Raw genomic sequence first — 286,454 nt, 5'->3', positions numbered from 1 at the left:
GCACGTCTGCAATGCTTTTCTAAAGACTTCTCTGCATCTGGACGCTCTTTGCTCTTGGCTTACTTTACAAGAATGCATTTGCTGCTAAACACGTCTCAGACCCTTATTTGATCGGGATAAGGTGGGATGGAGATGAAGACTCCCACAGGGAATAGCCAGGGAGATGCAGGGCCTGGGAACATCAAGGACAGAGAAGAGATGGAACAGGGATTGTTTTTCTTGTTTAGAGCCAGCAGTGCTGTGAGCTTGGAGAACACACGGCACCGCAGGGATCCAGGGCAGGAGCGGGATAACTCCGGGATAAGGGGAATCTGCTCCCACTCCAGGGCTGTGCCAGTGAAGGAGGGGAATTTTTTAGGGCCTTCATTGCACGCAAAAACCAAACCCAGCACCACCGAGCTGGACTTCCGTGAGCTGCAACACAAAGCGGCCCCTGGCCTTTGGGGGAACACAACCTCCCCGAGTCACGGAGCCAGGGGATGACACCTGGGAATGATCCTTGCTGCCTGCAGGCAAATCAGATGAGGGAGCCACAGGAGCTCTGGGGTTTCCTGCTCTTCCTGCAACGCCATCGGTCCAGACCAGGAGACCTTTCCTGGAACAGATCTTCCCTGTAAAGGGAGCTGCACCAAAGCTCAAGCCCTCATTTAGAGACCCTTGGAAAAGCAAAGGTGAGAGGGGATTTCCTGGAGCCCCAGGGGACCGAGGTGAGGGCGATGAAGAAGCAGACAGCAAAGTGCTTCCACTGCTTCTCACTCCAGCAAGGGGAACATCCCTGGAATTTCATGTCCAGCGTCTCTCCCAAGCCCCACCGGTGAACCCACACGTACTCCAAGGCTGATCTCCTTCAAACTTCCAGCAGCACAGACCCACCGGGAGGAACTGCAATCCAAGGACACACATCAGCAACCGTCTTCCCGCTTGCCGCTCTCTCCACATTTTCCCTTTCCAGTGGGATGCAGGTGCCACCCCCCAGAGGCAGGAGAACTGCCTTGCAATCCAGTACAAAACCTGCCTGGAAAGCCCAGGATGCCCGGAGCCAGCAGCCGTTTCTCCTGGAGCGCCTGCTGACAGGCATTTGAAGCCTGCTGTGCCTCACAGCTGCTTTTCTGCCAAGGGCATTCCCATCTTTTCTTTTTTAGCCCAAATAAAGGTTTGCAAAGCTGAGTTTTGTGAGAAGTGCTTCATATTTGGATTATTCTTAACTTGGAGTTTCCCTCGGCACCAAAATCAGGGGCTAAACCCAACATGGCCTCAAAGGGCCATAAGATCCCAGATATGCAATCCCCAGTTCCCTCAGGATTGGTTCATTAAAGCTTTTCAGGGGTAATTTGGCAAACTTCAGGGTTTTCTGATTTCACCATCAAAGCCACATGAAACCTGTGCAAAAGGAACTTAACTAAAGCTGGCTAAAAGTGGTCCCTGCTGATGACTCATTAAAACACCCCCTTAAAAAGGAGCTAGGATTGATTCCACACTCACAAACCCCCCTTGCCACGATCGGCGCTCTCTGCCCGCCAAGGACACGGCACCGGGCAGGGACACTTCTCCCACTCCCCGGCAGAGACCTCCTCCTGCCACATCCAGGGAACCGCAGCCGTTCAGGGAACACCAACTTTGTCCTGGGCTGGGAACAGGACAGGGACAAGGAACACTTTGAAGTCATTCCCACCTCGGTGCTGTCCAGACCTGGCAGAAAGCGCTTCCCACACCTCTCCTGGAATTCTCTTCCCCGGCCCTTCCAGCTTCGGAAGGCTTCTGGGGGAGCCTCAAGTTTCGGTGCAGCTCAGAAGCTGCACGTGCCTAAAGCATCCCCACGGGAACACGAAGCTTCCCTCGGGCATTTCGTTTCTTTATCCCAAATATTCTCCCCACTCAGCCACAATCTAGAAAGAACAAAAGGGAAAAGAAGGAAGACCAATTAATTCTGACGTAAGGAGTCTTGACTATCCCGACACACTGCCACGTGAAAAAACATCCCTGCCCCTCTAACAAATCCCTCTGATACTGGCTCCATTCAGGATCAATTATTTAAACGCTGTATTAAGGAGCGTAAGGACACAACGCTTGGAATTCTCAACAACGGCTCAGCTCTCGGCTACTCCAAGCACTTTCCCACCCGGGGAGCGGAGCTGTCCCAGATTTAAACGCCACGTTTGATCCAAATCCGACAGAAATCTGCTCTTGTTTGGTTACTGAGCTTTCCCAAAAGCTGTGCAGTCAAGCCTGGAAATCCTCACTGAAGCTTTGCCATGTCACATCGGGATTTACCCTTGGGAAAACCCCACTCTGAGCACTTGGCTTTCAAGAGGTTGCACCCGATGTTACAGACGCAGAATTCCTGTGGGGTTTGGCATTTCCTGTACCTCCAAACACGTGAAAAGAATGAAGTGCAGAGTCCCAAGGCTCCATTATTGCCATTCTCCTCACATCCCTCTCCTCAGCTGCACGTGGCTTTGTGCCTCCTCTGAAGGGCTGGAAAGGAATTTGGGAACCCCCCCTCAGCTTCTTCGGTTTTCAGCCTTTTCTCTGAGGCAGCCCAAAAGGCAAACAGGAAAAAAAACCCCCAGAAGTGCACAAAATCCCAGCCCCTCCCAAGATGCAGCTCCTCACACCAAACCTTGGGAGAATCCCTGGTGCTTCCAACACCGCTGCAATCCCACCTGGAGCTGAGCCTACAGGGTGTCTAATCCACATGCAAGCCTGGATAGCCCAAAGCCTGCAAGAAAAGAGGAGGCAAAGTGAAGGGGAGAGGGGAAAAAACGGAGTTTTGGGTTTTCCCCGTGTTTGCAACAGGACTGAAGGGCAGGATGGAGAGGTTTTGTGGCAAAGAAGTACCGAAGGCTGCTTCATTGCCAGCAATTAGCGCTGCTCAGGTTGAATCCAAGAGGACAAATGCACCGGGATCAAACAGGAGCGGCCGACAGGATGGGTTATGACACAGATCTGTGAAGCTGGAGCCTTCTTTCTTCTCCCGGGCTCTCCCAGAAATTCTCCATGGCCGGACGTGCTCCCGCTCTCCCCGCTGGGGAGGATGGACTTGGATAGCCCGGGTGACTGATGAGCCTAAAACAAGAAAGTGATGCAGTGATCCAAGTGTTTTTCCAAGGAAATGACATATTCTCTGGACCTGGCATAACCCATATCCCATGGCCTTCTCCAGGAAGGGTCCCAGCTGGATATGGTCTCCCAGAAAGGATTCCATAGGGGCTCACCTTTTGCCTGGAGCTTGGCTGAAGTCCTCAGCAATGCCAGGGAATGTGGCCATTGGAGGCTTTGGGCAGATTTGGCTCATTTGCCTTTTTAGGCTTTGCTTCCTTCTCTCAGCCTTCCCACTGGATTGTGGCCTCCGAGGAATACGTAAAATCCCATTCCATTCCTATTCTTTCGGACAATTTTTTGTACCGTTCCTGTACAAAACGAGGCCCCCTGTTCGGATGCTTTTCCCCACCGTTCCCCGGCAGTTTTATCTGCCACTGCATTCCCTGCGTTGCTTGGGCTCTTCCCAGGTCTCTGAGCTCCTTCACAAGGCAGGAGATCGATTTGGCCCAGGAACTAAACCCTCCCGAGGAATTGTCTGATGCCATCTCCGCATTTGACAGCTGATCCTTGTGCTCAAAGGATCCCTCTTTCTTCCCTTCAGCCAATTCCAAGGCTCGCTGCCCCCAGCTGGGATCAGTCCCCAGTCTGATCCCTGCAGTCTTCCCTGCCGGGATCCTGCTCAGGAATCCATGGGCTACAAAGGTAAGAATTAATTCTTCCCACCCCTGCCCAGTTCCAAAGGATTTGGTGTCTGCCTTACCCGGCTGGAGCCTGCTTCCAACTCTGTTCTTGCTGCTTCTGCTGCTTTCCATTTCCCAGGAATTCCACCGACGGAGCGACAGCGATTTCCAGCTCCGCCAGGATTCCCTCTGTTGCGTTTGGGTGCTGGAAGGATATCAAAACCAGGGTCTCTGGGGCTTTACTATCAGGAAATTACATCCCCGGATTTGTTCATTTCCAAATATTATCTCTTCCCAACAAAGCACTGGGCATCCAAGGAATACAGAAAATGATGGGCTGACCACTGCTTACTCCTCTGGAATGTCAGAGCTTGGAAAAAAAGGGCAGTTGAGGCTTCTCCTGGTGCTGCCCGTGAGGTGTATTTTACTTAAGAGCCCCTTCCCGTGTCTTTCCCTGTATCCACCAAAAAATCCACCCGTTCATTCCCCAGCTGCTTGCTTCCTCCCTCTTTTCCTGTATCCAACAGAATTTTAACAGGTGAATATTCCCCTCTGCAAGAGCACCTTTCATTCCAAACCTAAGAACAAATGAATCACTTCCCTTTGACCGTCCTCAGTAGGATTACACTGAGAGCAGTGGATGGAAAATGATCCTCTCCTGGTCCCTGCTGGATTCCCGGAGCAGGGATTCTTTCCCTCTTTCACCCCCCCACGGTGCCCTCCTCCCCCTCCCCCTCCCGCCCCACCCCGCACCCTTTTCAGGCTTTGTTCCACAGCTTTTGCCTCCAGACCTCAGATCCTTTCGTTCTACAGGAGCTCCCAGCAGCTCCACAGCCTTTCCTCTCCCATCCTGATCATTTCTCCAAGAATGGAGCTCCACATTTCAATTGCCTTCTCTTTTCTCTGACAATTCCCACCAATCCAGACCTAAAACTGACACAAGGAACACTCGGTGCCCACAAATCCAAACCCAGACCCGGCCATCCCTAAACCAGCAACTCCCGGACAATTTGCGTTCATTCCAACCTAACACTGAGGACTCACCCAATCCTTCAAAATTCCCAAGAAATATCCCGTTGCCTTCACAGCTCCCAGGGGATTCTGCTTTGTGCTCACACGGATTTGGGACTTCCCTGAAAAAAACCGTGCAGGGCACGCTAGAATCCCCGATCCCGTGAATCCGGGGAGCGTTAAAAGCTCGGTCCAGCCTGGGCCCCCGGAAATTTTTGCCAACTATCCCCCAAGTCCTCGGGATAACAGAACTCTCTGGTACTGCATTTTTGGCGTTGGAAAGCCTGGAATTACTCTATTCCTAGTGCTGGGCTCTGCATATGGCCGAGAAAATCCCGGCCTCCACACAGACCCAGATTCCAAACTTTTTGATACATTTCAGCAAACCGAGAAATTCACCTTCCCTGCTCCTTCTTAAGGGCATCCTTCTCTTCCCTTACCCGGCGGGCTCTCTCCCACTGGGGGTGGGTTTTTCCCTTCCCATGCTAATTAGTCCCTACTTCTAGGAGGTTGTTTGGCACCTTTCTTCCCTGCGAGGGATTTCTTAACACAGCTACCGAGGCTTTGGGAGTCTTCTTTATCTCCTACTTTCTGCAAAAACACCCTGTGATCCATAAATGCCACAATCCAGACGCCCAACTTCAACAAGACATCCTTTTTACCTAAAAACACTCACTCTCAACTCTTAGATCTTTTAAAGTTTTACCCCCGCAAAATTCCCCTATCTTTCCACCACTGAATTCCTCAGTCCTGCTTCCAAGGATTTCTTGAATACCACGGGGCTTTTCTCAACATTTACCCCCACCACCTTCCCTACGTGCCCACTGCTCATCACCTCATTTTTCCCTCAATGTCTTCGTTCTCCACCCCAGAGAGTTTGTCAAGTGTTGCCTCCAAAATGTTCCCCATCTGTCCACTACTGAGTTCCCCATTTTGCCTCCAAAATATTCCTTCTGTCCCCTCCAGATTGCATCCACTTTTACCCCCAACGTTTTACTTCCTCTACAATATTGATTAAACCTTTTCCACCCCAAAAATGTGCATTCTCTCCCTTAAACAGCACCTCAGCTTTTCCCTCAAAAACGCCCCAGAGGGAAACTCAGATTCAGCCCCCAAACTCCCATTTTCCTACACAAACAGTTCTTGTGGCCCTTCTCAATTCCCCCAGGCTTTCAGCTAAAGGAAGAACTGGAAGCCTAGTCCCTCATCTCCGCCCCTGTTTTGCTTTCCCGGAAAACCTTGCGATCCCACACTTTCTCCAAGAGATCTGCTGGGAGTACTGCAAGGTTTGCTCTGTCAAGAGCGCATGGGGGGTTTACAGCACTTGTTCCTCTGCATCTTTACCCTTTCATCAGCTTTCCCCTGGAACGGTGTTGTGGGAGAAGCTTGGAATTACCAGAAATGGATCAGGTGCACATTTCTGCCCCACCAGTTTTTATCTGGTTTGAAATTCCTGGAATTACCCTCAAATGTGCCCTAGAACACTGCTGTGAAAGGATCAATGAGAAGAACAGCCTGAAAGCAGAAAACCACCTCCAGCAGCAGCCAGAATGATCCCATTTCTCTTCTTACCTGGTCCTGCCAGAGCTCCCAACAGCCATTCCCATTCCAAAACAAGAGCTGTGGAAGACATTCCTGCTGTCCGTGAGGATGAGGTGGCAGTTCTGGATGTTCTTTGCTGTGGAACCAGACAACAAACAGAGTGGAAATGATCTTGGTGGTCCCTTCCAAGCCAAACCAGCCCGTGATTCCATGCGTGGATCAGCACCTGTCCCAGCTCCATTCCAGAAACCTCCTCCCATTAACCCAGAACTTTCCTTTTGCTGCTCAACATCAGGGATTTGCTGCCGAGTGCCTCGGGCAGGGGACGCCTCAGCCTTCCCTGGGACCGCAGCCTTCCCTGGGACCGCAGCATTCCCTGCGCTGCCTCAGCACTCCCTGCGCTGCTGTTCCACGCCCATCCCGTGGTCCAGCGCCTGTGCGGGCTGCAGTGCCGGGCTCTCCCCACAAGGCGGCAGCACCGGGAGCGAGCAGCCCCGGCCGGTCCCGCTGGCTCGGGGGGGCAGCTGCGCCTTGAACCCGCCCTGAGCCGGCGGGGCCGTGAACACAGCGGGCACAAACCCCACCGGTGCCCTTTATTTCACCCTCAGAGGCACAGGATCGCAGCATTTCCTGGGCTGCAAGGGACCCGCAGGGAGCATCGAGTCCAAATCCTGGCCCTGCACCCCAAGAATCCCACCCTGTGCCCGAGAGCCTTGTCCAGACCCAAACTCTTCCCCCAAGACCCTGAAAACACAGCGGGGCTGGGAGAAGGATGACCATGGAGGATTTCTTAGATAGATCTCCTTGTACGATCGTTATATAATATTATTAGATAGTCCAGGAACCCATCCCTGTGCCTGGACACCCATCCCTGGGCCGGGGCAGCCATCCCTGGGCCGGAATACCGATCCCCCGCGGCCCCCACCGTCCGCTCGGGGCTGTCCCCGTTCCCCGCTCACCTCCGAGCCCGGAGCACCCGCGCCGGTGCCCCCGGCCCGGCAGCGCTGCTCCCCGGGCTCCCCGCCATTGCCGCTCCCGGCGAAGAAGGGCGGAAGTCACCGGGACCGCACCAATGTGGCTATTCGACCTTCTCAAGATGGCGGCCGGAAGGACCCCGCTCCGTCTATTCGACTGCCTGAATGCTCCCGCCTGCCCCAGGCGCCGCTGACCCCACAGTCGGTGTCCGCATAGCGGGAAACGCCTCAGAAATCTGCGTGCAAGCGCTGGGCTGGCGTCGGCGTCGGCGTCGCGTTCAGGCAGCCGAATAGACGCACCTTGGGGGGGGGGGGGGGGCCTTCCCTGCCGCCATATTGAGAAGGTCAGAAAACACTGGACACGGCCGCCATCTTTAGTGTGGCTGCGACGAAACTTCCGCTCTTCGCCGCCATCTTGGGTGCTGGCAGAAGCCACTTCCGGTCGAGCCGCCATCTTTAGTGTGGTACCCTTAAGGGGCCCCCCCGCCCTTTACAGGGGCGTCTATTCGGCTGCCTGAATCCGGCCCGGACTCCGACGCCGGCCCCGCGCTTTCCGCGCGATTTTCCGCGGTGCTTCCCGGTGCGAGGACACGGCTGGTGGGGTCAGCGGCGCCGGAGGCGGGCGACTGCTCCGCGACCGGCGGCAGGCATCGGCAGGGACACCTCTCAAAGGGGCCTAGTGCGTCCGCCATCTTGAGTGTGGCGGAAGTGTAAACCACCCTCTGCAAGGTCCTGGCAGGTTCTAATAAAAACGTCACTTAACGCCGTCCCGAGAGCGCCCAACTGCGCCTTCCTTTCCGAGCCGCCCCCTTGAGAGCGGCACGCGGGCGGCTCGATTCCGACCGTGCCCGCCCGGTGCCCCCCGCCCGGGTCGCGCTGCGACCGCGCCTCTGCTGCCCGGCAAAACCGGCCCCGCCGGGCCGCCCCCCGCGCTGTCATTCCTCGCGGTCGCCGCCCCGCACGGCGCCCACTCCTTTCCATAGCTGTGGCCCCGCTCACGCACGGCCCTGTCCCTCGGCGCTCCGAACCGCCCTTCGCCCCTCCCCTCCGCTGACAGACCCAGCCCCGCTCGCTCCCGCTCCTTGCCCTTGCCACGCTCGGCAGCCACCGAGGCCGCCGCCCTCTCGGCTCAGCCGGCACCGGGCGGCAGCAGCGCCGGGGCGCCGTGTCGGGGGCGGCAGTGCCGCGCTCTCGCCACCAGGCGGCAGCAGCGCCGCCCAGCTCAGCCCGGGGGCAGGGACAGAGCAGAGGGAAAAGCCGCCTCTGGGCGCTCTGCAGCTCCTGCAGCCCGAGCGTCTCGGCTCCTGGGGCCAGGCACTTGCTTCTTTCCTTCCTACAGAAAAACGCCGGCTCGTTATTCGCAAAACTTGCTGATCTCTATTCCCAGCTTCTTATATTCCTGTATGCGACAGAGTAGAGAGAGAGGGCTGGCTCATTTCAAAATGAATTTACATCTAAATCAGTAGCACTTGCCTATAGATGTAAAAGTGAAGAACTTAACAGGTTTTAGTATTCTGCACACATCCCTCGCTGGGAGGAATGGTAAAAAGTTAAAAACGAATGAAATGTAAAAAGTAGAAACTTAGAAACAAAGTTACAACAGCAGAAATTTAGAAACAAACAAAGAGGTAAAATACAAGAAACAAACAAATTTCCAAAGGTCGAAAGTTAAAAACAAACAAAGTTAGAAACAAAAAAAAAAATTAGAAACAAAATTAGAAAGGTAGAAATTTAGAAACAAACTCAGAAAGGCAAGTGTTGAGCCTTTGACAGGGTACCCTTCCTTCTCGGACCAGGGTGAAAGAGCAGAGGAGGCTGCTGTTCTGCTGAGTTCTTTATTTCACAGTCTCACAGCTGTCTTGAAGGCAGAGTTCGAATGGGGTTACATGATAAAGCCAAGCAGCAGCAGCAGGCAAAACCAGCTTCTTCTATATGCTCCATACACTGTATTTTTTCTTACAGAAGTGTGGATTCTATTTGTTAATTGACCAGTAAGATTAACACACCATTCTAGTTTTCTTTTTCTTAACCCATCCCGGTCTAATTCTAACAGTCGTAAGCCTCACACAAGTGTCATCTGCCCTTGTTCCATAAGGAATCCCTCTACAGACAGGGAGTTGTCACCGGCCCCGTGCTCATGGCCTGCAGGGGACACCTGCACTGAGGAGGAAATGGAAACGGGAAAGAGGGAAATGCAACCGGATGGGACGCACCTCTGGCACCACATTTCCTCTTCTTCCTGCTGTCCTGGAAAGTCCCAAGTAAATCCAGTCCCTCAGACCTTGCATCCCTGAACGCCAGGAGAGCCGGTGTTTTACCCAGATCCCAGTGCCCTGCACGGCTGCGCTGACACGAGCGCAGGCCGATCGCTCCGCCCAGCACCATCCCTCATTTGCCTCCCACGGCTCCCCAAGCGGCCCCAAACCACCCCAGCGTGTCTGTGCCGGGGCCAGGGCCTGCCCCGAGCCCGACCAGAGGCTGTCACCCAGCCCTGCACCAGCTGCCACCCCCGGGAGAGCTGGGAATGCACTGAGAGCTCGGCTCCCCGGGCTCCCCAGCACCCAAACCGGTCCTCACACACACAGAAATGCCCAACCTGCCCCTCTGGGCACAGCCAAACACCACAATTCCATCATCCCCAAGGAACTCTGGCACTTGCGCCTCTTCACCTCTGCCCATTTCCAGTAGCCGGGGCTAGGACCGGCCTGTCAGAAAGAGCATTCCCTAGCCAGTTCATCCCAGCCCAGAGGAGAAGAGGAGCCTGTCCCTGACCCACACCATGGGCAGGACAAGGGGGGCCCTAGCTGGCTTTGCCTACTCCAACACCAAAGCTCTTGGTCCCAAAGATGGGGCGAGTTCGGTGGTTTTTTCCTGTCCTGAAAGAGAGCAGAAAAGGGAAGTTAATCCCACTGTGGAATCCAAGACTCCTGCATTTCCTATTTCTGCTCTGATTGCTCACCGTGCAGTTTTAGCCATGGAAAAAAAAAAGAGAAAGACACCATATCAAATAAAATTGCCCTTTTCCAGCATTTTTATTCCAGGCATTAAAAGGATGCTCATTTCTCTTCTAGCATTGTTTCCCTCATTTTAGGAGAACCGTTTTCATCCCAGACCCCACTCGTCAGTTGTTCGATCCTCTGGCACTGGATTTGGACAAAAGAAGGGACGCACCTGGACTGCAGGAAATCACTGAGAGAAAACCCTTCCAAAACCTGACAGAGAAAAAACAACAGGAGATGCAGGAAGACACATCCCTCATTTGCACGTCTGCAATGCTTTTCTAAAGACTTCTCTGCATCTGGACGCTCTTTGCTCTTGGCTTACTTTACAAGAATGCATTTGCTGCTAAACACGTCTCAGACCCTTATTTGATCGGGATAAGGTGGGATGGAGATGAAGACTCCCACAGGGAATAGCCAGGGAGATGCAGGGCCTGGGAACATCAAGGACAGAGAAGAGATGGAACAGGGATTGTTTTTCTTGTTTAGAGCCAGCAGTGCTGTGAGCTTGGAGAACACACGGCACCGCAGGGATCCAGGGCAGGAGCGGGATAACTCCGGGATAAGGGGAATCTGCTCCCACTCCAGGGCTGTGCCAGTGAAGGAGGGGAATTTTTTAGGGCCTTCATTGCACGCAAAAACCAAACCCAGCACCACCGAGCTGGACTTCCGTGAGCTGCAACACAAAGCGGCCCCTGGCCTTTGGGGGAACACAACCTCCCCGAGTCACGGAGCCAGGGGATGACACCTGGGAATGATCCTTGCTGCCTGCAGGCAAATCAGATGAGGGAGCCACAGGAGCTCTGGGGTTCCCTGCTCTTCCTGCAACGCCATCGGTCCAGACCAGGAGACCTTTCCTGGAACAGATCTTCCCTGTAAAGGGAGCTGCACCAAAGCTCAAGCCCTCATTTAGAGACCCTTGGAAAAGCAAAGGTGAGAGGGGATTTCCTGGAGCCCCAGGGGACCGAGGTGAGGGCGATGAAGAAGCAGACAGCAAAGTGCTTCCACTGCTTCTCACTCCAGCAAGGGGAACATCCCTGGAATTTCATGTCCAGCGTCTCTCCCAAGCCCCACCGGTGAACCCGCACGTACTCCAAGGCTGATCTCCTTCAAACTTCCAGCAGCACAGACCCACCGGGAGGAACTGCAATCCAAGGACACACATCAGCAACCGTCTTCCCGCTTGCCGCTCTCTCCACATTTTCCCTTTCCAGTGGGATGCAGGTGCCACCCCCCAGAGGCAGGAGAACTGCCTTGCAATCCAGTACAAAACCTGCCTGGAAAGCCCAGGATGCCCGCAGCCAGCAGCCGTTTCTCCTGGAGCGCCTGCTGACAGGCATTTGAAGCCTGCTGTGCCTCACAGCTGCTTTTCTGCCAAGGGCATTCCCATCTTTTCTTTTTTAGCCCAAATAAAGGTTTGCAAAGCTGAGTTTTGTGAGAAGTGCTTCATATTTGGATTATTCTTAACTTGGAGTTTCCCTCGGCACCAAAATCAGGGGCTAAACCCAACATGGCCTCAAAGGGCCATAAGATCCCAGATATGCAATCCCCAGTTCCCTCAGGATTGGTTCATTAAAGCTTTTCAGGGGTAATTTGGCAAACTTCAGGGTTTGCTGATTTCACCATCAAAGCCACATGAAACCTGTGCAAAAGGAACTTAACTAAAGCTGGCTAGAAGTGGTCCCTGCTGATGACTCATTAAAACACCCCCTTAAAAAGGAGCTAGGATTGATTCCACACTCACAAACCCCCCTTGCCACGATCGGCGCTCTCTGCCCGCCAAGGACACGGCACCGGGCAGGGACACTTCTCCCACTCCCCGGCAGAGACCTCCTCCTGCCACATCCAGGGAACCGCAGCCGTTCAGGGAACACCAACTTTGTCCTGGGCTGGGAACAGGACAGGGACAAGGAACACTTTGAAGTCATTCCCACCTCGGTGCTGTCCAGACCTGGCAGAAAGCGCTTCCCACACCTCTCCTGGAATTCTCTTCCCCGGCCCTTCCAGCTTCGGAAGGCTTCTGGGGGAGCCTCAACTTTCGGTGCAGCTCAGAAGCTGCACGTGCCTAAAGCATCCCCACGGGAACACGAAGCTTCCCTCGGGCATTTCGTTTCTTTATCCCAAATATTCTCCCCACTCAGCCACAATCTAGAAAGAACAAAAGGGAAAAGAAGGAAGACCAATTAATTCTGACGTAAGGAGTCTTGACTATCCCGACACACTGCCACGTGAAAAAACATCCCTGCCCCTCTAACAAATCCCTCTGATACTGGCTCCATTCAGGATCAATTATTTAAACGCTGTATTAAGGAGCGTAAGGACACAACGCTTGGAATTCTCAACAACGGCTCAGCTCTCAGCTACTCCAAGCACTTTCCCACCCGGGGAGCGGAGCTGTCCCAGATTTAAACGCCACGTTTGATCCAAATCCGACAGAAATCTGCTCTTGTTTGGTTACTGAGCTTTCCCAAAAGCTGTGCAGTCAAGCCTGGAAATCCTCACTGAAGCTTTGCCATGTCACATCGGGATTTACCCTTGGGAAAACCCCACTCTGAGCACTTGGCTTTCAAGAGGTTGCACCCGATGTTACAGACGCAGAATTCCTGTGGGGTTTGGCATTTCCTGTACCTCCAAACACGTGAAAAGAATGAAGTGCAGAGTCCCAAGGCTCCATTATTGCCATTCTCCTCGCATCCCTCTCCTCAGCTGCACGTGGCTTTGTGCCTCCTCTGAAGGGCTGGAAAGGAATTTGGGAACCCCCCCTCAGCTTCTTCGGTTTTCAGCCTTTTCTCTGAGGCAGCCCAAAAGGCAAACAGGAAAAAAAACCCCCAGAAGTGCACAAAATCCCAGCCCCTCCCAAGATGCAGCTCCTCACACCAAACCTTGGGAGAATCCCTGGTGCTTCCAACACCGCTGCAATCCCACCTGGAGCTGAGCCTACAGGGTGTCTAATCCACATGCAAGCCTGGATAGCCCAAAGCCTGCAAGAAAAGAGGAGGCAAAGTGAAGGGGAGAGGGGAAAAAACGGAGTTTTGGGTTTTCCCCGTGTTTGCAACAGGATTGAAGGGCAGGATGGAGAGGTTTTGTGGCAAAGAAGTACCAAAGGCTGCTTCATTCCCAGCAATTAGCGCTGCTCAGGTTGAATCCAAGAGGACAAATGCACCGGGATCAAACAGGAGCGGCCGACAGGATGGGTTATGACACAGATCTGTGAAGCTGGAGCCTTCTTTCTTCTCCCGGGCTCTCCCAGAAATTCTCCATGGCCGGACGTGCTCCCGCTCTCCCCGCTGGGGAGGATGGACTTGGATAGCCCGGCTGACTGGTGAGCCTAAAACAAGAAAGTGATGCAGTGATCCAAGTGTTTTTCCAAGGAAATGACATATTCTCTGGACCTGGCATAACCCATATCCCATGGCCTTCTCCAGGAAGGGTCCCAGCTGGATATGGTCTCCCAGAAAGGATTCCATAGGGGCTCACCTTTTGCCTGGAGCTCGGCTGAAGTCCTCAGCAATGCCAGGGAATGTGGCCATTGGAGGCTTTGGGCAGATTTGGCTCAATTGCCTTTTTAGGCTTTGCTTCCTTCTCTCAGCCTTCCCACTGGATTGTGGCCTCCGAGGAATACGTAAAATCCCATTCCATTCCTATTCTTTCGGACAATTTTTTGTACCGTTCCTGTACAAAACGAGGCCCCCTGTTCGGATGCTTTTCCCCACCGTTCCCCGGCAGTTTTATCTGCCACTGCATTCCCTGCGTTGCTTGGGCTCTTCCCAGGTCTCTGAGCTCCTTCACAAGGCAGGAGATCGATTTGGCCCAGGAACTAAACCCTCCCGAGGAATTGTCTGATGCCATCTCCGCATTTGACAGCTGATCCTTGTGCTCAAAGGATCCCTCTTTCTTCCCTTCAGCCAATTCCAAGGCTCGCTGCCCCCAGCTGGGATCAGTCCCCAGTCTGATCCCTGCAGTCTTCCCTGCCGGGATCCTGCTCAGGAATCCATGGGCTACAAAGGTAAGAATTAATTCTTCCCACCCCTGCCCAGTTCCAAAGGATTTGGTGTCTGCCTTACCCGGCTGGAGCCTGCTTCCAACTCTGTTCTTGCTGCTTCTGCTGCTTTCCATTTCCCAGGAATTCCACCGACGGAGCGACAGCGATTTCCAGCTCCGCCAGGATTCCCTCTGTTGCGTTTGGGTGCTGGAAGGATATCAAAACCAGGGTCTCTGGGGCTTTACTATCAGGAAATTACATCCCCGGATTTGTTCATTTCCAAATATTATCTCTTCCCAACAAAGCACTGGGCATCCAAGGAATTCAGAAAGTGATGGGCTGACCACTGCTTACTCCTCTGGAATGTCAGAGCTTGGAAAAAAAAGGGCAGTTGAGGCTTCTCCTGGTGCTGCCCGTGAGGTGTATTTTACTTAACAGCCCCTTCCTGTGTCTTTCCCTGTATCCACCAAAAAATCCACCCGTTCATTCCCCAGCTGCTTGCTTCCTCCCTCTTTTCCTGCATCCAACAGAATTTTAACAGGTGAATAATCCCCTCTGGAAGAGCACCTTTCATTCCAAACCTAAGAACAAACGAATCACTTTCCTTCGACCATCCTTATTAGGATTGCACTGAGAGCAGTGGATGGGAAATGATCCTCTCCTGGTCCCTGCTGGATTCCCGGAGCAGGGATTCTTTCCCTCTTTCAGCCCCCCACGGTGCCCTCCTCCCCCTCCCGCCCCACCCCGCACCCTTTTCAGGCTTTGTTCCACAGCTTTTGCCTCCAGACCTCAGATCCTTTCGTTCTACAGGAGCTCCCAGCAGCTCCACAGCCTTTCCTCTCCCATCCTGATCATTTCTCCAAGAATGGAGCTCCACATTTCAATTGCCTTCTCTTTTCTCTGACAACTCCCACCAATCCAGACCTAAAACTGACACAAGGAACACTCGGTGCCCACAAATCCAAACCCAGACCCGGCCATCCCTAAACCAGCAACTCCCGGACAATTTGCGTTCATTCCAACCTAACACTGAGGACTCACCCAATCCTTCAAAATTCCCAAGAAATATCCCGTTGCCTTCACAGCTCCCAGGGGATTCTGCTTTGTGCTCACACGGATTTGGGACTTCCCTGAAAAAAAACCGTGCAGGGCACGCTAGAATCCCCGATCCCGTGAATCCGGGGAGCGTTAAAAGCTCGGTCCAGCCTGGGCCCCCGGAAATTTTTGCCAACTATCCCCCAAGTCCTCGGGATAACAGAACTCTCTGGTACTGCATTTTTGGCGTTGGAAAGCCTGGAATTACTCTATTCCTAGTGCTGGGCTCTGCATATGGCCGAGAAAATCCCGGCCTCCACACAGACCCAGATTCCAAACTTTTTGATACATTTCAGCAAACCGAGAAATTCACCTTCCCTGCTCCTTCTTAAGGGCATCCTTCTCTTCCCTTACCCGGCGGGCTCTCTCCCACTGGGGGTGGGTTTTTCCCTTCCCATGCTAATTAGTCCCTACTTCTAGGAGGTTGTTTGGCACCTTTCTTCCCTGCGAGGGATTTCTTAACACAGCTACCGAGGCTTTGGGAGTCTTCTTTATCTCCTACTTTCTGCAAAAACACCCTGTGATCCATAAATGCCACAATCCAGACGCCCAACTTCAACAAGACATCCTTTTTACCTAAAAACACTCACTCTCAACTCTTAGATCTTTTAAAGTTTTACCCCCGCAAAATTCCCCTATCTTTCCACCACTGAATTCCTCAGTCCTGCTTCCAAGGATTTCTTGAATACCACGGGGCTTTTCTCAACATTTACCCCCACCACCTTCCCTACGTGCCCACTGCTCATCACCTCATTTTTCCCTCAATGTCTTCGTTCTCCACCCCAGAGAGTTTGTCAAGTGTTGCCTCCAAAATGTTCCCCATCTGTCCACTACTGAGTTCCCCATTTTGCCTCCAAAATATTCCTTCTGTCCCCTCCAGATTGCATCCACTTTTACCCCCAACGTTTTACTTCCTCTACAATATTGATTAAACCTTTTCCACCCCAAAAATGTGCATTCTCTCCCTTAAACAGCACCTCAGCTTTTCCCTCAAAAACGCCCCAGAGGGAAACTCAGATTCAGCCCCCAAACTCCCATTTTCCTACACAAACAGTTCTTGTGGCCCTTCTCAATTCCCCCAGGCTTTCAGCTAAAGGAAGAACTGGAAGCCTAGTCCCTCATCTCCGCCCCTGTTTTGCTTTCCCGGAAAACCTTGCGATCCCACACTTTCTCCAAGAGATCTGCTGGGAGTACTGCAAGGTTTGCTCTGTCAAGAGCGCATGGGGGGTTTACAGCACTTGTTCCTCTGCATCTTTACCCTTTCATCAGCTTTCCCCTGGAACGGTGTTGTGGGAGAAGCTTGGAATTACCAGAAATGGATCAGGTGCACATTTCTGCCCCACCAGTTTTTATCTGGTTTGAAATTCCTGGAATTACCCTCAAATGTGCCCTAGAACACTGCTGTGAAAGGATCAATGAGAAGAACAGCCTGAAAGCAGAAAACCACCTCCAGCAGCAGCCAGAATGATCCCATTTCTCTTCTTACCTGGTCCTGCCAGAGCTCCCAACAGCCATTCCCATTCCAAAACAAGAGCTGTGGAAGACATTCCTGCTGTCCGTGAGGGTGAGGTGGCAGTTCTGGATGTTCTTTGCTGTGGAACCAGACAACAAACAGAGTGGAAATGATCTTGGTGGTCCCTTCCAAGCCAAACCAGCCCGTGATTCCATGCGTGGATCAGCACCTGTCCCAGCTCCATTCCAGAAACCTCCTCCCATTAACCCAGAACTTTCCTTTTGCTGCTCAACATCAGGGATTTGCTGCCGAGTGCCTCGGGCAGGGGACGCCTCAGCCTTCCCTGGGACCGCAGCATTCCCTGGGACCGCAGCATTCCCTGCGCTGCCTCAGCACTCCCTGCGCTGCTGTTCCACGCCGATCCCGTGGTCCAGCGCCTGTGCGGGCTGCAGTGCCGGGCTCTCCCCACAAGGCGGCAGCACCGGGAGCGAGCAGCCCCGGCCGGTCCCGCTGGCTCGGGGGGGCAGCTGCGCCTTGAACCCGCCCTGAGCCGGCGGGGCCGTGAACACAGCGGGCACAAACCCCACCGGTGCCCTTTATTTCACCCTCAGAGGCACAGGATCGCAGCATTTCCTGGGCTGGAAGGGACCCGCAGGGAGCATCGAGTCCAAATCCTGGCCCTGCACCCCAAGAATCCCACCCTGTGCCCGAGAGCCTTGTCCAGACCCAAACTCTTCCCCCAAGACCCTGAAAACACAGCGGGGCTGGGAGAAGGATGACCATGGAGGATTTCTTAGATAGATCTCCTTGTACGATCGTTATATAATATTATTAGATAGTCCAGGAACCCATCCCTGTGCCTGGACACCCATCCCTGGGCCGGGGCAGCCATCCCTGGGCCGGAATACCGATCCCCCGCGGCCCCCACCGTCCGCTCGGGGCTGTCCCCGTTCCCCGCTCACCTCCGAGCCCGGAGCACCCGCGCCGGTGCCCCCGGCCCGGCAGCGCTGCTCCCCGGGCTCCCCGCCATTGCCGCTCCCGGCGAAGAAGGGCGGAAGTCACCGGGACCGCACCAATGTGGCTATTCGACCTTCTCAAGATGGCGGCCGGAAGGACCCCGCTCCGTCTATTCGACTGCCTGAATGCTCCCGCCTGCCCCAGGCGCCGCTGACCCCACAGTCGGTGTCCGCATAGCGGGAAACGCCTCAGAAATCTGCGTGCAAGCGCTGGGCTGGCGTCGGCGTCGGCGTCGCGTTCAGGCAGCCGAATAGACGCACCTTGGGGGGGGGGGGGGCCTTCCCTGCCGCCATATTGAGAAGGTCAGAAAACACTGGACACGGCCGCCATCTTTAGTGTGGCTGCGACGAAACTTCCGCTCTTCGCCGCCATCTTGGGTGCTGGCAGAAGCCACTTCCGGTCGAGCCGCCATCTTTAGTGTGGTACCCTTACGGGGCCCCCCCGCCCTTTACAGGGGCGTCTATTCGGCTGCCTGAATCCGGCCCGGACTCCGACGCCGGCCCCGCGCTTTCCGCGCGATTTTCCGCGGTGCTTCCCGGTGCGAGGACACGGCTGGTGGGGTCAGCGGCGCCGGAGGCGGGCGACTGCTCCGCGACCGGCGGCAGGCATCGGCAGGGACACCTCTCAAAGGGGCCTAGTGCGTCCGCCATCTTGAGTGTGGCGGAAGTGTAAATCACCCTCTGCAAGGTCCTGGCAGGTTCTAATAAAAACGTCACTTAACGCCGTCCCGAGAGCGCCCAACTGCGCCTTCCTTTCCGAGCCGCCCCCTTGAGAGCGGCACGCGGGCGGCTCGATTCCGACCGTGCCCGCCCGGTGCCCCCCGCCCGGGTCGCGCTGCGACCGCGCCTCTGCTGCCCGGCAAAACCGGCCCCGCCGGGCCGCCCCCCGCGCTGTCATTCCTCGCGGTCGCCGCCCCGCACGGCGCCCACTCCTTTCCATAGCTGTGGCCCCGCTCACGCACGGCCCTGTCCCTCGGCGCTCCGAACCGCCCTTCGCCCCTCCCCTCCGCTGACAGACCCAGCCCCGCTCGCTCCCGCTCCTTGCCCTTGCCACGCTCGGCAGCCACCGAGGCCGCCGCCCTCTCGGCTCAGCCGGCACCGGGCGGCAGCAGCGCCGGGGCGCCGTGTCGGGGGCGGCAGTGCCGCGCTCTCGCCACCAGGCGGCAGCAGCGCCGCCCAGCTCAGCCCGGGGGCAGGGACAGAGCAGAGGGAAAAGCCGCCTCTGGGCGCTCTGCAGCTCCTGCAGCCCGAGCGTCTCGGCTCCTGGGGCCAGGCACTTGCTTCTTTCCTTCCTACAGAAAAACGCCGGCTCGTTATTCGCAAAACTTGCTGATCTCTATTCCCAGCTTCTTATATTCCTGTATGCGACAGAGTAGAGAGAGAGGGCTGGCTCATTTCAAAATGAATTTACATCTAAATCAGTAGCACTTGCCTATAGATGTAAAAGTGAAGAACTTAACAGGTTTTAGTATTCTGCACACATCCCTCGCTGGGAGGAATGGTAAAAAGTTAAAAACGAATGAAATGTAAAAAGTAGAAACTTAGAAACAAAGTTACAACAGCAGAAATTTAGAAACAAACAAAGAGGTAAAATACAAGAAACAAACAAATTTCCAAAGGTCGAAAGTTAAAAACAAACAAAGTTAGAAACAAAAAAAAAAATTAGAAACAAAATTAGAAAGGTAGAAATTTAGAAACAAACTCAGAAAGGCAAGTGTTGAGCCTTTGACAGGGTACCCTTCCTTCTCGGACCAGGGTGAAAGAGCAGAGGAGGCTGCTGTTCTGCTGAGTTCTTTATTTCACGGTCTCACAGCTGTCTTGAAGGCAGAGTTCGAATGGGGTTACATGATAAAGCCAAGCAGCAGCAGCAGCAGGCAAAACCAGCTTCTTCTATATGCTCCATACACTGTATTTTTTCTTACAGAAGTGTGGATTCTATTTGTTAATTGACCAGTAAGATTAACACACCATTCTAGTTTTCTTTTTCTTAACCCATCCCGGTCTAATTCTAACAGTCGTAAGCCTCACACAAGTGTCATCTGCCCTTGTTCCATAAGGAATCCCTCTACAGACAGGGAGTTGTCACCGGCCCCGTGCTCATGGCCTGCAGGGGACACCTGCACTGAGGAGGAAATGGAAACGGGAAAGAGGGAAATGCAACCGGATGGGACGCACCTCTGGCACCACATTTCCTCTTCTTCCTGCTGTCCTGGAAAGTCCCAAGTAAATCCAGTCCCTCAGACCTTGCATCCCTGAACGCCAGGAGAGCCGGTGTTTTACCCAGATCCCAGTGCCCTGCACGGCTGCGCTGACACGAGCGCAGGCCGATCGCTCCGCCCAGCACCATCCCTCATTTGCCTCCCACGGCTCCCCAAGCGGCCCCAAACCACCCCAGCGTGTCTGTGCCGGGGCCAGGGCCTGCCCCGAGCCCGACCAGAGGCTGTCACCCAGCCCTGCACCAGCTGCCACCCCCGGGAGAGCTGGGAATGCACTGAGAGCTCGGCTCCCCGGGCTCCCCAGCACCCAAACCGGTCCTCACACACACAGAAATGCCCAACCTGCCCCTCTGGGCACAGCCAAACACCACAATTCCATCATCCCCAAGGAACTCTGGCACTTGCGCCTCTTCACCTCTGCCCATTTCCAGTAGCCGGGGCTAGGACCGGCCTGTCAGAAAGAGCATTCCCTAGGCAGTTCATCCCAGCCCAGAGGAGAAGAGGAGCCTGTCCCTGACCCACACCATGGGCAGGACAAGGGGGGCCCTAGCTGGCTTTGCCTACTCCAACACCAAAGCTCTTGGTCCCAAAGATGGGGCGAGTTCGGTGGTTTTTTCCTGTCCTGAAAGAGAGCAGAAAAGGGAAGTTAATCCCACTGTGGAATCCAAGACTCCTGCATTTCCTATTTCTGCTCTGATTGCTCACCGTGCAGTTTTAGCCATGGAAAAAAAAAAGAGAAAGACACCATATCAAATAAAATTGCCCTTTTCCAGCATTTTTATTCCAGGCATTAAAAGGATGCTCATTTCTCTTCTAGCATTGTTTCCCTCATTTTAGGAGAACCGTTTTCATCCCAGACCCCACTCGTCAGTTGTTCGATCCTCTGGCACTGGATTTGGACAAAAGAAGGGACGCACCTGGACTGCAGGAAATCACTGAGAGAAAACCCTTCCAAAACCTGACAGAGAAAAAACAACAGGAGATGCAGGAAGACACATCCCTCATTTGCACGTCTGCAATGCTTTTCTAAAGACTTCTCTGCATCTGGACGCTCTTTGCTCTTGGCTTACTTTACAAGAATGCATTTGCTGCTAAACACGTCTCAGACCCTTATTTGATCGGGATAAGGTGGGATGGAGATGAAGACTCCCACAGGGAATAGCCAGGGAGATGCAGGGCCTGGGAACATCAAGGACAGAGAAGAGATGGAACAGGGATTGTTTTTCTTGTTTAGAGCCAGCAGTGCTGTGAGCTTGGAGAACACACGGCACCGCAGGGATCCAGGGCAGGAGCGGGATAACTCCGGGATAAGGGGAATCTGCTCCCACTCCAGGGCTGTGCCAGTGAAGGAGGGGAATTTTTTAGGGCCTTCATTGCACGCAAAAACCAAACCCAGCACCACCGAGCTGGACTTCCGTGAGCTGCAACACAAAGCGGCCCCTGGCCTTTGGGGGAACACAACCTCCCCGAGTCACGGAGCCAGGGGATGACACCTGGGAATGATCCTTGCTGCCTGCAGGCAAATCAGATGAGGGAGCCACAGGAGCTCTGGGGTTTCCTGCTCTTCCTGCAACGCCATCGGTCCAGACCAGGAGACCTTTCCTGGAACAGATCTTCCCTGTAAAGGGAGCTGCACCAAAGCTCAAGCCCTCATTTAGAGACCCTTGGAAAAGCAAAGGTGAGAGGGGATTTCCTGGAGCCCCAGGGGACCGAGGTGAGGGCGATGAAGAAGCAGACAGCAAAGTGCTTCCACTGCTTCTCACTCCAGCAAGGGGAACATCCCTGGAATTTCATGTCCAGCGTCTCTCCCAAGCCCCACCGGTGAACCCACACGTACTCCAAGGCTGATCTCCTTCAAACTTCCAGCAGCACAGACCCACCGGGAGGAACTGCAATCCAAGGACACACATCAGCAACCGTCTTCCCGCTTGCCGCTCTCTCCACATTTTCCCTTTCCAGTGGGATGCAGGTGCCACCCCCCAGAGGCAGGAGAACTGCCTTGCAATCCAGTACAAAACCTGCCTGGAAAGCCCAGGATGCCCGGAGCCAGCAGCCGTTTCTCCTGGAGCGCCTGCTGACAGGCATTTGAAGCCTGCTGTGCCTCACAGCTGCTTTTCTGCCAAGGGCATTCCCATCTTTTCTTTTTTAGCCCAAATAAAGGTTTGCAAAGCTGAGTTTTGTGAGAAGTGCTTCATATTTGGATTATTCTTAACTTGGAGTTTCCCTCGGCACCAAAATCAGGGGCTAAACCCAACATGGCCTCAAAGGGCCATAAGATCCCAGATATGCAATCCCCAGTTCCCTCAGGATTGGTTCATTAAAGCTTTTCAGGGGTAATTTGGCAAACTTCAGGGTTTTCTGATTTCACCATCAAAGCCACATGAAACCTGTGCAAAAGGAACTTAACTAAAGCTGGCTAAAAGTGGTCCCTGCTGATGACTCATTAAAACACCCCCTTAAAAAGGAGCTAGGATTGATTCCACACTCACAAACCCCCCTTGCCACGATCGGCGCTCTCTGCCCGCCAAGGACACGGCACCGGGCAGGGACACTTCTCCCACTCCCCGGCAGAGACCTCCTCCTGCCACATCCAGGGAACCGCAGCCGTTCAGGGAACACCAACTTTGTCCTGGGCTGGGAACAGGACAGGGACAAGGAACACTTTGAAGTCATTCCCACCTCGGTGCTGTCCAGACCTGGCAGAAAGCGCTTCCCACACCTCTCCTGGAATTCTCTTCCCCGGCCCTTCCAGCTTCGGAAGGCTTCTGGGGGAGCCTCAAGTTTCGGTGCAGCTCAGAAGCTGCACGTGCCTAAAGCATCCCCACGGGAACACGAAGCTTCCCTCGGGCATTTCGTTTCTTTATCCCAAATATTCTCCCCACTCAGCCACAATCTAGAAAGAACAAAAGGGAAAAGAAGGAAGACCAATTAATTCTGACGTAAGGAGTCTTGACTATCCCGACACACTGCCACGTGAAAAAACATCCCTGCCCCTCTAACAAATCCCTCTGATACTGGCTCCATTCAGGATCAATTATTTAAACGCTGTATTAAGGAGCGTAAGGACACAACGCTTGGAATTCTCAAGAACGGCTCAGCTCTCGGCTACTCCAAGCACTTTCCCACCCGGGGAGCGGAGCTGTCCCAGATTTAAACGCCACGTTTGATCCAAATCCGACAGAAATCTGCTCTTGTTTGGTTACTGAGCTTTCCCAAAAGCTGTGCAGTCAAGCCTGGAAATCCTCACTGAAGCTTTGCCATGTCACATCGGGATTTACCCTTGGGAAAACCCCACTCTGAGCACTTGGCTTTCAAGAGGTTGCACCCGATGTTACAGACGCAGAATTCCTGTGGGGTTTGGCATTTCCTGTACCTCCAAACACGTGAAAAGAATGAAGTGCAGAGTCCCAAGGCTCCATTATTGCCATTCTCCTCACATCCCTCTCCTCAGCTGCACGTGGCTTTGTGCCTCCTCTGAAGGGCTGGAAAGGAATTTGGGAACCCCCCCTCAGCTTCTTCGGTTTTCAGCCTTTTCTCTGAGGCAGCCCAAAAGGCAAACAGGAAAAAAAACCCCCAGAAGTGCACAAAATCCCAGCCCCTCCCAAGATGCAGCTCCTCACACCAAACCTTGGGAGAATCCCTGGTGCTTCCAACACCGCTGCAATCCCACCTGGAGCTGAGCCTACAGGGTGTCTAATCCACATGCAAGCCTGGATAGCCCAAAGCCTGCAAGAAAAGAGGAGGCAAAGTGAAGGGGAGAGGGGAAAAAACGGAGTTTTGGGTTTTCCCCGTGTTTGCAACAGGACTGAAGGGCAGGATGGAGAGGTTTTGTGGCAAAGAAGTACCGAAGGCTGCTTCATTGCCAGCAATTAGCGCTGCTCAGGTTGAATCCAAGAGGACAAATGCACCGGGATCAAACAGGAGCGGCCGACAGGATGGGTTATGACACAGATCTGTGAAGCTGGAGCCTTCTTTCTTCTCCCGGGCTCTCCCAGAAATTCTCCATGGCCGGACGTGCTCCCGCTCTCCCCGCTGGGGAGGATGGACTTGGATAGCCCGGGTGACTGATGAGCCTAAAACAAGAAAGTGATGCAGTGATCCAAGTGTTTTTCCAAGGAAATGACATATTCTCTGGACCTGGCATAACCCATATCCCATGGCCTTCTCCAGGAAGGGTCCCAGCTGGATATGGTCTCCCAGAAAGGATTCCATAGGGGCTCACCTTTTGCCTGGAGCTTGGCTGAAGTCCTCAGCAATGCCAGGGAATGTGGCCATTGGAGGCTTTGGGCAGATTTGGCTCATTTGCCTTTTTAGGCTTTGCTTCCTTCTCTCAGCCTTCCCACTGGATTGTGGCCTCCGAGGAATACGTAAAATCCCATTCCATTCCTATTCTTTCGGACAATTTTTTGTACCGTTCCTGTACAAAACGAGGCCCCCTGTTCGGATGCTTTTCCCCACCGTTCCCCGGCAGTTTTATCTGCCACTGCATTCCCTGCGTTGCTTGGGCTCTTCCCAGGTCTCTGAGCTCCTTCACAAGGCAGGAGATCGATTTGGCCCAGGAACTAAACCCTCCCGAGGAATTGTCTGATGCCATCTCCGCATTTGACAGCTGATCCTTGTGCTCAAAGGATCCCTCTTTCTTCCCTTCAGCCAATTCCAAGGCTCGCTGCCCCCAGCTGGGATCAGTCCCCAGTCTGATCCCTGCAGTCTTCCCTGCCGGGATCCTGCTCAGGAATCCATGGGCTACAAAGGTAAGAATTAATTCTTCCCACCCCTGCCCAGTTCCAAAGGATTTGGTGTCTGCCTTACCCGGCTGGAGCCTGCTTCCAACTCTGTTCTTGCTGCTTCTGCTGCTTTCCATTTCCCAGGAATTCCACCGACGGAGCGACAGCGATTTCCAGCTCCGCCAGGATTCCCTCTGTTGCGTTTGGGTGCTGGAAGGATATCAAAACCAGGGTCTCTGGGGCTTTACTATCAGGAAATTACATCCCCGGATTTGTTCATTTCCAAATATTATCTCTTCCCAACAAAGCACTGGGCATCCAAGGAATACAGAAAATGATGGGCTGACCACTGCTTACTCCTCTGGAATGTCAGAGCTTGGAAAAAAAGGGCAGTTGAGGCTTCTCCTGGTGCTGCCCGTGAGGTGTATTTTACTTAAGAGCCCCTTCCCGTGTCTTTCCCTGTATCCACCAAAAAATCCACCCGTTCATTCCCCAGCTGCTTGCTTCCTCCCTCTTTTCCTGTATCCAACAGAATTTTAACAGGTGAATATTCCCCTCTGCAAGAGCACCTTTCATTCCAAACCTAAGAACAAATGAATCACTTCCCTTTGACCGTCCTCAGTAGGATTACACTGAGAGCAGTGGATGGAAAATGATCCTCTCCTGGTCCCTGCTGGATTCCCGGAGCAGGGATTCTTTCCCTCTTTCACCCCCCCACGGTGCCCTCCTCCCCCTCCCCCTCCCGCCCCACCCCGCACCCTTTTCAGGCTTTGTTCCACAGCTTTTGCCTCCAGACCTCAGATCCTTTCGTTCTACAGGAGCTCCCAGCAGCTCCACAGCCTTTCCTCTCCCATCCTGATCATTTCTCCAAGAATGGAGCTCCACATTTCAATTGCCTTCTCTTTTCTCTGACAATTCCCACCAATCCAGACCTAAAACTGACACAAGGAACACTCGGTGCCCACAAATCCAAACCCAGACCCGGCCATCCCTAAACCAGCAACTCCCGGACAATTTGCGTTCATTCCAACCTAACACTGAGGACTCACCCAATCCTTCAAAATTCCCAAGAAATATCCCGTTGCCTTCACAGCTCCCAGGGGATTCTGCTTTGTGCTCACACGGATTTGGGACTTCCCTGAAAAAAACCGTGCAGGGCACGCTAGAATCCCCGATCCCGTGAATCCGGGGAGCGTTAAAAGCTCGGTCCAGCCTGGGCCCCCGGAAATTTTTGCCAACTATCCCCCAAGTCCTCGGGATAACAGAACTCTCTGGTACTGCATTTTTGGCGTTGGAAAGCCTGGAATTACTCTATTCCTAGTGCTGGGCTCTGCATATGGCCGAGAAAATCCCGGCCTCCACACAGACCCAGATTCCAAACTTTTTGATACATTTCAGCAAACCGAGAAATTCACCTTCCCTGCTCCTTCTTAAGGGCATCCTTCTCTTCCCTTACCCGGCGGGCTCTCTCCCACTGGGGGTGGGTTTTTCCCTTCCCATGCTAATTAGTCCCTACTTCTAGGAGGTTGTTTGGCACCTTTCTTCCCTGCGAGGGATTTCTTAACACAGCTACCGAGGCTTTGGGAGTCTTCTTTATCTCCTACTTTCTGCAAAAACACCCTGTGATCCATAAATGCCACAATCCAGACGCCCAACTTCAACAAGACATCCTTTTTACCTAAAAACACTCACTCTCAACTCTTAGATCTTTTAAAGTTTTACCCCCGCAAAATTCCCCTATCTTTCCACCACTGAATTCCTCAGTCCTGCTTCCAAGGATTTCTTGAATACCACGGGGCTTTTCTCAACATTTACCCCCACCACCTTCCCTACGTGCCCACTGCTCATCACCTCATTTTTCCCTCAATGTCTTCGTTCTCCACCCCAGAGAGTTTGTCAAGTGTTGCCTCCAAAATGTTCCCCATCTGTCCACTACTGAGTTCCCCATTTTGCCTCCAAAATATTCCTTCTGTCCCCTCCAGATTGCATCCACTTTTACCCCCAACGTTTTACTTCCTCTACAATATTGATTAAACCTTTTCCACCCCAAAAATGTGCATTCTCTCCCTTAAACAGCACCTCAGCTTTTCCCTCAAAAACGCCCCAGAGGGAAACTCAGATTCAGCCCCCAAACTCCCATTTTCCTACACAAACAGTTCTTGTGGCCCTTCTCAATTCCCCCAGGCTTTCAGCTAAAGGAAGAACTGGAAGCCTAGTCCCTCATCTCCGCCCCTGTTTTGCTTTCCCGGAAAACCTTGCGATCCCACACTTTCTCCAAGAGATCTGCTGGGAGTACTGCAAGGTTTGCTCTGTCAAGAGCGCATGGGGGGTTTACAGCACTTGTTCCTCTGCATCTTTACCCTTTCATCAGCTTTCCCCTGGAACGGTGTTGTGGGAGAAGCTTGGAATTACCAGAAATGGATCAGGTGCACATTTCTGCCCCACCAGTTTTTATCTGGTTTGAAATTCCTGGAATTACCCTCAAATGTGCCCTAGAACACTGCTGTGAAAGGATCAATGAGAAGAACAGCCTGAAAGCAGAAAACCACCTCCAGCAGCAGCCAGAATGATCCCATTTCTCTTCTTACCTGGTCCTGCCAGAGCTCCCAACAGCCATTCCCATTCCAAAACAAGAGCTGTGGAAGACATTCCTGCTGTCCGTGAGGATGAGGTGGCAGTTCTGGATGTTCTTTGCTGTGGAACCAGACAACAAACAGAGTGGAAATGATCTTGGTGGTCCCTTCCAAGCCAAACCAGCCCGTGATTCCATGCGTGGATCAGCACCTGTCCCAGCTCCATTCCAGAAACCTCCTCCCATTAACCCAGAACTTTCCTTTTGCTGCTCAACATCAGGGATTTGCTGCCGAGTGCCTCGGGCAGGGGACGCCTCAGCCTTCCCTGGGACCGCAGCCTTCCCTGGGACCGCAGCATTCCCTGCGCTGCCTCAGCACTCCCTGCGCTGCTGTTCCACGCCCATCCCGTGGTCCAGCGCCTGTGCGGGCTGCAGTGCCGGGCTCTCCCCACAAGGCGGCAGCACCGGGAGCGAGCAGCCCCGGCCGGTCCCGCTGGCTCGGGGGGGCAGCTGCGCCTTGAACCCGCCCTGAGCCGGCGGGGCCGTGAACACAGCGGGCACAAACCCCACCGGTGCCCTTTATTTCACCCTCAGAGGCACAGGATCGCAGCATTTCCTGGGCTGCAAGGGACCCGCAGGGAGCATCGAGTCCAAATCCTGGCCCTGCACCCCAAGAATCCCACCCTGTGCCCGAGAGCCTTGTCCAGACCCAAACTCTTCCCCCAAGACCCTGAAAACACAGCGGGGCTGGGAGAAGGATGACCATGGAGGATTTCTTAGATAGATCTCCTTGTACGATCGTTATATAATATTATTAGATAGTCCAGGAACCCATCCCTGTGCCTGGACACCCATCCCTGGGCCGGGGCAGCCATCCCTGGGCCGGAATACCGATCCCCCGCGGCCCCCACCGTCCGCTCGGGGCTGTCCCCGTTCCCCGCTCACCTCCGAGCCCGGAGCACCCGCGCCGGTGCCCCCGGCCCGGCAGCGCTGCTCCCCGGGCTCCCCGCCATTGCCGCTCCCGGCGAAGAAGGGCGGAAGTCACCGGGACCGCACCAATGTGGCTATTCGACCTTCTCAAGATGGCGGCCGGAAGGACCCCGCTCCGTCTATTCGACTGCCTGAATGCTCCCGCCTGCCCCAGGCGCCGCTGACCCCACAGTCGGTGTCCGCATAGCGGGAAACGCCTCAGAAATCTGCGTGCAAGCGCTGGGCTGGCGTCGGCGTCGGCGTCGCGTTCAGGCAGCCGAATAGACGCACCTTGGGGGGGGGGGGGGGCCTTCCCTGCCGCCATATTGAGAAGGTCAGAAAACACTGGACACGGCCGCCATCTTTAGTGTGGCTGCGACGAAACTTCCGCTCTTCGCCGCCATCTTGGGTGCTGGCAGAAGCCACTTCCGGTCGAGCCGCCATCTTTAGTGTGGTACCCTTAAGGGGCCCCCCCCGCCCTTTACAGGGGCGTCTATTCGGCTGCCTGAATCCGGCCCGGACTCCGACGCCGGCCCCGCGCTTTCCGCGCGATTTTCCGCGGTGCTTCCCGGTGCGAGGACACGGCTGGTGGGGTCAGCGGCGCCGGAGGCGGGCGACTGCTCCGCGACCGGCGGCAGGCATCGGCAGGGACACCTCTCAAAGGGGCCTAGTGCGTCCGCCATCTTGAGTGTGGCGGAAGTGTAAACCACCCTCTGCAAGGTCCTGGCAGGTTCTAATAAAAACGTCACTTAACGCCGTCCCGAGAGCGCCCAACTGCGCCTTCCTTTCCGAGCCGCCCCCTTGAGAGCGGCACGCGGGCGGCTCGATTCCGACCGTGCCCGCCCGGTGCCCCCCGCCCGGGTCGCGCTGCGACCGCGCCTCTGCTGCCCGGCAAAACCGGCCCCGCCGGGCCGCCCCCCGCGCTGTCATTCCTCGCGGTCGCCGCCCCGCACGGCGCCCACTCCTTTCCATAGCTGTGGCCCCGCTCACGCACGGCCCTGTCCCTCGGCGCTCCGAACCGCCCTTCGCCCCTCCCCTCCGCTGACAGACCCAGCCCCGCTCGCTCCCGCTCCTTGCCCTTGCCACGCTCGGCAGCCACCGAGGCCGCCGCCCTCTCGGCTCAGCCGGCACCGGGCGGCAGCAGCGCCGGGGCGCCGTGTCGGGGGCGGCAGTGCCGCGCTCTCGCCACCAGGCGGCAGCAGCGCCGCCCAGCTCAGCCCGGGGGCAGGGACAGAGCAGAGGGAAAAGCCGCCTCTGGGCGCTCTGCAGCTCCTGCAGCCCGAGCGTCTCGGCTCCTGGGGCCAGGCACTTGCTTCTTTCCTTCCTACAGAAAAACGCCGGCTCGTTATTCGCAAAACTTGCTGATCTCTATTCCCAGCTTCTTATATTCCTGTATGCGACAGAGTAGAGAGAGAGGGCTGGCTCATTTCAAAATGAATTTACATCTAAATCAGTAGCACTTGCCTATAGATGTAAAAGTGAAGAACTTAACAGGTTTTAGTATTCTGCACACATCCCTCGCTGGGAGGAATGGTAAAAAGTTAAAAACGAATGAAATGTAAAAAGTAGAAACTTAGAAACAAAGTTACAACAGCAGAAATTTAGAAACAAACAAAGAGGTAAAATACAAGAAACAAACAAATTTCCAAAGGTCGAAAGTTAAAAACAAACAAAGTTAGAAACAAAAAAAAAAATTAGAAACAAAATTAGAAAGGTAGAAATTTAGAAACAAACTCAGAAAGGCAAGTGTTGAGCCTTTGACAGGGTACCCTTCCTTCTCGGACCAGGGTGAAAGAGCAGAGGAGGCTGCTGTTCTGCTGAGTTCTTTATTTCACAGTCTCACAGCTTGTGTCTTGAAGGCAGAGTTCGAATGGGGTTACATGATAAAGCCAAGCAGCAGCAGCAGGCAAAACCAGCTTCTTCTATATGCTCCATACACTGTATTTTTTCTTACAGAAGTGTGGATTCTATTTGTTAATTGACCAGTAAGATTAACACACCATTCTAGTTTTCTTTTTCTTAACCCATCCCGGTCTAATTCTAACAGTCGTAAGCCTCACACAAGTGTCATCTGCCCTTGTTCCATAAGGAATCCCTCTACAGACAGGGAGTTGTCACCGGCCCCGTGCTCATGGCCTGCAGGGGACACCTGCACTGAGGAGGAAATGGAAACGGGAAAGAGGGAAATGCAACCGGATGGGACGCACCTCTGGCACCACATTTCCTCTTCTTCCTGCTGTCCTGGAAAGTCCCAAGTAAATCCAGTCCCTCAGACCTTGCATCCCTGAACGCCAGGAGAGCCGGTGTTTTACCCAGATCCCAGTGCCCTGCACGGCTGCGCTGACACGAGCGCAGGCCGATCGCTCCGCCCAGCACCATCCCTCATTTGCCTCCCACGGCTCCCCAAGCGGCCCCAAACCACCCCAGCGTGTCTGTGCCGGGGCCAGGGCCTGCCCCGAGCCCGACCAGAGGCTGTCACCCAGCCCTGCACCAGCTCCCACCCCCGGGAGAGCTGGGAATGCACTGAGAGCTCGGCTCCCCGGGCTCCCCAGCACCCAAACCGGTCCTCACACACACAGAAATGCCCAACCTGCCCCTCTGGGCACAGCCAAACACCACAATTCCATCATCCCCAAGGAACTCTGGCACTTGCGCCTCTTCACCTCTGCCCATTTCCAGTAGCCGGGGCTAGGACCGGCCTGTCAGAAAGAGCATTCCCTAGCCAGTTCATCCCAGCCCAGAGGAGAAGAGGAGCCTGTCCCTGACCCACACCATGGGCAGGACAAGGGGGGCCCTAGCTGGCTTTGCCTACTCCAACACCAAAGCTCTTGGTCCCAAAGATGGGGCGAGTTCGGTGGTTTTTTCCTGTCCTGAAAGAGAGCAGAAAAGGGAAGTTAATCCCACTGTGGAATCCAAGACTCCTGCATTTCCTATTTCTGCTCTGATTGCTCACCGTGCAGTTTTAGCCATGGAAAAAAAAAAGAGAAAGACACCATATCAAATAAAATTGCCCTTTTCCAGCATTTTTATTCCAGGCATTAAAAGGATGCTCATTTCTCTTCTAGCATTGTTTCCCTCATTTTAGGAGAACCGTTTTCATCCCAGACCCCACTCGTCAGTTGTTCGATCCTCTGGCACTGGATTTGGACAAAAGAAGGGACGCACCTGGACTGCAGGAAATCACTGAGAGAAAACCCTTCCAAAACCTGACAGAGAAAAAACAACAGGAGATGCAGGAAGACACATCCCTCATTTGCACGTCTGCAATGCTTTTCTAAAGACTTCTCTGCATCTGGACGCTCTTTGCTCTTGGCTTACTTTACAAGAATGCATTTGCTGCTAAACACGTCTCAGACCCTTATTTGATCGGGATAAGGTGGGATGGAGATGAAGACTCCCACAGGGAATAGCCAGGGAGATGCAGGGCCTGGGAACATCAAGGACAGAGAAGAGATGGAACAGGGATTGTTTTTCTTGTTTAGAGCCAGCAGTGCTGTGAGCTTGGAGAACACACGGCACCGCAGGGATCCAGGGCAGGAGCGGGATAACTCCGGGATAAGGGGAATCTGCTCCCACTCCAGGGCTGTGCCAGTGAAGGAGGGGAATTTTTTAGGGCCTTCATTGCACGCAAAAACCAAACCCAGCACCACCGAGCTGGACTTCCGTGAGCTGCAACACAAAGCGGCCCCTGGCCTTTGGGGGAACACAACCTCCCCGAGTCACGGAGCCAGGGGATGACACCTGGGAATGATCCTTGCTGCCTGCAGGCAAATCAGATGAGGGAGCCACAGGAGCTCTGGGGTTTCCTGCTCTTCCTGCAACGCCATCGGTCCAGACCAGGAGACCTTTCCTGGAACAGATCTTCCCTGTAAAGGGAGCTGCACCAAAGCTCAAGCCCTCATTTAGAGACCCTTGGAAAAGCAAAGGTGAGAGGGGATTTCCTGGAGCCCCAGGGGACCGAGGTGAGGGCGATGAAGAAGCAGACAGCAAAGTGCTTCCACTGCTTCTCACTCCAGCAAGGGGAACATCCCTGGAATTTCATGTCCAGCGTCTCTCCCAAGCCCCACCGGTGAACCCGCACGTACTCCAAGGCTGATCTCCTTCAAACTTCCAGCAGCACAGACCCACCGGGAGGAACTGCAATCCAAGGACACACATCAGCAACCGTCTTCCCGCTTGCCGCTCTCTCCACATTTTCCCTTTCCAGTGGGATGCAGGTGCCACCCCCCAGAGGCAGGAGAACTGCCTTGCAATCCAGTACAAAACCTGCCTGGAAAGCCCAGGATGCCCGCAGCCAGCAGCCGTTTCTCCTGGAGCGCCTGCTGACAGGCATTTGAAGCCTGCTGTGCCTCACAGCTGCTTTTCTGCCAAGGGCATTCCCATCTTTTCTTTTTTAGCCCAAATAAAGGTTTGCAAAGCTGAGTTTTGTGAGAAGTGCTTCATATTTGGATTATTCTTAACTTGGAGTTTCCCTCGGCACCAAAATCAGGGGCTAAACCCAACATGGCCTCAAAGGGCCATAAGATCCCAGATATGCAATCCCCAGTTCCCTCAGGATTGGTTCATTAAAGCTTTTCAGGGGTAATTTGGCAAACTTCAGGGTTTGCTGATTTCACCATCAAAGCCACATGAAACCTGTGCAAAAGGAACTTAACTAAAGCTGGCTAGAAGTGGTCCCTGCTGATGACTCATTAAAACACCCCCTTAAAAAGGAGCTAGGATTGATTCCACACTCACAAACCCCCCTTGCCACGATCGGCGCTCTCTGCCCGCCAAGGACACGGCACCGGGCAGGGACACTTCTCCCACTCCCCGGCAGAGACCTCCTCCTGCCACATCCAGGGAACCGCAGCCGTTCAGGGAACACCAACTTTGTCCTGGGCTGGGAACAGGACAGGGACAAGGAACACTTTGAAGTCATTCCCACCTCGGTGCTGTCCAGACCTGGCAGAAAGCGCTTCCCACACCTCTCCTGGAATTCTCTTCCCCGGCCCTTCCAGCTTCGGAAGGCTTCTGGGGGAGCCTCAAGTTTCGGTGCAGCTCAGAAGCTGCACGTGCCTAAAGCATCCCCACGGGAACACGAAGCTTCCCTCGGGCATTTCGTTTCTTTATCCCAAATATTCTCCCCACTCAGCCACAATCTAGAAAGAACAAAAGGGAAAAGAAGGAAGACCAATTAATTCTGACGTAAGGAGTCTTGACTATCCCGACACACTGCCACGTGAAAAAACATCCCTGCCCCTCTAACAAATCCCTCTGATACTGGCTCCATTCAGGATCAATTATTTAAACGCTGTATTAAGGAGCGTAAGGACACAACGCTTGGAATTCTCAACAACGGCTCAGCTCTCAGCTACTCCAAGCACTTTCCCACCCGGGGAGCGGAGCTGTCCCAGATTTAAACGCCACGTTTGATCCAAATCCGACAGAAATCTGCTCTTGTTTGGTTACTGAGCTTTCCCAAAAGCTGTGCAGTCAAGCCTGGAAATCCTCACTGAAGCTTTGCCATGTCACATCGGGATTTACCCTTGGGAAAACCCCACTCTGAGCACTTGGCTTTCAAGAGGTTGCACCCGATGTTACAGACGCAGAATTCCTGTGGGGTTTGGCATTTCCTGTACCTCCAAACACGTGAAAAGAATGAAGTGCAGAGTCCCAAGGCTCCATTATTGCCATTCTCCTCGCATCCCTCTCCTCAGCTGCACGTGGCTTTGTGCCTCCTCTGAAGGGCTGGAAAGGAATTTGGGAACCCCCCCTCAGCTTCTTCGGTTTTCAGCCTTTTCTCTGAGGCAGCCCAAAAGGCAAACAGGAAAAAAAACCCCCAGAAGTGCACAAAATCCCAGCCCCTCCCAAGATGCAGCTCCTCACACCAAACCTTGGGAGAATCCCTGGTGCTTCCAACACCGCTGCAATCCCACCTGGAGCTGAGCCTACAGGGTGTCTAATCCACATGCAAGCCTGGATAGCCCAAAGCCTGCAAGAAAAGAGGAGGCAAAGTGAAGGGGAGAGGGGAAAAAACGGAGTTTTGGGTTTTCCCCGTGTTTGCAACAGGATTGAAGGGCAGGATGGAGAGGTTTTGTGGCAAAGAAGTACCAAAGGCTGCTTCATTCCCAGCAATTAGCGCTGCTCAGGTTGAATCCAAGAGGACAAATGCACCGGGATCAAACAGGAGCGGCCGACAGGATGGGTTATGACACAGATCTGTGAAGCTGGAGCCTTCTTTCTTCTCCCGGGCTCTCCCAGAAATTCTCCATGGCCGGACGTGCTCCCGCTCTCCCCGCTGGGGAGGATGGACTTGGATAGCCCGGCTGACTGGTGAGCCTAAAACAAGAAAGTGATGCAGTGATCCAAGTGTTTTTCCAAGGAAATGACATATTCTCTGGACCTGGCATAACCCATATCCCATGGCCTTCTCCAGGAAGGGTCCCAGCTGGATATGGTCTCCCAGAAAGGATTCCATAGGGGCTCACCTTTTGCCTGGAGCTCGGCTGAAGTCCTCAGCAATGCCAGGGAATGTGGCCATTGGAGGCTTTGGGCAGATTTGGCTCAATTGCCTTTTTAGGCTTTGCTTCCTTCTCTCAGCCTTCCCACTGGATTGTGGCCTCCGAGGAATACGTAAAATCCCATTCCATTCCTATTCTTTCGGACAATTTTTTGTACCGTTCCTGTACAAAACGAGGCCCCCTGTTCGGATGCTTTTCCCCACCGTTCCCCGGCAGTTTTATCTGCCACTGCATTCCCTGCGTTGCTTGGGCTCTTCCCAGGTCTCTGAGCTCCTTCACAAGGCAGGAGATCGATTTGGCCCAGGAACTAAACCCTCCCGAGGAATTGTCTGATGCCATCTCCGCATTTGACAGCTGATCCTTGTGCTCAAAGGATCCCTCTTTCTTCCCTTCAGCCAATTCCAAGGCTCGCTGCCCCCAGCTGGGATCAGTCCCCAGTCTGATCCCTGCAGTCTTCCCTGCCGGGATCCTGCTCAGGAATCCATGGGCTACAAAGGTAAGAATTAATTCTTCCCACCCCTGCCCAGTTCCAAAGGATTTGGTGTCTGCCTTACCCGGCTGGAGCCTGCTTCCAACTCTGTTCTTGCTGCTTCTGCTGCTTTCCATTTCCCAGGAATTCCACCGACGGAGCGACAGCGATTTCCAGCTCCGCCAGGATTCCCTCTGTTGCGTTTGGGTGCTGGAAGGATATCAAAACCAGGGTCTCTGGGGCTTTACTATCAGGAAATTACATCCCCGGATTTGTTCATTTCCAAATATTATCTCTTCCCAACAAAGCACTGGGCATCCAAGGAATTCAGAAAGTGATGGGCTGACCACTGCTTACTCCTCTGGAATGTCAGAGCTTGGAAAAAAAAGGGCAGTTGAGGCTTCTCCTGGTGCTGCCCGTGAGGTGTATTTTACTTAACAGCCCCTTCCTGTGTCTTTCCCTGTATCCACCAAAAAATCCACCCGTTCATTCCCCAGCTGCTTGCTTCCTCCCTCTTTTCCTGCATCCAACAGAATTTTAACAGGTGAATAATCCCCTCTGGAAGAGCACCTTTCATTCCAAACCTAAGAACAAACGAATCACTTTCCTTCGACCATCCTTATTAGGATTGCACTGAGAGCAGTGGATGGGAAATGATCCTCTCCTGGTCCCTGCTGGATTCCCGGAGCAGGGATTCTTTCCCTCTTTCAGCCCCCCACGGTGCCCTCCTCCCCCTCCCGCCCCACCCCGCACCCTTTTCAGGCTTTGTTCCACAGCTTTTGCCTCCAGACCTCAGATCCTTTCGTTCTACAGGAGCTCCCAGCAGCTCCACAGCCTTTCCTCTCCCATCCTGATCATTTCTCCAAGAATGGAGCTCCACATTTCAATTGCCTTCTCTTTTCTCTGACAACTCCCACCAATCCAGACCTAAAACTGACACAAGGAACACTCGGTGCCCACAAATCCAAACCCAGACCCGGCCATCCCTAAACCAGCAACTCCCGGACAATTTGCGTTCATTCCAACCTAACACTGAGGACTCACCCAATCCTTCAAAATTCCCAAGAAATATCCCGTTGCCTTCACAGCTCCCAGGGGATTCTGCTTTGTGCTCACACGGATTTGGGACTTCCCTGAAAAAAACCGTGCAGGGCACGCTGGAATCCCCGATCCCGTGAATCCGGGGAGCGTTAAAAGCTCGGTCCAGCCTGGGCCCCCGGAAATTTTTGCCAAATATCCCCCAAGTCCTCGGGATAACAGAACTCTCTCTGGTACTGCATTTTTGGCGTTGGAAAGCCTGGAATTACTCTATTCCTAGTGCTGGGCTCTGCATATGGCCGAGAAAATCCCGGCCTCCACACAGACCCAGATTCCAAACTTTTTGATACATTTCAGCAAACCGAGAAATTCACCTTCCCTGCTCCTTCTTAAGGGCATCCTTCTCTTCCCTTACCCGGCGGGCTCTCTCCCACTGGGGGTGGGTTTTTCCCTTCCCATGCTAATTAGTCCCTACTTCTAGGAGGTTTAGGCACCTTTCTTCCCTGCGAGGGATTTCTTAACACAGCTACCGAGGCTTTGGGAGTCTTCTTTATCTTCTACTTTCAGGAAAAACACCCTGTGATCCATAAATGCCACAATCCGGACGCCCAACTTCAACAAGACATCCTTTTTACCTAAAAACACACACTCTCAACTCTTAGATCTTTTAAAAGTTTTACCCCCGCAAAATTCCCCTATCTTTCCACCACTGAATTCCTCAGTCCTGCTTCCAAGGATTTCTTGAATACCACGGGGCTTTTCTCAACATTTACCCCCACCACCTTCCCTACGTGCCCACTGCTCATCGCCTCATTTTTCCCTCAATGTCTTCGTTCTCCACCCCAGAGAGTTTGTCAAGTGTTGCCTCCAAAATGTTCCCCTTCTGTCCACTACTGAGTTCCCCATTTTGCCTCCAAAATATTCCTTCTGTCCCCTCCAGATTGCATCCACTTTTACCCCCAACGTTTTACTTCCTCTACAATATTGATTAAACCTTTTCCACCCCAAAAATGTGCATTCTCTCCCTTAAACAGCACCTCAGCTTTTCCCTCAAAAACGCCCCAGAGGGAAACTCAGATTCAGCCCCCAAACTCCCATTTTCCTACACAAACAGTTCTTGTGGCCCTTCTCAATTCCCCCAGGCTTTCAGCTAAAGGAAGAACTGGAAGCCTAGTCCCTCATCTCCGCCCCTGTTTTGCTTTCCCGGAAAACCTTGCGATCCCACACTTTCTCCAAGAGATCTGCTGGGAGTACTGCAAGGTTTGCTCTGTCAAGAGCGCATGGGGGGTTTACAGCACTTGTTCCTCTGCATCTTTACCCTTTCATCAGCTTTCCCCTGGAACGGTGTTGTGGGAGAAGCTTGGAATTACCAGAAATGGATCAGGTGCACATTTCTGCCCCACCAGTTTTTATCTGGTTTGAAATTCCTGGAATTACCCTCAAATGTGCCCTAGAACACTGCTGTGAAAGGATCAATGAGAAGAACAGCCTGAAAGCAGAAAACCACCTCCAGCAGCAGCCAGAATGATCCCATTTCTCTTCTTACCTGGTCCTGCCAGAGCTCCCAACAGCCATTCCCATTCCAAAACAAGAGCTGTGGAAGACATTCCTGCTGTCCGTGAGGATGAGGTGGCAGTTCTGGATGTTCTTTGCTGTGGAACCAGACAACAAACAGAGTGGAAATGATCTTGGTGGTCCCTTCCAAGCCAAACCAGCCCGTGATTCCATGCGTGGATCAGCACCTGTCCCAGCTCCATTCCAGAAACCTCCTCCCATTAACCCAGAACTTTCCTTTTGCTGCTCAACATCAGGGATTTGCTGCCGAGTGCCTCGGGCAGGGGACGCCTCAGCCTTCCCTGGGACCGCAGCCTTCCCTGGGACCGCAGCATTCCCTGCGCTGCCTCAGCACTCCCTGCGCTGCTGTTCCACGCCCATCCCGTGGTCCAGCGCCTGTGCGGGCTGCAGTGCCGGGCTCTCCCCACAAGGCGGCAGCACCGGGAGCGAGCAGCCTCGGCCGGTCCCGCTGGCTCGGGGGGGCAGCTGCGCCTTGAACCCGCCCTGAGCCGGCGGGGCCGTGAACACAGCGGGCACAAACCCCACCGGTGCCCTTTATTTCACCCTCAGAGGCACAGGATCGCAGCATTTCCTGGGCTGGAAGGGACCCGCAGGGAGCATCGAGTCCAAATCCTGGCCCTGCACCCCAAGAATCCCACCCTGTGCCCGAGAGCCTTGTCCAGACCCAAACTCTTCCCCCAAGACCCTGAAAACACAGCGGGGCTGGGAGAAGGATGACCATGGAGGATTTCTTAGATAGATCTCCTTGTACGATCGTTATATAATATTATTAGATAGTCCAGGAACCCATCCCTGTGCCTGGACACCCATCCCTGGGCCGGGGCAGCCATCCCTGGGCCGGAATACCGATCCCCCGCGGCCCCCACCGTCCGCTCGGGGCTGTCCCCGTTCCCCGCTCACCTCCGAGCCCGGAGCACCCGCGCCGGTGCCCCCGGCCCGGCAGCGCTGCTCCCCGGGCTCCCCGCCATTGCCGCTCCCGGCGAAGAAGGGCGGAAGTCACCGGGACCGCACCAATGTGGCTATTCGACCTTCTCAAGATGGCGGCCGGAAGGACCCCGCTCCGTCTATTTGACTGCCTGAATGCTCCCGCCTGCCCCAGGCGCCGCTGACCCCACAGTCGGTGTCCGCATAGCGGGAAACGCCTCAGAAATCTGCGTGCAAGCGCTGGGCTGGCGTCGGCGTCGGCGTCGCGTTCAGGCAGCCGAATAGACGCACCTTGGGGGGGGGGGGCCTTCCCTGCCGCCATATTGAGAAGGTCAGAAAACACTGGACACGGCCGCCATCTTTAGTGTGGCTGCGACGAAACTTCCGCTCTTCGCCGCCATCTTGGGTGCTGGCAGAAGCCACTTCCGGTCGAGCCGCCATCTTTAGTGTGGTACCCTTACGGGGCCCCCCCGCCCTTTACAGGGGCGTCTATTCGGCTGCCTGAATCCGGCCCGGACTCCGACGCCGGCCCCGCGCTTTCCGCGCGATTTTCCGCGGTGCTTCCCGGTGCGAGGACACGGCTGGTGGGGTCAGCGGCGCCGGAGGCGGGCGACTGCTCCGCGACTGGCGGCAGGCATCGGCAGGGACACCTCTCAAAGGGGCCTAGTGCGTCCGCCATCTTGAGTGTGGCGGAAGTGTAAACCACCCTCTGCAAGGTCCTGGCAGGTTCTAATAAAAACGTCACTTAACGCCGTCCCGAGAGCGCCCAACTGCGCCTTCCTTTCCGAGCCGCCCCCTTGAGAGCGGCACGCGGGCGGCTCGATTCCGACCGTGCCCGCCCGGTGCCCCCCGCCCGGGTCGCGCTGCGACCGCGCCTCTGCTGCCCGGCAAAACCGGCCCCGCCGGGCCGCCCCCCGCGCTGTCATTCCTCGCGGTCGCCGCCCCGCACGGCGCCCACTCCTTTCCATAGCTGTGGCCCCGCTCACGCACGGCCCTGTCCCTCGGCGCTCCGAACCGCCCTTCGCCCCTCCCCTCCGCTGACAGACCCAGCCCCGCTCGCTCCCGCTCCTTGCCCTTGCCACGCTCGGCAGCCACCGAGGCCGCCGCCCTCTCGGCTCAGCCGGCACCGGGCGGCAGCAGCGCCGGGGCGCCGTGTCGGGGGCGGCAGTGCCGCGCTCTCGCCACCAGGCGGCAGCAGCGCCGCCCAGCTCAGCCCGGGGGCAGGGACAGAGCAGAGGGAAAAGCCGCCTCTGGGCGCTCTGCAGCTCCTGCAGCCCGAGCGTCTCGGCTCCTGGGGCCAGGCACTTGCTTCTTTCCTTCCTACAGAAAAACGCCGGCTCGTTATTCGCAAAACTTGCTGATCTCTATTCCCAGCTTCTTATATTCCTGTATGCGACAGAGTAGAGAGAGAGGGCTGGCTCATTTCAAAATGAATTTACATCTAAATCAGTAGCACTTGCCTATAGATGTAAAAGTGAAGAACTTAACAGGTTTTAGTATTCTGCACACATCCCTCGCTGGGAGGAATGGTAAAAAGTTAAAAACGAATGAAATGTAAAAAGTAGAAACTTAGAAACAAAGTTACAACAGCAGAAATTTAGAAACAAACAAAGAGGTAAAATACAAGAAACAAACAAATTTCCAAAGGTCGAAAGTTAAAAACAAACAAAGTTAGAAACAAAAAAAAAAATTAGAAACAAAATTAGAAAGGTAGAAATTTAGAAACAAACTCAGAAAGGCAAGTGTTGAGCCTTTGACAGGGTACCCTTCCTTCTCGGACCAGGGTGAAAGAGCAGAGGAGGCTGCTGTTCTGCTGAGTTCTTTATTTCACAGTCTCACAGCTGTCTTGAAGGCAGAGTTCGAATGGGGTTACATGATAAAGCCAAGCAGCAGCAGCAGGCAAAACCAGCTTCTTCTATATGCTCCATACACTGTATTTTTTCTTACAGAAGTGTGGATTCTATTTGTTAATTGACCAGTAAGATTAACACACCATTCTAGTTTTCTTTTTCTTAACCCATCCCGGTCTAATTCTAACAGTCGTAAGCCTCACACAAGTGTCATCTGCCCTTGTTCCATAAGGAATCCCTCTACAGACAGGGAGTTGTCACCGGCCCCGTGCTCATGGCCTGCAGGGGACACCTGCACTGAGGAGGAAATGGAAACGGGAAAGAGGGAAATGCAACCGGATGGGACGCACCTCTGGCACCACATTTCCTCTTCTTCCTGCTGTCCTGGAAAGTCCCAAGTAAATCCAGTCCCTCAGACCTTGCATCCCTGAACGCCAGGAGAGCCGGTGTTTTACCCAGATCCCAGTGCCCTGCACGGCTGCGCTGACACGAGCGCAGGCCGATCGCTCCGCCCAGCACCATCCCTCATTTGCCTCCCACGGCTCCCCAAGCGGCCCCAAACCACCCCAGCGTGTCTGTGCCGGGGCCAGGGCCTGCCCCGAGCCCGACCAGAGGCTGTCACCCAGCCCTGCACCAGCTCCCACCCCCGGGAGAGCTGGGAATGCACTGAGAGCTCGGCTCCCCGGGCTCCCCAGCACCCAAACCGGTCCTCACACACACAGAAATGCCCAACCTGCCCCTCTGGGCACAGCCAAACACCACAATTCCATCATCCCCAAGGAACTCTGGCACTTGCGCCTCTTCACCTCTGCCCATTTCCAGTAGCCGGGGCTAGGACCGGCCTGTCAGAAAGAGCATTCCCTAGGCAGTTCATCCCAGCCCAGAGGAGAAGAGGAGCCTGTCCCTGACCCACACCATGGGCAGGACAAGGGGGGCCCTAGCTGGCTTTGCCTACTCCAACACCAAAGCTCTTGGTCCCAAAGATGGGGCGAGTTCGGTGGTTTTTTCCTGTCCTGAAAGAGAGCAGAAAAGGGAAGTTAATCCCACTGTGGAATCCAAGACTCCTGCATTTCCTATTTCTGCTCTGATTGCTCACCGTGCAGTTTTAGCCATGGAAAAAAAAAAGAGAAAGACACCATATCAAATAAAATTGCCCTTTTCCAGCATTTTTATTCCAGGCATTAAAAGGATGCTCATTTCTCTTCTAGCATTGTTTCCCTCATTTTAGGAGAACCGTTTTCATCCCAGACCCCACTCGTCAGTTGTTCGATCCTCTGGCACTGGATTTGGACAAAAGAAGGGACGCACCTGGACTGCAGGAAATCACTGAGAGAAAACCCTTCCAAAACCTGACAGAGAAAAAACAACAGGAGATGCAGGAAGACACATCCCTCATTTGCACGTCTGCAATGCTTTTCTAAAGACTTCTCTGCATCTGGACGCTCTTTGCTCTTGGCTTACTTTACAAGAATGCATTTGCTGCTAAACACGTCTCAGACCCTTATTTGATCGGGATAAGGTGGGATGGAGATGAAGACTCCCACAGGGAATAGCCAGGGAGATGCAGGGCCTGGGAACATCAAGGACAGAGAAGAGATGGAACAGGGATTGTTTTTCTTGTTTAGAGCCAGCAGTGCTGTGAGCTTGGAGAACACACGGCACCGCAGGGATCCAGGGCAGGAGCGGGATAACTCCGGGATAAGGGGAATCTGCTCCCACTCCAGGGCTGTGCCAGTGAAGGAGGGGAATTTTTTAGGGCCTTCATTGCACGCAAAAACCAAACCCAGCACCACCGAGCTGGACTTCCGTGAGCTGCAACACAAAGCGGCCCCTGGCCTTTGGGGGAACACAACCTCCCCGAGTCACGGAGCCAGGGGATGACACCTGGGAATGATCCTTGCTGCCTGCAGGCAAATCAGATGAGGGAGCCACAGGAGCTCTGGGGTTTCCTGCTCTTCCTGCAACGCCATCGGTCCAGACCAGGAGACCTTTCCTGGAACAGATCTTCCCTGTAAAGGGAGCTGCACCAAAGCTCAAGCCCTCATTTAGAGACCCTTGGAAAAGCAAAGGTGAGAGGGGATTTCCTGGAGCCCCAGGGGACCGAGGTGAGGGCGATGAAGAAGCAGACAGCAAAGTGCTTCCACTGCTTCTCACTCCAGCAAGGGGAACATCCCTGGAATTTCATGTCCAGCGTCTCTCCCAAGCCCCACCGGTGAACCCGCACGTACTCCAAGGCTGATCTCCTTCAAACTTCCAGCAGCACAGACCCACCGGGAGGAACTGCAATCCAAGGACACACATCAGCAACCGTCTTCCCGCTTGCCGCTCTCTCCACATTTTCCCTTTCCAGTGGGATGCAGGTGCCACCCCCCAGAGGCAGGAGAACTGCCTTGCAATCCAGTACAAAACCTGCCTGGAAAGCCCAGGATGCCCGCAGCCAGCAGCCGTTTCTCCTGGAGCGCCTGCTGACAGGCATTTGAAGCCTGCTGTGCCTCACAGCTGCTTTTCTGCCAAGGGCATTCCCATCTTTTCTTTTTTAGCCCAAATAAAGGTTTGCAAAGCTGAGTTTTGTGAGAAGTGCTTCATATTTGGATTATTCTTAACTTGGAGTTTCCCTCGGCACCAAAATCAGGGGCTAAACCCAACATGGCCTCAAAGGGCCATAAGATCCCAGATATGCAATCCCCAGTTCCCTCAGGATTGGTTCATTAAAGCTTTTCAGGGGTAATTTGGCAAACTTCAGGGTTTGCTGATTTCACCATCAAAGCCACATGAAACCTGTGCAAAAGGAACTTAACTAAAGCTGGCTAGAAGTGGTCCCTGCTGATGACTCATTAAAACACCCCCTTAAAAAGGAGCTAGGATTGATTCCACACTCACAAACCCCCCTTGCCACGATCGGCGCTCTCTGCCCGCCAAGGACACGGCACCGGGCAGGGACACTTCTCCCACTCCCCGGCAGAGACCTCCTCCTGCCACATCCAGGGAACCGCAGCCGTTCAGGGAACACCAACTTTGTCCTGGGCTGGGAACAGGACAGGGACAAGGAACACTTTGAAGTCATTCCCACCTCGGTGCTGTCCAGACCTGGCAGAAAGCGCTTCCCACACCTCTCCTGGAATTCTCTTCCCCGGCCCTTCCAGCTTCGGAAGGCTTCTGGGGGAGCCTCAACTTTCGGTGCAGCTCAGAAGCTGCACGTGCCTAAAGCATCCCCACGGGAACACGAAGCTTCCCTCGGGCATTTCGTTTCTTTATCCCAAATATTCTCCCCACTCAGCCACAATCTAGAAAGAACAAAAGGGAAAAGAAGGAAGACCAATTAATTCTGACGTAAGGAGTCTTGACTATCCCGACACACTGCCACGTGAAAAAACATCCCTGCCCCTCTAACAAATCCCTCTGATACTGGCTCCATTCAGGATCAATTATTTAAACGCTGTATTAAGGAGCGTAAGGACACAACGCTTGGAATTCTCAACAACGGCTCAGCTCTCGGCTACTCCAAGCACTTTCCCACCCGGGGAGCGGAGCTGTCCCAGATTTAAACGCCACGTTTGATCCAAATCCGACAGAAATCTGCTCTTGTTTGGTTACTGAGCTTTCCCAAAAGCTGTGCAGTCAAGCCTGGAAATCCTCACTGAAGCTTTGCCATGTCACATCGGGATTTACCCTTGGGAAAACCCCACTCTGAGCACTTGGCTTTCAAGAGGTTGCACCCGATGTTACAGACGCAGAATTCCTGTGGGGTTTGGCATTTCCTGTACCTCCAAACACGTGAAAAGAATGAAGTGCAGAGTCCCAAGGCTCCATTATTGCCATTCTCCTCGCATCCCTCTCCTCAGCTGCACGTGGCTTTGTGCCTCCTCTGAAGGGCTGGAAAGGAATTTGGGAACCCCCCCTCAGCTTCTTCGGTTTTCAGCCTTTTCTCTGAGGCAGCCCAAAAGGCAAACAGGAAAAAAAACCCCCAGAAGTGCACAAAATCCCAGCCCCTCCCAAGATGCAGCTCCTCACACCAAACCTTGGGAGAATCCCTGGTGCTTCCAACACCGCTGCAATCCCACCTGGAGCTGAGCCTACAGGGTGTCTAATCCACATGCAAGCCTGGATAGCCCAAAGCCTGCAAGAAAAGAGGAGGCAAAGTGAAGGGGAGAGGGGAAAAAACGGAGTTTTGGGTTTTCCCCGTGTTTGCAACAGGATTGAAGGGCAGGATGGAGAGGTTTTGTGGCAAAGAAGTACCAAAGGCTGCTTCATTCCCAGCAATTAGCGCTGCTCAGGTTGAATCCAAGAGGACAAATGCACCGGGATCAAACAGGAGCGGCCGACAGGATGGGTTATGACACAGATCTGTGAAGCTGGAGCCTTCTTTCTTCTCCCGGGCTCTCCCAGAAATTCTCCATGGCCGGACGTGCTCCCGCTCTCCCCGCTGGGGAGGATGGACTTGGATAGCCCGGCTGACTGGTGAGCCTAAAACAAGAAAGTGATGCAGTGATCCAAGTGTTTTTCCAAGGAAATGACATATTCTCTGGACCTGGCATAACCCATATCCCATGGCCTTCTCCAGGAAGGGTCCCAGCTGGATATGGTCTCCCAGAAAGGATTCCATAGGGGCTCACCTTTTGCCTGGAGCTCGGCTGAAGTCCTGAAGTCCTGAAGTCTGCATATGGCCGAGAAAATCCCGGCCTCCACACAGACCCAGATTCCAAACTTTTTGATACATTTCAGCAAACCGAGAAATTCACCTTCCCTGCTCCTTCTTAAGGGCATCCTTCTCTTCCCTTACCCGGCGGGCTCTCTCCCACTGGGGGTGGGTTTTTCCCTTCCCATGCTAATTAGTCCCTACTTCTAGGAGGTTGTTTGGCACCTTTCTTCCCTGCGAGGGATTTCTTAACACAGCTACCGAGGCTTTGGGAGTCTTCTTTATCTCCTACTTTCTGCAAAAACACCCTGTGATCCATAAATGCCACAATCCAGACGCCCAACTTCAACAAGACATCCTTTTTACCTAAAAACACTCACTCTCAACTCTTAGATCTTTTAAAGTTTTACCCCCGCAAAATTCCCCTATCTTTCCACCACTGAATTCCTCAGTCCTGCTTCCAAGGATTTCTTGAATACCACGGGGCTTTTCTCAACATTTACCCCCACCACCTTCCCTACGTGCCCACTGCTCATCGCCTCATTTTTCCCTCAATGTCTTCGTTCTCCACCCCAGAGAGTTTGTCAAGTGTTGCCTCCAAAATGTTCCCCTTCTGTCCACTACTGAGTTCCCCATTTTGCCTCCAAAATATTCCTTCTGTCCCCTCCAGATTGCATCCACTTTTACCCCCAACGTTTTACTTCCTCTACAATATTGATTAAACCTTTTCCACCCCAAAAATGTGCATTCTCTCCCTTAAACAGCACCTCAGCTTTTCCCTCAAAAACGCCCCAGAGGGAAACTCAGATTCAGCCCCCAAACTCCCATTTTCCTACACAAACAGTTCTTGTGGCCCTTCTCAATTCCCCCAGGCTTTCAGCTAAAGGAAGAACTGGAAGCCTAGTCCCTCATCTCCGCCCCTGTTTTGCTTTCCCGGAAAACCTTGCGATCCCACACTTTCTCCAAGAGATCTGCTGGGAGTACTGCAAGGTTTGCTCTGTCAAGAGCGCATGGGGGGTTTACAGCACTTGTTCCTCTGCATCTTTACCCTTTCATCAGCTTTCCCCTGGAACGGTGTTGTGGGAGAAGCTTGGAATTACCAGAAATGGATCAGGTGCACATTTCTGCCCCACCAGTTTTTATCTGGTTTGAAATTCCTGGAATTACCCTCAAATGTGCCCTAGAACACTGCTGTGAAAGGATCAATGAGAAGAACAGCCTGAAAGCAGAAAACCACCTCCAGCAGCAGCCAGAATGATCCCATTTCTCTTCTTACCTGGTCCTGCCAGAGCTCCCAACAGCCATTCCCATTCCAAAACAAGAGCTGTGGAAGACATTCCTGCTGTCCGTGAGGGTGAGGTGGCAGTTCTGGATGTTCTTTGCTGTGGAACCAGACAACAAACAGAGTGGAAATGATCTTGGTGGTCCCTTCCAAGCCAAACCAGCCCGTGATTCCATGCGTGGATCAGCACCTGTCCCAGCTCCATTCCAGAAACCTCCTCCCATTAACCCAGAACTTTCCTTTTGCTGCTCAACATCAGGGATTTGCTGCCGAGTGCCTCGGGCAGGGGACGCCTCAGCCTTCCCTGGGACCGCAGCATTCCCTGGGACCGCAGCATTCCCTGCGCTGCCTCAGCACTCCCTGCGCTGCTGTTCCACGCCCATCCCGTGGTCCAGCGCCTGTGCGGGCTGCAGTGCCGGGCTCTCCCCACAAGGCGGCAGCACCGGGAGCGAGCAGCCCCGGCCGGTCCCGCTGGCTCGGGGGGGCAGCTGCGCCTTGAACCCGCCCTGAGCCGGCGGGGCCGTGAACACAGCGGGCACAAACCCCACCGGTGCCCTTTATTTCACCCTCAGAGGCACAGGATCGCAGCATTTCCTGGGCTGCAAGGGACCCGCAGGGAGCATCGAGTCCAAATCCTGGCCCTGCACCCCAAGAATCCCACCCTGTGCCCGAGAGCCTTGTCCAGACCCAAACTCTTCCCCCAAGACCCTGAAAACACAGCGGGGCTGGGAGAAGGATGACCATGGAGGATTTCTTAGATAGATCTCCTTGTACGATCGTTATATAATATTATTAGATAGTCCAGGAACCCATCCCTGTGCCTGGACACCCATCCCTGGGCCGGGGCAGCCATCCCTGGGCCGGAATACCGATCCCCCGCGGCCCCCACCGTCCGCTCGGGGCTGTCCCCGTTCCCCGCTCACCTCCGAGCCCGGAGCACCCGCGCCGGTGCCCCCGGCCCGGCAGCGCTGCTCCCCGGGCTCCCCGCCATTGCCGCTCCCGGCGAAGAAGGGCGGAAGTCACCGGGACCGCACCAATGTGGCTATTCGACCTTCTCAAGATGGCGGCCGGAAGGGCCCCGCTCCGTCTATTCGACTGCCTGAATGCTCCCGCCTGCCCCAGGCGCCGCTGACCCCACAGTCGGTGTCCGCATAGCGGGAAACGCCTCAGAAATCTGCGTGCAAGCGCTGGGCTGGCGTCGGCGTCGGCGTCGCGTTCAGGCAGCCGAATAGACGCACCTTGGGGGGGGGGGGGGGGGGGGGCTTCCCTGCCGCCATATTGAGAAGGTCAGAAAACAGCGTACACGGCCGCCATCTTTAGTGTGGCTGCGACGAAACTTCCGCTCTTCGCCGCCATCTTGGGTGCTGGCAGAAGCCACTTCCGGTCGAGCCGCCATCTTTAGTGTGGTACCCTTAAGGGGCCCCCCCGCCCTTTACAGGGGCGTCTATTCGGCTGCCTGAATCCGGCCCGGACTCCGACGCCGGCCCCGCGCTTTCCGCGCGATTTTCCGCGGTGCTTCTCGGTGCGAGGACACGGCTGGTGGGGTCAGCGGCGCCGGAGGCGGGCGACTGCTCCGCGACCGGCGGCAGGCATCGGCAGGGACACCTCTCAAAGGGGCCTAGTGCGTCCGCCATCTTGAGTGTGGCGGAAGTGTAAACCACCCTCTGCAAGGTCCTGGCAGGTTCTAATAAAAACGTCACTTAACGCCGTCCCGAGAGCGCCCAACTGCGCCTTCCTTTCCGAGCCGCCCCCTTGAGAGCGGCACGCGGGCGGCTCGATTCCGACCGTGCCCGCCCGGTGCCCCCCGCCCGGGTCGCGCTGCGACCGCGCCTCTGCTGCCCGGCAAAACCGGCCCCGCCGGGCCGCCCCCCGCGCTGTCATTCCTCGCGGTCGCCGCCCCGCACGGCGCCCACTCCTTTCCATAGCTGTGGCCCCGCTCACGCACGGCCCTGTCCCTCGGCGCTCCGAACCGCCCTTCGCCCCTCCCCTCCGCTGACAGACCCAGCCCCGCTCGCTCCCGCTCCTTGCCCTTGCCACGCTCGGCAGCCACCGAGGCCGCCGCCCTCTCGGCTCAGCCGGCACCGGGCGGCAGCAGCGCCGGGGCGCCGTGTCGGGGGCGGCAGTGCCGCGCTCTCGCCACCAGGCGGCAGCAGCGCCGCCCAGCTCAGCCCGGGGGCAGGGACAGAGCAGAGGGAAAAGCCGCCTCTGGGCGCTCTGCAGCTCCTGCAGCCCGAGCGTCTCGGCTCCTGGGGCCAGGCACTTGCTTCTTTCCTTCCTACAGAAAAACGCCGGCTCGTTATTCGCAAAACTTGCTGATCTCTATTCCCAGCTTCTTGTATTCCTGTATGCGACAGAGTAGAGAGAGAGGGCTGGCTCATTTCAAAATGAATTTACATCTAAATCAGTAGCACTTGCCTATAGATGTAAAAGTGAAGAACTTAACAGGTTTTAGTATTCTGCACACATCCCTCGCTGGGAGGAATGGTAAAAAGTTAAAAACGAATGAAATGTAAAAAGTAGAAACTTAGAAACAAAGTTACAACAGCAGAAATTTAGAAACAAACAAAGAGGTAAAATACAAGAAACAAACAAATTTCCAAAGGTCGAAAGTTAAAAACAAACAAAGTTAGAAACAAAAAAAAAAATTAGAAACAAAATTAGAAAGGTAGAAATTTAGAAACAAACTCAGAAAGGCAAGTGTTGAGCCTTTGACAGGGTACCCTTCCTTCTCGGACCAGGGTGAAAGAGCAGAGGAGGCTGCTGTTCTGCTGAGTTCTTTATTTCACAGTCTCACAGCTGTCTTGAAGGCAGAGTTCGAATGGGGTTACATGATAAAGCCAAGCAGCAGCAGCAGGCAAAACCAGCTTCTTCTATATGCTCCATACACTGTATTTTTTCTTACAGAAGTGTGGATTCTATTTGTTAATTGACCAGTAAGATTAACACACCATTCTAGTTTTCTTTTTCTTAACCCATCCTGGTCTAATTCTAACAGTCGTAAGCCTCACACAAGTGTCATCTGCCCTTGTTCCATAAGGAATCCCTCTACAGACAGGGAGTTGTCACCGGCCCCGTGCTCATGGCCTGCAGGGGACACCTGCACTGAGGAGGAAATGGAAACGGGAAAGAGGGAAATGCAACCGGATGGGACGCACCTCTGGCACCACATTTCCTCTTCTTCCTGCTGTCCTGGAAAGTCCCAAGTAAATCCAGTCCCTCAGACCTTGCATCCCTGAACGCCAGGAGAGCCGGTGTTTTACCCAGATCCCAGTGCCCTGCACGGCTGCGCTGACACGAGCGCAGGCCGATCGCTCCGCCCAGCACCATCCCTCATTTGCCTCCCACGGCTCCCCAAGCGGCCCCAAACCACCCCAGCGTGTCTGTGCCGGGGCCAGGGCCTGCCCCGAGCCCGACCAGAGGCTGTCACCCAGCCCTGCACCAGCTCCCACCCCTGGGAGAGCTGGGAATGCACTGAGAGCTCGGCTCCCCGGGCTCCCCAGCACCCAAACCGGTCCTCACACACACAGAAATGCCCAACCTGCCCCTCTGGGCACAGCCAAACACCACAATTCCATCATCCCCAAGGAACTCTGGCACTTGCGCCTCTTCACCTCTGCCCATTTCCAGTAGCCGGGGCTAGGACCGGCCTGTCAGAAAGAGCATTCCCTAGGCAGTTCATCCCAGCCCAGAGGAGAAGAGGAGCCTGTCCCTGACCCACACCATGGGCAGGACAAGGGGGGCCCTAGCTGGCTTTGCCTACTCCAACACCAAAGCTCTTGGTCCCAAAGATGGGGCGAGTTCGGTGGTTTTTTCCTGTCCTGAAAGAGAGCAGAAAAGGGAAGTTAATCCCACTGTGGAATCCAAGACTCCTGCATTTCCTATTTCTGCTCTGATTGCTCACCGTGCAGTTTTAGCCATGGAAAAAAAAAAGAGAAAGACACCATATCAAATAAAATTGCCCTTTTCCAGCATTTTTATTCCAGGCATTAAAAGGATGCTCATTTCTCTTCTAGCATTGTTTCCCTCATTTTAGGAGAACCGTTTTCATCCCAGACCCCACTCGTCAGTTGTTCGATCCTCTGGCACTGGATTTGGACAAAAGAAGGGACGCACCTGGACTGCAGGAAATCACTGAGAGAAAACCCTTCCAAAACCTGACAGAGAAAAAACAACAGGAGATGCAGGAAGACACATCCCTCATTTGCACGTCTGCAATGCTTTTCTAAAGACTTCTCTGCATCTGGACGCTCTTTGCTCTTGGCTTACTTTACAAGAATGCATTTGCTGCTAAACACGTCTCAGACCCTTATTTGATCGGGATAAGGTGGGATGGAGATGAAGACTCCCACAGGGAATAGCCAGGGAGATGCAGGGCCTGGGAACATCAAGGACAGAGAAGAGATGGAACAGGGATTGTTTTTCTTGTTTAGAGCCAGCAGTGCTGTGAGCTTGGAGAACACACGGCACCGCAGGGATCCAGGGCAGGAGCGGGATAACTCCGGGATAAGGGGAATCTGCTCCCACTCCAGGGCTGTGCCAGTGAAGGAGGGGAATTTTTTAGGGCCTTCATTGCACGCAAAAACCAAACCCAGCACCACCGAGCTGGACTTCCGTGAGCTGCAACACAAAGCGGCCCCTGGCCTTTGGGGGAACACAACCTCCCCGAGTCACGGAGCCAGGGGATGACACCTGGGAATGATCCTTGCTGCCTGCAGGCAAATCAGATGAGGGAGCCACAGGAGCTCTGGGGTTTCCTGCTCTTCCTGCAACGCCATCGGTCCAGACCAGGAGACCTTTCCTGGAACAGATCTTCCCTGTAAAGGGAGCTGCACCAAAGCTCAAGCCCTCATTTAGAGACCCTTGGAAAAGCAAAGGTGAGAGGGGATTTCCTGGAGCCCCAGGGGACCGAGGTGAGGGCGATGAAGAAGCAGACAGCAAAGTGCTTCCACTGCTTCTCACTCCAGCAAGGGGAACATCCCTGGAATTTCATGTCCAGCGTCTCTCCCAAGCCCCACCGGTGAACCCACACGTACTCCAAGGCTGATCTCCTTCAAACTTCCAGCAGCACAGACCCACCGGGAGGAACTGCAATCCAAGGACACACATCAGCAACCGTCTTCCCGCTTGCCGCTCTCTCCACATTTTCCCTTTCCAGTGGGATGCAGGTGCCACCCCCCAGAGGCAGGAGAACTGCCTTGCAATCCAGTACAAAACCTGCCTGGAAAGCCCAGGATGCCCGCAGCCAGCAGCCGTTTCTCCTGGAGCGCCTGCTGACAGGCATTTGAAGCCTGCTGTGCCTCACAGCTGCTTTTCTGCCAAGGGCATTCCCATCTTTTCTTTTTTAGCCCAAATAAAGCTTTGCAAAGCTGAGTTTTGTGAGAAGTGCTTCATATTTGGATTATTCTTAACTTGGAGTTTCCCTCGGCACCAAAATCAGGGGCTAAACCCAACATGGCCTCAAAGGGCCATAAGATCCCAGATATGCAATCCCCAGTTCCCTCAGGATTGGTTCATTAAAGCTTTTCAGGGGTAATTTGGCAAACTTCAGGGTTTGGTGATTTCACCATCAAAGCCACATGAAACCTGTGCAAAAGGAACTTAACTAAAGCTGGCTAAAAGTGGTCCCTGCTGATGACTCATTAAAACACCCCCTTAAAAAGGAGCTAGGATTGATTCCACACTCACAAACCCCCCTTGCCACGATCGGCGCTCTCTGCCCGCCAAGGACACGGCACCGGGCAGGGACACTTCTCCCACTCCCCGGCAGAGACCTCCTCCTGCCACATCCAGGGAACCGCAGCCGTTCAGGGAACACCAACTTTGTCCTGGGCTGGGAACAGGACAGGGACAAGGAACACTTTGAAGTCATTCCCACCTCGGTGCTGTCCAGACCTGGCAGAAAGCGCTTCCCACACCTCTCCTGGAATTCTCTTCCCCGGCCCTTCCAGCTTCGGAAGGCTTCTGGGGGAGCCTCAACTTTCGGTGCAGCTCAGAAGCTGCACGTGCCTAAAGCATCCCCACGGGAACACGAAGCTTCCCTCGGGCATTTCGTTTCTTTATCCCAAATATTCTCCCCACTCAGCCACAATCTAGAAAGAACAAAAGGGAAAAGAAGGAAGACCAATTAATTCTGACGTAAGGAGTCTTGACTATCCCGACACACTGCCACGTGAAAAAACATCCCTGCCCCTCTAACAAATCCCTCTGATACTGGCTCCATTCAGGATCAATTATTTAAACGCTGTATTAAGGAGCGTAAGGACACAACGCTTGGAATTCTCAACAACGGCTCAGCTCTCGGCTACTCCAAGCACTTTCCCACCCGGGGAGCGGAGCTGTCCCAGATTTAAACGCCACGTTTGATCCAAATCCGACAGAAATCTGCTCTTGTTTGGTTACTGAGCTTTCCCAAAAGCTGTGCAGTCAAGCCTGGAAATCCTCACTGAAGCTTTGCCATGTCACATCGGGATTTACCCTTGGGAAAACCCCACTCTGAGCACTTGGCTTTCAAGAGGTTGCACCCGATGTTACAGACGCAGAATTCCTGTGGGGTTTGGCATTTCCTGTACCTCCAAACACGTGAAAAGAATGAAGTGCAGAGTCCCAAGGCTCCATTATTGCCATTCTCCTCGCATCCCTCTCCTCAGCTGCACGTGGCTTTGTGCCTCCTCTGAAGGGCTGGAAAGGAATTTGGGAACCCCCCCTCAGCTTCTTCGGTTTTCAGCCTTTTCTCTGAGGCAGCCCAAAAGGCAAACAGGAAAAAAAACCCCCAGAAGTGCACAAAATCCCAGCCCCTCCCAAGATGCAGCTCCTCACACCAAACCTTGGGAGAATCCCTGGTGCTTCCAACACCGCTGCAATCCCACCTGGAGCTGAGCCTACAGGGTGTCTAATCCACATGCAAGCCTGGATAGCCCAAAGCCTGCAAGAAAAGAGGAGGCAAAGTGAAGGGGAGAGGGGAAAAAACGGAGTTTTGGGTTTTCCCCGTGTTTGCAACAGGATTGAAGGGCAGGATGGAGAGGTTTTGTGGCAAAGAAGTACCAAAGGCTGCTTCATTCCCAGCAATTAGCGCTGCTCAGGTTGAATCCAAGAGGACAAATGCACCGGGATCAAACAGGAGCGGCCGACAGGATGGGTTATGACACAGATCTGTGAAGCTGGAGCCTTCTTTCTTCTCCCGGGCTCTCCCAGAAATTCTCCATGGCCGGACGTGCTCCCGCTCTCCCCGCTGGGGAGGATGGACTTGGATAGCCCGGCTGACTGGTGAGCCTAAAACAAGAAAGTGATGCAGTGATCCAAGTGTTTTTCCAAGGAAATGACATATTCTCTGGACCTGGCATAACCCATATCCCATGGCCTTCTCCAGGAAGGGTCCCAGCTGGATATGGTCTCCCAGAAAGGATTCCATAGGGGCTCACCTTTTGCCTGGAGCTCGGCTGAAGTCCTCAGCAATGCCAGGGAATGTGGCCATTGGAGGCTTTGGGCAGATTTGGCTCAATTGCCTTTTTAGGCTTTGCTTCCTTCTCTCAGCCTTCCCACTGGATTGTGGCCTCCGAGGAATACGTAAAATCCCATTCCATTCCTATTCTTTCGGACAATTTTTTGTACCGTTCCTGTACAAAACGAGGCCCCCTGTTCGGATGCTTTTCCCCACCGTTCCCCGGCAGTTTTATCTGCCACTGCATTCCCTGCGTTGCTTGGGCTCTTCCCAGGTCTCTGAGCTCCTTCACAAGGCAGGAGATCGATTTGGCCCAGGAACTAAACCCTCCCGAGGAATTGTCTGATGCCATCTCCGCATTTGACAGCTGATCCTTGTGCTCAAAGGATCCCTCTTTCTTCCCTTCAGCCAATTCCAAGGCTCGCTGCCCCCAGCTGGGATCAGTCCCCAGTCTGATCCCTGCAGTCTTCCCTGCCGGGATCCTGCTCAGGAATCCATGGGCTACAAAGGTAAGAATTAATTCTTCCCACCCCTGCCCAGTTCCAAAGGATTTGGTGTCTGCCTTACCCGGCTGGAGCCTGCTTCCAACTCTGTTCTTGCTGCTTCTGCTGCTTTCCATTTCCCAGGAATTCCACCGACGGAGCGACAGCGATTTCCAGCTCCGCCAGGATTCCCTCTGTTGCGTTTGGGTGCTGGAAGGATATCAAAACCAGGGTCTCTGGGGCTTTACTATCAGGAAATTACATCCCCGGATTTGTTCATTTCCAAATATTATCTCTTCCCAACAAAGCACTGGGCATCCAAGGAATACAGAAAATGATGGGCTGACCACTGCTTACTCCTCTGGAATGTCAGAGCTTGGAAAAAAAGGGCAGTTGAGGCTTCTCCTGGTGCTGCCCGTGAGGTGTATTTTACTTAAGAGCCCCTTCCCGTGTCTTTCCCTGTATCCACCAAAAAATCCACCCGTTCATTCCCCAGCTGCTTGCTTCCTCCCTCTTTTCCTGTATCCAACAGAATTTTAACAGGTGAATATTCCCCTCTGCAAGAGCACCTTTCATTCCAAACCTAAGAACAAATGAATCACTTCCCTTTGACCATCCTTATTAGGATTGCACTGAGAGCAGTGGATGGGAAATGATCCTCTCCTGGTCCCTGCTGGATTCCCGGAGCAGGGATTCTTTCCCTCTTTCAGCCCCCCACGGTGCCCTCCTCCCCCTCCCCCTCCCGCCCCACCCCGCACCCTTTTCAGGCTTTGTTCCACAGCTTTTGCCTCCAGACCTCAGATCCTTTCGTTCTACAGGAGCTCCCAGCAGCTCCACAGCCTTTCCTCTCCCATCCTGATCATTTCTCCAAGAATGGAGCTCCACATTTCAATTGCCTTCTCTTTTCTCTGACAACTCCCACCAATCCAGACCTAAAACTGACACAAGGAACACTCGGTGCCCACAAATCCAAACCCAGACCCGGCCATCCCTAAACCAGCAACTCCCGGACAATTTGCGTTCATTCCAACCTAACACTGAGGACTCACCCAATCCTTCAAAATTCCCAAGAAATATCCCGTTGCCTTCACAGCTCCCAGGGGATTCTGCTTTGTGCTCACACGGATTTGGGACTTCCCTGAAAAAAACCGTGCAGGGCACGCTGGAATCCCCGATCCCGTGAATCCGGGGAGCGTTAAAAGCTCGGTCCAGCCTGGGCCCCCGGAAATTTTTGCCAAATATCCCCCAAGTCCTCGGGATAACAGAACTCTCTCTGGTACTGCATTTTTGGCGTTGGAAAGCCTGGAATTACTCTATTCCTAGTGCTGGGCTCTGCATATGGCCGAGAAAATCCCGGCCTCCACACAGACCCAGATTCCAAACTTTTTGATACATTTCAGCAAACCGAGAAATTCACCTTCCCTGCTCCTTCTTAAGGGCATCCTTCTCTTCCCTTACCCGGCGGGCTCTCTCCCACTGGGGGTGGGTTTTTCCCTTCCCATGCTAATTAGTCCCTACTTCTAGGAGGTTTAGGCACCTTTCTTCCCTGCGAGGGATTTCTTAACACAGCTACCGAGGCTTTGGGAGTCTTCTTTATCTTCTACTTTCAGGAAAAACACCCTGTGATCCATAAATGCCACAATCCGGACGCCCAACTTCAACAAGACATCCTTTTTACCTAAAAACACACACTCTCAACTCTTAGATCTTTTAAAAGTTTTACCCCCGCAAAATTCCCCTATCTTTCCACCACTGAATTCCTCAGTCCTGCTTCCAAGGATTTCTTGAATACCACGGGGCTTTTCTCAACATTTACCCCCACCACCTTCCCTACGTGCCCACTGCTCATCGCCTCATTTTTCCCTCAATGTCTTCGTTCTCCACCCCAGAGAGTTTGTCAAGTGTTGCCTCCAAAATGTTCCCCTTCTGTCCACTACTGAGTTCCCCATTTTGCCTCCAAAATATTCCTTCTGTCCCCTCCAGATTGCATCCACTTTTACCCCCAACGTTTTACTTCCTCTACAATATTGATTAAACCTTTTCCACCCCAAAAATGTGCATTCTCTCCCTTAAACAGCACCTCAGCTCTTCCCTCAAAAACGCCCCAGAGGGAAACTCAGATTCAGCCCCCAAACTCCCATTTTCCTACACAAACAGTTCTTGTGGCCCTTCTCAATTCCCCCAGGCTTTCAGCTAAAGGAAGAACTGGAAGCCTAGTCCCTCATCTCCGCCCCTGTTTTGCTTTCCCGGAAAACCTTGCGATCCCACACTTTCTCCAAGAGATCTGCTGGGAGTACTGCAAGGTTTGCTCTGTCAAGAGCGCATGGGGGGTTTACAGCACTTGTTCCTCTGCATCTTTACCCTTTCATCAGCTTTCCCCTGGAACGGTGTTGTGGGAGAAGCTTGGAATTACCAGAAATGGATCAGGTGCACATTTCTGCCCCACCAGTTTTTATCTGGTTTGAAATTCCTGGAATTACCCTCAAATGTGCCCTAGAACACTGCTGTGAAAGGATCAATGAGAAGAACAGCCTGAAAGCAGAAAACCACCTCCAGCAGCAGCCAGAATGATCCCATTTCTCTTCTTACCTGGTCCTGCCAGAGCTCCCAACAGCCATTCCCATTCCAAAACAAGAGCTGTGGAAGACATTCCTGCTGTCCGTGAGGGTGAGGTGGCAGTTCTGGATGTTCTTTGCTGTGGAACCAGACAACAAACAGAGTGGAAATGATCTTGGTGGTCCCTTCCAAGCCAAACCAGCCCGTGATTCCATGCGTGGATCAGCACCTGTCCCAGCTCCATTCCAGAAACCTCCTCCCATTAACCCAGAACTTTCCTTTTGCTGCTCAACATCAGGGATTTGCTGCCGAGTGCCTCGGGCAGGGGACGCCTCAGCCTTCCCTGGGACCGCAGCCTTCCCTGGGACCGCAGCATTCCCTGCGCTGCCTCAGCACTCCCTGCGCTGCTGTTCCACGCCGATCCCGTGGTCCAGCGCCTGTGCGGGCTGCAGTGCCGGGCTCTCCCCACAAGGCGGCAGCACCGGGAGCGAGCAGCCCCGGCCGGTCCCGCTGGCTCGGGGGGGCAGCTGCGCCTTGAACCCGCCCTGAGCCGGCGGGGCCGTGAACACAGCGGGCACAAACCCCACCGGTGCCCTTTATTTCACCCTCAGAGGCACAGGATCGCAGCATTTCCTGGGCTGCAAGGGACCCGCAGGGAGCATCGAGTCCAAATCCTGGCCCTGCACCCCAAGAATCCCACCCTGTGCCCGAGAGCCTTGTCCAGACCCAAACTCTTCCCCCAAGACCCTGAAAACACAGCGGGGCTGGGAGAAGGATGACCATGGAGGATTTCTTAGATAGATCTCCTTGTACGATCGTTATATAATATTATTAGATAGTCCAGGAACCCATCCCTGTGCCTGGACACCCATCCCTGGGCCGGGGCAGCCATCCCTGGGCCGGAATACCGATCCCCCGCGGCCCCCACCGTCCGCTCGGGGCTGTCCCCGTTCCCCGCTCACCTCCGAGCCCGGAGCACCCGCGCCGGTGCCCCCGGCCCGGCAGCGCTGCTCCCCGGGCTCCCCGCCATTGCCGCTCCCGGCGAAGAAGGGCGGAAGTCACCGGGACCGCACCAATGTGGCTATTCGACCTTCTCAAGATGGCGGCCGGAAGGACCCCGCTCCGTCTATTCGACTGCCTGAATGCTCCCGCCTGCCCCAGGCGCCGCTGACCCCACAGTCGGTGTCCGCATAGCGGGAAACGCCTCAGAAATCTGCGTGCAAGCGCTGGGCTGGCGTCGGCGTCGGCGTCGCGTTCAGGCAGCCGAATAGACGCACCTTGGGGGGGCCTTCCCTGCCGCCATATTGAGAAGGTCAGAAAACAGCGTACACGGCCGCCATCTTTAGTGTGGCTGCGACGAAACTTCCGCTCTTCGCCGCCATCTTGGGTGCTGGCAGAAGCCACTTCCGGTCGAGCCGCCATCTTTAGTGTGGTACCCTTAAGGGGCCCCCCCGCCCTTTACAGGGGCGTCTATTCGGCTGCCTGAATCCGGCCCGGACTCCGACGCCGGCCCCGCGCTTTCCGCGCGATTTTCCGCGGTGCTTCCCGGTGCGAGGACACGGCTGGTGGGGTCAGCGGCGCCGGAGGCGGGCGACTGCTCCGCGACCGGCGGCAGGCATCGGCAGGGACACCTCTCAAAGGGGCCTAGTGCGTCCGCCATCTTGAGTGTGGCGGAAGTGTAAACCACCCTCTGCAAGGTCCTGGCAGGTTCTAATAAAAACGTCACTTAACGCCGTCCCGAGAGCGCCCAACTGCGCCTTCCTTTCCGAGCCGCCCCCTTGAGAGCGGCACGCGGGCGGCTCGATTCCGACCGTGCCCGCCCGGTGCCCCCCGCCCGGGTCGCGCTGCGACCGCGCCTCTGCTGCCCGGCAAAACCGGCCCCGCCGGGCCGCCCCCCGCGCTGTCATTCCTCGCGGTCGCCGCCCCGCACGGCGCCCACTCCTTTCCATAGCTGTGGCCCCGCTCACGCACGGCCCTGTCCCTCGGCGCTCCGAACCGCCCTTCGCCCCTCCCCTCCGCTGACAGACCCAGCCCCGCTCGCTCCCGCTCCTTGCCCTTGCCACGCTCGGCAGCCACCGAGGCCGCCGCCCTCTCGGCTCAGCCGGCACCGGGCGGCAGCAGCGCCGGGGCGCCGTGTCGGGGGCGGCAGTGCCGCGCTCTCGCCACCAGGCGGCAGCAGCGCCGCCCAGCTCAGCCCGGGGGCAGGGACAGAGCAGAGGGAAAAGCCGCCTCTGGGCGCTCTGCAGCTCCTGCAGCCCGAGCGTCTCGGCTCCTGGGGCCAGGCACTTGCTTCTTTCCTTCCTACAGAAAAACGCCGGCTCGTTATTCGCAAAACTTGCTGATCTCTATTCCCAGCTTCTTATATTCCTATATGCGACAGAGTAGAGAGAGAGGGCTGGCTCATTTCAAAATGAATTTACATCTAAATCAGTAGCACTTGCCTATAGATGTAAAAGTGAAGAACTTAACAGGTTTTAGTATTCTGCACACATCCCTCGCTGGGAGGAATGGTAAAAAGTTAAAAACGAATGAAATGTAAAAAGTAGAAAGTTAGAAACAAAGTTACAACAGCAGAAATTTAGAAACAAACAAAGAGGTAAAATACAAGAAACAAACAAATTTCCAAAGGTCGAAAGTTAAAAACAAACAAAGTTAGAAACAAAAAAAAAAATTAGAAACAAAATTAGAAAGGTAGAAATTTAGAAACAAACTCAGAAAGGCAAGTGTTGAGCCTTTGACAGGGTACCCTTCCTTCTCGGACCAGGGTGAAAGAGCAGAGGAGGCTGCTGTTCTGCTGAGTTCTTTATTTCACGGTCTCACAGCTGTCTTGAAGGCAGAGTTCGAATGGGGTTACATGATAAAGCCAAGCAGCAGCAGCAGCAGGCAAAACCAGCTTCTTCTATATGCTCCATACACTGTATTTTTTCTTACAGAAGTGTGGATTCTATTTGTTAATTGACCAGTAAGATTAACACACCATTCTAGTTTTCTTTTTCTTAACCCATCCCGGTCTAATTCTAACAGTCGTAAGCCTCACACAAGTGTCATCTGCCCTTGTTCCATAAGGAATCCCTCTACAGACAGGGAGTTGTCACCGGCCCCGTGCTCATGGCCTGCAGGGGACACCTGCACTGAGGAGGAAATGGAAACGGGAAAGAGGGAAATGCAACCGGATGGGACGCACCTCTGGCACCACATTTCCTCTTCTTCCTGCTGTCCTGGAAAGTCCCAAGTAAATCCAGTCCCTCAGACCTTGCATCCCTGAACGCCAGGAGAGCCGGTGTTTTACCCAGATCCCAGTGCCCTGCACGGCTGCGCTGACACGAGCGCAGGCCGATCGCTCCGCCCAGCACCATCCCTCATTTGCCTCCCACGGCTCCCCAAGCGGCCCCAAACCACCCCAGCGTGTCTGTGCCGGGGCCAGGGCCTGCCCCGAGCCCGACCAGAGGCTGTCACCCAGCCCTGCACCAGCTGCCACCCCCGGGAGAGCTGGGAATGCACTGAGAGCTCGGCTCCCCGGGCTCCCCAGCACCCAAACCGGTCCTCACACACACAAAAATGCCCAACCTGCCCCTCTGGGCACAGCCAAACACCACAATTCCATCATCCCCAAGGAACTCTGGCACTTGCGCCTCTTCACCTCTGCCCATTTCCAGTAGCCGGGGCTAGGACCGGCCTGTCAGAAAGAGCATTCCCTAGGCAGTTCATCCCAGCCCAGAGGAGAAGAGGAGCCTGTCCCTGACCCACACCATGGGCAGGACAAGGGGGGCCCTAGCTGGCTTTGCCTACTCCAACACCAAAGCTCTTGGTCCCAAAGATGGGGCGAGTTCAGTGGTTTTTTCCTGTCCTGAAAGAGAGCAGAAAAGGGAAGTTAATCCCACTGTGGAATCCAAGACTCCTGCATTTCCTATTTCTGCTCTGATTGCTCACCGTGCAGTTTTAGCCATGGAAAAAAAAAAGAGAAAGACACCATATCAAATAAAATTGCCCTTTTCCAGCATTTTTATTCCAGGCATTAAAAGGATGCTCATTTCTCTTCTAGCATTGTTTCCCTCATTTTAGGAGAACCGTTTTCATCCCAGACCCCACTCGTCAGTTGTTCGATCCTCTGGCACTGGATTTGGACAAAAGAAGGGACGCACCTGGACTGCAGGAAATCACTGAGAGAAAACCCTTCCAAAACCTGACAGAGAAAAAACAACAGGAGATGCAGGAAGACACATCCCTCATTTGCACGTCTGCAATGCTTTTCTAAAGACTTCTCTGCATCTGGACGCTCTTTGCTCTTGGCTTACTTTACAAGAATGCATTTGCTGCTAAACACGTCTCAGACCCTTATTTGATCGGGATAAGGTGGGATGGAGATGAAGACTCCCACAGGGAATAGCCAGGGAGATGCAGGGCCTGGGAACATCAAGGACAGAGAAGAGATGGAACAGGGATTGTTTTTCTTGTTTAGAGCCAGCAGTGCTGTGAGCTTGGAGAACACACGGCACCGCAGGGATCCAGGGCAGGAGCGGGATAACTCCGGGATAAGGGGAATCTGCTCCCACTCCAGGGCTGTGCCAGTGAAGGAGGGGAATTTTTTAGGGCCTTCATTGCACGCAAAAACCAAACCCAGCACCACCGAGCTGGACTTCCGTGAGCTGCAACACAAAGCGGCCCCTGGCCTTTGGGGGAACACAACCTCCCCGAGTCACGGAGCCAGGGGATGACACCTGGGAATGATCCTTGCTGCCTGCAGGCAAATCAGATGAGGGAGCCACAGGAGCTCTGGGGTTCCCTGCTCTTCCTGCAACGCCATCGGTCCAGACCAGGAGACCTTTCCTGGAACAGATCTTCCCTGTAAAGGGAGCTGCACCAAAGCTCAAGCCCTCATTTAGAGACCCTTGGAAAAGCAAAGGTGAGAGGGGATTTCCTGGAGCCCCAGGGGACCGAGGTGAGGGCGATGAAGAAGCAGACAGCAAAGTGCTTCCACTGCTTCTCACTCCAGCAAGGGGAACATCCCTGGAATTTCATGTCCAGCGTCTCTCCCAAGCCCCACCGGTGAACCCACACGTACTCCAAGGCTGATCTCCTTCAAACTTCCAGCAGCACAGACCCACCAGGAGGAACTGCAATCCAAGGACACACATCAGCAACCGTCTTCCCGCTTGCCGCTCTCTCCACATTTTCCCTTTCCAGTGGGATGCAGGTGCCACCCCCCAGAGGCAGGAGAACTGCCTTGCAATCCAGTACAAAACCTGCCTGGAAAGCCCAGGATGCCCGCAGCCAGCAGCCGTTTCTCCTGGAGCGCCTGCTGACAGGCATTTGAAGCCTGCTGTGCCTCACAGCTGCTTTTCTGCCAAGGGCATTCCCATCTTTTCTTTTTTAGCCCAAATAAAGCTTTGCAAAGCTGAGTTTTGTGAGAAGTGCTTCATATTTGGATTATTCTTAACTTGGAGTTTCCCTCGGCACCAAAATCAGGGGCTAAACCCAACATGGCCTCAAAGGGCCATAAGATCCCAGATATGCAATCCCCAGTTCCCTCAGGATTGGTTCATTAAAGCTTTTCAGGGGTAATTTGGCAAACTTCAGGGTTTGGTGATTTCACCATCAAAGCCACATGAAACCTGTGCAAAAGGAACTTAACTAAAGCTGGCTAGAAGTGGTCCCTGCTGATGACTCATTAAAACACCCCCTGAAAAAGGAGCTAGGATTGATTCCACACTCACAAACCCCCCTTGCCACGATCGGCGCTCTCTGCCCGCCAAGGACACGGCACCGGGCAGGGACACTTCTCCCACTCCCCGGCAGAGACCTCCTCCTGCCACATCCAGGGAACCGCAGCCGTTCAGGGAACACCAACTTTGTCCTGGGCTGGGAACAGGACAGGGACAAGGAACACTTTGAAGTCATTCCCACCTCGGTGCTGTCCAGACCTGGCAGAAAGCGCTTCCCACACCTCTCCTGGAATTCTCTTCCCCGGCCCTTCCAGCTTCGGAAGGCTTCTGGGGGAGCCTCAACTTTCGGTGCAGCTCAGAAGCTGCACGTGCCTAAAGCATCCCCACGGGAACACGAAGCTTCCCTCGGGCATTTCGTTTCTTTATCCCAAATATTCTCCCCACTCAGCCACAATCTAGAAAGAACAAAAGGGAAAAGAAGGAAGACCAATTAATTCTGACGTAAGGAGTCTTGACTATCCCGACACACTGCCACGTGAAAAAACATCCCTGCCCCTCTAACAAATCCCTCTGATACTGGCTCCATTCAGGATCAATTATTTAAACGCTGTATTAAGGAGCGTAAGGACACAACGCTTGGAATTCTCAACAACGGCTCAGCTCTCGGCTACTCCAAGCACTTTCCCACCCGGGGAGCGGAGCTGTCCCAGATTTAAACGCCACGTTTGATCCAAATCCGACAGAAATCTGCTCTTGTTTGGTTACTGAGCTTTCCCAAAAGCTGTGCAGTCAAGCCTGGAAATCCTCACTGAAGCTTTGCCATGTCACATCGGGATTTACCCTTGGGAAAACCCCACTCTGAGCACTTGGCTTTCAAGAGGTTGCACCCGATGTTACAGACGCAGAATTCCTGTGGGGTTTGGCATTTCCTGTACCTCCAAACACGTGAAAAGAATGAAGTGCAGAGTCCCAAGGCTCCATTATTGCCATTCTCCTCGCATCCCTCTCCTCAGCTGCACGTGGCTTTGTGCCTCCTCTGAAGGGCTGGAAAGGAATTTGGGAACCCCCCCTCAGCTTCTTCGGTTTTCAGCCTTTTCTCTGAGGCAGCCCAAAAGGCAAACAGGAAAAAAAACCCCCAGAAGTGCACAAAATCCCAGCCCCTCCCAAGATGCAGCTCCTCACACCAAACCTTGGGAGAATCCCTGGTGCTTCCAACACCGCTGCAATCCCACCTGGAGCTGAGCCTACAGGGTGTCTAATCCACATGCAAGCCTGGATAGCCCAAAGCCTGCAAGAAAAGAGGAGGCAAAGTGAAGGGGAGAGGGGAAAAAACGGAGTTTTGGGTTTTCCCCGTGTTTGCAACAGGACTGAAGGGCAGGATGGAGAGGTTTTGTGGCAAAGAAGTACCGAAGGCTGCTTCATTGCCAGCAATTAGCGCTGCTCAGGTTGAATCCAAGAGGACAAATGCACCGGGATCAAACAGGAGCGGCCGACAGGATGGGTTATGACACAGATCTGTGAAGCTGGAGCCTTCTTTCTTCTCCCGGGCTCTCCCAGAAATTCTCCATGGCCGGACGTGCTCCCGCTCTCCCCGCTGGGGAGGATGGACTTGGATAGCCCGGGTGACTGATGAGCCTAAAACAAGAAAGTGATGCAGTGATCCAAGTGTTTTTCCAAGGAAATGACATATTCTCTGGACCTGGCATAACCCATATCCCATGGCCTTCTCCAGGAAGGGTCCCAGCTGGATATGGTCTCCCAGAAAGGATTCCATAGGGGCTCACCTTTTGCCTGGAGCTTGGCTGAAGTCCTCAGCAATGCCAGGGAATGTGGCCATTGGAGGCTTTGGGCAGATTTGGCTCATTTGCCTTTTTAGGCTTTGCTTCCTTCTCTCAGCCTTCCCACTGGATTGTGGCCTCCGAGGAATACGTAAAATCCCATTCCATTCCTATTCTTTCGGACAATTTTTTGTACCGTTCCTGTACAAAACGAGGCCCCCTGTTCGGATGCTTTTCCCCACCGTTCCCCGGCAGTTTTATCTGCCACTGCATTCCCTGCGTTGCTTGGGCTCTTCCCAGGTCTCTGAGCTCCTTCACAAGGCAGGAGATCGATTTGGCCCAGGAACTAAACCCTCCCGAGGAATTGTCTGATGCCATCTCCGCATTTGACAGCTGATCCTTGTGCTCAAAGGATCCCTCTTTCTTCCCTTCAGCCAATTCCAAGGCTCGCTGCCCCCAGCTGGGATCAGTCCCCAGTCTGATCCCTGCAGTCTTCCCTGCCGGGATCCTGCTCAGGAATCCATGGGCTACAAAGGTAAGAATTAATTCTTCCCACCCCTGCCCAGTTCCAAAGGATTTGGTGTCTGCCTTACCCGGCTGGAGCCTGCTTCCAACTCTGTTCTTGCTGCTTCTGCTGCTTTCCATTTCCCAGGAATTCCACCGACGGAGCGACAGCGATTTCCAGCTCCGCCAGGATTCCCTCTGTTGCGTTTGGGTGCTGGAAGGATATCAAAACCAGGGTCTCTGGGGCTTTACTATCAGGAAATTACATCCCCGGATTTGTTCATTTCCAAATATTATCTCTTCCCAACAAAGCACTGGGCATCCAAGGAATACAGAAAATGATGGGCTGACCACTGCTTACTCCTCTGGAATGTCAGAGCTTGGAAAAAAAGGGCAGTTGAGGCTTCTCCTGGTGCTGCCCGTGAGGTGTATTTTACTTAAGAGCCCCTTCCCGTGTCTTTCCCTGTATCCACCAAAAAATCCACCCGTTCATTCCCCAGCTGCTTGCTTCCTCCCTCTTTTCCTGTATCCAACAGAATTTTAACAGGTGAATATTCCCCTCTGCAAGAGCACCTTTCATTCCAAACCTAAGAACAAATGAATCACTTCCCTTTGACCGTCCTCAGTAGGATTACACTGAGAGCAGTGGATGGAAAATGATCCTCTCCTGGTCCCTGCTGGATTCCCGGAGCAGGGATTCTTTCCCTCTTTCACCCCCCCACGGTGCCCTCCTCCCCCTCCCCCTCCCGCCCCACCCCGCACCCTTTTCAGGCTTTGTTCCACAGCTTTTGCCTCCAGACCTCAGATCCTTTCGTTCTACAGGAGCTCCCAGCAGCTCCACAGCCTTTCCTCTCCCATCCTGATCATTTCTCCAAGAATGGAGCTCCACATTTCAATTGCCTTCTCTTTTCTCTGACAATTCCCACCAATCCAGACCTAAAACTGACACAAGGAACACTCGGTGCCCACAAATCCAAACCCAGACCCGGCCATCCCTAAACCAGCAACTCCCGGACAATTTGCGTTCATTCCAACCTAACACTGAGGACTCACCCAATCCTTCAAAATTCCCAAGAAATATCCCGTTGCCTTCACAGCTCCCAGGGGATTCTGCTTTGTGCTCACACGGATTTGGGACTTCCCTGAAAAAAACCGTGCAGGGCACGCTAGAATCCCCGATCCCGTGAATCCGGGGAGCGTTAAAAGCTCGGTCCAGCCTGGGCCCCCGGAAATTTTTGCCAACTATCCCCCAAGTCCTCGGGATAACAGAACTCTCTGGTACTGCATTTTTGGCGTTGGAAAGCCTGGAATTACTCTATTCCTAGTGCTGGGCTCTGCATATGGCCGAGAAAATCCCGGCCTCCACACAGACCCAGATTCCAAACTTTTTGATACATTTCAGCAAACCGAGAAATTCACCTTCCCTGCTCCTTCTTAAGGGCATCCTTCTCTTCCCTTACCCGGCGGGCTCTCTCCCACTGGGGGTGGGTTTTTCCCTTCCCATGCTAATTAGTCCCTACTTCTAGGAGGTTGTTTGGCACCTTTCTTCCCTGCGAGGGATTTCTTAACACAGCTACCGAGGCTTTGGGAGTCTTCTTTATCTCCTACTTTCTGCAAAAACACCCTGTGATCCATAAATGCCACAATCCAGACGCCCAACTTCAACAAGACATCCTTTTTACCTAAAAACACTCACTCTCAACTCTTAGATCTTTTAAAGTTTTACCCCCGCAAAATTCCCCTATCTTTCCACCACTGAATTCCTCAGTCCTGCTTCCAAGGATTTCTTGAATACCACGGGGCTTTTCTCAACATTTACCCCCACCACCTTCCCTACGTGCCCACTGCTCATCACCTCATTTTTCCCTCAATGTCTTCGTTCTCCACCCCAGAGAGTTTGTCAAGTGTTGCCTCCAAAATGTTCCCCATCTGTCCACTACTGAGTTCCCCATTTTGCCTCCAAAATATTCCTTCTGTCCCCTCCAGATTGCATCCACTTTTACCCCCAACGTTTTACTTCCTCTACAATATTGATTAAACCTTTTCCACCCCAAAAATGTGCATTCTCTCCCTTAAACAGCACCTCAGCTTTTCCCTCAAAAACGCCCCAGAGGGAAACTCAGATTCAGCCCCCAAACTCCCATTTTCCTACACAAACAGTTCTTGTGGCCCTTCTCAATTCCCCCAGGCTTTCAGCTAAAGGAAGAACTGGAAGCCTAGTCCCTCATCTCCGCCCCTGTTTTGCTTTCCCGGAAAACCTTGCGATCCCACACTTTCTCCAAGAGATCTGCTGGGAGTACTGCAAGGTTTGCTCTGTCAAGAGCGCATGGGGGGTTTACAGCACTTGTTCCTCTGCATCTTTACCCTTTCATCAGCTTTCCCCTGGAACGGTGTTGTGGGAGAAGCTTGGAATTACCAGAAATGGATCAGGTGCACATTTCTGCCCCACCAGTTTTTATCTGGTTTGAAATTCCTGGAATTACCCTCAAATGTGCCCTAGAACACTGCTGTGAAAGGATCAATGAGAAGAACAGCCTGAAAGCAGAAAACCACCTCCAGCAGCAGCCAGAATGATCCCATTTCTCTTCTTACCTGGTCCTGCCAGAGCTCCCAACAGCCATTCCCATTCCAAAACAAGAGCTGTGGAAGACATTCCTGCTGTCCGTGAGGATGAGGTGGCAGTTCTGGATGTTCTTTGCTGTGGAACCAGACAACAAACAGAGTGGAAATGATCTTGGTGGTCCCTTCCAAGCCAAACCAGCCCGTGATTCCATGCGTGGATCAGCACCTGTCCCAGCTCCATTCCAGAAACCTCCTCCCATTAACCCAGAACTTTCCTTTTGCTGCTCAACATCAGGGATTTGCTGCCGAGTGCCTCGGGCAGGGGACGCCTCAGCCTTCCCTGGGACCGCAGCCTTCCCTGGGACCGCAGCATTCCCTGCGCTGCCTCAGCACTCCCTGCGCTGCTGTTCCACGCCCATCCCGTGGTCCAGCGCCTGTGCGGGCTGCAGTGCCGGGCTCTCCCCACAAGGCGGCAGCACCGGGAGCGAGCAGCCCCGGCCGGTCCCGCTGGCTCGGGGGGGCAGCTGCGCCTTGAACCCGCCCTGAGCCGGCGGGGCCGTGAACACAGCGGGCACAAACCCCACCGGTGCCCTTTATTTCACCCTCAGAGGCACAGGATCGCAGCATTTCCTGGGCTGCAAGGGACCCGCAGGGAGCATCGAGTCCAAATCCTGGCCCTGCACCCCAAGAATCCCACCCTGTGCCCGAGAGCCTTGTCCAGACCCAAACTCTTCCCCCAAGACCCTGAAAACACAGCGGGGCTGGGAGAAGGATGACCATGGAGGATTTCTTAGATAGATCTCCTTGTACGATCGTTATATAATATTATTAGATAGTCCAGGAACCCATCCCTGTGCCTGGACACCCATCCCTGGGCCGGGGCAGCCATCCCTGGGCCGGAATACCGATCCCCCGCGGCCCCCACCGTCCGCTCGGGGCTGTCCCCGTTCCCCGCTCACCTCCGAGCCCGGAGCACCCGCGCCGGTGCCCCCGGCCCGGCAGCGCTGCTCCCCGGGCTCCCCGCCATTGCCGCTCCCGGCGAAGAAGGGCGGAAGTCACCGGGACCGCACCAATGTGGCTATTCGACCTTCTCAAGATGGCGGCCGGAAGGACCCCGCTCCGTCTATTCGACTGCCTGAATGCTCCCGCCTGCCCCAGGCGCCGCTGACCCCACAGTCGGTGTCCGCATAGCGGGAAACGCCTCAGAAATCTGCGTGCAAGCGCTGGGCTGGCGTCGGCGTCGGCGTCGCGTTCAGGCAGCCGAATAGACGCACCTTGGGGGGGCCTTCCCTGCCGCCATATTGAGAAGGTCAGAAAACAGCGTACACGGCCGCCATCTTTAGTGTGGCTGCGACGAAACTTCCGCTCTTCGCCGCCATCTTGGGTGCTGGCAGAAGCCACTTCCGGTCGAGCCGCCATCTTTAGTGTGGTACCCTTAAGGGGCCCCCCCGCCCTTTACAGGGGCGTCTATTCGGCTGCCTGAATCCGGCCCGGACTCCGACGCCGGCCCCCGCGCTTTCCGCGCGATTTTCCGCGGTGCTTCCCGGTGCGAGGACACGGCTGGTGGGGTCAGCGGCGCCGGAGGCGGGCGACTGCTCCGCGACCGGCGGCAGGCATCGGCAGGGACACCTCTCAAAGGGGCCTAGTGCGTCCGCCATCTTGAGTGTGGCGGAAGTGTAAACCACCCTCTGCAAGGTCCTGGCAGGTTCTAATAAAAACGTCACTTAACGCCGTCCCGAGAGCGCCCAACTGCGCCTTCCTTTCCGAGCCGCCCCCTTGAGAGCGGCACGCGGGCGGCTCGATTCCGACCGTGCCCGCCCGGTGCCCCCCGCCCGGGTCGCGCTGCGACCGCGCCTCTGCTGCCCGGCAAAACCGGCCCCGCCGGGCCGCCCCCCGCGCTGTCATTCCTCGCGGTCGCCGCCCCGCACGGCGCCCACTCCTTTCCATAGCTGTGGCCCCGCTCACGCACGGCCCTGTCCCTCGGCGCTCCGAACCGCCCTTCGCCCCTCCCCTCCGCTGACAGACCCAGCCCCGCTCGCTCCCGCTCCTTGCCCTTGCCACGCTCGGCAGCCACCGAGGCCGCCGCCCTCTCGGCTCAGCCGGCACCGGGCGGCAGCAGCGCCGGGGCGCCGTGTCGGGGGCGGCAGTGCCGCGCTCTCGCCACCAGGCGGCAGCAGCGCCGCCCAGCTCAGCCCGGGGGCAGGGACAGAGCAGAGGGAAAAGCCGCCTCTGGGCGCTCTGCAGCTCCTGCAGCCCGAGCGTCTCGGCTCCTGGGGCCAGGCACTTGCTTCTTTCCTTCCTACAGAAAAACGCCGGCTCGTTATTCGCAAAACTTGCTGATCTCTATTCCCAGCTTCTTATATTCCTGTATGCGACAGAGTAGAGAGAGAGGGCTGGCTCATTTCAAAATGAATTTACATCTAAATCAGTAGCACTTGCCTATAGATGTAAAAGTGAAGAACTTAACAGGTTTTAGTATTCTGCACACATCCCTCGCTGGGAGGAATGGTAAAAAGTTAAAAACGAATGAAATGTAAAAAGTAGAAACTTAGAAACAAAGTTACAACAGCAGAAATTTAGAAACAAACAAAGAGGTAAAATACAAGAAACAAACAAATTTCCAAAGGTCGAAAGTTAAAAACAAACAAAGTTAGAAACAAAAAAAAAAATTAGAAACAAAATTAGAAAGGTAGAAATTTAGAAACAAACTCAGAAAGGCAAGTGTTGAGCCTTTGACAGGGTACCCTTCCTTCTCGGACCAGGGTGAAAGAGCAGAGGAGGCTGCTGTTCTGCTGAGTTCTTTATTTCACAGTCTCACAGCTGTCTTGAAGGCAGAGTTCGAATGGGGTTACATGATAAAGCCAAGCAGCAGCAGCAGGCAAAACCAGCTTCTTCTATATGCTCCATACACTGTATTTTTTCTTACAGAAGTGTGGATTCTATTTGTTAATTGACCAGTAAGATTAACACACCATTCTAGTTTTCTTTTTCTTAACCCATCCCGGTCTAATTCTAACAGTCGTAAGCCTCACACAAGTGTCATCTGCCCTTGTTCCATAAGGAATCCCTCTACAGACAGGGAGTTGTCACCGGCCCCGTGCTCATGGCCTGCAGGGGACACCTGCACTGAGGAGGAAATGGAAACGGGAAAGAGGGAAATGCAACCGGATGGGACGCACCTCTGGCACCACATTTCCTCTTCTTCCTGCTGTCCTGGAAAGTCCCAAGTAAATCCAGTCCCTCAGACCTTGCATCCCTGAACGCCAGGAGAGCCGGTGTTTTACCCAGATCCCAGTGCCCTGCACGGCTGCGCTGACACGAGCGCAGGCCGATCGCTCCGCCCAGCACCATCCCTCATTTGCCTCCCACGGCTCCCCAAGCGGCCCCAAACCACCCCAGCGTGTCTGTGCCGGGGCCAGGGCCTGCCCCGAGCCCGACCAGAGGCTGTCACCCAGCCCTGCACCAGCTGCCACCCCCGGGAGAGCTGGGAATGCACTGAGAGCTCGGCTCCCCGGGCTCCCCAGCACCCAAACCGGTCCTCACACACACAAAAATGCCCAACCTGCCCCTCTGGGCACAGCCAAACACCACAATTCCATCATCCCCAAGGAACTCTGGCACTTGCGCCTCTTCACCTCTGCCCATTTCCAGTAGCCGGGGCTAGGACCGGCCTGTCAGAAAGAGCATTCCCTAGCCAGTTCATCCCAGCCCAGAGGAGAAGAGGAGCCTGTCCCTGACCCACACCATGGGCAGGACAAGGGGGGCCCTAGCTGGCTTTGCCTACTCCAACACCAAAGCTCTTGGTCCCAAAGATGGGGCGAGTTCGGTGGTTTTTTCCTGTCCTGAAAGAGAGCAGAAAAGGGAAGTTAATCCCACTGTGGAATCCAAGACTCCTGCATTTCCTATTTCTGCTCTGATTGCTCACCGTGCAGTTTTAGCCATGGAAAAAAAAAAGAGAAAGACACCATATCAAATAAAATTGCCCTTTTCCAGCATTTTTATTCCAGGCATTAAAAGGATGCTCATTTCTCTTCTAGCATTGTTTCCCTCATTTTAGGAGAACCGTTTTCATCCCAGACCCCACTCGTCAGTTGTTCGATCCTCTGGCACTGGATTTGGACAAAAGAAGGGACGCACCTGGACTGCAGGAAATCACTGAGAGAAAACCCTTCCAAAACCTGACAGAGAAAAAACAACAGGAGATGCAGGAAGACACATCCCTCATTTGCACGTCTGCAATGCTTTTCTAAAGACTTCTCTGCATCTGGACGCTCTTTGCTCTTGGCTTACTTTACAAGAATGCATTTGCTGCTAAACACGTCTCAGACCCTTATTTGATCGGGATAAGGTGGGATGGAGATGAAGACTCCCACAGGGAATAGCCAGGGAGATGCAGGGCCTGGGAACATCAAGGACAGAGAAGAGATGGAACAGGGATTGTTTTTCTTGTTTAGAGCCAGCAGTGCTGTGAGCTTGGAGAACACACGGCACCGCAGGGATCCAGGGCAGGAGCGGGATAACTCCGGGATAAGGGGAATCTGCTCCCACTCCAGGGCTGTGCCAGTGAAGGAGGGGAATTTTTTAGGGCCTTCATTGCACGCAAAAACCAAACCCAGCACCACCGAGCTGGACTTCCGTGAGCTGCAACACAAAGCGGCCCCTGGCCTTTGGGGGAACACAACCTCCCCGAGTCACGGAGCCAGGGGATGACACCTGGGAATGATCCTTGCTGCCTGCAGGCAAATCAGATGAGGGAGCCACAGGAGCTCTGGGGTTTCCTGCTCTTCCTGCAACGCCATCGGTCCAGACCAGGAGACCTTTCCTGGAACAGATCTTCCCTGTAAAGGGAGCTGCACCAAAGCTCAAGCCCTCATTTAGAGACCCTTGGAAAAGCAAAGGTGAGAGGGGATTTCCTGGAGCCCCAGGGGACCGAGGTGAGGGCGATGAAGAAGCAGACAGCAAAGTGCTTCCACTGCTTCTCACTCCAGCAAGGGGAACATCCCTGGAATTTCATGTCCAGCGTCTCTCCCAAGCCCCACCGGTGAACCCGCACGTACTCCAAGGCTGATCTCCTTCAAACTTCCAGCAGCACAGACCCACCGGGAGGAACTGCAATCCAAGGACACACATCAGCAACCGTCTTCCCGCTTGCCGCTCTCTCCACATTTTCCCTTTCCAGTGGGATGCAGGTGCCACCCCCCAGAGGCAGGAGAACTGCCTTGCAATCCAGTACAAAACCTGCCTGGAAAGCCCAGGATGCCCGCAGCCAGCAGCCGTTTCTCCTGGAGCGCCTGCTGACAGGCATTTGAAGCCTGCTGTGCCTCACAGCTGCTTTTCTGCCAAGGGCATTCCCATCTTTTCTTTTTTAGCCCAAATAAAGGTTTGCAAAGCTGAGTTTTGTGAGAAGTGCTTCATATTTGGATTATTCTTAACTTGGAGTTTCCCTCGGCACCAAAATCAGGGGCTAAACCCAACATGGCCTCAAAGGGCCATAAGATCCCAGATATGCAATCCCCAGTTCCCTCAGGATTGGTTCATTAAAGCTTTTCAGGGGTAATTTGGCAAACTTCAGGGTTTGCTGATTTCACCATCAAAGCCACATGAAACCTGTGCAAAAGGAACTTAACTAAAGCTGGCTAGAAGTGGTCCCTGCTGATGACTCATTAAAACACCCCCTGAAAAAGGAGCTAGGATTGATTCCACACTCACAAACCCCCCTTGCCACGATCGGCGCTCTCTGCCCGCCAAGGACACGGCACCGGGCAGGGACACTTCTCCCACTCCCCGGCAGAGACCTCCTCCTGCCACATCCAGGGAACCGCAGCCGTTCAGGGAACACCAACTTTGTCCTGGGCTGGGAACAGGACAGGGACAAGGAACACTTTGAAGTCATTCCCACCTCGGTGCTGTCCAGACCTGGCAGAAAGCGCTTCCCACACCTCTCCTGGAATTCTCTTCCCCGGCCCTTCCAGCTTCGGAAGGCTTCTGGGGGAGCCTCAACTTTCGGTGCAGCTCAGAAGCTGCACGTGCCTAAAGCATCCCCACGGGAACACGAAGCTTCCCTCGGGCATTTCGTTTCTTTATCCCAAATATTCTCCCCACTCAGCCACAATCTAGAAAGAACAAAAGGGAAAAGAAGGAAGACCAATTAATTCTGACGTAAGGAGTCTTGACTATCCCGACACACTGCCACGTGAAAAAACATCCCTGCCCCTCTAACAAATCCCTCTGATACTGGCTCCATTCAGGATCAATTATTTAAACGCTGTATTAAGGAGCGTAAGGACACAACGCTTGGAATTCTCAACAACGGCTCAGCTCTCAGCTACTCCAAGCACTTTCCCACCCGGGGAGCGGAGCTGTCCCAGATTTAAACGCCACGTTTGATCCAAATCCGACAGAAATCTGCTCTTGTTTGGTTACTGAGCTTTCCCAAAAGCTGTGCAGTCAAGCCTGGAAATCCTCACTGAAGCTTTGCCATGTCACATCGGGATTTACCCTTGGGAAAACCCCACTCTGAGCACTTGGCTTTCAAGAGGTTGCACCCGATGTTACAGACGCAGAATTCCTGTGGGGTTTGGCATTTCCTGTACCTCCAAACACGTGAAAAGAATGAAGTGCAGAGTCCCAAGGCTCCATTATTGCCATTCTCCTCGCATCCCTCTCCTCAGCTGCACGTGGCTTTGTGCCTCCTCTGAAGGGCTGGAAAGGAATTTGGGAACCCCCCCTCAGCTTCTTCGGTTTTCAGCCTTTTCTCTGAGGCAGCCCAAAAGGCAAACAGGAAAAAAAACCCCCAGAAGTGCACAAAATCCCAGCCCCTCCCAAGATGCAGCTCCTCACACCAAACCTTGGGAGAATCCCTGGTGCTTCCAACACCGCTGCAATCCCACCTGGAGCTGAGCCTACAGGGTGTCTAATCCACATGCAAGCCTGGATAGCCCAAAGCCTGCAAGAAAAGAGGAGGCAAAGTGAAGGGGAGAGGGGAAAAAACGGAGTTTTGGGTTTTCCCCGTGTTTGCAACAGGATTGAAGGGCAGGATGGAGAGGTTTTGTGGCAAAGAAGTACCAAAGGCTGCTTCATTCCCAGCAATTAGCGCTGCTCAGGTTGAATCCAAGAGGACAAATGCACCGGGATCAAACAGGAGCGGCCGACAGGATGGGTTATGACACAGATCTGTGAAGCTGGAGCCTTCTTTCTTCTCCCGGGCTCTCCCAGAAATTCTCCATGGCCGGACGTGCTCCCGCTCTCCCCGCTGGGGAGGATGGACTTGGATAGCCCGGCTGACTGGTGAGCCTAAAACAAGAAAGTGATGCAGTGATCCAAGTGTTTTTCCAAGGAAATGACATATTCTCTGGACCTGGCATAACCCATATCCCATGGCCTTCTCCAGGAAGGGTCCCAGCTGGATATGGTCTCCCAGAAAGGATTCCATAGGGGCTCACCTTTTGCCTGGAGCTCGGCTGAAGTCCTCAGCAATGCCAGGGAATGTGGCCATTGGAGGCTTTGGGCAGATTTGGCTCAATTGCCTTTTTAGGCTTTGCTTCCTTCTCTCAGCCTTCCCACTGGATTGTGGCCTCCGAGGAATACGTAAAATCCCATTCCATTCCTATTCTTTCGGACAATTTTTTGTACCGTTCCTGTACAAAACGAGGCCCCCTGTTCGGATGCTTTTCCCCACCGTTCCCCGGCAGTTTTATCTGCCACTGCATTCCCTGCGTTGCTTGGGCTCTTCCCAGGTCTCTGAGCTCCTTCACAAGGCAGGAGATCGATTTGGCCCAGGAACTAAACCCTCCCGAGGAATTGTCTGATGCCATCTCCGCATTTGACAGCTGATCCTTGTGCTCAAAGGATCCCTCTTTCTTCCCTTCAGCCAATTCCAAGGCTCGCTGCCCCCAGCTGGGATCAGTCCCCAGTCTGATCCCTGCAGTCTTCCCTGCCGGGATCCTGCTCAGGAATCCATGGGCTACAAAGGTAAGAATTAATTCTTCCCACCCCTGCCCAGTTCCAAAGGATTTGGTGTCTGCCTTACCCGGCTGGAGCCTGCTTCCAACTCTGTTCTTGCTGCTTCTGCTGCTTTCCATTTCCCAGGAATTCCACCGACGGAGCGACAGCGATTTCCAGCTCCGCCAGGATTCCCTCTGTTGCGTTTGGGTGCTGGAAGGATATCAAAACCAGGGTCTCTGGGGCTTTACTATCAGGAAATTACATCCCCGGATTTGTTCATTTCCAAATATTATCTCTTCCCAACAAAGCACTGGGCATCCAAGGAATTCAGAAAGTGATGGGCTGACCACTGCTTACTCCTCTGGAATGTCAGAGCTTGGAAAAAAAAGGGCAGTTGAGGCTTCTCCTGGTGCTGCCCGTGAGGTGTATTTTACTTAACAGCCCCTTCCTGTGTCTTTCCCTGTATCCACCAAAAAATCCACCCGTTCATTCCCCAGCTGCTTGCTTCCTCCCTCTTTTCCTGCATCCAACAGAATTTTAACAGGTGAATAATCCCCTCTGGAAGAGCACCTTTCATTCCAAACCTAAGAACAAACGAATCACTTTCCTTCGACCATCCTTATTAGGATTGCACTGAGAGCAGTGGATGGGAAATGATCCTCTCCTGGTCCCTGCTGGATTCCCGGAGCAGGGATTCTTTCCCTCTTTCAGCCCCCCACGGTGCCCTCCTCCCCCTCCCGCCCCACCCCGCACCCTTTTCAGGCTTTGTTCCACAGCTTTTGCCTCCAGACCTCAGATCCTTTCGTTCTACAGGAGCTCCCAGCAGCTCCACAGCCTTTCCTCTCCCATCCTGATCATTTCTCCAAGAATGGAGCTCCACATTTCAATTGCCTTCTCTTTTCTCTGACAACTCCCACCAATCCAGACCTAAAACTGACACAAGGAACACTCGGTGCCCACAAATCCAAACCCAGACCCGGCCATCCCTAAACCAGCAACTCCCGGACAATTTGCGTTCATTCCAACCTAACACTGAGGACTCACCCAATCCTTCAAAATTCCCAAGAAATATCCCGTTGCCTTCACAGCTCCCAGGGGATTCTGCTTTGTGCTCACACGGATTTGGGACTTCCCTGAAAAAAACCGTGCAGGGCACGCTGGAATCCCCGATCCCGTGAATCCGGGGAGCGTTAAAAGCTCGGTCCAGCCTGGGCCCCCGGAAATTTTTGCCAAATATCCCCCAAGTCCTCGGGATAACAGAACTCTCTCTGGTACTGCATTTTTGGCGTTGGAAAGCCTGGAATTACTCTATTCCTAGTGCTGGGCTCTGCATATGGCCGAGAAAATCCCGGCCTCCACACAGACCCAGATTCCAAACTTTTTGATACATTTCAGCAAACCGAGAAATTCACCTTCCCTGCTCCTTCTTAAGGGCATCCTTCTCTTCCCTTACCCGGCGGGCTCTCTCCCACTGGGGGTGGGTTTTTCCCTTCCCATGCTAATTAGTCCCTACTTCTAGGAGGTTTAGGCACCTTTCTTCCCTGCGAGGGATTTCTTAACACAGCTACCGAGGCTTTGGGAGTCTTCTTTATCTTCTACTTTCAGGAAAAACACCCTGTGATCCATAAATGCCACAATCCGGACGCCCAACTTCAACAAGACATCCTTTTTACCTAAAAACACACACTCTCAACTCTTAGATCTTTTAAAAGTTTTACCCCCGCAAAATTCCCCTATCTTTCCACCACTGAATTCCTCAGTCCTGCTTCCAAGGATTTCTTGAATACCACGGGGCTTTTCTCAACATTTACCCCCACCACCTTCCCTACGTGCCCACTGCTCATCGCCTCATTTTTCCCTCAATGTCTTCGTTCTCCACCCCAGAGAGTTTGTCAAGTGTTGCCTCCAAAATGTTCCCCTTCTGTCCACTACTGAGTTCCCCATTTTGCCTCCAAAATATTCCTTCTGTCCCCTCCAGATTGCATCCACTTTTACCCCCAACGTTTTACTTCCTCTACAATATTGATTAAACCTTTTCCACCCCAAAAATGTGCATTCTCTCCCTTAAACAGCACCTCAGCTTTTCCCTCAAAAACGCCCCAGAGGGAAACTCAGATTCAGCCCCCAAACTCCCATTTTCCTACACAAACAGTTCTTGTGGCCCTTCTCAATTCCCCCAGGCTTTCAGCTAAAGGAAGAACTGGAAGCCTAGTCCCTCATCTCCGCCCCTGTTTTGCTTTCCCGGAAAACCTTGCGATCCCACACTTTCTCCAAGAGATCTGCTGGGAGTACTGCAAGGTTTGCTCTGTCAAGAGCGCATGGGGGGTTTACAGCACTTGTTCCTCTGCATCTTTACCCTTTCATCAGCTTTCCCCTGGAACGGTGTTGTGGGAGAAGCTTGGAATTACCAGAAATGGATCAGGTGCACATTTCTGCCCCACCAGTTTTTATCTGGTTTGAAATTCCTGGAATTACCCTCAAATGTGCCCTAGAACACTGCTGTGAAAGGATCAATGAGAAGAACAGCCTGAAAGCAGAAAACCACCTCCAGCAGCAGCCAGAATGATCCCATTTCTCTTCTTACCTGGTCCTGCCAGAGCTCCCAACAGCCATTCCCATTCCAAAACAAGAGCTGTGGAAGACATTCCTGCTGTCCGTGAGGATGAGGTGGCAGTTCTGGATGTTCTTTGCTGTGGAACCAGACAACAAACAGAGTGGAAATGATCTTGGTGGTCCCTTCCAAGCCAAACCAGCCCGTGATTCCATGCGTGGATCAGCACCTGTCCCAGCTCCATTCCAGAAACCTCCTCCCATTAACCCAGAACTTTCCTTTTGCTGCTCAACATCAGGGATTTGCTGCCGAGTGCCTCGGGCAGGGGACGCCTCAGCCTTCCCTGGGACCGCAGCCTTCCCTGGGACCGCAGCATTCCCTGCGCTGCCTCAGCACTCCCTGCGCTGCTGTTCCACGCCCATCCCGTGGTCCAGCGCCTGTGCGGGCTGCAGTGCCGGGCTCTCCCCACAAGGCGGCAGCACCGGGAGCGAGCAGCCTCGGCCGGTCCCGCTGGCTCGGGGGGGCAGCTGCGCCTTGAACCCGCCCTGAGCCGGCGGGGCCGTGAACACAGCGGGCACAAACCCCACCGGTGCCCTTTATTTCACCCTCAGAGGCACAGGATCGCAGCATTTCCTGGGCTGGAAGGGACCCGCAGGGAGCATCGAGTCCAAATCCTGGCCCTGCACCCCAAGAATCCCACCCTGTGCCCGAGAGCCTTGTCCAGACCCAAACTCTTCCCCCAAGACCCTGAAAACACAGCGGGGCTGGGAGAAGGATGACCATGGAGGATTTCTTAGATAGATCTCCTTGTACGATCGTTATATAATATTATTAGATAGTCCAGGAACCCATCCCTGTGCCTGGACACCCATCCCTGGGCCGGGGCAGCCATCCCTGGGCCGGAATACCGATCCCCCGCGGCCCCCACCGTCCGCTCGGGGCTGTCCCCGTTCCCCGCTCACCTCCGAGCCCGGAGCACCCGCGCCGGTGCCCCCGGCCCGGCAGCGCTGCTCCCCGGGCTCCCCGCCATTGCCGCTCCCGGCGAAGAAGGGCGGAAGTCACCGGGACCGCACCAATGTGGCTATTCGACCTTCTCAAGATGGCGGCCGGAAGGACCCCGCTCCGTCTATTCGACTGCCTGAATGCTCCCGCCTGCCCCAGGCGCCGCTGACCCCACAGTCGGTGTCCGCATAGCGGGAAACGCCTCAGAAATCTGCGTGCAAGCGCTGGGCTGGCGTCGGCGTCGGCGTCGCGTTCAGGCAGCCGAATAGACGCACCTTGGGGGGGGGGGGGCCTTCCCTGCCGCCATATTGAGAAGGTCAGAAAACACTGGACACGGCCGCCATCTTTAGTGTGGCTGCGACGAAACTTCCGCTCTTCGCCGCCATCTTGGGTGCTGGCAGAAGCCACTTCCGGTCGAGCCGCCATCTTTAGTGTGGTACCCTTACGGGGCCCCCCCGCCCTTTACAGGGGCGTCTATTCGGCTGCCTGAATCCGGCCCGGACTCCGACGCCGGCCCCGCGCTTTCCGCGCGATTTTCCGCGGTGCTTCTCGGTGCGAGGACACGGCTGGTGGGGTCAGCGGCGCCGGAGGCGGGCGACTGCTCCGCGACCGGCGGCAGGCATCGGCAGGGACACCTCTCAAAGGGGCCTAGTGCGTCCGCCATCTTGAGTGTGGCGGAAGTGTAAACCACCCTCTGCAAGGTCCTGGCAGGTTCTAATAAAAACGTCACTTAACGCCGTCCCGAGAGCGCCCAACTGCGCCTTCCTTTCCGAGCCGCCCCCTTGAGAGCGGCACGCGGGCGGCTCGATTCCGACCGTGCCCGCCCGGTGCCCCCCGCCCGGGTCGCGCTGCGACCGCGCCTCTGCTGCCCGGCAAAACCGGCCCCGCCGGGCCGCCCCCCGCGCTGTCATTCCTCGCGGTCGCCGCCCCGCACGGCGCCCACTCCTTTCCATAGCTGTGGCCCCGCTCACGCACGGCCCTGTCCCTCGGCGCTCCGAACCGCCCTTCGCCCCTCCCCTCCGCTGACAGACCCAGCCCCGCTCGCTCCCGCTCCTTGCCCTTGCCACGCTCGGCAGCCACCGAGGCCGCCGCCCTCTCGGCTCAGCCGGCACCGGGCGGCAGCAGCGCCGGGGCGCCGTGTCGGGGGCGGCAGTGCCGCGCTCTCGCCACCAGGCGGCAGCAGCGCCGCCCAGCTCAGCCCGGGGGCAGGGACAGAGCAGAGGGAAAAGCCGCCTCTGGGCGCTCTGCAGCTCCTGCAGCCCGAGCGTCTCGGCTCCTGGGGCCAGGCACTTGCTTCTTTCCTTCCTACAGAAAAACGCCGGCTCGTTATTCGCAAAACTTGCTGATCTCTATTCCCAGCTTCTTGTATTCCTGTATGCGACAGAGTAGAGAGAGAGGGCTGGCTCATTTCAAAATGAATTTACATCTAAATCAGTAGCACTTGCCTATAGATGTAAAAGTGAAGAACTTAACAGGTTTTAGTATTCTGCACACATCCCTCGCTGGGAGGAATGGTAAAAAGTTAAAAACGAATGAAATGTAAAAAGTAGAAACTTAGAAACAAAGTTACAACAGCAGAAATTTAGAAACAAACAAAGAGGTAAAATACAAGAAACAAACAAATTTCCAAAGGTCGAAAGTTAAAAACAAACAAAGTTAGAAACAAAAAAAAAAATTAGAAACAAAATTAGAAAGGTAGAAATTTAGAAACAAACTCAGAAAGGCAAGTGTTGAGCCTTTGACAGGGTACCCTTCCTTCTCGGACCAGGGTGAAAGAGCAGAGGAGGCTGCTGTTCTGCTGAGTTCTTTATTTCACAGTCTCACAGCTGTCTTGAAGGCAGAGTTCGAATGGGGTTACATGATAAAGCCAAGCAGCAGCAGCAGGCAAAACCAGCTTCTTCTATATGCTCCATACACTGTATTTTTTCTTACAGAAGTGTGGATTCTATTTGTTAATTGACCAGTAAGATTAACACACCATTCTAGTTTTCTTTTTCTTAACCCATCCTGGTCTAATTCTAACAGTCGTAAGCCTCACACAAGTGTCATCTGCCCTTGTTCCATAAGGAATCCCTCTACAGACAGGGAGTTGTCACCGGCCCCGTGCTCATGGCCTGCAGGGGACACCTGCACTGAGGAGGAAATGGAAACGGGAAAGAGGGAAATGCAACCGGATGGGACGCACCTCTGGCACCACATTTCCTCTTCTTCCTGCTGTCCTGGAAAGTCCCAAGTAAATCCAGTCCCTCAGACCTTGCATCCCTGAACGCCAGGAGAGCCGGTGTTTTACCCAGATCCCAGTGCCCTGCACGGCTGCGCTGACACGAGCGCAGGCCGATCGCTCCGCCCAGCACCATCCCTCATTTGCCTCCCACGGCTCCCCAAGCGGCCCCAAACCACCCCAGCGTGTCTGTGCCGGGGCCAGGGCCTGCCCCGAGCCCGACCAGAGGCTGTCACCCAGCCCTGCACCAGCTCCCACCCCTGGGAGAGCTGGGAATGCACTGAGAGCTCGGCTCCCCGGGCTCCCCAGCACCCAAACCGGTCCTCACACACACAGAAATGCCCAACCTGCCCCTCTGGGCACAGCCAAACACCACAATTCCATCATCCCCAAGGAACTCTGGCACTTGCGCCTCTTCACCTCTGCCCATTTCCAGTAGCCGGGGCTAGGACCGGCCTGTCAGAAAGAGCATTCCCTAGGCAGTTCATCCCAGCCCAGAGGAGAAGAGGAGCCTGTCCCTGACCCACACCATGGGCAGGACAAGGGGGGCCCTAGCTGGCTTTGCCTACTCCAACACCAAAGCTCTTGGTCCCAAAGATGGGGCGAGTTCGGTGGTTTTTTCCTGTCCTGAAAGAGAGCAGAAAAGGGAAGTTAATCCCACTGTGGAATCCAAGACTCCTGCATTTCCTATTTCTGCTCTGATTGCTCACCGTGCAGTTTTAGCCATGGAAAAAAAAAAGAGAAAGACACCATATCAAATAAAATTGCCCTTTTCCAGCATTTTTATTCCAGGCATTAAAAGGATGCTCATTTCTCTTCTAGCATTGTTTCCCTCATTTTAGGAGAACCGTTTTCATCCCAGACCCCACTCGTCAGTTGTTCGATCCTCTGGCACTGGATTTGGACAAAAGAAGGGACGCACCTGGACTGCAGGAAATCACTGAGAGAAAACCCTTCCAAAACCTGACAGAGAAAAAACAACAGGAGATGCAGGAAGACACATCCCTCATTTGCACGTCTGCAATGCTTTTCTAAAGACTTCTCTGCATCTGGACGCTCTTTGCTCTTGGCTTACTTTACAAGAATGCATTTGCTGCTAAACACGTCTCAGACCCTTATTTGATCGGGATAAGGTGGGATGGAGATGAAGACTCCCACAGGGAATAGCCAGGGAGATGCAGGGCCTGGGAACATCAAGGACAGAGAAGAGATGGAACAGGGATTGTTTTTCTTGTTTAGAGCCAGCAGTGCTGTGAGCTTGGAGAACACACGGCACCGCAGGGATCCAGGGCAGGAGCGGGATAACTCCGGGATAAGGGGAATCTGCTCCCACTCCAGGGCTGTGCCAGTGAAGGAGGGGAATTTTTTAGGGCCTTCATTGCACGCAAAAACCAAACCCAGCACCACCGAGCTGGACTTCCGTGAGCTGCAACACAAAGCGGCCCCTGGCCTTTGGGGGAACACAACCTCCCCGAGTCACGGAGCCAGGGGATGACACCTGGGAATGATCCTTGCTGCCTGCAGGCAAATCAGATGAGGGAGCCACAGGAGCTCTGGGGTTTCCTGCTCTTCCTGCAACGCCATCGGTCCAGACCAGGAGACCTTTCCTGGAACAGATCTTCCCTGTAAAGGGAGCTGCACCAAAGCTCAAGCCCTCATTTAGAGACCCTTGGAAAAGCAAAGGTGAGAGGGGATTTCCTGGAGCCCCAGGGGACCGAGGTGAGGGCGATGAAGAAGCAGACAGCAAAGTGCTTCCACTGCTTCTCACTCCAGCAAGGGGAACATCCCTGGAATTTCATGTCCAGCGTCTCTCCCAAGCCCCACCGGTGAACCCGCACGTACTCCAAGGCTGATCTCCTTCAAACTTCCAGCAGCACAGACCCACCGGGAGGAACTGCAATCCAAGGACACACATCAGCAACCGTCTTCCCGCTTGCCGCTCTCTCCACATTTTCCCTTTCCAGTGGGATGCAGGTGCCACCCCCCAGAGGCAGGAGAACTGCCTTGCAATCCAGTACAAAACCTGCCTGGAAAGCCCAGGATGCCCGCAGCCAGCAGCCGTTTCTCCTGGAGCGCCTGCTGACAGGCATTTGAAGCCTGCTGTGCCTCACAGCTGCTTTTCTGCCAAGGGCATTCCCATCTTTTCTTTTTTAGCCCAAATAAAGCTTTGCAAAGCTGAGTTTTGTGAGAAGTGCTTCATATTTGGATTATTCTTAACTTGGAGTTTCCCTCGGCACCAAAATCAGGGGCTAAACCCAACATGGCCTCAAAGGGCCATAAGATCCCAGATATGCAATCCCCAGTTCCCTCAGGATTGGTTCATTAAAGCTTTTCAGGGGTAATTTGGCAAACTTCAGGGTTTGCTGATTTCACCATCAAAGCCACATGAAACCTGTGCAAAAGGAACTTAACTAAAGCTGGCTAGAAGTGGTCCCTGCTGATGACTCATTAAAACACCCCCTTAAAAAGGAGCTAGGATTGATTCCACACTCACAAACCCCCCTTGCCACGATCGGCGCTCTCTGCCCGCCAAGGACACGGCACCGGGCAGGGACACTTCTCCCACTCCCCGGCAGAGACCTCCTCCTGCCACATCCAGGGAACCGCAGCCGTTCAGGGAACACCAACTTTGTCCTGGGCTGGGAACAGGACAGGGACAAGGAACACTTTGAAGTCATTCCCACCTCGGTGCTGTCCAGACCTGGCAGAAAGCGCTTCCCACACCTCTCCTGGAATTCTCTTCCCCGGCCCTTCCAGCTTCGGAAGGCTTCTGGGGGAGCCTCAACTTTCGGTGCAGCTCAGAAGCTGCACGTGCCTAAAGCATCCCCACGGGAACACGAAGCTTCCCTCGGGCATTTCGTTTCTTTATCCCAAATATTCTCCCCACTCAGCCACAATCTAGAAAGAACAAAAGGGAAAAGAAGGAAGACCAATTAATTCTGACGTAAGGAGTCTTGACTATCCCGACACACTGCCACGTGAAAAAACATCCCTGCCCCTCTAACAAATCCCTCTGATACTGGCTCCATTCAGGATCAATTATTTAAACGCTGTATTAAGGAGCGTAAGGACACAACGCTTGGAATTCTCAACAACGGCTCAGCTCTCGGCTACTCCAAGCACTTTCCCACCCGGGGAGCGGAGCTGTCCCAGATTTAAACGCCACGTTTGATCCAAATCCGACAGAAATCTGCTCTTGTTTGGTTACTGAGCTTTCCCAAAAGCTGTGCAGTCAAGCCTGGAAATCCTCACTGAAGCTTTGCCATGTCACATCGGGATTTACCCTTGGGAAAACCCCACTCTGAGCACTTGGCTTTCAAGAGGTTGCACCCGATGTTACAGACGCAGAATTCCTGTGGGGTTTGGCATTTCCTGTACCTCCAAACACGTGAAAAGAATGAAGTGCAGAGTCCCAAGGCTCCATTATTGCCATTCTCCTCGCATCCCTCTCCTCAGCTGCACGTGGCTTTGTGCCTCCTCTGAAGGGCTGGAAAGGAATTTGGGAACCCCCCCTCAGCTTCTTCGGTTTTCAGCCTTTTCTCTGAGGCAGCCCAAAAGGCAAACAGGAAAAAAAACCCCCAGAAGTGCACAAAATCCCAGCCCCTCCCAAGATGCAGCTCCTCACACCAAACCTTGGGAGAATCCCTGGTGCTTCCAACACCGCTGCAATCCCACCTGGAGCTGAGCCTACAGGGTGTCTAATCCACATGCAAGCCTGGATAGCCCAAAGCCTGCAAGAAAAGAGGAGGCAAAGTGAAGGGGAGAGGGGAAAAAACGGAGTTTTGGGTTTTCCCCGTGTTTGCAACAGGATTGAAGGGCAGGATGGAGAGGTTTTGTGGCAAAGAAGTACCAAAGGCTGCTTCATTCCCAGCAATTAGCGCTGCTCAGGTTGAATCCAAGAGGACAAATGCACCGGGATCAAACAGGAGCGGCCGACAGGATGGGTTATGACACAGATCTGTGAAGCTGGAGCCTTCTTTCTTCTCCCGGGCTCTCCCAGAAATTCTCCATGGCCGGACGTGCTCCCGCTCTCCCCGCTGGGGAGGATGGACTTGGATAGCCCGGCTGACTGGTGAGCCTAAAACAAGAAAGTGATGCAGTGATCCAAGTGTTTTTCCAAGGAAATGACATATTCTCTGGACCTGGCATAACCCATATCCCATGGCCTTCTCCAGGAAGGGTCCCAGCTGGATATGGTCTCCCAGAAAGGATTCCATAGGGGCTCACCTTTTGCCTGGAGCTCGGCTGAAGTCCTCAGCAATGCCAGGGAATGTGGCCATTGGAGGCTTTGGGCAGATTTGGCTCAATTGCCTTTTTAGGCTTTGCTTTCTTCTCTCAGCCTTCCCACTGGATTGTGGCCTCCGAGGAATACGTAAAATCCCATTCCATTCCTATTCTTTCGGACAATTTTTTGTACCGTTCCTGTACAAAACGAGGCCCCCTGTTCGGATGCTTTTCCCCACCGTTCCCCGGCAGTTTTATCTGCCACTGCATTCCCTGCGTTGCTTGGGCTCTTCCCAGGTCTCTGAGCTCCTTCACAAGGCAGGAGATCGATTTGGCCCAGGAACTAAACCCTCCCGAGGAATTGTCTGATGCCATCTCCGCATTTGACAGCTGATCCTTGTGCTCAAAGGATCCCTCTTTCTTCCCTTCAGCCAATTCCAAGGCTCGCTGCCCCCAGCTGGGATCAGTCCCCAGTCTGATCCCTGCAGTCTTCCCTGCCGGGATCCTGCTCAGGAATCCATGGGCTACAAAGGTAAGAATTAATTCTTCCCACCCCTGCCCAGTTCCAAAGGATTTGGTGTCTGCCTTACCCGGCTGGAGCCTGCTTCCAACTCTGTTCTTGCTGCTTCTGCTGCTTTCCATTTCCCAGGAATTCCACCGACGGAGCGACAGCGATTTCCAGCTCCGCCAGGATTCCCTCTGTTGCGTTTGGGTGCTGGAAGGATATCAAAACCAGGGTCTCTGGGGCTTTACTATCAGGAAATTACATCCCCGGATTTGTTCATTTCCAAATATTATCTCTTCCCAACAAAGCACTGGGCATCCAAGGAATTCAGAAAGTGATGGGCTGACCACTGCTTACTCCTCTGGAATGTCAGAGCTTGGAAAAAAAAGGGCAGTTGAGGCTTCTCCTGGTGCTGCCCGTGAGGTGTATTTTACTTAACAGCCCCTTCCTGTGTCTTTCCCTGTATCCACCAAAAAATCCACCCGTTCATTCCCCAGCTGCTTGCTTCCTCCCTCTTTTCCTGCATCCAACAGAATTTTAACAGGTGAATAATCCCCTCTGGAAGAGCACCTTTCATTCCAAACCTAAGAACAAACGAATCACTTTCCTTCGACCATCCTTATTAGGATTGCACTGAGAGCAGTGGATGGGAAATGATCCTCTCCTGGTCCCTGCTGGATTCCCGGAGCAGGGATTCTTTCCCTCTTTCAGCCCCCCACGGTGCCCTCCTCCCCCTCCCGCCCCACCCCGCACCCTTTTCAGGCTTTGTTCCACAGCTTTTGCCTCCAGACCTCAGATCCTTTCGTTCTACAGGAGCTCCCAGCAGCTCCACAGCCTTTCCTCTCCCATCCTGATCATTTCTCCAAGAATGGAGCTCCACATTTCAATTGCCTTCTCTTTTCTCTGACAACTCCCACCAATCCAGACCTAAAACTGACACAAGGAACACTCGGTGCCCACAAATCCAAACCCAGACCCGGCCATCCCTAAACCAGCAACTCCCGGACAATTTGCGTTCATTCCAACCTAACACTGAGGACTCACCCAATCCTTCAAAATTCCCAAGAAATATCCCGTTGCCTTCACAGCTCCCAGGGGATTCTGCTTTGTGCTCACACGGATTTGGGACTTCCCTGAAAAAAACCGTGCAGGGCACGCTGGAATCCCCGATCCCGTGAATCCGGGGAGCGTTAAAAGCTCGGTCCAGCCTGGGCCCCCGGAAATTTTTGCCAAATATCCCCCAAGTCCTCGGGATAACAGAACTCTCTCTGGTACTGCATTTTTGGCGTTGGAAAGCCTGGAATTACTCTATTCCTAGTGCTGGGCTCTGCATATGGCCGAGAAAATCCCGGCCTCCACACAGACCCAGATTCCAAACTTTTTGATACATTTCAGCAAACCGAGAAATTCACCTTCCCTGCTCCTTCTTAAGGGCATCCTTCTCTTCCCTTACCCGGCGGGCTCTCTCCCACTGGGGGTGGGTTTTTCCCTTCCCATGCTAATTAGTCCCTACTTCTAGGAGGTTTAGGCACCTTTCTTCCCTGCGAGGGATTTCTTAACACAGCTACCGAGGCTTTGGGAGTCTTCTTTATCTTCTACTTTCAGGAAAAACACCCTGTGATCCATAAATGCCACAATCCGGACGCCCAACTTCAACAAGACATCCTTTTTACCTAAAAACACACACTCTCAACTCTTAGATCTTTTAAAAGTTTTACCCCCGCAAAATTCCCCTATCTTTCCACCACTGAATTCCTCAGTCCTGCTTCCAAGGATTTCTTGAATACCACGGGGCTTTTCTCAACATTTACCCCCACCACCTTCCCTACGTGCCCACTGCTCATCGCCTCATTTTTCCCTCAATGTCTTCGTTCTCCACCCCAGAGAGTTTGTCAAGTGTTGCCTCCAAAATGTTCCCCTTCTGTCCACTACTGAGTTCCCCATTTTGCCTCCAAAATATTCCTTCTGTCCCCTCCAGATTGCATCCACTTTTACCCCCAACGTTTTACTTCCTCTACAATATTGATTAAACCTTTTCCACCCCAAAAATGTGCATTCTCTCCCTTAAACAGCACCTCAGCTTTTCCCTCAAAAACGCCCCAGAGGGAAACTCAGATTCAGCCCCCAAACTCCCATTTTCCTACACAAACAGTTCTTGTGGCCCTTCTCAATTCCCCCAGGCTTTCAGCTAAAGGAAGAACTGGAAGCCTAGTCCCTCATCTCCGCCCCTGTTTTGCTTTCCCGGAAAACCTTGCGATCCCACACTTTCTCCAAGAGATCTGCTGGGAGTACTGCAAGGTTTGCTCTGTCAAGAGCGCATGGGGGGTTTACAGCACTTGTTCCTCTGCATCTTTACCCTTTCATCAGCTTTCCCCTGGAACGGTGTTGTGGGAGAAGCTTGGAATTACCAGAAATGGATCAGGTGCACATTTCTGCCCCACCAGTTTTTATCTGGTTTGAAATTCCTGGAATTACCCTCAAATGTGCCCTAGAACACTGCTGTGAAAGGATCAATGAGAAGAACAGCCTGAAAGCAGAAAACCACCTCCAGCAGCAGCCAGAATGATCCCATTTCTCTTCTTACCTGGTCCTGCCAGAGCTCCCAACAGCCATTCCCATTCCAAAACAAGAGCTGTGGAAGACATTCCTGCTGTCCGTGAGGGTGAGGTGGCAGTTCTGGATGTTCTTTGCTGTGGAACCAGACAACAAACAGAGTGGAAATGATCTTGGTGGTCCCTTCCAAGCCAAACCAGCCCGTGATTCCATGCGTGGATCAGCACCTGTCCCAGCTCCATTCCAGAAACCTCCTCCCATTAACCCAGAACTTTCCTTTTGCTGCTCAACATCAGGGATTTGCTGCCGAGTGCCTCGGGCAGGGGACGCCTCAGCCTTCCCTGGGACCGCAGCCTTCCCTGGGACCGCAGCATTCCCTGCGCTGCCTCAGCACTCCCTGCGCTGCTGTTCCACGCCGATCCCGTGGTCCAGCGCCTGTGCGGGCTGCAGTGCCGGGCTCTCCCCACAAGGCGGCAGCACCGGGAGCGAGCAGCCCCGGCCGGTCCCGCTGGCTCGGGGGGGCAGCTGCGCCTTGAACCCGCCCTGAGCCGGCGGGGCCGTGAACACAGCGGGCACAAACCCCACCGGTGCCCTTTATTTCACCCTCAGAGGCACAGGATCGCAGCATTTCCTGGGCTGCAAGGGACCCGCAGGGAGCATCGAGTCCAAATCCTGGCCCTGCACCCCAAGAATCCCACCCTGTGCCCGAGAGCCTTGTCCAGACCCAAACTCTTCCCCCAAGACCCTGAAAACACAGCGGGGCTGGGAGAAGGATGACCATGGAGGATTTCTTAGATAGATCTCCTTGTACGATCGTTATATAATATTATTAGATAGTCCAGGAACCCATCCCTGTGCCTGGACACCCATCCCTGGGCCGGGGCAGCCATCCCTGGGCCGGAATACCGATCCCCCGCGGCCCCCACCGTCCGCTCGGGGCTGTCCCCGTTCCCCGCTCACCTCCGAGCCCGGAGCACCCGCGCCGGTGCCCCCGGCCCGGCAGCGCTGCTCCCCGGGCTCCCCGCCATTGCCGCTCCCGGCGAAGAAGGGCGGAAGTCACCGGGACCGCACCAATGTGGCTATTCGACCTTCTCAAGATGGCGGCCGGAAGGACCCCGCTCCGTCTATTCGACTGCCTGAATGCTCCCGCCTGCCCCAGGCGCCGCTGACCCCACAGTCGGTGTCCGCATAGCGGGAAACGCCTCAGAAATCTGCGTGCAAGCGCTGGGCTGGCGTCGGCGTCGGCGTCGCGTTCAGGCAGCCGAATAGACGCACCTTGGGGGGGCCTTCCCTGCCGCCATATTGAGAAGGTCAGAAAACAGCGTACACGGCCGCCATCTTTAGTGTGGCTGCGACGAAACTTCCGCTCTTCGCCGCCATCTTGGGTGCTGGCAGAAGCCACTTCCGGTCGAGCCGCCATCTTTAGTGTGGTACCCTTAAGGGGCCCCCCCGCCCTTTACAGGGGCGTCTATTCGGCTGCCTGAATCCGGCCCGGACTCCGACGCCGGCCCCGCGCTTTCCGCGCGATTTTCCGCGGTGCTTCCCGGTGCGAGGACACGGCTGGTGGGGTCAGCGGCGCCGGAGGCGGGCGACTGCTCCGCGACCGGCGGCAGGCATCGGCAGGGACACCTCTCAAAGGGGCCTAGTGCGTCCGCCATCTTGAGTGTGGCGGAAGTGTAAACCACCCTCTGCAAGGTCCTGGCAGGTTCTAATAAAAACGTCACTTAACGCCGTCCCGAGAGCGCCCAACTGCGCCTTCCTTTCCGAGCCGCCCCCTTGAGAGCGGCACGCGGGCGGCTCGATTCCGACCGTGCCCGCCCGGTGCCCCCCGCCCGGGTCGCGCTGCGACCGCGCCTCTGCTGCCCGGCAAAACCGGCCCCGCCGGGCCGCCCCCCGCGCTGTCATTCCTCGCGGTCGCCGCCCCGCACGGCGCCCACTCCTTTCCATAGCTGTGGCCCCGCTCACGCACGGCCCTGTCCCTCGGCGCTCCGAACCGCCCTTCGCCCCTCCCCTCCGCTGACAGACCCAGCCCCGCTCGCTCCCGCTCCTTGCCCTTGCCACGCTCGGCAGCCACCGAGGCCGCCGCCCTCTCGGCTCAGCCGGCACCGGGCGGCAGCAGCGCCGGGGCGCCGTGTCGGGGGCGGCAGTGCCGCGCTCTCGCCACCAGGCGGCAGCAGCGCCGCCCAGCTCAGCCCGGGGGCAGGGACAGAGCAGAGGGAAAAGCCGCCTCTGGGCGCTCTGCAGCTCCTGCAGCCCGAGCGTCTCGGCTCCTGGGGCCAGGCACTTGCTTCTTTCCTTCCTACAGAAAAACGCCGGCTCGTTATTCGCAAAACTTGCTGATCTCTATTCCCAGCTTCTTATATTCCTATATGCGACAGAGTAGAGAGAGAGGGCTGGCTCATTTCAAAATGAATTTACATCTAAATCAGTAGCACTTGCCTATAGATGTAAAAGTGAAGAACTTAACAGGTTTTAGTATTCTGCACACATCCCTCGCTGGGAGGAATGGTAAAAAGTTAAAAACGAATGAAATGTAAAAAGTAGAAAGTTAGAAACAAAGTTACAACAGCAGAAATTTAGAAACAAACAAAGAGGTAAAATACAAGAAACAAACAAATTTCCAAAGGTCGAAAGTTAAAAACAAACAAAGTTAGAAACAAAAAAAAAAATTAGAAACAAAATTAGAAAGGTAGAAATTTAGAAACAAACTCAGAAAGGCAAGTGTTGAGCCTTTGACAGGGTACCCTTCCTTCTCGGACCAGGGTGAAAGAGCAGAGGAGGCTGCTGTTCTGCTGAGTTCTTTATTTCACGGTCTCACAGCTGTCTTGAAGGCAGAGTTCGAATGGGGTTACATGATAAAGCCAAGCAGCAGCAGCAGGCAAAACCAGCTTCTTCTATATGCTCCATACACTGTATTTTTTCTTACAGAAGTGTGGATTCTATTTGTTAATTGACCAGTAAGATTAACACACCATTCTAGTTTTCTTTTTCTTAACCCATCCCGGTCTAATTCTAACAGTCGTAAGCCTCACACAAGTGTCATCTGCCCTTGTTCCATAAGGAATCCCTCTACAGACAGGGAGTTGTCACCGGCCCCGTGCTCATGGCCTGCAGGGGACACCTGCACTGAGGAGGAAATGGAAACGGGAAAGAGGGAAATGCAACCGGATGGGACGCACCTCTGGCACCACATTTCCTCTTCTTCCTGCTGTCCTGGAAAGTCCCAAGTAAATCCAGTCCCTCAGACCTTGCATCCCTGAACGCCAGGAGAGCCGGTGTTTTACCCAGATCCCAGTGCCCTGCACGGCTGCGCTGACACGAGCGCAGGCCGATCGCTCCGCCCAGCACCATCCCTCATTTGCCTCCCACGGCTCCCCAAGCGGCCCCAAACCACCCCAGCGTGTCTGTGCCGGGGCCAGGGCCTGCCCCGAGCCCGACCAGAGGCTGTCACCCAGCCCTGCACCAGCTGCCACCCCCGGGAGAGCTGGGAATGCACTGAGAGCTCGGCTCCCCGGGCTCCCCAGCACCCAAACCGGTCCTCACACACACAGAAATGCCCAACCTGCCCCTCTGGGCACAGCCAAACACCACAATTCCATCATCCCCAAGGAACTCTGGCACTTGCGCCTCTTCACCTCTGCCCATTTCCAGTAGCCGGGGCTAGGACCGGCCTGTCAGAAAGAGCATTCCCTAGGCAGTTCATCCCAGCCCAGAGGAGAAGAGGAGCCTGTCCCTGACCCACACCATGGGCAGGACAAGGGGGGCCCTAGCTGGCTTTGCCTACTCCAACACCAAAGCTCTTGGTCCCAAAGATGGGGCGAGTTCGGTGGTTTTTTCCTGTCCTGAAAGAGAGCAGAAAAGGGAAGTTAATCCCACTGTGGAATCCAAGACTCCTGCATTTCCTATTTCTGCTCTGATTGCTCACCGTGCAGTTTTAGCCATGGAAAAAAAAAAGAGAAAGACACCATATCAAATAAAATTGCCCTTTTCCAGCATTTTTATTCCAGGCATTAAAAGGATGCTCATTTCTCTTCTAGCATTGTTTCCCTCATTTTAGGAGAACCGTTTTCATCCCAGACCCCACTCGTCAGTTGTTCGATCCTCTGGCACTGGATTTGGACAAAAGAAGGGACGCACCTGGACTGCAGGAAATCACTGAGAGAAAACCCTTCCAAAACCTGACAGAGAAAAAACAACAGGAGATGCAGGAAGACACAACCCTCATTTGCACGTCTGCAATGCTTTTCTAAAGACTTCTCTGCATCTGGACGCTCTTTGCTCTTGGCTTACTTTACAAGAATGCATTTGCTGCTAAACACGTCTCAGACCCTTATTTGATCGGGATAAGGTGGGATGGAGATGAAGACTCCCACAGGGAATAGCCAGGGAGATGCAGGGCCTGGGAACATCAAGGACAGAGAAGAGATGGAACAGGGATTGTTTTTCTTGTTTAGAGCCAGCAGTGCTGTGAGCTTGGAGAACACACGGCACCGCAGGGATCCAGGGCAGGAGCGGGATAACTCCGGGATAAGGGGAATCTGCTCCCACTCCAGGGCTGTGCCAGTGAAGGAGGGGAATTTTTTAGGGCCTTCATTGCACGCAAAAACCAAACCCAGCACCACCGAGCTGGACTTCCGTGAGCTGCAACACAAAGCGGCCCCTGGCCTTTGGGGGAACACAACCTCCCCGAGTCACGGAGCCAGGGGATGACACTTGGGAATGATCCTTGCTGCCTGCAGGCAAATCAGATGAGGGAGCCACAGGAGCTCTGGGGTTCCCTGCTCTTCCTGCAACGCCATCGGTCCAGACCAGGAGACCTTTCCTGGAACAGATCTTCCCTGTAAAGGGAGCTGCACCAAAGCTCAAGCCCTCATTTAGAGACCCTTGGAAAAGCAAAGGTGAGAGGGGATTTCCTGGAGCCCCAGGGGACCGAGGTGAGGGCGATGAAGAAGCAGACAGCAAAGTGCTTCCACTGCTTCTCACTCCAGCAAGGGGAACATCCCTGGAATTTCATGTCCAGCGTCTCTCCCAAGCCCCACCGGTGAACCCACACGTACTCCAAGGCTGATCTCCTTCAAACTTCCAGCAGCACAGACCCACCGGGAGGAACTGCAATCCAAGGACACACATCAGCAACCGTCTTCCCGCTTGCCGCTCTCTCCACATTTTCCCTTTCCAGTGGGATGCAGGTGCCACCCCCCAGAGGCAGGAGAACTGCCTTGCAATCCAGTACAAAACCTGCCTGGAAAGCCCAGGATGCCCGGAGCCAGCAGCCGTTTCTCCTGGAGCGCCTGCTGACAGGCATTTGAAGCCTGCTGTGCCTCACAGCTGCTTTTCTGCCAAGGGCATTCCCATCTTTTCTTTTTTAGCCCAAATAAAGCTTTGCAAAGCTGAGTTTTGTGAGAAGTGCTTCATATTTGGATTATTCTTAACTTGGAGTTTCCCTCGGCACCAAAATCAGGGGCTAAACCCAACATGGCCTCAAAGGGCCATAAGATCCCAGATATGCAATCCCCAGTTCCCTCAGGATTGGTTCATTAAAGCTTTTCAGGGGTAATTTGGCAAACTTCAGGGTTTGGTGATTTCACCATCAAAGCCACATGAAACCTGTGCAAAAGGAACTTAACTAAAGCTGGCTAGAAGTGGTCCCTGCTGATGACTCATTAAAACACCCCCTGAAAAAGGAGCTAGGATTGATTCCACACTCACAAACCCCCCTTGCCACGATCGGCGCTCTCTGCCCGCCAAGGACACGGCACCGGGCAGGGACACTTCTCCCACTCCCCGGCAGAGACCTCCTCCTGCCACATCCAGGGAACCGCAGCCGTTCAGGGAACACCAACTTTGTCCTGGGCTGGGAACAGGACAGGGACAAGGAACACTTTGAAGTCATTCCCACCTCGGTGCTGTCCAGACCTGGCAGAAAGCGCTTCCCACACCTCTCCTGGAATTCTCTTCCCCGGCCCTTCCAGCTTCGGAAGGCTTCTGGGGGAGCCTCAACTTTCGGTGCAGCTCAGAAGCTGCACGTGCCTAAAGCATCCCCACGGGAACACGAAGCTTCCCTCGGGCATTTCGTTTCTTTATCCCAAATATTCTCCCCACTCAGCCACAATCTAGAAAGAACAAAAGGGAAAAGAAGGAAGACCAATTAATTCTGACGTAAGGAGTCTTGACTATCCCGACACACTGCCACGTGAAAAAACATCCCTGCCCCTCTAACAAATCCCTCTGATACTGGCTCCATTCAGGATCAATTATTTAAACGCTGTATTAAGGAGCGTAAGGACACAACGCTTGGAATTCTCAACAACGGCTCAGCTCTCGGCTACTCCAAGCACTTTCCCACCCGGGGAGCGGAGCTGTCCCAGATTTAAACGCCACGTTTGATCCAAATCCGACAGAAATCTGCTCTTGTTTGGTTACTGAGCTTTCCCAAAAGCTGTGCAGTCAAGCCTGGAAATCCTCACTGAAGCTTTGCCATGTCACATCGGGATTTACCCTTGGGAAAACCCCACTCTGAGCACTTGGCTTTCAAGAGGTTGCACCCGATGTTACAGACGCAGAATTCCTGTGGGGTTTGGCATTTCCTGTACCTCCAAACACGTGAAAAGAATGAAGTGCAGAGTCCCAAGGCTCCATTATTGCCATTCTCCTCGCATCCCTCTCCTCAGCTGCACGTGGCTTTGTGCCTCCTCTGAAGGGCTGGAAAGGAATTTGGGAACCCCCCCTCAGCTTCTTCGGTTTTCAGCCTTTTCTCTGAGGCAGCCCAAAAGGCAAACAGGAAAAAAAACCCCCAGAAGTGCACAAAATCCCAGCCCCTCCCAAGATGCAGCTCCTCACACCAAACCTTGGGAGAATCCCTGGTGCTTCCAACACCGCTGCAATCCCACCTGGAGCTGAGCCTACAGGGTGTCTAATCCACATGCAAGCCTGGATAGCCCAAAGCCTGCAAGAAAAGAGGAGGCAAAGTGAAGGGGAGAGGGGAAAAAACGGAGTTTTGGGTTTTCCCCGTGTTTGCAACAGGATTGAAGGGCAGGATGGAGAGGTTTTGTGGCAAAGAAGTACCAAAGGCTGCTTCATTCCCAGCAATTAGCGCTGCTCAGGTTGAATCCAAGAGGACAAATGCACCGGGATCAAACAGGAGCGGCCGACAGGATGGGTTATGACACAGATCTGTGAAGCTGGAGCCTTCTTTCTTCTCCCGGGCTCTCCCAGAAATTCTCCATGGCCGGACGTGCTCCCGCTCTCCCCGCTGGGGAGGATGGACTTGGATAGCCCGGCTGACTGGTGAGCCTAAAACAAGAAAGTGATGCAGTGATCCAAGTGTTTTTCCAAGGAAATGACATATTCTCTGGACCTGGCATAACCCATATCCCATGGCCTTCTCCAGGAAGGGTCCCAGCTGGATATGGTCTCCCAGAAAGGATTCCATAGGGGCTCACCTTTTGCCTGGAGCTCGGCTGAAGTCCTCAGCAATGCCAGGGAATGTGGCCATTGGAGGCTTTGGGCAGATTTGGCTCAATTGCCTTTTTAGGCTTTGCTTTCTTCTCTCAGCCTTCCCACTGGATTGTGGCCTCCGAGGAATACGTAAAATCCCATTCCATTCCTATTCTTTCGGACAATTTTTTGTACCGTTCCTGTACAAAACGAGGCCCCCTGTTCGGATGCTTTTCCCCACCGTTCCCCGGCAGTTTTATCTGCCACTGCATTCCCTGCGTTGCTTGGGCTCTTCCCAGGTCTCTGAGCTCCTTCACAAGGCAGGAGATCGATTTGGCCCAGGAACTAAACCCTCCCGAGGAATTGTCTGATGCCATCTCCGCATTTGACAGCTGATCCTTGTGCTCAAAGGATCCCTCTTTCTTCCCTTCAGCCAATTCCAAGGCTCGCTGCCCCCAGCTGGGATCAGTCCCCAGTCTGATCCCTGCAGTCTTCCCTGCCGGGATCCTGCTCAGGAATCCATGGGCTACAAAGGTAAGAATTAATTCTTCCCACCCCTGCCCAGTTCCAAAGGATTTGGTGTCTGCCTTACCCGGCTGGAGCCTGCTTCCAACTCTGTTCTTGCTGCTTCTGCTGCTTTCCATTTCCCAGGAATTCCACCGACGGAGCGACAGCGATTTCCAGCTCCGCCAGGATTCCCTCTGTTGCGTTTGGGTGCTGGAAGGATATCAAAACCAGGGTCTCTGGGGCTTTACTATCAGGAAATTACATCCCCGGATTTGTTCATTTCCAAATATTATCTCTTCCCAACAAAGCACTGGGCATCCAAGGAATACAGAAAATGATGGGCTGACCACTGCTTACTCCTCTGGAATGTCAGAGCTTGGAAAAAAAGGGCAGTTGAGGCTTCTCCTGGTGCTGCCCGTGAGGTGTATTTTACTTAAGAGCCCCTTCCCGTGTCTTTCCCTGTATCCACCAAAAAATCCACCCGTTCATTCCCCAGCTGCTTGCTTCCTCCCTCTTTTCCTGTATCCAACAGAATTTTAACAGGTGAATATTCCCCTCTGCAAGAGCACCTTTCATTCCAAACCTAAGAACAAATGAATCACTTCCCTTTGACCGTCCTCAGTAGGATTACACTGAGAGCAGTGGATGGGAAATGATCCTCTCCTGGTCCCTGCTGGATTCCCGGAGCAGGGATTCTTTCCCCTCTTTCACCCCCCCACGGTGCCCTCCTCCCCCTCCCCCTCCCCGCCCCACCCCGCACCCTTTTCAGGCTTTGTTCCACAGCTTTTGCCTCCAGACCTCAGACCCTTTCGTTCTACAGGAGCTCCCAGCAGCTCCACAGCCTTTCCTCTCCCATCCTGATCATTTCTCCAAGAATGGAGCTCCACATTTCAATTGCCTTCTCTTTTCTCTGACAATTCCCACCAATCCAGACCTAAAACTGACACAAGGAACACTCGGTGCCCACAAATCCAAACCCAGACCCGGCCATCCCTAAACCAGCAACTCCCGGACAATTTGCGTTCATTCCAACCTAACACTGAGGACTCACCCAATCCTTCAAAATTCCCAAGAAATATCCCGTTGCCTTCACAGCTCCCAGGGGATTCTGCTTTGTGCTCACACGGATTTGGGACTTCCCTGAAAAAAACCGTGCAGGGCACGCTAGAATCCCCGATCCCGTGAATCCGGGGAGCGTTAAAAGCTCGGTCCAGCCTGGGCCCCCGGAAATTTTTGCCAACTATCCCCCAAGTCCTCGGGATAACAGAACTCTCTGGTACTGCATTTTTGGCGTTGGAAAGCCTGGAATTACTCTATTCCTAGTGCTGGGCTCTGCATATGGCCGAGAAAATCCCGGCCTCCACACAGACCCAGATTCCAAACTTTTTGATACATTTCAGCAAACCGAGAAATTCACCTTCCCTGCTCCTTCTTAAGGGCATCCTTCTCTTCCCTTACCCGGCGGGCTCTCTCCCACTGGGGGTGGGTTTTTCCCTTCCCATGCTAATTAGTCCCTACTTCTAGGAGGTTGTTTGGCACCTTTCTTCCCTGCGAGGGATTTCTTAACACAGCTACCGAGGCTTTGGGAGTCTTCTTTATCTCCTACTTTCTGCAAAAACACCCTGTGATCCATAAATGCCACAATCCAGACGCCCAACTTCAACAAGACATCCTTTTTACCTAAAAACACTCACTCTCAACTCTTAGATCTTTTAAAGTTTTACCCCCGCAAAATTCCCCTATCTTTCCACCACTGAATTCCTCAGTCCTGCTTCCAAGGATTTCTTGAATACCACGGGGCTTTTCTCAACATTTACCCCCACCACCTTCCCTACGTGCCCACTGCTCATCGCCTCATTTTTCCCTCAATGTCTTCGTTCTCCACCCCAGAGAGTTTGTCAAGTGTTGCCTCCAAAATGTTCCCCTTCTGTCCACTACTGAGTTCCCCATTTTGCCTCCAAAATATTCCTTCTGTCCCCTCCAGATTGCATCCACTTTTACCCCCAACGTTTTACTTCCTCTACAATATTGATTAAACCTTTTCCACCCCAAAAATGTGCATTCTCTCCCTTAAACAGCACCTCAGCTTTTCCCTCAAAAACGCCCCAGAGGGAAACTCAGATTCAGCCCCCAAACTCCCATTTTCCTACACAAACAGTTCTTGTGGCCCTTCTCAATTCCCCCAGGCTTTCAGCTAAAGGAAGAACTGGAAGCCTAGTCCCTCATCTCCGCCCCTGTTTTGCTTTCCCGGAAAACCTTGCGATCCCACACTTTCTCCAAGAGATCTGCTGGGAGTACTGCAAGGTTTGCTCTGTCAAGAGCGCATGGGGGGTTTACAGCACTTGTTCCTCTGCATCTTTACCCTTTCATCAGCTTTCCCCTGGAACGGTGTTGTGGGAGAAGCTTGGAATTACCAGAAATGGATCAGGTGCACATTTCTGCCCCACCAGTTTTTATCTGGTTTGAAATTCCTGGAATTACCCTCAAATGTGCCCTAGAACACTGCTGTGAAAGGATCAATGAGAAGAACAGCCTGAAAGCAGAAAACCACCTCCAGCAGCAGCCAGAATGATCCCATTTCTCTTCTTACCTGGTCCTGCCAGAGCTCCCAACAGCCATTCCCATTCCAAAACAAGAGCTGTGGAAGACATTCCTGCTGTCCGTGAGGGTGAGGTGGCAGTTCTGGATGTTCTTTGCTGTGGAACCAGACAACAAACAGAGTGGAAATGATCTTGGTGGTCCCTTCCAAGCCAAACCAGCCCGTGATTCCATGCGTGGATCAGCACCTGTCCCAGCTCCATTCCAGAAACCTCCTCCCATTAACCCAGAACTTTCCTTTTGCTGCTCAACATCAGGGATTTGCTGCCGAGTGCCTCGGGCAGGGGACGCCTCAGCCTTCCCTGGGACCGCAGCCTTCCCTGGGACCGCAGCATTCCCTGCGCTGCCTCAGCACTCCCTGCGCTGCTGTTCCACGCCGATCCCGTGGTCCAGCGCCTGTGCGGGCTGCAGTGCCGGGCTCTCCCCACAAGGCGGCAGCACCGGGAGCGAGCAGCCCCGGCCGGTCCCGCTGGCTCGGGGGGGCAGCTGCGCCTTGAACCCGCCCTGAGCCGGCGGGGCCGTGAACACAGCGGGCACAAACCCCACCGGTGCCCTTTATTTCACCCTCAGAGGCACAGGATCGCAGCATTTCCTGGGCTGCAAGGGACCCGCAGGGAGCATCGAGTCCAAATCCTGGCCCTGCACCCCAAGAATCCCACCCTGTGCCCGAGAGCCTTGTCCAGACCCAAACTCTTCCCCCAAGACCCTGAAAACACAGCGGGGCTGGGAGAAGGATGACCATGGAGGATTTCTTAGATAGATCTCCTTGTACGATCGTTATATAATATTATTAGATAGTCCAGGAACCCATCCCTGTGCCTGGACACCCATCCCTGGGCCGGGGCAGCCATCCCTGGGCCGGAATACCGATCCCCCCGCGGCCCCCACCGTCCGCTCGGGGCTGTCCCCGTTCCCCGCTCACCTCCGAGCCCGGAGCACCCGCGCCGGTGCCCCCGGCCCGGCAGCGCTGCTCCCCGGGCTCCCCGCCATTGCCGCTCCCGGCGAAGAAGGGCGGAAGTCACCGGGACCGCACCAATGTGGCTATTCGACCTTCTCAAGATGGCGGCCGGAAGGACCCCCGCTCCGTCTATTCGACTGCCTGAATGCTCCCGCCTGCCCCAGGCGCCGCTGACCCCACAGTCGGTGTCCGCATAGCGGGAAACGCCTCAGAAATCTGCGTGCAAGCGCTGGGCTGGCGTCGGCGTCGGCGTCGCGTTCAGGCAGCCGAATAGACGCACCTTGGGGGGGCCTTCCCTGCCGCCATATTGAGAAGGTCAGAAAACAGCGTACACGGCCGCCATCTTTAGTGTGGCTGCGACGAAACTTCCGCTCTTCGCCGCCATCTTGGGTGCTGGCAGAAGCCACTTCCGGTCGAGCCGCCATCTTTAGTGTGGTACCCTTAAGGGGCCCCCCCGCCCTTTACAGGGGCGTCTATTCGGCTGCCTGAATCCGGCCCGGACTCCGACGCCGGCCCCGCGCTTTCCGCGCGATTTTCCGCGGTGCTTCTCGGTGCGAGGACACGGCTGGTGGGGTCAGCGGCGCCGGAGGCGGGCGACTGCTCCGCGACCGGCGGCAGGCATCGGCAGGGACACCTCTCAAAGGGGCCTAGTGCGTCCGCCATCTTGAGTGTGGCGGAAGTGTAAACCACCCTCTGCAAGGTCCTGGCAGGTTCTAATAAAAACGTCACTTAACGCCGTCCCGAGAGCGCCCAACTGCGCCTTCCTTTCCGAGCCGCCCCCTTGAGAGCGGCACGCGGGCGGCTCGATTCCGACCGTGCCCGCCCGGTGCCCCCCGCCCGGGTCGCGCTGCGACCGCGCCTCTGCTGCCCGGCAAAACCGGCCCCCGCCGGGCCGCCCCCCGCGCTGTCATTCCTCGCGGTCGCCGCCCCGCACGGCGCCCACTCCTTTCCATAGCTGTGGCCCCGCTCACGCACGGCCCTGTCCCTCGGCGCTCCGAACCGCCCTTCGCCCCTCCCCTCCGCTGACAGACCCAGCCCCGCTCGCTCCCGCTCCTTGCCCTTGCCACGCTCGGCAGCCACCGAGGCCGCCGCCCTCTCGGCTCAGCCGGCACCGGGCGGCAGCAGCGCCGGGGCGCCGTGTCGGGGGGCGGCAGTGCCGCGCTCTCGCCACCAGGCGGCAGCAGCGCCGCCCAGCTCAGCCCGGGGGCAGGGACAGAGCAGAGGGAAAAGCCGCCTCTGGGCGCTCTGCAGCTCCTGCAGCCCGAGCGTCTCGGCTCCTGGGGCCAGGCACTTGCTTCTTTCCTTCCTACAGAAAAACGCCGGCTCGTTATTCGCAAAACTTGCTGATCTCTATTCCCAGCTTCTTATATTCCTGTATGCGACAGAGTAGAGAGAGAGGGCTGGCTCATTTCAAAATGAATTTACATCTAAATCAGTAGCACTTGCCTATAGATGTAAAAGTGAAGAACTTAACAGGTTTTAGTATTCTGCACACATCCCTCGCTGGGAGGAATGGTAAAAAGTTAAAAACGAATGAAATGTAAAAAGTAGAAAGTTAGAAACAAAGTTACAACAGCAGAAATTTAGAAACAAACAAAGAGGTAAAATACAAGAAACAAACAAATTTCCAAAGGTCGAAAGTTAAAAACAAACAAAGTTAGAAACAAAAAAAAAAATTAGAAACAAAATTAGAAAGGTAGAAATTTAGAAACAAACTCAGAAAGGCAAGTGTTGAGCCTTTGACAGGGTACCCTTCCTTCTCGGACCAGGGTGAAAGAGCAGAGGAGGCTGCTGTTCTGCTGAGTTCTTTATTTCACAGTCTCACAGCTGTCTTGAAGGCAGAGTTCGAATGGGGTTACATGATAAAGCCAAGCAGCAGCAGCAGGCAAAACCAGCTTCTTCTATATGCTCCATACACTGTATTTTTTCTTACAGAAGTGTGGATTCTATTTGTTAATTGACCAGTAAGATTAACACACCATTCTAGTTTTCTTTTTCTTAACCCATCCTGGTCTAATTCTAACAGTCGTAAGCCTCACACAAGTGTCATCTGCCCTTGTTCCATAAGGAATCCCTCTACAGACAGGGAGTTGTCACCGGCCCCGTGCTCATGGCCTGCAGGGGACACCTGCACTGAGGAGGAAATGGAAACGGGAAAGAGGGAAATGCAACCGGATGGGACGCACCTCTGGCACCACATTTCCTCTTCTTCCTGCTGTCCTGGAAAGTCCCAAGTAAATCCAGTCCCTCAGACCTTGCATCCCTGAACGCCAGGAGAGCCGGTGTTTTACCCAGATCCCAGTGCCCCTGCACGGCTGCGCTGACACGAGCGCAGGCCGATCGCTCCGCCCAGCACCATCCCTCATTTGCCTCCCACGGCTCCCCAAGCGGCCCCAAACCACCCCAGCGTGTCTGTGCCGGGGCCAGGGCCTGCCCCGAGCCCGACCAGAGGCTGTCACCCAGCCCTGCACCAGCTCCCACCCCCTGGGAGAGCTGGGAATGCACTGAGAGCTCGGCTCCCCGGGCTCCCCAGCACCCAAACCGGTCCTCACACACACAGAAATGCCCAACCTGCCCCTCTGGGCACAGCCAAACACCACAATTCCATCATCCCCAAGGAACTCTGGCACTTGCGCCTCTTCACCTCTGCCCATTTCCAGTAGCCGGGGCTAGGACCGGCCTGTCAGAAAGAGCATTCCCTAGCCAGTTCATCCCAGCCCAGAGGAGAAGAGGAGCCTGTCCCTGACCCACACCATGGGCAGGACAAGGGGGGCCCTAGCTGGCTTTGCCTACTCCAACACCAAAGCTCTTGGTCCCAAAGATGGGGCGAGTTCGGTGGTTTTTTCCTGTCCTGAAAGAGAGCAGAAAAGGGAAGTTAATCCCACTGTGGAATCCAAGACTCCTGCATTTCCTATTTCTGCTCTGATTGCTCACCGTGCAGTTTTAGCCATGGAAAAAAAAAAGAGAAAGACACCATATCAAATAAAATTGCCCTTTTCCAGCATTTTTATTCCAGGCATTAAAAGGATGCTCATTTCTCTTCTAGCATTGTTTCCCTCATTTTAGGAGAACCGTTTTCATCCCAGACCCCACTCGTCAGTTGTTCGATCCTCTGGCACTGGATTTGGACAAAAGAAGGGACGCACCTGGACTGCAGGAAATCACTGAGAGAAAACCCTTCCAAAACCTGACAGAGAAAAAACAACAGGAGATGCAGGAAGACACAACCCTCATTTGCACGTCTGCAATGCTTTTCTAAAGACTTCTCTGCATCTGGACGCTCTTTGCTCTTGGCTTACTTTACAAGAATGCATTTGCTGCTAAACACGTCTCAGACCCTTATTTGATCGGGATAAGGTGGGATGGAGATGAAGACTCCCACAGGGAATAGCCAGGGAGATGCAGGGCCTGGGAACATCAAGGACAGAGAAGAGATGGAACAGGGATTGTTTTTCTTGTTTAGAGCCAGCAGTGCTGTGAGCTTGGAGAACACACGGCACCGCAGGGATCCAGGGCAGGAGCGGGATAACTCCGGGATAAGGGGAATCTGCTCCCACTCCAGGGCTGTGCCAGTGAAGGAGGGGAATTTTTTAGGGCCTTCATTGCACGCAAAAACCAAACCCAGCACCACCGAGCTGGACTTCCGTGAGCTGCAACACAAAGCGGCCCCTGGCCTTTGGGGGAACACAACCTCCCCGAGTCACGGAGCCAGGGGATGACACTTGGGAATGATCCTTGCTGCCTGCAGGCAAATCAGATGAGGGAGCCACAGGAGCTCTGGGGTTTCCTGCTCTTCCTGCAACGCCATCGGTCCAGACCAGGAGACCTTTCCTGGAACAGATCTTCCCTGTAAAGGGAGCTACACCAAAGCTCAAGCCCTCATTTAGAGACCCTTGGAAAAGCAAAGGTGAGAGGGGATTTCCTGGAGCCCCAGGGGACCGAGGTGAGGGCGATGAAGAAGCAGACAGCAAAGTGCTTCCACTGCTTCTCACTCCAGCAAGGGGAACATCCCTGGAATTTCATGTCCAGCGTCTCTCCCAAGCCCCACCGGTGAACCCACACGTACTCCAAGGCTGATCTCCTTCAAACTTCCAGCAGCACAGACCCACCGGGAGGAACTGCAATCCAAGGACACACATCAGCAACCGTCTTCCCGCTTGCCGCTCTCTCCACATTTTCCCTTTCCAGTGGGATGCAGGTGCCACCCCCCAGAGGCAGGAGAACTGCCTTGCAATCCAGTACAAAACCTGCCTGGAAAGCCCAGGATGCCCGCAGCCAGCAGCCGTTTCTCCTGGAGCGCCTGCTGACAGGCATTTGAAGCCTGCTGTGCCTCACAGCTGCTTTTCTGCCAAGGGCATTCCCATCTTTTCTTTTTTAGCCCAAATAAAGGTTTGCAAAGCTGAGTTTTGTGAGAAGTGCTTCATATTTGGATTATTCTTAACTTGGAGTTTCCCTCGGCACCAAAATCAGGGGCTAAACCCAACATGGCCTCAAAGGGCCATAAGATCCCAGATATGCAATCCCCAGTTCCCTCAGGATTGGTTCATTAAAGCTTTTCAGGGGTAATTTGGCAAACTTCAGGGTTTGGTGATTTCACCATCAAAGCCACATGAAACCTGTGCAAAAGGAACTTAACTAAAGCTGGCTAGAAGTGGTCCCTGCTGATGACTCATTAAAACACCCCCTGAAAAAGGAGCTAGGATTGATTCCACACTCACAAACCCCCCTTGCCACGATCGGCGCTCTCTGCCCGCCAAGGACACGGCACCGGGCAGGGACACTTCTCCCACTCCCCGGCAGAGACCTCCTCCTGCCACATCCAGGGAACCGCAGCCGTTCAGGGAACACCAACTTTGTCCTGGGCTGGGAACAGGACAGGGACAAGGAACACTTTGAAGTCATTCCCACCTCGGTGCTGTCCAGACCTGGCAGAAAGCGCTTCCCACACCTCTCCTGGAATTCTCTTCCCCGGCCCTTCCAGCTTCGGAAGGCTTCTGGGGGAGCCTCAACTTTCGGTGCAGCTCAGAAGCTGCACGTGCCTAAAGCATCCCCACGGGAACACGAAGCTTCCCTCGGGCATTTCGTTTCTTTATCCCAAATATTCTCCCCACTCAGCCACAATCTAGAAAGAACAAAAGGGAAAAGAAGGAAGACCAATTAATTCTGACGTAAGGAGTCTTGACTATCCCGACACACTGCCACGTGAAAAAACATCCCTGCCCCTCTAACAAATCCCTCTGATACTGGCTCCATTCAGGATCAATTATTTAAACGCTGTATTAAGGAGCGTAAGGACACAACGCTTGGAATTCTCAACAACGGCTCAGCTCTCGGCTACTCCAAGCACTTTCCCACCCGGGGAGCGGAGCTGTCCCAGATTTAAACGCCACGTTTGATCCAAATCCGACAGAAATCTGCTCTTGTTTGGTTACTGAGCTTTCCCAAAAGCTGTGCAGTCAAGCCTGGAAATCCTCACTGAAGCTTTGCCATGTCACATCGGGATTTACCCTTGGGAAAACCCCACTCTGAGCACTTGGCTTTCAAGAGGTTGCACCCGATGTTACAGACGCAGAATTCCTGTGGGGTTTGGCATTTCCTGCACCTCCAAACACGTGAAAAGAATGAAGTGCAGAGTCCCAAGGCTCCATTATTGCCATTCTCCTCACATCCCTTTCCTCAGCTGCACGTGGCTTTGTGCCCCCTCTGAAGGGCTGGAAAGGAATTTGGGAACCCCCCCCTCAGCTCCTTCGGTTTTCAGCCTTTTCTCTGAGGCAGCCCAAAAGGCAAACAGGAAAAAAAAACCCCAGAAGTGCACAAAACCCCAGCCCCTCCCAAGATGCAGCTCCTCACACCAAACCTTGGGAGAATCCCTGGTGCTTCCAACACCGCTGCAATCCCACCTGGAGCTGAGCTTACAGGGTGCTCTGCCTAATCCACATGCAAGCCTGGATAGCCCAAAGCCTGCAAGAAAAGAGGAGGCAAAGTGAAGGGGAGAGGGGAAAAAACGGAGTTTTGGGTTTTCCCCGTGTTTGCAACAGGATTGAAGGGCAGGATGGAGAGGTTTCATGGAAAAGAAGTACCAAAGGCTGCTTCATTCCCAGCAATTAGCGCTGCTCAGGTTGAATCCAAGAGGACAAATGCACCGGGATCAAACAGGAGCGGCCGACAGGATGGGTTATGACACAGATCTGTGAAGCTGGAGCCTTCTTTCTTCTCCCGGGCTCTCCCAGAAATTCTCCATGGCCGGACGTGCTCCCGCTCTCCCCGCTGGGGAGGATGGACTTGGATAGCCCGGCTGACTGGTGAGCCTAAAACAAGAAAGTGATGCAGTGATCCAAGTGTTTTTCCAAGGAAATGACATATTCTCCGGACCTGGGATAACCCATATCCCATGGCCTTCTCCAGGAAGGGTCCCAGCTGGATATGGTCTCCCAGAAAGGATTCCATAGGGGCTCACCTTTTGCCTGGAGCTCGGCTGAAGTCCTCAGCAATGCCAGGGAATGTGGCCATTGGAGGCTTTGGGCAGATTTGGCTCATTTGCCTTTTTAGGCTTTGCTTCCTTCTCTCAGCCTTCCCACTGGATTGTGGCCTCCGAGGAATACGTAAAATCCCATTCCATTCCTATTCTTTCGGACAATTTTTTGTACCGTTCCTGTACAAAACGAGGCCCCCTGTTCGGATGCTTTTCCCCACCGTTCCCCGGCAGTTTTATCTGCCACTGCATTCCCTGCGTTGCTTGGGCTCTTCCCAGGTCTCTGAGCTCCTTCACAAGGCAGGAGATCGATTTGGCCCAGGAACTAAACCCTCTCGAGGAATTGTCTGATGCCATCTCCGCATTTGACAGCTGATCCTTGTGCTCAAAGGATCCCTCTTTCTTCCCTTCAGCCAATTCCAAGGCTCGCTGCCCCCAGCTGGGATCAGTCCCCAGTCTGATCCCTGCAGTCTTCCCTGCCGGGATCCTGCTCAGGAATCCATGGGCTACGAATGTAAGAATTCATTCTTCCCACCCCTGCCCAGTTCCAAAGGATTTGGTGTCTGCCTTACCCGGCTGGAGCCTGCTTCCAACTCTGTTCTTGCTGCTTCTGCTGCTTTCCATTTCCCAGGAATTCCACCGACGGAGCGACAGCGATTTCCAGCTCCGCCAGGATTCCCTCTGTTGCGTTTGGGTGCTGGAAGGATATCAAAACCAGGGTCTCTGGGGCTTTACTATCAGGAAATTACATCCCCGGATTTGTTCATTTCCAAATATTATCTCTTCCCAACAAAGCACTGGGCATCCAAGGAATTCAGAAAGTGATGGGCTGACCACTGCTTACTCCTCTGGAATGTCAGAGCTTGGAAAAAAAAGGGCAATTGAGGCTTCTCCTGGTGCTGCCCGTGAGGTGTATTTTACTTAACAGCCCCTTCCTGTGTCTTTCCCTGTATCCACCAAAAAATCCACCCGTTCATTCCCCAGCTGCTTGCTTCCTCCCTCTTTTCCTGCATCCAACAGAATTTTAACAGGTGAATAATCCCCTCTGGAAGAGCACCTTTCATTCCAAATCTAAGAACAAACGAATCACTTTCCTTCGACCATCCTTATTAGGATTGCACTGAGAGCAGTGGATGGGAAATGATCCTCTCCTGGTCCCTGCTGGATTCCCGGAGCAGGGATTCTTTCCCTCTTTCAGCCCCCCACGGTGCCCTCCTCCCCCTCCCGCCCCACCCCGCACCCTTTTCAGGCTTTGTTCCACAGCTTTTGCCTCCAGACCTCAGATCCTTTCGTTCTACAGGAGCTCCCAGCAGCTCCACAGCCTTTCCTCTCCCATCCTGATCATTTCTCCAAGAATGGAGCTCCACATTTCAATTGCCTTCTCTTTTCTCTGACAACTCCCACCAATCCAGACCTAAAACTGACACAAGGAACACTCGGTGCCCACAAATCCAAACCCAGACCCGGCCATCCCTAAACCAGCAACTCCCGGACAATTTGCGTTCATTCCAACCTAACACTGAGGACTCACCCAATCCTTCAAAATTCCCAAGAAATATCCCGTTGCCTTCACAGCTCCCAGGGGATTCTGCTTTGTGCTCACACGGATTTGGGACTTCCCTGAAAAAAACCGTGCAGGGCACGCTGGAATCCCCGATCCCGTGAATCCGGGGAGCGTTAAAAGCTCGGTCCAGCCTGGGCCCCCGGAAATTTTTGCCAAATATCCCCCAAGTCCTCGGGATAACAGAACTCTCTCTGGTACTGCATTTTTGGCGTTGGAAAGCCTGGAATTACTCTATTCCTAGTGCTGGGCTCTGCATATGGCCGAGAAAATCCCGGCCTCCACACAGACCCAGATTCCAAACTTTTTGATACATTTCAGCAAACCGAGAAATTCACCTTCCCTGCTCCTTCTTAAGGGCATCCTTCTCTTCCCTTACCCGGCGGGCTCTCTCCCACTGGGGGTGGGTTTTTCCCTTCCCATGCTAATTAGTCCCTACTTCTAGGAGGTTTAGGCACCTTTCTTCCCTGCGAGGGATTTCTTAACACAGCTACCGAGGCTTTGGGAGTCTTCTTTATCTTCTACTTTCAGGAAAAACACCCTGTGATCCATAAATGCCACAATCCGGACGCCCAACTTCAACAAGACATCCTTTTTACCTAAAAACACACACTCTCAACTCTTAGATCTTTTAAAAGTTTTACCCCCGCAAAATTCCCCTATCTTTCCACCACTGAATTCCTCAGTCCTGCTTCCAAGGATTTCTTGAATACCACGGGGCTTTTCTCAACATTTACCCCCACCACCTTCCCTACGTGCCCACTGCTCATCGCCTCATTTTTCCCTCAATGTCTTCGTTCTCCACCCCAGAGAGTTTGTCAAGTGTTGCCTCCAAAATGTTCCCCTTCTGTCCACTACTGAGTTCCCCATTTTGCCTCCAAAATATTCCTTCTGTCCCCTCCAGATTGCATCCACTTTTACCCCCAACGTTTTACTTCCTCTACAATATTGATTAAACCTTTTCCACCCCAAAAATGTGCATTCTCTCCCTTAAACAGCACCTCAGCTTTTCCCTCAAAAACGCCCCAGAGGGAAACTCAGATTCAGCCCCCAAACTCCCATTTTCCTACACAAACAGTTCTTGTGGCCCTTCTCAATTCCCCCAGGCTTTCAGCTAAAGGAAGAACTGGAAGCCTAGTCCCTCATCTCCGCCCCTGTTTTGCTTTCCCGGAAAACCTTGCGATCCCACACTTTCTCCAAGAGATCTGCTGGGAGTACTGCAAGGTTTGCTCTGTCAAGAGCGCATGGGGGGTTTACAGCACTTGTTCCTCTGCATCTTTACCCTTTCATCAGCTTTCCCCTGGAACGGTGTTGTGGGAGAAGCTTGGAATTACCAGAAATGGATCAGGTGCACATTTCTGCCCCACCAGTTTTTATCTGGTTTGAAATTCCTGGAATTACCCTCAAATGTGCCCTAGAACACTGCTGTGAAAGGATCAATGAGAAGAACAGCCTGAAAGCAGAAAACCACCTCCAGCAGCAGCCAGAATGATCCCATTTCTCTTCTTACCTGGTCCTGCCAGAGCTCCCAACAGCCATTCCCATTCCAAAACAAGAGCTGTGGAAGACATTCCTGCTGTCCGTGAGGGTGAGGTGGCAGTTCTGGATGTTCTTTGCTGTGGAACCAGACAACAAACAGAGTGGAAATGATCTTGGTGGTCCCTTCCAAGCCAAACCAGCCCGTGATTCCATGCGTGGATCAGCACCTGTCCCAGCTCCATTCCAGAAACCTCCTCCCATTAACCCAGAACTTTCCTTTTGCTGCTCAACATCAGGGATTTGCTGCCGAGTGCCTCGGGCAGGGGACGCCTCAGCCTTCCCTGGGACCGCAGCCTTCCCTGGGACCGCAGCATTCCCTGCGCTGCCTCAGCACTCCCTGCGCTGCTGTTCCACGCCGATCCCGTGGTCCAGCGCCTGTGCGGGCTGCAGTGCCGGGCTCTCCCCACAAGGCGGCAGCACCGGGAGCGAGCAGCCCCGGCCGGTCCCGCTGGCTCGGGGGGGCAGCTGCGCCTTGAACCCGCCCTGAGCCGGCGGGGCCGTGAACACAGCGGGCACAAACCCCACCGGTGCCCTTTATTTCACCCTCAGAGGCACAGGATCGCAGCATTTCCTGGGCTGCAAGGGACCCGCAGGGAGCATCGAGTCCAAATCCTGGCCCTGCACCCCAAGAATCCCACCCTGTGCCCGAGAGCCTTGTCCAGACCCAAACTCTTCCCCCAAGACCCTGAAAACACAGCGGGGCTGGGAGAAGGATGACCATGGAGGATTTCTTAGATAGATCTCCTTGTACGATCGTTATATAATATTATTAGATAGTCCAGGAACCCATCCCTGTGCCTGGACACCCATCCCTGGGCCGGGGCAGCCATCCCTGGGCCGGAATACCGATCCCCCGCGGCCCCCACCGTCCGCTCGGGGCTGTCCCCGTTCCCCGCTCACCTCCGAGCCCGGAGCACCCGCGCCGGTGCCCCCGGCCCGGCAGCGCTGCTCCCCGGGCTCCCCGCCATTGCCGCTCCCGGCGAAGAAGGGCGGAAGTCACCGGGACCGCACCAATGTGGCTATTCGACCTTCTCAAGATGGCGGCCGGAAGGACCCCGCTCCGTCTATTCGACTGCCTGAATGCTCCCGCCTGCCCCAGGCGCCGCTGACCCCACAGTCGGTGTCCGCATAGCGGGAAACGCCTCAGAAATCTGCGTGCAAGCGCTGGGCTGGCGTCGGCGTCGGCGTCGCGTTCAGGCAGCCGAATAGACGCACCTTGGGGGGGGCCTTCCCTGCCGCCATATTGAGAAGGTCAGAAAACAGCGTACACGGCCGCCATCTTTAGTGTGGCTGCGACGAAACTTCCGCTCTTCGCCGCCATCTTGGGTGCTGGCAGAAGCCACTTCCGGTCGAGCCGCCATCTTTAGTGTGGTACCCTTAAGGGGCCCCCCCGCCCTTTACAGGGGCGTCTATTCGGCTGCCTGAATCCGGCCCGGACTCCGACGCCGGCCCCGCGCTTTCCGCGCGATTTTCCGCGGTGCTTCTCGGTGCGAGGACACGGCTGGTGGGGTCAGCGGCGCCGGAGGCGGGCGACTGCTCCGCGACCGGCGGCAGGCATCGGCAGGGACACCTCTCAAAGGGGCCTAGTGCGTCCGCCATCTTGAGTGTGGCGGAAGTGTAAACCACCCTCTGCAAGGTCCTGGCAGGTTCTAATAAAAACGTCACTTAACGCCGTCCCGAGAGCGCCCAACTGCGCCTTCCTTTCCGAGCCGCCTCCTTGAGAGCGACACGCGGGCGGCTCGATTCCGACCGTGCCCGCCCGGTGCCCCCCGCCCGGGTCGCGCTGCGACCGCGCCTCTGCTGCCCGGCAAAACCGGCCCCGCCCCCCGCGCTGTCATTCCTCGCGGTCACCGCCCCGCACGGCGCCCACTCCTTTCCATAGCTGTGGCCCCGCTCACGCACGGCCCTGTCCCTCGGCGCTCCGAACCGCCCTTCGCCCCTCCCCTCCGCTGACAGACCCAGCCCCGCTCGCTCCCGCTCCTTGCCCTTGCCACGCTCGGCAGCCACCGAGGCCGCCGCCCTCTCGGCTCAGCCGGCACCGGGCGGCAGCAGCGCCGGGGCGCCGTGTCGGGGGCGGCAGTGCCGCGCTCTCGCCACCAGGCGGCAGCAGCGCCGCCCAGCTCAGCCCGGGGGCAGGGACAGAGCAGAGGGAAAAGCCGCCTCTGGGCGCTCTGCAGCTCCTGCAGCGCGAGCGTCTCGGCTCCTGGGGCCAGGCACTTGCTTCTTTCCTTCCTACAGAAAAACGCCGGCTCGTTATTCGCAAAACTTGCTGATCTCTATTCCCAGCTTCTTGTATTCCTGTATGCGACAGAGTAGAGAGAGAGGGCTGGCTCATTTCAAAATGAATTTACATCTAAATCAGTAGCACTTGCCTATAGATGTAAAAGTGAAGAACTTAACAGGTTTTAGTATTCTGCACACATCCCTCGCTGGGAGGAATGGTAAAAAGTTAAAAACGAATGAAATGTAAAAAGTAGAAAGTTAGAAACAAAGTTACAACAGCAGAAATTTAGAAACAAACAAAGAGGTAAAATACAAGAAACAAACAAATTTCCAAAGGTCGAAAGTGAAAAACAAACAAAGTTAGAAACAAACAAAAAAAAAAATTAGAAACAAAATTAGAAAGGTAGAAATTTAGAAACAAACTCAGAAAGGCAAGTGTTGAGCCTTTGACAGGGTACCCTTCCTTCTCGGACCAGGGTGAAAGAGCAGAGGAGGCTGCTGTTCTGCTGAGTTCTTTATTTCACAGTCTCACAGCTGTCTTGAAGGCAGAGTTCGAATGGGGTTACATGATAAAGCCAAGCAGCAGCAGCAGGCAAAACCAGCTTCTTCTATATGCTCCATACACTGTATTTTTTCTTACAGAAGTGTGGATTCTATTTGTTAATTGACCAGTAAGATTAACACACCATTCTAGTTTTCTTTTTCTTAACCCATCCCGGTCTAATTCTAACACTCATAAGCCTCACACAAGTGTTACATCTGTATTACACAAATTTGCACATACAGTTTCGATCAGCTCTTATTGTTTATGTGAACACTCCATCTAAAAAATATGAACAGTGTAATTCTATCTATATTTTGTCTAAAGTAAAGAATTCTGTGAAAAGGTAACACTGCTGCAGCAAGAGCTGTGTTTAAGATCTCTGCTACAGCTTTTTCAGGTTTAAGGCACTTAGCATCTATTTCTACTAAAAGTTAAAAATCTGTATTTCTATTTCACTTTGGTTTGGCTTCATGGATGTCAGCTTGTCCAAAGGTTTTAATTCAAACCTAGTGCTTTGGCTTCCCTCTGGGCCTGAGGCCAGAGGAGCCTTCACTCTAACAAGAAGGTTAGAAACAAAGTTAGAAAGGTAAAAGTTAGAAAGTAAAAAACAAATTTAGAAAGGCACAAAGTTAGAAATGTAGAGTGTTAGAAACAAACAAAGCTAGAAAGGTAAAAATGGGGAGAAAAACAAAGGTTTAAAGTTTCAAAGTTACAAACAAACAGAGGAGAAAGGGACAAATCTAGAAAGTTAGAAACAAACAAAGGTAGAAAGTTAGAAAGGTAGCAACAAAAATGGTAGGAATGTAGAAAGGTAGAAACAAGCAGTAGAAAGTTGGAAATGTAGAAAGTCAGAAAGGTAGAAACAAACAAAGAGAGAAAGTCAGAGATGTAGAAAGTTAGAAACTACCGAAGGTAAAAATGAACAAAGGTAAAAGGAGAGAAAACTTAGAAAGGTGGTACAAAGTCATAAAAGTAGAAACAAAAAAGGTAGAAAGGCAGAAGGTCAGAAGGGTAGAAATGAACAAATGCAGAAAGGTAGAAACGCAGAAATGAACAAAGGTAGAAATGTAGAAAGTTAGAAATGAAGAAAGATGGAAAGATATAAAGTTCAAATGGTAGAAACAAACAAACATGTCAAGTTAGAAATTTAGAAAGGTAGAAAGCAACAAAGGTAGAAAGATAGAAAGGTAGAGACTCAGAACCAAACAAAGGTAGAAAGTTAAAAAGGTAGAAATGAACAAAGGTAGGAAGTTGGAGAGGCAGAAAGTGCAGAGGCTGGCAGCAGCCATTCCAGCCTTAACGAGAGCCCTGAGTGGGAGAGCAACTTGTTCCACTGATCTTCACTTTGCTAAGGGCCTTCTGCTCTCTTGGGAAAGATGCAGAGCAGGCAAATGGCTACAGGTAGAAGCACCAGGTGTGACTGTTCTTCCTTCACCTCCCAGAAAGCTGGGGGGTTTCATGTTTGAGTCAGTGGCCTAGAAGGGGCAGAAAGTCTGCCCTGACAAGTGTGTGGGCATGGATCTGTTTTGTCTTTCCCTGTGCCCATTGCCAAAACTCTCTTAAAACTTTCCCAAAATAGAAACACAAAGACTGGGGCAGATCGTGCCTGAAGAAAGAGTGGTCTCTGTTTTTTTCCAAGCTGCTACAGAAACAAAGGTAGAAAGGTAAAAATGAACAAAGGAGGGAAGGTGAGAAAGGTAGTTCTAAAGTCAAAGTCAGAGAGAGAGAGAGAGAGAAAGTCAAAGTCAGAGAGAAAGTCAAAGTTGGAGAGAGAAAGTCAAAGTCGGAGAGAGAAAGTCAGAGAGAAAGAAAGAAAGTCAGAGAGAAAGTCAGAGAGAAAGAAAGAGTCAGAAAGAAAGAGAAAGAAAAATAGAGAGAAAAAGGAATAGAGAAACAGAAGAATAGGGTGAGAGAAAAAGAAATCGAGTTTAAAAGAGAATTAGTGTTGAAGAGAAAAAGAGAAACTGAGAAATAGAATGACCGAGACATCCAGAAACAGTTAAACAGTGAGAAAAAGATAAAGAGTTAGAAAAAGTCAAGTGAGGAATAGACTGAAAAGTAAAGCAAAGCAAGAAATACGGCGAGAAAAATTACTAAACCACACCAAAGGAAGAGAGCAACCACAAGGGGGGAGGGGGGGTATCTTTATTAGGGTTTATTCAACTTTATTGAACGAGGGTTTTTTATTTACACTTCAGCAAAGCAAGTGGAAACAACAATGCACACAAGCACAAGCACAAATACAATCCATATGCACACTGGTCAAAGTCCAATTGACATACAGAGCAGTATGTGCAAGTGCAGCAGCAAACACGAATACAGAGCAACACAAGCCAACCCCCTATCAGTACAATGTAACAATTGTTCTATTTCTGGAAAATTCATTACATTTTATTGTTCTAGGAACCCAAAGCAACAGCAGCACATGGAGAAGAAAACACTCATCCACCACACACCTCCTTCAGCTGACACACAAACCCACCCTCGCTCTCGTCTCAAGAGCACCCCATGGGAGCGCGGTTCCCGGGAGCCCCAAAATCATCCCGCCTGACAAATCCCCGGCACGGTCGGCACCCAAACCCTGGCGATGAATGGCATCTCACAGACCGGCCGGGTCCCAGATAAAAAAACCCAGCCGGGAGGGAAAAAATCCCCAGCCAGCGCAGCTGGGTTGTTTTTACTCTAAGTTTAAAAAGTAGCTGAAAAGCCTGTAAGGCAAAACTCCCACACACAAGGTCAGAACCATTCCACACCCGCACTCTTCTCGCAGGCAGACAGACACAGTCACACACACACACAGTCACACACCCTTCAGCTTACACCCTGACTGCAGCCCTTACTCAAAACATTCCAGCCAGGAAGATGCTCCGACACAGCTTCTGGATGCCGCTCCTCGACGTCGAACGGCGCGCGCCGGGAAAATCGGCAGCGTCGGTGACCGCGGAGATCCGAAGCCGCCTCAGGGACCTGCGAGACAACGGGAGGCGGTCAATGAGACGCCGAGGGCTGGGAGTTATTCCCACACCAGGCCCGTAAGTTTTCTACCCAAAAACCCATGAAAAAGAGATGAACCACTAAGTTTGATAACTCTTCTACTTAACCGTGACCCTACGTGCCGGGGCAGGGCAGCTCAAACCCAGAAAGCACACAGGGAAGTGTTTCACCATGTACAGCCCCGTGAAACAGAGTGGGCCGAGAGGCAAGAACTAAAACGCAGGAGAAAGCAGGGATTAGATACAATAAAATGTCGGTAGGGCCTTTTTTAAGCTGAACCTAAGTCGATCACTACATCAAGTTGAACTCTATGTTAACTTCCAAAGACATATGTCTTTTCAAATCTTTTCAAATCCAGACAGCTGGTTTAGAACTTCTGTGTTGCTGTTTAGACATCAAGCTTTGGGGCTGAGGTTTTTTTATTCCCAGGTGCTTGCTGGCAGTAAAAATACACTTCACATCTGCAGTGTGTGCACGTGGCTTGGGCTGTGGATTCTGGGGCAAAAAAAATTCAGGAATCAGGGAAAGAAAGAGATGGAAAAGAGAAAGAGAAAGGGAATGTGAAGGGAAAGGGAAAGGGAAAGAAAGGTGGAAGAGAGAAAGGGAAAGGGAAGGGAAGGGAAGGGAAGGGAAGGGAAGGGAAGGGAAGGGAAGGGAAGGGAAGGGAAGGGAAGGGAAGGGAAGGGAAGGGAAGGGAAGGGAAGGGAAGGGAAGGGAAAGGAAAAATTAGACATAAAAATAATATTAAACCCAAAAATAAAAATAAATATGATGCCGCTCCCCATCCCGTTCCCCCGTTCCCCATCCCATTCCCCGCTCCCCCATCCCGTTCCCCCGCTCCCCCATCCCGTTCCCCGCTCCCCCGTTCCCCATCCCATTCCCCCGCTCTCCCATCCCGTTCCCCGTATCCCACGCCGTTCCCCCGCTCCCCCATCCCGTTCCCCGGTCCCCCGTCCCGCTCCCCCGTTCCCCATCCCGCTCCCCCGTTGCCCCGTTCCTCCATCCCGTTCCCCCGCTCCCCCATCCCGTTCCCCATCCCGTTCCCCCGTTCCCCATCCCGTTCCCCATCCCGTTCTCCCGCTCCTCGCTCACCGCCCGGGCCCGTCCATGCCCGCCCGCCCCAACCGCTCCCGCCGATTCCAACTGGCCGCGCGCCGCCCCGAGCCGCCTCCCCATTGGCCAGGCCTCGGCCCGCCCCGCCTCCCCATTGGCCGCTGGGCCCGTCAATCACGCGGGAAACCCCACCGCCCACAGGCGCTGTCCCACGGTGGCCGCTGGAATGCGGCCCGGGCGCATCCCCAAAGGAAAAGGAGGCACAAAATGAGGAATTGGGAAGTAAAAGGGGAAGGCTGCGCAGCGCCCGCGGCGCCCCGACAACGAGGAGCAGCCCCCACTCCTCTCCCCATCTTCGTTTCGCACCCCCGAGCCCTGCACGTTATCAGGGAGCAGCCCCAACCCTCTCCCATCATTAACTCGGAGATATTCCATGGTTTTTCCAAACTGCTGAATTTATTGTGCTGAAGAGCCGCTTCGTTCAGCACACACCGGTCCATAGAGCTGCATAGAAAAGTGCTGAGATACAATTCCAGGCTTCCCCAGCCCATCTCCAGGTGTCACCCCCAGCCCTCCCAGGGGCTCCCAGTTCCCAGGGCAGAGCAGAACCAGCACCCAGCCAGCAGCCCCTCGGTCCTGCGAGGTGTGTGGCACTTCCAGAAGTACACCAAGCCTTGGAGCAAGCTGGCCAAACAACTCCACACCTAAACCCTTCAATCCCTGCAAGTCAAGGCAGACTCACAAATGCCCAAGAATTCGCACCTACAATGGAAAAGTTAAAAGATCAACGTCTGCCTGAACTGCATTTGCAGGGTCCAATTGCACCCATTTTGCTCTGCCTCACGCTGGCAAATTGCCCGGAACGTGCTGTGTACAACAGCTTGGAAACCATGGAAAAGTCCTGACACTGGTATCCCGATGCCTCTTGCAGACACCCAGCTCAGGGAAACCTTTGCAGCAAAGCACATCCCAAAGGAGCTGTTTTCCCCGAGGAAGCCCAGCACCGGCAGCGCTGCCCCAGAGCACAAAGCAGCAGCTCTGCTGGGGAAGAGCATCCTTCAGTTCCTCTGCTGCTCACTTGACCAGAGAGCTGTTCCTAGGCCACATTCACTCCCCCACCCTGAAGGAACTACCTGCACCCCCCCTTCCAAGTGCTCACTGCTCCCTGCTGTTCACATGACCTTTTCTACATAAAACTACCAGGAACAGCGGAGACCTTTCAAAAAAAAAAAAAAAAAAAAAAAAAAAAAAAAAGAAAGAAAAGATAAAAAAACTGGGTTTGCACAAATAAGCACTGAATCCAAAACCTTTTATGTTTCCAATATTCCAACCACTTTCAGATGCTGAGCAGGTGCTAAAAACAACAGAAAAGCACAAAAAGAGACAAATCTTCCTTCTCGACCTTCAATATCCTCAATACAGGAAAATCACCCAAACTCAACAGCTCTATATAGAAGGGCAAAAAAACCCCACGTGTACTTTGAGCTGGTGAGAAGAACAGGAACCTGCAGCAACTGAGGCTGCACAGTCCACAGCAGCGAGAGCTCAGCACACATCCAGACAGGCAATTCCAGCACCTAAATTAAAAAAGAAGAAAAAGTTGATTTCTTTTTTTTAAAGTTACTCTAAGTTCATAAAACCAAACCAGCCTTTGCCCTTGATTTTGGCTCACTGATGCACACACACACAAGAAGCCAACGGTCACACAGGGCCCGCTTGCAGAATTCCTGATCCAAACCCTCGCCTTTCCTGTCCAGCACTGAGGGAAATCTGACAGAGGATTCATAAAGAGCCCTCGCTGAGAGCAGTCATCACCCCAGGCCTTCAGGCTTGGCAAGATCCTGTAGGGAACAGACCCAAATTCAGTTCCTAAATCTGAATCTCTGACAAGTCCTGTTAGAAAGACAGCGGACAGTCCATCAGAACACAGAATTAAAAGGCTGCACAAGGAATAATAGAAGCTTTTCCAGGAACAGCACAAGTTCCTTTTCTCCCTCACCAGTCCGGGACCGTGAGACCTTTGGCCCCAGGAGACAGGAGAGCTGTTATCAACACTCGAACCTCCCAAGCGTTGTTATTGCTCAGAGAGCTGGGCCGGCTCTGAGCTACTCCCATGCGCCTGCAGGACTCTGGGGAGGGGCAAGACGACGTCCCACTCCCACCTGGACAAATTTCAACCCCGTAAAAAGTCATTTCCCTTCTCTCTCTCTGACCCACGGCCAAAGCAGCTGTGTAGAACAACCCGGGGGATTTATGGGAGGGCTGATTCTCTCAGGAAAGACCCCAGACCCTGAAGAAACAAGACCACCCCAAATTTCCAGCTGAAAACACGCTGCTTCCTGAATGGGAGCACACAAAACTCTCTTAAGCATCTTCAGAGATGGCCCATTCATCATCTAGGATGGACAATTAATCAGACCCAGGAAAGGCTTTGTGCAGCCCAACTCCGGGACAAGAAAACATCATGAATATGCTAAATTGCGAGAAAAATAGAATTAATTCGGACTCTGCCCAAAAACTGTATAAGAAGGAACCAGCCGAAGCAGCACCCGTGAACTTGGGAGCTCTGGTGGGATAGAGATCAGATCTATGCGTGTTCACCCAGCTCCGACCCCGGGCTCGGGCTGCTTTTCTCCATCGTGGCTTTCTGTGTGACCGATCTTTCGGCCGCGGAATAAAATCTATTTCTTTATTAAATTTAATTTGGCTGAATTTCTTTACCTCACATTCATAACAATGATGTAACATGCGAAAAGCCAACATCACAATACCATTTATAACAGAGGGATCCGCCGGAGGCACCCTCGCAGGGTGCTGCGGTCCTGGCCGCGGAGTGATCCGCGAGGGACTATTTGTGATGCGGTCCTGCCCGCGGAGGAATCAGCGGTGATGCGACCCCGCCCGCGGAGGGATCCGCCCGAGGGACTAATTGTGATGCGGTCCTGCCCGCGGAGGAATCAGCGCTGATGCCGCCCCGCCCGCCCAGCTGCTCTCGTTCCCTTTTCCCGCTCTCCCCTCTGCTCCCAGCGCTTCTCCTGCAAAGAGCACGGCTTTTCCTGGGCTCTTTTCCTGCCGGGCTGCAGCGAGCGCTCCCCTCAAGGAGCAGGGGCAGCTTTGCTCGCGGCGGCAGCGATTAAACAGAGCAGGCCCGGAACAATTCCTGCTTAGCCGGGCTTTGAGCACATTCCTGAGCCAGCACGGCAGCAGCGAGTGAGGCAGCGGCACATGAAGGAGGCTGCAGCTCTGGCCAGGCTGGGGAGGGGTTCCTCTGTAAAATAAGAACATGGAGAGACAAACCAGAAAGGGCAGGAAAAAAAAAAGAAAAAGCCAAGACAAACTAAACTTTTTTTTAAAAATAATCCGGATCCAGAGGGACTTCTGGCTGGAGAACTTCCTGGGGAGCAATCCTGCCCCTCTGGGAGGCAATGCCCGGGCAACTCCAGCTGAAACCTGCACACAAACACCACAAAGATTTCAGATATTTGCAGGAAGCATCCACTTAGCAACTGCTGGTTAATCATTTATTCACTTTCCCATTAAATGGTACATTTAGTGCACAAGACTTCAACACCTTTCTGGTAGTTTTATTTACAGTCTGCAGCGTGTTCTGTAAAACACAGGAGTGCTCACAGACACACACACAAAACACAGGGATTTGCAAACATTTAAAGAAGTACAGTTTATTCCAAAGGAAGTCTACGCACTACTTTTCCCATAAAAATTATAAAAAGTACTTTAGTTACTGTATTTTACCTAAACCAAGATACTTGAGAATTCTTCCACAAGTGATGCCCCCTCCCCACAAAGGGCACTCCGACAAGAAGAAATTCAGGAGACTGTATCACCAAATAAAATCCTAATGGCAACTGCTTCAATGCACCAGAAGAAGAAAGAATTCCCACTCTGCATCCAGCAATCCCTGCTCTGCAGCCTGCCTGGATCTGCTTTTGTAGGGCTTGTGGGGCTTTTGCACTCACTTCCTTCTCCAGGGCAGTTCCCACAAACAAAGAATGACTGAATTTCTGCAGACTGTCACTCGGCAATCCTGCATTTCACACATCCAAAAGGAAACACATCCAAAGGGAAACACTTTCCTTTGAGCCCTTTATTTCAAGGAGTCTCTTTTTTACTGAGCATCCAGTGAGAACAGTGCCCAGTTGTGGCTGTTATTATTTCTCTGCTTTTGCTGCGTGGCAATATTGTGCTGGAGCTCTGCAGAACACCCACTGCAGCCCTTGTCTCACTGGGGCACACCGAATTGACAAAAAAAAGGCACAAAGATGAAACTCCTAAAGCAGCAGCAGCCCCAAGTCGCGGAGCTGCTGCTTCCCAACACCAGCACTCTGTGTCTCAGCAAACACTTCCAAAACACGAGCCAAGGCCACAGGGGAGTGAAAAGCCCAGAGCCTGCGGGCAGGACAAGCACTACATTGATCAGTAACAAACCAACACAGTTCAACTGGATGGTGCACTTAAGACTGGACCTGGAAGCATCAGGAAAAGCCGCTTTCGGTGTCCCTGTGCCCGTCCCCAGCCCGGCTCTCCGCTCCACGCCAGCCCAGCCCGCCGCTTTTGGGGCCCGCCCCGGCCCCCGCCCCCCTCCCGCTGTCCGCGGCCGTTCCAGCAGCCCCTGCCCCCCCTGCGTTCTCTGCCGCGGCTCCATTGAACCCGGCTTCGGCCCCGCGGGCCGCGCTGGGCCCGCCGGCAGCTCGGCGTCCTGTCGCCGTGGCTGCTGCGGACCCGTGCAGAGGCTCCACGCCAGCCTCTGGTACCGGTCCCAAGAGCTGGTGCCCTTGGCGGTGCCGGCAGCAGCCTCCGCCTTTGCTCCCCCGCTCCTGGAGGAATCGGCCTCCGAGAGGATTCCCACCTCCTACCCCCCCTCCCTCCCTCGCCTGCACCGTTCCCCTGGCAACGACCGCTTCTGCTGCTGCTCCTCTGAAAGGAGAAGCAAAACAGCAAAGTTCCATCTCGAGGAACGAGCCCTTGCAGAAGGAAATAATATCTGGAGACGGTTCTTCCAGATGTGTCCAAGGAAAAAGAATGTCAGGGTAGGCTTTAGTTGATGGGGGGACTATGCACACTGGAAGATTTAGCACACAAGAAGGGAAATACATCTACTGATTCAAGGTATGCTTGTGGAGGGGTGCACGCCTTTGGGAAAATCTGGGAAGAAAGGGGATTGCTTGGTTCAGAGGGAGAGGGGCTGATGCATGGGAGACTTGTTTTGGAGGTTTTAGAGGCATTGGAATTGCCTGAAGAGAGAGCTGTGGTACATATGGGGGGACAGCGGGGGGATGGCCTCAGAGATGGGAGGAGGGAGTGTGGCAGATCGGGGGGGCTGAGGATGCTGCAGAGAATGGGATAAAAAGGGTTGTGTTAATTTTGGCCTCGAAGAGCGAAAAATTGGAGACTCCAAAATTCAGTGAAACACAGGAAAAAGAATGAAGGAAGAAGGGGGGGAAGGCCAGACGAATGTGGAAAATGGAAACTTCCTGACGGAAGGCAGTTACTTCATAAGTCACTCAGCAGAAAAATATTAGAAAACATGCATCAAAAACTCATTGGGGTACTAAGGCTTTGTGTGATCACTTTCTAAGGAATTATGGGTGCATTGGAATCTATGGGTTGGCTAAACAAATAACTGAAAGATGTATGGTTTGCCAAAAAGTAAATAAAAAGGTGATGAGAAAAACAACTTCAGGAGGTCGTGAGTTGGCTCTCTGACCATTTCTAAGTATCCACGTGGACTTTACTGAAGTCCCCCACGTGCAGAGGTGGAAATTCTTGTTAGTAATAACAGACCATCTTCCCCATTGGGTGGAAGCTGTTCCCAGTGTCAGAGCCACAGCCAATGTAGAATGTAAAACCCTCTTAGAACAAATTATTCCCAGGTATGGAATGATTACTAAGATAGACACACTTTACATCAAAAGTTTTACAGCAACTAACTCAAGCCTTAAGAATCAAACGAGAACTACATAGCCCATGGCACCCAGAGAGTTCAGGACGGGTAGAGAGGATGAAACAAACTTTAAAGAGAACCTTAACAACTGAATTAATAATTGAAACTCAAATGTCATGGGTAAAATGCCAACCTCTGGCTTTATTGAGAGTTCAGACACAACCAGGTCAGACGTGAGAGTGTCACCTTACAAAATGATGGTTGGTGTTGAAGATGAAAGTTTGGTAAGAAAGTTTTGCAGATATGTGGGCTCGGCTGAGAGATCTCTGAGTGTGGAGCCTGAGGATGGGACAGAAATGGAAGCAGGTTTTGATGTAGAGTGGAAGATGTTTGCTGAAACATTGATCACTGAATGGGTGAGAGGACAAAGGTTGGAGATGAGCTGGAAGGAGATTTTTGTGCTTAGAACAGAGGTATGTGACTGCAAACAAGGACATGTTTTTCACCGGGTGGGTGGGTCCCAGGAAGAGCTGAAGTAAATAGGAAACATGTTTTTGCCAGGAAGAGCTATGGCAGGCAGACAAGGAATGTTGATGTGGCAGGAAGAAGAGAGGTCTGAGAGTGTTCCATTGTGAGCTTGAATTGTAGCTTGCTTGCTCTTGTGATTGGATGGTGGTGACTCTAGGGTTCTATAAGATATGTACAGTACGGTGGTGGTAGTACCTAAGATAGGCTATAGGCAAATGTAAAGGTGTTGTGTCTGGTGCTTGTTGGTTGTTATGTCTTGGGATACTCAGCAAAGAAAGATGTACAATGCTCTCTTGAACAGAAAGAGGCTTCAGTTATGCCTACAAGCTGTGGCTGACAGCTGTGGGGCTGGCTCTGGATACCCACTCCCTGAAATGCTTTTGTGACTTTTCCTATGCAATAAACAGCTTTCAAGAGAGCTGCCTGAAGTCCAGACATCCTTCATGAACCCTTTTCCTATAGTTTGGGTTACCCTTTTTGAACACACAACATGAAACTGCTACCTATGAATTAGGGGAATGAGTGTTAAAGAATATGTCAACACAATTGCAAGGACCCTTGAAGATTTGCGGTTCAAAGGGATAATCCCTCAAACCACTCCTTTAGACTTTAAAATCCGTAACATCCATCCAGGGGAGTGGGTGTTAGTAAAAACATGGAAGGAGCAATCTTTAGCTGCACAAGGGAAAGGTCCTTTTCAGGTGCTACTGACAACTGAGGCAGCGATCCGGGCCAAGGAGCGAGGGTGGATCCACGGCAGCAGAATCAAAGGACCCGTGCAGGAACCTAAGGAGTGGACTAGAACATCTAAGCCTGGGGATACCAAGGTAACTCTTAAGAGGGAACTGGGGGTTAATGCGCTGGGAAAACCCAAATGATTCAAGAGATACACCAAGAATCACACCTGACTGGGAAATAAGGCCAAGCTTATAGCAGTGGTTTCAAGTGTTGCCTGGACAAGTCCTGAGACACGTCCGATACCCTCCCTGAGGAGGAATCCTTCCACTCCAAACAGGAGGATCAGGACTATTTTGGGTTGAGGGTTCTCATATTCTGCCCTTAGCCTGTGATTTATTCAAAAAGGAGGAGGAGTTGCTACCTCCAACAGTGCCATACCACATACCCTGTCTAATTCATCCCATTACTGGACATGCTAGCTGGGTTAAATGTAAATGTCTAGACTGATAAAATATTGCTATTGTAGTTCACAGAAACGACACTCTCACTGCACGAAGTGTAGAACGCCAAATCTATTCCCCAATCCAGGCAGAGCAAAGAACAGCTGAAACAGTAACCCTGCTTTGTGGATGGGAATTACTAGTGCCTGTTGAATGGGAGATACCTGAGGAACGGTGGGAAGCTACAATTAAGAAGTGTCAAAAGCAATTTGCCTGGAAATCAGCGAAAAGGAAGTGACGAGGAAATAGAGGGCAAGGCCCGATGACCACTGTAGCTGCCACCAAGAAGATCACATACCCCTGCTGTGGGCAGCAGCCCCATAGGCACGGGGGGGTGGAGGTATCGGCCATATGGGACCTCTGTTATTCCTTTATCTGTCACTCCTCTTTTGTCTCTGCCCTCTGGGGATACCGACACAGCCACGCCATGGGTGTTACCGAAAGCTGTACATGGAAAACACCCAGGTTCCTTTTTCATTGCACGTACCCATGTCAACAGTCTCTGTTACAACCCATCCAAAGTAGAAAACTGGATGCAAAATGGGAAAAAGCACTGGACTGTAGAAAACCTAGGAATGAGTGGGAGCAGGTTGGGAAGTAAATGTCCAAAAGGGGAGAGATGGGTTTGTTTCGCATCTATTGTTGGGAATAAAGTCTCAAGCTTAGTAAAAGAACAACTAGTAAATAAAGAGGCAAAGCCAGCACAACAATCTAACTCTGTATCGACCCCAGTTCAAGACATGTAGTTGAAACTCAAAAAACAATTAAAAAAATGAAATCTCAAAATTGAGAAAAAAAATCTGTTTGTGGAATTAGGGGAAAGGATAGGTAAGGAGCCGAATGTAACCAACTGCTGGGTCTGTGGAGGGCCTCTGATGACAGAGGAATGGCCACGGAAAGGCAGGAGCTTGAGTCCAATAGAACTCCGTGTTTTTCACACCTCCGCGGCCGGACCTCCAGCTCCAGGACACGGACAGGATCGCGGCCGTCTCTCCCGCATCCCTCAACCAGATCCAGCCTGGAACACTCACCCGGCACGAGCACAGCGCCAGCCTCTTCCACGGGGTGTCCCTCAACGGAGATTTTTCACCCACAACCGGAGACTCTTTCCTTTGACCCTCCTAAAGGCCACCAAAGACACCGCGTGGCCCCCGGGACCCCCCCGACCCAAGTCCCGACCCCAAAAGCGCTCCCGGTTCCCGCGGCTCCTCTGCCCGGACCGAGGCCCCCTCACAGCCCCTGTGACGTCACCGCCGCGCCGCCGCCTGCCCTTGGTCGCTTCTGGCCCCGCGCCTGCGCACTGCGCGCCCGGAGCAGCGCTGCTCCCGCCGCTCCCGGTGCTCCCCGTGCCCGCAGTGTTCCCGCTGCTCCCGCCGCTCCCGGTGCCCGCGGTGTTCCCGCTGCTCCTGCCGCTCCCGGTGCTCCCCGTGCCCGCGGTGTTCCCGCTGCTCCCGCCGCTCCCGGTGCCCGCGGTGTTCCCGCTGCTCCTGCCGCTCCCGGTGCTCCCCGTGCCCGCGGTGTTCCCGCTGCTCCCGCCGCTCCCGGTGCTCCCCGTGCCCGCGGTGTTCCCCCTGCTCCCGCCGCTCCCGGTGCTCCCCGTGCCCGTGCTGTTCCCGCTGCTCCCGCCGCTCCCGGTGCTCCCCGTGCCCGCGCTGTTCCCGCTGCTCCTGCCGCTCCCGGTGCTCCCCGTGCCCGCGCTGTTCCCGCTGCTCCCGCCGCTCCCGGTGCTCCCCGTGCCCGCGTTGTTCCCGCTGCTCCCGCCGCTTCCGCTCGGGCAGCGCAGCCCCTCCGTGTCTGAGGCGGCGCGGCAGCTCCTGCAGAGCTTCTTCCTTCTGCTGCCCGCGCTCATTCCCGGCTTGGAAAAATCCCTTCCCGGAGCCAGCGACCTCCTCCCCGGCCTGATCCCTGCTGCTTTTCCCGGAGACAGGAACGGAAATTGTCCATTTTTGCCGTTCACTGCTGGTTCACTGGTTTTTAGTGAAAAAACCCCTTTTTCAGTGAGTCCCCAGGTGCTGCAGCGCTGGTTGTGTCCAATCCCACAGCCCAGAGCAGAGCAGTGGGACAGAGCTGAGGCAGGAACGCCCCGGAACATCCCAGGGCTGATTTAGTCTGGATTTTTTCCTCCTCCTGGAGGAGTTTCTGGGGGTATCAAGGGTCCCCTAAACTGCCTCCCTCCTCCATTATTTGATCCAGTTCATTTGGGATCACTCAGAAAATCCTGTTCCCCTCATATCACCTGGCACCATTTGTTATCCTTGGTTCCATCTCTAGAGCAAACAGAAACTTCGAATTTAATTTAAATGAGATTCTATAACATTCAAGCATCACTTTTTACCACCTGCTCTTCCCTTTTCCTCTTCCTCACTTTTTTCTTTCCCTTTCTTTCTTCCACCTCTTTCTTTCCCTTTCCCTTTCCCTTCACATTCCCTTTCTCTTTCTCTTTTCCATCTCTTTCTTTCCCTGATTCCTGAATTTTTTTTGCCCCAGAATCCACAGCCCAAGCCACGTGCACACACTGCAGATGTGAAGTGTACTTTTACTGCCACCAAGCACCTGGGAATAAAAAAAACCTTAGCCCCAAAGCTTGATGTCTAAACAGCAACACAGAAGTTCTAAACCAGCTGTCGAGAGAAACAAAACACAGCAAAAACAAAGCAGAAAGGGAGCAAAAACTTGTCACGCTGGCCGTGTTTCCGTGGGTGACAGGTTCTGCTGTGCTGGGAATGCAGCACCAAACACAAAAATCCTACTGCAACTCCTGGGTCCCACAGCAGGAAGGACATGGAGAGTCCCAGTGGGAATCAGGGATGCAGGACTCGGCTGTGCTGCCATCACTCCCTCAGGAATAGCCAGGTTTAGCTCATTCTGTCTGCCCAGAGAGGGGGGATTTGTTCCTGAATCCCCTGGAATGTTCCAGGCCAGGCTGGACACTGGGGCTGGGAGCAGCCCGGGACAGTGGGAGGTGTCCCTGCCCGTGGCAGCGCTGGCACTGGATGAGCTTTAAGGTCTTTCCAACCCCAAATCGTTCTGTGAGTCTTAGAGCCCTGAAATTCTCATGACAGAGGTGGAACTGCAAGAGCTTAAGGTCCCTTCCCAAAAAAACCCCATTGCACGACTCTGCAGCTTCTGGAGCCCTGGGTCAATGGAAATGCAGTTTCAGAGGAGCTCCGAGGAAATGGTGTTTTGGGGAGAGCAGAGTGGCTGGAACAGAGGAACAGGAACAGTCTCCTCGAGCAAGCCCTTGTGTCTCAGGGAGCGGGATCGGCTCGCTCCTAACGCACCTGGTGACTCCCAGAGCGGGGGATGGAAATGCAGCCCTGGTCCGAAAGAAACCCTGCCCGGGAAGGCGGGCTGGGATTGGGAGCTGGCTGCGGGAGCTCGCTGCTAAAGGCGATCTTTTGGCTGTAAAGGTGCGCCTTTGTCTCTGTGCGAAGCACCCGGCCGTAGCGCCCTTTGTGCTGCTGTCTCCTGATTTCCTTCAACTTTTATTAAACTGTCCCTTTTCTTCAACTTTCCTTCAAATTCTAGAGTGAAGCTCGTTTTGGCAGCTGCGCGTGCGCAGATGGCCGGGGGTGCGCGGATCAGTGCGCATGCGCGGGCGGGGAGGCATCACCGCCGATCCCTCCGCGGGCAGGATCGCATCACAAATAGTCCCTCCTGGCGGATCACTCCGCCTGCGCATGCGCATAATCGCTGAGCCCTCCGGGGGCAGGACCGCATCACCGCCGATCCCTCTGTTCTGAACGGGATTGTGATGTTGGCTTTTTGCATGTTCCATCATTGTTAGGAATGGATTGTGATGTTGATTTTTTCATGGTCCTTAATGTGAGAAAAGCTTTGCCTGGGTTCTGTGATGTAATGCTGTAGAATGTCTGCAGTTTGGGTGCTCACTTTGGGAAGGATGGGGAGGGGGTCTTCGCATTCCTGAAAAATCTTATCAGAAGAAAAGAACCCGAAACCAGACGGAATGGAGCCAAGGAAAAAGATAAGACTGATAAGATGATACTCAGCAACTCCAAAGAATTAATGAATGATGCATGGTGGTGATGAATAAAAATAAGCGATGTACTTTTAAAGTCGATCTTTTGGCTGTAGAGGTGCGCCTTTGGCTCTCTGCCGAAGCAGTGAGGGCACTGGGGCCTTACTGGGAGCACTGGGAGGGCACTGGGGCCATACTGGGAGCTCTGTGAGGGCACTGGCGCCCATACTGGGAGAACTGGGAGGAGGGCACTGAGGACATACTTGGAGCACTGGGGCCATACTGGGAGCACTGGGAGGTCACTGAGGCCATACTGGGAGCACTGGGAGGGCACTGAGGCCATACTGAGAGCACTGGGATGTCACTGAGGCCATACTGGGTGTGCTGGGAGGGCACTGGGGCCATACTGGCAGCATGGGACCGCCGTGGGTCCACCGGTGCAGCTCTTTTAGTGACACGGGGCAGCAGCCACTCTCTGCAGTACCTTTTGAATATTTCTTAGACCATTGTCAATATTTTATTCCGCTCACACTTCCCAGCCTTTCCCGTGCTGCTCTTTTGAACCAGCAGCGCTGCCCCGATGGTCCCGCGGTGCAGCTCTTTTAGTGACACGGGGCAGCGGCCACTCCTGCAGCAGTACTATTAAAGCATTTTCGACCATTCTATTTTATTCCCTTCACAGATGCGACCTTTGCCATGACACCTTTGAAGCAGCACCCGTGCCCCAGCTGCCCCTCGGTGCAGCTCATTTTATCCTGAGGAAGCGGCTCCTCCTGCTATGGTGCTGTTATTAATTCTTAGACCATTCTCTATATTTTATTTGTGAGCAGATATTTCTACTGCAAGGTATGAAAGAAACAACTGAACTTCTTTGCATTCCATTTCTTACATATCTCAAAGATAAGGTCAAGGACAGCTGATAGATTAAATTATGAATCATCAAAACACCCAAATTGTGTTCTTGTACTATAGGATGCTCCTGCTGAGTTTTACACAGCTTTCAATTTACAGAATACAACAACAAAGCCCTGCATTTTGAGCTTACTGTCTGGCCACAAGCTGACCTACCACTCCCATGAAGCACCGCTGTTCTACTGGAACCAGAATACGACCTAAACTGTCTTTCCTGCATACTGTCTACTCAGGGATTGCAGTAGTCCACTCATTGTCTGTCTTCCACCAATTATCCATCCTAGACGTTTTGCTATACATTCTATGTACATTTAGATAAAATTCTTCCATTCTGTTTCCACTATTCATTCTTTTTCAAACCTTAGCTCACCTTAAGATCCCTACTTTGGGACTGGAGAAGGTCTTGGATGTATCCTTTAGGATCCTTGGAGAAACTCAGCATAAAATCACGTTGTATTTTCAGCTGATTTATGGACTCAATTGTCTCATGAATCTGACAGAAAAAAAACCAAAGCAGATATTCTTTAATTTCTCCCATGCTCCAGTGACCATCAGGTCAGCTGTTACTATCTTTGCATTCCTGGTAATGTACAAAGGTGACAATTCTACACCACAGACTTGTGCAGGCTCCTAGGGGTTTTTCAATTAAAAAAGCGGCAACTTAACTGCAATCCTGCCACTACATTTTGGTTTCACTTGCACTTATGCAATACAAGTATGTACAAGTATGTACTTCCTGCACTGAACTCCTGCATGGCACGCAGAGCTAAGCCATGTCACTGTACAATGTACGGCTTCATGTTCTTTGCCGGAATCCACTTGATTCCTTCACCTGTGGAGAGACATGCAAATCCCTTTCCCCATGTTATAAGATCATATGGTCTTTATATTTTTCCTGCTTCTAAATTCTTAATTAAAACTGGGGGGTGTTCTTTCAATTTTGCTTTTTTGTTGTTCAAGAAATATCTGTAAATGAGGGGGTCAGGCTCTTCTGCAGAGCTGTTCAAGAAATTATAAACATACAAGGCTTTATTCAACCTTCTTTGAGGTGTAGCCTGGGCTTCTCCCCCTTTCTGTTGATCTAAAATGCGTTTTAAAGTTTGATGTGTTCTTTTTAGGGTACTTTTTAGCAGTTGTTTAAGATACGGTGAGCAAATACCACTGTATCTTACAGCTCTTCTTAGTTCTTTAATTTGGAAAGTGGGGATGGGAACCCACGTTTTAGGACTGTCAGGCTGTTGGCTAGCTATCACAGGCTTAGTAAATAGACTAAGACTTTCATCTTTACAGATTTGGCGTCTTATTTCATGCCAATCTGTTAATTGAGAAGAATCTGAGCACTTTGGAGGATTTTTTGATTCAGAAAGTAGCGCTGACAAACTCTCAGACCTCGTTTTCTCTTTCTGGGTCGCAAGATCCCCGCCGCTCGCTGGCGGGACTCTGGGGCTCATTGCAAACAAATCTGGCTGCTTTTCAGGGTTTACCTGTGTTAGATTTAAAGCATCAGCTCTGGCAGAGCGGCTCTCCGTCTCCCTTGCCACTGGAGCTGCATAATTCCCATCCGTTCCCACCCTGCTCGCGGCTTCTGAGGCGAGGCTGCGCTGCGCGGAGGGATACGGCTTGGCGGCGGAGGGATACAGCTGCACGGTGTCGGGATATGACTTAATGAGAGGTTTTAGGTGCTGATAGACATCCTTCTGTTGGGCAGACACATGCTGACCCATGACTGGATTACTCGGTGCTCACCTTTGCCGGCCCGTCGCGGCAGGTGTCTCTCGTTGAGGTCCGGTCCAGGCTCTGACCCGTCGCAGTGTCCGTCCGGCCTCCACGCGCCTTCCTTTCAGGCATCTCCTCTTGTTAGCAGCTGCACACGCTTTCCTTTCAGGCGTCTCGTTTGCAGCTGCTCAGGTCACTTCGTTTCAGCGACCGACTACACGTTCACCGAGAAGTCTCCTATATGCGGAAAAATCCCTTTTTGCCCCTCTAAAACGCGGGCGCCAATTTATAGGAGAAAGTTTCACGAAGGATGTCCGGACTTCAGGCGGCTCTCATGAAAGCTGTTTATTGCTTAGGCGAAGTTACAGCATTTCAGGGAGTGGGTATCCAGAGCCAGCTCTACAGCTGCCAGCTCCAGCTGTAGGCATACCTGAAGCCACTTTCTGTTCAAGTTACAAAGCATTATATTCTTTTCTTTGCAGAGTATCTTAACACATAACAACACCTTTACATTTGCCTATAGCCTATCATAACTACTACCATCACCATATTATAGTCATTATTATCCAATCACAAGAGTAAGTAAGTTACAATTTAAGCTTACAGTGGAAAATTCTCAGACCTTTCTTCTTCTTGCTACATCAACATTTCTTATTTGGCTGCCATATCTCTCTTTTTGGTGAAGACATGTTTTCTATTTACTTACGCTCTTCTTGAGACTTATTTACTTGGTGAAAAACATGTCTTTGTAGTCACATACCTTTGTCCTACTCCTAGAAATCTCCTTCCAACTCATCTCCAACCTTTGCCTTCTCAGTTACTCATCGATCACTGTTTCAGCAAAACATCTTTTATTCTATACCAAAACTTGCTTCCATTTCTACCTCATCCCCAGTTTCTACATTCACAGATCTTTCTGCCAAGCCTACATACCTGTGAAGCTTTCTTACCAAACTTTCATCCTCCCCAACAGGAAAGGGAATGGGGGACTGGCTTGTGCAGAATTCACCTTTATGTGATTATGGGAGTATATGGCTCCTACCAGAACCTGCTGGAAGTAGAGAAGCACAGCCCCAAATCTCTGCACTGTGGGTGGAGTCACAGAACCTAAACTGGCACAAACCGGAACCCCAAAGTTAACCATGAGAGAACAGGCCAAAATAAAGATCACTGTCACTATGGAAAGGCAAAAGGAATTGTCTGGGACTTGGATTGTCCCTTTAGGTGATGCTGGTTGCTGTGATTTATATAATTCCATCTGACTGCCAGAATTTCCCAGCCCAGGGGTTTTGGCTGACACAGCAGCACAAAGATCGTTCTCTGTGTGGTGGCAAGATTTGGGTTTCAGTATCGGCTTTCCTAGTTTAGATGAATTATACCTATAGCCTTGACTTCCATGCTGAATTCCTCCTGGAATAGCCTCACAGTGCCTCACAGGGAGTATTCCTGTCCCCATGCGGAACTGCCGTTTAACACCAGCTTTGTCAGAAAAGGTCCCAAGGAAGATCAGTGAGATCAGGACAAAGACAGGTTTATATTCCATAGAATTTTCTATTTATAACCCTTGTCCCCCAGCCCCACTGATGTTCTTGTGGGGGTCTTGACCAAGTTCCCTGGAATTCAGCTGATTTTCACCCACCCTGAGGTTGAGCTCCAATGGGTGTTTTAAAGCAGGAGAAGGTGGTAGCTGGGCATGCTCCCAGCCCAGAAAGCTGATTTCATTTCAGAGCCTGAGGAGTGGCCTCTGGAAGTTCTTTTCCCTGAGGAAAGGGATGCACATACCCACCTTCAGAGCACCTCAAGTCTGACTTGCCTGTTAAAACCTTCCCTAAGGTTCTGCAGTTCTGGTTGGATCCCTGAAAAACTCAAAGCTTAATCCAAACAAAACTGTATCAGACTTTAACCTTTTATTTTACAGCATCTCCAAGGGCTGTTGCTTGGGATCTAATTTTTGTGAGGTAAGATTCCCTTGGCTTTAATAACTGCTCTTGCGTGATATCCTCAGGCTGGAAAGGAAGGGATTCAGACACACCTGGGTGAGTGTGTAGGAGCTCTGAGAGGTTAGCCCTGGGAATTGCTGACTGAGCCCCTCCTCAGAGACAATGTGCTGACATTCCCTAGTCCCAGCTGGTTTCTTGGGGTATTTTTGGGGTGCTGGTGGGGTCTGTCTGGGGCGAAGGATCTCAGGGTGCCTGTTCAGAGCAGCCCACCGAGGGCAGAGCTTTATCTGTGCCCATCCAAGCACTACCTGGGCATCCCAGTGCCCATCACTGTGTTCCCATCCCTGGGATGTGTGTTTTGCAGAGGAGACCCGACTGGGAGACAGCTCCATCTTGTGCCAGATGGAAGTGCTGGCCTGGCGCTGCTCCATCCCTGGCTCCCCCAAACTGTGCCACGAGTCCTGTAGCCGGAAGGCAGCACCTTCTCGCTGCCTGGCCCACCTGGAACTGCTGGGAAGGAGTGGGACGTGGCACCGGTCCCAGGCGACCCGCCAAGGGCTCCAGTGGTGCTCGTGCCTGCGGTGCACCCCCAGGCTCAGCTGCTGCCTGGGAGCAGTTCTCCGGGACAGCCGCCTTCGGTAGCAGAAAAGGCCTAGTGGCACCTCCAGCCCCGAGCCCAAAGGCACTGGTGTTCCACACTGGAGAGGTGCTCTGGCCAGGAAGGCTTTCTGGCTGTTGGCTTTGCCACGCCATTCTCTGCCACAGCAGCAGCCTTGGCCGTCGCACTGCCCCGGCTGCAGCTCTGCTTCTGGTGCCAGCAGAGAACACAGTAGTGGAGGGTCCTGTGCTGGCCAGGACCTCTGGGAAGGGCAAGGAGCCTGTTGGGAAATGATGGCCTCTGAAGGCTGCCCTGCTGGGGGCTGGAAGGCTTGTGGAGGATAGCCGTGCAACGGGGCTGTGTGTGGCCCTCCGGTTGAGCTTCCCTGACCTCTGGACGCTGCGGAGTGTGCTGCGTGCCATGGGCAGGACACCGCAGGGTGCAGCTCATCCCCCGTAAACACAAGGACAGGAAGTGCTGGTTCGCTTTCTGCAGCTGCCAGCCTCCTCCTGCCCTGCACTCCCTGGCCAGCTGGGACACACAGAGAAAACAGTACAGCATTTTCAGTGGTCACAAATAAATGCATTTGAAGAGTTTTTACTATTACTGAATTCAGGTATTTTGGTTTGACAGAAAACCAAGACAAGACCACACAGAGTCTCCAAATCTCCAGTATGTGAAAGGAAAAATAACAGAGTAAGTGTGGCAGTGTACAGCCATTACCAATATAAGCAGTGTTAGTCAGCTTCTCAACATTGCTTTTTAGTATTTTATGGGAAAAACATTCAGCCTAAAACTTCTTATCCGTAAGCTATTGGGGGTTATAGGAGAGGGAACCTGACACTTAGTAAATTGCATAGGAACCACAGCTTAAAGTTACTCGATGTCTTCTGGCCTCACAGGATGAGGCAGAGGTATAACTGATTTCTTCTCTGTATCTCTGGAAAGAGCTTTTCTCATATCTATAGCAAAAGGAAAAAATGTTGTTATAGTAACACAGTCGTACAAAGCCATATTAAGTGACTTCTCCATTAAAATAAGGTAATTTTGAATCAAGAAAATTTCCTAGAATCATATGACTACCTCAAATTGGAAGGGACCTATAAGGATGCAACACCTTGCTCTGCACAGAACTACCTAAAACTATACTGTATGATTAGGAGCATTGTCCCGATATTCCTTGAACTTCGATGGGCTTGGTGTCATGACCATTTCCCTGGAGAGAGACCATTGCAGTTACCAACCACCCTCTCAGTGAAGAAATTTCAAGTCCCTGTTATGGGAGGAAAGGAAGAAAGCACTGCCATTCCTTTGCGTTTACTCTTGTTTTGCAGTTGATTTTGCCAGAGATGCTACAAAATGCGTAAATGGCAAGATTAAGTTTTGTAACTGATATAATCTTAAGTAGGAAAAGTTACCTAAAGGAGGATACAAAAATCCCACTAATCAGCTATCTGAAATTGTTTCATATACCAAAAAAAATAATAATACTCTTACAAACAAGCCCAGGAACCCTAAACGTGAGAATCGTTCCATTCAATCTGAGACAGAACAAGAACTTACCGTAAGCATCTTCATCTGGCTCCCCACTGCTAGCTGAGTAGTACTCTAAGACTGTCCGGTACACACTGTAGCCTAGTTGCTTATACATATTTACAGCAACCTGATTTGATACTCTCACAAAGAGATCGACAAAAAATCCACCCTTTCTTTAGCAGGGGAGGAAAAAAACAAACAAACAAATAAACAAAACCACAATAAGGAATCGTACGTCAATGTATTTCTAAATAACAACCCATAAATTGTAATCAAACCAAAGTGAGTCTGATGTAGTACACTAATCAAACATCTTTCACAATGTAATAACAGATACACTCCTTTACCAAGGGAAAATTCAAATATAGACACAAATTTCATTTTATTTTTGTCGCACGGCCCTTCTACACCAGTTAGTGAGTGTAGAAATTTGGACAGAAAGAACGGGACAAGATAAACACCCCCACAGGCCTAAATCCATATGATACGATTAAAAAAAAAAAATCCATGTTTTAGATTGCTTGGATTAGGAGGAGTGGAATCGGTCATAAAATCCAGCTGCCTAACAGGAGATAGCCCCTTAACTTCACAAGGCAAATTTTTTCAAAACATGGTACTATTTTCCAATTTTACCAACCATAGTACGGTTACCCTACCAGAATCAGTTAAGGACATTTCCCAGTGGGTTCATCTGACACTAAATTAAATTTTCTCAGGTACAAGTAACCAAACACGGAATGGCAAGTAAGCTAAGATACTCTCTGCAGTACAAAATTTGTTCAAGATTGTGCCTGAGGGTATTGCACAAAGCCCACAATTACTGAACAAGTATGTTGGAGGCCCTACAGGAAACAGTGGTGACATTTCACAAAGCTCTTTTCCTGTCAAGAAATGTTCTTTTACACAGTATCTCTACTGGAATTCAGGCCACGTACTCCTCACTCTGGCAAGTTAGCTTTCAGAAAAACTGTGAGATTTTAAACTGCTAAGCAACTTCCGTAACTCTTTTTCTCCAACTATGAGGAATTTCAGAAAATCAGAACACTACGTAAAGCCAAATTCTGCATGTAAACCAGGGACAGGTGTCTGTAGAAATATTACTTTAAAATATAAATTTAAACTACACATACTACTCACTTTTCTGAAATTTCTTCCAGGAGCTCCATCAATTTAGCAGCCAAACCCAGACGTCGAAATTCTGGTGCAACAGAGAGAGCAGTAACATGTCCATGCCATTCTTCCCTAGCCACAGAGCCTTCGGCTTTGCCCATGACTGTGAACATACAGAGCGCATCAGCACAGCAGTGCCTTTGGAGTAATGCACTGCTCGCAGCCAGACGACTTCACAAGAGGAATACGCCATGGATAAACAAATGTTACAATGGTCACGGTAAAGGCTCAAACAGGGGTGTCTACCTTATCACTCTATGATTCGGCGGCCACTAAAAATGTCATTTTGCTCAAATATTACAACAGTTTCTTGACTAGTGTAAAAAAACACTGAACAAGTTTGCAGATTCTTGCTTGAGGTGGCTTCTAATGCAAATTTTAAGCAATTCTCATGAGTCTTTCCCTGAACCAAAATTTAAGATCTGACTAAAATAATGGAGGAGCAGAGGGCTAGAAGCTCAAAACTACCATTCCAGCAACTACTGGGGACTTCTGGAGATTATGGGGGAATAGAGCTTGGGAAGCTTCACCAATCTGGAAACAGAAAGCTAGGGCCCTGCAAACACGACGTGTCGAAGGGGAAAAAAAAAGAAGTGGAGGTGGGGATGGTGTTTTGGGGAGCTTCCTTCTAGTTTCTCTCCTTTCCACACTGGGCCGATCCAATGTGAGTTTATTAATGAACATTCACACATCCACAATGTGCTTTTACAGGTATCACAGTCACTGCTAATAAGCAACTAGTGTGGTGGGTACAGAGAAATGTTCTATATAGCACGCATACTTGCAGCTTTAGTATGTCAAATACTTTATTTCTCGGGTCCCTGCAAAAAAGATTACTCTGCCCCACCCCACCTCCTGGCAGTTCTCTTTGGCATGATTTCTGAAAAACACAAATATTACACAGCAAATCAGCAAATGACATCCAGGCCCAAAGCTTTCCCTTACAGGGCAATGCAAAACGCAAACCCAGCACTTTTACTGACTCTGTGTAGGGAGCGTAGGGACTTAATTCCAGATTCCAGAAACACCCATTCACCAAATACGGGTGGATGTTACCACAGCTGCGCTAGGAACATCGAACTGGAAGCTACTGCCGTGAGTCCTGCATAATACCCTAAGACATTTAAGAAACGGGAAGATGCAACGCAACGTTCCTCTTCCATGTTGGATATTTGGTAAACGCGAAGAGTAAGAAAAGCTCCCGCGTCACAATCCCCGAAATAGGCAAGGAAGGGAGACGTTACCGCCGGAACACCCGGCACTCACTGTAACCCATCAGCTCCCCGCCGGGCGCCTCGGCGACGATGAAATACTCGGGCCAGTGGGCGAGGTACTGCAAGTAGAACGGAATCCCGTACTGGGCGCTCGGTTAAGGAGCAACTGCGGCCGCCACGGCTGCGCCGCCCGCGCCCGCGCCCGGCCCCGCGCCCCTGCCCCGGCGGGAAGGATACGGTCTCGGTCAGCGGGTCCAGGTTGCTGTGGGGGAAGAGAGAGCGGCGCTCACCACGGGGTCGGCCCGCCCGGCCGGCGGGGCGCCCCGAGGACCCCGCGGGGTGGGGAAACGCGCAGGGGCTCGGGGGCAGGGAGAGGGGACAGCCGGCGCTCACATGTTGTTGAATCGGAAGAGATCGTCGCACGTGAAGGCGCGGAGCGTTGTCATGATGATGGTGATCACGACGATGACGGCGAGGGTGACGGTGATGACGCTGCCCCGGAAGCGCTCCCGCGCCCAAGGGCCACTTTCGCCACGGAAAGCCGGGAGACGGGGCACCCCCACCCCCTACACAGCCCTGCCCCGCCCCGTAGAACTAGCCCGGCCCCATCTCGCCCCAGTCCTGTCTCGCCCCGCAGAACCGCCCTGGCCCGGCCCGGCCCGGCCCCGTCCCCGCCTCGCGGACCCACCCCGGCCTGGCCCCCGCCTGAGAGCTGCCGCAGCGGGCCGTGCCGAGCCGGGGGCGGCGCGGGATCCCTGACCGAGAGCAGCGGGCGGGCGGGCGGCCGGCAAGGCTGAGCCGGCCCGTAGCGGCGGGAGGCGCGGTGGGGCGGGGCCCAGCGAGGCCGCAGTACCAGGAGCGCTCTGAGCTTGTGCAGCTCCACCCCGAGCGCACACACACACTACACGTAACGCGACATGACCACACGCGGGAAAAACAACTCTGCATCTGGAAAGACGCCGCCGGACGAGGCCGGACACAGGCTGGAACTGCCGTGCCCAGCACATGCTCCTCTCAAGAGGAAAGAATCCCCCACCGGCTCTCAGCACCAAAACATGACTGATCTTGAACACCCCTCACCACTACACTGACTTAAGCAGCTCGCCCGTCCCACTTTGCAGTCTCTCCACCCCACCCCCTCAGATCACTGGCCCTTCAACTTCGCTTTCAGAGGGCTGCGTGTCAGAATCCATTCTCAAGAAGGACCTCATCAATTTAACTGGGATGCTGCTGCAATCAGCAGGCAGGTCCCTCTTAATCATTTGCAAAAACACGGGGCTGGAGGTCATGCCAGCCAACATTGACCTCTTCCACAGAAATACTGTCCTCAGTAGTGCACAATACTCCAGTCACTTGTTCTACAGCATCTCCTGTGGCACCCAGAAAAACAAAGAAACAAGATATCAGCTATGCCCATAAGCATTCACCTACTCCACACGACCCGCTGTGCCATTCCTCTCACCTCCATCAGTGTAATTCAAATGCTCAGCTATTTCTGAACAAAGTTACCTCTGCAAGGGACCCAGATCACTCTCCAGTTACTCTGAAGAAAGGTTTGCTCCAACGTTTGAGGCTATACTGTGGGTTTGATTTTTGTCTTCAAAAATTCTGCATGAGATACAGTGCATGGAGTTTGGGTACATGTTTTGGGAAAATGAAGGATGTCTTCCTTAACCTGGAATATGGAATCAGGAGATGCTGGCAAGGCTACGCCAGACAGAGCGTAGCAATTGGAGATCCGTCAGAGTTCGGATAATTTAAGGGTCAACATTTTGGTAGGAAGAAGTTGATTCAAGGTCTGTAGTTACGGTGCAACAGTGATGTGGGATGATAGGAAGAGACTATGCTTTTCAGGATGGTGGTGGAGGTGTGAGGGGGGATATGAAACTTGGGAAAAGGAATAGACCATTTCAAGGCTGATTCTTGGTCCTTTGCGGTGTTAGCGAATGTACAGCTTCATAATACTCTCCCACCTGAGGCATTCTTTTCCTGCAGAACTACAAGAATGATATGATGACACACCCTTAAGAGGAGAAAAAGCTCAACCATTCCCTTGACTGCCGTGACTAAGACACTCTCTCCAGTCACCCTGGACTTTGGGCTGTTTTGCTGTACTCAAGATAAAGCCTTTACTGCTGAGGTGCTCAAAGGCACTCCTGTTACTGTGACTGAAGTTGGTTCAAAAGCCGGTCATGGCTACAGCGGTCCTACTCTTATCAAATTAATTCCCAGTATTGTAGCCTAAACCAGTATTTCCTATTCAGTGAGTTTGGGTTTTTATTTTAAATGACTGACTACACATCAATATATAGTTCTGCTAGTATGAAAACTGTGCAGGCCAAATCTTGGGTGGCTCTGCTGAGTGAAGAACAGGTAAAACAACTTTAGGCCTTACTTAAGCATAAGTACAGAGATTATCAAAGACTTTCTCCCTTTCACAATTACCTTTTACTGTATATTACAAGTGGAATACCATTCAGTCTCAGCTACGATGTGTGGAATGTAAATTAAAAGGCAATTTTAGCACTCCTATGAAGACAAAGGGGATTTCACCCTTCAGAGAACAAGTATTTTCCACAGCTATTTTTATTTTCAATTACACCATAATTGAGCATTGACAATTAGTGTCTTAAAAGCTACAAAAGCAGGATTTCAACCCAGCAAGAAATTTAGAATCAACTTTAAATTCAATTACAAGTCACTGTCCTACAGGGACCTTCTCTAGAATGTTTAATGTTAGCAAGTTGCACTATACATACTCAAGGTATGCTGTATTTCAAGTATCAGTGGAATTTTGTCTACGGGACTCATCAATAAATGAAGACATTCACATATTTAGAAGAATCATAATTGTGGTTTTACTGGTATCAATTACCGTGAGAAGAAGCAGCTGTTTCTCAATATAGAAAAGTGATGGCAAACTTAATAAATACTTAAGTGTGTGGTATTTAAGTGCATGGCTTAGGTAAAATTTTGTTGGTTGTTGTTTTTTTGGGTTTTTTTGTTATTTTTTTTACTATTCTTTTAAAGTGCTTTGCATGATCTACCATCAAAAGAGGCCTGTGTGAAGGCCAGTACTGGCATGGCTGATATTGCAGGAAAAGAAAAGTTAAGCATTCACACAGTCAAACTTTAATTTGAATATTATATTAAAAAAAAAAAAAAAAAGCGCCAAGGCCCACACATTTAGATACAGATTAGAAATGTTTCTAGGTATCTTAGAATACAACCAAAGAACATGTTACACTCAGGTCAGGAGAACCAGCCTGTTCTGATACAATTTATAAACTGACAAAGTCCACAGCAAAGCAATTGCTTTACTTCCATAATGTAAACACATCTGAAAGAAGAATATGCTGACAGTTTCACAGATGAGATTATAAATCAGTAAAACCAAAGCAACTGGTCATGTAAACCTTTTGTCTCCACAAGGCTTAGCTTACAAGCTCAGGCTGTACATTTATTCTTCGAAGGACATCTTCTGGCATACAAAAGACAGGATTGACGGCCTTAATTTGTTCTTCTCCTAGTAAAGATAGTCCAGCAATTCCAAATAAGGTGTGAAATGGATCAACCTGGGAGAAAAAAGAAAGCTTGTGTTTGTTTCCAAAAGTTAATCAGTTTTTCACTTGTACGGAATGAAACTTTTGTTTGCCAGCAGGAGAACTGAAAATCTCCATGGCTGGGGAAGACAATACAACTGAACAAACTTTCATTTGTGCTAACATGTGTTGACAGGCAAGACAATATCCATAGCAGGCTTTTACAATACTACAATTTACTCAGGAATGCTTATCAATTATCTGCTGCTAAGACGATTTTCAACTCTGAGTTAGACAGAAAGCACTCACATGTGTCTATTAGCATGTGATATCACAGAGTGGTAGAAGCGAAGATAATTAACACTTTAAAAGTAAACTGGATCATCTACAGGTACCACTTCCATAAATTCCCCATTTGTTCTTCAGAAACATCATAATGCTCTTTAATGGTCTCCAAATACAGAGCTATGCTGTAAAACCTTGAGAGGGAAACTGCAACCTATTTTGCTAGAAAACCTCCCAGAACTATAAATAAAAACACCCCTCCCAACCTCTACTGCTAAAACCACGTGACCACCACCTCCTCCCAAACGAACAGATGTAAAAACAACCCAAACACAAAATCCCCCAAAACAACAAGGTCTGTTAGGAATGAGTTTCTGCAGGAACAAAGCAAAAACCTGGGCATCAGCATTTCTACAGGAGTAGAAATTTCTACACTTCAGCAATTGAAGACAGGTAAAAATCATACAAAATGACTGCTAATATAACACGGAAAAATTCTCCCAAAGGTGCTCTCATTAGATATAGAGAAAAGGCTCTTCTGCAGAGCTGCTCTTTAAGAAGATACAAATATTTCAGTACTTAAAGCCAGAAAAACATTTAGACTAAGTGCTGGGCTTTTCTTGGAGAATGCTGAAAAGGGAAAACGTCTTCCTGTAAGTGCCTTAAAAATACAAAACTCTTCATATCTTAAGAACACAAAACCACTTTCCAAATGACAGATAGGAGTTAACAGATTTCTCCCCCAACTGGGAACAAAGTAGTGGTTTACAAAAAAATAAAAAGTTACTTTATTTTTTAATGCATTTCTGGAGAAGGGAGCAGACACGGGCAGCCACAATAAAAACAGCTAATACCTCCCCAGACCGTTAACAAATAAGCCAAGTGTTCTATAGGAATTGCAATGAAGTCTCATAATACCTTTTATTTTATCTGTCCAGCACTCTTGGAAGATACGAACTTTATCTGCCATTTCACTGGGACAATCTCAATTACTTCCAGTTGAGATCAGAGAGAACAGACCGGCTAAATGGTAACTGCTCTCTCAACAAGCAAAAAATCCATACCACCAGCCTCTTGACGATGTTATCACAAAAGCTTCTTCCTCCCTCATCTAGAAAAATGCCAGCTAGAAGATGTATTCAGTGGCTGGAGTGGCAAAGAATGAAAATTAATGTATAGGGATTCTTAATAAAAACTTATGATTTATTTAGAACAGACAAAACCACCAAGAGAGTTGAAGACTACTTCAACTGCACCAGACTTTAGCTTGCAGATCATGTCACAAAACAAAATAATAAGCCCAAAAAACCCACCATCAAAGGCAGTGTTTTTACACAGATCTTCCAAATGCTCTTGTGAGAAATGGTCTGTGTTGCATGTGTTACGGGAACCAAACCAGATTTTGTAAGGAATGGCAACTGACTTCACTGGGTCATTCATACAAGTGCATTGTACAGTATGTGCTCCCCAAGTATGCCTTCAATGGCAGTTCTACCCTCTTCTTCCTTCAGAGTAAACTGCAGCCTCTGCAAAATCCACCTGAACCGTGAGTTGAGTTACACTCAAACAAAAGCTGAAATTTCCTGTTGAAATTTTCACGTGTATTTTATTTAGAAAAAATATTACTTACCATATCTCCTGGTCTGTCAGCAAACCCTCCAGTCTCCTCATCCTGGCAAGCCAAAATAAAGCAGCGCAGTTTCTCTCTGTCAATCCACTGTATCCTACCAATCATCTTCAAAGAAGCAAGCACCCACCACGAATAACATACGTCAGGTAACTGGCAAGCAGAGAGGCAGATTAATATTTGATTTTGTTTTAAACCTAACATTGCAAATTTTACTGGTAATTCTGCACATTACCAGGTGTGCTGTCATAATACTGTTGCAGAGACACAACATTTAAGAATGTCTCTGGAGTAAATGAGTTCCTTGACAGAGTCTCCTTTCAGCAGGCTTCTGTTTTCAGGAAGGGAAACTTCCTGAAAACTTCTTCCCTTCTTCAAGAAACAAGACCACAAGAATGTGATTTTTAAAGACTTCACCTTCTGTGAGAGAGGCTGAAAAACCACAGCGCTTTTTTCAGGAGGAAATACAAAGAAGTTCGTATCAACTATTTGTATTTTTGGGGGGAGGGGGGCAGCAGGGGAATCTGTTAGTTGTGACTATCCATTTGCCACAGATTATTCTAGGTTCCTAGTGTGATGTGGAACACTATGACACTCGGGATTTATATCCAGTAAAACAGTAATTTTTATACAAATCCTATAGAAAAGATCCTTCCCGAAGTCAGAAAATATTAAAGACCCAGTTTAACAGGATAATGGTTCAAGCGGTCACCAAGACATCCTTCAGTATGTGTACTTCGCTATACTGAGGACTCAAACGAAGCATAGCTAAGGACTGTGTGACAAGTGCTAGTATCAAAATAAAGAATCAAGATGAAGGACTGACTTCCTTGAAAAGGTTACTAAGTACTTTATAGAACTCCTGACATTTTGCAGAAGTAGTTCAGCTTTAGAAAAAACAATCGCTACTGAGGTTTGAACAAAGAAAAGCAGCCACACAATACCTTCTCTGGTCGTCCATTGAGACCTCCAGAAGGTAACTGACGTTCACAAAGCCACCAACCCAGCAAGTCAACATTTACTTGATGCAGCTGGTCTGTTATAGCCAGAAATCCTGTGCAACAATAGATCTAAAATTACAGACATAAATTTTTTGTGTATTTAAAAACTAAGTATAGTTTAGCAGACTAAAAGCAGGAAGATCTCAAAACAGCAATACGGTCACGTAAACAATGCAAAATAAGCGCGCACACATATCAACTTTTAGTTTCAATGACTTTTCCTTCAGAAAAGTATGTTATTGTTACAGTCGCTTTTGTACAAAAGTACCAGTAACACAATTTATTTACATAGCAGTAGTATTTTACTAATATAAGACACTAATAAAAGGTGTGGAAAGTGATCCTAGGAGATCTGACAGAGCCATATAATGTTGTTTTAAAAACACAGATTCTCAAGCCACAGTAGTCAAACTGACTGCTGCAGGCTGGATATGGCCTTTATCAAAATTCTGTGTTCAGTCTATGGTTTGTTCCCATACCTGCCTTTTACCCTAATGCTTGCAGAGAGTAAACTAAAGACCAAATGAATTCCCCAGCAGAAACAGGCTAACCCAGATCACTAACTACCTTGGCAATTCCACATATATTCAGTCATGTCACGCTTACTTTCAAAGTGCCATATAATACATCTGCATTGATTAATCCCCTTTTAATAATTAACTTAAAAATTAACATTTTTTTTCTGGGAGATAACATTTACAGTGCAAGAGCATACTTCGGTCACATTTCACGTGGTCACTAAGAAAGCAGCGAAGCACAAAAAGCCAAGAATCATCAAATCACTAAAGTTGGAAAAGACCTCTAAAATCATCAAGTCCAACCTTTAACCTCATAGCACCTAATACTACTAAACTGTATCACAAAGTTCCACATTTACTCATTTTTTGAACACTTCCAGGGATGGAGACTCTACCACTTTCCTAGGGAGCCTGTTCCAATGCTTAACCATTCCTCAGTGAAGAAATTTTTCCCAATATCCAACCTGGATCTCCTGCAGTGCAACTTGAGGCCATTTTCCCTTGTCCTGTTACTAACTGAGTGGGAGAAGAGGCCGACCCCCACCTTGCCACAACCTCCTTTCAGGTAGTTGTACAACAGTGAAGTCTCTCCTGAACCTTCTTTTCTCAGGACTAAACACTCCAGTACCCTCACGCTGCTCCTCACAGGCCTTATGTTCCAGACCCTTCCCCAGCTCTATTACCCTTCTCTAGACATGCTCCAGCACCATCGTGTTCTTTTTGAAGTGACAGGCCCAAAACTGCCCTCAGGATTGGAGGTGCCCCAGTGATGGCCAGCACAGGGGACAGCAACTGCCCAGGTCTAGTGGCCACGCTGTGGCTGGTACAGCCGAGGTGCCACTGGCCTTCTTGCCCACCTGGGCACACCTGGGCTGATGTTCAGCTCCTGTTGACCAGCACTCCTAGGTCCTTTGCTGCTGGACAGCTTTCCAGCCACTCTTCCCCAAACCTGGAGCATTCCAGGGGGTTGTTGTGACACAAGCGCAGGATCCGGTACTTGGCCTTGTTGAACATCACACAGTTGGCGGTGGCCGATGGATCCAGCCTGTCCAGGCCCCTCTGCAGAGCCTTCTGCCCTCACATGAATCAACACTCTCACACAAACTGGTCCTTCCTGTGAACTTACTGAGGATGCACTTGATTTCTTTGTCCAGACCACTGACAAGGGTATCAAACAGGACTGGCCCCAAAACTGAGCCCTGGAATATTCCACTCGTGACCCTTCGCCAACTGGATTTAACATCATTCCCCACTGCTCTCTGGGTCCGGCCACACAGCCCGTTTTTCACCCAACTGCACCTGTCCAAGCCATCGGCTGCAGCTTCTCTGGGAGAATACTGTGGGAAAGCGTGTCAAAGGCTTTACTCAGGTCTAGGTAGACATATCCACTGCCTTTCTCTCATCCACTAGGCAGGTTGCCCAGTCATAAAAGGAGATCAGGTTTGGCAACATTCCCAGGAAACTACTGAACTTCCATGGAGGTGAAAGAGATAGCTTTTTAAGGAGTATGTGAATAAGCACAACAGAGCTAATCCTCACAGGAAATGCCAGCTGCAACCAGAGTAGGGTTCAGCTATTGAACCGACTTCCTTGAACACCAGAATATGGTCCAGCCATTTAGACTATATGGGCAATGCTACTGTACATAAAACTATAAGGTAAGTACATGTAACAGATTTAACTTTTTTTTCCTGATTTTAAACAAAGAAGGGGCAGGAAACCCAACACTTGTCAACAAAACGCCTCCAGTATTTTCATGTGATGAGGTGAATCCTGACTATGGCATTACTCACCATAATTATGCAAAATAAACAGGTAACTGCAACAGCATTCAAAGTTGATTTTTTTCACACATTCAGGCTAAGTGCAATAAACTCTTCCACGAAAAGAAATAAATATAGGAAAGGTAAATTTAAAATTAAAATTATTTAAATTATTTAAATTATTTAAATTTCCTGTTAAGATTGTCTTCCTCAGGAGATCCCTTAATTTGTTCTAATTATACTACTGCATTTTCTTCTCAAGTAGATTTTACTGAGCATTTTTCAAAATTCACTGTCACCAGTAACACTAGTAACTAGTGACTAGAGCTGATAAATATTCCCATTACTAAGTTAGGTATGTCATCTTAAAACTGACTTTCCTCAAAAAATTAAGTAATGCTTGACAGGATTCTTGGTTCATTTTTATTTGGGTTCATTGGCTGATAAATCTCAAACATGCTATACGATTGATCTTTATGTCTCATTATGATCTGTGTCAGAAACAGTGATAAATCTTGTCCACTGTCCCTTGATACCCATCTCAAATTCTCTAAAAATCCTCAGGCTAGCAATTTCAACATCACTATGCAAAGACTGAAATAGAGTCCTAAAAGTTATTCCATTATGATCTTTTTTTCTACCTAGACTAAACTCTCAAGTCTCGACCCACCTTCTCAGATTAGGTTACATATCTGTTCATTTATTTTAACTGAGACACTAGAATCAGGCATTTGGGAAACAAGAGGTACATCACCTGTCATCACTGATACGTGTTGTAAAGAAACATTTATAGGCAGCATGTGATGCTTGCTAATTGAAAATATTTCCCTACAAAGAGAAACTCACCTGTCCTGCATGTGATTCAGAACCGGGTCTACAACCAAATCCTCCATCAAAGTTCATACAGGACAAAACGAATTCTACTGCTTTTCCCACATCAATAGCATCCAGCTTTCCCTGCAAGTCAGAAAATAACTAATGCACTTGATATTCTACCAAACTCATCTTCTACAGAAACTTCAGCAGTACCAAAGAGCAGTACTAATCGATTCCCTACTTGTGCAAGTGATGGTTTAGGACTTACTTACCAGAAGTGCAAGAGTTGCTGCAGCGCAGAAAGAGAACCTTGTATCTATTTCTCCTATAATGTAGGGGGTAAGGAATGACATAAAGATTATTTTTTCAACAAACATACATTTAAATCACTACTGAAAGTATGGAACAAAATGTGAAAATCCTAGGTTCTACACAGAAAACCAAAAATCAGCTAAAAAAATTCCCCCCATACAATTTAATTTTCCAACTTACCAATTATTCCCCCAGTAATTTAGAAAATGTACCTTACTATTTAAGTGATGTTTTAGTATGCATAAAAGTCAACAACTCATTTAGAGCTGGACAGCTACATATCCAAATCAATTCAACTAGCGGTAATTTACAAAAAACTGTATAACTTTGGATTTTATCTGTAGTCCTCTACAGATCATTGCAGAGCAATGGAAATAATGCAAAAATAATCAGACAACTCTTACTCTCCCTTAAATCCAGGCAAAAGTAGAAGCCATTTCTTGTTTTACAGGAAAACTAATTAAAAGTTACAAGGTTTCTTTTGCATATTTGTACCTGGAAGAAAAACCAAAGCTCCTACACCTGTAACAGAATGATTGCTCGTCAAGTCCAATATAACTCTTGTAGCACAAACTCCAAGCAATTAATACTTGAAGTCACAATTTTAAATTGAACTGAGCTGCAAACATTCATTCTTTTGGTCAAACTTACTCAAGACTTCTCTTCTTAAGAAATTCACCAGCTGAAACACATAAACCAACAATCTGCTGCTCTGTCCTACATCAGGTATTGCACTCCTTCAGCTGCACCTCTCAGAAATAATGCCAAGCCATTGTGCAATCAGTACACTTGTGACAATACTTCAACAAAAAGGATGCGGCACTTGTGACAATACTTCAACAAAAAGGATGCAGCAAGCTATGAACCAATTTAACGCATAGCATATAATCTACCTTTACAGTAGCATACATATACTGGTAAGATCTCAATTGCTGAATTTTACCCAGACAAGAACATGAGTGATATGCAATAGATTTTATTAAAATTTAGGTCTTCCATGGTGATAAATACTTTTAGAGTGACTAAATATTTACGCCACAGCTTAAAAATGCCATGTTTGTTCATAAAGAATTTGTATGCAGAAACAAAATTAGTATTAACAGAAGTTCATGAGTACAAACACAGTTTTTCTCGCTCCCACAGTGAAAAATCCTTTCACAGTTGACATGGATATGGATCATTACTGACTACCATCAACTACCAAGTATAAAATGTTCCTTATGAAACAGCGTATCTAGTATATCCAAGTACTGTTAAGTTACAAATGCCCAAAAGTTTTCTTCTTTAAGAACTGGACACTTTATTCTAATACAAGAATGGAACTGAAGTTTAGAATATTTATGAAAGGAATGAAACATAATTCTGTCCTTCACAAACCCTTCTTTTTCATGACTCAGAAAATACAAGTGTTCACATACAATACATATACAAAAAGACCATCCAAGGAAACTTAAGTTTACAGACTTACACAAGTCAACCTAGACACGACATTTAAAAGAACTAAAAATTACCCCATTCGTCTCCAGCAAATGATCCGTCTTCTTTTTGCAAGCTCTGTATATATTCAACAATTTTATTTACATCAACTACATGGAGACTATCATATAAGATAAGAATCTGGGGGGAAAAAAATGACACAGTAACAATTAAAGAGAAGCAAAATTTAATTTTTTTTTTTTTTAACCAAAAAAATAGTGGATTTATAAAAGATGTGATTTAATTCACTCTGAATACTATTTGGTATGGTTTATTAAAAAAACCCTTTTTTTCACTTTAGTAGTTAATCTCTGCACTGTAGATTACCTCTATCTAAAAACTTTAACAAATTCTCAAAGGAAAATACAGACAATTCAAACTGGAACTCTTTCATGCTTTGTTACTTTCCAATGTTGAGGTCTCCTTTCAAAAGCATAACCAGGTTTATTCGTTTTATCTTAGCAATACGTAGAACAAAGATTTGATTATGGTTAATATTGTAACGGGACAATGACATCTTAGAGGTGCCAATTTTTTGTTTTGCACTGCGGCTACTTGGATATGTGTATGTTAAGCTGCTAGTTACTAATTCCACTTACAGTGCAAACTTGTCAACAATTATTAATTTCAAATTATTAGATTTTTATTTACATTCACTTTTAAAATATAACTAATAGAACCAAAATGCAACAATTTAAGAAAAAGTATGAACAATATGATTATACACCAAATATACAGTGAATATATTCTGGAAGAAAAGATAAAGGTTATAGTAGGGAATACAATTTTCCAAACCAGCACTGATTTAAACCAGCAAACCTGTAGGACACAATGTCGTGTGAAAATAACAATACTGTTTCTGCGCCTCATCTGACTTCATGTTTTTACTTCCAACTTGCATAATAGGTAAAGAGTAATTAGGAATTTATTATTTACAACCAAATGAAAAAAAAAAATCCCAGTTGAAACTAAGCAATATTATAGTGCCAATCCTGAAAAACACTGGACATTATGACTTTAAACCTCGTTAGCTGGAATCTTTCAATTGTTAGGTAAAATTTAAGTCTTACGGAAAATTCCAAAAAAAGAATGTACGACTCCAACAGAAAATATATTATCACAGCATGCACCTTAAATGCAAATCTGAACAAATTACTATTAACTGTGATCACAAGAACATATGACCAGACCCTTTAAACATCCTGGATATGTGGATAGGACTAAACAGTTTGTTCACTAACACCATGCATACTCAGTACGATATGCTGGTTAAGTTTACCACAGAAATTTTACATCAGCATTTGCGAACACTTTTTCAGTCTGCACAACTAGAGCTCAATTCAGTTAACATGAAAACATCTCCTGGTAATATCAAGTATATATTTAAGAACTAACATCTCTAATACGTTAAGTAATGACCTCAAATTGTACCCCCTTATACTGAACTAGAATTTGTGAAAGGAGTTGGATTGGACAGTTTGGAAAAGTTCAGACATCACAGCCTAAAGAAACTTTAGTTTCCTGGTTCTCAAGAGTATTCAGAGTAATTCCAGTGCTAAAGTGGTAATAAAAATCAACCTTAGAGTATTCCGTCCTACCTAAGGGGTTCAAACCCAGTATCTTAAATCTAGCATCGTTTCTGCCTAAAAAACTATTCCGTATTATTTATTTGTAATGCCATTAAAATACTTCATCCGCAAGATTGAATGAGAGAGGCGCGCTGCAAGCAATCAAGCGAATTGTTTGGAAGTGTTTGAGCCTTTTCGGTACTTTTTCACACAACGGTTTGCACGAGCAGAACAAACCAAAACAAAAACCAGAACAAAACAAGGGCACAAGCAATAGTGAGAAAATAAGTCTATAGTGGAGATTAGTTGCACTGAAAAAATAAGATTGAGAGTTACTTCTTATCAGGGGGAGTGTATGCACCAAATAAATAAATAAAATGCTCAACAGACTAGTATCATTTTTAAATTATACTCCCTAAAAAAACCCAGATAAAAATAAAATCAAAATTTTGCTCTTATTCCGGTCATATGTATCTTTCACCTCAATGTACGCTAAGAAGAATTTAAAAAATCAAAAATTATCTACAAAATGTTCTGGAAAAACGTGTAGCCAAGGAGTATTTCACGATAACTTACAAAATTGCTAACAGAATGCAGTAGCTATTGACTGACCATTAAAAGTAAAACATTCCCAAATACAACAACTTTTAGAAAGTGATACAGATAATCCTAAAGTTTTGTCCATTCGATTTTTTTAATAAGATAATGAAATAATTTTTGCCATGGGCTTCCAACAGTAACTGGTTCATAAATCTGCAATCATCAAAATCTTACTCACAAACACTTTTTTCTAAAACTACCCTACTACACTTACCTGGACAGCACTGAGGGTATACAGAAGATGAGGATCATGGCCTATGCTGGCACTTATTCCACCACATTCATGTTGACACGATTTAATGAATGACAGAATTTCTTCTTTGTTCATTCGGTGCAGCTGCCCCATGAGATCCATTGCTGTCAGTCCCCAGTACACACCACTCATCCTCAAATACTCTGACATACAGTATTCCTAAACAGTGCATTATTTTAGCTCTTGATCAGATAAGCACACCATCAATACAGATCAATGAAAATACATTAGTTAACTTTGACAGTTTCTAGTTAGTCAACCATCTTCCATCCGTTTAGCAACTATGCATCAGCCACTCATAGATATTCTGTACATCATGCACATGTGTATATACACACATATATACAGGAAAATGCACACGTATATGCCTACACACACCACCCTCCCTTCCTCTATTTTTCTAGTTCAAAGCATCAAGCTCATCAAATTAGGCACAAACAAGTAGTTGGGCGCCAATTCACTTCAGAACGCTTATTATCTTGGCATTCAAAGAACCCCTCAAATTGCCACCCCAACTAGTCCCAAAAAATAACAAGTCTATTATTTCCAAGTGCCGAAACTCTCACAATCTGAAGTTGCACCAGGAAGTAAAATTTTAGATTGAATTCTCTTACATTGATTACATCACCTACACTACATAAACGTTATTTTTTTATATGCAGTACAGTCAAAAGCAACAGTGCTTGGCGTGCTTTTGTGAACAATAAAGATAACCGCAACTTTTCTTCACATAAGCAGTTATTGACAACTTTCACCTACTGGAAGCAGAATCCCATTGTTGTGGACTACATCCAATCACGACTATAAAATTGATATTAGTTGTCCCATCAAAAGAATAACATGCAAATGCAACTCTACTTGTGCATTCTAGTGGATGAAGAAGCTAGTAGCTTTTTTCTCAGGTCTCAGAGTAATTACAGAGCTAAAATGATAATCTTCAAATTTATACTCAGATAATACATGCCAAAACTCATCACAGACCTAGAGAAATTAACAAATACATCTTTATTTTATACTTTGGATTGCGGGGTAAAAAACAATTAGCTTGTCAACATTAATCTAATCCTTAACTCTGAGCCAATAAATAAAAGCTATTATTACTCTCTGTAACAAACTGATACCTACATAATCATCTTTCTTTGTTCCATATGAAGCTATATAGTCCGCATGTTTTTCTGAAAGTAATGTGCTTGGGGCATCGGGTTTTATTACAACATCTTTTTGCGGTGTCCCCTGTAAAAAGCACCAACAAGTCAGTTGCAATGTCAGGACAAAATGCTTTAGCAACTTGGCATAATTTAGTCAACACCCGTGACCGTGACTCTGGGAAAAAACATCTCTCCAAGTCTTCTGAGCCTAGGTCAGGTTGCGTATCTCACGCCATCACTGTTCAGCCTGGCTAAACCTTTCCCCGGGAAAGGCTGCGAACCAAACCTTGCAATAAATCTAAGAAAGAACCCCAACTCGCCAGGAATAACCTGAAGCGCCGGACGCAGGAGCCCTTTCCCGGGCCCGGCCCTGCCGCCCAATGCCCCCCCGGCCCCGCGGGGCCCGGACCAGCCCGCGCCTCCCGGGGCCGCTGCGCAGCTGGAGAGGCGAGCGCCACCCCCTCCGCCCGAGCGGACCCAGCGCGACTCGCGGTCCCTCAAGGCCCATACAGCCGCGCGCTAGAAAACAACGCCTTCCCGCAGGCGAGAGAGCCGCAACACGCCGCGGGCCCCGATACCCACCATGTTCACGGCACGTACAGGAAGAGGCAAAGCGGAAGGCAGCGGAAGGCAGCGGAAGGCAGCGGCCGGCGCGGCCTCGCTGTCCCCGCCCCGGACCCGCTCGGGCCCCGCCCGCCGGCGGCTGCGCAGAACCGGACGGCGCTGCTCGCCACGCGTCCGCGGCCCGACGCTGTGCCCTTCAGGGGCCGGTAGCGGCAGTGGCGTTCTGACTTGCTGCAGCTAAAGTCTATTCTGAAACAGATAGTAAATTTAAAGTACACTAACTACAGCTGTGCACTTTCTTGCATGACAGCAAACAGGACAGCATTCAGAAATAACTTCGGTTTCCTTCCTCAGCTCTACGGAAAAGCAAATCCAAGAATTTAGTCACAGGTAAAACGGATAAAGATAACTGCCCCTTTGCTCAAAACTGTCTCTTTTGCTTCCTAATTAAAACTGTCTTGGGTGATTATGCTCATGATTACCAACTCTTGATGCTGGCACATGTTCCCCTTGAAGTATACCAGGCAGGAACATCAAACAAGAAGTAGTATGTATAATGCTGGGTTGCATAGGACAGTCAAAAATAAGATCTATTTCTTGCATACGTCAAATACTAAGCAAAGATGTTGCATTATGGGTCTTCCTGGAGGTAAGCCAGTAATTTATAGGGATTAAACACTTTTCTTTAAAGAACTAACTTCCCAGGTACCCTACCCAAGAAGTAAGGATGGCTGAACTTATACCTGATGATAGTACCATCCAGCACTAAGTTCAGATGAGACATAAAAGAGACCAGACAGAGGCAGGGATATTTTGGAGGGAAATTGGAAATGAATTAATAGAATTATTGAGGTTTGAAGATACCTCTTGAAATCATGGACCACAACCCATCTACACCAAGTAGGCTTAGCTAGAGCAGGTTGTTCAAGACCACTACCAGTTGAGTTTTGAGTGTCAGATGGAGGCTCCACCACCGCTGCCAGCATGTGACATCCCTCACAATAATAAAAAAAAAAATTTCTTGTGTTCCAGTGAAATGTCATGTATTTTAATTTGTCCACGTTGCCTCTTGTCCTGTCAGTGGGTACTACGGAGGCTGGCTCCCTCTTCATTGCATCCCATCAGGTATTTATGCACATAGATAAAATGATCCCTGAGCTTTCTCTTGTCCAGGCTAAAAAGTCAGCCTCTTCGCACATGAGAGATGCTTCAGGCCCTGAATATTTTTGTTCAAATTCCTGGGGCAAGAGATAGAGAAACTGAAATATGGCTATTAACATACTTCAGAATTCGTATTTTGGGTTACTTGTCCGGTGTAAGTGATTTGACAAGCAAAATGAATACAAACCACAACCACACTTCTCTCAAAAATATTTTATTAGAATGTAGCACTGACTGTCAGAAATGACATTTGGATTACCTTATTTTATAGTGAGAACAGAATCAGTGCTTAATAATGAACAGAATAAAAATATATTGAAGGATTTTTTTTCTTCATCCCTTTTTAATTCTGTTGAGAAACACACTAAAATCTTTTTCCATAAGAACACAGAACACTACAGCAGCACCAGATGCACTTTATACATTTCTTTAAGCCTTAAATTTGCCAACATGTTCACGAGCTATGATCATCCTTTGAATCTGAGCAGTTCCCTCATAAATCTGAAAAGAAGAATTGCAATAATGTTACTGGGTGATTTTAAAAAAGTTTTAACAGGTATACATTTGTAAACCTCCACGACACTAATCCACTGTGGATTAGGATGTGCAGGAAGACAGAGAAAACAGAGAAAATTCCAGTGTGACAGAGTAATTACAGTGGGCTAAATGAAATGTAACTCATACAAGATACTGAGAAAGTCTTGTTCTCTCAGGTGCTCTTACCTAAAGTCAGTAGGGCTCTCATGAAAATAGACAGGTGATAACATTCCTCTTATTTCAGGAAGAAAATACATAATTTAGATTTTACAAAGTAGGATCTGAAATCATGGGTAGACGGGAAAACATTACTTGTCCTTAAGTGTTGTATTTTCTTTGACTAGCCTTTCAGGGTCATACCATATGTTATCTTTGATCCACTTATTTCCATTGCTTCTTGTTAACTAGTACTGTCTCCCATACAGTTTTGCTTATGGTTTTCTTTATTCTTGCATTTTCTTCTTCTTGAATCATCACTCTATTCTGTTTGTTTGCTGGCAGCAAAGTCAGAAATAGAAAAAAAAGCACCTCTGAAGTTCTAATGCCAGAGGAGGCTGTATGCTCCATAGTCACACTGCAATGTAATGCAAGGACTGAGGCGACATAGCTTAGAGGTTTTAATGTTTCAGCTCCCAATTCTGCCAGAACTTGGTTTGGCAAATTGCTGAAAATCATGCAAATTCACTTATAGGAATAATCTTTCCAGGAACCTTAAAGAGCATTTTAAAAATAAGGATGCTATAACCCGTGTTCACATTAGTGTTCTGGTTCAGAACAAGCTGTTGATTGCCAAGGTGAATTCTCTGCTGCTACTTACCCCATGTTGATCCAGTCCACAGAGCAGACTGTGTTTTGTGAATACTAGGTGCCTTCTGAAACCAACTGAAATGGAAGTTCTGTTTTCTCCCTGTACTAAACACTCACCAAACCCTAGGAAAGCCATAATGGTCCAAGCCTACAACTGGACCCTAACAACTGCATGCCTATCAGGGACATACATTCCAAGGGACCAAACAGGCTTGCTATGAATTCAGCCTGCTCAAACTGCTTAGTGTGTGGCTGTCGGGGTCTCAGCAGCCGTTCCTGCAATCTACCAAACTGCTCCTATTGCACTAAATTTGCACTTGCTGATGAAGACAGGCAGGAAATTCAAGTGTAAAGACTTGAATCACAACTCACAATCCTCTTATGTAATTATAGGAAAGGTTTTGGTTCATAAGCTGATGGAAGTAGTTTCAAAATTCCTCGACTATTAAAGAAAGGAAGTTTTCCAAATTTAAGAGTTTCCAAACCTAAGAATTTCTACCAAAGCAGCCTAGATTTGTAGCCAGACAATACTAGGGCAGAGTAGGGACATGTAAAAATGTTAGCAGTAAACACAATAAAAGGATCATGTAATACCAAAAAGGATCAAACATATGAAAGACAAGTTGAAAAAAAAAGTTTTTGTGCATGCAACGTATGGCCAAAAGTATATACCATCTGGAATTGAGCAGTAATACAGCAAAGCATAGTGAAGTGCAAGATATAATCAAGAGACATGGACAAAATAATTGCAAGACAAAAGCCTTTCCTGAATTCTTTTGGGGATGAAGTGGAACTGACAGTCATCAAAAATTTAATACTAAATCAGATTAATTACAAAAACAAGCCTACTTAGCCATGCATTTGGATCACTGTGATGAAAAAACTAAGCAATAATGGGATTCTGTAAAATCAATCTCAATCAATCTGAGTTTCAACCCTCACACCATCGTTCTCTAAATAGCATGCAACCTGACAGGAAAAAAATCCCAATCATAAAGTTCAATTAATCATTCATTTCTTCACTCACATAAGTGAAGTTAGTTATAGGGACCTTTAGATTCCAGCATAGCAGTTGTCTTTCCTTAAACTGAGAAAAATAAATTCTTGGCTAGTGGCAATAATAGTTTTCATTTTGAAGTCAGCTGTAAGGCAAATATGAACTTCCTAGAATCTTGAGAATGACAGCTGTTATAGCTAACAATCATTATAGGTCACAGTCTACGTGCATTTCTTGATATCATCTATTTTGTTATGTTTTATCTAGTCACTATTTATGTTAGATAATGTCAGTAAAGATTACGCCTTTTGCTGAATGCAATTAAAATATTCTTGCTGAATGAAGAACTGTAGCATAGTATATGCCAATATACTAATTACAAGATGTCATGGAATAATTTCTTGACAGTAACACTGCAGTAAAAAACCTGGGATAAAAAACATGTGAGATAATCATTTTACGTGTCATGGTGTCAGCTAGGATAGGGTTAATTTTTTTCCTAGTAGCTGGTACAGTGCTGTGTTTTGGTTTTAGTGTGAGAATAGTGCTGGTAACACATTCATGTTTCAGTTCTTGCTCTGTAGTGCTTACTCTAAATCCAGGACTTTTCAGTTTCCTGTGATCTGCCAGCAAGGAGGTGCACAAAAGGCTGGGAGGAAGCATGGCCAGGAGTGCTGACCTGGAATGGGTATACCCCTGGAAAGGGGTATTTCATGCCATAGAGTCACACCCAGTATATAAACTTAGGGGGAGTTACCAGGAAGGTGCTGATTGCTGCGGGTGGATAGGGTGGGCATTGGTCACTGGGTGGTGAATAACTTGCATTATTCTTCTTCGGTTTTATTCCTATCTGTCTCTCCCTTTTATTATTATCATTTACTTTATTTCTGTTACTAAACTGTTCTTAACGCATGAGATCTACCTTTTTTTTTTTCCAATTCTCTCCGCCACCCGTCCAAAGCAGGGAGGGGAAGGGAGTGAGCAGCTGTGTGGCTACTTAGTTGCCAGAGCAGTTAAACTACAACACCATGACACCCAATACTGATGATACCTCAACCACAGCATTCTACACAGTTTATGATACCAAAGTTTCAAACAGAAAGTTTAAAAGTAACAGATGATGTTACTGGAAACAGAAAGGAAAAATAAAACCAAAAATCCCAACCGAACAAAAACCACCTTTTCCCTCGTAAGTCGCTGGGGTAAGAAACTGCTTTACTGTTCAGGCTAAGACAGCTGAACTATAAGCAGACATCAATCCAGAATACAGATAGATGGTCAGCAGATTTGCACCTCTGAAGGTTTTCAAGAATAGTGCGATACGTAAACCACCTCTACTTACAAAATACCAAAGCAAGCGTTGGTATTTTGATCAGGATTTTTTTCCTAAGAGTTCAAAAACTTCAGAATTGAGAATCCAAGAATTGCAAAGAGTTACCACATTAGAGGGGAAAAAGAAAGAAAGAAAAAATATAATTTATTTCTTTTATGTGGGTTGAGTTTTCATCAAGTGCAATGACTTTTGTATGGAAGTAATTTCCTGATTTGAAATAATTTCCTCATTTGAATGACTCTTTAAATGGAAAGATTACTGCTTTCATTCTAAAATTATTTTTTTTAATAGGTGTACATCATGATTTGAAGTAAGTAGCCATTAGTTTATTCTATATAAAATCTATGCATTATCACATTCTGTTTTACTTACCTGGTAGATTTTAGCATCTCTCATTAGTTTTTCTACAGGATATTCAGTATTAAATCCATTTCCTCCAAAAATCTGCACTGCATCTGCAGCTACTTGGTTTACAATGTCACCAGCAAATGCCTTCGCAATGGAAGCATAGTAGGTATTCCTACGACCGGCGTCAGCTTCCCATGCAGCTCTCTGGTAAGCCATCCTAGCGAGTTCAACTTTCATTGCCATTTCAGCAAGCAAGAAAGACACTGCTTGGTGCTATGATTAAATAAACTAGGTTAATATTGCCTGCTTAAAATTCTATGACATCCAAGAAAGACATCATCTCCTAAACACAGTCATTTTTTTCAAGAAACTCAGTAAGTTGTACAAGAGAAGTTCTACAGAATACGCCTCAGGCTCTCATATATGTATGTTGAATTATACTCTTTAAGTTTTTGATTTTCAAGTCCATTTAGCCGTAGGGATTAAATAGTGATTATGAAGTTGTTCTTTCCTATTTATGAGATTGGTATTTACCTTGCAGTTTATTCATATTTTTTCAAAACTGGTAAGCAGCATGATTGGCAATGTATACTATTAGTGTTAATACTATATGTCTTGTTTCACATACTTCAGATGTTTTCCTCTTTCCTGAAAACCCCTCTTTATTAGCACTGAAGAACTTAAGTATTCCCTTCTGGTACTTAAGTTTTGAGGTTCTGGGCAAAGTTTTCTTTCTGCTTTTACTACCATTATTGATAAATTATAAAAAATTCCTTAAGTTATCACATAGCTAAGTTTACTTATGTTGCAACCTATATACTTGGAAACCCCAAAATGGCAGAGGTATAATATAAAAATTAAGGAAATATAAATATCAAGGAATAACCTTGAAAAATCAGTAGCAGTACATCTGGTGTGAAAACATAAGCTTTTACTATAGTCTATCTGCCCCCACACTTACTTCAACAATTGGTTTCCCAAAGGTTTTTCTCTCCAAAGCGTATCTAGTAGCTTCATCAAGAGCTCTTTTTGCTAATCCAACAGCACCAGCTGCTACCTGAATTGAATACAGGCCAGAATAAAAAATCAGAAGTTCCTGCTGTGTTTTATAACCAAGTTTTTTCTGATACTTACGGGTGGTCTGGTCTTATCAAAAGCTCCCATTGCAATTTTAAAGCCAGCTCCTTCAGCTATCAATACATTTTCTTTTGGGACTCTCACATCTTCAAAGACGATGCCTCTTGTATCTGAGCAGCGTTGACCCATATTCATTTCCTGAAGTGGGAAATTTACAGGTGTGCTACTAAATTGGATTATTCAAAGGTACAGCATGTTTTCATTCTTTTGTTGACTCAAAGCATATAGTTTTTCTTCCCCAAAACACTTAATCTAAAAGTTACCGCATACAAGACAAATACTAGTTTTGTACTTGCAGACCAGCATGCCCTTAACTTGTCTAAGCTGGGCAGTTTACTTTCTCCTTATATGAAATTAGTTCTGTCACTGTAATCAGTCTTCTTGTGTTCCTCTAGTTCCGCTGTCTTTGAGATGCAAGTGGAAAAAAAAAAGAATCTAATATGCAGGAAGTACAGGTACACTACAAGTAAATAAATAAATGAGCTTTCCAAGTTTTCAGATTTCTTGCCTACTGTTCAACATTCAGTTTTACCTACTATTAAAAATAGTACCTTTTTTTTTTTGAAAAGAGAGAACTACCATTAATATCTCTAAGGCCTCTTCTTTGACCAGCAGTAGCTAAAATTAAAACTCACTATATGTGTCTTTACTGCCAAAATTGTCCAACTTGCTTCTTATTCTTTCAAAGCATACTACTTCTCATTTACTGGCACCTACCAATACAGTAGTTCTCAAAGACTCTTTTGCAGCTGTTCAAAGTAGTCATCTTCCTTTAGACCATTCTGAATAATTCCTTTTCTGAACTAATAGCTTTAAAATTATGTTTTATGAATAGTTCCTCTATGCTGTGAAAATGAAAAGATGGTTGTACATAAGCATATGAAAATTTTCAGTTGCATAACAGTTTCTTTTCTTTAGTGGTACATTTGTTTTATTATTGGTTTAAACTGAACAATAATTCCTGGCTTGTCAAACAAGAAATACAGTCTATACCTTTCTTCCAATTTGGATCCCCGGGCTATCTGCTTCCACAATGAATCCAGTAAAGGCTTTGCTTGCAGGAGCTTTTGGATCTGGATTGGTACGTGCTAGCAAAAAGTACCTAATGTAAAACAAAGAAGATGGATGCAGTTTATCCTCACAATTAACAGGATATATTTATCTAGCACTTTGAACATTTTTATGTTCATTTCTACCATATAATAAATTCTGTCTGTAAGTTAACAGCCCTTCTTTCTTGCCCATCCTGAAAATAAAAAGAGAGGGAGCAAGAGAGTGGAAGTTTCAAAGATTCAAGATTTCATAAAATTTAACAAAATTATTCCGAGCAACATGCAAAGATTCTCTACCTTTTCTATGTATTTTAAGTCTTTATGATATTACCAGCTTCCCAAATAGTACAAAAGAAACCTACTCATAGCATGTAAATAAAAATTAATGCTTAGGACATACATTCTTGGACATAAAAGTTATCACCTGATTTCAAAGATCTTGATTTTATTTTTCTAGGTGTAAGTTGTAAATCAGTATTTCTCTTAGGAATTAAACAGCTGTAAATCACTTTTATGGTATTCAGTAAGGTCAAAAGAAATCTGACAGATTGTCTTTGGTGGGTCTGCCTTCAACAAGGAAATAACTAGAAAATTCAGCTTTTGGGTAAGTGTATAAAGTTTTTTCCACTTGAATTCAGGAAAATTTTTGTGTTGTGAATCAGTGTGATGTAAGACATTATTTAAGAGGTTTACATTGTAAAAGCACGCTCTAGACATCACAGCCATATCTGCAATATTTGACAGACAGAAAATGTCTTCTTTTCAGAAAATGAAAATTTACGCTACAATCCAACAGCGTTTCTAGCTTCACTAGGAGTAAGAGGTGTTTCTACTAGAATCAGATTTCATTTTGATAGCAGCAAGATTCAAGAGGCCGTTCTTGAGTGTGGAGTCATGATGTCATCACTCATTTTCCTTTTTAGGCTTTGCATAGCACTCGACTGCATTTGTATATGCTATCCTGATAGCTGTCCTGATAAACTGGGCAGAGATTAAAATTTAGCCTGCTGAAACACAGTGAACATTCAGATTCATATCAAGTCTTTAAAGAATTTAACTGAGAGCGGAGGGGTGGGGTAAAACCACTACATGACAGCATAAAACTATGACACCAGTTAACATACCAGTTTGCTTTCCCCCCATTTGTGATCCACATTTTCTGACCATTAATAACATATTCATCTCCTTTCTTCTCAGCCTTTGTCTTTATACCAGCCACATCGGAGCCTGCTCCAGGCTCTGTTACACAGTAAGCCTAAAAGAAATCAAGATGTGAAGTCTTGGGCAATAAAAGTTCTATCTTTAGTCAACTACAAATTAATGCAGATTTAAGTGAACTGCATGGTAAAATCCAAACACCAAATAAACAAAACCCCCCAATAAAACCCCAAAACAACCCAACACATAACCCCCTCTCCCCCAAACGGCTGGCTGAGTAAGGGTTAATTTTCTATATAAATCCATAACAGTACACAAAATTGCCTTTTAAACAGAAACATTCTGTAACTCTTAAGTTATCACTTCCTCAGGCTTCAAAAATTCTCATGGGAAAGCTGAGGATCTTTAAAGTCTAAAAATAAGAGCACTGAGTAACATTTTATGTTTACCAAGTCCTTCATTTTAGGAGGCTCAGTTGTACAGATTTACATATATTGCACACAAATCTTTACCTTCTTCTATGTAACAAGTACTTTTTATGTAGTATTTAAGGTCACAAACAGAGTTTCATTCCCATCCAAGTTAAGGGTCTCCTTATATAAACCTTGTATTTTTCTTAAATGTCTATAGCCCCTCTTGAAAGGCAAATAAAAACTATTAATTTTTGATAAGTGACTTAGGATAGGGATATTTTTCCAAGTAGTATCTTCTGTTTGCTTACTGCATGTATCTCATTAGATATCTGCTAACTTTCAGTAAATTTCACTGTTTATATACAAATCAAAAAGGGCTAAGCTGTGAGTACATGCAAGTGTTCAGGGAGGAAAAATGGAAAAAAAAAGAGGAAGAAAAGAAAAAAGAAAAGGAAAAGGAAAGGAAAGAAAAGAAAAAAGAAAAGAAGAAAAAAGAAAAGGAGTAGTACTATTAACATGGTTTAGGAACTTTCTACAGTATAGCAGTTACACTTACACACATCATTGGCTCCTCTGTCATTCTTCCTAAGTATTTTTTCTGCTGATGCTCATTTCCTGCAATGATAACTGGCATTTGCTGAAAGGAAACATTTAGATCGTTAATCTGGCTCTTTCAAGTGCAGAGATTGTAGTTTAAGGGATGTAAGAGAAGACAGAGCTTACCCCTAGGGAGTTTGCTTCAATGGCCGTTTGAACCCCTGTACATCCATAAGCTAACTCTTCTGTAATAAGGCACGCCTCAAAACTTCCAAGGCCAAGGCCACCTATGGTTGAAGTATTTAATTTACTTGAGGGGATTTAAATTATAACATATTAATATTAGTGATTTACACAACATAATTAACAAAAATGTGTTCTTCCACGTACATGTGATTGTGTACTGTGTTTGATTAAGCATTCTCATGCGAGCTTTTTAAATAAATCCTCATCAGAAGAGTAACAGGTGATTTGAAAATGACATATCATGTGTCCAGAGTTATTGTTTGATCAGTGTGGGACAACTTGCACAAAGTGGCAAGAATGTACCACTCACATTTTTTTACTACTGTATATTCAAGAATTAAGAGTTCCTAGGAAGCAGAGAAAGGGCTCCTGAGCCGAACTCATTTGGGAACAAAAAAGTGTCCCTATTAGCAAACAACGGATGCAGAAATCTGTTTCTGGCAGAAGACAACACTATGGCCAACACTACATACAAATACAATAACAACTACCTCAAAAATATTTGCCTGAACTCTCAGGTGACTTCCTCGGTCAAAGAAATAATTCTCTTTGCTGTCTTTGTTATACCAACCCTCGACAGACATCTGTTACATGAATTTGTCTGGTCTCTTTTTGAATCTATGTAAAATTTTAGCACCTATATCCTACAGGGGCAGTAAGTTGCAAATTAACTCCACACTGCATACAGAACCATCTCCTTTCACCTGTTTTGAATCTAGCCTCTGCTGATGTAATTTGATGCCTTCTAGTTATACTGAAAGGGACAGTGAACCATCAATCCCTTTTCACACTCTCCCATGACACTGACATTTTAGTCACTTCTACAGAATTTACATCTCACACAGAAGATAAAACTTTCATAACCTTTGTCATCCTTTTAGAAACCTTTTCCATTTCCCCAATACTCTCTTGAGATGGAAGGATCTGACCATATAACGAGTTAAAGAGGCAAGTGCAATTTGGATTCAGGCAGCACCATAATTATGTCTTCTGCTTTTTTCTTCATTCCCTTAAGGGTCCCTCTTGACCTTAGATTTTACAGTTTTGACCACTTCTGAGCATTAAGCTCATGTTCACAGGATCCAAAAATGTCTTTTCTGAGAGGCAGTATCTAGTGCACAGCATACCATTTCTCTGAAGTTCAGATTGCTTCTTTCCCTTCACATGCACATAACTTTTTCTTTTTGGAATCGCATTGCCATTTTAACTCTCACTCTGTTTCATGACCTTCTCCTGCAGCTCTCTGAACCAGATCATCTTTTCTACACTGAATAACTTAGTATTATCAGCAAATTAGATAGATATTATATATCACCTTTGCATTTACCCCCTTTTCCACTCTACAGACATGCCAAATAGCACAAGACCCAGCAAGGCTGTGCTGCTAATTTTGCCAGTACGAAACCTGATGATTATTCAAACTTATTTTGGAAGTTCAAGCATTCTCTATCAACCAGCGATCCCTTGTTCACACATTTATTAGCTACTTCAGAGAACACCAGTGATTTTATGAGGCATGAGTTCCTTTCACTAAAACCCTTCTCTACCATATCATGTTTGTCTGTATTACTCATACACCTTATAAGCCAGGACTCTGCTGTATTGCACTTAATCTAAACTGAAAAACTGTCCTTCTGGGATAAACTCCTAAATTGCTCCAGCCTGTATCAGAGACTAGAACAAAACATGACCTTCTAATTTCTCTGCCTAATCAGCTGACACTGCACCAGGGGAACGTTAAGCAGCTGTAATCACAGTAGAAAAATCTGGTCATAAATTACTAAACCATAATCTGTCTAATTTGTCTCCTGATTACATCCACACCTAGTAACACTTGTATGTGTCAATTTGCCTACTGATTAAATTTAGATTATTCAAGTATGTGACTATTTATTCGGTACAGAATCCATAATTACACATAAGAATCTCATCTAATGTCTTTTCGTTGTTTCATTTTACAGATTAAAAAGAATGTTTACTTACCACAGCTTTCTGGTATGTGTGAATTCATAAGACCAAGTTCCCAAGCCCGCTTTATAAGTGGAACAGGATACTGAAACAGACATGGAAAAATCACCTTCTCATTCACCACAACCAAAACTTTAAAATTTATACAGGTTAAGATATTTTTTCCCCAATTTCTCCCTTACACTATGGTAGATTTACCTCTCCAGTTCTATCATATTGTGCAGCAACAGGAATAATTTCCTCCACAGCAAATTTACGAGCAGTAGCTTGAAACTCCTTCTGTTCATCAGTAAGTTCTATTTTTAAAAAGGAAGAGAAAAAGACCATAAATTCTCTACTGTCTTTTATTTTGCCAATTGTCAAGACTATGATAAAAAAGTAAACAAGAGCATCCTTCCAGGACAACCCAAACCACCACTGTGCGGGGCTCTCCAGGAAGCAAAAAAAGCTCAGTTTCCTCTTCCTCCTGGGAAAAAACCCTCCATTGTTCTCTGATCAACACCTACAATGCACTTACTTACATCTGATGAAATGATCCACAAAATATTGAAGACAAAGTAGAGAGGACTGTGTAACATAAAATGTATTACCAAAAGAAACAAGAATGCTGTGCTAATTAAATGCATAAAAAGACAGAGGTTGCCCAAAGATCCTGACTCTTCAGTTTCAAACATCTAGCTCTGATCCTCTAAGTTTGCTTGTATATATATTACATATAAAATGCCAAGATGAAGATGATTTCTTTTTTTACATTTCTTGATAACCAAGTTCAACTGTGACTACATTTAAGTACTGTAACATTGAAAACAGCAATATGAGGTAAGTATTCAAAGCTAAGACACTCTGGCAATTAAAAAAGCTTAAGACAGACATGAGTTAAAAAAAGAAGAAACTCTTAAGAACACTGCACGCATATCTGCCTCAGTTGAGGATAAAGTTACTTTGTTTTTCAAACTATTTTTTTAATAGAAATCTATTTTGAACAAACACCTTCATTTTAAATTCATGGTGAGCTACAATATAGGATATTATTTCTTTTTAACTCTGCAATTTGCCCATAATTGTTATATTTCTTTCAAAAACTGTATTACTTACCAAAGCTAAAGCCAGCTCCAGGTTTGCCTACATGTAAGTTTTGAGCAGGTTTACTAGAATGTGACCTCCATCCATGCCCTGCGATGGTTTGAAGCATTTGCTAAAGAGGAAAAGAACATGAGGTGTAAGATCTTTACAGCTCAAGCCTCCAAAAACTACTAACCTATCTGCAGCACGACTTTAAATGCAGACTCCCTCTCTAGAAATGGTATCACATCAAGTATAATACAATTACTACAGTCATAAAAGAATTACTGGCTACCTTGTGTTTTGCTCCTGTGGCAAGCAGCACTTACATGAATTGACAGCTCTGCCAGGGATCTCAGCCTTTAACAGGACCAAGGGCGAGTGAACTGCTGTATGCACTTTTAAGTATTGTGCAACTGAGTATTTAAAATTTATTAAGCATAATTAAAATTTATGTTCACAGAGACACAGCAATATATATTTCTTTCATTTATACACACAATCATCAAAACTTCATTTTCTGGCCCTCTAGTGAATCCTACTACCCAATGTTTACCTACATGCAGATTTAGCAAGATTTTAAAAACAACCTACCTATTAGCCAATATATCAGAATATTTTGATAATGTCCTAGACTCATCTCTGCTCTCTTTTATTAAGCTGCTGCCACTGACACTTGGTGATTATTATTATATTCCAAATAGGACAGAACACAGCAGACTATCTGAAGTTTATTTTTCTTCCTAATACTTATCACAAATTTATTCTTTTTCATAGTAATATTTTCTTTGCTTTTTTAAGTTTAGAGCCCCAAATATTGTTGCTACAGCTATTTTCAGAATGTCTTAATACTGTGCAAAAACGTCTGAATCTGTTTTAAGAGGTTGGTTTACTCTCTTCAAGAGCTATGAATCTCTGAAATGGTTGGAAATTAGTGAAAAATATGTAATTGGATAATTTTTTGGACAACCCAAATCAATACTGCAAAAACAAATTTGCTTGAACGCTAAGAAAAGGCTTCTGCTTGATTTTCTTATGTGAAAATGTAGACTTTAAAAAAATTGAATTAATGACAGTGATGCAAAAAATATCACAGAAATTTTACTGTGAACTCTAGAAGACAAGGACATTACAGAAAGTTACATAGTTGGGGAGGCAACAAGTATCTTCAAAAAAGTTACAGTAGATAAACTGTCCTCTTAAAAATAATAATGCTATGTGATAGATGGTTATAACACAGCACAAGAAGCATGAAGAATACTGCAAATAATAGGTATCAACACAGTGAAAAAAATATTTTCAGAGGATACTGAAAACATCTATAAAGTTCAAAGGTGAAGAAATGCAGAAGGACCACTGCTAGGCACAGAAGAGGGAGAGGCTATGACATATTTGCATACTGTGCTGGTAATGTAAGTTTATTAATAGTTCAAGATTGCATTTTCCAGTAGGTAATATATTATTAATTTCAAGTTTTTAAAAACAATAGACATTGCAAAACAGCATCTTGCTAAGTTTTCTGTTACTGCTACCTCTCATATTAAAAACAATACCACAAACATCTAGAAAGACCTCGATTATTCAGAATGATTTATACCTTATTTTATCTGGAAAAAAGACAAGATGAGGTTGAAAAAAAGTCAGGTGATTGTACTTTTTTTTCTTTTGTTTTTTTAAGGAGTAGCCCTTGATACACTAATGCATAGGTTTGCCACCAAAAGGTTTTGTCTGTGCTTGGATTCAAACTAATGCTAAAAGTGATATCCTGTATGAAAGGAGTTGTAAAATTTAAACCAGTGAATTTAGGTCTGTTGTGGTATAGTATGCAAGGTAACACTGAAGATTACTCTGGAAAAACTCAACAGTACCCCCACAAACAAATATGGACAGATGGGATTCATACCTGGAAGCTGCATGACTGATCAGGTGACAAAGGATGAGGGTTTGCTACATGTAAGAATTTGGATGACCATCTGTCTACTTGTCAACTTTCCTATTGCTTGACTCTGAGGAGCAGTTAGATTCAGTGAGAAACTACTGCTAGTTATGTTCAGATGAAACTCCTACTGCATTTCCTTGCGCTATTGTATAAAATCTGTCACAATTACAAATATGATCACCAGTGTAGCGAGACTAACAGTGGAAGAATGTGCTGTCAGGAAAAGGGTGTTACAAGGCTACTCACAAAAGTGATGCAATCTCTTTATCACCTTGATGCCAAAAGAACTATAGAACCTGTTTGAAAAGATGCACATCACAGAAAATGATGGGACAACAATAAGCTAAGGGTCACTAACCTTGATTTTCCCTCACATATCTCAGGGCAAAAATGAAAAGAATTACCAAGAGGAGTTTGTTGTTGGGGTAATGTGTCAGGAGGGTGAACTTGAAATACTAATTTCCTCCCTATGGGCTTCCTTTGCCTAAAACATTACTTTTGATCCGTAAGATATCAACTTCAGATGGAGACTTCTTCCCTCACTGACTTCCTTCACTCTCACAGCAACACTTGGGACCTGTGGCCAAGCTGCATCAATTTTGGGAAAACTAACACTGCTGCCAGGAGGCTGTGAAGGGCCTTTCAAGTAATTCAGACTCACGAATGCCTCTGGAAATGGGGAATCCAGAAAAAGGCATGTGTAAATGCTAAATGTGTTTTGAATAGTTTTTATTTTCTAGTTTGAAGCTGTGAGGTTATTGGTGGTTCAATACAGTAGAAAGTTTGTACTTAAGAAAACCAACTATTATACGTCACACATATTTTTAAAAAATTAACATACGTAGTACAGTTACGTATTCTAAAGGAAATGCATTGGATAAAATACCCTGAACTATAATCCCAGTGTTTTGAAGCCGTCTCCACCGTCAAATGGGAGGTGCCAGACACACACTTGGCACTGGGCGGCCTTTGCCACATGAGGAGCCCCCGGGCTGTGCAGTAACGCCGCTGAAGAACATCATCTGGCAATACCCATTCGAACCGTGAGGATTACGGCCATAAACTCAGGTAATAGTGCGAGGCAGGAAAAACAGCACAGCGGGCAGATTCCAGCCCCACCGGCTCTCCCCACAGAGGCAGCCCTTATGCCTACAGCTGTCCCGACGCTCACGGCGGGCGGAACCTGGGCTGGCCCCGCCGCTTCCGCCCTTCGCCCTCTGCGATCCCGCGGCCCTTCCCCGCCGCCCGGGCTCCCCCGGCCGCCAGCACCGGCAGCGCCTCGGTTCGGTTCGGTTCGGTTCGGTTCGGTCCGTCCCGTCCCGTCCCGTCCCGTGCCTCTCCCCGGGCCTTGTGTCCTCCGAGCGTCCGCCCGGCCCTGCCGCTCACCCGCGTCGCCCTCAGCGCAGCCATCTCGGCGGGAGTGCCCTACAGCCGCAGCAGCTTCGGCGGGGCGGTGCTCGGGCGGCCGGGGCGGTGCCGCGCGGGCCGCCCACTGGGCGGAGCGGCCGAGGAAGCCCTGGACTCGATCGCCCCGCCCAGCTCCTGCGAGGAGAGCCGCGTTCTGTGACTGGCCCGGCCCGTCCTCTGAACACGGCCGGTGTCCGAGCCGCAGGCTTGGCCAGTTTGCTGTCTGTTTGCTGAGTGTCCTAGGCTGGCTCCAATCACCTACATCATTCACCTGTTAGCAGAAAAGCCCGCGTAAGCAGTTTTACTGTAATTTGCGCCTCAGGGAATCATAAACTCGTGTTTCGGAGGTGTGCCAGGAACTGGAGAGTGGGTGGGCCTGGCGCACGGGAGTTGTTACCAACTGTGTTGATAGTTACATAAAATGTGTTTATAAATGCTCTTAATTCCGGTTGTGTTTTAAAGGAAAGGCAATGTTTTCGGAAATCATCTGCGGTGCTTAAAATACGCTCTTCTGAATATTATTGTTTCGCTGTTGTACAGCAGTGTTATTTAGGGGTTTATTAAAACAACGATTTCAAGAAGAATGGCACTCTTGATTTTTCTACGAATTCCTTTTTTGGTGTGACATTTTAACAGAATTAACAAAACAAAGTATTTCTCTGGAAGCTTGATTTTGGATAATATTTTATTTTGCATAAGAATACAAAATAATATGCCACAAACATTTTTGCATCATTATTACCTTTTTATGTTTGGTTCTTAATTGCTTGTTTTGTTTCTGACAGTTGACAGTATTGATTTTGTAGTTAATACCAAAGAAACAGTTTGATAGAAAACTAGCCATGCAAAAGTTATTTCTGGGCATATTTATCAACCGTTTGAAAGGAGGTGATTGTAATGTTTTATAGATTTCATACTGTTGTGACTGTAGGTGATTACCTAAGGGAGACACGTAGGCAGCTTTGATTCAGTGCACAGGCTGCTGCTTTTTCACTCTAATATCAGTAGAATTTTTTTTCCTGTAGTTTAAGAGTAATTGAGCAAAAGACATAAGCATAATTTATAACTCTATGTTGCTTAATTATTTTTGAAGATTCTGTATGTTCCTGTTTCAAGTACTCTATACCTTTGGAATGTAAAGCTGTAGTGGGGCTTTTAAATACCAGTGCTCAAAGTCTGCATTTTGTATTCCATTTTATATAGGGTTCTGTTCCATAGGTCATCTTTATGAATGTAGTGTGGGAATTTAATTACTGAGCAGTCCATTTTCTGTCTATATATTATTTAACAATTTGTGCAGTTTCTGTGTATGCAATATCTTTGTATTCCTCAGTTTATTTATCATTGCAACACTATGTTGTGATGATATATAAGGAGATATGCTAATCCCATTTGAAAGCTTTAAAGTTTGAATTTTTGATTTGCGGCATGGATTTTACCATGCATATTCTGAGATGGCACACATGAAAATTCTAAAGATGCATAGATGGGTTCAGAGTCTGTATGAAAAGCTGATGTCATATGTAATATATCCTGTGATATGTAACAAGCGACTTCAGCTGACTGATCATGCTTAAACATCTGTAAGGATGCTGTACACTAAGCATAGTTGCTAGCTGCAGGAAGTGATTTAAATCCTACAGTGATCAGAAATACAACATTATTTCTAGATGCCTTTGAGATGAGGATGCATATCCCTTTAGTAGGTGAATAAGCTTTTGTTTCAGGTGAAGAGGCAGCTTTGAACTGGGTTGAGGACATCCCTACAGCAGGATAAATCAGTACACTGAGGGAATGCTGACATCAGGAAGTAATGCAGAACAATGCTGTTTGGTTTATACAGTGAAATGTAGTATTCAAGACCTATAAAACATTTTGGAGTGTTTTTACTTCAGGCTTGGCAGAGTGCTCCCTAGTAAGGGGCTGGAACATGTTGGGTGCACTCCTAGATTGTGTCTTCCAGTAAATTTCATCCAAAAATCAGTTCATGTGTTTTGAGATCTCTCTGTGAATCAAGTAAGGCACAGTAAGTGAGGACAATTTGGAGATTCCCCTCAAAACTACACTCCTCACCTGAACTGAACTGTTCATGTAGACCGAGACTGAGAAGGTTGTTGTCTGAAACTGTCCAATTGAACAAATTGAGTCAGGAATACACTGTAACATCTGCTGTTCTCCAGGTCTGCCTTACACTGGAAGCATCTTTGCATGTGAAATTGGCTACTTGCTTCTGAAGACAGATGTCTATACTTTCTGGAAGCAAGCTTCTGTAGTAAAAAGCTGCTAACCATCTGTGATCTCCTGCAGGGTTGTAGAGGTTAAAGAACAGAAGTTGTTCCAGAAGAAGGAAGGAAAGAGTGCATGGAGCCAAGACAAAAGTGTTCAAGGACATTACTGCTAAATGACAGGAGCAACTGGGTTAAGGTAATAAAACCAGCTGCTCACTATGCAGCTTGCACTTACGAAGCTATACCCTTGCTTACCTTCCTTCTCTCCTTCAAATTGTTTTCTTACTACCTCTCTTCACATCTCCTTGGGTAAATGAATGAGTATTTTTTTGGCAATATGTAGTCAACATAGTTTTTCCAAAGGCAATCTGGAGGAGAAAATTCAAAGCCCAGGTGGTCCATGTCTACTAAGTATTTGGGAATTGAGGGGTATGAAAGATGGCAAGGTTATCTGTCAAAGCCTGATCCACTATATCTTAGAGGTTCAAACTTATTTACGTAAGGAGTGACAACAGATAGAAATTTCCATAAGTTGTACTTAGATTTTTTTGCATTTCTCTCTGAAGCAGGAAATATAGCATCTGTCTTTCATTTTTATTTTCTCAAATGCTTACTACTGTGCCATATTTCTTAATTAATATTCCTCTGAAAACTTTTACTACAGTAAGAATTGTATACTGCACAGTATGTTGCTTTATTAATCTATAATACTCTCTTCTATATTAACCAGCAGAATGCATGATGCTTACTGCTGAAACTTATAACTTAGCAAGTAAACACAGTAAGATTATTACATTGCAAACTACAGCTCATTGTCATGGTTTAGGGATGGTATTCCCCAATTTTTAGTTGTCATGTTGAGACTCTCCAAACTACGTTGCCGCTCACTCGCTCTCTCTTCTGCTCCTCCTGTGGCAGGCTGGAGAGAAGAATTTAGCATCTGTTACTTGGAAGGGTATGCAGGGCAATAAATTGTATGATAAAACATGGAGAGAGACACATTCTTACAGGAGCAAGCTAAATGGATTATGTGCTGAAGATTTGACACTGCTTAGTTGTAATCCAAGTTTGTACAGTCGATTAATAATCTGATCTCTGAATTTCACTTCTGTAAATTCCATATTTTTCCATGCTCCTCCCAAAACATTAAAAAAGTATAAATTTTATTATGTAATGTTAGATATAGGGTTGTTTGAAGATATTGTAATGTCGTAGTTTAGGAACGGTACTCCCTAATTTAGTGCTCCCATTGAGACTCTCCAAACCACGCTGCTCCTCGCTCACTCCCTCTTCCCCTCTCCCTCCCCCTATGGCAGGCTGGAGAGGAGAACTGGAGGCACAAAATGTAAAGATTATAGGTTGAGATAAGAACAATTTACTGGAAACAGCAATGAGATAAGAAAAATTAAAAGTAACTGCAACAATAATAATAATAAAAGTGTGCAAAAGAGAGACAGTGATTCACATGGAAAATGCTCATTAATCCTGACTACCCCAACCAGAAGCAGCCCCTTCCCCCTACCCCAGCAATGACGAGAGGTGATATAGAATAACCTCTTGGTCCTGGCCATGTGCCTCCTGGCCACTGCAAAAATTAACCTTGTCCTGGCCAGAAGCAGCATGCTTATCCCTTAAAGTTAGCAACTCTATTCTAGACTGAAGTGTTAATTTTTATTAGTAATTTTTAGTGTTTCACAGGTTTGGGGTTTTTTTTAATTGTTAACAATAAACAGGATTTTACCATTTGTTAATGAACTTTCGTTTTAGAAATGGAAAGCAACTAGAATTTTCTGCAGTGATTTGTGTACTAAAAGTTTACTTTTTACTTTTGTGTTTGTTTACTGAAGTTACTGCAGTAAACAAACATAGTAAAATTTAGTGTGTAGGTCCTGAATTCATGATCTATAAAGCAGAATAATTTTTGATGTAGTGCAATGCAACAAGCATGGTAACTTCTTCTTAATAGAATTAGGATATAATGTTTTGCTTTTCTTTGATCCCTGATACAATAGTAACTTAAAATATCTTAAACCAAACATTTTTTCCTAAACTTCTGTTGCAAGCTCTTGTGATATTTGTATTTTGTCTTGGGTTGTCTTGGCATTTAGTTGGGGGGGGGGGGGTGTTAGGGTTTTTTTTTTTTCATGGTTTTTAAAGCAGTAAATTTATTGGTGGGGAAAAACAAAAAAGGAAAGCACCTTTATGGAAACTTCTGAAGGATCTAAAATCAAGAGAATGTGATTCTTGAATTAAAACATTTTCAAGTATATTTTTATATTGTTTAATTCCTGGGTGTCACAAACAGTACTTAATTTAAAATTTTCAGTCTTATTAAATTACAAAGTCATAGCTGCTCTAAGTCTTGAAAGTTTCTTATTTTGACTACTATATGTAAACACATCAAATATTTTTCCTAAATGTCATAAAACCACACTGTGTTATATTCATGTGACTATCAAACATGAACTGTAAGGAAAGAGAAGGGACAGATGTACAGAGCTTGAGAACAAATAAAAAACAAACAGTGGCACCCTGTAATAATTTTGCTCTCTATTGACTTTCTGAAGAAACAGAAAGTCAGTAGAAAGCTCAGAAGATTAACTTTTGAACCACACCTTAGTGTAAAAATCACCTGTCCTAATTTTTTTTTTAAAGTATGATGAGACTTTTTTGGGACTAACTGCTTTAAGAAACAAGTACTTACTTAGACAAGCATGGCTTTTGCTTGCATGAAAGATACGTTAATCATTAAGAAATAGAGGTAGATCTAGCCATGTGTAAAGGAAGCATCTAGGACATTTTTGCACTAAACATGCTGCAGATGGCACATTAGCAGCCTAAAAATCCTCAAGATATACTGTTTGGTACATTTCTTCTTGTAGAATCAGATATTAATAAAAGTCCAGTTGTAGCAAACATATCTCTCTCAAATGAATTTAACAATTGTAGGTTAGAACCCGGAACAGTGAAGTCACAACTCTGCCAGCCCAAGCTGACTAAAGGTGAGGTACCAAATAAGCAGCACCGTGACAGTACGGTGGGTGGGATTTTAATAAACATTTATATTGTAACACTCCATTTGTGGCTCTGCAAGACCATACCAGTGCTAACATTTAATAGTGTACAAGAACCTAACCATGTAAATCTGTATTGATACAATGTAGACACTAATTTTATAGTAAAATGTGTATACTTATTTTTAGTAAGGGCAGCAAATGATAAAAACACAAAGTAAAACATGCCTTAAATCACAAGAGTTCAGTTTCTGTATCAGCTGACAGAACGTAAGCCTGCATAATAAAGACAGAATTCAATAATGATTATAGGTGTTGCTTGTTGTTGAATTGTATAAGGTAGAGTTTAGAAACACTAGCTGAGATTATAGCCCTTTTGAGGCACATGCAGTGAAAAAGCAAAGAAGGGGAGAAATCTTGGGTTGGAGATTCTGGAAGAAGAATAATGGAATTGACCATATGAGCACAAGAAGGTGGTGATTGAGATTTTCATGTAACGTTCATGTGACAAACAATGCCCCAAACAATGCCCTTTGCAACATGAATAGCTGAAGCTCATTTTGCCGTGGAAGCAACAAGACTTGTACCAGGTCAGACCAAAGGTTCATCTGGCATAGTATCCAGTTTATGGCAGTGCAACAAAGAATGGTCAGGAAATGGTTCCAGAACATATCATTTACCAATAATGCAGTGATTCTTTTTATCTTTTTTTTTTTTTTTCCAAAATTTTTTATACCTTCCAAAATTTTTTCAGTTTGTAAGTTTCCTGAGCTGGAGGTGATACCTCTGTGTTTAATAATGCTTCATAGATGTCTCTTCCATTAACTTGACTGGTTGCTTTTTGAATGTGTTGGGAACCACAGCTTAGTTTCTACACTATGAAGAACCACTTCAGCTTGCTTCTTTTTAATCAGACAGCTGCTAAATTCATTTGTCATCCCTACTACTTGAATTCAAGCAGGCACTGAGCCATCTTTGAGGCAGTCACCCTCTTTGGGTCAAAGATTTAATAGAAAAATATCTTCATACCCCCATAGCCATTTCTTTTCCAAGCTGAATAATCCTCTTTGAGTACTTTCTACAATGTCTTAGCTTTGTGTCAAAGAATCAGAATCATAAAGTCACTCATGTTCTTGCAAAAAGATAAGAGTATAAGTTCTGTGCTCTTTTTGTGTGATTTTCTGTTACCTTTTTTTTTACTACCTCTGAACAGTGAAAAGTTTTGTATATTATCTATGATAACAAGATGTGGGATGTAATGGTCTACTCAAAGCTCATCTTTGTATGTAATTATTTCTCTGCACCCCTTGTCTGTGTCATTTTACATTTTATTTGCCCTGAGCTTATCTGAAATTCTTTCAGCCCCATAACTATTGGCATCAAATTTTCCCACTTCAGTATTCCTCTCCTTTTTAAAATCTTTGATGAGTATCTGGAACAAGAGTCCCAACATACAAGCCTTTGAGATTCCATGGGTGACTCCACCAATTTAACACATTTTTGATTTAGTCTTCAAATTAAAAAAAAAAAAAAATTCATAAGGTTATGTGGAAGGGAAATGTGTGCTTCTTTAAGGATATCTGGTCATTAATCTTTTCAGTGCAGAAATGGAGAACAAGAAAAGGAGGAAGCCATAAACAAGAACATAAAGAGACAGAGACCTGACTGACAAATGGTAAGGGAGGCAGGGATGAGACACAAATCAGACAGTCATATTAACTGATGAGGAATGTTTATTTCAGTATGGTTATCTGATCAAAGGTCTTGTCAAGTGAGATAACAAGAAAAGGTGGAAAGCCACAAAGAAAATTTGGAGACACAAACTTGACAGTCAAAGATAACAGTGACAAATACAAGAAACAAACTGCCTCTCAGTAAACTGCAGGCAAACTTTGCACCTGATAAGATGCAAACCTGAGGGTCCATAATGTTGGAAATGGATCTGTGGAGCTATTCAAACTAATGAAGGAATGTGCAGGGGAAGGGCATCTGGAGGAACAGATGAGAAAATAAAGAATGGGCTATTAAATGGACTAGTCATGTTAAAAAGGGCAGTAAGTACACTTGTCTGACTGAGCCCAATCTCACTATCCCATATGTATGTGTGTTGTAAGGATGAAGTGGCAGCTACTGAGGGTCCTCCTTGAATGGATTTGGTACCAAGGTTACATTTGGGAATGTGGGTACCCACTGGTGCTGCTGGTGTCAGGGAGGCCTCAGTATCTGCTACTGGAGTGGTGGGAGGTCTTAGCTGCCAGCTGCTGCGGTGGGAGCAGTGCACGTCCTGAAAATCTTCCACTGGGAGGGACTGGTGTGGGTGAGGTGAGTGAGGGGTTCAGCGCCAGTAGCCGGAGCGTGACCACATGTCACAGCCCGTGTGCATGGCGCTGGATGCTGAGGGTGCCAGTATCTTCCCCATAGTGGGTGTGCGTGTCTCATTTCCTGGCAAACTTCAAGCTGGACTTGCTAATGAATGGGAGACGTCAGGTGAGCAGACAGACAGGGATCCATCCTGTCATCCACGGTGACCTGTGAGTGTGGAGTGCCTGTGGGATGTGTGAGTGAAATATGTTTGCAGCAAGCATCAAGCTGAACCAGCCTGGAAATAAGGTGCTCCTGAGGCAGGTAAGAAGGCTGGGATCTGGGCAAGGGTACTGGGTGAATGTTCATGTGCTCAGGCATCCAGGGAGTCTTGTGAGCGCCTGCACTAGTGACCTTTTGTCTCTGCCAGCCCAAGAGGGGAGAGGACATGGCTGCCTGTGCTCTGTGCTGGAGGTGAAGGTAAGTCCTGCATGTAGGTGCTGTTGAAGACTGTGCCTCATCTGTGGCACCACAAACAGGAAGGCGGCGGCAGCCACGTCACTCTGCCTGGCAGGGACCCTGTGTCCCCAGGCACCAGCCTGGGCTCCAGCGGCTGGGCAGGACAGGAGGGGTCCTGGAGCTGCAAGAAATGACAGACCCTTCTAACACCCTTTAACAATTTTTAGCCAGAAAAGGACTTTTCCCTCTATGGTGTCTTATTTGATTTAAAACTTTTTCATGAGGAACCTTGTGGAATGTTTTCAGAAATCCAAATAACCTGAAAATCAGCTGTATTCCCTTATTTTCATGTCTGCTGTCTCCTTGGGAAGTCTTCAGTAGTTCTCTGAGCCTTGACTTCTCTTTACAGAAATTATACTTCCCAATATATCACATATTCCAAATTTGTCTGCATGATTGTAGTTTTCACTGTTTGCAGCATGCAGAGGCAAGGTCTGCAGTTTTATGAATTTTCATCAGAAGTATTTTCAAAAATTTTCAAAATGTTTACCACCTTCAAGTCTATATGTGCATAGGAGGCTTAAGAAAAATATCAAGGAAAATATCCTATTAACTCTATGTATTCTCTTCCTCCTCTTGGCCTTTAGAAAAAGGATTCTTTTTAGCATCCATACGTTTTGCAAATTAATGCTCAAACGTTTTTGGCCTGCCTTACTGTTCTTCCACACTTAACGTGCCAAATTTTGTGATCCTTTATAATTTACTCACTTGAACACAACTGTTCCCTATTTTGATAGGTTATAGGAATATAGGGATATTCCTCCTTGTTTGTAGCTACTGCTGTTTTCATTCTGTCTAGTCCTGGTGGCTTCCTTCTGCCATTTCTCAGGCCCTTCAGAGAAACACGAATATACAAAGATGATCTGCTGTGTCTCAAAGTGGTCTCCTTATATAATCTGCCATCTATCTGAATAGATACCTTGTAGTGTTTAGCACTATTCTAACCTTTTGAATTCTTTTTAGCAAGTTTTCTCTCTTATTTTAGTGTATTTTTAGGTTATTCCTTGGTTCTGATGATGCCATGATGATTTTTTGCCTTTTCTTTTATGTACCTTTTATATACCCTTTTATAGCTTTTATGTATCCTCAGTGCTTTTAGCATGCATATTTGTAATTCCTTAAGCCCAATAATTTAGCATAGTCCTAATATTCCGTTAAGCCAGGAAGGAGACCAAACATCCTGGAGGCCTCACAGTCGGGGCCAGAAAGTCCTATGCTATCCTGAGAAACTAAGGTCCTCTCTAGAACACATCCTGTAGACTAAGATAGAGGCCCATCCAGGGGGGAATTCTTCAGGATGGGGAAGTATCACGCTATTTGTTTAAGCTTCTCATTGGGGAATCTTTGATAGATACGCTAATTTGCGAAGTCTATAAATTGTATATGTGATCTATCGTGGGTGAGCATGCATTTTTGGGGCGCATTTTGGGTGCATTTCCGTGTGCATTTTGGTGCATTCCACCTGGACGAAGTCGTTCACCTTTAAGGATCCTTAAATAAATACCAAAGTATTTATTTTCCCTTTCCCTTTTCCCTTAAACCATGTTTGGTTCTTAATCTTAAGACCAGGGATAGGCAACACTGATAGTCCGAACCAAGTCGAAAGTTACTTCTTCTCCTGGAGGATATAAATACTGTATTATAAAAACTTTCTAGTATAGACACAATATAGACATTGTATATGCTCTGTATTACATATTAGACATATAACATGTGATACTTATATATCCTAAATATTTATTTGTAGAACAGGCTATACTAACTGTATTACCTATGTTTTTTATTGTTGAGATTCCAATATTCATTCTTGAAGGTAGGCTATATATATAGATACATTCCTCTGCACAAGGGGAACAGAACAACACTGAGCTGTAGAATAATACTGAGGCCTCCTCAAGAATGCTACTTAAGCTCTGACTATCAAATCTGGTCATGCCCTGCTACCTTTAGGTTGCCATGCGTTATCAGAATGAGCCAGAAGACATTAATATACCTCCTTCATTCTTACAAAGCTGTCCTATGCCGCTTTTCTCATGTTTGACTCAGTCTTTGACACAAGAAGCTCTTTCTTCTGTAGATGAGATTGTCTGAATTGTTTTCCTAGTCAACATCACTGAGATGAAATAAGGATTTCTTCGTAGATAGCAAAGTATGTCAGCCTTTTTCCACATCAGGTATTTACTTCATGTCCATGTCCTGGAACACAGACAGGCATCTTGGGTAGCTAGGCTAGGTAGGTGGCCTAGATGATAGGGGGCTAGGTTAAAAAAGAACTGTTATCAAATTTGTAGACCACAAGCAGTGCACAGAATCATAAACCTCTGCCCAGGTAATACTGTGATGAAGTGAGATGACTGATGGAAGCAAGTACTCATTTGAAAATACAGTATTTAAAAGTATAAATTCTAACAATTCAATATGGGGGGGGGGGGGGGGGGAATAACTCCCCCCAGTATTTTCACTACTAGCAGACAAAACTACATATGTGAAATTCAGTAATTGTTGGAGCAATTGGCCTGAACTGAGACCTCTAGGAGGATGGATAAGGTCATACATATGCCTGATTTAGTTTTCTTGAAACTAGCCAAGGCAGCTAGCTCTACAAGACCTGATGATGCACGGACCATGTAAGAGTCACGTACCCTCACCAATGCACAGGTGATTGGTTTACGTTTTAATACAAGCATAGCAACAACTTCCATGATCTGTGGACATTAATTTACTCATAAATAAATGAGTCATGTGCTTCTGAGGTCTTAGCCAATTTTTGAAAGGGTACCTTTATTTGCAAGCCTCAGAAAATAACTTTTCCTCTAAAGGTCATATCTGAAAATGTAAGTAATGGCCAACAGGTGCACTTCTGTCATTTCAAAATGTTTTCTTTTACGAAATACTCTGTGTGTTGAACTTAGTGACAACAGACTAATAGCATTGTGACATCTGTGTATAGTGGCCTTTTGCTGTAGTGATGATTTGTGCTGTCACGACTGTAAAAGAATCTCAGCAATCAGACTAATGGCTCGTAAGTGTCCGTTGCCCCATTCAGATACAACGCAGGGAGGAGGATGTCAACTGAAGGAAAGTTGATGACCAGAAATCTGTATTTCTCAGTATTGAGGATGGTTTTTGACTGAATCATGAAAATGCCCCAACCCAGAAGCAACAGAATTCCCCCCCGTCGGGAGATAGTCGCACTGTTGCCGGTGAGCACACAAGAGCGCTTCGCCCTCCTCCAGCCCCGGGAGCCCGTGCCGGCTGCTGGGCACGAGACCGCTGCCCGCGGGCGGCCTGGCCGGCCCGGCGCTCAGCACGGGCGGCACGGACAGCTCCGCCAAGGGAGGTGCTTCCCGCCGGGGCCCGGGCGGGAGGCGAGCGGCTTCAGGGTCGGCCGGCCGCTTCCCACCAACGGCAACACCTCCGGGCTCTGCGCAGGGCAGGGGCACACACGGGCAGCGCACCCGGCTGCGGGCAGCGGCGGTTGGTGCGGGAGGATGGAAACCGCCCTGCCAGGTACGGCCCCGCTGGGTCTGGCCCCGCTCTCACCGGATGCCGAAGTTGCCGCCGGGCCCAAGCGAAGTTGGCGACGCGCGGCCCATCCCCGTGCCCCTCGCCGGCCCTCGGCGCGGCCGCTCCGCCCGCACCCCCCTCCTCGCGACCCGGGCACCGGCACCGCCCCCGCGGGTCGGCGCAGGCGTCGCCGCGGAGCCGGCGGGACGGGAGGGTGGGCGCGGGGTGCGGGCGGTGCTGCGGGCGGCCGCGGCAGAGCGGAGCTGGAGACTGCCCGGCCGCCGCTGCCTCTCATGCCTTCACGGCAACAAAGAACGCGCTGAGCGGCGGGCGGAGGCGCCGAGCCCCTGGCTGTGCCCCGGCGGTGCCGGCGCGGAGGGCACCGAGAGACGATGGCGAGGAAGGGCGAAGCCTCCGCACATCTCTACGGTGAGCGCGGGGCACGGCGGGGCGAGCGCCGGTGCTGGGGCGGGGGCCGCCGCCGCCTGCGCTGCCCTCCGGCCTGTTTACAATGCGGATCCGCCCGGCGGGCGGCGGCGGCCAGAGGCAGACGGAGTTTGTTTCCCTTGACGAATGTGGGGGCGCGGTGGGCGCAGGGTCCCCCGTGTCGGAGGTAGACCCCGGGACGCCGGAGCACCTCGCCCGGCCTGGAGCAAGCAGGACGATCGGTTCAGGGAAAGAGCCGGTGGGCGCAGAGATGGGGGCGGGTAGACCTGGAGCTTCCGCCGCCGCCCCCGCCGCAGGAGCAGGTGCGTTGTAGTCGCTTTGTCCGTGTTCTGGGGCAGAGAGGGGCCAGGCGGCAGATGCGCGAGCCGAGCCGAGCCGAGCCGAGCCGACTGTGGGGCGCCTGAAGCGGTGTGCGGGGCCAGGGGCCGTGGGGTGCCCGGAGCGGTGTGCGGGGGCGGAGCCCGCTGAGATGTGGTACCTGTGGGCTGCTGGTGTTTGGGGCGCGTGCAGCGGGAGCTTCCCGCTGGTCCTGCCAGCCGGCGCCGCGGGAAGGTCACCGGGGGCAGAACTTCATCTGGGTGTTTGGGCTCTGCTTTAATTGCTCCTTGGAAGGCGATGTATTTGCGATGGGGGACATGGGGTTTGCAAAGCTGCTTAGGCTGTTTGAAGGTGTCGCTACAAAGCCGATTTCCTCTTCCAGTGTGCGCGAGATTTCCATGGCAAAACAAACGTGCAGAATGAGCAAACCCTCTTAGAACAAGTCTGCTGCTCCGGGAGCCCTGGAGGCCTCCAGCAATGAGCCGAATTACAGAAAAGGGTAAACGTGGCTTGATAAAGCAGCCTTTGCCTCGGTGGCACAGGCATGCTATGTGACATGTTTACACCTTGGAAAAATCTGGTTTTTAATTCACTGCCATGGTCTGAACCTTGATCTGACTAAAGGAAAAATGGCTTGGCTTCCTTCGAAAAAGGGAAATGAAAAGAAACAAAAAAAAGCCTTTAGAGAGGGAAGACAAGCCACAAAGCAAAGGTGAAATCAAAATTGGTGAGTCTGAAATAATTTAACTTCCGAGAGAACCTTTTTCTACTCCTATGGAATTCAAATGGTTTTGCAGGTTACTGCAGAGAGACTATAGGCCTAGGATCATAGATATTCAGCACTGATGGTAGAAAGAGTGGAAGTATTATTCTGAAGGAAGAGCAGGAACACAGTATTCAGGAAGGGAAAAATAGCTTCCAAATAGAGTTCAGTAAGTGCTACGTATTCTTCCTCAATTGCCATTTGTAAGAAAGAACACTCTGGTAAAGTCATGGTGGGAGCTACCAAGTGTTTTACTGTCATAATACAGTAATTTTTTAAACTTCATTTTGAAAGCATGTTACACGGGTAAGAAAGGGTGAATCTTTACTCAACTTTAGGGAGGAAGGCAATATTCTGAAGAATTGTAGAATTTTTGCTATTTGAGCTGTTCCATCAGTGCATTTACTTCCTTTTAGTTTATCTACATGTATGGATATTAATAGGGGTAATGTTTATTGTGTTACTACATTTGTAAAAGTCTTGAGCAATTACTCTATTCTTGTGTTGGGAAGCAAGGTTTTTTCCCTTGTTAGATCCCATAATGTTAAGGACTTATAAAACAGCAAGTGCAGCATTTTCAAATTGAGCATAGATAATATGGTTTTCCTTTTAAATTAGGTTGTTGTAATAGTGATCCTCTTGACTTTGCTGTCTTTGCCAGCAACTGGTTATTTATTAGCTGGCACGTATATTTTTCAGAGGTATAGATGTCCTAAACTTCCCTCTTTGGAATCTCAATAATTCCTCACAGCATTTATAAATGACAAAGGCAAATTCTTCTCAAAGTTTTTTAACTTGTGGCATCAGTCTGATTCTTTCGAAGAGATTACTCCAGTGCATGATTTATGAGTGTGGTCTTTATTTTTTAAGTGAAGTAGTACTTTTCTTTTATGTGACTGCAATATTAAATGCTGTCATATGAATGTTGAAATTATTTTTTTCTTCATAGTAGAATCAGTGATTGTCCCATAAACAATTTCCTATAGCAGTGAACTGCAGTTCAGTTTTACCTTACAAATGGCCACTGAAGGCCAAAGGGATGATGACATCTTTAAAAAAAACTTTTAATCACTATTTTAAGAAACATTGAGAAGGTTATGAAGTGCCCAATGTTATTACTCCCAACTCAAATTCATCTAGCTTTTTTATATCTGCATGTTTAGATCTTCTCTAGGAAAAACTACTTGCCTATGATTTTTTTGCCAGTAGTGGATGCAACCAAAATTTGAGTCTTATGATTTCCTAGTTACTGCTGTGAACTGATCATGTTAAGTTTCTCCTAAGAAGAATTCTATTTGTTTATGTTCCCAAGTTGGGGAAGTTCTGTTTCACTTGGGAGAATTTTTGAGGAACTGTGTAACTTCTATCAAGATGTCATTCTGGTCACTTGGCCTGCATTTGCCATTCTTAATTTCCTCCAGTTACACGTATGTACCATGCAGGAAGGACATCCTCAATCTGAGGAAAATGGACTATTTAGCCACAGCAGTGTCATATGATGTGGAAGCTATTGCCTGTGACACTACTGCAGATATAGCTTCCTTAGCTCCTGCTGGTAAATCCTTGTGCATGTGGTATGTAATTCATTTTGCCTTCTGAGGTTCAAATTTCATACCAGTGGGGTAGGTTCATGTCAAAAATGAAACTCAGTTTAACACTTTTTAAATATTTTAATATACTCAGAAGTATGGGAAATACGTGAATCGCAGATTCAAATGGCTTAAGCCTTTCTTTGACATAAATTTGGTCTGCTTCGTCTAGGCTTTGCAGTGCATGTTTTAGGCGGGATAGATCATTTACTCTTTGAGCAGATCTACTGAACCTAGTTACAGAGCTTCAGACATACCTGATTTTGCCAACATCCTAGTTTTACATAAAACAATTCACTATGGAATAAATTTGGGAGGCTGGGCAGAAAAACAGAGAAATAATTTTAAAAGCAACACTTGTAATATTTTCTACGGGGTTTTTTTACTGCAGACAGGTCTTTTTGAGTGAAAACTTTCTCTCTTAGCATGCCGCTTCATTTTTTTATCTGGTTCTGTGGTCCTCCACAACATCCATGTCCCAAGAGTTACAGTCAGTTCAGTATCCAAGTGGGAACCAGTAATGAGTGGTGTTTGTACTGAAACCAATGCTATTTGGTATGTACATCAACAAAATAAATGAGATCGAGTGTACCCTCAGCACAATTGCAGATGACACCAAGGTGAGTGGTTCAGTTGATACACTAAAAGGAAGGGATGCCATTCAGGGGGGCCGTGACAGGCTTGAGGAGCTGCAAGCTGCTTGAAGTCAAGCAAGGCCAAGTGCAAGGTCCTGCACTTGGGTCAGGTGATCCCCATTATCAGCACAAGCTGGGAGATGAATGGTTTGAGAGCAATGCTGCAGAAGAAGGACTTGGGGTACTGGTGGATGAAAAATTGGCCATAACCTGGCAATGCGCACTTGCAACCCAGAAAGCCAGTTGTGTCCTGGGCTCCATCAAGAGAAGTGGGGCACCAGGTTGAGGGAGGTAATTCTGCCCCTCTACTCCACTGTGGTGAGACCCCACCTGAAGGTACTGCATCTGTCTCCAGCATTCCGAACACAGGCAAGACACGGATCTGTTTGAGCAGGTCCATAGGAGGGCCATGAAGATGATTAGCAGGCTGGAGCACCTCTCTTATGAGGAAAGACTAAAAGAGTTGAGATTGTTCAGCTTTTTGATATATATAAAGAGGTAAAGGGGGTTTGTAAGAAAGATGGAGAAAGACTTTTTTTTTTTTACCCCCTCTTTTTTTTTTTTTTTTTCTTTTTGTTTCCCCCAAGGTTTCTATAGACAGGACAAGGGGCCATGGTTTTTAACTGAAAGAGGATTTAGGTTGGATGTAAGGAAGAAATTTTTTCTCACAAGGGTGATTAGATGCTGAAACAGGTTGCCCAGAGAAGCTATGGCTGCACCATCCCTGGAAGTGTCCAAGGTTGAACGGGACTCTTGAGTAACCTGGTCTAGTGGAAGGTATCCGTGCCCATGGCGTGGGGTTGGAATGAGATGAGCTTTAAGGTCCCTTCCAAGCCAAATCATATTGTGGTTCTATGAAAATATGAAAAGTACTGCATATCAGAGATGGTTTGGTCAGTAAGTGAATAGTGAACAAAACTGGCAGGATTTAGGTAATACAATTTTTGCTCATCTAGTGGTCTAGTACTTCTTCATATTTCTCGAGCCAAATTAATTACTGCATTTTCCAGTCCAATTAAGATTCTACAGTATCTGAAAGCATCCAGGTTATCCATTTGTTATCCTTTAGCACTTGAGTGTTGTACATTTTTTAGCTTATTGACTTAAGCTGAGCCATTCTTGGTAGTAAGATATTGCTCAGCCATGAACAAGGATGATATAATCAGAACATCTGTAAGTAAGGAGATTAATGTTATTCGCTGTTGAGTGGGTTGTGTGTAACTGTCACTGAACATTATCTAGAAAGAGTTTAATAGGCTAGGCTTCTTGTTGACTAATTAAACTTTGTTTATCTTTTAACAAGAAGGGTACTAATACACAGTTGAGGGGAAGTTCTCTCTACTACCATCCCAAACCTGTATAGTATATTATCATCCAGTCTTGCATCTCTGCTTCTCAGAGTCTCTCCTGTCCTACCAAGCCTGTATTTCTCTACGCTGTATCCTTATATTAGAGTCATAAATATCTCATTCTGCACAGGCTAATTAGTTGTTACATAACAAGCAAAAATAAAATAAATTGGACATGATCATCTGGTCAGAAGAAAAAATGCTGTTAAACACACAGAAATGTGGAGGTGATTTAGTAAATTCAGTAACTGAACTTCACTTGGATATGAGAAAATCTGTTTGCTCTGCATTCACTCCTGAAATGTAAAGGCACATCACATTCACAGTTGCTTAACTGTGTTTATTTGTGTTTCCTGTTGCTAGTATCTGGCTCACAGGCAGGCTCAGAGGCAGTCAGTTTTACAGAATCTGCTAATGTGTTTCCCTAGCATCTGGGTATTATGTCAGGGAGGCAGTGTGTCATTAATGTCTATTAGTCTAATAAAATAGTACAGAAGCATCTAGCAGGATAGTGTAAATTATATTAACTTAGGACTATTAAAGCACATAAACGTAAAAGCTTTCCTGGGAGGTTAGGAACAAGATGTGTTTTATGGAATACTACTCTGATTTGTTTAATACAGTGAAGATAAATACCCAAATTTGTTAACAATCTATCTTTGTTACAGTGAAGGCTAAGGAAAATGTGATGGCTGTGCACTGTACAACATATATGTGAACCTGGACATTTAGATTTCCATATGTGGTCTTTTCCTTCTGAACTTGTACTGATTAATTTGGGACTTTGAAGAAGGTGTTTCAGTCAGAGGTTGGGGAAACAGTGAAGAAGTATGCAAGAAATCCTGGAAGAAGACTAACAGAATAACCTTTCAAAGTTCTTTCCAACTTTATTTTCTGTGAGCACTTACTTGGGAGGTGGTGCGATACACAGGATTCAAAGTCCTTGAAGGTGTTGTGGGAAAGTGGTGACAAGTCTAATAAGTAACTACAGGGAAAAAGTAAGTTTATATGTAAACCTGTGTTTTATTTTTGCTAGGATGACAGGAAATAAACGCCTGGCAGCTGTTAGAGTTAGATGGATGTCTTAGATACCTAAGTATTCTTAGGCAACAGATCCCAACAGTGACTGAGTATAATTTTGGACAAAAGACCTGTGCAACTTAAACTTTATGTGAATGTTTCTGCTTTTTTTTTTTTTTTTTTCATATTGTTCGGTCTAAATTTGTTGGTACCAAGCTTTTATGATACTGGAATTCCAGACTCCGGAATTCGCTTCTCTCCAGGTATAGATATAAATAGCTTTATACCTGTCATTCCAAATAATAGAGCTCCAATCCATATCAAAAATCAAGAGTGGGGGTTTTTTTCTTATCACATTAATCTGCTGTGGCACTTCATAGCAGCTGGGCTGCTATAAGCACCCAGAAGGAAAAGTAGCCAGGAAGGACTCACTCTCGCTTGTGGGACAATCCCACAGAGCCTACTGCTGATGTAGAAGTTCAGTGCTGTCCACATGCCTGTACAAGTTATGGGGAACTTGTCACAGGCAGAGATGGGATACATCTGACTGTTCCTTGTAACTAAGGGATATTAGCATTTTTCCAGCCTCATTCCATATAAATGAAGTCATCCTTTCCCTCCTAGACTGTGCTGAAGAGAGCTGCAGCAAGTGACTATACTCCTTGAAGGTACTCTGTTGAACAGTCACTTTGAAGTCAAAGGTCTTCTGTTTTACTAAAACCTGGAATGGTGCATTTGATTGACCTCTGACATGTGCCAAGACAAGGAAGTTTTGCCTAAAGCGATCCTCTCCCTAAAGTGGACCACTGATTAGAGTTCCCAAAAGATGTTTGGTGGGTTACTTCTTCAGCAGGAAGTCCCATGCTTGTACCTATTTTTAACCCGTATCTGTTAAAATATATGATTTAGTGTGTACTTCTGATGTGATAAGGGTGGGAACCCATTTGTACCTTAGGAATATATTTCACCAGAAAGAGGAGCTCTAACATGAGTGGACTGGGATACCACATAATTACCTCTTTTGCACAGCTGATTGTATATAGAAGAAAGTGAATATCTATTGCATGCAGATCATCTAGACTTGTACAAGCTGATGTGCTGTGAAATTTGGTAGCTGAATTAGTGTCCTTTATAATCAGTGTACTTCGAAATAAATGAACATGTGGAATAATACCTCTGGTATTTATTATATAAGATTATTTGTAGTGGATATTACATTAAAATTAACTGTTTTTTTCATCATTGATATTTTTCTACAAGAGTTATAATTTGTTGGATATGATCAGGTTGCTAAAAACTAGCTAAGTGTAGCAAAATACAGTAGTTATTTTTAGATTTGCCCCCCCACCCTGACAGAATGATAAGTAATTCCTATGCTGTTGCTTTACTCTGTCTGGCAAAAGACAATAAGCTGTATCTGTGAATACGCCTTTTTGTTGGTTTCAGTACAATGCAATATCTGTGCTAGCATCTAGGCAACTGCTGTAAACAGGGAAATGATGTGCCCTGTGACCGATACTCTTGAACTCTTGTAATATTTACCCCATAAGTAATTTAAAGGTTTGAGTAGGATTTATGAGGTAACAGAGTGCTTTCATACATATATATATGCATGTGTGTATTTCAGTAAATATGTATATAGGATGTACATATATATTTCCTTGTTAGTATTTTTCTGGTATCTGTGCAGGTCCCTGCTACACCTAGAGAAAGTATTGCTAACAGAATTGTAACTAGGAGTACATAATTTCATTTGGAAAGCAAGTAACATAATGTTACATTATATCATATTTCTAGTTGTGCAGTTCATGCAGAGCAGATCCTTGCTAATTTATGCTGATGGGCTCTTCACAAATGACCAAGTGTTGTGGCAAGAGCCATGTAACACCAGTCCACAAGCTTGAGGTTAGCCACCATTTTCGTCTCCAGTCTGAGGGAAAACAACTATCTTGGCAGCTGTGTGGAAGTTTATTTTGGAATTGTAGAGAAGATAATAAAGAGAGCTCAGATACTGGAAACTTGGCTTTTTCTTCTAATCCTTTTATAATGAAAGGTTTTCCTTTCAACTGAGGAAATCAAAAATCTGTAGGTAGTGAATGAGTGGTTTGGGATACTGACAAGCAGAATAGGAAGATAAATCAGTGAAAGTTTCTCAACAAAGTGAAAGTTCAGCAAAAGTTTCTTAACAAAGTGAAAGTTATTCCAAATCAAGTGAATCTGTAACAGGATGGTGAACAAATAAACAAACAAGCCTACTAGAATTCTGAGCCAACGACTATCAATGAAGTTTTTTAGTACACCTGGAAATGTGGCTCTGCAAGCAAAAAAACATAAACCCCCCAACTGCCAAGAGCTTTTTTCCAAGACTCTTCCCTGTTATGTACACTGTAACCACTGCCAGAAGAAGATATATGAGAAAACCTACAAATGTTGTTTATTTATGCTCTGTCTCACTCAAAAGTGTAAGAAAAATATGGTAAGAAAGAATGGCATGGTAAAGGAACAATCTGGGAAAGTGTTTCTTTTTTTCCCCACCGACTGACTTCTGGGGGATGTGGATGGTCAATTAATGTATTTTTTGTCATCTGTTTTTTGACTTGTTTTAAGCTGTTGGGTCAGTTAGTGGGATCCCACAGTTAGTGGGATCAGTTAATGATAATATTACACTCAATGTGGGAATGAAAGTTTATTAGATTTGACTAGTCCTAATGGGCTTGTGCTAAACTATGTTGTCTCTAACCATTTTCTGTCATACTTTAAGGTAAATTATCATAGTTTTGTGTCTGTACCAAAGATTTGTAATTATCTTTAAAAGGCATCCTGCAGTGAATTTGCTTTAAAGTATTGCATTTGCCTGTATTGATTTTGCCTTTAAAATAATAAGTCATAGTTGCCCAACTAAACAAGGGCAACTGAATGGCAGTGGTCCTTAATACAGACTGCAATGTATTTGGAAAGATTCTCTTGTTTATGGGTAAAATTCTGCTTGTAGCCTGCATAAAAAAAGAAACTGAAATAGGAAGTGGATTCTGTTCTCACTGTGTGAGCCCAAGAGCCTTTCTGGAGCACTTGTGGAAGGATAGGACTGTAGTCTGTATAGCGGTGCATTTCTGGACCTTTGAAACATGCTTGTGCTGTCTTGGCCTGTCTGCTCATCCTCTCATGCAGACCCTTGGGATAGCTGGGCAGTATCTTAAAACATGTTTTCCTGATGTTACGGTATTTTAACTTTTATATCAGTCATGATTAGTGTAATGAAGGGCAAAGCCATATGTGTCTGCTTTCCCTTGCTTTGTCACTGTAGGATACGGTCTTGTACATGATTTCCACTTACAGCTGGGATTGGTTTGCTCTTCACCCATGTCCTTACCTTTTCGTTTTCAAAGATGGATGAAAGATAAATATTTGACTAGAAGATTAAATTATGTACTTACATTTTTGTGAGCTATGTTTACATTTGTTGACAACTACATATTATGTTGTCTTTCTCTGCTGCTTTGGCTGTACTACAAAAGCTGTGGTAAGTTACACTGTGGTTACTCACAGCTTCCTCCTGCCCATTTGACACAATCCCTCAACCAAATGCTGCTAATGTTACTAATATAGCTTCTAAGTAATTGTGAGATTGCATGCCTGCAAGGATAAAGAAAATTTATGCAAATTATTAGTACAGATGTCAAGTTCTTGTACAATAGCTGTTGTCATTACAGGCATCTATTTTGACATCGTCTGTGCATCTGGCATCTGGAGTATGTGCTTTGTCTTTCATTATTATCCGTCTCTGTTCTATCAATCTGTCTTTCTGTTACAAAATACAGTTTTAGTTTATCGCATCTTCCTTCATTGTTGTCCTCTGTTTTAGAGGAATTTTATGATTTTTTCCTCCCCATTCTCACTCTATTGGTTTCAATTCTACAGATCTGACCTACACCTAAATAAATATGAGCAAAAGGCAAGGAATTTGAAGCTTTTTTCTGTGTTACATTTGCAGTGTATTTCACCGTCAGAACTTTTTTTTAAGGGTAATTGCTGATTGCCAAAATATAATTGTATTTAGAACACAAGACTTCTCTCAGGAGGAGTCTGTACTTGACTTCCAGCTGTGAATCCTCTGTAATGCATGATGGACCCCTGTAGGAAACCTGCCATTTTCTTTGCCAAAACCTCAGTAGTGATAAACATTGATCAGGAAGTTGTTGGAGGTGATTTTGTTCATTTGTTTTGCAGCTTTCATAGAACTAGGTAGAAAGCACTTTGCAGCAGATTTTCTATACAGCTGAAAGTTGTTTGCAAATCTTTTCCAAATCTTCTGATGAGTTAACGTGCTGAATCTGTAATAAAAGAAACATTTTGGCCATGAGAAAGTCTTCCTCTGGAAGTACTGAGTAAGAAGAATGTTGCCGTGTACTATCACATTAGAAAAAGATGAGGAAATGTTTATTTGGTAAAGGAAGCCTCTTGTTTGTTAGGTTTTAATGACTTGTGTGTTGCTCAAGATGGGAAACTTGCATAATGTGTGAGAAGTTGTTCATGCTTCAGGACCATTTCCCAGTAGCACTCAAAGCAATTGTAAATGTAATTGTATTGATACTGTGACAAAATAATACCTAATGATCAAGCTCTGGTTGGCTTGATGTATTTGTTCCTGGTGATGCACCATGCCAAACAATTAAAACACTTCTATTCTGGGAATACCAGTAGGATGGAATGTGCACTGTGGGACAGATTTTTGCTTGAATTCTCTAGTGGGTGGGAAGTATTTAAAGAGTGGGGGGCCAATCCACTGCCATCTTTTTTTTCTTTTTCTTAAGTCTGAATAATGGCTTTTATGTGTTCTGTGAAGACACATAACTGCTTCAGTGTTCCAGCACAAGCTGCATAACAAAGTAGGACTTAGCAGGGTAGGTATCCAAATCACAGTGAGGGCAAGGAGGAACATGTCTTGGCATAAAATAATCAGCAAACACATAGAAGTGTTTTGCAAGACTATAGAGTCACTGGCAAACTGATTTAATTTTCCTATTTTGAGATTTTTGAGGATAGTAATCCACAACTCAAGCAGTTTTTTACTTTTTTTCCTAGTCTGTAGTGAAGCAGGAAGAGAGACTGAGGATAGTTATTGGTATGTCTAAAAAAGCCTGGGACTGAAAAGCAAAGGCTTCCATCCTTAGAATAGAACAGTAATTTGAAACAGCCTTCTGGCATGTGACATTAGAAAGTCAGTCTTCTGTGTCCTGGTATACCCAACTTGTCCCATTTAATCTATATTAATCCTTTCCATTTTTATAGAAGCTTTGATTAGGTTTAGTGATTGAGATCTCTCACAAAAGGTACTCTAAGAAGAAAACCCATTTGTTACCCTTCATTTTGTCTGTTAATAATAGGAAAAGACATGGCTGTGTTTCAGGTAATTTTCCTTCAGTCAAGTTCCTTATTGCATTTCCTAAAGCATTCAGGATATATATGTACTGATTCTGCGTTTTACCAGTACATGCTCATTATCTTTATGGTTTTGTCTTTGTTGTAAGCATTCAGGAATCATTTCATTACTGTATTATCCAGAACTCAAAATCAAGTAATAACATATTGTAACTATCAAATTCTCATTTATGCACAGTTTACTGCAGTTATGTTTGACTTACGTGGATTCAATGGATGGGAGTGTACTGTTAGTTAGAAAACGTTTAGGTGCATTAAAAGAAATTATTGCTGATGGTTAGGATTCAAGAAACAATTACTTGTAAATCTTAATATGACTTGTATCTTGAAAACATGCTAGGATTTGAACTTCTTTCAGTTCACACACTTCCTAATTATGAAATGTCTGTGCTTTAGATTCAAAATTTTGATTCAGAAATTGATTTTTTGAATAGTTTATTCCATTTCGCAGCTGTCAGGATAACTGAAGTCCAACTTTAACTTAATGCCTTTAGGTTGCCTACTAAATACAACTTGTGGTGGACTTGTCTTTAGTGAAGGACACATGGATAATCTGCTGCTGTACTTGGATACCTGATCAGTCTTATAAACTCTCCTGCAATTATGCTACAGTTTGTTCTTCAATTTACCCTTCTGCATCATCTTGTTCCTGTTTCTCTTGCTTACCTGATTGTTTCCATTTCTACTTGCTTTCCATTCTGTTTTTCATTCCTTCCTTTTTTCCCCTCCAGATTTTTTGTTCCACATAATCATTAATCAAGCCCCATTAATTGCAGTTTAGATGGACATCTGGTATTGTGTCTTTTAAGCTGAAGAACAAATACTGCTATTGCTTCATTGACAGGGAATGAAGTCTGGGAAGCCAAAAACATTAGCATTCTAAAACATTTGATCAGTCCTATTTTAAAACCCAACCAAACAAAAAACCTCACAATCCTGCCATCCTGGGAGCAGCACTCATAAAAAAAATAAACACTGCTATTGCACAGACCGCATATTTTCTTAGCAATAACATAAGTCTTGTTGAGGTGATTGGGGAATCTAAATAGGCAAACACTCGGAAGAGCTCTACTGCTGTAAAAATCTCAACAGAGTGGTTCTCGTATGAGGATGTTCTGGCTAAGAGGCCAAGGAAAGTCCTGAATAAAAGGATCTGTCTCTTCACCTTAGGTGAGCCCAAACTGGGTTACTGCTGTAGAGAAAACCTTCCAGAAAATAGTAAAAGGGCAGTCAAGAAACATCGTATACTTATCTTTGGCATCAGTTTCTCTAGCATAAGGTCTGCTGCTTAAAACATGAAAGAAATTCAAGATTTCTTGCTATTTTTAGTGCAAATGTTTGCAGCTTTTCTTGGAATTTCTGTAGTAATTGCCACACAAATTTAGATTGCTCTTTAAGAACTCCATCTGTCATATAGAAAGACAAATGAGAAGATACAATTTAGAAGCAGCAGAGAATGATGAAGTTTCTGAACCATTATTTCAGACTAGTTCAAGTCTCATTCTACTTACAGTAAAGACTTAACTTGGTCCCTTTCCTGTGGAACCTATAGAGATACGTGTCTTTTTAACTGAGCAAGTTAAAAAAGATTTGCAAGATTTAGAACATCAACTTTCAAATTCATAATGCTGAATTGCACCCAGGAAAGGAGTGTATATCAAAATCAGTATTTTTCTTCTTATAACATAAACATTCCTTTTTTTGACATTTCCTTTTATTAATCTCTCTGTCAACACAGGGTTGTTTCTACAAAACATCTCTTTCTTTTCAAATTAGTTTCCGGTTACCTCACATAATATACAATATTGTTGGAATGTTGATTTCACTCTTCACAGTTATTTTCTATGATAGGCTTCCAAACAGATTGACTCTTGACTGGCAAAATGTTTTAGGGGACATGAAGTGCTGCTTTTGTTTTTGATGGTGCAGTGTAAATGATACCAATTCAGAGGAGACTACACAAATGCTGCTGCTCACTGAGATATTTAAGTAGTGCTATGCATTATAAGGTATAGAAAGCAGATTTAGTATGCAGTAGTCCCTTTATTTGACTGGTCTTTGCGTACCTTCTTAGGTAGCCTTTTGATTTTTGGACCAGCTCTCCACATAAAAAAATGTACAAAACATTTTTATCTCTAACATTTTATCTCTTCCATGACAGAATGGAAACCTGTCATTCAGGAGCAGTCCTGTTTCATATATGGCAGCAGAATGGCAATAAAAATGTGGTTAGGAAGAGAAGGGAGAATAATTTGGGATTCAGGATGGAGAATTATTTAAGAATGTGAACTAGGAAATGAGGGTTGAAGGACATTGACAGTACAGAAGGAAATAGGTTACAGGACCCGGAACATTGGAGATCACAGATAATGGAAATAGCACTTATCCTTGAATCCTTGAACATGGTCTGCTTACTTTTTAGCCAGAAGAATTCCATGAAGATCTCCCGATTACTAAGGGATTGCTCTTCTAGCAGAACAGTCACTTCTGCCCAACTGGAAAGGAAATATGTAGTCTGCTAGCTAAATATAGGTGACAAAAAATGTTGTTATGCAATAACACTTGGACACATGTCACCCCGGAGTGTTAGAATCTTGCATTTCAGAGTCATAGTGAAGAAAATTCTTCCAATTAAAATTTAAAGTCTATGTGTATGCTCACAGACACACATGGAAACAAACAGTAGGTAAGATACAATTGCTGCAAAATTGCTAGTTAATAGTTTGGGGTGTTTTAGCTTCTCCAGAGATTTCAAATATTTAGTGAGTGCTGATAATAAATTCATGTATTTAGCATTTATACATAATATAGTACAGATATAATGTCTTTCTCCTCACTTTCCTTTCTTTAAAGAGATGAGTGGATTAACAGAATGTAAGGAAAAAGTAGGGTATAAGCATGCACTGTGAATTCTTCCCTCTATACCCTGACACTTCAGTTTTGCAATACCTTTTGTTTGCATCAACCAGAGGTTCATCAGAATGAATACTGTGGTGTGGTGGCTCACCGTAGAAGGCAGATTCAGACTGCACACCATAACATTTCTGTTGATGTGATATGCAATTCCCTCAAGGTATCAAGAGATGAGATTAGGTGTCCTGTGGTAATGCATTCTGTAGGCTCAGTCATAGTTTAAGCACAGTATCTAAAGGCTATAAAAACAGTGATGTGACCTGCACTGGCTCCAAGTATGCGTGTCCTGAGGACATTCGCTAAGAATACCATTGGGAAAGGCAGAGTAGAATTCTTCATGGCACCAGTAGCAGTTACTAGCCACAGAAACCTTACTGCTATAAATTCCATGTAGCAAAGCATGTTAGCAGCACCTTCATAGCTGAATGTTAGGCTTATGTGCTTTCAGTACACCTGTTTGGTATCTGTGTACTAGCAACTGGCTTCATACATTGCAGAGAAAAGTGTCACTAACTTGGGTGTTAATGTGTGCCACTTTAAAAAATAAAAAATGCAGTTTTAATGGGAATATGTAACAACAATAACAGTAATAATAACAATGTAGTAGTTACTTATTAGTAGTATAATATTTCTTGACTATACTTTTCAGTGCCAGATAACCCTAAGTGAAAAGCACTGGAGTTGATTCAGTAGTAAAACTGTAATGCTAAAGGCTCAATTTTCAAAATTTACTTTGCTTCCAGCTCCTAGGATTTCACAGTTTTCAGAGGATATTACAACCTCATCACATATAAGAGCAGAAACTGGTTTCCAGTTACAATTTACATGATTATTAATATTTACCAAATACAAGACATCAATTTCCAGGAATAAATTGGAGATTAAACCAGAGATTAACTTTTAAGCATCTCGGCCTAATATTAAGCATTTTCAGCTGAGAAAATAGTACCAGAACTTCTAGTCAGCAAGTTCCTATATACATTATGATTTTATTGCGTACTGTTACTCTCAAAATGCTAAGGTACATCTGCACTGTATAAAGCTGAGTCTAGGACTGTAAAATGCTAGGTTTTTGTGACTTTTTGTAAGGAGGTAAAACTTGTTCTACTTCTGAGACTGGGAAGGAATTTTCTGATCTTTCATCAGAGTAAACCAAATTCTTATCATATAGCTTCCATCTTCTCATATTTTTCACAGCTCCCTAAAAGCCTTCTCGGTGTTGCTAAGATTAATACGTATTCTGGGAATCTCCCTAAATACCCCAAATCATATTTTGCCTCTTGTTTTGGTCTGTGTCTTTGAGATGTTTTTTCTACACAAGTTACTTGTCAGGCTGTTAAATATTCATGTGTTAAACATTCACATTAAACATTCACATCTACAGTGGGCTGCGATTTTCTCCTTCCTTCCTCCCTCTCCCTCCAGCAGCTGGAACACACTTTTCATGTCATTTATGTATAACGAGTGTGTCATATTCTGGAGCTGCTGCAAAGTCTGTAAGAATATCTCTTCCCTCTTAGAAAACAGTGAGGGTATGAGCTAGCTTTTGGATCCTGAACACTTTTTAAGATGCTACCAAGGCCCATAGCCCATTCCTATAATGAAGCAGATATTGGGCTGGGTTATCACTGAATACCCTTTCTTTTGAAGAACAAGAAGCATGGTGGAAATGTTCCCAGAGGGCTTTGTCTTTTGTAATCACGTCTTCATTAATTCCACATATAGCTGATACACATCTAATGATTAATAGATATCATTTTATATATATATATATATATATATATATATATATATAAAAATATATAAAATATATATATAAATATATATATAATATAGGTTTTAGTCCTATAATAATTTCAGTCTAGACTGAGCATTCAGGACTGTCATTTATGCCGCTGTGTCTTTGGATTTACATCTAGGATTATAGTTTCCAGTTGTTTGTTCTACATTGATACACCAACAGCAGTAGAAGACAAGTTCCAAATTAGGGTTAGGTTACCGATCACAAACTGGAAAATCTGCAAACTAGTTATAATAAACCTAGTCTTATACATTGAGCATATCGTGTATTTTTCTGTTGAAATGGAGGAGGAATCAGCCAGTTCTGTGCTTTAGACACTAAATCTGCTTTGGCAGAAACAGGTTGTTTCCTAGAAAGACTTTTCTTATAATGCACAGTGCTCGGTATAGTGGCATTGCAAGTCAGTCTGTGTATAGGTTTAGGAGTCACAGTGTATCAGTTTTTACAGATACCTAGCTAACGTGAAATTTTCCAGACTTAGTCCTCTTACATCCAAAATTATTCAAATAGTTTTCAGATCACCATTCAAATAATAATTTTTTTTGTTGTAATACCTAATAGCGAAATGTATGGAGACATTGTTTTCTGCATTAGTGTGTAACAATATCGCATTAATTGTGTATGTTGGAAATGCCAACAAGTTCCTTTGAGGAATAAAAACCTGTTACTAATATTGGATTATTTTTTTGCTAACAGTCCTAGGAATAGAACCTGGCTCAAAGGATGCAGACCAACTTAGCATAATATATTGTTCCGTTAGAAGCCTATAGAAACAGAAAACATCAGTAGTCACAGTCCTCTTCTTTTGTCTAAGAACACATTTGGCTCTGTGTAAAGTCAAGCTTTTGATTCCAGACGATTTTTTAAATGAAGACAAAATAGAGAATACAGTGGAAGTCTGTTTTTATTAATAAGTGAAAAATCTTGGAATAAAGGGTGGCTTCTGACCATTTCTAAGCAACTGTATTTGCTCAAATAAATTAAATAATACAGGCATCTGTCTGTATTATAATTTTGAGAATATATTCACTGTTCCAGATGCAGGGCCATTGTTGACACTGCTAAGACTACAGAGCGCATCCTACAGTAAGTGGCAGAAGTCTCAGAAATGAAGGCAAAATAAATGAAAATGTGCCTGCCTGTTAAAATACTGGATCTAATTAATATAGCCTTACAAACTCTTAATTGTCACTGTATATCTAATGGTTCAGAAAAAAACAGGGAGAGCTGGTGCTTTGTTCATTATACCAGACAGTATGCTGTACAGAGACTGTACAGAAAGACAGACATTGATAATAATGCATCTTATGTACAGTGTTCAATAGACATAAATTTTAACCTCTGTTAAAGCAGCAACAGTTATGATTCACCACATCCCCATCTGAATGGTTTTATTTTTGTATTCTAATACCATACTGAATACTAGTAACCAAGTGCAAAAGTTGGTCACGCATTTGGGCAGCTGAAACTCTGGGTGCTTGGTTCAAAGCACGCTCTTTGTAAAGGCAAAATAAGACATTTTCTAGCTTTGGAAATGCCTTGAACTAGCCCATGTCATATGTTAAATTGTCCAGCTTTATGTAGTGTAATTTACCAGACACTGCTCTGCAGACATGATCTATTGGTATTCAGCAATGTTTGGGTGAAACCACCCTTCAGTTGCTGTGGAGGGTATTCTTTTGAGAGAAAATGTTTTACTAATGTTAAAGATGCTTGAACTTCTGTTACGTTGTTCTTTGAGAAAAATTAATTAGTCACTCTCTGTGTAATCATCCTGCTGCCAGATCAAAGTTTGCCTTGAGAGCTGGGCCACGAGTGCCGGGACTGGGCTGGCAGGCAGGGCCTGTTGGATGGCGCCCAGCAAGGCCAGCAGGTGAACGCGAGCCCGGGGCTGGGGTAGCCTGCGGCCGGGAGGCAGGGCTGGCGCAGGGCAGGGTAGAGCGGGACCACGGGCCCCGTGGGCTGAGTAGGGTCGGACGACTCCGTGGCCTCGGGCAGGAACGCGAAGCGGCCTGGGCTGTGCCTGGCGAGGGCACGGCCGAGCTGGGGCTTGGGCGGGGCTCCCGAAGGGGATCGGCCCCTGCTGAGGCGTCCTGACGGCTCCGGAGCCTTTCCATAGACGGCTGACGGAGGACGTGTCGTGGCCGTGCTGAGCCCAGGCCTGGGGCAGAGCAGAGAGCTCACAGGGCTTGGCATTAGCACTTCTCTCACTCAGGTGTGCACCGAAAGGGGCTGCCTGAGGCGTAGACCTGAACTAGGGCAGAAAAGGTCTTGCTTTACCTCCAGTTTTTCAGTCTCTCTAAGCAAAAGAATGGTTTTATTTCAGATACAGAATGCAAGGAGAATGGTGATGACACCCACAGAAAACGTGTTGCAACAGCTTGTTGTACAATAATGGCATCCAAGGACTTGTTAAAGAAACTGATTAAAATTTTACTAATTCTCCAAGCTATAAAGGGATATTTTCTGGATGGTTTTCTGTCTCCTCTAGTAATCAGCCATCATAGCTGGGTGTGGTTCCCATGCCAGATTCTCCTAGACTGTAGGGCTAAGAGTTTCTGGAAGCTGTGCATTTAATTACTAGCGACAATTTTTCCAGAGACTTTGTGCTACTTTGTAAGACCATACTTTATAGATTTGTGTCCCCTTTTCCCTCAAAATAAAGGACTGTGGGAGTGGATATTTGTATATTCTATTGGAAAACAAAGGGTGAGAGACAGTAGTTTATCTTGAGTGAATCAGGATGTCTGGCTTACAACTTTAATTTTTTTTTTTGTAATTTCTTAATGTTATTTTAAAAAGCAGAACTTTATGTGTATATTTCTTTTGCAGAATAGTCTCATGTAATTTCTCTGGTTTTGAACTGACCAATGCTACAAAGTTCTTACTGAAATGCTTCTACTTCAATAGAAGGAAAATATAATTTGTAATGCCACTTCCAGTATTCTGTTTGCATCTAAAAGAAATTTTAAATTTGCTGCAAAAGTTTTAAATGGAAGGTTCTAACTAGGTTATGATAGTTGTTTTCCAGTGGATACTTGTTAGTATAAAAATCAATAGGAAATAAAAGACAATTTAAAATTATTATGTGTTCTTAGTTCTTAATAGACAATTGTGAAAAATCTATGAATTGTCTACATTTTGGAGTAACTAATCATGTAGGACCAAGCATCCATCTTGCAGAAAATTAAAGTAATTAGCAAAGGTTAGAGTCCACAAGATGTAAATGTTTTGTGGAATTTGAACCTTGTGCTATAAAGATTTAGTGGTATAAATTGTTAGTCCCAAAAATGAATTGTGAAAGGGTATTAATAGTCTGCTTTCCCCTTAACCATAAATCATAACTGGTTCTAGAGATAAAGGTTATCTTATTTATTTTACGCCTTCCATTTGATTTCAGTATCAGACTCATTTAATTTTGTAGTAATAGTGATGAGGGGTTTGTTGTTGTTGTCTGAAAAACCAGAAGACAAGCTAGAGGACTGTGCAGTCACCAACCATATGAAGTTCGACAAAGGAAAGTGCCAGATTCTGCACTTGGGATGGGCAGCCCTGGATGTATGGACAGACTGGGGAATGAGAACCTGGAAAGCAGTGCCGTGGAAAGGGTCCTGGGAATCCTGGTTGACAGAAAGTTGAAGTACGAGTCAGCAGTGCCCTGGCAGCCAGGGAGGCCACCCATGTCCTGGGGTGCAATCAGGCCCAGCATCGCCAGCCGGGTAAGGGAAGGGATTGTACCGCTCTGCTCTGCACCAGCCGGCCTCACCTTGAGTATTGTGTGCAGTTTTGGTCACCACAATGTGAGGAGGATATTAAGCTCTTAGAGAGCATCCAAAGAAGGGCAACAAAGATGGTGAAGGGCCTTGAGGGGAAGCCATGTGAAGAGCCACTGAGATCACTTGTCCTGTTCAGGCTGGAGAAGAGGAGACTGAGGGGAGACTTCATTGCATCTACAACTTCCTTGTGAGGGGAAGAGGAGGGACAGACCCTGATCTCTTCTCTCTGGTGCCCAGTGCCAGGGCCTGAGGGAATGGCCTGAAGTTGTGTTAGGGGAGGTTTAGGTTGGATATTAGAAAAAGGTTCTTCCCAGAGGGTGGTTGGGCACTGGAATGGACTCCGCAGGGAAGTGGTGGCAGCACCGAGCCTGACAGAGTTCAAGAAGCATTTGGACAATACTCTTGGGCACATGATGTGACTCTTGGGGATGGTGCCATGCAGGGTTGGGTGTTGGACTCGATCCTTGAGGTTGATCCCTTCCAACTCAGTACATTCTGTAATTGTGTGAAGATTATTTTCAAATTCCTATGTTTACCTGCAGGAATACAGTTCCTCTTAAAAGTGGGGTCCTAATTGTAACAGTGAAGTCACCAGTTTCTGAATGTGCTCAGCAGGCACTTCCTGCTGAAGTGGAAGTGTAGTACATGTGCACTACATCAGGAACAGGGTAGTGCACACCAGGTACAGTGTCTCTGAGACATGAAGAACCACAAGAGGAGATAAAACAGACGTAATTGTCTTTAAAATTTGGATGCCTGATTCGTTGTCTTCAGGACACAAGCTGCATTTCTAAATGTTTAAAAAGGCCATGCAGGGAGGAGGGGAGGGAAAGGATAGAACCTGATCTTATTATTCTGAGACTTGTGTAAGTAATACTGACTGACAAGTATTGGAATTATGGAACAACTTGAGACATATGATACCTATGTTCATTTTATATTGAACATTGTACCAACATGTTACATTAGGAATTTTGATGTCAAGCTTTCAAAAAAAAAAAGTCAGCTCATTAAACAAATACAGGCAACCACTGACCATTCTTGGTTTAATACACAGCCATTAGAAAAGGCCTGATATACAGAGAAAGACAGATCTTCAAAATTTATGCATTGCGGTTAAGGCTCTGATTACTGCAGTTTCAACATGGCTTTTGTGAATTAGACACTAGTTTATTCATAAGGTTGTGAGTCTGACTGTTCTCTTGTTTTCAAAGTAATTGAATGCATTTGTACAAATAAAAATAGTGGCAGATAGATGATGTACACAAAATCCAGAATAATCCAGCTCTTGTTTCATCCACCTGGCATTTTTATATCTAAAAAATGTGTACAGTTGCACTTTTTTTCCCAGTAGCAACAGTGCTGTGTTGTGGTTATTAATAGTAGATGCTGAAGATAATACCCTCCCTCTGAGATTATGAAAGTGCTATTTTAATGACTTATAGAAAAGATCTTGGCAGGGTATCTGCATGCAGCATTTTACAGCATAAGTAGAAAAGGTTGCAATGATATGTAATGGTATAAAGTATTTGGGGTTAGAGACTCTGCTAGGAGAAAAAAATCATTAGCTGTCATCTGTCATTCTAGGTCAGCTGGAGTAATGCAGCCTAGAAACAGAAAACTCTGGCATTTTCTGATCCTGGGTAGGAAGCATCTGATTATTTCAAAACATCCATTTTTCCGGGTAAAGCATTGTCAAAGACTGTATTTTAGATGCTTTTTTTCCTAAAGCATGAGAGTGTGTTTCAAGACGAAGAGCCCTTTCTAGCTGGATTAATACTTCAGAATTTGGGGAAAGGAAATATTTAACAAAACAGTTACATCAAACATAACTAATGAACAGAACTTGCTTTGTTCTAGAGTTCACCCAGTCTCCTGGGCCCACTCACTTGGAAAAAAAAGTCTTGTGGAATAGTTGAGTTTGCAGAGAAGTACTCTTCCCACACATCATACCATTTCAGAAGCATCTTGGTAGCTGTGTCTTTGCTTGGATATTCCATGAAACTTGTTGCTGCATTAGTCCCAGAGCAAGAATAAGAAATGGAAGCTGGGAAAAAAAGAGCAGACAATTTCAGCTGCAAAGAGGAATTTGGGGGAACAGCTAATACGCGCATTGAGATGGAAACGGTAATGAAGCTCTGTACGTGACCCAAACTGCTTGGAATGTTTTGTTTGTTGTTCAGAGAACTGTAAAACTTCCACGCTATTGGTGACTTCGATTGCATGGCAGAATTGCAGTTCAGTGATAATTTGCTTGTAATACCTTAACTGTATACACTTTCAGTTCCCTTTCTGAGGGTAGTTGTTTGACAACTGGTGTATTTCAATACCTGCCTAATAGCCTGTGCCATCGCTACTGTTAGGAGAATGTTAGGTGTGGACCTTTGACATTTGATTATATCATGCTGGTGATGTTTTGTCTAATGTTAAGTGAACATGGACAGCATGTTAATTGTACAGTCCCCATCAGGGAAAAATATTGCAGTTTTTGGCTGATAGTCATCTGTAAGTATGATGCGTTGTCATTCACTTTGTCCTGTGGCTGTGACATGGAGTATACCATACTTCTTCAGATACATGACTAATTAGGAGAATGCAATGATAATAATTTCATTCTTAGAGTTTGATTTAGGGTTTTTTAACCACAGTAGAAAAACAGTCAGCCTTTTCCACTGAACTGTCACTGACCTCAGGATTCCTGGGCAATTCTCTTTATGTAGTGCACATGACCCGGACTGCTTGGGAAGCAAAGGAGTCTGAATGACGGGTCAAACTAAATAGCACATAGTAGTTTGGTCTGCTTGAGACCTTAAACCCTTGCCTTTCACTGTGTTGTGTTTTTTACCTCCTCTTCCTTTATTCTGTCCTTTGGTAAGACTTGCAGCAGTGGCACTTGGTCTGTGAGCAGTGCTGAATGCCCTCAGCTTCACTGTAAGTCAGCGACAGTCACTTTTGAAACTTGGACTAAGTGTGAGTAGGAAACTGACCTGCACATTAAGATCTGTGCCCTTGCAGCTGTGTAAAGAAAAGGACACTTAAGTGACGAGGTGACTTGTCTCATCTACCACTTCTCTTCCCTCTTCACCCTTCCATTTTTTGCAAGTCATGAGCCAGTATCAACAGCATTAATGGCAGTCCATAAAGACTTATACTGGCACATAAAACATATTTCAAAGGCAGCTACCATTTAGTATGGTTTATTACACAGGAAAGGAATCATAAGTGTATTTTATTATAATTGCAATTTATGTGTGCATGATCTTATAAGAAATAAGTTATACCTGAATCTTTCAAAGAGGAAAACCCCCCAGCATGCCAGTAAACCTGGTATGAGACTTACTGAAAGAGTTGTTTTTCTATTAATGTCAACCTTTTGACTTACTAGACTGCTTCAACACATTTGTGTCTTACAGTAGTAATGTATTATTTTACATTACTAGGATTATTAGGCTGTGTCCGCATAAGGAATATTACAGGTGGCTTAAAATATACCTTAAGTTTACCTAAAAAATCTTCTAAGTAAAATTAAATTGGCTACCACTAAACAGCAGTACATTTCAAATATTTATTTGGATTCTTTCCAAAATTAAGACTGTTAACCTTGAAAAGATTAGGCTTTTATATATGTTCAAGAAGTTGCTGCTTCTGAAAGGGATAGATCAGTTGTGCAGGAACTTGTGTTGGTTGTTTTTTTTTTTTTTTTTATAATCCTACCCAGAATAGATGGGCAGAAGCATCAAAATCTTAACGTGATTTTTTAGACAAACATAACTGGGATGAACCTCTTTCAGTCCTACTACACCCCGTGCATTTGTTAGCAGCCTAGTTCATTGTCTTGTGCACTTGCATCTTTGAGCATCAATTAGCAGCTCGAGTACGGGGAGGCATTACTGTTGCTGAAGCCTTTTGTAGCAGTACTTTGAATTACTTGAACTGACTGATGTGCTCCAGTAGAGGGGAGCAGCGCCTGCACATGCAGCTCCAACGGCTTGCTAATAAAACCACTATTCTCTTTAAAAGCTGTACCTATTCTAGTCACTGGCACGTGTCATTGTTGACCAAACACCAGGAAAAAACCTGAAGAAACTAATAGTTATCAAACTAGAAATAGCATTTTATTGGAGTTGAGTAATATATTGCTGACCAAATGCATGTTAGTTACTGTGCATTTTTGCTTAGCACTGTCTGTTCAGCACCTTCTGTTCTTTTACTATATTGAGATTTATTGAAGCAGCCCTTCACAGAGGTGCAAACTTGAGTGGGAGTACAGTAAAATCAGTCATGTGGCTTCACTGCATTTCTGGTTGTTGGTTTTTTGTTGTTGTTGTTTTTTTTTTGTTTTTTTTTTGTTTTTTTTTGTTGTTGTTGTTGTTGTTTGTTTGTTTGTTTGTTTGTTTTTTTCCTAAGAATGACGGGAAGTCTTGGGAGGTAGTTGAGTATGAGAGTTCAGTCAACCGTTAATGCTTTGCAGGAGATCAGCCTACATCTTTACTTTTACCTTGTTTGCCTGATACTGGTTATATTAAGTATCTCATTCGGTAAACATTAGAGCATTGTTGCTAAATTCTGTGATAACAAAATGGGCTGTGACTTCATATCACAGGCGTCATTGGTTAATTGTCATATGAGATTATTCTTCTGTGTCATTGCGTACTATACAGTGACAGGGCTGACTTAAAAATGTTGGTTTTTTCGTACCAGCATGTAGTTCAGCCCTGTCTTGTACATTATCATAGGAGTGCATATAGAAGTGTACACATTTCTCACTACAGAATTCTTCAGCTGATGTTTTAATCATATTCCACAGAGAATGGAAATTTCATTCTGGTCAGGATCACCACATGTAGATTCTGTTCCTTTGTGGCTTCAAAGGAGAGATTGCCTCAGGCTTTCGGCTTCACAAATTGAGTATAATGCCTTGTACTTTGTTTCACTATAAAAACATTACAGTATCAATGTCACAATGCTGAGGCCTTGTAGTGCTACCTCTTCTGTTCTGCACTTTTGTGCTGTGCAGAAATACAAAAAGTACATCTTAGTAAGGATATAATTTAGTAAATTATGACTACTTCTAGAGATAGATTTCCACTTGACAAGATCAGAAATTTGGTATACAGCAGACATACAGTTTACATTTTAGACTTACATGACTTGAACTTTGGGGTGCTAGTCATATGTATAGAGGAGGAAAGATGTGGCTACCTGTTGCATGTAAGGACTATTCACAGTAGCACAGGCTACAAAAAATGTAGCCAACAGTGCTATACCTTGTTTTCAGTAAGCGAATCATCAGAATTTTTTTTGGTTGTATTGACTTCCATATGTTTATTTCACAAATGGTGTTCAGGTGCAGCTGTTTCCCTTTTGCATATACAGTGTAGGTTAATGCAAGCTGATAAGAGTAATTTCTCTTTGTTCAGACTGGCTTGGGTAGGTGGCCAAGGCACTAGCGATAACTTTCTATTCACAGAAAGTCCTGCCTACTTTGTGAATGTCTGTTCTGGTTGGAGAAGTCCTTGACAATCAGCTTTATTTTTAAATCTATTTAAATAGTATTTTTTTGTATTTCTGCTTGCTGGGGAAAGTGTGCTAACTAGCAACACAGAAGTTCACAGTCAGTATCTCACACAGACAGCTTGCTTAACTGATCCAGGTACAGTAACATGGATAGAGATGAAGAAAACTACTATGGAAAACATGGTAATTTACTTGCTTTCTTAGGACAATTCAAAACACCTGATCTAAATCTCATGTATTTCAGCTGTGTTATTTCAGTTGACTTAAATGGGGCTGGATCTAGACTCAAATGGTTTTCTGTAACTTCTTCAATTATTAGCAATATTCTAATTTTTTCCTGCGTGACATTTGCTAGTTTATTTAAATTGCACATCAAAGGTAAATTTTACATGTGTATATAGTTGATTTTTATTTTAGGTAAGTAATTTAGAGTTGTTTTTTTAAAATTATTACAGTGATAAAGTGTAACAATCAACTTCATATGGTGTTTGGAGTCAGAATTGGTAAATATCTTGTGAGTTATTTCTTGTTATGATATTTTACTTCAACATACACAAGTTCCATATTATAAGGCAGCCTGTAAAATAGATGTCTTATCTGCAAAGAACGAATATAATCCCAGTTTTTAACCTCAGCAAAAGGTGTCAGTCCCCCCTCACCGCTGCTTTCTTCCTTATGCCTACCAAATTCCCAAAGCTTGGAATTTGCTTTCTAAATACATTTGGAGTTTTGCAACTGGGGAAGTGGTTTGCTTTTACCAGGAACTATGTAGATACTAGATGCATAAGTAATTCACACCCAAAAAATCTTCTGAACTTTTAAAGAATAGTAGTAATTAAGTAGGGAATTTGAATTTAATTTAGAATTAAGTTAGAAAAATTAGATTAAACAAATGGCATTTTTCTTTTTTTTTTTTTTTCTTCTGTTGTTCCATGAAACTGATCACAGTTGTGATCAGCTGTGTCATATGTTTTGGTAATGAGTGTTCCAGGGATCCAGACTACTTCTGACAGTGAATTCTAGTGTATTTTGGACTTAGACTGTTGTTACCATTTCCTACCATATTCTGTAATGAATTTATAGCAAGAGCTCAGTGGCAGAGAAGGCGGTTTGAGCCATGTTACTCTACACCATGCCGCCATAAGCATAGAGATTGCTGGTGTGAGGAACAGTTCTTTGAAGAAGTTTGCAGTACCACAATAATCTTACAGCTGTTAGTGGCTGTTACTATCTCACAGCGTCCATCTTCTTGCTTGTTGGAGAAGAGAATCTCCATTTGAATCAGAGCTCCCTTTCTGGAGTGCTTTGTTTTTATCCTCTTACTTACTAGATCCATTTGGCTGTCTCTGTGCTGAGATGTTACGTTTTCCTGTTCTCTTCCCAAGAGGTATTCATGTAATCCTTTCTTAAAAGCTTAGGGTGATGAAAATTCCAGTGTATGTTCCAGTGTATAATTGTGTCCTGAAAGATTTCCTAATGCCTAATATAAACCATCTTTGCCATAAATGAAGTTAGCTTCTCTAACTGGTAGAGAAAACAGAACTACTGATCATTGTCAGTTTTGTATGGTGATTGGAGACTGTTATTTTGTGCTGCTTTGCTTAATCACAGGCTTTGAAGTTGCATTCATTTACGGCTTTCTGTAAACCTCCCAGTATCTTCTTTTTAATTAGTCCCTCCACTCTCTCCAATTTGTATCTTCTGAAATTCTGGTGCCATGATCTAGACATAGTTGTTCATCTGAGGCCTCATGTGTTCCCAAGCACAAGGAACGGTGACTTTTTTTGCGGAGGTTGCTTGGCTGGCTCATTCTCTCTTTGTAGTGTGCTGTAATCCTTTAGGATTCTTCTCAATAGTGGTTTTGAATGCAATTATTCTGTATGGATTTCTGAATGGAGTTTGTCTTTATAACTTTTGTTACTTTACAAAAATCACTTTGAAGTGTTGTTTATCAAAATCCATTTTGATAAATACTTCTGTCTCCAGAAGTATTTTAACACTTGTCACCTGCACAGTTTCAAAGTGTTCATTCTACTTCATTGTTCGAATTTTTAAGGAAAACACTGAATAACTTTGGAGAATAAGTTCCTCTAGTAGTGGGATTAAGCTAACTACTAAAATTCAAGAGTGAGAACTTGGAATTTTAATGGATGACTAAGTAAAAATGTTTGCCCATAGAAGCAAATAGACTGTAAGAAAGAATTGTTAGGAATGGACTGGGGTCAGATAGAAAGAGCCATTATAGGATTATATAAATGACATCCCGTATTTGTGGTGAATATCCTGTGCTGTGCTGTTCTGGCCCCTCCTTTCCTAGTGATCTGTAGTAGCACTGTAAAAGGTAAGAAAAGGAATATAAGCATCACCAAAACTATGAAATGGCTTGTGTACAAGAAACATTTGAGCAGACTAGGACATTTAAGTGTAATAACTTGTAACATTTTTGGTAGCATAACATGCTGCCATGTTACAAAGTACAGTTATAAACTGACTGACTGCAAGCTTAAAACAGATAAAAGGAGGTAGCACTTCAATGCCTGATTAACTTGTAGTACTCTGGGATGTAGGGCATTGCAGATTGCTAAAGTATATGCAAGGTAAATAGAGATTCATTGAATCTCAGTTTTTCAATGAATTAAAAAAAAATTCACTCACAGCTATTAAATGCAAATTGAGTACTTTTAGTTAAGAAAAATGCAGTTGCAAATCTCTGTAATATCAGTGTTAGCCAAATACTACAGTGTTTGCCTTGGCGTTGCATTCCTCCTCAGATATGGTTCCTTTTAAGATTCAGGGTGTGGGTTCAGTGGATTTTTTTGTGTGATCTGGTGTGGCTGTTCTTCTGTGCTAAACAGGTCCTGTGTGAGCAATGAACAGAGGTTCAACTTCAATGTGCCTTAAGGCCAGAATTTGTCCATAGGCCATGATGTAACAGACAGATTTGTTCTGGTGGTAAATTATTTTGTAGTAGGAATATTTATTTTGTAGACATTTGTGTTCAAAAAGATTCATTCAATATACAGGTGTTGGCCCAGCATTAGGTATTGTGTGTGGTACACTTGATTTCCCGATCATGTATCACAGCATAGCTTCTTCCACTCCCCAGCATTGCTGTCATACGTCACTTCTCTAAAGTTTTAATTTTTTGGTCTCTTCTGTGTTAAGATACTTCTGTTGTAGGAGCTTGCTAAGGTGGATGTGAACACCTCACATGAAGGGCGAATAGGATTTTATTAACTACTGTGTTTATTGTACCGGTCTGTGTGTATTTTGATAAAGTTTTTCTGATACAAACCAAGAACAAAGTCTGGCATTTAGTTAATAAGTAAATTCTGCTTTTGAGAAGTTGCTCAAGAAATAGAAGTTCTCTAATTGATAAAAATAAGTATTTTTCTTTGGGGCGCAGGGGAGGAAATTTAGGCTGGTAACACCATGTAATACCAGGGATATTCAGAAGAGAAGATCCTTAAGAAAGCAGTGAAAATGAACTCTGAAGCAGTAATTTGTATTGTAGTGTTGACATTTGAATGAAGAAGTAATTTTTCATTGCACAGAGTTTTGTTCAGTAGGTCTTCATAATTACTGAACTTTGATAAGAAAAAGTCCCGTAAAGCTGGATAGATAGCTTCAAAAGGAAAAATCCTAATTTTGGTCTGATGAATGGAAAACTGCTTGTTTCTCTTCATGCAGTAGCTCAAAACTTGAAAATTCAAATTTGACCGGAATCTTTTGTTACTCTTTACCAAGTGAGATCATACTGTAAATTCTCTTGTTCAGTTCCACATTGGGAGCACAGGTTGGTGGGTTAGTATTTGGTAGGTTTTTAGTATAGTTTTTTTTGTGTGTAGAGTAAATCAGTTGGAACTATGCTAACCATGATAGCCACATTAAAAAGATGCATCATGTTTGATTCCTTCCATCTGTAAGCTGTGGCCAGATGTTACTGCCTGTTTCTACAAGGAACCTGGCTTCACCTTCTGATCATTCTGAGATTCATTGAAAGCAGCAACGATCTCACGGATGTATGCATAACCAACTTCAAAACCTGGTTTTCTTTCTGCCCTGGGATATGTGGTGGGTACAGTCACTTGAGAGTTAGAGAAGGCACTTGAAGCATGTGCTCTTCTGCCTGCTTTGGAGCACTGTACCTCATCTCCGGCTTTGCAGAAGCTGCTGCAGTTACACCACCTGATAGAGGATAGTGTAGAGCAAAATCAGCATTGCATTTCTGCAGTCTCCAGTTGTGCTTTGTCATCTGATAAGCTCAATTCAAAATGGGGAAAACCTGCATCTCTGTGTCTATAAAGTCCTGTAACATAAGCAGTGGGAAATAAGAATAATTCTGAAAGACCTGTAAGTATAATGTTAAGTACAGACTGGGGAATGTGATGCTCCAAGGCAGCCTTGGCTCCAGTGACCATGAGGTGGTAGAGTTTGAGATCCTCAGGGCAGTGAGGAGGGCATGCAGCGAGCTTGCTGCCCTGGACCTTAGGAGAGCAGATTTTGGCCTCTTCAAGGACCCATGGGATAGAGCCAGGAGGGCAGAGTGGTCCAAGAACGCTGACTGATTTTCAAGGATCACCTCCTCCGAGCTCAGGAGCAATGCATCCCAAAAAGGAGAAAATTGGGCAAAAATCACAGGAATGGGTGGATAAGGAGCTGCTGAGCAAACTCAGAGCAAAAAAGAAGCTTTCAAGAGGTGGAAATGGAGACAGGTGTTGTGGGAGGAATACAGGGATGTTACATGGTATGCTACAGACAAGTTTAGGGAAGTCAAGGCCCACTTAGAATTGAGTTTGGCCAGGGATGTTAGGGAGAACAGGAAAGGCTTCTATAGACGGGTTGCAAGCAAGAGAAATACTAGATATTATGTGGGCCCTCTCCAGAAGGAAATGGGAGACAACTTCTGTGCCTCAGTCTTCAACAGCAAGTGCTGCAGCCACACTGCCCAAGTTGGGAAATGCAAATGCAGGGACTGAGAGGATGAAGACCCTGAGCTCACTATAGAAGAGGATCAGATTTGAGACAATCTAAGGAACCTGAATGTGCTCAAGTTCATGAGACCTAATGAGATTCATCTGTGGGCCCAGAGGGAGCTGGCAGACAAAGTTCCTAAGCCACTGTCCATAATTTTTGAAAAATTGGGATAGGTGAAGTTCCTGATGATTCGAAAAATGGAAATAAAACCCCCATTTTTAAAAAGGGGAAAGCAGAAGACCTTGGAAACTACAGACCAGTCATTCTCACCTCTGTGCCAGGCAAGATTGTGGAGCAGATTGTCCTAGAAACTATGCAAAGGCACATGGAAAAGAAAGAGGTGATTGCTAACAGCCAGCATAGCTTTATGAAGGGGAAATTGTGCCTCACAATTTTGGTGACCTTCTCTGGTGGGGCTGCAGCATTGGTGGATGGGACAGAGCAGCTGGCATTGTCTGCCTGAACTTGTGCAAAGCATTTGACAGTGTCCCGCATGATAGCCTGGTCCCCAAATCAGAGAGACATAGATTTGATGGATAGACCACTCGGTGGCTGGGTGGTCACATGCAAAAAGGTGTGGTCAACAGCTCATTGTCTGTGTGGAGACCTGTGACGAGTGGGGTCCCTCAGAGGTTGGTACTAGGGCTGATACTGTTCCACATCTTTGTCAGCAACATGAATAGCAGGGTCGAGGCACCCTCAGCACATTCGCTGATGACACTGAGCTGTGTGCTACAGTCATATGCTGGGGGAAGGGATGGATCCAGCGGGACTTGGACATGGTTGAGATGTGGCCAATGGAAACGTCATGAGTTCAACAAAGCAAAGTACAAGGTCCTACACCTGGGTCATGGAAATCCCAGACACACTAACAGGTTGAATGTAGAAGTAAATGAGAGGAGCCCTGGGAGGAGGATGAAAAACTCAAAAGGAGCCAGCAGTGAGCACTTAGAGCCCAGAAACTGATGGAATCCTGGGCTGCATCCAAAGGAGCATGGTCAGCAGGTCGAAGGAGGTGATTCTCCTCCTTCACCCTGCTCTTGTGACGTTCCACCTGGAGTACTGTGTACAGTTCTAGTGCACCCAAAATAAGAAGTACGTGGAACTGTTGAAGCAAGTCTAGAGGAAGCCATGAAGTCAGTAAGAATTGGAGCACCTCCCCTACAAAGACAGGCTGAGAAAGTTGGGGCTGTTCAGCCTGGAGAAGAGATGGTTACATGAAGACCTCTTAGGAACCTTTCAGTATCAGAAGAGGTAGTACAAAGAAGCTGGAGAGGGATTTTTTTATCAGCAACTGTAGTGACAGGACAAGGAATAATATGTACAATTTGAAAGAGGAGAAATTTAGGTCAGATATTAAGAAGAAATGAGACATGAACAGATTGCTCATGGAGGCTGTGGATGCCTCAACCCTTGCAGTGTACTAGGTCAGGTTGGATGGGGCTCTGAGCAACCTAGTCTAGTGGGAGGTGTCCCTGCCCATGGCAGGAGGTGTTGGGACTAGATTATATTTCAAGTCCCTTGCAACCCTTTAACATTCTATGATTCTAGAGAAAAATGAGAAGCACATAGCCTGTAACTGCGGAGAGGTAGGTTCATTTACTCACTGTCAAACACACTTAGCCAGTGACTGGGAGACATAATCCTTGTATCTCAAATAGATTGTGAACCTATGCATAGGCGTAGTCATAGGATGTATATTAAAGGTAATTTATCATGTGGTAAATGTGAGGCCCTCAATCTTTATACGTTAGAAAAAAAAGCTTTAGTCTCATAGACAAAACCTAGGTAATTTTATTGGTGAGTTACTGGTATTGCCCGCATGAAATGATTTTAACAAAACTGATTAAATAGGAATATATGGAAGATGTTCTTCAAAGTCTGATGTTAACATCCCTCTCTGAACAGATTTTATTTTAAATAAGGACATGTTTTTATACTGTTTTATTTTAAATGCAGGTGAACCAAGGAAATTTGACCCGAAGTTCAGAGGACCTATTCATAACAGGTAAATATTGTAACTCATTCTGTTAAATTCCTTTGGTGAACAGGGGGTAAAAAATTTTGTTAGCAAAACTTGTAAATTTGATTCTGCAAGTCTTCTAAATCCAGAACACCATCTTTACTACCCTTGAGGATGTATGATTAGTGGGGAGTATTAAGCTGGGTTCTCTTAAGTCCTTTTATTTTGTGTGGCTGGTATTGACTAGAATTTGCCATTTTACCTTGTGTAGTAGTTCTGATATACTTCTTTGTGACAGCCTCCTACCAGAAACACCTGGCTGGACTTCACTTAGTTTTATGAAATGCGGATGAAAGCATGTTACCACTTAGAAGGTTCATTAGTTTACAAGCAGAGCGAAATTGCTCAGAAAGCATCTAAGGAAATCACAGAATCACTAAGGTTGGAAAATGCCTCCAAGATCATCAAGTCCAACTTTTAATCATGGGCAATTTTTCAGTGTTTTTCCGGATTTAGAGAGCTAAGTTCTAAACTAGCATCTGCTGTCCTTATCTACTGAGAAGAATAAATTAGAGAACCACAAGTTACTTCAGTTTTATCATTCTCAAGAGAAAATTTATGACAGAGAAGAACACTGCAGTCTTGTCATACTATCATTTGAAGACACATACTGTTCTTATCTATGCAGGATGTATTCCTTTCTTTCTGAAAGCTAATAATTTTAGAAATAAATAGAAATACTTGTTTAGGGAGTTCGTCCCAATTTGTGAAGTATCTTTATGATACTGCCAGTGTATCAAGCCAAGCTTGACCGGTGTCAGAACGGCTTCTGAACAGAGAATGGGAAAAAGAGAAGCATTGTTTTAGCATTGCTTCTTCAACTTCGAGCAGTTGTCCTATCTTCGATTACTGTCATATTGACCCTGGATCCTGTACCACCTTGGCCTCACCAAAAGTTTATTTCAGTGAGATGATAAAGCTGTGCCTCTCTAGAGAAGTGTCCACACTTGGAAACACATTTCAAGTTCTCCAACTGTTTAAAAAACCTGCTCTCTTTATCTCTTTTATGGTAAAAATGTTTCTCTGTAAGAGGAAACATAGATTGGAAAACAGAAAGAATGTCAGTTGCTAAAAATGACAGTTCTGAGGCAGGTGTCCTGTAGTACTTCTTGCCACTTACACGATCACTTATATGATAAGTGATCTCATGGGTTCAGTGTTGTAAGGTATTACTTGTTTCAACAATATTTAAATCTGTTCCTCAATATGTTCTCATTGTCTACAGTGAAAAAAAACATACACGTTTATTTGCTGGTCTTGTTGCAAAAACAGGACCTTACACCTCAAACATCAGTTTGTGACTAACACTTCTGCAAAGTGCTGGTGCAGACATCTTATTCAGATGTTAAAATACCCTATGACAATCAGTGGTTTTGGAGTCATATTAAACACGTTATTTCTACAAAGTGTTTCTTCTTGCCCCTAGGCACTGCACAGACATTATTTGCTGTGTGATCTTCATAGTTGTCATTCTGGGTTACATTGCATTAGGAGTTGTGGGTAAGTAAACACAGGTATAGTAACTCATTTTCCTATGGAGGGGAAGCAGCTTTGTGAATGTTAGAACTTTTAATTGAAATGTCCCTTTTGCTTATATTTGTGCAAAGCTTTCCAATCAATAAGTAATGCCTTTCATAGAAGCAAATAATAAATTAACATTCAGTATCTCTTGTAATTCACAGAATCACACACTGAGTAAGGCTGGAAGGGACCACAGTGGGTCATCTGGTCCAATATCTTTGCTCAGAAGGGTCATCCAGAGTGTATGGCACAGGATTGTGTGCAGCTGGTTCTGGAATATCCCCAGTGAGGGAGACTCCACACCCTCTCTGGACATTCTGTTCTAGTGCGTGATCACTGCACAGGGAAGAACTTCTTCCTCATGTTCAGGTGGAACTTCCTGGGCATCAGTTTCTGCCTGTTCCTCTTGTGCCATTGTTGGGCATCACGGAGCAGAGTCTGGTCCATGCTCTGCCCCTTCCCTGCAGATGCTGACAGACAGGGATGAGGGCCGCTCTCAGATGCGTCTCCTCTCAAGGCTGAACAGCCCCAAGCTCCCTCAGCCTTTCCTGGTCAGGGAGATGCTCCAGTCTCCCATCATCATCTCCACAGCCTCTGCTGAACCCGCTGCAGGAGCTCCATGTCCCTCTTGTCCTGAGGAGCCCAGACCTGGACATAGCACTCCAGAAGTGCCTCACAGGACTGAGCAGAGGGGCAGGATCACCTCCCTGACCTGCTGGAAATGCTCTTCCTGAAGCACCCTGGGATCCTATTGGCCTCTTGGTCCCCAGGACAAACTGCTGGCTCAGGGACAGCTTGTTGCCCCCCAGGGCCCTCAGGTCTTTCCCTGAAAAGCTGCTTTTCTGCAGGTAGTTAGGGAGAAGTTCAAAGATTAAAAAACCCCTAAAAATCGAGTGTGTTCAAAAAGATGACATGGTTTGATAAGTTTGCAATCATAAAGCAACTGATGGAAAGTTTCAGGCAGCAAAAGCTAGAGAAAGTTTGGGTTGAGAGCAGCCCTGAGGAGAAGTAATTGGCAATGCTGATTGATGAGGTTTGGGCATGAGCCAGCCATGTACACTTGCAGCCCAGAAAGCCAAACATATCCTGGGCTGTGTTGAAAGAAGTGTGGTCAGCAGGTCGAAGGAAGGGACTCTTCCCTTCTGCTCCACTCTTGTCAGACCCCATCTGCAGTCCTGCATCCAGCTCTGGGGCCCCCAGCACAGGAAGGACATTGACCTGTTGGAGCAAGTCCAGAGGAGGCCATGGAAGTGCTCTGAGGACTGGAGGACCTCTGCTATGGAGGCAGGCTGAGAAGTTGGGGTTGTTCAGTATGGAGAATGGAAGGCTCCAGGGAGTCCTTAGAGCCCTTTCCAGTGCCTAAATGGTCTCTAAGAGAGCTGGAGGGACTTAGCGCAAGGACATGGAGTGACAGGACAAGGGGAAATGGCTTCTAAAACTGACAGAGGGCAGAGTTAGATTGGATATTAGGAAGAAATTCTTCCCTGTGAGGGTGGTGAGGCCCTGGCACAGGTTGCCCGGAGAAGCTGTGGCTGCCCCATCCCTGAAGTCTTCAAGGCCAGGCTGGAGGGGGCTTGGAGCAACCTGGTCTAGTGGAAGGTTCCCATCAATGCCCTTGTCATTGTCTGTGAACACTCAGATTTGTATACATAGTTAGCTCCTCTTCTTTCATCTTGTAATAACCATTATTTTATAAGTCCATGACATCATATTTTGGATACCACCCAGATATGTGTGCTCCGAAGGTAAAAAGTGAACTGGATTGCTTTCTTACAGGTTAATCCATATCTTCATTCAGCTACTGTGCCTTGTATTTTAGTTTTTCATTAGGAAATCGACTCATCAGTGCTCTTCAGTGGTGATCAACAAAGTATAAAATGGTACTTTAGAAGTGATACATTTTCATGCTAGCTAGTTTTAATCATTAACTGTGTACACTTGACTAAAATGTTAAGAGGTACTGTATATTTTGCAGCTTGGGTGCACGGGGACCCCAGGAAAGTGATTTATCCAACTGACAGCTATGGGCAGTTCTGTGGTCAGAAAAATACCCTCAATAAGTGAGTATTAAATCCATTCACATACCTTTATTACTCGTGCACTGTGAATAAGATGCGACGTTCCAATTCTCTCTGTCGAAGAGACAGTGACACTCTTACTGTATTTATTCCAAATAAAGTTCAGAAATATATTAGTTTCTCAGTGCAAATCCAGATCCAAATTATTACTGTAATGCAGTTGTTTGTGTCATTTAGAGAATATTTTATAAGGTATCAATATAACTTGAAGATTGTGTGAGCAGTTGCGTAGAAAGTGACTAGCTGGCACAGCTTCTAACTGCCAAAGTTTGGGTAATTAATAACCTGTTGAGTAATTCTTCATCCACCTTGGGATAAGAGTAGTCCTAAGGCATTGTAGCCTGGTTTATAGTTTTTCTCAACATGCACCAAATAACAGAAAAGTCCGTAGTGAAAGGCTCTTGGTTTTTTTCTGGTGCTTATCCGGTGCCAGTAGAGAGAAGGCTGAGTAGTCTGGGAGATGGGCAACTGTAACCACACCCTCCTTGAATAAACAGGAGATAAATAGAGCCAAATGGCTCTATTTACTTACCTCTGTTTTCCAGTCTTTTTAGATTTTGAATTGTAAGAGTTAAATTAATTAGTTGATACCAACAGAGCACTTACACATGAAAATAGCTGCTCAGGGAAGAAAGATGTTGCATCAATATTTTCTCTGAAAATCTTATGTGGTTTATGAAACAGAATTTTTAAAAAGGTTTGCTTTTTCACTCACCTTCTTCCTTTCAAAAGGTAAGTTTTAGGCACCCTTGTCATGCCCTTGTCATTCTCAAGAAGCTGGATGTTACGCTAGTTTTTCATAACAACTCTTTGCATCTTCTTTCTTTCCCCATTTTGTTTTCTGTGGAAAAAAAATGATGAAGCCACTGTCCAAAGGCAGTTCAGAAGGGGAGGAGCAGGAAACAGAGACTGGAACAGAAGCAGAGCTAGGACTACATATCTTCTCAAGTTTTTTTTACAGAGGAAACAGGCTAGTGCAAGAAAACCTGTTCCACTCTTTGACTGTCCTTCACAGCAATTGTTGAGAGTCAAACTTCCTGAAGAGGAAAAACAAGGAGAAAAAGTTGTAGTGATGTGTGTTCCCCTCACTACACCCCTTCTCTGCTCCCTGCTTTGCTGCCAATTTGTCCTTGTCCCCTCTGTCGCCAGTAGGAAGTAGTGGACAAATGGCTTTTGGAGTCTCAGACACATAGCTTCAATATCCTGTGTGATGTGGACCCAGGTGCTTCTTTCTGATTCTTACCATTCACTCCCATTCCCTCTTTCTCTTTGTTACTTGAGTCTTCTCTTCAGTTATTTCTTACACTGTGGTTTTTGGTTTGTATTTACAAATGACCCTCCCTATATAGGATTGCTGGAGAATAGTACAGCTAGTGAGACTGCACTTTGGTATTTATTTGGTACATTGAGGAGATTCTTATAAAAATACAAACCAGAAGGCACATAATACAACCTACTGGAAAAGTGAGAGTGTTTATGCCAGTAGGCCAGGACACCCCTCTGAATGAGTCCCTCTAGTCCCTGGAGTTGGGCTGTGGATGTACTTGTGAGGCTTTCGTCAATACCGTTGTTTTTCAGATTCCCTGAAAGTAAGCAGTGTGAAAGGCTAACCCAGTACTATCATTTTCCAAAGTCCCCAAGGGTCTATTCTGAGACATTTTTCTTGGAAAGTAATCACAGTCTTCATGTTTTGAATCTTGTCCTTGTAACAAGTATTTTCAACAATCTCACTGAGGAGTAGAAAAGACAACCTAGAAACCAAACCAACACTCACAGCTTATGCAAAAACCCATTTGAACTCCAGTGAATGCCGTGCAGTCAAATAAATTCTTTTCGTATTGCCATGAAAGTCTCTGTTAAATCTCTTCATGTCTTCTTGTAATCTGTCCATTAGTTGCCGTGTAATCTCTAAACTTGTTTTTGCCTTCTACAGAGCATAATGTACTAATGGAATACAACACAGTTTCGTTATACAGAATACAGACCTAATTCTCAGTGGCTGTTTTCATGTGTTGTGTATATGTTTAAACTTTCTTTTCTGCTGTCAATACCAGCAAGTGGGCTAAGAAAAAGACTTCATTAATGGTTTTGAGCAGCTCACAGATCATAAATACCATCAAGAAACTATTGAAGAATGATTATGTTTCAGTCCAAAATTGTGTTCTACTAATTTGAAGAAATAGCAGCTAATGGTATTTAATTGGTTTTGCCAGGATGCATCTTTTCTTAAACAGTGCATAGCAGAATATACTTCAGTGAAAACAAGTTAACCTTGTAAAATGTCAGGCAGTTGAGTTAATTCCAGTCTTAAAGGGAGCTTGAATGTGCAGTGGTGCTGTTTAATGGCTTTGAAGGCATAGCCATTTTCAGCAATTGGTGGGAGTCACGTGCTGGTGGGAAAGCAGAGGATATGTCCTGGACTGGGGGATACAATGAGATGTAGAAGCAGGACTGGTATTGAAGCAGGACAGATAGAAGAGGGGCAGCCTTGTTAGCCCAAGCACCCTATTACTGCCATCCTGCTCACAAGACAGAGCTCCCACTGTGCTGCATTGCCATGGTGAAGGGCAGTGGGGGCTCATACACTGCTTTGTGGGGTCTCTTCACAGAAGCGTAGAATAGCCTGAGTTGGAAGGGATCTTAAAGCTCATCTCGTTCCAACCCTCATGCCATGGCCAGGGACACCTTCCACTAGACCAGGTTGCTCTGCTCAACCTGATCTTGAACACTTCCAGGGATAGGGCAGCCACAGCTGCTCTGGACAACCTGTGCCAGGGCCTCAGCACCCTCACAGCCGAGAATTTCTTCCCACTATCCCATCTATACCTACTCTGTGTCAGTGGGAAGCCATTCCCCCTTGTCCTGTCACTCCAGGCCCTTGTAAATAGCCCCTCCATGTTTTTTTGTAGTCTCTCTTCAGGTACCAGAGAGCTACAGTTAGGTCACCCCTGAAGCCTTCTCTTCTCCAGGATGAACAATCCCAATTCTCTCAGCCATTCCTCATGGGAGAGGTGGTCCATCTCTCTGATCAACTTGGTGGCCCTTCCTAGTCCATAGGTGGGCATATGCACCATTATTTCTTACAGGGACACTGCATAACCCTGACTAGCTGGCTTTGAAGTCTTGTTTGAAAAGGGCAGGACTACTGCCATATTATCTTCACTAGAGCTGTCTGATAATTTCGTGACATAGTGAAGATAAGCAGCACATTTTGCTGTCTTCCAGACCCAAGTCTTTAAATCAAGAGATCTTGGGGTCCTCAGTTTCCAACAAATCCAGACTGAAGTGACAGCTACCACAAGGCCGCAAGTTCAAGTAGATGTCAAGTATGTGGGACTGACAGATTGACCCTTTTTATATCAAAGGGGATCTTGTCAGTGGTATTAGTAGATGCTATTATCATTCTGTTTTCTGGGCAACTGCTTTTGGTTTCCAGGCATAAAAAGCTTTTAATTGATTTTGGTGCCACCTTCTGATCAATAAAAATGAGGCAGCTTTTACAGTGAAGCATTTGCTGATGGTGAGTTTGCGTGCAGTGCATACACAGAATATTTGTGGCACAGTGACTATGGTGTTTTTGCAGGGTTATTTTACAGACCTCACCCTTTCAAGGCAGGACTACAGATACATGGATTATTTCAGCTTAAAATCTTGCTGCCGAAAAAAGCTTGTCAAAATTAGCGTTCTTTAGAACAAATACTTCTGGTTTCATAGATGTCTTAATGTGAAACATTCAGGGTCTGCTTGGGATTTTTTTTGGTCTTATGTTTGCAGTATGGATGTTCACAGTAGTAGAATTAAATATCAATGTATGCTATAAGTTTTGGAATGGTAGGATGTATAAGCACCGATATTTATGATGATAATTATCTTATATCCAATTCCATAGGAACAAGACCATTTTGTTTTACTTCAACATTCTGAAGTGTGCCAGCCCCGTTGTGTTAATAAACCTACAGTGCCCTACAACACAGGTAAGCGAAAATGTAGAGATAAAATACTTTCCCTGCACCCTAGTCATGGTGCTTAAAAATGAGACATCTATTTGTTTGGATTTAAAAATTGTTGCTCATGTCCTTCAGAATATAACATGATTGTTTTATAGATGACTTGTAGTACACACTCTATGTAGCCTGTGAGAGTCAGAAAAATGAAATTGAAATGCACAAGATTGTGTATTTTGGATAAGAGTAGACAAAAAAAGTCTGCTGACTTGAGTACAGCAATTTGTTACTTATGAATTCATCGCAGGCAACTATCCAGTAGTATTCAGTGCATGCAGAAAATATTGATTGATACCTAAGATTTTCAAAGCTAGACATGTTCAAGAAACTGCACAGTGCCAGTGACAGGAGTATCTGGGTGTGGTTGGAGCCTATAGCACTTTCAAAAGCAAAGATTTTGAAAGCTGCTTCTTGCCTTATGCCATAATTTGTACTCCCTTTCTTCTGCTGTGACTCCTCATGAAGTTGTGAAATAAACCCAGTCACTGTATTTGTGTGGGTTAAAATTAACCTCCTGATCTTTCTTACAAGACCGTTTTCCTGACCATAAAACATGGAAATCTCCAACAAGAAAGAGCAAGAACCCTCTTAACACTGGCTAGTTGCTTTCAGAATGAAAACTTGCTCCATCAGCTGCAGATTGCTTCAAGAATCTGTCCACATGCAGACACTGACACTCTTACCCTGCAGTCTTTAGACTCTCTTACTAGAATAATTCAGTCTGTTCAGAAATACAAGGTCATTGTGTGGGATTTGACTGGTGCGGTGGCCAAGTTGGCGACGGCCATGAATCAAATAGGGTGAAATACTTGTTGAAGAAGAGTTTTTGGGAGCAGTGTAATTATTTTGTTGATTTTCAAATATGCAACAACTCCAAAACTAAGAATGTTTGTGAATGCTGTTTGTTACTGTGGATGGTTAAATTCCTGGTCTTTTTGGAAAATGCTGAAGAAATGTTTGTTTGATAATTCGTCTTTTGAACTGCAAACAGGGTCCTTCATACCTGTCCTATCCATATAAATAGCAGGAGAAAAAAGCCCCAAGAACTAACATGAGAAGAGCTTCAGTTCTCGAATAAGACTGGATTTGCAAACTGTTATTACAGTCCATTGGATCCATAGACAGCACATTTCACTGCCTGTTTCATAGATAGGAAACAGTTCATATGAAAATGTGTACTTTAACATTAGTCACCTGTTGTCCCAACAAGGACAAAACTCTTCTTTCTTTGTTCTTTGGCCTGTGGGTAGTCTGTAGGACTGAAATACTCATCTAGAAAGACCCTCTTGCAGCATCTGCCCTGTACTAAGGATTAGTACAAGATCTTTTCCCAAAATTCCTTTAGGTGAATTACATATGGCGGAATGCCCTTGACATGAAAGACCATTTTGTGCATGATGTCTCTCTGGTACTGGGACAGCAGAGCTTTGCAAAAGGTGTTTGGATACTACAGCTTTGGAAACAAGCTGCCTTCTAGAAAAGGCTGAAACTTGCTGTGAAGATGGAATTCAAACCACCTCACAGTCTTTAATGCTGAGGAGTCAGAATGTCTATCCACTTCTGTGATTCCAGTGAGCAGCAGAGCAGAGTCTGTTTATTGAGGCAGCCACTTCTCCATATCCTAAATCTAAATCACAACTTCTGAGTGGATGCATTCAATAAATCCCAGTCATCACCTGATTTCTCACAGAAATCCAGCTTATAATGGCTGTACCTTGAGTCATAGGAACTTCATTCTTGACATGTGCATCCCCTGGCTTTGTAACTAGGGGAGAGCCATTCTTAGTCAGCAGTTAAAAGTCACTTTTGAGTGATTTACACCTAACTGACTTGACAATATTTGTAGAGATGTATTTGACTGAAGAGGTTGTGTAGAAGGGTGCAATAACATTACCTAAGACTTTTGATTTTATTGAGACTTTCTTTAAAGAAAGTTCTCCTTACACATGTAATAGAAAGGAATTGCATGTATCCTGTGAAAGTAGCTGTCACACCACCTTGCTCATATACACTGCTGCTGATAGGTGTAGAGAAGGACCTGACAGGTTTTTTCTTGCTGTCCAAAAAAATAAATAATACTCTTTTCAGCAGACTGAAAGCTCTTCTTATCTACCAGAATGTGTAGAACCTAAGAAGACACAGAGAGGGGCTTGGTATGCCAGATATGAGGAGAATGCACTTTGAAAGTGTTTTCTATCAAAGAATTCTAGAAATATTCATTTAGGGAATCAAAAGGACAACATATGTCCCTTTCTAAATCCTGCAGTAAATATTACTGAAGGCAGTGGGATTTTCCTTGCTTTTTCATTACACCAGCTTTCCTTACCCTTCTCTACCCAGAGTGTATCTTTACTTACTTTTTTCTTTCTTGCAGCTTTGTGTCTCAAAGTGCCCAGACAGGTTTGCAACCTACATTGATGTTCAGGCTTCCTACAGATATAGACCAGATCAGTGGAATTACTTCAGGCAGTTCTGCAAACCTGGTTTTAATAATCCTCGCAAGGTGTGTATGTATCAGTAGATGATAAGGTACATTTTTTCTTCAAGCAGTATGTAATATGCATGATTTTATTGAGCTGCATCAAAGATTCGAATTATTCTGTTTTCAGCATATAAGGAGATGTCCCATTTATGACATTTGACAGTTGTTTAATCCGGGGTGAAGGTCTTGAATGCACACTAAAGCTCCCACTCTTCAAATGATTGCTGTTTGCTTAATAGACTATCTGCAGCTACTCGTGTAGTTGCAGTACTGTGGCAAGCAGTATCCTTTAGTACTTAGGTACCCCACAGCAGTAGAGTGGAGTGTCTCAAACCAATTCTTAAGGCTCCTAAATCATCTATAGCTACTTAGAAAGTTAGCTAAGAAAATTAATGTATCCTTCATGTAATTGATTTTGCATTCAAATGTACTGCATTGCTTCTCCCATCTTTAAAATGCCTTGAAATTCAGCTATATTAATTGGGTTAAATTCTTACTTTTCTTTGAGAGAAAAGGTGAAGGGCAGGCAAGGAACAATTGCCCAGTCAGTTCCAGCTTAGATGCTGATCCAAAGGTCTTTTCTTTTTTGTCAATAGAAAAGAAGAATAGTCTTTTCCCAAATCACAATGACAATTTGGATTCTCACTTAGATATAAATGTATCTTGCAGCTCCACCAGTAAAATTTAGGGAGGAGGCTACAAAGCCCAGTTTGGGGCATTCCCTCAGACTGGGTGAGAAACAAAAAACAGTAGTTACACTGCTATGTATTCAGCATTCCTATTTTTCCCCTTTTTAGTCTGTTGCTCAAGTCCTACGTGATGAAGATTGTCCTTCGATGATCATTCCAAGCAGGCCTTGTGAGTGGTTCTACTTCTTACACACATCTTAGCAGATTGTGAGCATTCATATTAAAGCACAACTCCAGTCTGAAATATGTTTTGTGGCAACATTGCTCGGAGCTGTCTGTTATCTGACATTGACATCCATTCAGTTTTAAAGTATAAATCAATTCAATTTAAATGTATAAATATTTATTAATATTTTTTCTGACAGTCATCTGGGAACATTCAGTGTGTGATCAGGTCAGGCTGAGCTCTTTTCTTGCTCTTGAATCATCACTGATAGCAAAAGCTCTTCAGCTCAAATTGTGCCTTCCAAAATGAGAACAAGCAATGGCATTGGCATAAAGAAAATGCTACCAATGTTGGAAGGATCATATGGCCAGCTGTTCAAGTTCAAATGATACTTCAGCTCAGTTACAATGCAGCTCTCTTTTCAGTGCAATGCTGGCTACGCAGGGCATACAGAGGAATTAAGGGGATACAGAGAATTAAGGGTGTCACTATGGTCGGCAAGTGTTTCTGAGTAGATTACCACTGATCTCAGAGGTCATCTCAGCTGCACAAGTGTAGTACTGACACAGAATCTTACAGAAATAAGAAATTGCTGTTTATTTTTGCCATACTTTAAAGTAGGGATCATGTAAACCAGGAACAGGTCATTAAAAGGAGAAAATACGGATTAATTTTTAAAACAGAGTATGAATTTGTATGAAAACTGAAGTACTGACCCAAAACACATAAAATAATTTGCAAAGAAGCTCTTATATTCTTTTAGACTACATCAAGGGGCAAAGATTACAGAGAGAGGAAAAGATATGTTAAGATATGTTGCTTAATCATTTAGTCAGAATAATTGCTGGGGGAGATACACCAGACTGAATATTGAACCCTGGCATCGGTATTTATTGGAATCTGGTAAGGAAAGCACTGAATGGTTATATGAAGTACAGCTGTGAAGGAGGACTCACCTGCTCTTCTCTTTGGAATGAAACCAAGGATGTTTTGCAGCCAAGAACAGGGCAGCATAAATGAGTATGCAAACATCTCTCCTTTTCTCACTTTTTTATAATCTCCTTCTCCCTCTCTCTAACCAGTAGTTTCTTTCTTTTTTCCATTGCTTCATCTCCAAGAGTATCTAGTGATAGTGCCTGGAGCTCATCTGGCATATAAGGAAACTGACACTTGCTGTTATGTATTGTTTTGGGTGCTAGTATAATTTGTGACCAGTGAAGCTGAATCTGTCCCTGGGGGCTGGTCTGATTATTACCATAAAATGGTGTATTTGAGAAGCTGCAGTTTTTATAAGCTGCCCAGATGCTGACAGAGAGTAAGTTCCACATGTATTACAAATTCTTAAACGCCTACATATAGTACTGTTGTTATTTGGTAGGACCTAGAACCTCTAGATGAAATCTATGATCCTACCCTGCCTGAGCTTAGACAAAAATGCCCCAGAGCATAAAAACCGTAATCTTGAATGTAATGGCTCTTCCAAGCTCTGTCAAAGTCAACATATTGTTAGATAATCAGTTGAAAAACAATTGACTGTGAATCTGTAATTATTTAAATATTTTACAAAACACACATGATAAAAGCGGAGCTTGACATGAAATGTAATATGCAGGCTTTGTTTTGATATTTTGAATAGTTTTGAAGAGATGCTTCCCAGACTTCTCCACAAAGAATGGTGTGTTGACCGTGGCAAATCAGACTACATTCAAAGATGGAAGAGGGAAAACGAGAAATGTAACTGATCTCAGGGAAGCTGCAAAGTAGGTTTTACCCTTCTTCAGTGTTTGTTGAATTCTGAGATTGTGCAATAATTTAGTAATGGAAAAATAATCAGAATCTGTTGTAGCAAATGACTGAGGGTACCCAAGCAAGACTTGGTAGTAAATGGCCTCTCTGTGCCTGAGCACTTCCAAAGTTCCATCAAGGAAATCCAGCACTGTGGTGTGCAGAAAAGAGCCAAAAGTGCGAAAAGTTTTAGTCTGATTGTCTCAGTCATTTGTTGAAATGATTCTTGTTTTTCTTAGCAAAAATTAGTTTTGCTAGGAGGGTTTAATGAGGTTCAAGATGCAATCCTCATGCTGCAGGACTCAGGCCAGCCAGTAGTGGCCTTGGCTATCCTGTTACGTGATGACCTTTCCACTATCATGGGCTGGCCTAGTACTTTGGGCATCTCACCTCATCAGAGTGGTCCTGCTTTTGGTAAAAAGTAATTAATGTATTGGGCTATTCTTCAGAAAACAATTATATGGGCAAGCACTCTGCAGGATAGGAAAACAGTTCCATGAAGTTGCTTCACTGACCTGCTTTCTGGTTCTGTGCTATTAGCAGTTCTAGATCACAAGTGTTTGTCCCTTGGTACATTGCAGATATTGATAGTATACACTTGTCTTGTGACATAATAAGCAATTCTGACAATAAAGCCTTTTTAATAAATTTTTTTTCAGGACTGATAGAGACATTCTTATGCAGTTTTTTTCTTTGCTCTAAATGTGATTGATGTTGGCTCAGTGACAGAACTGGAGCTAAAAAATTGTAATATACTCTTATCGCTAGCAAAGATATTTCAAATTCTTTCACTGATCCTATTTGTTGTCTAAATAAATTCTCCTTTTCTTTTTCTGAAGCAACCTTTTCTTTGATTTGTCTTTTCTCAGTGGCATCAATAATGTCCTGGATGCAAGATCAGTTGGAATGAAAATTTTTGAAGACTATGCCATTTCTTGGTATTGGATTTTAATGTAAGGGGTTTTTTTGGTATTTTTAGTGTTTCCAAACTCTTTTTGGAGTGTGCAGGGAATAAAAACATAGATCATGTATGTGTTTGGTACAAGTCCTACTTAAAAACTCAAGGAGGAACTGTAATTTCCTTTTATCGCATGATAGTAAGGTTGTTATGGTTCTGTGCGTGAGGTAAGGATAGTACAGCATACATACACAGAGTGTCAGTTGATCTGGAATAGCTTTTTAATGTCCTGCCAGACAGAAAATTAGATGGTGCTGTGTTCCTTTGCAGGACCCATGCGTGTGGTAATTCCAAAACTGAAAAATCTTAATTAAGTGACTTTCAAGCCAGTCGCAGTGTCACTAGTATATATATATAAAACAGATAGTTTCTAAATTTGTGCAAGAAATATACAGTTAAATCCATTCAAATCCCAAAGGCCAATATAAATCCACAAATCCAATGCAGCAGGCATCAAGAACCAAAATTACTGAACAGTATTAACCTTATATTGTAATTGATATTCATTAATCACCACTTAATTAAAATGCAGCACTGAAACAGAAGAAGTAGCTACTTTGCTGAAGCGAATATGTAAGTATTTGTGAATTCCTGGCCCATTAATATTGGTTTTAATGGCCCAGGGTGTTGATCTTTTTAAACAGGAGCAGAAGTCGTCTCCAGGTGAGAACCTGTAACATGCACATGTTAAGCATACTACATTAGTCAATCCTGAATGCAAATCCATGACTATTAATACATACGTTAGATAATAATTTGGAGATTTAGTCAGTTCAGAAACGCAAGTTGTCAGCTTTTAAAGGTATTCAGTCACTGGTGGAAAGACAGCTTTCTCATAGTCTGATACTCTGCTCACAATGTTTAGTGGCAGGAGACTGACAGATACTCAGCACGCTTGGGTCTCTCTGTCTCTTACTGAAACCAGGCTTATGGTACAGATTCTTTCAAAGGAGATACCACTGAACACATAGGACAGGGAACTGACAATTTTTTTGAACAGCAATTCTAAATATTGAAGCAAGTTTCCACATTTCAAATATGATATTTTTTTTGTAAGGAAGCGTTGCTACTTTAAAGTAGTTGGATAGAATTTTCTTCTCACTTTTCACCAAATGATAGCATAGATCAAATTATTTCTGGACAAATATATTTAAGTTCCAGAATTTGGGTGATGACAGTGAAGGCTTAACAGTGAAGGGAGGCTGGATTAAAATTTAAATACGGAATTGCTGTAGTCTTTTTAACATACCCCAAAAGAACTACGGCTTCAAGCCTCAGTTTAAGGGAACTAGTCTGTTGAAGACAGTTGCTACTGTGTACTCAGTTTTGGTGTTACTAGGACTCACATATAGCTGAAGATAACTTTAGATAAAGATAATTTACTGCTTTCAAGATGGAACTCCAAAACAACAACTTTTCTTGAGGAATACATCCTGAATTTCAGTAAGTCATTCAGACAGGGAAAGTACATCAGGTTAGGAAGCCTTTAAAGGGGTAGGACTTAAGGCAAGCTTACAAAGGTTTAACTAAATAAGCTGATGTTATTTTTTAATTGTCCTTCTGCACATCTGGCTTAGTTTGCCCAAAACATCTGCTTTTGATTTTTTATGATCAGGCTGTCCCATTTTTTAGCTGTGGTTATTGGCTAAATAAGCTGGGAACATTCAGAAGAAAAGTTACTGAGCACAGGCAAGAAGGGGGTTTAAATTTTTTTGAGTCTGTACTAATAAAAAATTCTGATGTAACACCTACTAAAAATAGTGAGACATTAAATGTTCTTTGAAGCACCTGAGCTGGATATTTGTTTGATGGGATTAATATTCATTTTGCTTTATTCATAATGGTTTAGAAAGCCTTATGGAGTAAAAAAGCCTTTTGCAGTAATTTTTTCCTTTCTGACTTGCTTTCTAGGAGTGAAATGAAAACAAATATATTATTATATTATATTATATTATATTAATGAAGAGAAGGCACTGTAGATGTCTTTCCTAGGAGCTCCATAGAAAGGCTTTTAACAGTTTCTTTCCATGCATCGTAATGCCCTGATCATTTCCTCTTCTGATTAGTAGAAGCGGTGATGAGTAGAAATTATGTCCTACTAACCTCTTCATGGTTTTCCTCCTAAATTTAATTCTTTTTTCTTTCTAGGAAGCTCCTAGAATGTTGTTTACTAACATTGTTTCTTTGCAAGCAGGGATTTTCAGTGGAGGACTTAAACCAGCAACTTCCCCACACATAGGTATTCCTCCTATTTAACTTTCTGTACTGTAGATTAGACCATGGCCTGAAAAAGACAGTGAGTTTTTCAGCTGGTGTAAGGGACAAAAAAGGCATTATATTAATCCCATTCAATCAGCCTGAGAACCTAGTGCACATAAACATTTCAGGCTCTGCCCTGTGAGATCATCATATATAAGCCGTTTGTTTGTAATGGCAGATAACAGCCATGAGAATGTATTTCATAATGAAGATTTTGAAATACATTTTTAAAAATCATTCTCTTACGTGAGATGAAGTGACGCTCATTTGGAGTAACAGGAAAGTGAATAGATTCTCACACTTGTTTTCCCTGTGTTTCTGTTTCTTCACTTTCTAGTGGGCTGTTCATTGCAATGATGCTGAGTCTGCTCTTCCTTGTGCTATTGAGGTTCACAGCTGGGGTTCTCTTCTGGATTTTCATCTTTGGTGTGATTGGAATTATAGGTTATGGTAGGTGTAATTTTCTAGCCTCTGAGACTATTTTTTCTTATTGCTTAAGTTTGGGCAAGGAAAATCAGTAGTTACTTCAATTAAATGCTACAATTGGGTGAATTAATGCCTAGTTTTAGCCACAGTTAAGTGAGGACATAAACGGCAGCAAAATATAGTAAGAATCCAGCTGTGCTGATACTTAGCAGTAGATGTAGTAACCTGCATTATCTATGCACAGTATGCTTAGTCTGTGATCACCTGTACTGGTATTTCTTTCTCATATATGTGATATCATGACTGACTAGTCTCATAGTGATGCATTTTTGGGTTTTGCTTACCTGACAGGCTTATACAAAAGCAAAACACTTGGCTTGTAAGATTTTTTTTTAAATTTGTCTTTGCATTCTTCAGACACACTCCTGTTATATTGATTGTTTTTTAAAAGGCATCTGGCATTGTTACTGGGAGTATGATCATCTTAAAGGAATACCTGGATCTGACCTCACTGTTTATGATATTGGATTCCAGACAGACTTCAAAGTGTACCTGCAACTGAGGCAAACATGGTTAGCATTTAGTAAGTGCCCTTTAAATTTGGTATCTGTTAATGGATATTCAGGAAAATCAATCAGTGTCTTGATACACTTTCTGCCTTGGTAAATCTCCTCCTCTACACATGTTGCTCAGAGAAGAAAGCAGAATTCCCTTCCTTTGTATTGTGTAAAAATGTGCTTTTTTCAAGGAGACTACTATATTTGTAAAGGGAAATAATGCAATTACACTAGTGGTAAGAGTGAAAAAAAATCTTTTGTTATTAGCATTCTACTTCCTGTGTGTTCAGTCTTCATCATGGGGAAAGCAGAAGGTGATAATTAAGTTAGTCATGGTGAAGTTGCATAAGGAAGGGTACTTTTCTCTCAGATTATTTTTCCCCCCTATTTGAGAGCCCCAGAAATGACATTAATAAGTCACATTAATAACTGCACTTCCTTGTATCTTAGAACCATAAAATATGCTGAGTTGGAAGTGGCCCTTCAGGATCATCAAGTCCAGTTCCTAGCCCTGCACAGGACACCCCAACAATCCCACCTTGTGCCTGAGAGTATTGTCCAAACGTTCCTTGAGCTCTGGCAGCCTCGGAGCCATGATCATTCCCTGGGGAGCCTGTTCAGTGCCTGACTCTGGGGGAAGAACCTTCTCCTGATCTCCCACCTAAACCCCCCTGACCCAGCTCCAGCTGTTCCCTCGAGTCCTGTCACTGGTCACAAGAATGAAGAGATCAGTACCTGCCCCTCTACTTCCCCTTGTGAGGATATTGAAGACCACAGTGAGGTCTCCCGTCAGTTTACATTCATGTCACTGAATTTTCTTGGAGTCTGATCTAAGACTGTGGAATGAACTGTAGCAAATTTCATGACCTTTATTTTCAGAAATGCTCCATTGCCTTCTCTTACAAGGACAGTGTATTTTAAACAAAATCCTACTGGAACAAGACAGCCTGCAGCATACACATTCCTCCCCAATAAAGGAGGGGCAGAAGAGAGAAGAAATACCTGTCAAATATTACTTGCACTCCTGTTACTGCTCTATTAGAAGACATGCAGACTCTTAACTGGTGATGAATGGGTCATAACCGAAAACACTGCCTCTCCCTATTGGTAGCTAAATTATTAGAACAGTAGTTTGCTGCTTAAATCTCGTTTATCTTCTTTGTGCCTTCGTTCACCTCTGTGTTGGATCAGTGAGCTTATGAGGCATCTTCTATATATTGTTGGGGCAGAGCTTTTTAGTGTGCTCTCCCTAGAGAATATTAGGACTTTATTATGGTTTTTTTTCTTGTGACTCTTCAAGCTCTTCCCCTGCCTGATTCTTAGCAGCCAGTATATAGTTTATCTAGAGTTTAGTGTCACTTTCACATGAATAAATTGAGGTACTCAGGAATTAAATTGCTTTTCCAGAATCACCCAGCAAAGTAAATCGTTATATATCCTTGAAGAAAACATAGAGTCCTAGTCTAGAACTCACCATGTACTGATGTTGCTTGCCTTTTTCTTAATGTTTCAGACAAGTACATTAACCTAAGAGCCAAGCTGGAATGAGACCAACTTTAAAGAAACCTGTTTGTATATTCCTTCTTGGGAAAATGGGATTGAAATGTGTTTAATAAAAACTTCGTTCTGAACAAGGTCTATGGCTCTGAGCACCACAGTAGTCACTTGCCACCTGCAGTTCTGTTGCCAAGGGTAATACTTGGAACTGCAATTCAGCATCATCTGTGACTATTGGGTCTGATACTCTGAGACTGTGTCTAAGCTGTGGGACCTAAAGCCAAATCTCATGTTCCTTTGCAAACCTTAATATAAGTTTTGGGATTCTTAAGGGTACTGTCCCTTCTGTCTTTCTCTCCCTCCACAGAACTTCTTGGTTTCAGCTGGAGGAGACAGGTCCTGCTGCATACAACAACCTGCCCCTACTGGGCTGGTTTAAGTGTTGTCTAATGATCTGAAGCACCAAAAATAAACGGGTATGTCTCAGAGTCAGAGGATGTGTGCTTCAGGCATTAAAGACTCCGTCTTCTCTAGATGAAGTTCACAGAATTTTCTTACTTTCTACCACAGAAGTAGGTGTTGAACCAACACAAATAGGAATCAGACAGAAGCAGACTCTACTGACATCAGAGTTATGATTTAAATACTGCTTATAACTAAGAGCTCTCAGCTCTCTAATATCAGAGCATGATTCCAGCAGCACAACTGGAAAGTGAAAGTAGTTTGTCCAGAACTGTCCTTACTCTCTCTTTTTTTTTTTTTTAAACTCAAATGAGTTGAAAGGAGCTTATGCCGGGTTAATACTCAAACAAACCTATTGATTTTGGTACATCTAAATTTTAGAACAATATAGATCTGAAAAATGCACTCTCCATGAAAAACTTGACTCTTCATCTCCTATTTTTTATTATCTAAATACTACAAATGAACAACAGTATAGTATGAACAAATGCTTGTAGTACGAGCAAAATGCTTTTTAATGAAAAGTAGAATATGTAAAGGATGAACTGTATCTAAGGCTAGATACCGCAGTTACATTGAAGTAAATTTTTATCTTTGTCTGAGAATTATATGTTCTATTTTTCTGTTAAAAATATAAATGCTAATATCAGGGTTGTACACATTCTGACTAACTCTCTGCATAAAGAATTTTTTTACAATTGGACTTAGAAACCTATGAAATGGGATTAAGTTTGGCAGGTGCAGTTGGAGAAAGAACTGCTCAAGCAGAGAATTTTACAGAGTTCATGAACAATGGTTCAAATTACAAGGAAAAAAATTACAGAGGCAGCATATTGGTTTGGTTCTTGATAATTTCTTTATTTGTTTCTTTACAGTGATAATACTTTGTGGTGTTGAGGTCATTATCATACTGATGCTGATCTTCCTAAGAAATCGGATCCGGATTGCTATTGCACTGCTGAAGGAAGGTAGTAGGTATGTTTGCCTGATTTTAATATATGTTGAATTTTGTTAAATGATCCCTAGAGTACACTCTTCTTGAGCTCCGTCTTGCACTACCAAGAGCAGAAAGTTGGGGGTTAAAATACAACACTGCATTTGTTAAACCAAACAGGTAATATAAGGAATGCCAGTTACCTCTTAATGAGGTTGTGCTTAAAAGAGCTTTCTCTTTTAAGTAAGGTATTTCTTATCTCTCCACTTCTTGCCTTAAGAATACATACACTGTTGATGTTACCATATATCCTCAGTGCAAGAAGGTGTCTCAGCAGAAAAGCTAAGTGTGGTATACTCTTAACAGGAGCTTGGGACCTATAAGTGCCAACTTCACTCTATCGTTGGATTGTCTCTGGAGTCATATACTAGTGGTAGAGGATTGGTGTTGTTTTGGCTGTGGCTTCTATTTAGGAAAGACTAGGAGATTCTACTGGCTTCAATCAAACTTCTGTGTGGATAGGCATAAACCTGCAGAGAGAAAAGGAGACTTCTGTGACCAGACATTGTAAGAGGGTGCAGTCTAAGATATTTCTTTTCAGCTCTCAGTAAAGAAGAAAGCAGAGCAGGATATGAGAGTTGAAGGCCTAAGGGGCCTCTTCATTGTGTGTTTCCTGAAATCTGCATAGGCTTTGTTCACAGTGGTTCCTGTTTTACAGAGTGTGAACACTTAGGTTTTTTGGTTTGTTTTTTTTTTTTCCTTATGGGAATATTACAAAAGATAAATGGATTTAAAACTGACTGACTTAAAACATCAGGCCCTTGGATTTCATTGCAAATAGGCTACAGTCTCATAGGCCGTGAAAGCAAGGCTCTGTTCTTAGAGGACATAGAGTTAGCTCTGAGTTCGTCCATATGCACTTGCTTGTGGTTTTCTGCCATCTCTGTTGACATTGTGGTTCCTGGGAATCAGGATTTGGGATTTTTGTGATGGGATTAAGAAATACTGAAGTTCTGCATTTAGCCAGGTATCTATTTCCTGTCTTATGCTACTGTGCAATTAGAGCATAGCAATTAATTTAGGCAGCACTAAATTATACTCTTTAATTCCTGTTCATTAAAATCCAGGAACACTTTTAACATTCTTCGAAACCTTTGTTCACAAGCTTGACAGGTGGAAGGATTTTAGAAAGTTCATAAACTTCTTGCTGAGTAGTCACTTGAAGATGAACTTTTTGCTCTCATGCGTAACGGGCGAGATGAAACACTGTATGTAATTACCGTAAACCTAACAGACCATGCCCTGTATTTAGGTAGATGAAAAGTAAGATGCTAATGACTGGAAATAAAATTATGTTTTTCAGTACCTTTTAGCTACATTTTCAAAAATATTACAGTTATAATGCCAGTAATTGACTTGAAATCCATAGTTAGAAACAACAGTTGTTAATCAGTTTGTTGGAATAATAGGTCATGGTCTTAGTGGTAACTAAGAGGCCTACCAATAATTGCTGAACACAGCTAATTTGTTGTGATTATTTCTCAGACAGCATAAGGCTGTGTCCTCCTGTCTGACTCATAATGGACTTTTTTGTCTCTGGACTCAAGACAAGAATCGATGTTTTGCTCATAACCTCTGCATTGCAGAGTTTCCTTGCATTCCCCCCAGCATTTACTACTTTGCCCTTAGAAACTGACTAAATTCTTCTCCTTTTGCATTCTGGGAACTGCATCCTATAAAACCAATAGCATAAGAAGTGCCATAAGTCATAGGAAATAGTACTAGACAAAAAGGCTTGTGATAAGCTTACAGAACCACAGAAAATTTAGAATACCAGGAAGACGTAGCTTACAGGCATGTAAAGAGAGCCAACCTGTAAGCTTCAGTGAACAAAGCACGTACTCTCTGAATTCCCATCCAGTGAGACACCCAGTTGGCGGTGTTCACTTGCGGGATAGCAGCAGCCAGTTTACCAAGAGGGGTGGTATCAACTCCCACTTACAGAGAAGGAGCCCCTGGCAGAGTGGGAACTGGCATGCTCAAGTTCCTGCTCACTAGTCACATTCTAGCCACAAGGATTAGCAGTAGAATATCAGTCTACATACTCCTTGATATTAAAAGGAGGTGTCTAAGCTGTCAACAGAAAAAGGCAATTACTCGTTTTGCCTGCCAGTAGTCCAAGGTGAGCACCTCTTATCTATGGCACATGCAAGGAAAGTCACATAGTCGCAGGAAGGTGTAAGTCTGTCCTGGCATTGCAAAGACAAGTTGACTATCTCTGCCCCCAAATAGCTAGCACTTAAGGCAGGAAAGTTGCTGGGAACAGAGTTGTCAAATACAAAATAGAACAAGGTAGTTTCAGGTCTGTAGGAGTGAAGGAAGAACACAGGATGAGCAGAGTGGGATAAGGACATAAAGGGTAATGTCTGCAGCAGTCAGCAAGGAGATGTCATGGAAATCAGTTAATAACCTGGAAAGAGATGGATCTCTGAAGCAGTCATGAAGAAGGAGAAAGTAGAAGAGAGACTGGAACATGGCAAATTAATAAAGTCCACTGTAGTACCATTGATAAAAGTGGAGTGGTAGAAATGGCAAAGTGAAGGTTTGAAGACATAAGAAAAAAAATCCTGCAGTATTCTGAGATCCCAGCACTAGCTTATGCTATGACTGTCAACAAGGATCTCAAAGTAAAATTGCTAGAAGAGGGCTGATAAAATCCTTGTTTCTGAAATTGTTGTGGCTTATTGATATGTTTTGTTTCTTTTATAGGGCAATTGGCTATATAATGTCTACACTGTTCTACCCAATCGTCACCTTCTTACTCATTGCAATTTGTATTTCCTACTGGGCTGTGACAGCTGTGTATCCTTCTGTCTGTGTACCTATCTGGAGCAAGTCTTCTGGCTTGGAAGACTAGATGATTTTCTGCTATTTCACGTTAATTAAACCAATATTAAGAGGGCTGTTTGGTCACTTAGCATTTACTCTTCTGATGCAGTCTTCCGCGCTGCACATCTACGTGTGATGTACAAATCGGACAGTGCTTTTATTCAAATTAGAAAGACCTGGACTAAAATTCAGGCCAAGGCATGGGGATCATACAAGGCCTCGTGTACTGCATGAGGCTGGCTCTGGGGGATGAAAAGGGCCCTCAGCAAAAAGTGAATATGGTCTTTAATGTGCTGTGTGCTCTATAGGCCTGATGTTAATGGTTTCTTAGTTAACTGGAGGTGGAGTGGGTTCTGTGTGTGTTTTGTTCAGAAACATGAGAAAGGAGTGAGAGAATATACAGTGCACTATCTTCTCTGAATTGCCTAACAGCAACCACTGTTTGCTCCTGAACAGCAAGGATCTGGTAAGGATTTAAAAAAGGGAAAACTGCTATTTGAAAACCAGTTGTTATTTCATATGCAAAGAGAATCAGTTGTTGCTGTTCAGGACAGTGTTAATTCATCCTTACGTTCTGTATCTATTTCTGCTAAAATACAAGAACTACTGCATAGTCTGCCTTGTGAAAGATAGATGTGGAGGAGAAATGGGGACAGTTTTCAAGATTATGCCCCCTGCCCCTTCCAGCTCCAGGTATGAGTTTGCCTTAGTTCTCTAAGTAATGAGAGTACTCAGTCTTGTCTGTCAACCCTTCAGATAACATCTCTGCAGAGCAAGAGCAGTTTTTCTGTTATCTACACAATTTCTTTAGAGTTGAAGTTCTTTAGAGTTGAGTTCTGCAGAGTTACCCACTGCAGAATCCTAAGTTGCTCAAAACCCACAGTTCTGTGATTCCTCCTTAAAATACTTCATTCAGTTTTCTGGCCACATCAGGAGAACCTGTGTATAAAGTAATGGCTAATCAAACACTGTGCAAGTATGCAAACCTGACTTGTGACCCGGAGGTAAGTGTCACAAATATTTACCTATAGTGAGAGCTATACAAATTGCATTTCTTAATCACTGTTAATGCTATGCTAGTAAAAAAAGTGCATATTTTACATAATGAGTCCCTGTGTTAAATCTGAAAATATTACCTAGTGATCAGGCAACACTCCTTTGTTTTACAGACATAAACTAGTTTTTTTGTGAAACTGTTCTGTAACTTAACTAATTTACAGGATGAGAAAGGAAGAGACAGAAATACAATTTTATTGGAAAGGTGTTCTTGAATTTGTGAGGAGTCTGTTTTTGGTCTTCTAAAGGCAGTGGTAAACTTTGAAAGCTGCGCCTCAGACTTGCTCAGGACTAGTCATGATTTGAAGCAGAAGCTTAGCTTCTTCTGGCACAGTAATTACCTTTATGAAGCTCCAAAAAAATGTTTTTTTGAGTTTTGTATTTTTTTTTTTTTTAATTTTGCCTTTGGTCAAATGGTTTTACTCAACTGTGGATTTGAATTGAAGGATTCTTTAAAAACTAGAAATATTTATCGAAGGTTATGCACCAGGGGAAAAATAACCCCATGCACCAGCACAGGCTGCAGGTGACCTGCTGGAGGGCAGGTCTGGGGAAAAGGCCCTGGGGATCCTGGTAGACGACAAGCTGTCCCTGAGCCAGCAGTTTGTCCTGGGGACCAAGAGGCCAATAGGATCCCAGGGTGCTTCAGGAAGAGCATTTCCAGCAGGTCAGGGAGGTGATCCTGCCCCTCTGCTCAGTCCTGTGAGGCACTTCTGGAGTGCTGTGTCCAGGTCTGAGCTCCTCAGGACAAGAGGGACATGGAGCTCCTGCAGCGGGTTCAGCAGAGGCTGTGGAGATGATGATGGGAGACTGGAGCATCTCCCTGACCAGGAAAGGCTGAGGGAGCTTGGGGCTGTTCAGCCTTGAGAGGAGACGCATCTGAGAGCGGCCCTCATCCCTGTCTGTCAGCATCTGCAGGGAAGGGGCAGAGCATGGACCAGACTCTGCTTTGTGGGACAAGAGGCAATGAGCAGAAACTGATGCCCAGGAAATTCCATTGTACTGCAGTGGTGATGCACACCCTGCTGATGTTTAAACACTACAAAAGAAAGGAATTAGAATTGATCTGGTTTCATTTCATGTCCAAACCAAGCAAATACATGAAATGAACACTAGAAATAGGGAAAAGTAATTCAATGTAAAGATTAATCCTTTTTTTAATAGTCTGAGATACATAAGCTAAGTTGTGTCCACATCCACTGTTTGTATTAAATTGTATAGCTCAGTTTTTCATTTCAACTGTAGTGATTTACCTGAACATCTGATTTGGCCTCTGGTTTTCAAATAAATATATATATTTTTTTAATTGAGCAGATTTTCTCTAACAAAGCATTTATATGTCTTAAAAGTAGATTCCTGAAATTCAAATTCCATTTATTCAGGTTTCAGATATGTGGTGAACAGCCCCATTTGCCGACACCTACTTTAAAGTTAAGTCTTTGCATAAGACTGCATAAGTCTTTGATATGAATCCTTAAATATGTAAACAGGTTACATAGTGTTGCAGTTTTGAATGAGCTAATGAAACATCAAGCAGAGTTGTTATTTGTATTAACCTGCTAAACTTCAGAGGCTGTGTACATAGAATTCATTGCTTATGATTGTGTTGTTTATTTTTCTTTCTATTTAGACTTTTAACACAACCAACGTGACTAAATTCTGCCCAGGTGCTCAGTGTACTTTTGCTTTTTATGGAGGAGAAAGCCTGTACCATAAGTACATCTTCATCTTCCAGTTAGCCAATGCCTTTGTCTTTCTCTGGCTGGTGAACTTTGCAATTGCACTGGGTCAGTGTACCCTTGCTGGTGCCTTTGCCTCTTATTACTGGGCCTATCGAAAACCAGCTGATATTCCACTGTGGCCACTCTTCTCTTCATTTGGACGAGCAATACGGTAAGACTGGGGAGCTGGATGTGAGCCTTGTCGTGTATGTAGGGAAGCCAGTCTTAGAATATCAGATGAAAATGATTAGTCAGCATTATGGTTTAATCTTGGCTGACACGTGGGCTGAGATGAAGACAGTTTAATAGGTAAAAGAAAGCTGCATGCACAAGAAAAGCAAAGCAAGGAATTCATTCCCCATTTCCCACAGGCAGGCATGTGTTCAACTATCCCCAGTACAGCAGGGCTTCTTCATGTATAGCAGTGACTTGAGAAGACAAACTCCGCAACTCCAAATGCTCTCCTCTTACCCCTTCTTCCACCAGCTGGTCCTGCTGAGCACCACACGCTATGGTGTGAGGTATCCCTGGGGTCATTTGGGGTCAGCTATCCTGGCCATGTCCCCTCCCAGCTCCTCATGTACCCCCAACCTGCTCACCAGTGGGGCAGGGTGAGGAGCAGAGCAGCCCTTGGTGCTGTACAAGTGCTGCTCAACAGTGGCTAAAACATGGGTGTGTTATCATCACTGTCCCGGTCAAAAATCCAAAACATAGCACTAGCTACTATGAAAAAAACTAACTCTAGTCCACCCAAAACCAGCACAATCGGGAAGATGTAGTTATTAGGGGAAGACTGAATCCTGTAGCCCTACAGCACCAAAGCTGCTGCAGCTCCCTGCCTCTACATCCAACCAGTTGTAACACTGAGCAAGTACTCCAGCAGACACACACACACTAAATACATGTATACAACACATGTGTACAGAGACAGACACAGCACTCACAAACACCAACAGCACCAATGGCTTCATCCTGTTCCTCTGTGGTGGATCAGGATGAAGGTCTATTCGTTTTATGTAATTCCCACTAATGGACCTTCCTCCACTTCTGGTTTTATTTGTATATACATACATGTGTGCATACATATATCCGTGTACATATGCCTACGTGTGACATAACAATCAAATATTTTGGTTTTAGATACCATACAGGTTCGCTGGCATTTGGAGCCTTAATTCTTGCAATTGTCCAGCTTATTAGAGTAATACTGGAGTACCTGGATCACAAACTGAAAGGTGAGATTTATGAATCTGCTCTGAGTTGTTAAGACTTTCCTTGCTAAATTATTTTCTTACTTTCCCAAGCTGTTTTTTAGCAATGAAAAGAGATTAATTCCACATTATCCATTGTAGTTTCTTTTGAAGCCAGTAAATTTGTGTTGATTCACTCAAACTGAGTCTATGTTCTTGGGAACTTAATGCAAAGTTCAGATGGGATAGAGTCTGATCTAATTGAAAGCTAGTGAGCTAAATTTAGTTGAGAGAGTCCATACCTAGAAATAAAGAAATAATGTCACAATTTAAGACGTTCCTCTGAATAGCTTTCTACATTCTGAAGACTGTGCATGAGTTCTACGTATGATGTACTCTCTCCTGCTCTTTTCAGGTACTCAGAACTCCTTCACTAGATTTCTGCTCTGCTGCCTCAAGTGCTGTTTCTGGTGTTTGGAAAAATTCTTAAAATTTATAAACAGAAATGCCTACATCATGGTATGTGCCATGTCTGCATGTGGTCTCCCCTATCTAGGACACTAAAATATCCTAGACACTACTGGTTGATCAGAAGCCAGCAGTACTTGAATCTGCTGAATAAATAATGGGATTTGTGGGAGTTTTCAGTACATGCATGTGGTTCTACCATGAAAAAGTAAAATTTTTTTTCCCTTCTAATTTCAGCCTCTTTTTATTCCTGTCTTTGTTTATCACCCTCACCCCCAAAATAAGTGGGAAGGGATGGCATAACTGGTTAACTCCCCCTGTAATTCAATAACTGACGTCCTGATTTCAGCAGGAATATTAGCTTATTTCATTATTGCATGTTGATGACACTTCTGTTTGGAGTTGATATTTGAATAAGGAGGTCAGAAGGCATGTGATAATTGTATTTCCACCTGGAAGTTAAAAACACAAATTCTACTAGCAGCAGCAGTGGTACTTCTCTCAAATAAGCCTCCTTAGCTTCCAGATAAGACAAGTTAGAAATCTTAATATAAATTACATACACAGATTTCAGCCTTGGATGTTTTGGCTTGAAGCAATTTCAGTGATTGAATGGTATGGTCACAGACTTCTTGTCTCAAAGGAGGTGGCTGTAATGGGTCCATTACAACCTGTGTGGATGCAATTGATGTTTCAAATTATTGGCATCTTGAAGAGGAAGTGGGTTTTTTTACAATCTTCTTTACAGTCTATAAACTGTCTGAGCTGAGAGCTGTTCTAGTGTATCTTACCCTGGTGGACACTATTTCAGGAAGAAATGGTTTTGTTCCTGAATAACTTTAGCTGCTTTACTTTATGCCGATTTCTTCTTCGGTGAAAGCAGCATCAAGTCCAAGGAGATAGCTACAGGGGTCAGCTCACTTCAGTTCTACAAGTGCCTATTCTTTTCCACTCAGTATAAATCTAGTGTAAGTAACTAGCAAAGGTAGAAGAATCCCTCAACAAGTACCTTTTTTGCTCTGCTTGGCAGACTAAGTACTGAGTCTACTACCTGTGAGATCACAAGGGGTAGCATGCTCATCTATTCATCATTCAAATCAAGGTGATTTGAAGGGGAAAGATGGATAATATTCTGTCCCAGCCTGATGGGAAGCATTGATAAGTAGCAGGTGACAGAGGAAAGTGTTTTATGTTCATCTGAGTTTCAAGGCCGCATATTAGGGAGAACTATGCATTGCATGCAGTAAGATCCTGGCATATGAGGAGGTATCCTAATTATTTAAAATACTTAACAGCTACTATTACTTTGCAGATTGCTATATATGGTAAAAACTTCTGCACCTCGGCAAAGGAAGCATTCTTTTTGCTCATGCGGAATGTGGTGAGGTAAGGGACTGTCTCCCAGTCCTTGGAAATGTCGGGAGTTCCTGCTATTGCACTTTGTGGACACACTTCTTTCTTCTCCCGTATCTCTTCCAAATATTGATTGCTACTTGTGTCCTCAGACATGGCCCTCACTTCTTACACTCAGTGTGTAACAGCAGGCTGGCCAGTACAGTAACCTAGGCAGAGTTGATGTAATCTCATGGTTTTGTTGTGATTGCTCCTGTAAATTCCTAAGTAATACCTAAGTACATTGTAATAATGCCTCCAAGAAACAAGTGGAGCCTCTGAGAGGAGATCTGCGGATACATGGGAGTGGGGTGCCCATCATCTGCCATATGTTTGTTTTTTGAGCTCTGGTCCACTTGGTCTGAGAAAAGGAAAGTAGAAAAACCTAATTTTTCAGATTCATTCAGAAATCTTAGGAGGTATTGGAGAGTGGAAATAAAGAAGACAAAATACTTTCCTTTCAAAAAGATTGTCTTTAACATACCCAGATCACCTCTGATGCTTGGAAATTTCCTCGCCCTTTTCTCCACTACCAAGTGTGCTGCCAAACTCCTGGTTCTCATCAGTACTTTCCTTCATTGCTCCTGGCTCCTCCTTTGCTACTGTAAGACCAAAAACTAATGGGAGAATAACTTAGGAGCAGGCCATATTGATGCAATAGCACAGAGAATCACAGAATTAACTAGGTTGGAAAAGACCTTTAAGATCATCTAGTCCAACCGATGACGTAAAATCTAATTACCAAGCAAGAGACACAGTAAAACTGGTTAGGTGGTTGAAATCATTAAGTGAAGGACTGGAAGGAGAAGAGAAATGGAGGGGAAGGCTGAAAGAGGAAAATAGAAATAATGCTTAAGAAAGAAGAGGAAAGAATTGGAGGTGGGAGAATGGAATACCTTCACTGTGTTACCCTGCACTAATATCAGGACGGTGATGTCCCTACTGTGTAATGCCTGTGCAATAGAAAAGAGAAGCTGCCTTTTTTTCCTTACAGAATATCGCCTCTCTGCCCTTTATGATTTTGCTCTTAATCAGTAAGAACAATAGTTAAAAGCTAGGCATATAATTCTGTTGTTTCAAATAAAGATGTTTTTATCTTGTGTATTTTGCTGAATCTGAATTCTGACAGGCTAATGATGATTTGTCTCTTTAGTAGTTCTTAACGTTTATTTTTTGCAGTAGGCAGTACTGTATAGTACCATATCCATAATGGTAATGTGGCCTTCAGTTCTGTCAAGAGGTTGATGATACAAAGTTCATTTTTCATCCCATTATTTACCTGCAATTTCTGATTAGGCAGTCTGGAGGACATTGAGCAGGAACTCCCTGCTGTGCTTTCAATGAAAGCTGCAGATTTTTTGTCAGCTTTTCTGTCTGCTTTCTTTCATCTGTGATTATCTTCCTGCTTTGACGTCTTCTGCCTTCAGTGTTGTACCATGATATCTTAAAATAGTAGATTTGGCACGTTATTGGGTCATTAAAGGTGGCTGGATAGGACCAAGTGAAAAGGAGGCCTACCAGCAATCTACATAAATAGTGCTTTTTGTTTTAATGTGTACTTCACCTGTTCTGGCCTGGCTTATCTGTGCCCCTAGAAGAAAGGCTGAAATAAAACTATTTTGAAGCTTTGGGTTGGTTGATTTTTTTTTTTTAAACCATCTTGAGCAGCAAACAGTCTTCATGTCAGTCTTGTAGCAGCATTGCTACATTAAGGCCTTACTCAACAAAGGCTCAGTGCTTTTTTGCCTCCTGAGATTACGCTGTAGCAACACCCATCTCAGCACTGCCTATCTGTGGTGCTGTGTTGTCAGCCTGTAAAACCAGCAGAAGACAGCTTCTGGTCATGTTTTGCAATGATCCATAGATTTAAGGAGAAAGAATACAAATGTCTGGTTTGTGATGATTATGTATCATTTGTCCTTTGATAAACAGGGTTGCAGTTCTGGACAAAGTTACAGACTTTCTTCTATTCCTGGGGAAAATCCTTGTTGCTGGTGGTGTAGGTAAGCTAGTAGATTTTTTTTCTGAATTGTATGTTCTTTATTCTGGTATACAAAAGCATGCCTGCCATATTAATATATGCTTAGTTAGCAGCTGGAGGTTCTCATTGGGCTAACTATTTGGAAATCTGTTCTTGTGTTTCTGGTGCTAGATTGAACTAAAACCTTTTTTCTTTTTTTTTCCACTTCCCCCCCTGCCCAGCACCTGGTTTGCCTTGACAGTATCTTTTCCATAATTGCTTTTACAGCTCTTGCATGTGTGGCTGTTGCAAGGACTTCTGTGGCCACAGCATTATAGTTGAATCAAACCAAATTCACATCCAGTAAGTCAGCCACAGTCAGTTCTCCTTTCAGAAGAACTGAACAAAATTGCAAATGAGATTCACCTGGTAACAGACAACTGCCTACAAGATGTGGTGGTACAGGTCTGCCAGAATGGTCCTGAAGCTCTGCTGTATTCAAGCCCATTATAGCTATAAGCTATAGTAAAAGAAATAGAATATTTCTAGCATCCTTATAGGGTCTTCTTAGTTATCAGTAAATATTAAGTAGATTATTCATGGTTTTCTGTGACAGAAAAGTGTTCTTTTTTTTAAATTAAAGCACTTCCAGAAATTCAAGTTGGCAATGTTCTGTTGCAGTTTTTCCAAATGGCAGCAGTTTCAAAAAACTATTTTACAAATAACTGTATTTTGCATTCTGTATACTTTCAAAGTTAACTAATTCATTATATTTTAATCAAAGGTAAAACTAGTACCCAGAGCTGATCTAAAATATTTTGTCATCACTGTAGAATTACATTATTTATTAATTTTGCTGTTAAATTCAGTAGAATGGTGAAACAAAACAACTCATTAAAGTAGTTCTGGGCCCATGAATATCTTTATGGTAATTTATTAATTTACATATCTGTTCTGATAGATAATTTGTACTGGAGAATGTATTGTTTACAAACTTTTATTGAAACTAGCCTTGGATCTGTTGTCTGTCTTACCCGTTCTTTGGATCCTGGGAAACCAGAGCTAGCATGGGAATCACTAATTGCCTGTGCTTCTTGCAGGTGTTCTTGCGTTCTTTTTCTTCACACAGAGAATACCAGTCTTTGCACAGGAAGTACCAATGTTAAATTACTACTGGGTACCATTGTTGGTAAGGCAACCATTTAATCTCCTGAATACTTGGGGCAGTTCGAGGTGCTCAGAAAACTCAGGACATGGTCTGGTAACAGCTTCTTTGGTCAGCTTCCCAGTGGCATAGTATCCACTCAAGTGAGGACTGATCAGCTGCACTCCAGTCCTTGGAATCCTTCAGGCAGAAGTCACACTGCAGTGACTCTGAATCTTCAGAAAAATTAGGTTTCACATCTCAGACTTCCCAGACACCAAGACACTGATGACAGTATGGCTTCTAATGGAAGAGACTTGCAATGCATCTCTTCCTTCCTTTTGTAGAAACCCCTTAAACTTCAGAACGTCTCCAGGCCGAGTGGTTCTTGAAGGAGTTCAGAATATTCTTGGCATATATTCTCCTCAAAGGTTGAAATAGTTGCAGTTCGGAACTATTTCCTGCTGGAAGACTAGCAGCTACTACATGTTAGAATGCAGTGTCTTGAACCTGTGATCCCTGTCCACAGCAGTAGTAATCTTTGGTAGAAATAGTGAGCTGACATTAAATTCTTCTAAATTTGCTTAGCAGACTAGGCTTCTGAGTTGTGTTAATACTACCACACTGGTGCCGAAAAAAATTTGGGGGTTTATTGTGGTTTGTTTTTTGTAGACAGTCATCATTGGCTCCTACCTAGTTGCACACGGGTTCTTCAGCGTCTATGCAATGTGTGTCGACACGCTTTTCCTCTGCTTTTGTAAGTACTACGTTTTCTTTCAGTAATACCTGCAAATCATGGAAAGAGGAGTAGAAAATCACCTTATCCATTCCTTACAGATGTCTGGTGACATACTAGCAGACTGTATGAAAAATTAACAACTTCTTCTTTTCATATTGGCTCTGTGATAGGGTCTTCCGTGCTTTAGTATTCAAATTTAATTACTTTGAGAAGTGTAAGGTAGCTTTAAGGTTCATGGAGATAGCTAGTGTTTGTTTTTCAGATGTTCTTTAAATTTCATTAAGTTTACTTCTGGGTGCTTTGTGAAGAGCCCTGTACAGTATTGATTTCCTTAAGCATCTTGATAATAACAAATACATTTTTTGGTATATAGGTGGCACTTTGTTTTCAGTTTAATAACCCTGAACAAAGTATTATGTTGCATTACCTCGAAGATTCTGTAAAATACCACTTGAAACTGTCTGTCTCTTGGAGTCACAATGGCAAACAATCGGGGGCCCTATCAAAGGAGACTACTGTTCAGACTGTCCAATCAGAGAACATTAAAATCAAAAAAGAAATCTGTTGGTCTTGAATTACGATATGTTTATAAGAAGCAGGTATCCTTAGCTTGTAGTACCTTCCATGTGCTGTATTTTTCTATAGTGAAAGTCATTCTGGTAGGTCCAAGTAGAAGTTAGTTACATGGTAGTGATTGTTCTTGCAATTGGCAAATTATTTGATAATACTAAGGGAAGTAGTCATAGGCTTGATCTTTCATATATATGCACTATGGATTGCTGAAGTGAGGTAAACATGGTAATACTGATTCTTTAAACACTCACTTTAACCTCGCTTCCCTAGAAACTAAGGTAAGCAGGGATTCTGGAAAAATGATGTTGCCAAAGAATCGCAGGAACGAGATCAGTTAGAAAGCTCAAAATTGGTATCTAGTTGAGAGCTACATCCTATTTTTCTCATGCTTTGGACTTTGGTTCTAAGCAAACATGAGCACAGACAGATAGCACTAATAAAACTCAAAGAAATAAGCTAAACAACAAATAAATAAATAAATACTGTTACTTATTTTTTTATTTTGTTATTTAGAATGAAATGGACTGTAGCGGGTTTGTTGGTGCACTCAAAAACGAAGAGATTTTCTTAGTTTATTCCAAAGACACAAAGTATATATTGCCACAGAGATACACTAAGATTTGCCTTCTCTAATTTCTTTGGCCACTCCTTACAAGTCATACTCTCGTTTTGGCTCTGCAGATCCAGCTGTCTGCAGGGTTGCAGTTGCAGTGACTGTGCTTCACTGACACCCCCTCCCGATTGCCTATTGGTGTGTAATTGTTCACTGGTCTGTCACTGCTGCGTGGCACCAACTGGGCTGAACCCTGACTAGTGATTTAGTCATGACCTTCTGTAGGAAAAAAAGTAATGTCTGCCTTGTTTTAAATTAATATTCTATTCTGCTTCCCATGCTTCCATTCAGTAATGAACAGTATATCAGATAGAATATTATTCATTCATGGCAACAGGTTTTCAAATGAACTTTATCTTAGGTGGTGAAAAATGGTCCAGTTTTAGAAAGTGCTTAAATCCATGGCTGTCTTTCTGACACATTTTCTAGCAAGAGGTTTCCAAAATGCCAGAGTTCAGTGGAGGAATGAGAGTTTCTGAAAATTTCCACCTATGCTGCCAAACTAAAGATCTGAAGAATAAAAAGGATATATTGCTATCATTTAAAAATGGCAAGATGTTTGTGTCTCTGCATCATGTAAAACCTCTTGTGATTTGAGAAAATTTGAGAAACTTTCTAATGTCCTTCATCAACTTAATAATACGGCTAAATTACCTTGAGTTTTTTTTAATGTTGGGTCTTTTGCTCTCTCCTTTTTTCAATTCTGTTTGTCTCCATGTGTGTGGTTGTATTGCTGTTTTCCTTTTTTGACTGCTTTTGCTGTGTAAATTCAGGTGAAGACCTAGAAAGAAATGATGGATCTACAGCAAAACCCTACTTCATGTCAGCTAGTCTCCACCGAATTCTAGGGAAGAAGAAACTAAGCCCTAAGAAGGCAGTGGGATAACAAACGCTAAACCTCAACATCAAAAAGTGTCACTTTTAAGCAAAACGTGTATACAGTAGGCAAAAGTAAAAACTGTAAACGATGCTTCTGGTTAATGGGTGATTCTTTTTTCCTTTTGCTTATTTAAAAAAAAAAAAAAAGAGCAACACTGGTAACATTTAACTAGTTTAAATGCTTAAACTAACAGCTGTGAAAACAAGGCCACATTTTAGTTTATAGAGTGCCTATGAAAAGGAAAATGTAAATTTGAAACTTTTATAAGTATATGATGATGTTTTAATAACTTTTGTAATACAACTTGCTGCCTTAGATGACAGCAGTTTTGATAATGTTTCTTCTTATAAGTGTATATTTGTAAAAGAAATTCAGGCAATTTTTTGAAAGCACTATCGTATAACCTACTTAGCCATAAAAAAAAGATAGTTTGAGACTCTAATGAGGAGATGGTACTAAATTTGTAAATATGGTGCTACGATTGTATTTTTTTGTACAAGCTGCTTCACAGCTATTTAAACTGTGATTATACATGCATTAATGATTCCCTACACTGAAAAATGTAGTGATATTTTAATCACATCTGCAACTGCATCTTTTAAGACGTAATGGTACCCTGCAGGTCCCAAAGAAGGTAGTCAGAAAAGACTTTAGTTGATACTGCTTAAAGTGAAGTTTTCTGGGAGTTGTGCTTAAAAGATGATACAACTGAGAGAAGGTCCCACTGCAGTTGAAGTGATTTGTGGTTCACACAAATGAGGTTTCATCTGGTACAAGATGGTGAATGTATAATTTTTAGCTGATGTCTAAGAGAGATGCACATGGGTTAATATCTCCCTATCTCTGACAAATATCTGATTGTGTTCTTTTACAAGGAAGTTGAGCTTCACTGAAAGGAAAACTAAATGCAGTCTTTTTTTTCATTGAAAGAAAGTCTTTACTCTGTGTGTGTGCACAAGGAGTTCCATTGCCTCTGCCTAGCTTAGAAGGGCTCCTGCCAAGCCATTGGAATGACTGTGCAGTTGCAGAGGGCCAGGGCTGTGCTTCCTGCACGTCTCCATGCTCCCAGTGGCTCACACAGTAAGGTACTAGGACATTGAACTCAAGTCATCTCATTATACAGGATGAATTCTTCAACTACTGAGAGATGCTCCGAAAGATTTCGTTTGCTTTTTGATTGTTAAATTTGCCCAGTCATTAGTACAAAGTCATTAATACACCTGTTGGTAGAAAGCACATTAACATTAGATGTGGTTTATGACCCTCCCAGTAGTGGAACTGTCACTGTGGTTAAGTAACAGCTCTGCTGATGGAAAAGGTCTTTACACTGGAGAGTTTCTCACGTCTGTTACTGCCAAGACTGAGCTAAAAAGATTTTAATTTATTAGTCTCCTGTGGGAGCCAAGGACCCAGCCATACTGAGGCCTGCCCCTAGTTTTCATGGATTCCAGTGTACTGAAGAAGTTACTCCAGTACTGTCCCCTTTCCAGGAGTGGCATGTGCCATACATTTGCCAGTTCTGTGACAGGAGTTCAGCACCTGGAAATATTTTTCTAACTCTAGGAGTCCATTGGTGTCACAAAAAGAAATGCAAATTCTTTTCCAGATGATTTGAAGGCAAGTTTCTGGGGAAAATTTACTGACCATCCACATCCCAATGGGATTTTGCTCCCCAACTTACAGCTCTGGTTTGTGATGACTGTGATCACTGCAAAGGCAGTAACACTGTCCTTCATGCCATAGGTCTGGGGTCATGTTTATGTGCAAGTGACCACCATCCACACGCTTGCAGTCGTGGGCATGGTAAGATATTGAAATTCGGTGACCGGAGGTGCAGGTGGCAATGTGTCCTTGTAAGCTTTCTCTGTGGTCCAGTGGGCGCTGGAGCCCTTTTCCCTGAAGCAAAAATGAGGGGTTCAGTTTAGGACTCAAATAATGTAAAATAAAGGCATACGGTTTCAAATGTAACTACTGATTATAGGCACCTTTAGATTTTGGTAACCACTCCTGAGATACCCTAGAGTAAACTTGACTTTCAGAAAGGAATCCTACCTTCGGAGAAAAAGACTCCTGAGGGATGAAGTTTTTCATTATCATCCTCATTATCATCATCAGCAGCAGCAGCATTCCTTTCTCATTACATGCATAGCATGGAATACACAGCCCCCCCATGATTCTAATCTTTTCTGAGAATTAAGTCAGTAACTTTTGGGGCTATGTGTAACCATTTTGTGATTAAAGAAGCTGTTGGTCTCATTACAATCCATGTTCTAAAGCTTTTTTTTTTTTTTTTTAATGGTACTGATTAATTTTCAGCTAAAGAAACTGCATTACATAATCTATATTTCTACTGGACTTGAGTGTCTTACTGGGAGCTCAACTGAAAAAGCATATTTCTGAATAGAGCTTGCTTTTTTATCATATGAATGTAACCACAGAGTTTACTTGGATTAAAACATAATAGAAATAGCATACAGTTATTTGATTAGAAAACTTTTGTAACAAGCCTATGCATTTACTAAAGGAATTTCTAAAAGTGAAAGTTTAAAATTGTATTATTATTTATATATGGTTAAAAAATATATATGTGTAAATTTGCTCCTCTTCCTGTTTTGTGAAAGTATTTAGAATGTAAGTAATCATCGTTTCTGAGAAGAAAATTTAAAAGCCATTTTCTTATGATATAATTATGAGAACTGTGAAAATACAAAGCAATATCATGTAGATTTTTGTAATCAATAAATCCAGTAAGTAAATAGCAATTATTTAATATTAAAATTGGCTTTCTAAAAATAAATTGCTAATAATTACTAAGTCAAAATTAATGCAAGTATTTACTTGGGAAAGATTCACCCAAGATGTTTCAAGACTATCTTCTTATAACAGTTCCTAATTAATCCTGGGGGCCAGAGTCTGCAGATGTGTGCCGCAGAGGAGGTACTAGTATTGACATTTATGGATTTGGACATTTGCTTTGTTGCTTGGTTTAGTATAAAATTCAAAATTCCATTTTTTACTTTAGAGTGGAACACGGTAAATACATTATGTGCTTTGCTGCTGAGCCCCCCGGGGCTGATGACACAGTGCCCACCGTGCCACCCGCTGGTGCTGGTCCTGTGCTTGCAGTGCTGGATGGAGGGGATGGAGAACTCAGAACTAGCAGGCTCCCGAACTGCCGAGGGCCATGCCAGGGTCGGGGTCGCGAGTCAGGGTCATGCCAGGCACCTTCTCCCTGGGAGGAGCTTTGGAAGAGCAGGTGGCTTTGAAGAAAGACCCTTTTACATGAGTGGAAAAAAAGAACATTCTCAGGATCACAAACAAACAGAATGTGGAAACCAAGACAGTAGAAAACATCTGCTATCACATCCATGTAATCACATTTGTTTAGTTCAGTTTGGATTAATTAATATGCTCTCCCTAGAGCATATTACTGGATGTCTTTCATTTACATGTTTTATACCAAAGTTCTAATGTCAAGCCTTCACATTTTGTAAAAAAACAACAACAAACAAAAAAAACCCACGGAAACAAAACACAGAAACAAGAAGATAGGATCATTTCTTCTGCTGAGGGTTTTTTTTTCCAAACAGTATTCAGCAGATTATTCTTGGGTGATCCAAGGATGCTGAATATTCTTTTAAATGTTAGTATTTAATGAAATATTTTACTATTGCATGTTCTGCTGTAGAACGGGAAAAATATTTTGGTGGATGCAATGTCCGGCTGATTCTAGAATAGTCAGTAAGTGTTCTTCCACAAGTGGGCTGTCAGAGAAGTGATTATGAAGAATAAACTGACTGTTTTTTAATAACACAGAATGTCTCCCTTTGACCAGTTGCTCAGCCTGGACAGCTGTGTCCTTGAAGACAAAGTGCCTTACTGGCTGTTACTTTACCTGGCTTATATTTTGAAGTTCATTTATACCATGTAGACTGCAAAACAGAAAAGGCTAGAGAGGAAAACCAACACTTTATTTCAAATTAACTAACAAAAACTGAACTGTGGTAAGGATATCAGGTGTGTTTGGGCTGTGTGATGCAGCACCCATCATTTCCCGGTTGCTGTTGTCAAATTATGAAAGTTGATGGTGTGGTCCGGGAGAAAACATGACAATAGTGTTGCAAATAAATGAAAACAATGCAAGACTGTTCCATTTTTATACAGTAGATTTTTAAAATAGCTTTAATTTGTGCTATAGTGGACTTCTGAGTAGGGCCTATTCTGCTTTCTGTTACAATGATCATGCGTGTTGTACCTATGTGACTGTGAGTAGAACTGGGCTCTTGCTACTTACAACAGAAGGAATTAAGCTAACAGTTATAATATATTACTGTAATGCATCTATTTGCGTGTTTATAAGCATAAAGTTCCTTCTTCATTTCAAGACTGATAATTTCCTATTCTGGAAGCATTTTATAAATTGTTCTAAATTTTTAAACTTTTGATACTGGTAATGATTTTTGGGGTAATACGTAATTTGTACTACGCTGTAAACAATTAGAAAATAAGTGTTTCTTCATGTTCAAGTAATACTAGTGCTACTATTAAAATTGTCTGTTATTCTATGCTACAAAATGTCCACATGCATTTGTCCCAAATAATGAGTTTTAAAACCATAAAAATGGCTCTTTGAGGTTTAAGAAATGAAAGGTAGGTTACTGTTTCATTAATATGATTCTTAAGACTATACTGTTTTGCCAAAACTGAATTAACGCGAGCACGATGATTTGAGCTCTAAACCCTGTTGCTTCTGCTATGCAGAAATGGAAACCTATTGTTTAAATTTCTTTGATAACGGAAGTGCTTAATTTTGTTGTTACTTCACCGTTTTACAGTTCTTGGGGATTGTTCTAATAAAGATTTCGATATAAGCCGGAGTGCGTCTGCACCGCGCCGGGCTGAACGCGGGGCTGTGCGGGACGGGATCGGGGGCTCTGCCGAGCGCCGGCAGCGACGGAGCGGGGACGAGGCGGCTCCGGCTGCGCTGGGGGCGACGCGGGCGCGGTTTGGTGCCGGTGGGATGGAGGGCGAGGTTTGGTGCCGGCGGGATGGAGGGCGAGGTTTGGTGCCGGCGAGCCACGGGGTGCGAGGCTTAGTTTGGTGTTTGAGGGCGGGTGGGGCGACCGCTTGCCGCGTAGGAGCAGAGCAGAGGAGGCGCGGGGAGGGGCTGCTGCCACTGCTCCTGGTTGGAGGGGTATTCTGGGGTTTATTTATAAAGGATGGAGGATTGTTTGTTACGTTTTTTCATTTCAATTTAAATTTTTTGAACCACGTAATAATAAACCATATTGGTTTTTGTCTGAACCTGAACTGAGATCTTATATAAAGCTAGGTGTATGGCTGAAATGATACCATGGAACTCAATAGAAATCTTTTTTGGAGTTTAGGATGCTCACACTCATATTTTCCCCTGTCTTTGTGAGAAGTGAAGAAGCCTTTATTGTACACCGTGAATTGGCAGAGCATCACAGGCAGATGACCTGTGGCAGATGACTCCCCATCTGGCCAGGGGCCTGTTGCATACATTTTTCTGGAAGACAGGAAAGGAAAAAGGCCACCACCAAACCCCGTGCAAAAGCTTTCCCAGGATGGGGATGGATTTCAGCAGAGGTAGCAGTGGAGCAATTATTTGGAGTCGGGACAAAGGAAGAATTTGGACTCGAGGTTAAGGTATGCCTTGTAAGTCATTCCATATGTGGGGAGCCTTGTCTGAAGTTGCTTCTGGCATTCAGCATTCCCTGCAAGGAGACCTTGAATTAGCAAAGCAAGTTTTTGAATTTGCAAAGGAAGCTGGTATGGCTCTGTGTTTGGGTTTCTGTGGCTGGATAGTGAAAAGATGCATACACAATCTCTGTACACATAGTTGCAGCATATATAATTTAAGGGAAAACGAATGTTTATGAGGCTTATACCATAAGATGCTTTTTTTTAGCAAGGGTTAAATTATATCAGTGTTGGTGGGAGACTGGTTGGTTTGTGCTGTCCAGTCACTGGCTGTGAGTAGCAGTACTTGTTCAGCCTAGGTCTGTCCCACAAGGGGTGGTAGGCAGCTGCTGGAAAAGGGAACTTGAGACAAAATTGTGGGTTTGCTCCCTGTATGAGCTCTTCACCTAAGAGCTGGACTCGAGGATTCTTGAAGATCCCTTCCAACTCAGAGTATTCTGTGATTCTGTGAAAGCAAATGCATATGGAGAGGAGAATGACACAGCCTAGGAAGTTTAGGTGTGGACCAGTTCAGTCCAAACTAAACAATGAAAGGTGAACAAGCAAAAGCGATCTTCAGAGAAATATTGGTGTTCCCTGAGCCCAGGTTAGCAGGTAGACTGACTGAAACCATGCCACACAGGAAGAGGTAAATTACAGTTGCTTGGAAGAGAAAAAAGACACTGCTGTTCTATGGTAAATCTCCATGAAAGCAGATTTACTTTTGTTTCCCTTTTATTTGCTTTGGGTTTTTTTCTTTTTAACATTTAATCAGATGGAAAATTGGCAAACAAAACCTGCATGCTTTTTGTTCTGTAAAGCATTGCTGTAAAACTCAATTTTGACCATGCCAGGACCATGCCAGAAAGTAACAATAACAGTAAAGCATTGTGTATGTTAAAGAACACTGTTTGAATTCAAGTGATCATGTACAGCCTTGCAGAATCTAACATAGACATAGACACTGGAAGGTACAATTGTAACATAAAATTTATTTTAAGGGGATTCCAGAGCACAGAGGACCTTTACTGTGTGTCTCATATGGACGTTGTTATTTTGATTAAAAACTGAATATTTTTATTTTTTAAACTAACATCAGTATCTCCTGTTAACACATGCAGTCTGTTGGAACTGACTGCAGCTATTAGTTATATTGTCTTCCTTGAGAAAATGTCAGGTTCACTAACAAAATTGCTTTCTTGCCTCTTTTAAAATTTGTTTTCAGACTGATGGGTTTTTTATCTCACATGGTTTTCTTGCTATTCACATTACATTTAAATCTAATGTTGGCTGCATGCCAAAGAAACTTTAATCCACATCCAGATTAATTCAAAGCCTACCTGGAGCTTTTTCTCATGTACCAGCAGTCTGATCTCCAGTCTTTTCTAGGGATCCTACTTTGGCACAGTTTGTTCTTTTTGGTTAGCCGAGAGGAATGTCATATGGTGCACGTCTGCCCAGCAGCCCTGGAACACAGGCCAGTGACCCATGTCACTACTTGATGGAATGCAGCATGGCTACTCATTTTCAGTCGGTAGGCTTGTTTTGGGAAGCACCTATGTTCTGAGCACCTTGCTCATGGAGGTGCCCTCTCCAGCCCTGGTGCCGGCTGCTCAGGGAGAGGGGAAAAGAGGCTGCCTCTGCTCTGGCACCATGAGTTGCCATTGTGCTGCAGTTACTCTGGGCCACAGTAACAGAGCAGCAGTGGTGTGGTCTGACTGAAATTTCTGCTAAAGAAGGAAGTGGTAACCTAACTGACTACAGTCAAACAGACCCTGGTCATAAATATGGGATGAAAATATTTCTGTTTTTATCTCAGCTAGTGTCTGATGTGTACCACCTGTACACATCTTTGTGGTTTGACTTTGCAGATGAATGTTGCTTTTGGTGCATTTTCTGCAAAAACCTGGCATGCTCCTTTGCAAATCCACACATCTGCAGATGGCTTGGAGAAGGAAAGGATTGTTTTATACAGAGCTTCATAATGTAGTTTCTGGTTGCCATCATTTTCAACACATCTGACCAACTCAATTTCCTGTCTTGAGTCAACTTTCATTTCATTAAGTCCCAGGTTCGCATTTCTGTTGGTTTGGCTGGGCTCTGCAGGCAATCTGTTTTAATTTTAGAGCCTGAAAGAGGCTGAGTTTGGAGAAGAATCAGAGTCCTCCCAGGAGAAGGGTCTGTACTTATTTCGCTCCAAATGATAATGTCAAAAGGGTTTTTTAGTTTTTATTTTACTTTTTGTTTGTTTTAATTTATGAAGTTCCACTTGCTTACAGAAATACTGACAACTTGAACAGTGTCATATTGGTATGTTTATACTCACAAGTGGGTTGCTTTTTAAGAACATTAACAATGGTCCAAAACAGATTAACAAATCATAGTGTAACAGTCAGCTGTAGTGGTTCTGGGTCACCAGAGCTTAAAAAAAATTGTTGTTAAACTCTTTTTGAGTTTAATATTAGTGGCTCTTGTATGGTAGTGGCAACTCTTTTGAATGTATTGGTGGGGTGTGTCTGAGCATCCCAGCCCACTACCCAATCAGCTGTACAAATTCCTGCACAAATTCCTGCAGAGACACTGAAGATCAAAGTGCACATTGAAAAGTAACATTTTTATGCATTTAACGATGCATAACATAGATACACACTTCTTTGATCTTAAAATCATATTTTGGTTAAATGCCGGTATCCGTATTACAGGAATGCTAGTATTTCTGCTGATTATTTCTGAAAATAGTTTTTAAAAGTGGCTGCTGGTGATGCCTGCATTCAGCATGTTACAGCTTACATACTATTTAAATGGTATTTTTATGATTAACTTTCTTGGATGACCTGCTAACTTATATTAAACAAAACCCAAACACTTCCCTGTGTGATTTTTTTTTTAATGGAGTAGCTATCCTACAAATGCAATGGCCTAATTTTAAAATAAAAAAATGTGTAACTTTTTTATATACTAGTATATATATATACTAGTATATATTGTGATGGCAGCTGTTATATCATTCAGGAAGGGGATTGGTTTCTGTTGCAGTATGGCAGAGTTTTTAAAAAAATCCAAACCAAACCAAAAGTGCTCATCGAAATAAACAAACAAGCCCATAAGACAGCAGTGATCAAAAGAGAGCTGATGCACTGTCATGGATGTACCCAACAGGGAAAAGCTCTTTTTGAGAGGGATGGGGAAGAAGTCCAGGGAGAGCTGTGTAAAGAGAGGAATGCACAATTTGCAGGCAGAAAAGAAGCTGTGAGGTGTTTTCCTGAGAGTACTGTTGAATTGCTGTACCCTTATTTTTGTGGGGGAAAAAAAAATTAGCAGGAGTAGAAGAGAAAGGACGAGTGTTGTCACAGAGACAAATGATGGATGCAGAGCCAAACATTTGACTTTGGTTGCTCCACCTGTGCTGCTAATCCTGGTAAGGAATAAATACTGAAGCTCAAATGTCTTATATCACACTTCAGTTAGTCAGCTGTTTCAAATAAAAGAGTAAATGCTTACTTCGTTTTTTTTTTTTTAACTGAAGGGATTCACAGCTATAAGTAACATGTGAAGTGAGTACACTTTAGAGCACAAACCAAATAAAGATAGAAAAAAAAACCCCCACACATGCATACACGCATACATGCACATACACATATATATCATTAATATGTTTTTGAAGCATTTGTCTAAGTAATAGACTGATCTGATATGATGTATGCTCTGATTTTTTTTTACCCAGATAGATTTTACCTTGGTCAGTACCTGTTTTCTAATGCATCCTCGTACAGTCCCCTCTGAGGATGTCGTTGTACCAAGAGAATATTTACATGCTGTATAGGTTTTGTCATCTTAATATTTGCATGCATAATTGCTCCCACATAAGAACATTGTATACTGACATAAAAGCAATCACCACGGGAGTGTAGCTGTGCTTGAGCAGGTAGCATGATATGAAGATGCAAAATCTTTGTCCTTGTTTTATTGGATGTTCCAAAACCAGGCTTCCAGAAGTTACCAAAACCTTCTGCACATTTTCATTAATACAAGATAAGAGATCAGGGATCAAGAAAAGGTTCATCTTTATAGCTTGGTGTTTAAATTAGAATTTGTGTGATTTTTTTTTTTTTCTCTTGTAGTAGTAGTAGTATTTCCTTATTGGTTTGTTCTCTATTGAGCCATTTTATCAAAATTGACTCAGAAGTTTCTCTATAGCGATTTGTGTTTTTATTGCTTTCTTTGCTGGGTTCAAGCCTTTCGGAGTGGTAAACCAGAGCACTTACTGGCAAAACCTAGGTGAACTGGTCTAAGACTAGTGTGTAATAGTTCTAGGCTGAGCTTGTTTTTCCCATAGTCCTGATTCTCTCTCCTGAGAGACTTTGTTTTTCCCATAGTCCTGATTCTACTCCTGAAATAAGCAGTAATTCTCTCGGGCTGAAAGTATTTTTAATATTAATGGAATGTCTATGCATGTCCTCATCAAGTTGATTTATGTGTTTTGTAACAAGAAGAAAGAGCTCGATAGTGTGAAGGTATGGTATAGCACCAGCAGCCTGGTGAGAAGAAAGATTTTAGACTTCAGAAGACTTCTGTCACGTCACTTCTTTGATGACAGCAAGTCGGTGTGAAAGGAGTCAGCATTCCATCCGTAGTCACTGTCATATTTTTCATTTCAGGGGAACATGTTTGGAAAATAGAGGGTATACTGCACAGACTTAAAGTAACTAGGAAAAAGTGTAGCTGCTAGATAATTTGTCTCTCAAATCCATGGTGGTTTTGATAGACAAAGAATGGGTCTTTGGTTCTAGGGTGATGTCTAGCATACAGCTGGATAAACACGTCTTGCAATGGCTGAGCAGTTGGTTCATGGGTTGGGCACAAAGGTGGATATGGTGGAAGAGGTCACTCCATTCTCAGCCCTGTGCTCCTCAACATCTTCATTAATTACCTGGATGCAGGACTGGAAGGGATATTAAGCAAGTTTGCAGATGATTCAAAACTGGGAGGGGTTTTTGACTCCCTCGAAGGCAGAGAGGCCCTGCGGAGAGACCTTGACAAATTAGAGAGCTGGGCAATCATCAACCATATGAAGTCTGACAACGGAAAGTGCCAGATTCTGCACGTGGAATGTAGGCATCCTGGATGTACAGAAACCAGATGCTGGAAAGCAGTGCCGTGGAAAGGGTCCTGGGAATCCTGGTTGACAGAAAGTTGAAGTACGAGTCAGCAGTGCCCTGGCAGCCAGGGGGGCCACCCATGTCCTGGGGTGCAATCAGGCCCAGCATCGCCAGCCGGGTAAGGGAAGGGATTGTACCGCTCTGCTCTGCACCAGCTGGCCTCACCTTGAGTATTGTGTGCAGTTTTGGTCACCACAATGTGAGGAGGATATTAAGCTCTTAGAGAGCATCCAAAGAAGGGCAACAAAGATGGTGAAGGGCCTTGAGGGGAAGCCATGTGAAGAGCCACTGAGATCACTTGTCCTGTTCAGGCTGGAGGAGACTGAGGGGAGACTTCATTGCATCTACAACTTCCTTGTGAGGGGAAGAGGGGGGACAGACCCTGATCTCTTCTCTCTGGTGCCCAGTGCCAGGGCCTGAGGGAATGGCCTGAAGTTGTGTTAGGGGAGGTTTAGGTTGGATATTAGAAAAAGGTTCTTCCCAGAGGGTGGTTGGGCACTGGAATGGACTCCGCAGGGAAGTGGTGGCAGCACCGAGCCTGACAGAGTTCAAGAAGCATTTGGACAATACTCTTGGGCACATGATGTGACTCTTGGGGATGGTGCCATGCAGGGCTGGGTGTTGGACTCGATGATCCTTGAGGGTCCTTTCCAACTCAGCTTGTTCTGTGATTCTGTGACTAGCACCTTTATTACTTCACAGAAACAGGCTGGACTTCCAACAAATATGAGTTCTCCTTGCTGTGTCCTTGGGGATGAGCAGGTGCTGCATTTCTGGATGATGGCCTTACACACAGAACCACACTTGTAACATGCCTAGAAATGATATGGATATTGTTGTAGCATCTTTCACCAAAAATTAAGTCCTGATTTTATAAGCCTGATGTCAGAAAGACTGCTAACTGCCTCTTGTTAATCCTTCTCTAGTATCTTGGACTTCTGTGGTTTTGCAACAAGGCCCTTAAGCTTTAAGCAAAGTTTTAGGAGGTATATTCAATACTTTTCTCAAACAGTATAGATATATGTCTTCTTGAGCTCCCCTCTGAACTAGTAAACTATTGATACAGGAAAAAAAGCACATCCAAGTGAAGAGGAAAGGCAAGACCAGTTATTTCTAACTGCTGTAAGAAACAGCAGAACAATGTGGAACTCCCTGTTGTATCCAGCAACATGATCAGGCTGTTTTTGCCTTACACTTTATCCTGTCTGTATAGAAGATGAAATCTCTTCTTCTTAGATACGCTAAGGTATAAGCTATGGAACAACACTACTAAAGAACATCTTCAGTCAGGGAAGCTTGCATTTTTAGCTCTGAAAATGCTAGGATTTGTATTCTATAAATTGAATTCTAAAATCATGGTATATTCTAGGTTACCATAATAATTTTCCAGCACTAAAAGGCCTGAGTGCTGCAGCACAGCAACGCAGTAAAAAATTATCTGCCTTTTAGCTTTATTATTACTTAGGAGAACATGTCAAGCTACCTGCTTTATCCAAGCTGCTCTGTTCTGCAGCAGCAGAGCAGTCAGAGCAGTGAGTGTCCCACAGCTGGTGAAGGTAGAGTTGTCAGAACTGTCAGCTCCTTTGGAGCTGTTTGTGACTGTGCAGCCTTGGTGTATAGGAGAATAAACCCTTGGTATTCCTGAAGGAACAGGGCAGGTTTGTCATAAACAGCAAGCATAGTAAAAATAACATGAGGTACATTTAGACAAAGATATTTAAAAAGCCAAATAAACTACAGAGAAACCCTTTTGCAAGAGACCTGTTGTCTGGAGGTTGAAGACAAAGGCTGTCATTCTGCATTTTTGCTGGTATCTGTCCAGGACTAGGGAAGAGTCACTAGTGCTGGACCACTGGTTACAGTAAAACCATGTGAGGTTGCATCAACAGACTCCTGCAGCTAGAAATATTGAAGCAGCTTGTGCCTTTTAGGTCAAAGTAGACTCCTTTGCTGCTAGCTGGTCAGAGAATAATAATAAGTTCAGGTACTCTGCTTAGAAGGGTCTCTTCTGACTGAAGGGCAGATTTGGAAACTTACTGAAAACACAAACTGGGAAAAAAAGTGGGTCAAAACACTTTTCCACTGAGGCACACTCCAAAGAGGCAGTACGAGGGAGTTCAGAACTGGAATTCAAAAAGATTTTGAAAACTTTGAGAAATAGTAAAAAAGAAACAGGGTGAAACTCAGTATGGTAAAATAGAAATTGCTTATGTAAGTTGCAGTAATCTAATCAGAATGGTAAACAAGAGACAAGGTAACAGCTGGCCACAAGCAGAAGGTGGAGGGCAGTGCTAACAGAAGAAAATCAGTTGCCAGTCTAGAACCCATTACAACGAGCCATTTATATGCCCTAATCCTTCAGCTAAGCAGCAGTAAGAGCTCGGCTAAACCCAAGTGTCATGCTACAAGTTGGCAAAGAAAACAGCACAGAAACAATCAGACATTTAGAAAATATGAGTTGGTATAAAAAGCTCAATGAATCAGATTTGCTTGGGCAGCAGGAGAAGACTCTTTAATTTTTTTTTTTTTTTTCTCTGAAGGACGTGTCAGATTTCCTGGAGAATCTGTAAAAATTTCTGCTACTGAAGATGTTTTAGAGCAGATTAGACAAATATCTCCACCAGCAGAAACTAAGATATTTTGGTGTGCTTTGGGGTGAAAAGCAGATTAGGGAATACCTAAGTACTTTTCAGATTTATTTTCACATGAACACAAACCAGTGTTCCAGTGGAGAGCTGGAATTTCAAAACATCTAAATTCCAATATTTTATTTAATTGCAGAGTTTGAAATCTTTCTGAAAGACCTTCAAATATACCCTAGCAGTAGACCATTTTGTTACTCTGCAACCTAAAATACTACCAACTTCTAATAAGAAGATATCCCTTAGAGATTCTGGGAAGTTTGTACCAGGAGGATATTTTTCTTCCATATTTCTCCCTCCTCTTATCAGGTTAAGTATAATAAATTTTAAATTTTACTTTGCAGTTTACTTAGCCAACAGAAAGTAATACATGAAAATTGCCTTAGTTGGACAGGTTAGGGAAGGAAAGGGAAAAGGTGTGAAAGTCAGTAACCATCAGTTCCATTTTAGGTATCTTCATGTATGTCACATTGAAACTATTAGCAAGTCCTACCTTGTAGGCTAAATGCTTTGGGATCAGAGCAAATATATTGCAAATACAATGCTCTGTGAAAGCATTCACACAGCAAAGTTCTATGTTGCTCTCTGTTCAAGATGGGTTGTGTGAGATGTTAAGAGCAGATTATTTCATACATAAATTTAATACAAATTTGCAATTCTAAATTGAATCTATGCCATCTAAAAGGTGTGGACTCAGCATACATGTTCCTGCTATAGCTGCACTCTCCTTCTGCAAAGAGAGCCCATGAACTGCTCATCACGACATTATCTGAGCTACTCTTTTATACAGCAGGAGGCAGAGCAGATGGCTACAGGGCTGAAGAGCTCAACAGTGAAGTCACAAATGAAGCCAGTGCACAAGCAGGAGAGAAAGACAAACATTGAGGCTTATCAAAAAAGCATTCAAAGTCAAGCTACAGCAGCAGCTTCAGTTGAGCCCAGCTGACTAAAACTATCCTCAGTTTTCCATAGGCTCTGTCAGCCCAACACACCAGCTGCAGACAGCTCTGGCATTGGCAAAGGAAGACTCAAAGCCCAGATTCTCTGCTGGAGTTTCCGATTTTCAACTCTGCATTTTTTCAGCCACGATCACAAACATCTGCTCATGCACTCGACAGTGGCAAAAGATGAATCCTTCTGCTTCCTATTTTCATAGGGGAATAGGAAAATTGCTCCCCATGTACTTTAATCCTGTTCTGACTTGGGAGCTGAACAGAAAGAGGTGTTGCATAAATAAGCTTAAACTTGCTTTTGTTTCAGGCAACCTGAAGCTACTCAGTTCTTCAAATTCGAGCAAATAAGTACTTTTCCTTAAAGGGACTCAGTGCAAGCCAAGTTACATTTTAAATTACCAAGTTATGTTAACATCTACATTAACATTATTTAGCATTTAACTGGTAAAACTTCAGCATATCAGACAAATTAACAAAAACTAGTTTGTCTGCTGCTACACATGCAGTTTGGTAGCATGCAGATATATGGAGCTACCTTAGGTACTGATAACAGCATCTGGAATTCAGTATTCTACCCAGGGCATTTCACTTAGAAGTTATGTACGCTCAAATAAAATGTAAAGTCAGTCAAGTTCCACTACAGCCCCCATCTTGAGTGTTTTGTGAAGAAAAAACAAAAAGGCAGGATGATAATAAAAGCCTTGACAAACCACTGTGCCAGTGCAAGGAGATTGCTTTTGCAATTCAGATTACTTCAGACATCTATGAGCAGCACTTAAAACAGTGCCAGCATTTAACTTACAGAACTTATATTAATTCAGAGCTTGCCATCAGAGTTCTGCTTGCAAAAGTCGTCAACGGAGAACACTACCTTTTCCAAATGGAAATGGTTTGACCAGTACCATTAAGGAATTTCACAGAGTAGACACTAATGCATAGTTGAGAGAGAAAAAAAAGGGATGTGGACACACACACTCCTTCCAAAGTATGGTTTTCTTCTGATGCAAATAAAATTTGTTTGAGCAGAGGAGATCTATCTTAAATCATTGCAGGAAACTAGTCTGTGAAGACAAAAAGCAGTTGAATTTATAGTAACCTTTGTTCATCAAATCAGTGTATCAAAACATGCTCTATAAGTAAATCTTAGCACATTAACCACTCTAAACACAGTAGACTGTAGCGCATTTGATTGAATTCCACTCATTGTTTATATGCAGTTTGATATAGGTCAGTTAAAATGCCAAACTAGATTTTACTTTTAAAAAGCAGGCTGTTTAAGTATTGCATCTTATTTATTGCTCTGCTTAACAAAATCATGAGATAAAAACACAGAAGAAAACAAAAGCTGAAATAAGAAAGATTCAAAATATTAAAGCAGATGTGACTTTAGGTTCTCCACTTGGCAAGTCACAGTTTAAAATCTGTCCTACACATCCCCAATTTCCCTCCCCTCGAGGTGTGCACCCTCAGAAGCAGCACTGCTTTGCATGTACCCACTTGTATAGCACATATTTGGAGTGTTTCAAGACCCATCTAAGTCCATGAAATGATTTTTACTATCAATTGAAATGGGTATCAGCCCTCCTGAAGGACTTCAGTGTAATGTTTCTCAGTATATCAGGGACTCTCTCTTAAAATTGAAGATTCAAGTTAAGCACTTGACAAATGATCACAGTTCAGCCATAGACACAGCAACATTTTTGCTTGGCATGCTACAGCAGAAACTTTATTCAGTTCTTTTTGAAAATATTTGCAACCAAAATTTATTTTTGTAAACTCACAGAAATAAGCTTTAACATATAGGCTGTATACAACTCAAATACAGGTAATACTTTTAGCAATAACTTACAGATACAAACTAATGATAAACTACAATTTCACAAAGAATTGTAAACATTTTGCACAATTGTCAGTCCTTTCTTCTAGGCAAAGTGCTCTTTTGATGACAAATAAATTAACACACACACATAACTAGCATGGACTACTTCCAGACAGTACAAAAAGGTGTTTAATAAGGCTTGTAAACAATGTAATAGTTACTTATGCAGAATCCATAAAAGTGTCTTGCAGGCTAAATAGACATACATACCTGGGCAGCAAAAGTTATCTTGAAAATGCTTTGGGTGTTAAATAAAAAGTTAACATTAGTATCTTTCCAATGATATTTTCAATACACTATGACTTAAGGTTACATCTTTAATAGTTTAGATCTCTAATGAAAAGGAATTAGGTGTGACTTAGTGGCAGTTGTGTCATTGAATGGGGTAGCAAAGACTGAAGTCCAAGAGCTGTAGGTGAATGAGCTACAAAAACAGAAACATTTACCAGTCAACTTCATTGAAAGTAGCAAAAGATTATAAATCAGTAAATCCCACTGCATAATGACAGTTCACTGTCCCAACCCTGCAGCATGTTCTGTTCTTCCTAGCCCAGCATCTCCACTCCTCCACCCACAGCCCACCTTAACACCTCTGCTCTGGAGGAAAACAAGCTCAGGCCACACATGCGGCTCAGCCTGGTTCTCCCAAAACCTTCACAGTTCCTCCTAATCACAAATAGGAGACAAAGTTGTTGACTTGCTGGTTCATAAGACAAACAATGACTGAAAAAATCTTTGACCACCACGCTCTCCCCCTCTCTCCCATTGTGTGTTACTGTGAGGGAAGCTGAAGCTCTCAGAGAATTTGCTGTATTGAGCATACTCACACAGCCCATGGGATAAAAGCCAGGGAGCAGGTGGCAAACAGTTTTCATTAGATTATGTATTATTAAAATACGTGAAGTAGATGTTTAAATATGTACTTAATTTCTTATTCTTGTTTTAATAGTCTGCAAGAAGCACAAATGGTTGTCTTCATACTCAGATCTTCAGCCATGCTATTACAGTGAAGGGCTATACACCTTAATGAGGTGTAGATAGCAAGTACAGTATTAATATATCCTATAGAGACTACTAGAAATTATAAATCCATTAGGTTTCTTTAATCAATACTTGGTAAACTGTTCTTGCTACAGCTGATAATGATTTTACTCGGACAAAACCAGCAAAGCTGTTATACCTACCATCCACATAGCTGTGCAGAGCAGTGAGCATAGTCCCATCCTGGGGTACATAGGCAGAATATGCCATTTCTTCTAACATGGGTGGAGACAACCTGGAGGACTGAACTGCTGTGACAGGAGCAGTAGATGAATGATTCGGACTTACATGTTTCTTATGGCGTGCTCTGCAATTCTGAAACCACACCTGAAAAGGAGGGAAACATCATCACATTGATAGATTGCATTCAATATTAGCACAACAACAACAACAACCTTGGAGCTTATCTTAAGCTGAGTTCACATAGTTAATTGGGCCTTTGACACAGTGCTGACAGTCCAAATGGAGAAATATCCATTCTAAGCCTACAAGTGTGGTCAAGTCAGGAACACTTTTTCAGTACCCAGCAGCCCACCAAGGACAGGGACAGGCACAGCAAGGGGCTAGGCATCTCCCGGGGCCGGTGGCCCCCCAGGCCAAGCAACATCACCAGCAGCCCTGCTCTGCTTGGAATGCACCCCTCACCACATCCCAGACACAGTCTTCTCCCTGCCTGATCCCTACTGACAGCAAAGCTATGTTTTTCATAGGATACCCACTTGCCTTTTCACGTGGAAAAGCAGGCAAGATTTTTTTTCTAAGGATTGATTCCAGCAGTGAAATACCTCATTTCTATAGAAACACTCTGTCAGTCTTCCAGGTTAGAATGAGCCAAGGCAACTCAGAATTTATTTATATTAACATATAATTTATATATATTTTAAAAATCACATTTACATATAAAAAAGCATTCATATGTTTTCTGAGAGACATCTTCAAGCAAAGATTGCAAGTTTGTGTTTCATTTCTGGCTGACATGGGCATTTATTTGAACTCTGCTCTCTAGAACAAATGACTAGATATTCACTTGCTCCTAATGTGTCATACCACAAGACACTTTCAAAAAGATGCAGGTCTTAAGAACAGACTACTACAAACAGAAATACATATTTGGAATAACTGGCATAGTGCCAATTTCTATACTATTTAGCCTGAGAAGTTTCTTCTTAGAAGACTTAATCCCCCACACCAAGTGCAAGAGGAATACAGCAAGTTTTCCAAATTACCATGCTCGTTCTAGACCTATTCCTGAACATTCCTTTTGTCTGAAGTTAAAACAGATTAAATCTTTTTCCATGTTAGAATAACCTCAGAGAAAATTGTGATTGAGCATTTCCAATGGATGAGTACCAGACTTTGTGAGTCAAGTAACATCACACTGTTACCTGTATAACACGCCTGCTCAAGCCTGTTCTTTCTGCCAGTTTCTGAAGTGTTTGTGCATCTGGATTGTTGTCCTGAGCAAACTGTGCTTGCATAACCTGAAAAAGCAAGATATGAGATTGCAGAAGCATTTGTGTGGAAAGCCACATTTGACAGTCTTCTCAGACTATGGTACTACTCCTTGTCTCTCTTCAGGAAACTGGGTTTTTTTGTAATCACTAGTATCTAGAGAGTCCCCAATACATTTTAAAAAATTGTTTTAAATCCCCCAAAGCCAAAGCACAAGCCCCCTGCTATGCTTAACTGAGCTGTGACATTTACCAGGAATGAAAAGAATGGATTCTGCTCGGCAGTAGTGAAAACTGGAAGAGGTGCTCTTTAAGATTGCTTTAAAAGAACCGTAGGAGAAAATTCACTGCAAAGCAACTCAAATATGCTCAATAAACAGCTATAGCAGCAGACCACAACATAAGGAAGGCATGAGCCATAATCCACCACTCTGAACTTGTCAGTGTTATATGGAGTAATTGATCTTCTTTTCATCCCCATGGAGGATGCAGGAACTAGGAAGACTTTAACCAACTTTGCCTTTAACCAACCCAAGAAACAGAGGCTTCACCTTGGCTGTCCTTTTCGATGGTTTGGTTACTCACTCATCTTTTTACAGAAAATTGAAGTCAACACTTGTCATGAGGATATAAATTACACCTTTTTTTTTGAGGAAGTAGATGTCAATTTGGCCTGCATCCTGAAGACTTTCAAATGCTTCAAGGATTTGCCCTGTTTATGAAAGTAAGGTTTTGTGGATTTCTGCAGGGTATCTTCAGCAATTTCACACCATTAGTTTCTCATTTTTGGATTTTTGACCCTTAATTTGACCCAGCAAATTTTGCCTGGCTTCATCTTTCAAGATTCGGACTACTATTCATTCCACATTCAGAAACTATTTACTTTTGTGATTTTTCATAGAATCACAGAGTGGTTTGGGTTGGAAGGGCCCTTGAAAGCTCACCTTGTTCCAACCCTATGCCATGAGCAGGGACACCTTCTACTAGACCAGGTGGCTCCAAGCTCCATTCAACCTGACCTTGGACATTTCCAGGGATGGGGCATCCACAGCTTGCCTGGGAAGTGTGCCAGGGCCTCACTGGCCTCAAAGGGAAGAATTTCTTCTCAATATCCAATCTAATCCTGCCCTCTGTCAATGGGAAGCCATTCCCCCTTGTCCTGTCACTCCAGGCCCTTGTCCAAACTGCCTCTCCAGATGACTGGGAGCCCCCTTTAGGTCCTGGAAGGTGCTACAGAACTAAAACATCAAAAAAATGTGGACATTCTTTTGTACAAGTACTTTGTGCAGCGCATAATTGCATGCTGCCACTCTGACAGTCCACTTGTCCCTACAGTGTTTCTCTTGTTGGAAGTAAAGTCTTACAGCAGCCTCAAGGATAGGTACAGAGGTGCAACAAGCAGATAGAAAGTATCATTAAATAACAAGAGGCCATAAGATCTCAAACACCTGCTGAAGTATGTTACAATCTACTTTAAACAGGAGAAGAAAGGAACATGGAAGTTTCAATGACAGGAGCTGGGAAGGAGCCCTGAATACAGTTCCCATCCTATTGGCTGGTCCCGCCTCCCTTCCTCAGCTACTGCTGGGGAAAAAACTTCCCTTTTGCAGAAGTTCAAGCTCAATGTTCAGAGCCCTTGCCCTTCTGCACCTGGCTGGATTATTGCTAACATGCTTGTTTTGTGTTAACAGCACCTTCTGTCTCCAGTCATGACTATAATAGGAACCCAAGCTTTGAATGACCCCATGCCCTTTTATATAGCACTACTTTAACACCTCATACATTATTACACCTCAACATGAGTTTCTCAACTGCTTTCACCATGAATAAGAGGACAGGCCAACGAAACAGAACTCATGCTGTGACCAGAAATGCAAAGACCTGTTAAACCAAAGGCAAGGATGTGCAGCTAGGATTAGGTAGAAAGTCACAGCTTCCTTCTCACTACAGGTTAAAACCTCTAAATCTTGTCTCACCATCACCTCTTTCGTTGGAAGCTGGCCCTATCCTAATGTTTTTCCCTAAAAAGCTAACTTAAATGGTTTGAAATAGCTCTGGACTATCTGAATAGGAGTTAACTCTTGTCAAGGCAACAAAAGGACAAGAAGCCTAGAAAGCAGGGGAGATGCAGGCATTACAACAATTCCAGCTTCCATCCTATTCATGTCTTCAAATCACATACAGTACCCATCTTTAGTACAACTTCTCACATTAGATAATCTGAAAAATATTTTGTCTTTATTATGTTTAGTGATATAAATGGCTGATTAAATAGATTTCATCAAGCAATCAAAATAGAACCACCTTTTTGTTTCCACTCTGCAGACTTACCATCTGCCCCCAGGGAAATAAAGAGCTTGAAGAGTACTATTTCATATTAAACTGCTGAAACTAACAAACAATTCCAGAAACATGCTGTGTCTTGATAGTTTATTAAATAGTTTAAACCACTCAAGCTTTTCTTTTCCCCATATGCTTAAAATTTTCTATTGGTTCAGCACCCATATTCTGCATAAACCTGAGCTACACAAGTTTGTAGCACTGTCTCTACCTGGAGCTGATCTGCTGTGAAGCTGGTCCGAGCTCTTTTTGCTGGTTTTGGATGATTAACATCTTGTTCTGTTAGTAATGCTCCTTCCACACTAATGCCATTACCTGAAACATTAAAAAGAAAACAACGCTTCCTTTTAAACATTCACAATGATGTTGTAAGTCAGATTGTTCTCCAACAATAACCAACAGCACTGGCTCAGCGGAATTTCAGCTTATAAAAGCCATATTCTATTAAAAGTTAAATTGATCCAGCACCATAACACATTATGCCCTAAACAACTCCCTTGCAAGTGAGGAAAGAAATAAATCTAGCATGATATTTCATCAACAATATATGCTATTGCTTTCTTTTCCTTAGGATACAAAACAAGTTATACAGACTAAAACCAAAACAAAAACAACAAAAAACCCCAACAACAGCAACAAAAAAACAAACACCAAAAAACAAACCAAACAAAAAACCACACCAAAACTGCCCCCAAAACATGAAATAATTTCACATTCTTTTGATTCAAGAACCTGTGCTTCCAGTCTTAGTAAAATCAGTCAATTATCTCTTAGTAAGGAAAATGAAGTAAACCCCAACAATTTAATTAAATCTGAACCACAAACATAGTTCTTAACAAAAGCAGTATGTTACCATTTTCAACTTCTCTTTTCAGATTATCCAACATGCAGTCATAATGTACTCTACAAAGGACTTTCTCCTCAACCAAAGCGAACTCCTCTCCAGTTGAAAGCTGTCTTTTGCAGGAGAAGCATGCAAAGCACGCCAAGTGGTACACGTTCCCTTTCGCCCGCCGGACCCAGTCGGTGGAATGGATGTGCCGCCCGCAGCGGGAGCAGCGAGTGCCGTACCGCCTGCAATGAGAACGGCAACCAGGAGGCGAAGTTAGACACCGGCTCGGGCAAAGCGAAGCTCCGGCAGGATTAGAGGTGACCGTGTTGTGGCAGCGCAGCAGAGACCCACGGCATGACTGCGTTTGCATCGCAAAAAGTGTCAGCAAGTTTGTGTCTGATAGCTTAAGGCAAGACACTACTGGAATACAGAGGTTAGTATTTTCATAACGCAAAGAGCAAAACGGAAGCATTTTAACTGCTACATGAATTCATAGCTCCTCATCATTCCTTTTATAAAGATACTTACTCTCAAAAGCTGAAAGATGGAAACAGCAGGCTGTTCAAAATTCTTCCAATTATTCAAATGCGTTTCACATTACTCTAGTGGTAGTCTGAACTATTATATTTAGCTACATCTCCCTTCACTAATCTTTGAGCATCTTCAGCAGAAGGAGGGGAAACCTGTATCTTCATAGTTATTTCCTCAATTTGCATCACATTATGATTTTTAAATAAACTAAAAAATCTGCAAGTATTTACATTATTACAGTAGAAAAATTCTCTTTGAAGAGGAGACTAGCCACCAAAATATGTTGATTATTTAGATAAGAATTTGTCCTGAAAATCTTTGCAGACCCTAATTTTTTTCAAGTCACACAAGATTTCGTTTTTCCAGAAGTTTACAGCACTCAGCTTGCCTCCTCCCACTCTGCATCCAACTAGTCAAGTCTGATGCAATCTATTCACTGCACAGCTGAGAAGCCCAGAAAGTTTGGTCTAGCAATCAAACTAGAGAAGTATTAGCAATCACATCAAAATTAACAGCAACAATTTTTGCTGCTTTCTGGATCAAAGGCTTTGCATCCTGAGTACTACATTGCCAAAACAAATAATATTCTTTCTTGCAAGATTAGCCTGTAATCTTGAACAATTACATTCTAAATCAAATTGATCACAGAAAAGTATAACTGTTGAAACCTTCTTTTAAATAACATGGGGTTTATTCTGGGTTGATTTTGCAGCTCCTTGTGATGCCTTAAGCCCCACACCAGTAAAGCGCTACTCCAAACAAATAATCTCAATTTGCATTGCATTTTCAGCCAGCATTACCCAAGGATGATTCTTTGCACATACAATAGCTTTACAACAATACTGTGACAGGGACTCTGACTTTTTTCTCCCTCGGTGCATACACAAGTCAGTGATGGTATAAATACAGCAGCTATGCACAACAGGGGAAGGGCAGAGGGGAGACTTAGCAGGCAGTCACATTACACAGACTTAGGGTTCCCCAAGTCCCTCCTCAAGAAAAACTTTAAACTGCTGAAAATAAACCTAGCAAATGAAAAAGAAAGACAGTCAAGTGAATTTCAGTTATGGCTGAAGTGAAAAGTAACAAGCAAGTATAACAAGTTATCTGATAAATTATATTCCTGGATAATATACCTGAAATAATCAAGTTTGCAGAATATATCTTTATCTTTGATGTAGCAGCTGGTGTGCCTTCCCAGGGACGTTCTGCAAACGCTGCATGAGAGGCAGCGCACATGCCAGCAGAGGTCATTTACCTGCAAAAACCCAACAAAAAATACCCCTCAATGCTTGTACTACCAATATTACATTTTATATTTACAAACCCTGTTTTATTCCAGACCAGGCCAAAAGTTTTATGCATCCTGATTCACAGAAAAAGTTATCTTGAGTGCAAAATGTTTTAGAACTGCATTCATATTGAAGGTTAACTAATTTGATGCATGTCTTCAGAATAAGCTTTCATGGGTTTGTAATTAAAAGCAGTAGGAGAAGAAGCAAGAGATACAAGTTCCATGCAGATACTTGTGTCCAGTTCTGTTCTCACAGCGTTAAAGAGCAAGTTTTGGCCTTATGTGACCTTGGGAAGGTAGCTAACTTACACGTCTTTTCCCTAGTCTGCATAAATTCCTGCCTAAAAAACCCCCAAACATTGCAAAGTTATTTAAAATTTTAAAACATGAGTATTGAAGGCGGAAAAAAAAGTCTGTCAAATAGAAATGCACCATTAATCACACCTCCATTTGCCACGTTTCTGTTAAAGCAAAATTAGTGGATGGCATCTGAGTTTCAAAACAGCAGCAGGTGTTTTAATAGCAAATTCGATATTTCTTTCAAATGCCCATAGCAAAACTAAATGTAGTCATGGAACTCAGCAGAAACCAGCACTTTTGAAAACTTACATGTCATTTTGGGGCATACAAAATAAATAAAATGAGAGCAATTATTTTAATTTTTGCTTTCCTATAAAATGAACTCTTAATTGTGCAGATATTGCGCATCACCTAAGTAAACCGTTTGATAATCCAAGACTCCCAGTGACCACAAAAATTAAGTAATGATCCCCTGGATATTCCCATGCTGTAGAGGAGGAATTTTGTAAACCAAATAATGATTAAGTTTAGATTTTTTTTTTTCCACTGAGCCAATTTCTCATCTCATACCAAACAGCCGATATATTACCTAAGGCAAAGCAGATTTGAGGTAATCCAGGATATGCCTTTCATCAGAGCATAGCCAAACAAACCACAGTGAAACCAAGGCATGGACCCCAACACTCATGCTGGAATCACCTGTTTCAGTCATTCTTCAGGCTGTAACATTGCAGTTTGCCCAATGCTTTCCTAACCCTCATCCTTGTTGGCAGCTACCTTCCCATATGCTGACAAGTTTACACCACAATATATGAAACTGTTGATTGCAGTTGATAGCTGTTACCAAACTCACCCTCCCAGCCATCTCTCAGAAGAGCCACAGAGCAGAGGGGCAGCGCTGAGCCAGACTGAGCCTGCCCCGCAACCAGTCCTGCCGTGCCAAGACTCCCTGGGCCTCCCCAGGTCCACACCAAGCCCCGGCACAGGCAAGAGAAGCCCACGCAGCTCTGCACAACGTGAGCTGACATCCCAGCCGCTCAGAGCCCACTGCCTCTTCTTCAGAAACCAACGTTCTTCCAAAGAGCGGGACACCAGCAGCTTCCATAATAGTCCATTTGATGTAATTTGTCCGTATTCCTACTTGTTGGTTGACAGGGCTGAAAGTTGGAAGCTCTGCTGCTGCTGGACAGTAGCATACCAGCATCGATTCCTCTCTGCCTACACAAGAAGCAGTAACAGCTAATTTAAACTCAAGGCTAAATAATTTAGAGGTCTTTTGCTCCGAGTCCCGTTATCCTGGTTGTTCAGACAGGAGACAGCAGTGATCAGTAAACGATAAATGAGCTGCCAAAACGTCACGAGAGTTCAGAGAACTGAAACAGAGTTCAAGTCAGCTCTGTTCTTTGTCCACCCGCCCGTTCTGTGCCAGCCTAGGCTACTGCAAGGGGGACGGGGTCACCCGGACCAGGGATCCGTGGCAGCTCCTGCACCGACCCCATTTTAAGTGAACACTAGCCCCCGCAGACATTTTCCTTGGACCTCTCCACCTCAACCAAGACCTAAGTGGACGATCTAATAACACCACAGATATGCTTCCAGGGGTGTCACCCACCATCCTTCGCAAGTATACAACAATTTTGTTTAAGGGTGATGGAATCAACCGACTTCTGCCATAATTGTTACTCTCACTTATGAGAGGAAAGACGGCAAAAGTCTGACCCAGAATAATTTTAACGGCTATAATGAAAAAGGCGAATAAACTCCCTCCTTTCCCCCCTGCAGTAACATTTCATGTTTAAAGCTACTTAGTTGTGTTTGTTTTTAAATTATCTTGCTCGGTCCTGATTGCTAAGACAAGAAAGCTGCTCCGCATGCACGCAGCTCGTTTCCTTCAAATATATTAGTTGACCACCTTTTGCAGGAGTAATTTATTTCCTCATTTCTAAAGAGGCACTTTTGGCTTTGAGATTCACAACCTTCCCCCCAGACCTACTTCAGTATAATGCAGGTCGCGCCGCCGTCTGACCGAGAGCGCGCGGGAGCCACCGCGGTCGGGACCGCCCGTTCCCAATTCTTTCCCCGCTTCTCTCAGCGTGTCAGGAACACGCAGCGCAGCGCCAGTAGCGTCACCCGAAACACCGACAGCAGCTAGGGTTCCCTCTCTGGCCCAAACACCGCGAACAAGCGCGCTAGGACTCCGCACTCCCGTGTCCGCGGCAGCTCCGCGTCGTCCGGGGAGGGGAGGGCTGAGCCGTAGCGATGCGGCGACCCGGAGGGATGTCGGCGGGCCCGGTTCCCCGAGGCTCTCCGGGCACTGCCGGTGGCTCGGGCAGGCTCTCCCTAAGCGGGCCGCCCTCCGACGCCGAAGGTAGGGAGAGTCGCCAGACGAAGGGGGCTCCAGGTCGGGCACCCTTACCTTGAGCAGGTACTTGTCCACGATCTCCAGGCCGCAGCTGCTGCACACGCACTTGCCGGGGGCGCAGCCCGAGCCTGAGGCCATGGACCGCGGCGATGAGGAGGGCGACAGCGCAGCGGAGGAAGAGCAGGAGTCCTCGTCAGCTGCTGCGGGGCTGGCCTGCGAGAGGGCAGGGAGACCGCGGTCAGCGCCCGACCGCCCCCCAGGAGCCCCGCGCCGGCCCGGTCTGGCCCACCGACACCTGTGGGTCCCGCCAGGACTCTGGCGGCAGTCGCGGTGTCCGCGGGAGCCAGCGGGAGCGCTACGCCCGGTACCACCAGACCCACCGAGCCGCACCCGGCGCCCGAGCCACGCCATCCCCCCGCCCGCGCACCTTCTCCGCGGGGCCGCCGAGGGCGGGCAAGTCCTTGTCCTCCAGCCTGCAGACGAACATCGGGTCACTCTTCCAATACATGGCCCTACCCTACCGCATACCAGCCCCCGGCGGGCGGCGAGCCGGCTCCGGGGACCCCGCGCCGGTCTCTGCTCTCAGCGCCTGCAGGAAAAAAGTTTTGTTTTCAAGTGGGTGGACCTGCCCCGCTGGCCTCACCTCCTGCACAGAACCCGCCTTCCAGCGCGGCGGGGCCGTTATCTCCACCAGCGAGCCCGTGCGGGTTTAGTGAGGGGAGGAGGGAGGGAACCCCCCCCCAACATCAACAACAACAAAAAACCCAGCAACAAACCCCCCCCCCCCCCCCAGAGAACCCCCTCACTTGTCTTTATCTTTTGCCACAGCTTCCCCCCCGCTACCCTAGTCTAAGCAAGTGTTCCAGTTACATCTCCCTGTGAGCGAAGAAAACAAACACGAAGGAAAGCGAGAGCCCGTGTGACAGGAGCGATTTTCCCACGCTCTTGAATCCCAAAGCCCAAGCGAATTCCTATAGCTCAAACTCACAGCTCCTACACCCGTCTCACTACCTCGCCTCTTGCTTGCACCTCCGAAATCTAGTAATAAGACCTTTGTCATTTAGCTAAAATAGAAGGACCTGAGCTGCGAAAGCGTTCCGCCGTCTCTGAGCTCCCACAGGTGCTGCTGATTAACACCCGTGTCCCGGTGGCGCCGCGAGCAGAGGGTGCGGAGGCTGGCTGCCCCTCACTACCTGCAGAACCAGCCGGCGTCTCTCCGCGGAGAGGCTGTGGCTTACAGGCACCCTTTCTCCACGACCACAAATCTTGTCCGCAGAGTTCCCTCACACCAAACACTGATGGTGCTCTCGGGACATTAGAGGGGAATAAAGCAGCATCTTGTCCTTCGCAGATGAGGTAAATAACCGGGTGTCTGCTTCTTGGCACGTATTTAACCAGCCAGCTGCTTTTAATTAAAGTTGTCGTTTAGTTTCCATCTTTCCCCTCACCTCTGTGGTTCAGCCTTGCCTCACCATGGATGCAGGACGTGTTGTTGAGCCTCGGTAAAGTGATCTGAGACAATTGCCCCTACGTTTACAAACATGATGGATTTGATAAAAGAGAATTCTGCTTTTGAGGAGCTGTGTGAAAGGAGAAGCCCTCTATTGTTCTCCCTCTAAAAAACATGAACGTTGTTTCAAATCCCGTGCCCCGATCTTGCGGAACCGTAACTGTACTGAGCCCCGGTAAAGCCGGGACGTCCCGTCAATCACTCGTTTGTCCAGCGGTTTCAACCAATCTAACCCTGGGTAGAATCTCGCTGACATTCAGTCGCGGTGTTCCTGACACCGCTGCCTCAGTGAGGCAAAAGGGCTTTGGGGTTTGCGGTGGCCGTGACGTGGCTCGGCGCAGCGCGACCGACGCCCGGCCCGGCGTCCAGAGCCCCGAGCGGCGGCAGGAAACACGGACAAAGCCGGCCCCTGGGAGCCCCGGCCCAGCCCCGGCCAACACCTATGCTGGCCCGGAGCCGGTTTTCTGTCGTCTCCCCCGAGGGGTCGGGGTGTGCTTGCCCCCGACTGGGCCCGACCACCCGCCCCGCAGGCGACGGGCTGCTGCCCCACAGAGCGTCCGGTAACCGCACCTCGTCGCCGCGCTCTGGCCCCCCCGTCCCCCCCCCACGCAGCAGGATTCCCCCTTGGGCTCTGCTCCCTGTCCGCAGAGGTGCAGGTCGGGGCGCCAGCGGCCGAGTGTTCGGGCGGCCCCGTGGGTCGCGGCGGGGCGGAGCGGAGCGTTCGGCTCCGAGCAGGACCAGCGCGGATCCTGCCGAGCCCCCATCCTGCCCTCCGCGCGGATCTCCCTATCCGTGACCGACAGAGGCACGACAGCACTACTGTCGTCTGTCGCAGGTGGCACGACAGAAAATGAGCACCTGGCGGGGGGCTCCGAGGGATGCGTTGCGGTGCGGCCGGACCACCGTGATCAGAGCCCGTGGTGAGCCCGGACGCGGCGATCGGGCGCGGCGGGGAGCAGCGTCGAGGCTCGTCGTTCCTTTTCCTGCGCTTTCAACGAGTTAGTTAATGAGGTTGGTGCGCGCTCCGAGGAGGGCTGCGGGTTAGATTTCTATGAAATAACCTCCTTCCTATGCGCCTTTTCTCGCTGGAAATACAGCGGTTGGAGTCAACAAAGTCAATCTGCGCGTTGTTTCCTGTGGCGATCGTGAGATTACGAGCAGCGGTAATTCATACCGCGGTGTTGGAGGAAAACCAGCGTGCGGGAGATCTCCATGTTTCCTACAGTGTCCAGATCCGGCTCCGCCAGGTGACGAGCGGGCGCGGCTGCACTGGCCGCCCCGGTCTCTCCGCCCGCCCCGAGGCTTCGGAGCAGCCCCGCGCAGTGCGAGGGTCTCAGCGGAGGCGGGGCGGGGGACGCACTGCGGGGGTGCGGTGCTTGGCGGGGCTCAGCCAGGGCCCCTCCGATGGCTGCGCGGAGCCGCAGGCTGTGTCGGCCGCCCCGGGGCGCGGGAGGTTCGGGGAGTCAGGAGGAAAACGCGCCCAGAGAACAGTCCGTCAGCAGATCCGGGTTATTGCTATGGCCGGAGGGGCTTCGCAAGAGGTGAGCGGGTTTGCCGATCTAATTGGAGAGAGGCATTATTTCTGAGAAGCGGTCAGAAACGCGATAACGTGTACAGGGTGGACGTGGGAAGTATATGGGCTTGGTTATTCGGGATGCACCCGTGCTTGGCCCGTACACCTTTACCACCTATCTCTCCGAAGTCCAGTCTAAACTTCATTGCTTAAATTACACGCCCTCAATATTTTAGTGAACATTCTCTGCATCGTTTACTGAAGAAATGAAAACGGGTGGACACGCAGGCTCTAGAGAATTCCCGACTCTTGTGCGCCCTGCTCTCCCACTGCCGTCTCTGTGCACATCGGAAGGATGTGTCCCCTTTTGGGGCGTCGGGTAGGACCCCGCGGCAGGTCGTCGTGGTCTCGGCAGAGAGAGACGGAAGGGAAGGGGAGCCTGCCGGGGGCGGGCAGGGTGGCCCTGGCCTGATCCTACTGAGGCTGAGAGAGGAGAAGAGTGGGGGTCTCCGGCGGGACCCTCCAACAAGAACTGCATCTGGTTCTGATTCCTCTCTCTCAAGAGTAATGCCAGGACGTATGTAGGTGGGAGCGCTGATCAGCTGCACATAGGAGAGATCTCTTAAATATCTGACGACATGACACAGCACGAAGAAAATACTGAACGCGGGGAATTAGGGCTGTTTTAACGAGAGGGTGTTGGCATACGGACTCCTTCATCAGAGACTGCACCGTGCTGCAAGTGCATGCGGCTGGGTGCTTCTCTCTGGAGTCTTCTGCAGCGACACCGGTTCTCCCGTTAAAACAAGTTCTGTAAGAAATTAATACCGCCGCTGTGGTCAGCTTACGAAAAACGGGCACCGATACCAGGGCCGCGGTGGGCGGGGTGCTCACCCCCGGCCGGTCCCGCTGGGCATGGCGCTGTCGGTGCCCGACCGGGCCATCCCAGCGCCCGCCCGGCGGGTCCCTCCGAGCTGCCGGCGGGACGGGCGCGGCGCTGCGGCGCGCCGCAGGGCCGTAGGGACCGCGGGGACGCGCCGTCCCCTCAGCGGAGCGCCACCCCATCTCCCCCCAGTAGCTGCTGGCAGGAGAGCTCGGAGAGGCGGGACGGCTCGGAGAGGGAAGCCCCACACCCGTGCGGGACAAGGTTCACTTCCCCGGAAGGGCCCCTCTCTTGTCTCAACCATCTCTTTGCACTACTTGGGTGTTTGCACACCTTCAAGTATCAAGAGAATTTTCATCTGTAGATCGCTGTGTCTTGGGCTGTGGAGCCTCTCTGGGCTGTGGAAGGAAGAACCGAGCCAGCGCCCTCAGGCTTGCTCTCTGTGAGTTTGCATCCTCACTGATTCCAGCCCGTGGTAAAAGATGCAGAGTTTGGACTAGCTCTGAATTATTGACTCTGGGCTGATTTAACGGGAAGGAAACGAACCCCGTCTCTTACCAATGACTTGTTTTCCAAATCAATGCAATGCACTTTTCTTGGGTCAGGCTGTCTGTCTCCGGTTTGCGGGTCTAGGACCTTTCAGGGCTGCAGACATGGAGCTTTTGTTCACGACTCTTCCAGTGTAGAGCTCTGTGTTGCTTAGTTGTGAGTGACAAGATCAGTCAAAGGGAAAAATTCCTATGTCCTAACTCTATTCCTGAGTCTGTGGTTCCCCTCTCCCAAGATCCAGAATTTGATGCAATTTGCTTTTTTTTTCCCCCGCATTTCCCCCCCCCCTTCAGGAGGGGGCTGGGGCGGGGAGGCAGATGGCAAGAAGTGAGTCAGTGAAATGCAGCCCTGCATGTTTTTAGATCGCTGGCCCTTGCACTGTGGGCAGAAGTGCAGGGAGTAATTTCGCATCCCAATGTGGAACTTCTTCATTTATTCAAATCTACCTTATTTCAACTCTTGGTCGCTGCGCTCTGAACATACTAGCTGGATCAAAGCTGTGCCTGTTCAAATCAAGGGTTGCATCTCTGCGTTCCTGAAATCGTGGTGAACACTTGATGTAGAAGTTGACTTTTTAAGCGTCTGTGCTAATTGTGTCACGTTATCGCTCAGGGAAAGTGCTGGGGACAGAGGAAATTAGAGCAGCGATCAGATTATGTAAAAGAGCATTTTGCCCCTAACGAAATGGAAGCCAAAGCAAAACTGGAAACCATGGCGGATTGTTTATAAATACGTAGGCACAACGTTGTAAGGATGTCCTGGTTTTGGTGAGCACGGTAACTCCATCCATGGTGGAGGGCCCGAAAGGTTTCCCTGAGATATCGGGTCTGCCTGCCTGATTCCTTTCGCTTCTGTTTACGCGATGAATAATCACTCTCTGGCAGGAGACCGGGGCCACCAGGCGGGATAGCCTGTGCGGGGGAGGCGGGGGCCGCGGGGCCGCTGTAGGTTCGGAAGGTTTTCGGCTCCTTCGGCCATCGTCGATGCGGACAGGGCACAGCCGGAAGCCCCTCCAGGGACGGGCTTTGGGAAACATTCGAGGGGTGCGGCAGCAGGAGAGTTTCCCTAGGAGTTATCTCTGCCCCCCGCAGGCTGTCCAGCTGCTCCGAAGCCCCCCTCCCCCGGAGCCGCACCCAGCCGCACCCAGTCGGTGCCGCAGACGGCCGTGCGCACCGGCTGCTCCCCGCTGCTCGTCCCGCAGCTCGTTCTGCAGGACGCAGCGCGGCCCGGGTAAGGGGGGAGGCTGCGCCGGGACCCGGGCAGGTATTGTGGAAACCCTGTCCTCTCCCAGCTCCCCCGCGGAACCCTTTCCCGGTGGGGCCGGGGTCGCGCCCGGCGGCATCGCGGTCGGTGTGTCCAGCTGAGCGCGATCTCGCCCGGCACTGTAAGCAGCCAGCACCGCTACGGACTCACAGGGTTCCGGTCCCGTAGCCCCCACGCCCCGGGTCTCGTACAAGCCCGCTCCGGCCCGTGGGCCACGATCACTGTTGGGGCTGCGGCGACGGAAGGAACAGAGGTGACGGGGAAGGACATGTGGAGAGGGGGCGGCTGAGGCGAGAGTCAACGGCCGGCAACGGAGAATGCCGGGCGAGCAGTGCCGGGCGGGGCGGGCCGGGTGGGCCGGGAGCCGCCGCGGTTGCGGGAGCGGCTCGATGGGTACCCGGGCTGTGCCGGGCCGAGCAGGCGGGCAGCCGCGGGGCGCGGGGGGCCGAGCCGGGCCGCAGCCTGCTCCTGGCCGCACTGGCGATTGTCCTCGAGAGGAAGGACTTGAGCTGGCCCGGGATTTGGCCAAGACGAGTGGTGGCCGGGCAGCGCCGCCGGCTGCAAGTCCCCTCGGAGGAGGCTGCTCCAAGGCACCCTGCCGGGTGTCAGCCCCCGCCGAGGGGGCACAGGCAGCCACCGTTGTGAGGAACGACAGCTCCCCTCCCCACAGAACAGCAAATGCTTTTCAGAGCAAAATCAGAATTTCAGGGCAGATTCATCTTTCAAATTCTTCCCCAGCCAATTTATGACTGCGTGTTGATACAGTGCTCAGTGTGTGTATTAAAATGAATGTCTGTTAAAGATACAGCACATTTGGGACTAGCGAGGTAGAGATGTTTTGTTTAGTAAGTGGGCAAACTGGGAAGGGAGCTCGTGAAAGAAAGGTGATTAATTCATACCAGGTCTGAAAAACACAAGAGAGCCTCCAGAAACAAGATCCTGGTTTGCTGCCCACAGGTTACAATTGCCAAGATGTTTGCATGTGTCTACAAGTAAATCAAGATTTACAGTTTTGTAACTGGCGTTTACAAAGTGCTACTGTAATGCTCTGAAATAAAATGCATTTCTTTGGAAAGTGCAGAGGCTGCAGGTTTTAAGTAGCAGCAAGTGCAGTGTTTTAAGTAGAAATGAGAAATCATATTCTTCTTGGTGTTTATAATTTTTAAACTGATATGGCAACATTAACTCTTGACTGACACAGAATCGAGTGGGGAAATTTTACGTGGTGCCAGAGTGATGTTGATCTGGAGAAGAATGAAGTGCCTGAACAGTGTATGTTTCTGGTCAGACATCTTTTATTAAGTTTAGTGCCTGAAAGCAGTCCAGTGTTTTTGGGCACGTGACAAGATGGGGGAAATGTTATGCTAAGTTTAACACAACTTGCCCTTTGTCAACCTGCTTGGTTTAAGCTGTTTTCTGAGTTTAACAAACCTGTTCACACAGGAAAAGACACTGGTCAGGATTTAGAATACATCTTTGATTTGTGAGCACATGGTGACTCTAGGAAAAATCATTGTTCTGCAGTACATCAGTTATAATTATTGGAAATCTGGATCTAGTCCTGCTGCAGTCAGCAGCGCTCCAGCTATCATGTCTCTGCTTTTGAAGGACAACAAGGATGTGTTTCACTGAGCATATGTAAAAAAAAGTAACTGAAGAGGTTGATTATTTAAGTAGCATGTTAACAACACACAGTCTTGTTCACCCCACTGCTCTACACAAAACTACTCATTCCCATTTTGGGGCCCAGGAGATGCTGCGCTCTCATTATGCACCCTCAATACTCTTTATACTCCACAGAAAAAGTCAACAGAAAATGAATTTTTCTACTGGTCATCTTAGATAAGCTTCAGCTTGAGATTGCAGAAGGACAAGAGAGTGGCAGAAGGACAAGAGAGTGACAGAAGGAACCACTAATTTTAAAAGCAAATGTTTGTTTTAATATATACAAGCAGACACTCAAAGAGGAGTCAGCTCTAGCTGATTACCTGAAAAAAGGTTTAGGTTTACATACAGCAGCACTTCATTGTTTAATATTTTGCTGTTCCTTGCCACCAATCTGAATGTTGGTCCTTGAGCAGAAGAAAAATTATTTCACCAACTCTCAGGGAAAGAAGGTCTGATGGATACAAGAAAACTTAGAATTCAGTGAAGCACTGACTTACCATCAGGGTTATACAGACTATAATACTGTTACGATTCTACTGCTCTATCATAAATATCCAAACATTTACATCCCCATCAACTAGCCCCCGATGACACTGAGAGGCAGATTTACAAAACAAAGAATGCAATGGGCCCATGCTCAGCATGCTAAGCCAGAGTGCCACAAAAATGAAGCCCTTGCACTGCCATGCTCCTGCCCACTGAGACTCTCCCAGTGCGTGAAGCACAGTCAGGCTGGAGCCCAGGATTTTGGCAAGCAGAAAGACAAATCTGTGAACACCTGCCTGCTTTGTGCTTGTCACAGCAGCAGCTGTGAGGTCATCAGGGTCTGTCTGGTTTTGCCTGCTAGGTGGCTGCAAGCAGAGTGGGAGACATGGCCCTTCTCTGCCTTGTTTATTGGTTATGTTCTGCAATGTTTTTTACTATGTTTCCACTGTTACTGTGGAACTCTGAACTTTCTGGTGAGACAAAATCATAGAGAGTTCAGAAATGGAAATAACATTTATCCTGTCTTCACTGCATTCCACTTGGTGTATTTGCAGTTCATACCAGTGTTTTGGGGGATTTTCATACTGTTTGCTCCCCACATTCTCGTGATGCTGCTTTATGTCTGAATGTTGGTGTAAAATGGGATATGCATGATCCCATAGCAAGTATTTCAGACAGCTAAATCTCTGCAGGGGTACAAGAGGAGAGATTCATAGCTAGAGGCTATGAATGTGCTATTCAGCTATGATACGTGTGACTGGATGATAGATACAAGAAGAATGGAGTCCGACCAGATAGCTATTACATCTAAAGACCAAAAAAGGTGTTGGTATAATGAAGGACTCCTTCCCATATTGAATGAATAGTGAATGTAGGTTAAAAATGTTGATTGGCAGAGACATGAAAATGTCAAATGTGCAGTGCCTGTCTAACGACAAATACATCTTCTGGAGCAGACAGAGGCACTAGTTTAGGACTCATCCCTGCAGTAAGATGGTAACTGGTGTGGTTTATGATGACACTTCTTGAGGGGACACAGTTCACTTATATGCTTGCCAAACTGACAGACAAGGTACCTTCCTCATTACCTGCTGCCCTGGGAATAGTTAAGAGGTCTCTCTGCAATATTTAATTTATGCTGTTTTTTGCCATGCAGAGAATTTGTGGTTAGCATTGGTTGCATCTTGGGTGCATCCCAGGGGAACAGCATTTTCTCTCTGGTGCTCAGGCTGCCTGAAAATCAACAGCTATGTTTATTCCCTTTCTCAAACTTCTCATTTGTGCTGCACCCATCTGCAGGCTCTGGCTCTCATCAGGCTCTAGGAGCAGCTGGACAGTGCAGGGTCACCTTTGCCATCTTGGGTGGAGAGGTTTGTCCAGCAGGAGAGAAGTCTGGGCACCACTTGGAGAAAAATGAGATAAGAAGGGGGACCATGAGCTGCATCAAGGTGGTGGGAGAGCAGCTGGGCCATCCAACAAATCATCTGCTTCCTGTTATATTTATTTTCTGCTTTGTGGCAGGGTTACCAGCTTCTGGGCCAGGAGTTACTCCATGAGTGTCAATGGGCATTGGCGGGACGTGCACGTCTGCAGGCAGGCGGTTAGTGTCTCTGTGCACAGGTGAGCTAATTTAGAACACCAGAAAAGGCTCAATAACTCTTGGACGTCTAGTTGTCACATGCATATGATATGTGGGATGGGAAGAAATGTGCCAGGCCTCTATCCTCCAGTGCTATCACACTGCCAGCAGCTCAGGTGTCACCACTGCTCTGAGGATGTGCACATCTTTCCTGTATTTCTGCTGGTGCTGCAGCCCTGGCCCTCCCACACAGGCAGAGCCTGCACAAGCGCAGCCAGCACCCCTTGCTGCGGCAGTGCTGGGCACTGTGCCCCCGCCCTGCTGCACAGCCACTGCTCTGCTCACGTCAGTGATCACATCTGTCTGTGGCTGGTGTCTGCTGAGTGAGTGCTTTGACCCTCAAGTGAGGTCTGTGGGCCATGTGTCTGAATGTTACCTGGACATATGCAATGCCTTAGCTAGAAACATAAGTCTGGGTTCTGTTTGGGTGCTTAAAAATGAACAAAGTAGGCTGCCTGGGGGGGACGTGTCTTGCAGAAATGTCAGTTCATAATATGAGGGAGGTATCAGTGCAGGTCGATAAACCATTTCTTTCTTTATTTTAGCAAGTGTCAGACCTTCCCCATCCTCAGGCTAATGGCTGTCTTCATATTGCACATTGTGGTTAAAGCTTCCTTGCACTAATTATTCCAAGCAGCAGATTCTGTGTAAACATCTTTGCACAGTCCTGAAATCGTTGAGCAACTTTTTAGCCAGAAATCCTAAGCAGTGGAAGTATTTACCTCGGAGTCAGTGGGGACCATGCACTCTATACATTTCTCAGCTCATAACAAATAAAAAGTTTTGTTTTGGCTTTATCTAGATGTAGCAATTTCTGATTAGTATTTAAAGAGAGGACTTGAAATTACTTAATTGTGTTTTGTGTACTTCTTATTTAACACTGCAAGCAAAATAAATCAGAATGGGATTACTTGATTTTAATTTGTTGTTGCTACTAATTATATAATAAGGACCTCAAATACAGTAACACTTTTTTTTGAGTAGAAAAAAAAAGTTTTAAAATAGGTATGTAAGAGAAATAAAACTTATTTTCAGGGTCCTTCTTAATAAATCATATTCCATATATTCCTGGATCCTGCTTTCTCTGAAGTTCATATCACTAAAGAGTTCTGCTTAGTGCAGCTGAAGCATCCCTTCTTTCTAGCTCTGCTGTCTTTCAGGGTTTGTAGAAACTCTATTTTTACTATAAGAGAAAATTAAGAACCAAATATGTTTTCACCAGTTTGATTTGGCAAATTGACTTACTTTTACCCACTGTGTGTAAGCACCAGTTGCATTTTGATACCAAGAGTAGTTAAGATAGGGCATCCTGCTCTCCAAGTGCATCTTTGTGGTTTCATTGGCCACAACTTCTCACATTTTCTCACAGGGGACGAGGCAAGAGAGTCCTTCTGCCTTACTTTCAGAGAACAGTTAAACACCTTCTGGCAACAAAAAGTTCATAGTTTTGAAGCTCAGTTGAGATCATCTGCTCCCACAAAATGCATTTTTCAGGGTTCGTGTCAGTCTTTAGCCAGGTGCACATCACAGTGTGCCAGGAGGCTCCCTCCAGCTTGGTCCAGCAGAGAGAAGAGTTCTCACTTCCTTCAGGGTCACCTGAAGGACTGTCCTCCTGTGCTTAGTGCCCATGGGTCACATTGGTGAAGGATTTGTCTGTTTATGACCCTCTTTCTCTTGTTTTAAATGTGAAGTAATACCCGGGCAAGAGCACAAGCTCATGGATCTGATGCAAAGGGCCATGGTCAGGAATGAAGAAGGAAACAGAATTAGACCAGCTCAGTGCACAGAAGTGATGGTTTAAATATATTCTTCTCTACATATGTACGTCTCCTTCCATTTAAGTTCCCAAATGAAAACAATTATTTTAGGAAAGGATTGAAAGAGTGATGGATGCAGTTAGGGGTGTAATATCTTCCTCTGCAAATGGGATACTGGAGGAATGGGTTATTTTAAGGTTACAGGTGTGCAGTTTGCAATACTAATAAACAGTCATGGGATAGATGATATAAAGACAGGTGCATTGAACAGCAGGTTTGACACTCCATTCCTCAATGTTTGTTCAGAGCTCTGCCCTGCAATCTGTAACCGTGGGGTCCAGCAGTAGTGTCCATATGTCTTGTGTAAGAGTTCAACAACCTGCAATGCGCATCTGAAAAAAAAATCCCGCCCCTGCAAGCCTCATGTTGGGCTTGTCTTCCTCAGGATGAAGGCAATGAACCTACTGACTTTGGTAGGGCTGGGCTGGGCCTGCTGCCAATCGCCACAGAATGTCACCTAGGCTAGCACATCCCTGCATGGGCAGCTTGCAGTGCCTTCAATGGAGGTTTCTGCTGTGTCAGTTACTGACCTCATAGGTTGGCATTTGACAATGGGAGGTTTAGCGTAATACCCAGTTTCAGGGTTCTGAATGGCAAATGTGCTCTGATACTCAGGGCGCTTTGCAGTGGACTGTCAGAGGTGCTCCACACTGTCCTGTTTGCGTGCCAGTGAGACCCATGCCTCTGCCCACGGTGAACCAGGACAGGGTACATTGAGAAGGGGTCTGGGGGTGGCTGGAGTTGAGGGTGCCAGCCCCCTTGTGTGCATCAAGCAGCGTGAGCCAGCACATGGCCTATGGAGTGGCTCTGTTCCTGGAGAGAAAGGGGCGTCTGATTTGGCAGCAGAGGTCTGCATACCTGGTGTTCTCAGTGTATGCTATACCTGCTCTGTAGAGAATCGACGCCTGGTTAATTGGCCTCTGGCATACTTTGAGGCTTTTGACTTTCTCTGCACACAGCAGACCAATTTTAAGTAAAACCATCCCTCCCAGACTGGAGGCACAGTCATTCTATTTAGTGCATTTTCAGATAGTTCAGACAGTTCCTCTTAATTTTGTCTTTCATTTCTAAGAAAGGCCTCTTAGACAACTGGTTTAGTTCATGTAACATGTTACAGTTTTGGAGGCAAAAGCTATTTGTGTATTTAGTGATGACAAGTGTAGATGTTCTATGTTTAAAAATCAAATTCCAGCCCTGTTCCTGTAACAATCCCATGATCCTCACTCTGTCAAAGTGCCCTTTAGCCTGAGTAATGACCACAAGACTGGGCTTCTCTCCACAGATTTCAGGTTTCTCATGGAAGTATGCATGTACACAGATGAAATACATATGCTTGTTTCCAAAGGTATGGTTATGCTGACATTTTAGATATACCAAGTGATAGAGTATAA

The 286,454-nt window shown here is 46.8% G+C and overlaps 5 protein-coding genes, 4 long non-coding RNA genes and 1 other non-coding gene across 15 annotated transcripts; 4 read left to right on the top strand and 6 right to left on the bottom strand.

Moving 5' to 3' along the window:
- Positions 1–114,498: 114,498 nt before the first annotated feature.
- On the bottom strand, positions 114,499–117,722 carry LOC125330074. The gene is made up of 2 exons (XR_007205363.1): positions 116,461–117,722; positions 114,499–115,863 (listed from the first exon to the last, which is right to left on the bottom strand). It is a non-coding gene; the product is annotated as an uncharacterized LOC125330074 (long non-coding RNA).
- A 4,437-nt stretch (positions 117,723–122,159) lies between these two features.
- LOC125330075 lies at positions 122,160–124,793 on the top strand. 2 transcript variants are annotated; one of them, XR_007205365.1, is made up of 2 exons: positions 122,160–123,678; positions 124,118–124,793. It is a non-coding gene; the product is annotated as an uncharacterized LOC125330075 (long non-coding RNA). The 2 variants fall into 2 exon arrangements; XR_007205364.1 differs by having other exon boundaries at positions 124,056–124,793.
- Positions 124,794–133,734: 8,941 nt separating this feature from the next.
- NAA20 (N-alpha-acetyltransferase 20, NatB catalytic subunit) lies at positions 133,735–137,672 on the bottom strand. The gene is made up of 6 exons (XM_048312800.1): positions 137,488–137,672; positions 137,332–137,356; positions 137,147–137,237; positions 135,848–135,983; positions 134,738–134,883; positions 133,735–134,136 (listed from the first exon to the last, which is right to left on the bottom strand). The coding sequence occupies exons 1-6, from the start codon at positions 137,538–137,540 to the stop codon at positions 134,051–134,053; spliced, it is 537 nt and encodes a 178-aa protein (XP_048168757.1). The 5' UTR covers positions 137,541–137,672; the 3' UTR covers positions 133,735–134,050.
- Positions 137,673–139,662: 1,990 nt separating this feature from the next.
- RABGGTB (Rab geranylgeranyltransferase subunit beta) lies at positions 139,663–152,793 on the bottom strand. The gene is made up of 9 exons (XM_048312799.1): positions 152,586–152,793; positions 151,981–152,088; positions 150,817–151,014; positions 148,470–148,575; positions 146,919–146,971; positions 146,677–146,787; positions 143,493–143,618; positions 142,552–142,701; positions 139,663–140,669 (listed from the first exon to the last, which is right to left on the bottom strand). The coding sequence occupies exons 1-9, from the start codon at positions 152,586–152,588 to the stop codon at positions 140,529–140,531; spliced, it is 996 nt and encodes a 331-aa protein (XP_048168756.1). The 5' UTR covers positions 152,589–152,793; the 3' UTR covers positions 139,663–140,528.
- On the bottom strand, positions 151,755–151,837 carry LOC125330529. Its single transcript, XR_007205579.1, has one exon. It is a non-coding gene; the product is annotated as a small nucleolar RNA SNORD45 (small nucleolar RNA).
- Positions 152,794–153,926: 1,133 nt separating the features above from the next.
- Positions 153,927–168,736, bottom strand: ACADM (acyl-CoA dehydrogenase medium chain). Its single transcript, XM_048312798.1, has 12 exons — positions 168,649–168,736; positions 165,357–165,456; positions 164,460–164,557; positions 164,277–164,346; positions 162,234–162,334; positions 162,067–162,147; positions 161,064–161,194; positions 159,881–159,989; positions 158,885–159,025; positions 158,712–158,807; positions 157,775–158,023; positions 153,927–154,229 (listed from the first exon to the last, which is right to left on the bottom strand). Exons 1-12 carry the CDS (start codon positions 168,670–168,672, stop codon positions 154,158–154,160), a joined length of 1,272 nt encoding a protein of 423 aa, XP_048168755.1. The 5' UTR covers positions 168,673–168,736; the 3' UTR covers positions 153,927–154,157.
- On the top strand, positions 159,022–164,896 carry LOC125330047. Its single transcript, XR_007205355.1, has 2 exons — positions 159,022–159,342; positions 160,397–164,896. It is a non-coding gene; the product is annotated as an uncharacterized LOC125330047 (long non-coding RNA).
- Positions 168,737–168,835: 99 nt separating the features above from the next.
- On the top strand, positions 168,836–174,217 carry LOC125330046. The gene is made up of 3 exons (XR_007205354.1): positions 168,836–168,960; positions 170,977–171,093; positions 173,847–174,217. It is a non-coding gene; the product is annotated as an uncharacterized LOC125330046 (long non-coding RNA).
- A 5,912-nt stretch (positions 174,218–180,129) lies between these two features.
- Positions 180,130–252,119, top strand: SLC44A5 (solute carrier family 44 member 5). Of its 5 annotated transcripts, none has more exons than XM_048312797.1 (22): positions 180,130–180,241; positions 212,742–212,790; positions 214,232–214,305; positions 216,302–216,386; positions 220,294–220,378; positions 222,783–222,911; positions 223,688–223,748; positions 225,382–225,505; positions 226,400–226,483; positions 229,085–229,197; positions 229,625–229,756; positions 232,565–232,664; positions 235,393–235,485; positions 236,429–236,516; positions 238,199–238,461; positions 239,430–239,524; positions 239,895–239,998; positions 241,260–241,333; positions 243,272–243,342; positions 244,400–244,488; positions 245,116–245,200; positions 247,142–252,119. In XM_048312797.1, the coding sequence occupies exons 1-22, from the start codon at positions 180,223–180,225 to the stop codon at positions 247,252–247,254; spliced, it is 2,130 nt and encodes a 709-aa protein (XP_048168754.1). In that variant the 5' UTR covers positions 180,130–180,222; the 3' UTR covers positions 247,255–252,119. The 5 variants fall into 5 exon arrangements, with proteins under 5 accessions (XP_048168754.1, XP_048168753.1, XP_048168750.1 ...); XM_048312796.1 differs by lacking the exon at positions 180,130–180,241 and adding an exon at positions 180,458–180,667; XM_048312793.1 differs by lacking the exon at positions 180,130–180,241 and adding an exon at positions 180,726–180,987.
- Positions 252,120–263,404: 11,285 nt separating this feature from the next.
- LHX8 (LIM homeobox 8) lies at positions 263,405–276,587 on the bottom strand. Its single transcript, XM_048313560.1, has 9 exons — positions 276,104–276,587; positions 274,163–274,324; positions 273,790–273,948; positions 270,916–271,037; positions 269,270–269,490; positions 268,628–268,731; positions 266,011–266,106; positions 264,769–264,952; positions 263,405–264,008 (listed from the first exon to the last, which is right to left on the bottom strand). The coding sequence occupies exons 2-9, from the start codon at positions 274,241–274,243 to the stop codon at positions 263,932–263,934; spliced, it is 1,044 nt and encodes a 347-aa protein (XP_048169517.1). The 5' UTR covers positions 274,244–274,324; positions 276,104–276,587; the 3' UTR covers positions 263,405–263,931.
- Between the last annotated feature and the right edge of the window lie 9,867 nt (positions 276,588–286,454).

Source organism: Corvus hawaiiensis, chromosome 9 (assembly GCF_020740725.1).
Source record: "Corvus hawaiiensis isolate bCorHaw1 chromosome 9, bCorHaw1.pri.cur, whole genome shotgun sequence".
In the NCBI taxonomy this organism is placed as follows: domain Eukaryota; kingdom Metazoa; phylum Chordata; class Aves; order Passeriformes; family Corvidae; genus Corvus; species Corvus hawaiiensis.
This window is presented reverse-complemented; position numbering and strand designations above follow the sequence as displayed.

Excerpts from the sequence above, each read along its gene's own strand:
- NAA20 (XM_048312800.1), bottom strand. The coding sequence starts at position 137,540 with ATGACAACGCTCCGCGCCTTCACGTGCGACGATCTCTTCCGATTCAAC. Across the intron at positions 135,984-137,146 it reads CGGGGAGCTGATGGGTTACA|TCATGGGCAAAGCCGAAGGC; the intron begins GTGAGTGCCGGG and ends GTATGTTCACAG. Across the intron at positions 134,137-134,737 it reads GCCAGATGAAGATGCTTACG|ATATGAGAAAAGCTCTTTCC; the intron begins GTAAGTTCTTGT and ends CTTTTGCTATAG.
- RABGGTB (XM_048312799.1), bottom strand. Across the intron at positions 146,788-146,918 it reads CAGCAACTCTTGCACTTCTG|GGAAAGCTGGATGCTATTGA; the intron begins GTAAGTAAGTCC and ends TCTGACTTGCAG. Across the intron at positions 140,670-142,551 it reads CTGACAGACCAGGAGATATG|GTTGATCCATTTCACACCTT; the intron begins GTAAGTAATATT and ends TTTTTCTCCCAG.
- ACADM (XM_048312798.1), bottom strand. The coding sequence starts at position 168,672 with ATGGCTGCGCTGAGGGCGACGCGG. Across the intron at positions 165,457-168,648 it reads CTGCGCTGAGGGCGACGCGG|CAAATGCTTCAAACCATCGC; the intron begins GTGAGCGGCAGG and ends TTTCCTCTTTAG. Across the intron at positions 159,990-161,063 it reads AATGGGGGGAAAGCAAACTG|GTACTTTTTGCTAGCACGTA; the intron begins GTATGTTAACTG and ends GTTTTACATTAG.
- SLC44A5 (XM_048312793.1), top strand. The coding sequence starts at position 180,750 with ATGCGGATCCGCCCGGCGGGCGGCGGCGGCCAGAGGCAGACGGAGTTT. Across the intron at positions 229,757-232,564 it reads GCAAACATGGTTAGCATTTA|TGATAATACTTTGTGGTGTT; the intron begins GTAAGTGCCCTT and ends GTTTCTTTACAG. Across the intron at positions 239,999-241,259 it reads ACAGAAATGCCTACATCATG|ATTGCTATATATGGTAAAAA; the intron begins GTATGTGCCATG and ends ATTACTTTGCAG.
- LHX8 (XM_048313560.1), bottom strand. The coding sequence starts at position 274,243 with ATGTATTGGAAGAGTGACCCGATGTTCGTCTGCAGGCTGGAGGACAAG. Across the intron at positions 271,038-273,789 it reads TGGACAAGTACCTGCTCAAG|GTAAATGACCTCTGCTGGCA; the intron begins GTAAGGGTGCCC and ends GGGTTTTTGCAG. Across the intron at positions 266,107-268,627 it reads TCACAGCAGATCAGCTCCAG|GTTATGCAAGCACAGTTTGC; the intron begins GTAGAGACAGTG and ends TTGCTTTTTCAG.